The following is a 272,868-nucleotide window of genomic DNA, read 5'->3' as shown; positions in this document are numbered from 1 at the left end:
TTGCACTTAAATAAATTCCTTGTCTCAGTTTATTTAACTGAAAAATGAAAATATAAATGTTAGTCACTGTAAGGTTTCTTTAAATATTTACTTACATATGACAGAAGAAAGTTATGGTCACTACACTGCATTAACTGAAACCCAACAAAAAAACCAAAAAGGTAAGGGAAGTTTTTGATTTCATCCAAAAATTCTTAACTGAGTTATAGGTATGTGAAGTTCAGTTTTATTGACTTGCAATAGCATAAGGATTTGGTCAGAAAATAGTCTACTAATTAATGATTAAATATTTGTTTTTCTCTCCTTGAGATACTACCACTAGGTAAAAGCCAATTTTTTAGAACCTAAAGAAAACCCAGGCAGTCATTAAAATCATGGCATTTCTATAGTCCCATGGCTGTTTGGTTCTAAAGTACATCGGTCTCCCAGCCAGCAGTTCTCAGCCCTGGTGCACATTAAAGCCACCAGGGAAACTAAAAATCCCAGTGCTGGGGCTCATCCCCAACAATTCAGATGTCATTGACAGGGAAGGATGGAAGGGTTGTGTTTTGTTTTGTTTTAATCCCCTTTATTTTTTCAAATATATCCTATTCTCAATTTTCATTTATCTATCTTTCTGGGATTTCTCATACTTACTACCATCCCAGATATTTCATAATTTTATATTTTCCAATTCTTTGTTCTTTCCTATTGGTTAGTTGGTTAGTTTTCAGTTTCTGAATCTAAGTTTACCATTTACTCATTCATTCTTCAACTGTATTCATTCCTCTATGAGCTCCATCATTTCTCTTTTTATTGAAAATAGTATATTTAAAAAATATTTTCCCAATATTTTATTATGAAAAGTTCCAAACATGAAGAAAAATTAAAAGAATTTTATGGTGAGCACATGTACATCCAAACATATTATTATACCTGCTTTATCACATACCTCACCCTCTCTCTTTTCTTTCTTTTTTTGCCATATTTTAAAATAAATGACAGATATCAGTGTACTTACCCCTAAATACATCAGCATCACATCAATATGTTTAATAAGCTCTTTGAGTCAGCAGGTTTGAGTACAGCAGGTTTGAGGACCGTGTCCATCTTAACTCCATCCTAGCTCGTAGTGTCCTGGCTTGTGGTACTCAAAGCACTTGAGAAACTTCTTTTTTGCTTGGGCAGGAGTGGCTCAGTTGGTTGAACGTTGTCCTGTGCACCAAAAGATTGCCAGTTCAATTCCTGGTCAGGGCATATGCCCAGGTTGCAGGTTTGGTGCCAACTGATGTTTCTCTCTCACATCTCTGTTTCTCCCTCCCCCTCCCCCTTCCCCTCCCCCTCTCCCTCTCCCTCCTCTCCCTTTCCTTTTCTCTCTCTCTCTGAAATCAAGAAAAACATTTTTTTAAGAAAAGCTTACTTTTCCACTTGCACATGATAAATCCTCTTTTAAACACCTTTTAAAAAGTCAGACAAATGAGAAATAATGTCTAAGTCCACCATAAAGTAAGTACAAACTGAAGGATCAATATGATGTTAAACTTCAGGGGGGAAAAAACAAAACAATAAATGAACACAATGTCTTGCACTGTGCTTAGACTGGTAGTAAAAAGGGAAGGAAATTATCACATTTTTAAAGATATATCTTTATTGATTTCAGAGAGAGGAAGGGAGAGGGAGAGATAGAAACATCAATGATGAGAGAGTCATTGATGGGCTGCAGCCCAAAACCTGGGCATGTGCCCTGACCAGGAATCGAACCAGAACTCCTGGATCCTAGGTCAATGCTCAACTGCTGAGCCACGCCCGGCTGGGCGGAAATTATCACATTGATTCAACTCAGTATGTCATCCAACTGCTGGTTTTTCTCTGGATATTTTCCAGTGGGTAATAAAAGAAAGGTTATTTTCCAGGCATTTTGATGGGAGCCTCTCCACCAATCTCTAGTTGCCTCTCAATACTGTCAGCTGTCACCTCCAGTCCTTTACCTAAATCATAAGTATTTACTGAGAGTAAATAAAACAATTTGAGGAGCCCCACCTCCAAGTTGGCTAAGTGAATACAATAATTGCTGTTGAGGCGCAAATTGACCTAATGATCTTGGCACTAAAACAAAACATGGGTTTTGATGAGTTATCAGCATTTTAATGTTTGCTCTTATCATGGGTATGTTTAAAGGAACTGCTGAGTAAACTCGCCCAAGGGTTTCATGCGTATCTTTTGTTAATTGATCCTAAATGTTTGCTCTGCTGGCAAAGAGAGGAGAGATACAAACTTATGTTCTTACTGAATCTACCAGCCGCAGTGTTCTGAAAGGTCACAGTTCCTCATCTGAATGTGTATTTGGATGAAAGTTCTCACCCTAGCCTCAGGTTCATTATAATTACTGCAGTAAATGAAAGGCAATGCTAACATCAACTCACATCAAAATAAATCCTCTGACTCTTTTGTTGCCTTTCTTTTACTAGATTACTATCTGCTCTAAATTTTGTTAGGTTTTCCCAAACAATTAGATCACATATTTAGGCTAAATACTGGCAGTTCTACTATTTTAGATGTAGGAATAACTCTTTCAAGAAATTAAAAAATGTTCATATGTGTGCACGCATCTATTCTCATTTAAACACTATGCAATAGACAATAAGTTCTACTATTCCTTTTATATTCTAAGCAAACACTAAGGGTGGCGGGGGAGCTCTTCGGATGATGAGCATATTGTCCTTCTCTAGCAACCATCTCTACAAACCTCCAGACCAGATTGCGTCCTAACAAACACGTAAATAAACCTGTTCCCCTTCGCAATAAAGGAAGTTGAGTGAAAGCGCAGTTCTCGCTTTGTGTGACTTCACAGGGCATCAAGAATTGTGCCGAGATTGGTGCCTTAAATGGTAGCAGAGCTGGGATTGCTCTTCTGCCTGACGGTGCCTCCTGGATGTTTTGATCTTTGAATACGAGGGCCTGGCCAGGGTAGTGGTGAAGGAGTCGACTGTGAGCCAAGCGTGGGGTCCTGAGCTATCAGGGACACCCCCCTCCTCTACAAGCCCCCATTCCCAGGGGAAAGGCCTCTGAAGGAGAGGCCAGTGTGGGGGAGCTGTCTGAAAGGGGCAGGTACAAGAGATGGGAAAGGAGGAGTCAGTCGGAATGCTTGAGGGCCTCATGAGGGAGTAATTACTAAACTGGCTCCTTGTTTTAATGAAACTTGTGGGCTCTGTCTGCACCACTGTTGCCATAGAATTCCATGTGTTCAAGCCTGCAAGATGCAAACGAGAGTCTGCCAACCTGTAGATTTCAGGGGGTTTTCAGTCTTCTGAGGTAGCCATCTTACTATGAATGAAGCTAAAATCCTTCCTACTTAATTCAGAACATGCGATTAGAAATCTTCTGCAACGTGGCATCTTCTAGAAGCTGGGGGCTTTACAAGGGGATGACTCACATTCAGCCAGTGCCAGCTCACGTTCATTTTCCTAATTGATGGAACTTTACAAATGGGGATTTGCAATATGGAAAGAGTTCAGAAGGCTTGTTTACCCAGCAGAATCAAAGAGAGAGGCTGTCTTCCATCCATCTGCACCCTTCCCACATCTTCTGAAGTTTACTGAATGGATAAAATAAAATTTACTTATTGACACGAGGCAGGGATATTCCCAGGAACTCTTTTTATCTAAATTAAAAAGGTTTCTTTTTATATTTAATGTACATAATCATGATATTGACAGAATGGCCTGATTAAGCATAACTTAAGCTTCTGTATCTTTATGAAATAGGGAAGAATTTCTTTTAAGGAACCACACATTGAAATGGAAATACAGCCCTTTGTTTAGTCTAAACCCAAGGGGAATTCAACAAAAAATGGTTCTTGAGCTGACGGCATCCAGAGAATTTTGTACAAGGTAACTTTGCACTCCAGAGTCCAGGACGATCTGAGAAGGAAGCCTTGGTTTCCTCTTTCTGCTGATTAAGAGTCTAGTGCTCCAGACACGGAAGGGAGATCTTATCGTGGCCCCTGGACAAGCTGCATTGTTACAGTGGCCCTCGTTTCCTTAATGCCGGAAAGAAAAAGAAATAACATTGAAAGTTCATTCTGGCTTGTCAGCTGTTCAGATTCTTAAGTTCATTCTTTACCAAGATTTCCTGAAAGTATGGAAATACTTCAAAGGATTGAAGGATGGCCCAGGTACTCTAAAGAATCCAGAACCCCCCTCAATAAGATTATAGTTAAAGAATCTAGAACCCCCCAATAAGGTTCTAGTCTCTCAATTACCTAGTACAGTTGGTTGTACCTGTAGTCACAAGTTCTCAATTTATGTAGGACCCTTATACTATTTGTTACTCCCTGCCAATAAAATATGACATTAAGTAGTTTCCACTAGGTTATACAAAGCTTTCTTTAATTCAGGGTATCGATAAGTACATGACTGATTTCCAGTTTTATTGGATTATTGTTACCGGAGCAGGTCTGCCTCAGGCCCGCCTATAGTGTGTAGTGCAATCTTTCTTGACTTTGTGCAAGAAAGATTTCACAATACGAGTCCAGGTGGTTTTGAGGGTACATTTATTAAAGCTAGGAACAGTGAAACAAGGAAGGACCTAGAAGAAGGAACAGGAGAGAGATTAGGCAGGGCTGTTTGGGTTCTCTAGAAATATATGTATTATGGGAAAGAAGTGAGCCAAGGTGGGCTGCTGTCAGCTCACTGGAGAGTCAGAGAAAAGGGGGCCTTAGGGACAGGTTCAGGGGGTTAGTCCAGAACAAACTGCCACTGCCCATTGCTCTCCTGGATGCAAGTCTCGTGGAGTCCGTTAGAGTTTAGGAGGTGCATGCCTGTGGGGGAAGAAGGGAAGGGAAAGCTGCAGGCGTGCTCCCAGGAGGAAGAGTTTGCGCTGGGTCCTTGTCTTGAGGGTTTTTAAAGGCTGGATGTTAAGGGGAGGTCTTGGGGAGGATCTCAACAGAATATTCATCAGCTTTATGCTGATGTGTTATTCCCAGAACTTCACCTGGCCTTGGGTGTGGCTGGCACAAATGGTACTAATTGGATTTCTGCTATCTTTGTGAGTAGGGTGATTTAAGCTATTTACCCTCTGGTTGGGGAAGAGAAGTGTAAATCATTTACTCTTAAGTGTCCTTGGTTTAGGGAAGAAAGGAATTTGCTATTTACTGGATGTCTGTATACTGCATGGCCATTTAACTGTCTGACTCAGTTTCCCTATTCCACTTGTCCAGGCTCACTGGCCTGTCTTATTATGATCAAAAAATATTGCCTCAAAACTTCTTTTTGGAATTCATGAATGTTTTCTTTGTGGCCAATTACATGATTAAATTCTGTAAATGCCCTTAGTCATAAAGGAACATATATTTTCTGTAGGATATCAAGTCCTATATGTATCTCTACTATGTTGAGGGTATTTCTTATATTTTTCAAACTCTATTCTTTCTTATTTTTATCTGCTTAGTCTATTAAACTCTGAAAGAGATATATTAAAATCTCCCAGAATAATTTTTTGTTTTTAAGTTTTCTTTATATATCTATGGGTTTTTGCTTTCTATCCAGCTTTTATGTTACTTTGGCATAAAGGCTCATAATTGTAAAAAATTCTTGTGGCCTGTCTATTTTTATCATTAAATAATATTTCTCTTTGCCTCACTTAATATGTACAGATATATGTTTTCATGGAAGCTCTATAGCTTCATATCTCATTTTAAACCATTGGTTAAACAACATGAAAGTTTTCAAATGTAAGAAGACCACTATTTTCTCTGAATTATAATGAACAAAAACTGGAAGAAATATGAAAAAATTCGGAGTTGTTATGTTAAGGAAGTGAATTATTAGTTAATTATTCTTTGAATCTATTTCTGTTTATTATGATTATAATTGTGTGATTGACTGAAATACTTTTCAAATTAATTGAATAATTCTTTAATTTCTAATCACTGTTGATGGGAATACGGTAAAAACAATTGTCCCAAAAGAGATTATGTAGGTATTGCCACATCCACCTTCTCTGCCATCTGCTAGTCATCAAACAATTTAATTCTGAAAACAAAGTAGTTGTGTCTGGTTACCGCCTCGGGGCAATGATTAATTTTGTTCAAAACCCACACCTAGTCATCTGCATTGTTTTCCAGAAGGTGAAGAGTCATCAAAATTCTAAATGAGTAGGAGGAACAAACAACACTCAGTGCTTTTGGCTTCTTCTCAGTGACCTCTTTCCTGCCTGAGGGAACACCATGACTTAGGTTTCAAAAGGTTAGAGCAAACGGATACTTTTTTGTATATACTAGAAATAGGATATTGAGGAAAACTTTACTAGACCAGAGGCTACAAGGCATTCTTTCAGTAGATCCCAGGAAATCTATACTGCTTTGCATTTTGACTTGACTTGCTGAGAAACTGAGTAATCTCTGCTGCTATCCCCAAAACAGAAGAATTTGTCAGTACAAGGCCATGGCCTCTCCCATCTTTTAGGCAAGGAACCTCTTTAAGTTGGTTAATATTTCCAATATTCTATTGCCCTAGAAATGCAATAAATGCTTTTCCACCCATTGCATAGGAAGGCAGGGGCAATCAAAGCAATTCTGTCAGTAAATGGCCCTTCATCATTTTTGGTGACAGCTGGAAGGAAGTCTTTAGAAACTTCTCTCAGAGGTTGGAGCAGGATGTCCAAAAAAATGCGACTTTTAGCAGGAATCTCAAGGGTGCCAAGTTCACACATGGCTGAAAGATGTTTAATCTCTAATCAAGCAAATGAGAACAAGATGGTCAGAGGGACTGCAGAGGGTACCCATTCTGTTGCCCCAAATTAAACTCTACATTTCACCAAAAAGTAGAGAGGCAGCTTGTTAATTTTTTTTTAACTGTGTGCCAAATAGGACTGGTCTAGATATAGCTCATCTAGGGAGGAAAAACGCAGAAAAGAAACACATTACTGCTCAAGCAATGAGAATATTATTGTATCTCTCTGCCCTCTTATGTAAACTTACTGCAAGGGAAGGGCTACCTTGAACCCTCAGTACATCAAGATGTCTTGTTTGATTACTCGAAACTTGGATTTTTAGAGGCAAATTTTCCCTTCAATTAAGTAAAAGTAGTTACCAATTCCTTTCCATTCATTTCTTTCTATATTGGATGATCAATCTTCTTCCAAAAGGCAAAAAGGTAGGAAAAAAATCAGGGGTGGTTGCTGATTGTGGAGAGGGAAGTAAATCCCCTCAGCAAAGTGAAGAGAGTACAATCCGTGATCAATGTTGTTGGGAGAAAATAGCTTCTGGTCGACCGGGCAGGCCTCAGAAGTGGGGGAAGTGGTGAAGAGTCTCCAATATGTATGTTTTTCATTTAAATTAAACTATGCCTTCCTGGGTCAAGCCAGCATCCAAAGTATTCAGAGAAAGTAGAACTTCATGTGATATTTTGAGTCCAAACAGAAACAGGAAATTCCAATGACCTCTGGAGAGAGAGCAAGTTCCCTTGAGAAGTCCTCACTTCGTTTTCCATATTGAATGAGTTCTGGATGGTTCGAATGACATCCTGAGACACATGTGAACAATCTCAACATATCCTTAACGTTGAGTCAAGTTTAAACAGCCTGGAAGTGTTTTAAGACTTGGCATATATTGCACTGCAAATGGGCAAGTTAACTTCTGAAATCAAAGAAGAGATGAAAGTGGTTATTCATATTATTTATGAGATCCTGCCTACCCAAAAAATTCCACCACTGAAATAATTTTATTAAGCATGATACCTTGAAGTCTCTTGTTGAACTGAACACACGGTAAGTCACACGAGATGCACATATTGTTACCACCCAGAACTGTAAATCGTGCAACAAGGTTGATTTCCTATCACTTAACAGAATGGAAATGTGGAAAAGAGAGAAGATAACCAACATTTTTTTAGCTCTTTCTTTGTGCCCGCATTCAGCTAAGTTCTTTATATAACTTCTTTCATTGAATCCTTGTAACTTTTTGATAAAATAAATATATATTTTTTAATTTTTAAAGTTAAGAGAATTGAGACTTAGCGATGTTAAGTAACTTGCCCACAGCTTCATAGCTAAGAATCTGGTTTTGAATCCAGGTCGGCCTGACTCCAAACCCCACCAAGCTATTATTCATCCAACATGTAAAGGAAGAAAGGACTATGAAAGGAACAGAGCAGCACTGCCCCACAGAAATGGAACATGAGGCACATATGTAATTTCATATTTTCTTCTTTCTTAAAAATTTTTAAAAATATCTTTATTGATTTCAGAGAGAGGAAGGGAGAGGGAAAGAGAGAAACATCAATGATGAGAGAGGCATTGATCGGCTGCCTCCTGCATGCCCCCCTGGGGAATGGAGACTGCAACCCCGGCATGTGCCCTGACCAGGAATCGAACCATGACCTCCTGGATCATAGGTCGATGCTCAACCATTAAGCCATGGTGGTTGGGCTATAATTTTATATTTTCTTGTAGCCACATTGAAAACATAAAAAGAAGCAGGTGAAATTAATTTAGTAACATTTTATTTACCCCGATGAACCCCAAATACTAGCATTTCAACATGTAATCAGTATAAAATTATTAATGAAATAATTTATTCTGTTTTTCATACTAAGACTTCAAAATCATATATATTTTATATTTATAAGTCATCTTAATTCAGATTAATCACATTTCACGTGCTCAACAGTCACCTGTGACTACTGGCTACCATGTTGAAAAGTGCCAACCTAGAGCACTGATTCCTTACAGGTTGATACCATTCACAAATTTGATCATTATGAATTTCATCTTCAGTTAAATTCCTTATTAAAATGTTGACCAAGACAAGTTCCTCAAAAGGTTAAACTTAGGGTTACTACTTGAACTAGAACTCTCACTCTTAGGTATATACCCAAGAGAAATGAAAGAAAATAAAGACATTTCAGAGAGAAATGAAAAATACATCTACACAAAAATTTATACTCAAATATTTATACCAACATTATTCAAAATAGTAAGAGTGGAGAACAACTCAAATGTCTGTCAGTGAATGAACAGGAAAGTAAAATGTGGTATATTTATAAAACAAAATATTATTCAGCAATAAAAAATGAAGTGTTAATACATGCTACAACACAAACAAACCTTAAAAATATTATGCTAAGTGAAAAAAGCTGCTGGTCACAAAAAGCAGCCACATATTATATGATTCCATTTATATGAAATACCCAGAATATGCAAATCTATAGAAACTGAAAGTAAGTTATTGGTTACCTGGGTGAGTTCAGGAGGATATGGGAAATAAGTGACTGTCATGGGTATAGGATTTCTTTTTAGAGTGATAAATGCTCGAAGATTGATTATGGTGATGGTTGCACATACAAAAAGATAACTGATTTGTACAATTTGGAGAGGTAAATTGTGTGGCATATGAATTATATCTCAATGAAGTTGTCATATAAAAGAAATAAATAAACTCATCTGAACCCTCAAAAAAAAACCCAAAAACTGAGCAAGGCAAAGACTAAAAGAGAAGTCTCTAAATAGGTATTTAGAGACTTCTAAATGCTAATCAATAATCATTAGATGTATTTCTAAAGCTACTAGTCCTCCTGCCTGTACCACTTAGGCCTGTGTTCCTGGTCTTGTCATCAAGGAGAAAATCTACCCAACAAACGCCTAAGGAGGGGCCAAGCACTTTGTTAGATAGTCCAGACAGGCTCCCTCCCCACTAGAGCTTGTGGTCTAGAAAAAGTGACAAGAAAAGAAACAAACATAAGACACAGTGAGCAGACCTATAATGGGGAATCTATACAGCAAGCACCTCAGAGGATTCTCATAGGAGAAGGTCAACGTAGCATTTCCTGGACCCACCAGTGCAATGACTCTACCAAAGAGATTAATTAAAATAATTTGTCATAGCTTGTTTTTAGGGACATCATACTAATTCGTGGGGGCCTCACTTTCTAGTGAAGCACTCTTAAGAATAAAGCATATCTAATTTTCTTTTACAGAATTTTGCCAAGATTCCTCACCATGCTCATTGTTTCAATATGTTTCAGATTCCAACTCTTCTCACTTTTCAAAAATAGGAGAAATGCTTGGCAGCCCCAGTCTTAAGAATTTTTCTCATTTCCTGATGATGATTCCTCAATGAAAGAGGTTTGGTAAACAAAGAGCTGTCAAAATCTAACTCGTGTGCACCAGGAGACATGTTCACAAATGTTTTTGGTCGTTTTCTTCATAAATGAAACAATACAAATATTCTTAACATTCGAATGATAATAGGTCATCAATTTTCCATACTGTGGAATATTGCACAGTAGAGAAAATGAATGGATCAGTCTTCATGCATCAACGTGACTGAATTTCAAAGACAATATCAAGCCAAAAAAGTAAATCAAACCCTATTATTTCATATCAAGTTCAAACACAGGCAAAACTGAATACACTATTTACTGATACATTCGCATTACGGTATACACACACACAATAAAAAGCAAGGGTGTAATTAACACAAAGTTCAGGACAGTGGTTGTCTGGGGGGTTGGGAGGAAGATATGCAATGTGATTGGAGCACACAGGAAGCTTCTGGGGCACTGGTGATGTTCCATTTCTTGGCATAGATGGTGGTTTAAAAATTATTCATTTATTTTGCTGTTTAAACTACACATATACATTCTTACATACTGCTTGTATATATTTTTTTTATTTTTTAAAATATATCTTTATTGATTTCAGAGAGAGGAAAGGAGAGGGAGGGAGAGATAGAAACATCAATGATGAGAGGGTCATTGATCAGTTGCCTAGCCCACAACCCGGGCATGTGCCCTGACCGAGAATCGAACCCCGATCGCCTGGATCCTAGGTCAATGCTCAACCACTGAGCCACGCCCGGCAGGGCTTCTTGTATATTTTACAGTGTTTCAAATTACAAAAACAAACTATAACACCAACAATTCTGTGCCATTATAGGGAAAATGAAATAGAGGATCCACATTCTGTCTGGTGAAAGTTCTTATAGGCTTCTATCATTTTATGCACATACTATTCTGGTTCATTAGTCTGCAAAGATCCTGCCTTAGCTGGATTCTGAAAGTCAATGCTGCTTGAAATATATAGATTCCTTTGTCCGCGAGGAGCTTTTAGAGTCTGGCAAGACATTTGAGATCAAGGATTCCTGGAACCTCAGGAGGGCTGCCAGGGCGCCAGCATGCTCCTCCTGCCTCATCCCTCATCTGGCTTACGGCCTGGTCAGACCACCCTCAGTGAAAGGGAGGTCAGGGAAGCAAGCAGACGATGTGCTCCGAGGCCTGAACTTCATTTATTAAATCTTTTTCCTTAGATATCAAAAACTCCCAGTGCTGGGGAGTGGGGTCATAGCAGCCCCTTGGGGGAAAGATAATGGGAAAGCCCTGTCTACCTACTCACCATGCTTCATAGATCACACTTCTAGACACATACCTGGACAGGGGCCCAAAAGAAACTGGTGTAAAAGTTACCACTGCATTTAGTAAACTGGATTATCTGAAGCGCACCAAGTCCTACAAGATTGAAAGGCATCGCCACTGACGCAGAGGCTCTCGCTCTCCCTCTGGCAAACCAGCCAGACAGATTTTAAGTGCCGATTCCAAGTGTCAGTTCTAACACAGCGGCCGGGCCCTGGTCGGGTAGCTCAGAGGGTTAGAGCATCACCCGGTACATCAAGGTTGTGGGTTCCGCCCCGGGTCAGAGCGCATACAAGAGTCAACCAACGAATGCGTAAATAAGTGGAGCAATGTATCTCTCTCCCTTCCTCTCCCTCTCTCAAATCAATAAAATAAAATAAACACAGCAGCAACCACACTAGTCAAGTCTCCAGCAATATTCAGGTCTCTGCTTGGCAGGAAGTAACTTTTTTACATGAGATTCACATATGAAGGATCAACAAAAGCATCTAAGCTATGCCCCCAAAAGGAAGGAATATTTCAGGGACTCTAATTTTTAAAAAATTAAATTAAATTAAGGTATTTTTCCTAAACCTAAATTTGCGCAGGTATGCATGTCAACGGCCTCGGGAGATGGCTGTCCCAGGATGAACTCAGAAGCCGAGCTCTTGCCGACCGAGCTCTCTGCTCTCCCGCCCCAGCCTGCCAGGACTCGCTTGGCCATCCCTCCATTCCTTCTGGAACCCAGGACTGGCCCCAGGGCCAGGATGGGGGTGACAGAGGGGAAGTGGAAACGTGTGCCTGCTCCTCTAGTCCCTTCTCCTGCCAGCTGTTGAGTGTCACCGCCTGACAACTCACCCTTGAAGTCACCCTTCTCACCCTGTGGCGCTCCTCTGCATCTCGTGCAAAAAACCCAAATAGCTTGAATCTGTCTTATTTTCCTCAGGGTAGGGAGAGAATATGACACCCATGCCCATCAGTCGGGACCATTTGAGAGACATATTCCGTGGAGTTCCCCACTCCGGATTCTGGTGGGCAAGGTTTAGTCTTCACTGATTCCTGACAACAGAAAAGGAACTAGAACTGCCATGTTTGTATGTGACTTTTACCTCAATTTTTGGTCTCTCTGAATGGCCATGGTTTTCACCTCTCTTGGACTGGGGAGACAGCCATGTGAAAACTCTAGAGTTCTGATGTTAAGTGGAGGATTTCACAGTAGTAAAACGAGAAATAATTCTGAACACTGGCCTAGATGCCAGAAGGGATGTTTATGTTCTTGGTATCATGCTTCTAGGCTGAGCCTCAAGCTTCTTGGGAAATGGGGATAATAACTGAAGTTTTCTGTAAGAATCAGAAAGTATATATATAAAAAAAAAACAGTCGCTAAAAACTGGGCATTAAAAAGATATATACCAAACAATGTATTCGAAAATAAGTTGGTCACTTAGCTCAACTCAAACGATAAGATGAGAAAATCTAAATGAAAGTTGGTCTAGGATGAAGTTCAAGATGTCTGTGGACCCAAGTGCCATCCAACTGTTGTCAGGGGCATTCCCATAAACTGCCAAAGCTGGGGCTCTGGCCAGCGAGGGATTCGCTCAGGAACGTGTTCCCCGAGTACCTTCCGGCCGCATCCACTACTGAGCAGAGCCCTCTGTAAACCCCAAACGCCGTCTTCTATTTGTGCCAATTTTTATATATTTGGGAAATGCTTTTGCAATACCGTTTAGAAAGAGGGGAGAAAAGCGTCTGCTCCTCCAGGACTGTAAATTCCTGAGACCTGGACTGACTCTCAGGCAGTGGATTCAGGATTCTTCTGTTGCAAAACAAAGCAAAGCCTGGCAGTTTGCAAATCTTTCCCGTCTGTCCTCCAGAGGATCGTCCACGCATGTCCGTTCTTGGTGCTGTCCTCTCTCCAATTTCCATTTTTCTTCCTGTAGAAGACGTGACCTGCAATATGGAATTTATCTTTTTGTATTTTCCCCACTTGGGATGCTGCCTAGATTCACACCCTCGCTGATGTCCTTCTGTAATTTAGCGGCACCCTTTCCCTGCGGTTGGGTGGAGGAGAGGCGCAGCCTCCTATTTCCCCCACATTCACATTTGCTTCTGCCTCTCAGAGCGGAGTCTCATTCAAATGAAAGTGAGTACAGAACCAGTTAAGCAAGTTCCCTCCCATCCTTGGGGCCTATCCTGGAGGCCAGCCCGGTCAACTTTGAAATCTTGTGACTCTAGGTGGGACATTACAGGATGAGCAGGGGCTGAGTAACAGGAGATTGTCTGGAGACTGGCAAAATCCGCCGGATACCCCTGAAGTTCAACACCTCTGTTACTTGTCTGCTTTCATCACAGTAGCTGTCCTCTGACTCAACGCAGGGATCATCTGTGCGCAGAGGTAAAATGGGACTTCATAACCGATACTTTGGTGAAAATGAAAAGTTTTACTCCTTTCCCCACTGGGTTTAGCAGGTTTCTACTAAACTTAATTTAACTAAATTAAACTAACCCCACTCAGTGGCTGACTAATAAACTCAAAACTGCCAGGAAAATGGTATCATTATAATATAGTAAAATGGTCAATCTCTCTAGTTTTGTCTGCTCATGATTTCACTTAACTATTTCAGAACTGCAGATGTTATAAAGAAACTTACTCTTCGGTTGCATTTTTTATTTTCTGGGGGCTATTGCTGGGTGGCAATTACTATAGAGTTGAATATTTCAATATTTCAACTCAAGCGAATGAATTATTTCATGTTATACTAGTATTTCAAGAGACCCAACATTATCAATATTATTGTGAACATTACCAACATCGCTCTATTTAAAACATCCCAGCATATAGAGGGACTTTTCATTTAATGAGTTCATGTTCTATGTGGGTATTGAGAAGAACCTAGAATTCTAGAAGAACTATGAAATTAAATTCTAGTATTTGATGTAAGAGGCAAAGAGGTGGGTACTGGATTTCAGTAGAATGATGCCAGGAGTGGCTTGGTCATTGGTGGAATTGAAGACAGAGAATTTTTCACAGAAGTTTCTTCCATCAGGAAATTCCAAAGGGTTCTTTCAGAGCAGTAATCATCACCAATGTGGGAGACAAACACTATTTCCTGGTTGAACTCTACCTGCCAAAAATGACCGCTGGGCAGAGACTTTTCTAAGCAGCCGCTGTTTTCAGGATGCTCTGCGTCTACTTGTCTTATATCCAGAAGAATAGGTTCTGCCTCCCATTTAACATTAAGGCTGAAGTCATAGTGATATCGAAGAAATGAGTGGGAGATCTTTCCCCACTGAGAGTGGGATTCTTGGGGTGCCACTGAAATAAGCATTTCCAGAGGCCCCCACAGGAGGATGAGATATGGTAGAAAGTTTTATTTCCATGGAATTACATCCCTTTAGTAAGGCTAAAAGCAAAGCCAGTGTGCAGAATGTCCGTTCCATGTTGCAGCTAGGCCCAGTTCAGCATCAGGCTAGCTGCAGTCCATTAGTCCACTGTGTGGGGGGGTCCACATGGCCATGGGCCACACAGGAGAATGCCAGGAAGCAGGAGCGAGAGAGTCCCACAAACCAGGAGTCAAGCGCAACACGCCAAAAGCCGAGGGAGACCAAGGGCCAAGAGTGCCAAGAGGAAGCAAGAGCCCCAGATCCAAGAGAGCAAACTCCTTTGTCCAGGGAGTTAAGTATCTCAAATGTCATGCCCTTGCAGTGGCCATGCCCATTCTGGCCAATGATCTGCTCCCTGGTGTGACTGACAGGCAAGTACCTTCCCAACAGTCACCCCAATTTTATGGGGCATGTGTCTCTTCCCTTCCACTGGACTCCTGGGGAGTGTAAAGCTGTAACTTCCTGGCGAAGCTGCCGAAGTGACATGCCTATAATATTTGGCCTTCTCTTTGTTCCTTTCCTATTATTAGTAACTAGGCTAATTACAATGGTATCAATAGGAAGGCTAGCGCTGACACCAGTGAACATTCGAGAAGTTCCTTCAAACATTTGGGTGAAGCTATTCAGAGGGCTCATCTTGCATTACACAAGCGTAACGCAAATTCGGGTGTTCCAAGGTTTTTGCATAGATTTACACAGCTAACATTTAATTTTTTGAATGTATATAAAAATTTCTCAGTAAAGCCTGTTTTTAAAAATTCTAATATGCTTCTGGCAAACAAATAAGAGAAAATATATCTAAGCAATTCACAAGGAAGCAAAGACAGAACAATTGAGTTAAAATTTCTCTAAAGCAAATATTCAGGTTGCTTACACAAAGTTTTCCTATCTTTGTTTGCATGGTCATAAAACAATAATAGAAAGAGCCCACAGAGGATTACTGCAGCTGGGTGTTTTGAAGGAGACAGCCTAGTCACATATCAGCTGTGCTTGGAAATCAAAGAGATGCCAGGCCGACAGCGTCTGGCATTCAATTCTAGGTCTGTCCCTCCATCACTATCCTTATGTCCTTATTTTGATTTCACCCATGCTCATTTGGTGCCAAGGCGAAACTCCAGTGTTCTGCAAAGTCTGTGTTATGTCCCATTAGACAGAATATAAAATCAAGGTATCTAACATTTATAGAGCAGTTCACTAGGATTCAAATTGTGTCAGACTCTACTCAAGGAGCTTTGCCTGTATTAGAGAGATTAATCCTGCTAATGACCCAAAGACGTAAGCACTGAATGCCACCCCATTTTAAAGATGAGTCAACTGAGACAAATGGAGAAGGGACTTGCCCAAACCCTCAGGATGTGAATGTCAGAGCCAGGCAAGCCAGCCTCTGAGCCACCCAGTTACACTGCCTTTCACTTGAGCAATGTGCCTGGAAAAATGCAACTAGAAAGAAAAGAAGTGTTTTCATTTTATTTTCAAATCTTTCAGATGTTCTATATACTCAGTCTTAAACTTATGAAAGCTTATTAAATATTGATATTCTCTGGGTTGTCCCAGTGAGCAATTTACCATGCCACTTCACTTGAAGATTTGTTATTTAGTAAAAAAGTAGTTCCTGAACTTTTATTAGTAATATATCCCAGTTAAATATATTGTTGAGCTCAGCATTTTGCCTCAAATGCTTAACATAGAATGCATTCACTCAGAGTTTATGAATTCCAGAAATTGAAAGTATGTCAGTATAAGTTGCACAACTTTAGGAAAAATGTAAGTTGTTTCTACAGTTGATAAATAATCAATTTTAGTTAATAAACACAACATTATGAAGTAAAGCTTGAACACTACACAGGTCCTGGGGAAAAACACAAACAATTTCATTATTATTCACTTTATCTTCAGATGAAAAATTGCACAGCAATGGTATTTACAGTGTAACTTTCACATCCAGACAATAATCTCGGCAGCAGTATAGTCAAATATCAAAGGGTGACAGAACTTTTCATGTCCTCGAGAGAAAGATTTCCTGCACTTTCTACATTAAAAGCTTCTTTGAAGGACAAGTGCTATTTTACACAATTATATCCGCAAACCGTAAGACCAGTAACCACTAAACATAGAACAGAATTCTCATCTATAGCATTTTAGATCTGATCAGCATTGTTAGGTTTTCCCACACCATCATATCTGACTTGTTTCCAGTAGTATTGTTGTGCAAGTTGCCACAAGAATGCAAAAGTTTTGAAAGAAAACTTGGCACTGGTATCGGTAACATGAACCTGCAATGTGAGGTCATGCTATTGTTGACAGTGTTTACTTCAACAAATAGGAATTTGTATTCTGCATTGTTCTTCAAGGATCAACAAAGCATATAATGAGAATTTTTTTTAATTTTTATTTAACCATTCAAATAAACTAAGTTCTTTAAAGCCATCCATTAATTTATACAACTTATAAGCTCATTGAGAGCAAGAACCATATTTGCTTTGCCACCCATCTTTGTATCCTTCGTGGACTTGGCCACAGACAGTAATTAAAAATGCACACACTACACACATGTATATACAGACATATACACGTGTTTACTCTTGAAGTGATCAAATGTACTTTAAGTAGATCCCTCTAACTATAATGGAATTGAGGGAGCTCAGATGGAACCAAGAGAGCACTTTAGATTATTGTGCTACTCTCAGCAAATACTGTAGGAGCCACGGATTAGGAAAGTAGCAGTGGATTTCACACAGACACTCCAGCTCCTGAGCCACTTCGTTACCCTGCCTTAGCTTGGGCAACATGCCTAGAAAATTACAATTAATAAGAAAAAAAGTCATCATGCTTAATTTTCAGATCGTCCTGAGATTCTATATATTCACTTCTAAATTTGGATGAAAGTTTATTATACTTTATAGTCTCTTATGTGTTTCAGTGAGTATTTATCACCCCACCTAGCCTAAAGTTTTCCAGTTTGGAAAAATAAAACAAAAATCAGTGATTCACCACATTAGTAGTCTATTCCAGTTAAACTATCCTAGTGAAACATTTAGAAAGGAAATGCTGAGATAAGGGGTTGAATAGAGAGGTATGAGATAGAGAGACCTAAGATGATGACACCACCTTTTCTATTTTGAGAAACTGGATAGATGGTGGTACCATTTACCAAGACAGGGAATGCTGAGGTAGAACCTTCCCAAACTGCCAACCTAAGAACCTGCCTCCTCGTGAGGCAGGATAGCTAGATAGAGCCTCTAAAATCAGTCTTTCCTTTTAGGTGTGCCATGGGTGTTGGAGTCAACTCTTCAATTGATGCCCTTGGTGTTGTATTTAATCAGTGCCTCGTTATTTTACTGCAGATATTTCTGAAATGCTCCAAACAGTCCTGACCAAGCTAAAGGGTATAGTGTATATCATGAAGAACTAAGATATGTCCTAACAACTCAGACTATCTCTTGCAGAGCTGTTTACCTGATATCACGGCTACCTGATACTGTGGATGACCCAACGGATCACTGCGCCATGCTAAGTCTGGTGATTTCTTCAGAATCACAAGCCTTAATCCTAACAGGTTTGAATTTGAGAGCATAAACTACCTTTTCTATATTAGTGCATCTTTGAGCGTCATACGAGTTAGCTTTCAGCCCTGGCCGGCATGGCCAGTTGGTTGGAGTTTCATCCCATGCACCACGAGGTCGCCGGTTTGATTCCCGGTCAGGGCACATACGGAGGCAACCTATGACTGTATCTCTCTCACATTGACCTTTCTCCGTCTCTCCCTACCTCCTTCTCTAAAATCAATTTTTTAAAAAATGAGTTTAGCTCTTGCATGGAGTTTCAGAGTTAGCTAATGAACTAAGTGTTCAAGATGAAGCATAACCTGACCCTCAATAGGACTTCCACGGCGAACCCACTGAAATGGCTGCAGGCACATCTTCCTGATAACAAGTTCTGCCCGAGAGTCCCTCTGGTTACAGAGATGCCAGCACTTATAAATGTGTACCGCCAATTTGAGAAGCTCATACTCAAATTCCACATCAATTCCACAGAACAGGAAAAAGTCTCTTTTTCTCGTTTGGATCATTCCCATTTCTTAGAATATTGCGGCTTCCTTCTGCAGCCAAAGCTATCTTTAGCTCACCATATAAAAAGGGAACTCGGATGGAAAAAACGTGTGCTTTCCTCGCAAAGCCTGTGTGTGTTCATGCTCAGTAGGCCTGCCTCTCTCTCCTTTAGTGTTTGTCAGGGCCTCCCCCAGGGCTGGAGATCTCTTCCCTGCCCATCACAGTCCCTCAAGAGAGTTTTCTGGCTCAGGACTCATTGCGCTTCCTGAGGCTGATGTCTTTCATTGGTTCTAGAAAGTTCCCTGCTGTTGTTTCTTAAACATTGACTCTCCCCTTTTCTCTTTTGCCTCTTCTCCTGAAGACTATTTGATTTCCTACTCTACATGCTGTGTCGCTTTATCATCAACTTGTCCTTCTGTGCTGCATTCTGGATTAATGCCACAAGTGAATTTCTCAGCTCATAGAATCTCTCCTAAGCCCTGCCTAAGTAACACTTTGATCTGTCATTTAAGGTTTCTAAAAACTTTTGTTTTAATTTCTGGAAGTTTTATTTTGTTCTTTTCAAACATTCCTGATCTTCTTGAGTATTGCTTTTTTCTCATATCTCCTGTTTATTTGCTTATTTTGGTCCTTAATCTGTTTAAACATACTTGATGGTCTCTAGCCAACCATTCTATTGTCTAGAGTTCTTGGCCGTTCAGCTCTGTTGTTGGTTTCACCTGCTGACATTTGTTCACGTGGAGGCTCCCCTGTGGGATGTGGAATTTGGGATGGTGAGCTCATGTTCAGGAGGTTTGCCTGTGGGAATCAGAGCTGCCTGGGCTGAGGGCATATCACTCCTCCACATTCACAGAAGCATTTGCTTCTCTCAGAGGTTCAAGGGATATCACCAGCCTGAGACCAATTCTTATGTTAATTTCTTGGCTTTGGGAGTCCCTTGACCAAGTGGGTAGTGTAAATTCAATCCCAAATCCACGGGACAGCAGGCCTCTGGTAGTAACTTATCAGGAAACGCAGAGAACTTTGATTATGGTAAACCATATTTAAGTGTACAGTGCAGTGGAATTCAGTACATTTGAACTGTTATGCATCAGAATCCCCCACATGGCGGTTAAAACACAGATTTCAGGGCCCTACACCCTAAGTTTCTGATTCAGTGGATCTGGAACAAGAGAGTGTGAATTTCTAACAAGTTCCTGGTACTAATGCTGCTGGTCTGGGGACAACACTTAGAGAGCCACTGCTTTGTATTCATGATACATTAGAGTTGGTATTTCTTCTGAACTAGTAATTGCCAGCTAGGATTTTTTAGTTAATTATTCACCATCCATTGAAACAGAATTGGAGCTCCCTGTCACACAGGGGAGCTATGAACACATTATTCTTGCACCGCACTTGTTCAACTATATCCATCCGTGTACATTAAACAGGCTGCAATACGAACTTTAGTCTCTGCGTTTGGACTGAAAGGAGACTTCCAGTAGACTGGTACCACTAGCATTAAGTTTTAAATGAAATTTCTTTTAGGAGTTTCAAGGTTGTGTTTGCTTCTTTTGCTCCTACTAGTGACAATTATTTTATATTCAGTCTCAGCAAGCAGAAGAGTTACACAGCTTGCTTGAGATTGCACAGGAAATAGTGGACGAACGGAGTCTCCAAAACAGAGCTTTCTCCCCTCTGCCTCTCCAGTGCCGAGAACACTGTGTGGACAACAAATGCACGCGGAGCTGTGACACCATGGAAGGGAGGGAGGAGGGAGACACAAGGCCAGCAGAAGGAGCCTTCGCGGCTGTGCATGGGAGCCAGAGGTAGCCTCACGTTACTGTATATTTAGCCACACTCTGAATTCCCAGCTTCCCTCTTCTTAGGATGAAGTTGCTCTATGTACAAAGGTGGTTTGTGACAAGCCTATGCCCAGGAGAGACTAAAACAAAAGCCCCAAATGCTATTTTCAACAGTTGCTCTAAGCAGGATGTGAGAGTCATTGTTTGAAAATCACATCTCCCAAGAGAGAAAAATAATCTTAATTGAGGTTGTTTGGTCTGTTTTGTTTTTCTTGTCTCACTCACAATGCTCTTACCTCCTTTTTTAACCAGCCTGGAAACTGTTGTTTCATCTTCAGTATTACTTTCAAGTTATTGGTTTTTTTAATAACCTTAAATTGAATTAAGAGCCACCACTTGCTTTTTAATTTTACACACGTTAGGCATGATTGTCAAGCAGGGTTTCCATGTCAGGTTTCAAGGTCCTTTTGCAAACTCTGCCCCAGCTGTCCCCTCACTCCAACTCCCCTGTGACCATGACGGGGACACCTCAGGAAGCTGAACCCAGGTCTTTACGCAGCCCACGGTATGTTATATGTAATATATTATAAAACACAGTCAGCCCTGCCTTGATCCCGCAAGCAAGCCAGATGTCACAGGTTTGGTTGTTTGTGTGGTTGTATCATGTGTTTCTTTTTGTTTTGTTGTTTGTTTTGTTAATCCTCACTCTACTTACAAATAAAAAGTTTCCTGTGGAACAGCGAGTTCTTCCCCCGCAGCAGCCTCACGCCGTGTTTGCCATGGCGCTTGATTGCATTATTTTCTCTCGTGCTTTATGCAATCTCCCGTGTTTTTATATAGTAACATGTTGTATGTCTGTAGCCCAGGAGCACTAGGCTGTGCCTTGCAACCTAGGAGTGTGGCGGGCCGTGCCATCTAGGCTGTGTGAGTGTACTCTGTGCGGTTCACACAACGATGAAATCACCTGACGCTGCGTTACTCGGACCACAGGGGGGGTTAGGGCTTCAATGCATGAATTCTAGGGAAACACAAACATTTATCAAATTACTGATCTTAAATCCACTGTGTGTATTAATTCTTAGGATCCTCAAGACAGCCCCAGGAGGGGGATATTATTGTGCAGATGATGAGATAGCAGCACAGAGAGGTTGAGCGACCTACCTGCTCCAGGTCACAGAGCTGGAACCCAAACCCAGGCAGCCTGCCCCAGAGCCACACCTAACCAATGAGAACAGTACCCTCAGCTTAAGAGCAGCTTGGCCTATTTTGTTCTGGACCTATTTTGTTGGTCAGTTTATTTTATTTATTAGATTCCACAAATAAGTGAGATCATATAATACTTGTCTTTCTCTGACTGGCTTATTTTGCTTAGCATAGTTATCTTCACGTCCACCCGTGCTGTCTCAAAGGGTAAGAGATCTTTCTTTTTTACAAAACAGGTCCAGAGCCGTGGAAGCATGGAACAGACTGACAGTTATCAGGGAGAAGGGGAAGGGGAGCAGGAAGAGATTAACCAAAGAAGTTATAAGCATGTATGCATCACCCAGGGACCCAGACAATAGTGTGGTGAAGACCGAGGGTGGGTGGGAGCCAAGTGGAGGGGAACAAAGGAGAAAAATGGGGGACATCTGTAATATTAAAATAAAATTTTTAAAAAGAACAGCCTGTCCTGTGATACCATCATGCCTCCTCCCCAGGACTCTAGCCTCAGGGGAAAAATCTGTGTCACAGTCAAGAAAGACACAATGAACTGGGACCTGGAGACTTGGGTTCTAGTTCTAGTAATTTCTCTGTCTTCCTATGTGACTTGGACACATCTCATGGTTCTTTTGGGTCCCACTTTCTTTATGAAATGAGGGAGTTACAAACATGTCTAAGCTGGCTCTCAGTTCCCGTACGTTTCTCTGCTTCTGTCCTTCTAGTCAGCACACCCTCCCCCGGGCACCGGCTACACCGCCTCTCCTAGTGCTAGGATAGTAAGGATCTAGCTGAAATCCCAGGACCTGCCAAGAGCTGAGTTGTCTCTTGATAAGACCCTCTCAAGGGTCATCCAGTGTCAGCTTCTGGATTCAGACTCTCAACTGAAACTGCCACAGTTCCTTCTGTGGATAGGGGACACATGCGCACACACACACACACAGGCACCCTCTCCACAGGCCACTTCACAGGTGACCATGCAGTCACACGGGGCCCACGCTCAGAAAGACTTTGCACCTGGTTGAACCATCTGCAATCACTGTTTCATCTCTTAGTATTTTTTAATAAGGGGCCCTGCATCTTCACTTTGCCCTGGGCTGTCCAACCTATGTAGTTGGCCCTGCCTCCACCCAGCTATGCTCCGGGTTCTCCCAGTCCTCAGATCTGGTTCTCTCTTAATGGCTATCACTCATAAGCTCTTGTTTCGTAAAGAAAGTAGGAACCAGAATAGCTATGGGCTGTGTCCAAGTCACATAGGAAGATAAAGTACTAGAATTAGAACCCAGGACTCCAGCTCCCAGTGCACTGGTGTCTTTCTTGTCTGTGACACAAATTATTCCCCTGAAGCTGGAATTCTAGAAAGGAATCGTGGTGATATCAGCAGGAGCCATCCTTAATAAGAGGGAATTGTGACTCCATGGTTAGGTGTGAGCTCTGGAGTAGACTGCCTGGGCTTGTGTCCCAGCTCTGCACTTGCCTAGCTGTGTGACCTGGAGCAGGTTGCTTAACCTCTCTGTGCTTCCATCTTATCATCTATACAATGGAATATACAATGGAAATGATAACAATATCCTTCTCCTAGGGCTGTTGTGAGGATCATTCTAGCAAAATGGGAACTTTTAACCAGCAATTATTATTTTTTGTGTATATACAAGAAAAGATGTAGTTGATTCTCTATTTTTTCTGTTCTGACAAAAAAAAAAAAAAGAGCAAAGGGATGTCATAGGAGTGAGTGTTCTGGTTTTCCTCACAAAGGTGATGTGATTATGTGATTTCAGGTCATTAGTATTAGCTCAGGGAACAGGTAGGATACTAACTAAAGAAATTAGGGTAGACAGCTATTTAAAGTCTGAAGACACTAGCTAGGGATCGGGTCGTATCTGGAAGTTCCAGTTCCCAGCATCCCTAGGGGTTCTGAATCTTCTGAAAACACCACTAGAACAGGACAATCCAGAAGAATTCTAACCTTAAGGAAAGAAACAGATCAAATTTAAATTGAAGAGAGTATTCAAAGTTGGGATCGATATGAACTAAAGTGTTAATAACTAGGCAATTACAGAAGTGTCACTTTGAGATAATGATTGATATACACATGTGTCCCTTTCAAAGTGACATGACATAGACTCTTGGAAATAACTTCAAAACCAAAGTAGGGGATGGCAGGGATGGTTGCACAACACTGTGAATGTACTTAATGCCACAAAAATGGCTATGATGATTAAAAAAAAAAAAAGTTCCAGGCTCCCATGCAAACAGCCAGCAAGCCCCAGGCATGCTGGTGACACATTCTAATCCCGGTACAAGGGGCAGTTATGCGATCAGGAGTGAGTCAGAAACAAACCAAGAAGGCATCCTGCTGCTCCTTTTCCAAATGTCTGCGCTGAGCTACCTAGAGTGACCAAGATCGCGAGATGAGGCGTTTTTAAAACTGTTTACGGCTCCCTCAGTGACATGCACCCGAAACAAGGCGAAGGGATGAAGCACTGTAGACTCCCGAGGCTGACAAGGGTGCACGTGTGGTCCCCGTGTCCCAAACCCGCACCTGCGTCCTCAGCATCACCTCATTTTATTATTTGCTGTTTTATATAAAGTTGCCCTAAGCCTGAAAGTTTGACATAACATTTGTGCTAATAAAATGCCATTTTAATTATCTTTTAAAAACCAAAGTAGGACAAATTAGAGAGTAGTTATTTGTCTCTATTGTCCACTCATAATGATTATATAGCTAAAGAAGAGCTGTGTGCACTGAAACCCTGATTTTAACCACCACACCCCCCAGGATAATGGCACACCTCTGGGTACACCTGTTCCCCAAAACTGCAGAAAAAGTGGCCAGGAGGAAAGAAGCTGCCTCCCTGGGGGGCTGAGGCAGAAACAAGCAAGGACTGTGAGCAGCAGTGCTGGGTGCCCTCCCGCCATGGAGCATGGTCATGCTCATGCACTGATTCATAAGATGGGAAAACAGTTGTAAATTTAAAAACAAATGCAGAAGAGGGGTTTGCTGTTTAATTTCCTTATGAAGAAAAGAAACTCCTTTCTTCTCTCTCCCTGCTTCCTTCCTTCCTTCTTTCTTCTGACTCTAACTTCCTTCGTGGCGACAGGAGGAAACAGATTTCCTTTGGATTGTGCCATTTCTCTGGGGGAATAGAGATTCACTGAACGATGGGAGATAATTCACATGGTTTGATTTTTTCACTGCCAGTGCTGTATGATTTGGAGTTATTCTAAAAGCCAGTGTTTGCCATTTAATTTTGCCTCATGGTTAAGTTGGATAGATTAAAGAAAGGGAATTTAAAATGGGACATGATGTTGGGAGCTAATTCTTAGTCTAGAATCAAGACCTTAGAAAGAACTCAATGCCCTGTCTTGCCCTATTCAGAAGCTTCTGAGGGGAGGTCAAAGGGGTACTTTCTGAAGGTCATCAGGGGGTCAGAGGATGAAATCACCTAATCTCTCTGCTCTAGGGAGGAAGCCCTGGGGAGGGGAGGAGAGGAAGTGGGGGCCATGCGAACCCTGGGGGCATACTTACCTGACAGTGCGCTGATCTTGCCCCACACCCCACTCAGGGAGGTGGTGCTCAAGCCTGACTCTCTGCCTACTGAGTTATCAGGAAAAAGAATATAAAGCAGGAGCATACTGACCATAGGCAAAGAAATTCAGGACCCTCTCCGCCCTTGCCCCACCCTGAACTCTCTCCTCTGCTAGGTTGAATTAGGTAAAAGGAAAACCCTCTGGACTCTCTGTAGAAATGAGTCAAATTCTAGGAAATCATTGACACACACTGCCGTTCTGGGATCTTCCAGAGACACACAGGTGACAGTAGTTGTGGGTGTGGATTCTTCCTTCCCTGAGGGCACAGTAGAAAGACACTCTTTCAGCAAACTCAGCTTCCTCCTTTTTTTTTTTAACTAGAGAAACTTCTGTAGTATTACGTAGCACTCACTATGTAAGACACAGTCTAAGCAATGCTTGGGGTAATTACCATTATTACCATCTCCATTTACAAAGGCAGAAATTGAGAGTAAAGTGACTGAGTTGCCCAAAGTCACTTAGCTGGGATGCAAACCAAAGTCCTCTGTCTCCCAAGTCGGAGCCCCTAACCACTATGATATGCAGCAGGGTCATCACACTTTATTGAAAGCATTTTTAAAGTGTTTCCCCCAGTAAATTATAATTTCTATGAGTTCAGGGTCTTTGTTTGTCTTTTCATCCCTAAATCCCCTATCATAGTAAGTATTCAGTAAATAGTTGTTGGATGAACAGATAAGAAGGCCTAGAATGGAGACTCTAGGCATGGGGCAAATTTCTGTGACTCCATCTCACAGGCTCCTTTCTCAGCCACCCAAGGTTAAGAGTGCTTCTCTTCAAATTAGTTCTAGAAAGTCAAGGACTTAGGGTTTGGCCTAGGAATGTGAGCAAAGTACACATTGCCGTCTGCCTCTGTCCTGGGCCTTTTAGACACACTCAACTTAAAAGAGTTCTCTCTTGATCTGGCCCAACTCCACAGGTGAGCACCAAGACTGAGAGATAAACCCCAGTGAACTCTGAGGAGCTTCTTAGTTTTGCTCTTTCACATTTATTTTCGGCATACATATGTGTCTTCCAGGGTCTCATGGTGGATAGGTAACTGAATTTAAGTATTCTTATTTCTGGGTCAAAACACCATTCTCTTAAGGGAAATTTTAATAAAGCCCTTTAAGAAAATCTCATTTGTGGGAGAAATGTATGAAGGTTGTCAAAAGGTACAAACCTCCAGTTATGAAATAAATAAGCCATGTGATGTACTGGACAGTATGGTGGCTATAGTTAACAACACTGTATTGTATTGTATTGTATTGTATTGTATTGTATTGTATTGTATTGTATTGTATTGTATTGTATTGTATTGTATAAATCTTAAAAGTTCTCATCACAAGAAAACAGTGCATAACTATGCGTGCTGATGGATAACTAGACTAATTGTGATGATCATTTCACAATATATACCACAGCAAATCATTACGTTGTCCGTCTAAAACTAATATAATGTTAATGTCAATTATATCTCAATTAAAATTTTCAAATATAATTGTTTTCAAATAAATTTATACCAGTGTATCAGTATTCACAATGATAGCAATTCCCATCCCTCTTTCCTAATTTTTATAGCACATATTTCCATGTAACATATTATATATTCCTATATCGACCTTGTTTATGATCTCTCCCCCTCACTACTAGAATGTGTGTTCCACAGGGACAGGAATGTGTGGGACAGTGCCCCTCACATTACATGCATTGATTCATGCCTGTTAAATGAACAATTTATGTAAATACTGAGGACAACCCTGTGCTTATCTACTACTATTTATATGTTTGCACTATATTGTGTATACTGTTTAATACTCTTAATAAATAAGTTTAAAAACTAAGGTGTTCAAAAAAATAGTTACAAAGATGGGTAACCAAGGTGGAAATGGAAAGTGACTATCAGGCATGGGGTTTCTTAAGGGGGGACAAATGTTCTAGAATTGGATAACCCTATGAATATAGTAAAACACATTAAAATGTCCACTTTAAATGAGTGAATTGTATGGTAGGTTAATTATTTGAAAATAACACCCTTAATTTTAATGATAAGAATCATTCAGTTCTGCTAACTTAAAAAAAAAAAAATACTAACTTTAGTTTGCTAACAAGTAATGAATGGCTCCAGGTAAGTAGCATGGTAAGTGTCAGATGATTACTTCTAGTCCGATACTCAGAAGAGGCCCATTCACTGAGCATGGCCTCTAACTTCAGCTATACACACACACACACACACACAGTAGTTGTAATCCCAATATTAGAAACTGATAAAATCAGAGTAAATAGCTAAACCAGAACCTGTTGATTGTCAAAAGCAAGTTAAAGCTCTAATTTGTCACCAAGGACATAAAAATATGTATCTTTGGATGTAAAAAAAAAAAAAAAAAAAGTCTCTCTGGGATTACAATAAACCATGTAGGTGACTCAGGGGACTAGCAAATACCTGTTACTCCCCTCTGTTCCCCAGGCTCCTGTATTAAACAAGTTAGTGGAGGGGAAAACCCTGGAGACAGGGCCCAGGACTTTGACTTCTTTGGTAGAATGTTAAGTGCCTAAATAGATTCCTCATGAACATCACGGTTTGTTTTAATAGCCTCCCTTGCAATTTAATGTCTGCTCAGAGTTGATGAGTTGTCACGTATATTAACACAGAGACACACACACACACACAGCATATCCCACCACTGATATTTAAGAGACCACTAAATGTAATACTCAATATTTTCTCAAAAGAAAAACTGAAGTCCACAAGAGCTCAACCACTTTTCCCGACAACTGCTTTGGACAAGGATGTGCCTGGGGTATAATAAATTTCCTGGATATGCAGGGTCAGATCACTGTGGTTTTCACTGAGGTTTATGAATGTTCTGGAAAGAGTGCTGTCTCCTAATTACTTCCACACAGACACTCAATGCTCCTGGGCAGGCCTGTACAGCGCAACCATGACTTGGGGCCTCAGGCTGTAGCAAATTAAAATACCCAACATTGTCTCCAGCACCTTTTTCAAGCTATTGATTCACGCTGTTATTAAGGGCGTCGCCGTTTTAGAACCCTGGGAAGAGCCAAGGTTAATGTACTGGCCCTTTTCTTTCCCTTTAGTGTCAAGTATTAAATTGCAGAAATTAGACAAGACTTCTAGACTTTCTATTTCATTTTCAGTGTTTAAATTTATACAGGTAGCAATTTTAAATGCCTCACTATTGTTCTTGTGAGAAGTGAGGTTATTTAAGCACACCGTTGAAGGCTGTCTCTCTGCTATTCTCCCAAGATATTCCACTAACTTGTTTAAAAAGTGAGCATCGTATTGAAAGCTATAATTTAAATCACATCACTTTACTCCCTAGAACATAACTACAGCCTCCAAATTAAGCACGACAGGAAGACCAATTACATTTGCTTGATCCCTTGAGATTGATTGATCAATCATTTCACCTCACCTTGTTGCAAACTGGATTTTGTGGTGTTGAAGAACCCTTTGAGAAGCAGTGATCAATTGATCCTGGCATTCTTACTCACTGCAACATAAAAACCAAGCGTGCTCAACCTCTGGGCCATGGCTGGGACTATGTGCCCCAGAATTATGTACAAAATATTGTGTGGTACCTTTTTCTGGGAAAGGGGTCTATAGTTTTCATCAGATTCTAAAAAGCACTGGTAAACCCAAAAAGTTAGGAACTAGACTGACTGACAATATTACTGCTCACGCCTAGCCAAAAGCAACATTGCTTCGTGGAATTTCCTTTTGAGTCTCACAACTCAGGACCAAAAAAAAAAGTGAAAAAATGATGGTGGGGCCAGAATACCACGTGTCTCACTGCTTAGACGCTCCCTTAGGCCCCTTCATCATTTGGGCAAAATTTCTCTGCTCAACGAGTTCTTGTGCTAATGGGAAATGCATAGCTCAAGCAATAGAAGCTCTTCAAGAGGCCCAACTGATGAAGTTTCAGATATTATGAGCTTTGTTTTGTGGAGGGTGGATGTCCTCGGTAGGAGGCCACCAACGAGAAGTCTGTTCCTTCTAAGAGTTAGAAGTCTAGGTGTCTTAGGGTTGAGCTTAGTTTTAATTTCCAACAGTCCATGACTCGGACGCATCTTCAGTGTAGTGGTACTTCCACTCACTTCCACCACCATCATGGACCATCACTACATCTGATCCCCACCCAGTAGCCTTGAGCCCCAATAGATGTCAAAGGCAATCTTGAAGGGGGGAATATGTCCCAAAAGGAATACTCTGGAGACAGTACTCAGGCAGGACTCAGCATTGGAGGAATTTAAGAAATTTAAGAAGGGTGGTGGTTATGGACTAGATGTCCATGTCCCCCAAAATTCATATGTTGAAACCCTAGTCCCCAGTGTGATGGTATTTGGGGAGGGGATCTTAGGAGATAATTGGGTCATTAGGGTAGAGTCTACATAATGGAATTAGTGCCCTTATAATGAGAGACATGAAAGAGCTTGCTTGTTTTCTGCACTTCCCCATGTGAGGACACAGCAAGAAGATAGCCACTTGCAATCCAAGAAGAGGGCACTTACCAGACCCAACCATGCTGGCATCCTGACCTTGAACGTTCAAACTTCAGAACTGTGAGAAATAAATTTGTTGTTTAAGCCCCCCAATCTATGGTGTTCTGTTATAGCAGCCCAAATTAAGAGAGTGGTTCAGACGAAAGTAGAAGTCTCCCTTTTAGCATCAGCTAGTAGAGTCCCAGACTCCTGCAATAGATGAACTTCATATGTGGCTGGACTGAATCCAGGCAATGAGGCCTGAGAAAAGACAGCTAACGCTGCTTGAGAATAAGAATTCCCACCATCTCCTACTTTTTTTTGCCTCTTTCTTTCTCCTTTTTAAATCTTCTAAGTATCATGTGGACTTAAACCAATTCTTCCATTTATTGTCATTTAATTTCTCTAGGTCTTTTATTTCTTCAACAGGAAATAGTATTTACCTCACAGAGTTGCTATTAAGGATTAAGTGTGACAATGTTCATAAAGCTCTTAGCACACAACCTGGAACTTAGTAAGAGCTTACAAAAGCAAGCAATTAAAATTCCAGCCAGTTCCATGAAAACGAGAGACCATACTGTTCCTTGCACCTAAACACTCCACCCATCCTTCTTCCTACCGGCCCTTTTCCTAACTTTGACTCACTTACATGTAAGCTCTTCTAGAAACTCTAGTCTAGATTAGGTTGCTCATGGCACAGATTTATATATCCATGCAATATTTTGTCATGTCTCTTCTATAAAACTACACACAAAATCATTTGTTTACTGCTGTCTACTCCCTCTTTCTTCTCCTCCACTATAAACTCCTTTTTTGACAGGTTTTTTTGTTGCTTTTTTTGTTTGTTTTTTAATTTAGTAGCTATATATATATTGATTTCAGAGAGAGGAAAGGAGAGGGAGAGAAAGATAGAAACACCAATGATGAGAGAGTCATTGGGGATCAAGCCCTCAACCTGGGCATGTGCCCTGACTCGGAATCGAACTTCGACCTCCTGGATCCTAGGTCGATGCTCAACTGCTGAGCCACACCCAGCCGGGCGACAGTTTTGAGAGCCTATATAGTCCACTTGTCTTTTACTCCTCCCTTACATTATCCTCCCAATAGTATTCAGGGAGTAGCATTGTTTTCCCATTTAGAAATGAGATAGTTTATGCTGAACTCATATAAAAAAATTATTACATTCAACATGAATATTTGTTTCTCCTAAGTCAGTTCAGTGTGTTTATTTTCTTTGCTCTCAAAAAAGGTGTTGTGGACTGTTATAAATAGACACAGGGGAGCAAAGGAGACCTTCCTGCCCTCAGCTCAGGCTGTGCCTCGGGGAGCCCCAGGGGATCAGGTGTGCCCTGGAGCATGCCTACAGGATATTATGACCCCCAACCTTCCTCCAGGGTGGGAATTCCCCCCACACACACACTGCCTCTGAGCTTGTCACATCTCAATGCAACAAAATAATAATCTTAGATTGTGAGAAGGGATTTTTCTCTGGGTTCAACTTCCAGGGATATAGCCAGGTTAGGGAGATGTGAATACCCCAGAGGTACAACTAAAAGCAGAATGAAGCTTCGCACATACCATCAGCATACAACTTGGACAAAACAGTGAGTAGACCTAACCTGTTCTTTTCTCTTTTAAGAATGAATTTATTTCTTCAACATAGAAATGCAGAAATAACATGCATCCATGGTCTAACCACAAACCTCTCAGGAAATAGCCCTCTCTCCTCCACAGAGAAATTACTTTGAAACCTGCCGAGTAGTAGTTGACAAATTTAATCTGTGTGGGTACCATGGATGTAGATATAAAGAAACCCACCTTGAGCTAGAAATCATTCAGGTTCACCATCAACATCAATAAAAGTAAATGAGAATAGTCTAGCGTCTTAGCAGCAAGCTAGATATGTAAGCTTAACCAAGGTTTAAAACCCATTAAGTCTGTTTATCTATAAAATGAGGACAATAATTTAATTAACATAAAACAACTTGGTTCAGTCAATAACTGATATAATAATTGGCCATTATTATAATTATCATCCTAATCATTGCTAAAGACCTACAGCTTACAGGACACAGCCCAAATGAGGAATCTGGCTATTATTCATTCTACAGTATAGAATAAACTTGCAACTGCCTTTAGTTTTCAACTAAGTAAACCACTGTCCATTATTAAATTCCAAGTGCTCAAGCTAATCACAGTCCACAGTGAGGAAATACTTTCATTTAGCTGGTTGTGCAATATTTAGCAAAAGGCATGGATATTTGTAGGAACAGCTCAACAAATCAACACATGATATGAAAATAACCCCTTAAATCATCAATGCTTTGTTCCAGCATAATTTGTTTTATAAATTTAGTTCTACAAATATTACTAGGTAGCATAAGTTGACACTAAGCCCCCAAAGATCATATTTTTATAAAACATTTAAAAATGCTCAGTGAAAGTCCTGGCCACTTGAGACATCTGTATTTGACCTACATGGTTTTGGTTGCAGCAGCTAACAGGCATTCATAGACCTCCAATACAAATGGGACTGAGTACTTCTAGGTTCAAGATCACTGCCCCATGTTTTAAGTCCTGTCAGGAGAGAAAATAACAAGGATTTCCCTTTGAACCTTACAACCTCTGTGATGGTTACCTTTACATGTCAACTTGAAGGGGCCATGGGGTGGCCAGATATTTGGTCAAACATTATTTTGAGTATTTCTGTAAGGGTGTTTTTGAATGAGTTTAGCATTATTCACAGTAGTCAAGACACTGAAACAACCAAAGTGCCCTTTAATGAATGATTGGATAAAGAAGATGTGGTTCATGTAAACAATGGAATACTCCTCAGCCATAAGAAAAGATTAAATACTGCTGTTTGCAACAACATGGATGGATCTTGAGGACATTATAAGTGACATAGGTCACTGAGAAAGACAAAAACTATATGATCTCACTTCTATGTGGAATCAAAAGACTGGCAAAAAAATTATAGATGTATATGTTTTAAGCCAAAGAAATTACATCACTTTGTAAAGGGATTCCCTGCCTTATTCCCTGCCTTAACCCACTTCTTCAATCAAATGAACAGCCTCTTGTTTCATGTGACAGTCTTAGTCACTTTGGAAGAGGTGTCCTATAAACTTCTTAAACTTATAATTAACCCAATATTTATGAGAGCTCTCCTCCCGGCACCTGGCTCTAATCTCTGTCCAGTTCCTTCTCACCTTCCTTTCTCACATTCCCAACCTTCAAAAGAAAGGAAGGAAAGGGAGGAACTTGATTCTTTTATTCCTCTAAGGTGTGTCCAGGTCATTTCAGACAAACAAGGATGCTTCTGGAACCGAGGACCAAGGAAGGGGAAGTAACAGAACCAAATGGCTGAGAAAGACAAGCTGACTTGGCAGTAAGTGAGGAAGAGGTTGCATGAAAAAAAGAAAAGAAAAGCCCAGGCACACTGACCTAGATTGGAAATTGAGAAAAAAAATTGTTTGTGTTCTTAAGTCTTACTTTCAGTTACGCAATTTGGCTCCCAGTCTTGAAGGACCAGCTATAAGTGAATCCCAAATTGACACCACAAGCTTCCTGCAAGCTCTCAATCTCTTTCTTTTACTCTCAGGCAGTCTAATTGATGTTACCATACTGTTGATGTACCACAAATGTTCAAAAATAACACAGCCCTGCTTAATGCAATGAAGCATAGAAAAGTCCATCGGGAGGGCCTTAAAAATGGAGCTAAATGTGGTATGCTCTGGAGTAAGAAAAGGTGAATTTAGAGCCATTGCTTGACCTCTTGGCTGCAGTGGAAAGAGGTCAACCAGCATCTGCCCTCCAGAGCTTGCCCCTGTCCTTAGCCATTACCTGGGTCGTGTCTTCTCAGAGTTTTGGCAGCGCTCCCAGGAGTCAGGTAGCATGCGCTAGTAGCCCCATTTGTCCAAGTGGAAGTTTTACAGTTTTTCCAGCATCAAATATAAAGGAGCTCAGCTGATCAATAGGAACCAGGACATCAAGCAAAAATAGCCAGAGACCTGCCTCAGATCACCAAATACCAGACTGCAGCCCAGGACCGGCCTGGAAGAGTTTCTCCCACTGATGTGCCTTTTCTTGATGACATGTTTAGGCGGGGAAAGGTTCCCCTGAAAGCAGCTATCCTTCTTATTTCTTCCTCTTTGATTATAGTCTTAGATGATATTTAGTGCTGCAGTCTTCTTAATTGTTGAGTAGTGTCCATTGTATGAATACATCACAGTTTATCTAATCTGTATGGTTGAACACCTATACTATCCCAAATTTTTGGTTATGATGAATAGATATTCTGTGAATATGTTTATATAAATGTTTCATAGACATATATTTTCATATTTCTTGGGTAAACGTCTAGGCTTGAAATTTTTGTCTGTATGTTTAGTTGTAAAAGAAGCTGTCAGATCTTTTCCCAAAGTGCTTGTACCATTTACATTCCCTCCAACAATGTGTAAGAGTTTTTTTCTCCAGATTCTCACCCCAACACTTGGCATTGTAGTCTTTTTAATTTTAGCCATTGTGGTGCATGTGTAGTGGGACATGTGACTTTTAAAAGTCCCCATTCTATACTTTAAATGTGACCCTTCTTTACTACTCCAGTTCATCTTAGTTCTAGGTTTTTATAAATTCATCACTGAAAGCACTGAGTATGGGGGAGAATGGTCCCATGAGAAGATAAGCTCCATGAAGACTAGTATTTATGGACCTAGCACGTATTAGGGGCTTAATAATATTTGTTGAATGATCTGAATGAATAAATGAATAAATCAGTGATTATGCACACCTCGATTTACTGAAGTAAGGACACAGGAAGACTGTCTGTGAGCACGTCTGTGTAATCCCCTTCCAGACTCTTTCCTGCCCTGCTGCCTGCTGCCTTTCTTCTTCCCCTGGTCCACTAAGCTCTTTGCTTCTCTGGCGTGTCTTTGTTACCTTCAATGGGTGCCTGCTGTATAAAGACCATTCTTTTTTGTTGTGGTGGTGAATTCTGAACTGAAGTATCTAGAGGACCCTGAGTAAATACCTTCATCTCCCCAGGCCTCATCATCTCCATGTGTAAAATGAAGAGATAAGTAATCCTAAATCTCCCTGGCACTGAGGTGTAGCACCTCTGACTCCTTTCTCACCCTGTCTGAGTCACGAGCCCCATGACAGCCTTGCTCTTCAACCCTTTCCTTCAAGGAGTTATGCTTTAGAGAGTAGGTCTAGGGACTTCCTAAGAGGTTTAACACACCGGGAAATTCATGTCAGAAAGTAACGTGCGGGTACATATGATCAAAGGTACACTGGGGACATTTCTAGCTACCAAAGAAGCTTAACTCCTCATGTTTTCCTTTGGAGCTAAGCCCTTTCTTTCTTAAATTTTACAGTTGAACAAAAGATGCCATCTACTCAACATAAAAATGACTTCTTGTCTTCTACTGAAATGATTAGACATTGTTATTCTGGTGAGCATTAATGAAATAGTAATAAACTTGACTTTTATTTTAAATGTTCACAATGCTCCACTTATGCCCCACAATTTGTTGCCTAATTCTAACTAGAGCAAAGCTTACAAATCCAATGGCCTCATAGCAACCTCCCATTTGTAGGTTATCAGAAACCATCACAAAGGTTAAGTAAAAAATGCTTTAGGCTTATAAGTTCAGGGAGTAATATGAAGTAATAGAAGGGGCAGCTTAAATATGTAAAAATTCTGCCTTTAGATGCTTTTCCTTTGCAAAGATGGCAAACTATGACCTTGGCAGTTGGTTTTGAGTGAGAACATCCCTGTCTGACAGAGCAGAGCAGAGCAGAGCAGAGCCCATGGGGTAATGCTTATCTTTATAATCAGAGAATGTGGGCTGTATAATACCGATGTTGTAAAATGTATTAAAACTTGCTTTTCGTTCTATAAACTGATTGCTTTTGTAATTTTTCTGAGTAATTAAGAAGAATGGGTGGTTTCTAATTCTTTATGTATCAGTAGGTTTTATTATGTCCACTAAATCAAGCTAGTTGAGTTCTCAAATATTTTATATCTTCACTAATTGTTTTTGATTACTCAATTGATAATTGTTGAAAGTTTTAGTTTTTAAAAAATTATACTTTACTGAATTTTATTTAAGTTTTAATTTAATCTAATAATTATTGAAAGGTTTTTGGACAAATTATGGATACAAACATACAATCCCTAAAGATCCATCTTTGGAAAGATGGCTAATTATCTGCCCAAACCTAGGCTTCCTCTCATTGTATGACTTTGTGGCTCAAAAGTAGTTGGCATTCGTGGACTAGAGTCCCAGCCTCCCTTGAATCTAGATGAAGCCACATAACTCGTGCTCACCAATGGAAGTGGGCAGAAATCAGTCACTTCCTGTTCATATTGGTAACAAGCAGTGTGTCTTCCCCTCTTGCTCCTTCTCAACCTGCCAGCTTGTTGGAGATAAGCATAGTGACCTTGCAAGCCACACAGGAAAGATAGCAAAGCCATAAGATATAAGGAGTCTAGACTCCTGAATCGTCTTTGGAAGAGAGTCACCCACCACGAAAACCCATTTGAACTTTACATGCATGAGAAATAAACCATCATGATTGAGTCATTGCATATTTGGGGGGTTGTTTGCTAGGATTATCCTTTCTAAAACATTACTCCTATTTTAAGCCCAAATACATTACCATCCCTAATGGTGTGAGCTTATTTTATGATCCTAAAAGCAAATGTTTCAGAAAAAAGTGCTGTTAATTACAAAAATAGTAAATATGGATAAATAATGGAGTATTTGTTTTTAATATAATAACCACACTGTCCTTCTTATTTAGTCACCTATGAACCCTCCAGAACATTTTGTTGTGCCTCCAAATTATTTTAACATGACTTAATCCCACTCTTCATTCAGTCCTCTACCATGATCTCCTCCAATATTAATGCTCATGCTAATGATACTCCTAATACACAGGTCTCACAGTTCCTCAATCTTTTTTTTTATAACTTTCATTTAAAATAGCAAATAAGGCAGGCAATCACTGGAATCCACCAGTCACAAAGATATTATACTCTAGTATTTCTTGCTGTCCTCTCCCCCCGCCTGAGTACAGTATGTTCTGTCATCATGAATTCTAGTCTTTCACCCACTTATCATTATCCATATTTATCCTTCCAGCCGTAAATGCTGAGCTTCCACCTTGCCCCAATGGCTACTTTTCTCAGATTAATGCTAAGGACATGGATATAAGAACGAGCTACTCAATACCCTGAGCCACAGTTCTCTAAAGAGGAAAGGGAGTTGTGATATATATCCAGGATGAAACAGTATTGGACAAATGCCTTTATTTCCTTTCTCCACCTTCCTCTTTATACTCCACAGGAAGAGGGAGTGCTTTATCCAGATGACCCCAAGTCGAGAGACCTCTCTCCACTCCTGTTCTCATGTGCAGAGGACATCTGGCCTGCTCTCTTTCTGGAAACAGACCTGGAGGACCATGTCTATAGCTCACTTTCTCCTGTGCTCAACACAGTATGGGGCAGCTTATTGCCCTCTACGGTATCAGCATTACCCCAAATAGGTCTAGAGTCTAGACTCATGGGGCTGCATTTATGCAGGTTTAGAAGACAGAGGGTTTATGGAATAATTTTCTAAGTGGATCTAGTCTGCTTGCCCCAACAAAGCAAACCAGAAGTCTTACAAGTGAAGGTAGAAGGTACATACCAGTCTAAGATTCTCATGTGAGTCCTAGTCTGATCTGTACCCTAAGAACAAAGAAGGACAGAGTACAAAACATAGACCATGGCCTGAATATATAGTCTCAGAGGATACAGATATAAAAATCAGTGGTTAAGAGAAATTAAAGATGGCAGCGGACTGAGTGGAAGCTACACGGACTCTCTCCTGGAACCAAACTGGAATTACAACTAAAATATAGAAAAACCATCCTGAATAATCAACAGCAATTGAAGACGAGCTGGGGAGCACCCTCATAACCAAGGACATAAAGTGGAGAACTCACAGAGACTGGTAGGAAGTGCGGACGCGAGAGAGCTGGCTGGGCTCCCACAGGCAGCAGCTGAAGGTCTGGAGGGAGATCTCAGCTGTGGGGGTTCCCACTGAGGACTCTGGGGCCTAAATCCCAGGCTGGGCTTTCTAGCCCAGAGCACCAGAACTGAGAAAGGTGCCCACATAACATCTGGCTGTGAAAAACAACTGGGCTTCTGTCTGCCAGGGAGAAACGGTTGGAAATGCAGGCACCCTCTTAAGGGCCAATGACAATGTTTTGTGTACAGCCACTCACCTTGGGCTCCAGCAGAGGGAGGGCAGAGTGGACTGGAGCTGTGTGAGGAGAATCTAGGATTGTGGGCTCAGGAGATTGAGATCAGAAGGCAGCCATCTGGATTCCTGTGCTGAGTCATTCCCCCATACTGCAGAAGACATCTTTCTCAGGTAGGCATTAACCTTCTAAGCAGCTTTTGCCTGAGGGGGAAGCAATTGCCTCTCCCTGCTGGAAAATCTCTCACCCTACCCAGAGGAGTTTCTACAGCCTGAGGCTCATTAAGGGACTCATAACAATCAGCTTCCCCACCTGTGGAGTTTCTACAGCCTGAGGCTCATTAAGAGAATCAGATTAATCAGCCTACAGTCAGAGGCAGTCCTCAAAGTGCTTTGAGTCTTTGCCTGATCTGCTTCTGGACTGGGGCCTTGGAAAAACAGACTTAGGTGTGCACCTTGGACCTGTCCAAATACACCCAGCCCCAACAGAGGGAACATCAAGCCATGGGTTGTTGATAGCTCCAAATAGGGTACTCAAGGCCAGTCACAAACACCGTCTGATTTTGGCCTGCAACAGGCCAAAAAGACTGATAGTCCTAGCATGCCTACCTAATACATAGAAACAAACCCAAGTAGGCAGCCAAAATGGAGAGACAAAAAAACGAGCCCCAAATGAAAAAACAAGAGAAGTCTCCAGAAAAAGAGCTAAATGAAATGGAGATAAGCAATCTCTCAGATATAGAGTTTAGAATACTGATTGTAAGGATGCTCCACAACATGAAAAAAGATATGGAAACTATGAAAAATGGCCAGTCAGAAATGAAGAATGACATAGCAGAAATAAAGAACACATTGGAAGGAATAAACACCAGATTAGAGGAAGCTGAGGATCAGATCTGTGAATTAGAAAACAGGGTAGGAAAAAAACACTCAATCAGAGATCCAAAAAGAAAAAAACTATTAAAAAAAACAGGGGGACAGTCTAAGGGAGCTCTGGGACAACATAAAATGTAACAATATTTGTATTATAGGAGTGCCAGAGGAGGTTGAAAGTAAGCAAGGCATAGAGAACCTGTTTGAAGAAATAATGGCAGAAAACATCCTTAACCTGGTGAAGGAAAATGTCACAGAAGTTCAGGAGGCAGAGAGTCCTGAGCAAGAAGAATCCAAAGAGTCCCACGCCCAGACACATCATAATTAAAATGCCAAAAATGCAAGACAGACAACATTAAAGGCAGCAAGAGAAAAGCAATATGTTATCTACAAAGGAGCTCCCATAAGGTTGTCAGGTGACTTCTCATCAGAAGTCAAAAGGGAATGGCATGAAGTGTTCAAGGTAATGCAAAACAGGGATCTGAAACCAAGACTACTCTATCCAGCAAGGCTATCATTCAAAATAGACAGTGAAATAAAGAGCTTCCCAGACAAAAAAAAAGGCTAAAGGAGTTTATCACCACCAAACCAGCATTGCAGGAAATGTTAAAGGGACTGCTATAATTAGAAGTAGAAATAGAAGCATTGCAAGAAATGTTAAAGAGATTGCTGAAATAATAAGAAGAAATAGAGAGAGAAATATAGGTATAAAGAATTAGAATGGCAATAAATAAGGACCTATCAGTAATAACCTTAAGGACTTTAAGAGAGAGATCAACAGCAATACAGCCATAGTTGTGGGCTTTAACACCCCCCTGACTTCATTGGATAGATCTTCCAGACAAAAAGTCAACACAGAAACAGTGACTCTAAATGGCACACTAGATCAGATGGATTTAATTGATATTTACAAAACATTTCACCCCAAAGCTGCAGAATATGCATTTCTCTTAAGTGCACATGGGTCATGCTCAAAGATAGACCACATGTTAGACACAAAACCAGTCTCTACAAGCTCAAGAAGATTGAAATCATATCAAACATCTCAGATCATAAGAGCATGAAATTAGAAATCAACTACAGTAAAAACATTCAAACACATGGAGGCTAAATAACATGTTATTGAACAATGAATGTGTTACCAATAAGATCAAGAAAGAAATCAAAAACTTTCTGGAAACAAATGAAAATGAACACACAACAACCCCAAATCTATGGGACACAGTGAAAGCAGTCCTAAGAGGGAAGTTCATAGCACTGCAGGCCTACCTCAAAAAGCAAGAAAACTTTTTAGTAAACTATCTAACCCTACAACTTAAAGAATTAGAAAGCTCCCCTGTGAAGCTGTCCAGACCAGGACTTTTGTTTGCTGGGAGTTTTTTTTTTTATTACTGCTTCAATTTCACCAGTTGTTATTAGCCCATTTAGGTTTTCTGATTCTTTCTGATTCAGTTCTACATGATCTCACTCAGATGTGGAATCTAATAAATAGACTGAGGAACAAAATAGATCCAGAGACATAGAAACATGGAACAGACTGAGGGATCTCAGTGTGAAGGGGGGGGGGGGGAGGGGGGGGAGTGGGTAGGGAGAGATTAATCAAAGAACTTACATGCATATATGCATAACCCGTGGACACAGATAGTGTGGTGAAGGCCTGGGGGCGGGGAATAGATGTGGGGTGGAAAGGATCAATGGGAGAAAAAAGGGGGATATCTGTAATACTTTTAACAATAAAGATAAATTTTTTAAAAATCAATGGTTATATTAGCACTTATGCATGTGTTAGATAAGATAATAACATATGTATTAATTGCTGTGGAAACGAAAAGAGAACAGAAAAGATAAAGTTCCCTTTGCCCAGGGATGAGTAGAAAATAGAAAAGAAGAAAAGATCGGGAAAGCTTTCCAGGATAAATCATGCCTGTGCTGAATCTTCGGGACATGAAGAAGTTAGCAAGCAATATGGTGAGGAGGACATCGGGCAAAGGAACAGCATGTGCAAAATATTAAATCAAGAAAAATCCCAGCACCTCCAGGGATTTTAAATAGTCTGGACATGACAAGGGTGTTTGACAGGAAGTGATAAAAAATATCAAGATAAAGAGACTGATTCACAGAAGCCTTTAGGACAAAACTTTTGCAAGTTTTAGTTCTCAGTCATTAACAGGTTGTGGAATCAGTTTAATGACCTCTTTAAAATGGCGAACATCAGAGTATTTTGCACTTAGTAAATTTAAATATTGTTTCATAGCTTGGGTACGAAGGTTGGTACTTGTGTGTGTTTACTGGCTCATTCTGTAAAATGCATTTCTTACTATGAAGTGGTTATTTTATGGGGTGCCCCCAAAAGCTGGTGCTCCTCCTTAAAAATGCCCACCAGTCAACAATCCCTACTCCAGGACACACAGCTTCCATCATCTTGTGTAGTGCCTCACTCTGTGTCTAGTAGCTAGCTATTTATCATATAAAAGTAGTAATCTCCAGGGTATTTCGTATTTTATATTTAAATAATAAGTCTCTGTCCCTAATTCTGGCATAACTTAGGCAGTGTCTTTGGGTCACATTTAACTTAACATCTCATAAATAATGGTATCTTCTGCTTCTTTTTATAATTACAACTATTTAACCAATAGTTTAGCACAGAAAGTTATTTAGACATGTCTTATTTAAGCACTTTTATATTTTCTGAATCATTTTCCTACATGATTAAACATATTTAAATATCCAAAGATCAGAAATTTGAAGAAAGCCTCCAAGAAAAAAGTCAAAGGCGAATATCAACAAACACATTGAAGAAGAAGCAGAGATGGTTCTGAAGACAGAATGAATTTTGTAAACTGTGATTAATATCTTCAGGATGAGTGAAAAAGCTGTCAAACCCTTACAAAAGGAACCATTCTAGAATAAAAAATGAGACTCGGAAACTGAAAAAGAAAATGATTGGGGGGAAAACCTCAAGAGATAGGTTGGGAGATAAAGTTGAAAAATGTCCCCAAATCAGATTAACTACTCTGAAACCACTACACATGTATAACTGGACTTGAGCAGTTAAATAGGTGGGTGGCAGATGGTGGGAGCCAGGTTTCACTCTGTTGAAGTGGGACGTTGCAGACAAAGGGAGGAGGCTAGAATAACCCATGTGGTGCTGGATGAGCGTTGCAGACATCAGTATGACTCATGCTCAGCTTGATATAAAGTTGGAGATACATGTATTTCCTTGCTCTGTTGGCTGAGGGCCACCTAGAAGCAATGACAGTGCAGTAGCAACAAGCTCACCTCACACCCAAGAATTATTTCTAGTGCCACTCTTCAGTAAAAAGTATCAGGGTCCTTAGAAAACGGGCTGATTCTGGGACTGGTGCAGGGACTGTACAAAACAAAACTGGAGCATCTTACAGTGCCAGAAAGTAGGAAGTGCTTAAAAAAGAAACAGGACAGGGATATATCAAAAGGACACAGCAGTCAACTGAAAGAGGTCCCAATGGCCAAAGCTGAAACAATTTAAGCAACCAAACAAAGTAGCATTGGATTATAATTCAAACTACAAAATAAATATCCATGTTTATACAGTTATAGCTAGATAGATAATTAATCAATTAATCAATAGATACAGAGATAGATTGATACATTGATATAGATAGATGATAGATAGATGATAGATGATGATGATAGATAGATGATAGATAGATGATGATGATGATAGATAGATAGATGATAGATAGATAGATAGATAGATAGATAGATGATAGATAGATAGATAGATAGATAGATAGATAGATAGATAGATAGATAGATAGATATAGATAGATGCTAGATTGATGATTGATGATTAGATAGATGATTGATAGATGATTAGATAGATAGATATAGATAGATGATAGATGATGATAGATAAATAGATGGATGATAGATGATAGATAGATAGATAGATAGATAGATAGATAGATAGATAGATAGATAGATAGATGATAGTTAGATAGACGATGATAGATGATAGATAGATAGATAGATAGATAGATAGATAGATAGATAGATAGATAGATAGATAGATAGATAGATAGATAGATGATAGATATAGATAGATAGATAGATAGATAGATAGATAGATAGATAGATAGATAGATAGATAGATAGATGATAGATAGATAGATAGATAGATAGATAGATAGATGATAGATAGATAGATAGATAGATAGATAGATAGATAGATAGATAGATAGATGATAGATAGATGATAGATAGATAGATAGATAGATAGATAGATAGATAGATAGATAGATGATAGATAGATAGATAGATAGATAGATAGATAGATAGATAGATAGATGATAGATGATAGATAGATGATAGATAGATGGATAGATAGATGATAGATAATAGCACAAATCTCTCATGCAGAATTCAAAATCATTTGTGTACATATTTCACCCTTAAGAAGATGGAGGAGCATAATCACTCCTTAAGCTTATGTGACACATAATGACTTTCTAATATGCAAGAGAGTAACTTTTCTGTGAAGACATCATACTTAAAGAGCCCTCCATCCTTCCTGTCTTGCTGCCTGTGGGTTTCCTGAACTATCTGCTGACAAGCACTACCAAGGCCAGGTAGGTAAGATTAACATTGACAGAGGTCAGTCATATTGACAGTATGGCCCCTTGATGCAATATGATGAGAATGGCCCTTTCACTGGGCAGTTTCCCTTTCACGATCCCAGAACTCCAGCCTAACCACGAGGAAAACATCAGCCAGATCCCACTTGAGGGACATTCTACAAAAACTTGATCAGTACTCCTTGAAACTGTCAAGGGCATCGAAACAAAAGAAGGAAAGCCTGAGAAAGAGTCCCAGACAGGAGGAGCCTAAAGAGACAGGACAGTGGAATGTGATGTGGGTCCTGGATGGGACCCTGGTACAGGAAAGGACCACTAGGTAAAAGAAAAGTGAATAAAGAATAAACTTTTGTTAATACTACTGTATCAATATTGGTTAATTAATTTTAAGACATGTACCATACTAATATAAGATGTTATTAGTAGAACAAACTGAGATGTAAGTTCACAGTACTACTATCTTCAAAACTTAATGTAAATCTACAATCATTTTAAAAGATCCTAAAAGGTAGCACAAAAAGGGAGAGATTTCAAAAATATTTAATGTTGTGGTCTTGTCCCAGTAGCTCAGTTGGTTAAAGTATCCCAATACACCACGGTTGCAGGGTTGATCCCCGATCAGGGCACATACAAGAATCAACCAATGAATGCATAAATAAGTGAAAAAGTCTCTCTAAAATCAATAAAGAAATATTATATATATATGTATATATATATATATGTATATATATATATTTAATGTTAGTTTTAAAACTAATACTGAATTAGACAAAAGGGAAGATCTATTGTTGGTTGTCTTACCAAATGCTAAGATATAATTCAACATTTCCAGTGTAATGTAATGTAGGGTCTCTATTTTAGAATTTATATAAAAATTCTGTGACTTAATATTTAGACTTAGAAGATTAGGGAGAAATTATATATACGCACACACATATACATATACATATACGTATACGTATACGTATACGTATACATATATTTAAATCTAGGTCTACAGAGAAAGTATTGTAATAAGAGCCTAGGAAAATATAAGACAACACTGAACCCTTAGTGAGATGCATCAGATGAAGCTCAGGGCTTGGATTCTAGTTTGTGTGGTCTTGGCTAAAACACTAGACACCTCCAGGCTTTATGTTCCTCCATCTAGAAAAAGAGTAAGATTATCCTAAGCAATCCCTAATGTCCCTTGGCCTTCGGACTGATTACCCATCATTCCACCAAGTGCAATGTGGAGAACCAACAAATACCTTGACCTAGTGTGCAAAGGTTTTAGGTTAGAACGTGAAAAATAATTTACCAACAGTAATAGTTCATTGGCTTTAATGGGGCAATTTTTAAGTGTCTTCAGTAATAATCTAGAAATTTTATGGCACTTTATTCGAATGTTTTATCAGAAACAGAGAAGATTGGCTGACTGCATGCATTGTTTTGCACCTAAAAACCCAAAAAGGAAATAGCAGAATTTTAGCAGTTTCCCAAGAATACCAAAAGCTTTAATTCTCAAGCAGCATTTGGTATTAGTCTAAAAATATTTAGCATTTTTCAGAGTCCCCTAGGTCTTCAGTGAAGAGAGGTGTGATAGAGAGCCTGGCTCCATTTTGATGTTTGACAGCTGACAGCTTTCAAGCCCCTTCCCCACCCTGTCCCCTCTGCCCCGTGGCCGGGCCAGCTGATAAGGAAGCCTAGGTGCCCCCCTCTGACACCGGTGGGAAGTTCAGACCACAAAAGCTCTGGGACACATGTGGAAATCTTCACCTCTGGCTACCTCATAATCATAGTAAAAGCCAAGCTGCCTTCTATTCCCTGAGCTCTCAAGCCAATTTTGGACCTTTTTGGGAGCCTGCCCTGCTCTCCCCAGAAAGCCTCAATGTGTGAGTCATAAAACTTGTCATACCCCCTTGGTGCTTGTGTCCTATCATCTTCCTTGACATCCAAACCAGAATTTAGGTGGGAGCCATCAGGCCTCCACAGGATGACCACAAGAGACGGAGACTTTGCTCTCTGTGGTTTTCATGAAATGATCAAGAACAACGCATCTGCCAAGTGATTTTTGCTTAAAATCCTGCGCCGTCTCACAAGTCCTGCTGGCAGGTGTGTGCCTAGAGGTAAAGCGGCTAGGAAGGCACGTCTTCTAGAAAGAAGCAGCCCATCTGTTTTGAACACCCATTTCGGGGTTGAGATACATTTATTTTGTTAGAACAAGGGTAAGATAGCAAGTCCATTTCTACCTGGTAGTAAACAAACACAAGAAGGTCCTTGGAGACATACGGACAGCCTGTGAATAATGCAGGCAAGATTCAACCCAGCGGTCCCGACAGAACATGTTTCCAAGGGTCTGACCATTTGACAGAAACTCTAACAAAGGACTGGATTAGGCTTTAACCCTCAGGATTTTTAAAATAGAAAAGAGCACAGCTGCACGTTAAATCATCAGCGTATACATTATTTAGCAGCTCCTTTTATAACTGTTTGCACTACAGGTGCAATAGGAGAATGTTAATTTTATCTGCCAGGACACTTCCATTGTGTCACATGATTCTTCCTTAAAAACCTAGCTTGTAAGCCTCAGTGAAGATGTTTCTGTTGAGGTGAAACTGGAGCAAAATACTCTTACTCTCGTCCATCATGAGCGGGGTATTCTGTGATACAGAGCAGAGAATTTTCTCATTAATATTTCTAAGCTCTGTAATGCTTCCATTTTCAGCTGGATTAAAAATAAAAGACATCCTAAAAGCCCCGACCAAGTATTTTTACCAGGGTAAGAGTAGTAAGTGACTGGGTGGCTCCATGGGGATTATCGTATTACAGTCATGGAAAACCACCAACGCAACCCAGGCCACATTCAAGTTTGCTGGTAAAAGTAATGTATAGTTGTCTTGGGCTGAGGTCACACTAATCTGGATAAGAAAGAAAAATGCTCTAAAAAAATAAAATAAAGAATGAAAAGGAAGACAGTATTCCCCTTGTTGGTTTGTTCCTCAAACTGGGGCCGGTCCCATGTGCACACCCTGCTGCTTCCTGCTGGCATATTCCCGGGGTGGAAATCAATTCGCTCTTTGTAGATATTAAAAAATTGTGGAGGCATTACAAAGGGAAACACTGAATAGGTCTAATGTTGTTGGGGACAAAGCATTTAAGTGATTTAGAAGGAGAGGGCAAGAGGAAAGCTGGTCAGGATCCGGGTTGACCAGTCTCCCATTGGAGGGAGATGGGGACTTGAGGTCACTTGAGTTGGGGACCTGGGGATCACACAGGAGTCCACCCAACAACTCAGAAGTTGTTTGTTTTTCTACTACTGTTAATGTTTTATGGCACCAACCAAATGCAAAGAACTCGTTTCACTTGGGACTAAATTTAAAAGGGGCTTTTACAAAATGCCTAAAATGCGGTGCTTCTTAAAATGTTCCATTTTTCGTTAGCCTGTGTGTGTGTTTACTCATTTTGCAGACGGGGAGGGGATATGTTTTTCCTTTGCCTTTGAGGAAACACAGGCTCTGTACCATCAATGCCAAGGTGCACATCTATTCTAGGTCCAAAGTACAAAGTTGTTCTAATGATGACTTAACCTGGAGCCAGTCTTGACTGTTAAAGGTTTCATTCCATACCAGAGAATAAAACTGAGAGGGTTTATTTAAGTGAAGACAAAGCATTATTTTGCTAATGCTGTAAACCTCGGCTGTAAACCATGCCACGAAGTAAGTAGGTCACTGAAAACTGAAATGATATCAGATGTAGTCTAGGATTTCAACGCAGCAAGATTATCTCTTTGTAATTGCTGTAGAAAAACACACACCACCCTATTTCTACTAAAAGCTTGGGGGAAAGTTCGAGTGTTTTTAAAGCTGTGTTACAAGCAGTAAATTCTCCTTCTCATGCCAAGTATTCATAATAACCCCTAGGTTAACCTTCCTGCTTTAGTAAATGGTGTGCTGAGTAGACTTTTAGTGACTCGAAAGGTTGTGGGTCCTGTGCCATGGGGCCGCTGTCAATATGGATTTTCAATCAGGTGCTAATCTTGCCTTTCCTAGACAACTATACCACTAGGTAAAAAAAAAATAAGTGAGGGCACATTACTCTTTATGGAATTCCAGCTAAAAAAGGAATGCTAGAATTAGAATAGGACCACTTTCCAACCCCAGTGAATAAATGGACCTAGCCATGAATGGGCTGCGAACATCTTAAAGAGAGAGACGACCAGACAGTATGTGCTTCCTGATGGAAGTGCACCGCACTGTCTGTGTAGTAGTAGTCTTGGCCCAACCCTGCACCCCAAAAATTAAACCTGAATCTGAATAAGCCTTTAAATATAAGTAGAGCCCAGCCGGGAGTGGCTCAGCGGTTGAGCATCGGCCTAGGATCCAGGCGATCGGGGTTCGATTCCCAGTCAGGTCAGGGCACATGCCCAGGTTGCGGGCTTGATCAATGACTCTCTCATCATTGATGTTTCTACCTCTCTCTCCCCCTCTCCTTTCCTCTGTCTGAAATCAATAAAAGATATATTTTAAAAATAAATAAATAAATAAATAAAAGTTTAAATATAAGTAGATATTTAAAGGAAATATAAGGAATAGAGAAAAATGTTATATGACACCATGGAGATGCAATCAACAAAATCCGTCTATGGAAAACTCTACAAGATAGAAAACCAAGTTTTTCAGCAAATAAATTACAAAAAATAAAAAGAGAGATGGAGGGGGAACCTACATAGATGAAGGGACATTTAAGAGGCATATACCCATTACAAGGCATGCCTTTATTTGTATCCTGGTCAGACAAAACAACTAAAAGATAATATGACATGTATGAGACTATTGATAATCAGATATTTTATTACAGTTAATCAATCACTGTTACTTCTTTTAGGGATAATAATAATATTTTGGTTATAAGAGAGAAATAGAATCTTTTAGAGACATAGACTAAAACATTTAGAGATTTTTTTTTTTAATTAATTTTTATTTGACAAATCTGTATTTTCTAGAATTACTTCTCCCAGGAATTTTCTCTAGCTATCGCTCCCCATCCCCTCCCCCACCCCTGAGGTTCCCTCCATTACATCTCAGTGATACCTCATATTTGTCCCTGCCTTTGCACCTATGTGTTTCATAATAATTTCTTTATGAGAGTGTCTCTACCACTCAATTGAGCAAATAATAAATCATGCCATTATTGACTTGGTGTAAACAATAATTGAGTAAATGCAGGAATGTTTCATTAAAACCAGTATTTTATTTTCAGCTATACATGTGTATAGAAGCCTGGAGGCTTTTCGCTTTTCTTTTCTTTTCTTTTCTTTTTAATCTTTATTGAGGTGTTATTGACAAATAAAATAGTAATATATTTAATGTGCACAACATGATGATTTGACATAGCCATTGAATTCTGGACTCTCCAATGCAAATGCTAAAGGGTCTCTGACTCACAGGCCACAGAACTACCACACCAGCTTTCACCCTCACTGTTTAGCCATTTCTTCCTCCAAAGAGGCAATGATTAATGATAATAACAGTTAACTTTAACAGCCCAATTTCTACACACCAGGCACTGTTCTGAGCATTTTACATGTTTTAAATCACATTTTCACAAGAACTTATGACATAAGACCTATTGCAATCCTCCCCCTTTTAGAGATGAGAAACCCGAGGCACAGACATGTGGGCAAACAAACACCCAAGGTCTCATCTTCTAAGGGGCAGAGCCAGGATTCATGCCCAAGAAGGGTGGCTCCAGAATATCCTTGCTAGACCACACTCAACAACATCCTTAAGGTAACTGGATTCCTGCTAACCCAGGGCACAGACTTCAGAGAAAACAGCAATTCTGGGCCATGCAGTTCCAAGCATCTGATTCATAAATTATCACTTTATCCCAGCCAGAAAAAAAACCAAAAAAAACCTCAGAAATAAATGCAACCTTAGGAAGACAAAATATTTGTATCAGAATAATTTAATAATGCAGGTGTTTAGCTGAATCAATCAAGTCGCTTCACACTTGAGTCCAGATATTTTGCCCAGCTGGTGAAAGAGTGCCTCTGCTCAGGATGAGATTAGAAGTGGCACTGACCCCATTGGTAAGACATCCATCATCCAGGAACAAAAACATATTCCTGATTTAGCTCTTTCCTTTCTACCTCTTGCCCCCGTATGGGTATGCCTCCTTGCTTGAAATAATATCACAGTTAATCAAGGTTACAAAAACACTGAACATTCCTCCCTTGTTTGAGGAATCTGGAGTTGGTCAAAATCATTGTTGAACAAAATATCCAAGACACAGTGGACTAGAATTTGCTTGACCCTTCCCCCCAACCCCCCCCCCCCCCCAAGAAGAAAGAGTCTAACTGACTCCAGGATTCTTGGCTCGGCCATTACTCAAGCCACAAATACTTCAGTTATCCAATGAGTCAGCGTCCTTCAACCACACTTTAAATAAAGACCCTCTATCATGATATTTTTCACATTGTTTTACTCCCAATTGTGTTCAGATTTCTTTCCTCATTTCTTTCTGCAGAGATATGCCCCAAAAGTAATTTCAGAAGGAATAGGCTCAAACAACAAACGGCCTAGTTAATTCAACCAGCCATTCTTGCAACGGATCCTAAAACTACTCCTTTTTTTCTTTCTCCTTCCCTCTGTTTCTCTCTCTCTTTCTTTCTGAATATTTATTGTGGTAAAATATATATACATAAAATGGGCTATTTTAGGCATCTTTAGGTGTGTTTGTGGTTCGTGGCATTAAGTACATTCAGGTCATTGTGAACCATCACCACCATGCATCTCGAACGGAAACTTCTGTAAAGTTTCAGTGAAAAGCCAGCTGCCCCTTCCCCTTCCCCTGCCCCTGCCCCTGCCCCTTCCCCTTCCCCTTCCCCTTCCCCTTCCCCTTCCCCTTCCCCTTCCCCTTCCCCTTCCCCTTCCCCTGTCCCTTCCCCTCCCCTCCCCCTTCCCCTCCCCCTCCCCCTCCCCCTCCCCCTTCCCCTTCCCCTTCCCCTTCCCCTTCCCCTAGCAATCACCATTCTACGTTCTGTTTCTATGAAGTTGTCCTTTGCCATTTGGGTGGTTTCAATAGTCTAACAATCATTTTAAAGGCTGTGGGTTCCTAAAGCAAGAAAGACTATCTCTCTATACTTAAGTTTCAATTTTTCAACATTTGATTATTCCATTTGTAAATGACCGCTGATTCCTATTCGAATTCAGTGCACTTGCCTGCCAGACTGTTTGAGGCGCATTTTTGTGGTTCTTAACAAAATCAAATACTGGACAGGAAAAGGAAAGGGGCTCTACTTAAAACTAAAAGTGGGCTAGGGAAAAAGTCGCACCTTTGGCTCACAGAGGTTTTTAATTATGTGTATTTCAGTGACATCTCTCTCCATGGACCCTGTTAGTCGTGGATAATTAAGAATTTTCTAAGTTTGAAGCGGTTGATTGATTTCCCAGAAAGAGCTTTTACCCACGTATTTATCAAGTTTTTAAATAAATAACTTTTTCTCTTTCTCAGATGACTCTGAGCTGGCACTTCAGAAAACAGGCAAAATGGTGAACTTCAGAAGGGAACAATCAGAGCGAATTAAGTAAGTCAAAAGTGAGCAACCAGTAAAGCAACTTCTCATCGCCAGAGGGCAAATGGCAAGGCAGAAAAAGACTATTGTTCTGCGGCACAGGCCTGGTGGGCAGGATGCAAGCAGGCGGGATGAGCACAGGCCTAATTATGCGGGCAGGTCCTCCAGCTCCTGGCGGTGGGGAGCCTGACACAGTGACTTTGGGCCTGGCCATAAATTCCCTAAGAGTCATGTTTTTGTTTTCATACAAATAGGAAAAAAATGTGATTGCAGAGTAAAATCTATCCCTATGCCAATCCCCCCAGCTCTGTAATAAAGAAAAATAAAAAGGAAGAGAGGGGAGTAGTGAGGAGTGAGATATGGCTTTTCAGTGAATTTTCAAGAGCCTAATTTACCACAGTACCTTTTTTTAATTATTATTAGTGTTTTGTTTTAGAAAATGTCTCACCCGGAATCTCATTGAAGTGATAGTGCACATACTTTTAGGTCTTTAAACAAGGTTTCTATGCATTTTGTTGTATTAAACATCTAAAGCATGCATTAAGTATAATTTATGCATGACATGTGGGGCTATGAGCATTGGCAGAACTAAAAAGCAAATTAGCAAATGAACTACTGTTTTTTTTCCTTTCATCAAGAGGTTTATTGGAACCTGATTATATCAGTACATATGTAGCAAATATTATAGTTTCTATATTTGTTAACATCCCAGTAATACATCCTTGCAAATCTTACTGGTTATACTAATAGATAAAAGTTAGATTACATAGTTTAAATTTCCATTTTACACAGTTGACAATTTTTTTATTTTAATATAGTTGGCATACAATATTATATTAGTTTCATGTGCATAACATAGTGATTTGATATTTATATAGCTTACAATGTGATGAACACAATTCTAAGTCTAGTAACTGTCACCAGAACCACTGCTTTTTGGATATTCCTCTCTTGATAGGCAAAATATAAAGAAAGGGGACTTGAGACTTGGTGAAATTCTCCTTGGGATAAAAGGTCAACCATTGATCATTCAACCCCTTTGAATTGGTTCCACAACCCCTTTAATAACATCCTGAGAACATTCCTGGCAGGGTAATTACAAGGGATTTTCTACCAGAACTGTCTGTACTCCCCTTTCTTACACACTAATTATCCTTCTAAAGAGTTGAGTTTGCCCGGAGGTCCCTCCATCTAGACCCCCAATGGCTTCCCTCTGAGGAAAGCATTCATCTTTCCCTTCCAGCCCAGGCCTCAATTATTTTGAATTGTATTACTAGAAGCTCTTGACAAGTCTGGAAACAACCACATTTGTGGTAGGACTTTATCCCTTGAAGGCAGAGGCTAGAAGAGATTTTATGGAGCTTTTAAACTCCCGTCCAGTGACAACCCAGAAGAGCCTTTGGTCTTAAAAAGGGATCAAAATCCAAAACAGTGTTATAGCAAATCCATCACCCAGGACCACCAAACACTTGCTGAAATAAAACAGAATCTTGAGGGGGGAAAAACTCACCAACCAAACCAAAAGCCTAAAAGGGTGTGACAACGAAGTGGACAGAGCCTGCCGCCGGTCCTCTGTTTAGACAAAACAACCATAAAGGTCACTTCAAACATTTCCATTTTTCTTACTTGGACTGGGCACGGCTAAGCTGCCTCTGTTTTCTGGAAGCGGTTTTCCCCTTCCTTGTCCAAAACATCTACACGGGACCTCAAAGAAAACACAACATCTCAAATCCCAAATGCTTCCCTGCTCTGCCCAGTTCTCTCTCCAGCTGAGAAGTTCATCATATCCCAATTTAGTAGCTATTCTTTTACAAGTTGCAGTAAACATCAAAATAGACACGAACACTCAGTGGAGGTAGTGAGAACATCGCTGCCAAAAATATCCCAAGCACCCCACCGGCGCTTCCTTTCTCCCACTTCCTTTGGCGCTTCAAGGACGGTGCACATTTGTCTTGCACACGACAAAGCGCGCTGCGGCCTTGTAGGGGGTGACGTCCCTCTCGCCTGCCAGCTCGGACTACTGTGCCTGCTGCTGCAGGCAGGGACCTGCGACAACACCCAACCTGTGGCTCAGGGACGACTGTCCAGGAGCAGAAGATATTTCAGTGTCCTGCACAGCGAAATGCAATGAGTATCCCATCCACCACACAGAGATCAATTGTTACAACAGTTTACTGGAGAACAGGACAGAACAGCCTTGGGAGCGAGGAGGAGATGTCCTTTCTTCCTCCCAGCTCCCTGGTAGCGAAGGCTCTGATTGGAGAGGATGGGGCACAGCCCAGGGACTGTCTCCCACGCCCAGGATGTACAAAAAGCCCTGAGACAGGACTGCAACACAGAAAAGGGCTTTAGAGGCAACAAAGTACAAATTTTAGATTTTAAATTATTCCACTTACTTGAAGCTCTTTAATAAAGAAGTAAAATATATTCACTACTTTTATTTATTTTTCAAAAATTTTATTGAGTACATAAATTGACCATAAACGAAGTAAAAATGGATTATTACCTTCTTCAAGCTAACATGTTCATGGAACTACCATCTTGTGAATGTTTCGGTCTACTAATTGCTCAGCTCTTGGGTACAGGCAACTTTGAGAAAAAAACTCAAAACAAACATGTTAATAGACTGGTCATAGTTTTGCTGGTAAAGCTGAGCTGTAGTTCAGATGTACAGATTTTAATAATATTCTAATATTGTTATATTAAAAGGAATGGAATGAAAACAAATAAGTATGCAAAGAGCAAAACTAAAAAAAAAAATATTGACTTCATTGGGGGTGATACTGGTTAATAAAATTATATAGGTTTCAAGTGTACAATTCTATACTACATCATCTCTATGTTTTATTGTGTGTTCACAACCCAAAGTCAAGTGTTCACTACTTTTAAAAGCTCTATTCATACGTATCTCAGGAAACACGATAGCCAAAGACAAATCTGTCTTCCCATATTTTTACATCTGATTTCTGCTCTTAAGTTGGAAAATTTTATCAAGCAGCTAAGACTGATTGATATGCATGATCCCCAGTGTCCTGACAGTAACGTTGCACTTAGTGGGTTCTAAATAAATCTTGTTTAATTTTTTAAAAACACACACATTCAAAACTTTTCCTTTTTTCTTTCATTTTGTCTTCCTTCAAATCCATAGCTCTCCCCTGTCTCTGTTTTCTATCTTCCTTCCTATTTGCTCACATTCACCCATCTCTCCCCTTTTCCTTCCAGTTTTTATTTCACAAGGTGCCTGCCTCCTAGCATTAACTCAGGCTTTCACAGCGGGTCCTGCTAGTTACAACAGAATTGGCAGGCGCCGACTGAAGAAATTATGAATAAATGAAGTTGCCATTCATCCCAATAGCCTGGGCCTGCTCCTGAGACTCCGCACGGAAGAGTGAGAGGGAAGCGTAGCGGAAAAGGGAGAGAGAAATGGAATTCTAGCAGAAGAGAAATGGGACTCAGCTGGGAAAGAAAGAGACTGGCTTGTTGAAATAATGAATAAGTCAGGCCCAGCTGCAGGAAATGAGCGAGCACATAAGAAAAGTCCCTCAAAAACAAGGACAGAAAAAAATAGTCATATGCCACACAGAAGTTACCAGCTCTCCAGGAAAAAAACAGTCACAAATTGGAACAAATTGGTGTTCATCTACTTAACAAAACAGAGCCTTCCGTGTGCAGCCTGTGCTGCAAAGACTGTCAGACAAAAGACAGGGGAGGGGACTTCTGTGAAATGCCACAGCTGAGACTGAACTCACTTGGCACAGCCACGAGGCCAGTGCCCAACGCCCGCCTCCCGCATACATCCGACTGTCGGAGCAGACACCTACCATTCTGGAGCAGGAAACGTGACGGGCTCGCCAGGGCAACCGACCACAGCTGTCCCAGGAAGAACCGCTTCTCCTCGTCTTAACTCAGCTGATCTAATCTCATCGCCCGTCTCCACAGCCTGGGCGCCACAGGTGGACTCCAGCAAAGTGTCGAGGTACCAACCGTGGCCTCTGCCAGCCCCTCCTGGGCTCCAGCGCCACAGCCGGATGAGTCATACAGGCCCTCAGAGCACCAGCCTGCAGAGGCTCACAGGCGGGGTTCCCTCCAGGGGCCCTGAATTCCCTCCACAGGCCCCTAGAGTCACCGAGGCTCAGCCGGGGAACTGGATCACTCCCCTCGCCCACATGCGGAATGAGGGGCCACAGGAGGCAGGGGGTTGAGGTCAAGGGGACAGGGAAAGGGAAGCAGGAAGGGGGCAGAGACCATGTATCTCCGTGTATCTTCTTTTCTAAAATGAAGAAATAAATGAGAGAATAAATACATAGCATAAGGGCTTTGAAATTTATTAATATAAATTATTTTCTTGGTAAAATAAAAATAAAAAATCGGTAATCCCATGGCATTATCCCCTACCTTTCCCCACCTGCGCCACCCTTTCTTTTTTATCTTCACAATTTCCTTTCCTGTTACATCCAAAAGACTGGATCATGGGTTATGTGCAATTCCTCAAGTGTTTTTTCTTCTATACAAAACATTAAATTGGTTGCTGCTTTTTAAAAAAAATTTTTTTTTCACCTAACTCAAATTATATTAGCTTCATAGGTTTTCAGATGATGACAGTAACTTCCAAAAAACAACAAACTTTGATGGAAGGAATACACTTTTATCCACTACATTGTACCCAGGTTAGACATTTTACCGCTCTTGTTTCTTAGAGTTTACTTTAAAGTAAGTCTTAAGTGAAAGTTAAATATTCTCCAGAGTGAACCCTACTCTGTAGTTGGTGGTTAACTCATACTTTCTGAAACCCAGGTCTCCAAAGAGAAACCAAAGGCATTAATCCCAAACAACTGCGGCTTTATTTTAAATAATTCCATTCTAGGCCAAATTAAGTCCATTCGTGGATCATCCTCAAGATATCAAAGCACTTTATAGAGATGTACTAATTAAGCCTTAGAATCTTCTTTTTTGATGGAGAAAAAAAAATCACACGTTTACAGAAAGACAAAATTTTAGTTTTCTGTTCTGTTTTCCTCTTTGTTTCTAGTGGTAAAAGCAGAAGTGACAGGTGGCCCCAGAACTGTGCAATGTGTTGGAAAGAGGTGGTGGATAAGATCATTCTTTTCTCTTACTAGGAAATAAGCCAGTCTGGTCCACACCTTCTCTGTACATAGAGAAGAGTGATGCAGAAGATTCCCTAAGAAAATCACTCTGTCAGGCAGTGGCATCCCAGAGACATTGGACTCCTGGACTGAGGCTCAGTCCACTGGGTTCCCGCAGGACTCGCTTCTTTCTTTAATTGCCCCAGTCTCAGTCTGCGTTTGGCAATTCAGGGCCTTTCTTGCTGTCATGATTCTGGCAGATTCTGTATTTTCTTGTAACTGTTAAGCTCGAAGGCTTCCCATGTCCTTCAATGAAATGCAGTGTATCCGTGACAGGAAGAGAGTGACTCTTTCAGAAAATAGATCAGTTCTGTTACAGTTTATTTCCTCTACCCCCTGTCCTAACATAATCCCATGTATTCTCTCAATATTTTAGTGCCATCAAAGAAAACGCTTCAGTGGGGCAAGGAGGGGAAAATGGGGGGTTAGGTTGTTCAACAGGCACAACGTTTCAGTTTTGCAGGGCGAAGCAGTTCTAGAGATCCTCGGTACAACACAGAGCCTCCAGTTAACAACCCTGTGCTGGACGCGTAAACACGTGTGAAGAGGGTAGATCTCATGTCATCTCTTCTCACTACAGTAAAAAAAGAAAAAGAGAGAAATTAATAGCAAATGACAAAAAATTTAAACAAGAAATAGCCTCTAAGAAGGGTTCATATGCTTAAATGCTTGGGAACCTTGGATAAAGGATCTAAGGGAAACAAGAACAGAGGAAAGGCGAGCACATCCCATAAATTGTTTCAACATCCATGCTGAGAGATTATGAGCAGGCAGAAAACAAAAGGTCCCTATGAAGGATTTAGAGATAAATTGTATCCCCATCTACAACTGCAGCATTGTTACAAAGGGTTCATTAAATATTGCTGATGGGAATGAAATGAATTATGGCCCAGGAAAGGGAGGGGTGGATGGGAAAGGGCAGGATGCCAGGCAAATGCAAATGGTGTTTCCTTGTCAGTCCTGCATACCTGCCTCACCTCTCCAATGAGTTCTTTTTCTCTTTTTATTGAAGGCTTTCAGTTTAATTCGTTTTTGCATAATTTGCTCTTGGCCTCAATATAGTGGAGTTCAGAATTGCTTGTGTTTTGATCACCCCCAAAATCCATGCATTGTATTTTTAAAAGAATGACAGTTGGATTGGATTCTTGTGTAATTAATGAAAACACATATTTATACCTTCTGACATTTATAAATAGCTCTCACCACTCTTCATTCTTTGACCCAATCATTAGCCAAGCTTTTATTCAGAACCAAATATGTACCAGGCCCTGTGCTATGGGGGGATTTCCTCAACATCACTGAATTACATCGAAAACAATGGTCTTTTTATGGAGAGTGGGCCACGTAAAATCCACATTAGGAATAAAATGTGTTAGTCTTCAGCACTGGTGACTTCTTTCAGACATCAGCATTGTTAGTAACTAACATTTCGTGAGAACTACCTACCTGCTGCATTATATCATTTAATCTTCACAACTCTGGGAAAATGAGCATCTGTTACTCTCTGCTACAGAAGAGGAAACAGGCTCTGAGTGGCGAAATAATTTAGGTGAGTTCCCAGAGGAGGCTCCCCCGCTGGCTTTCCTGCACTGCCACCACCTCTTTTTGGAAAATAGTGAGTAAAGGCTGCAACCTAGATATTTAGCCTTCCCACCCAACTTGAAGCACGTCCTTTAAAATACTCAAATAATTTTACATTTCTGGTTTAAAATTTTTACATTATTTGGCACTAGGTTTTTCTGAATTTTGTTGATATGTTTGTTTTTTAAAATTTATTTCTTTAACCTGGAAAAGAAAAAGCAATTTTAAAATGTATAATTCTTTTTTATTTTACTTTTTAAAAAAGATGCCAACAGCAGAGTAAATGTTTAGAAAACCCCACTGGCCCTGAGCACTCTTGGACCCTCCTCCCTGGTCATGCTCCTGCACGTTAGTCCAGGGGACAGCAAGCGTTCTCTCTAAAAAGCCAGTCCCAACCACTTAGGGTTTTCCAGGCTATCAGGTCTCTGCTGCAACTATTCAACAGTGGCTTTGTAGCTCCCAAAACAGCTGCAGACAATACATAAATGAATGGGTGTGGTTGTTTTATTTTAAAAACAGCCCCCAGGCCAGATTTACTCCAGCCTTCTGCCAACTATTATCCTCTCTACAGGATCTCCTTTAACGTCAGGTTTTTAACCTGGGGTCCTTAGGCTTCAGGTTTCTAAACTCCCTGAAATCCTTTGCAAAATGTTGTTTATCTGTCTTTTTGTTTGTATGGGCATCTTTCAGGGGGTAGGGTCCATAGCTCTCATTATGCTTTTAAAGGTTCTATGACTCAAAAAGGTTAAACCTGAGATCCCTCCCTGCTGAAGCCCTCACCCTGCTCTACTGTTAGTTACTTTTCCCGTGACTTATGAGCACCACTCACACTAAACTATTACTCAGGTCCCAAAAACATCTTGCACAACTTTCAAGTTGAATCTGTTTGATGTGAACCTTTGATTTAATTAAATTCGATCCCATGAGCATGTATTTCTGAAACAGCTCCTTACAGCTAGGTTGTATGTCCTGGGAATAGTTAGACGTGCAAACGTGCAATTACATTACTAATCAGTGTGGCAGGGAAAGTAAAAGGTGCCGTCAGAACAGGAGGGTGCCTCACCCAGATTTGGGGACATGTCATAAGCAAGGGAGCATCCCTGAAAAGAGTCACTCACACGTTTGCGTCTTTCCACAATGCCAGGTTTATTAGGGGAGACCTCCCCTATAAGCCAGTAGAGCCACATAGCGGTTACACAGAGAGGGGGAGCTTAAGCAACAGAGGCGAGCAGAGCCAGCGACTGGCATGCAGTCCCGGCCACTGGCAGTGCCTGCAGGTGGAGAGGTGGGCATCAGTCATAAGCCAGGGGGCTGCAGTGAGGATATGAGTCTGGTGGAGTGAAGTCCGACAGGGCACCAAGCCTGACACATGGTACAGCCAAGCTCGAAAGTCAGGTAGTCAGAGTACTGATTTCTCATAGCCCACAATGGGTGGCAGTCCCACTCATATCGGTGTCCCGATGCAGTCCTTACCCAAGTGTTTAGATTTGTGGTTGTGGGTGTCCTGGCCCCCCAAGGGGGTTCCCGTTATACCCCATTACCTCAGTCTTGACATAGCGCTTGACATAACTGTCACGGCTGAAGTGACTCCCTATTGGATTGCGAAAGGTAATAATTCCCCAAAGTATTCAGTAGGCTTACGGATTCCCTATCTCCCCCCTGGATCTTCCCATTCAGTGGCTCTAAGTCCAGACATCTATTTGTCCAGCAAGTGTTCAAGGATGATTCTTACTTTAGGAAAGTTTGGGAAAACATATTTCCCTGATCCCCAACTCAGCAAAGTTCATCACCTCTAGGTTCCCATGGCACCTTCTCCTTAACTGTAACACAGAGTTAATGGGCTGGTCTATAATGTGTTTTTTTACATATCTGTTTTCCTTAGCAGACTCTGAGCTCTTCCCTTTCGATCTGCTGTCATATTCCCCATGCCCGGCACAGTCCCTTTGCGCTCAGTCAGCGCCCAAGTGCATCCATGAGTAACGATGACTGCCACATGGCCCCTTCGTGGGGGAGACCAGAGGTCAAAATGACAGTAAAGCAGAAAGTAGCTGCAGTGTGAATGAGCAATTTATTAGTGGGATCTAGTTCTGAATATTCAAATCACGGTCAGAGGATGTTCCTGTTTTCCAGTTCCAGCTGAACCTCTTCTTCACCCTAACACGGGCCATCTCGGCTCCTCTCAGCAGCTGAGGATCAGGGCAGCCCCTGCCCGCCTCCCTCCAGCCACTGCGCCCTGAAAACGCCTTCGAGCCATCCAACCACCGCATTTGACCATCTGACCTTCTGTGACAGCAAATTCCTCTAGCTGACCACAAGCTGCAGGAAGCTATTTCCTTGCATTTGTTCTAAAATTCCTTATTAACCAGTTGGCCTCATTTAAGGAATAGCTTTTGAAGGCGAAATTAATTGTTATTTTGTGTTGTGGTGAAGAGAGGGGAGAGGTTATAAATATTTTTTAAGTGTTCTTCAAGAATCTCTTATTTAGTTTCACATTATATTTTTTTCTGGATATTTAAATCATATGCATCTATATTGCAAATTGGGGGGGGGGGAAGAAAAATGTAAAGAATATAAATCCTACCAGCTAGAATGTTATGGTTCTGTTATCTGTTAATAGGGTTTAGTTTCAAGTTAGCTCCTTCACATACGTAATGATAAATGCAGCTGGAACCAAACACAGGTCTGTGTAATGCTCTTAATGCCTGAAATATTACTACCCCCCCGCCAAGCAGAAGAGTGATGTGAGGGACACATGCAGCCAAAATTACCTGAGGCTCCAAGAGAAGAGAAGAGATGGGGGTTAAACTTCTGCGAGGAATCCTGGCTTTAAAAATAAAGGAACTAGGAGAATTTGTCACCCGGACTCTATCCGGGGTCAAGAAGGAAGCTGAAACACTGCTAGGACAATAGGAAAAATCTATCTCCCTTCCCCAAATGTGCTTGTCCTCGAGAAAATTCTGCGTAAGCAGCTCTCTGGAGCCTTTCTAAGCATTTCCCTCCCTAGGCGCTCTAACTTCCAGTGCCTCAGGTCTCTGAAAGGTGCTGGGTTAGACAGGTGCTGAGCCACTTGGATTGTCCACGGGAGAGCTGGTTTCTGGTAAGAAGGCATCTGTTCCCTAAGGGATCCTAGGGAAAAGCCAAAAATGGCTTTCTCGAGATGGGATTGTTTTATGGGCTTCTTTCCTTTTCTAATCCGCGTGTGACTGTTGTTTTATTTTCTAAAGGCGTACACTCATTACAAAACAATTAAGTGGTGCGGAAGAGTACAGATATTAAAGTATAAAATCATCAAGCACCCAATGCCTGGGCTGTCTCCTGTCTGAATTGATATTAAATGCTCTGGGCGAAGGCTCACTCTCCCCCGTTGGGGATGTCGCTTCTTGCAGAACTCAGCGTGACACCCCACCCCCACCCAGCTCAATGATGAGCCCTGGAAAATAAGGAAACCTGACAGATCCTTTGTTCGCTGCTAAATTCTGGAGTGGTGAGGTAGGGCCTTTTGCTCCTACAACTTCTCCCATATGTTTTCCTTGGATCTACCCACTTGGTCCGCTTCTCTCCAAACTGCAGAGACTCGATAAGCATTCTTAGAGGCTGAGCAGAAGCACTCCAGAATCTTCTGTTCTTCTACTTGACATCCAACCCCATCTGAGCCTCAGTTTACCTTATCCATGCTCGCCATTCTTGATGTCTTCTGCCTAGCCGCTCCTTCTAGATGCTCTGACTGGGCATCTTCCTGTCTCCCAGCATTTGGATTGACTTCTAATCTGAACTACACAGATTCCCTTTGACAAACAGCTTTACCAACCAGTGAGCCATAATGAGTCCCCTTTCAGCATAGCTCCAGGACCTCCCTCACCTGTGAACCACCCTGTGGGTTGCTCATCCAGGCAACAATCAGGACTAGATATAAGAGAAAAAAACAATCATGGAAGTAACTTGAGAAGTTATTTATGCAAATTTCCTACCCAATGCAGGATTCATTCTGACAACATCCTTGACTAGTAGTCATCTAGCATCTTTGCGCCTCCATCCAGTGGCACCAAGACAGCTTGTCCTAATGTTGAACAAGCTTCATTCTTGTCATGAGCCAAACCCTATAACAATGTCACTCACTGATGAAGTTCTGGCTTCTGTGTCCACACAAAGTAGGCCTCACCCAAGTCTACGTACGAGTCAACCCTTTTATATGAAAGCCTCCATTGTATTTTCTTTTCCAGGCAAACATCCCTAGCAGCTTCAACAACTCTTTATAATGAGCTATTACTCTTCTTTATTATTCTGATTGTTTCATCTGGAACTTAGTGGATTAAAACAAGACCATTTATTATCTTACATTTCTGGAGGTTAGAAGTGCAAAATAAATCTTGCCAGATTAAAATCACCTGCCTTTTAAAAATCAGACGTAGCGGGTACCCAAGCATGCAGTCATCCTGTGAGAAGGAGAGACTCATGAAGAAGCCTCTCTTTCTAATCTTAGTCTCTGCATATTAGCTAAGCAAATTGTGGTACTCCAGTAGACTCCTTGAAGAGCAAGAGTGGCATAGTTCAGTGGGCTCTGGAATCCAAATACCAGTGTGCGCATTTTGTCCTTACCACTTACAAGTTATGTGAGTTTGGACAAATTTTTAAATCTCTAATCCTTGGTCTCCTCATCTGTAAAATGGTGTAATAGTAAGACCCACCTCATAGTGCTATTGGGAGGATTAAGTTAGACAATGCCGGTAAATTTCATAGAATAAAATAAGTGCTCAGTAAATGTTTTTAATGCTATGTAAGATTTCCTCTTGTACTGCAGGGCATAGAAATAAGTAATTAGTAAATTAATTCGCTGGTTAATCATATGAGAAAAAGGAGTGCCTATTTCTTACTACACTGTTATATGAGATAAGAGGAATCACAATGAGTTAAGTATAGAGCAGATGTTGCCTGGTGCTTGGGGAATTTGACTGCAATTTCCTGTAAAATGTGAGGTTGCATGCCTTTGCAAGTCTTTCTCCTTGACAAATGGCATTGATTCAACATGACCCAGGTGACAAAGCCTAGACACATTTGATGACTTTTTTTTAATGTCACTTGGCTATCTTGATTGATAGGAAATTAAAAGCAGCAGATCATCAGGAAACCTGGGAAATATCACCATTTATTTTAGTTTTCCCTCTTGAGAAAACAAGTTTTCTGGAAAGTCATGTTCAGGATTTCCAAGAGGGAAAAACAAAACAAAACAAAAAAACCTTCAATATCACTAATCAAAGATATTTGATGTTTCCTTAAAGTACCTCTTAAGGAAAACAAACTTTTAAAATATGCTAAAGGAGAGCAGGGCTATTATTTCTGATATATGCTGGCTTACTTTAACTTCCATAAAATGTTTATGTTAAAAAATCTGAAAGGATGAGGCATCATAATTGAGTTTATTTTTATTTTATGGGCAGCTAATCAAAATAAAGTCTTCTTAAGTATTCATCAGTTCGTCAGACTGATTTCTGGAAAAGATATATATTTTTTATCTTTCCTACATTTTTCATAATAATGTCAACAATATAGAGCCTATCATTATTATTTTCACTTATAACTCTTTAATTTTATTTGTGTGACATGTTATATTTACTGAAAAAGGAAGCTTGGCCCTCTTGCCATGCGTCTGTTTGTATGTCTGTCTGTCCACCGCCCCCCTTCTTTTAAAATAGCGTATCTGTCATTCCTTTTGGTACGAGAATGCTGAGACACTACATCATGAAAGCCCGAGTCTCCAGGCACTTTCATCTGTGTACTTATTTTCTGAAGTGCATTCCTTCACTGAATCCTGGTCAGCTCCACCCCTCCTAAAATAACACTATGACACTTGAAGATCTACCTCGGCCCTCCCCCGCTTCCCTAATTGCACATAAAACTACTGTTGTAGTATCAGAATAAGGGGTTGTCAGGATTGGCTACATAATTTATGGGGCCCAGTGCAAAATGAAAATGCATGACCCTTTGTTCAAAAAAAAAGAGAGAGAGAAAAGTGCCACTTAAAGCACTAAAATAAAAAGCTATTTCCTTTCTTCTGTGTTCTCTCTCTTGGCTTGTCATGGTGCTTTTTAGTTGCTATTTAATGTCATTCTAAGTAAAGGAAAAATAAAAATTTGAATTATTAGCAGGCATTTATGTCCATCTTTTAAATGAAAATATTTATTTTGTCTACGTTTGGCTCATCCTCAGAATCACTGAAATTATACAATTCGTATTTTGTTGTTTGCACACGCATCATACGTATTTTATTCTTACAAGAGCAGTGGGATTGAGGCGCAAAGCTCACTGACCATTTTAATTTCGCCTCCTGCTGTGCACGCATTTACCACAGCGTTACCTTTGAGTTAATGATGAGTCAGGAAGGACTGAAATGAAAAGCGACTGTGCATTTCGCCAACTTTCCCGTTCCTTCTAGATCATCGCTTTCAGCACAAGGGGTTGGTGAATGCATGGAACTAACATGAACAAGGATATGATGGGCTTCCTCAGTGGTTTATGTTTCTTAAAACACCATTGCTTTCTTTCTGCGTTCAAAACAAGTATTGATTTGACCAGCAGTGAGGCCACTTGTGGCTGTGAGCATTCCTCAAGCCCATTTTACTCACTCAAAGACATAGGACACTTACCTTGAACTCACTTTGAGTCTCCCTGAACTCCCATGGGTGCTGGGTCCTCCAGAATCCTGTGCCAATGGGGCATTTATGAACGTTACATGCAAATGGGCCTGCAAGAAATGGCTGAAAACACACGTACTGTGCATTTCTTCTCTGCTCACAAGCTCCATTGTCCTACAAAACACAAGTTTCAAGACAAGATTATGCAGAATTTCAAGATGGTGCAGTGGAAAATTAAACACACACACAAGATTTTAGAGCGGTTGTTTACCCTCGTGATGGTGTAGCTGACTGGGAGCTGCTGCTCTCTGCCACTGCCCAGGATCAGGAGAAAGTATTATACAGGATATCACTAGCCCAGGAAAAGATCAAAATTAAAACATTTGAAGTATGGTTCCTACTAAAGGAGTATCACGTTCATACCATCGTAAAGTGAAAAAATCAGAAGTCAAACCATCTTAAGTAAGGGACCATTTGTACATATGAATCACCTGAGTAATCTGCTTAAATGTATTTTTAAGGAGCTCCCCAGGTAGTATTGACAGATAAAATACCAATATTGCATGGGACATGCTCATACTAGAACCTTGTTTACCTGAAATTCAAGTTTACTGGGCGTTCTATGTCCTAATTTGCTAAATATGGCAACCCTGTCCCTTGGGGATTCTGATGCCGATGGGACACTTACAGACTCCCAGGTTTTCCTCTGATGGAGCAGCTCATAAACCCCTGAGAGCCTTTGGCTGAGCAGTTGTGAGATTTTTGACCATGATGTCTCTAAAGTCCCAGAAAACATTCTATACTGCCAGCCAGTCTCTCTTCATATAGTCCCTTCTCTCCTTTCCACAAGTCCTCCTGGTTTCTCTCCCACTTCAATGGCTTCTCCTCAGCCATCCCAGGGGTCCTTGTTTTGTGGGGCCCAGAGCCTATTCAACTTGGGGTACTCTTTTTAAAAACAATATACAATTATAAGTACATCATTGGGTCAAAAGTAAGCAATATGTAGAATAAATAAAGAAATCACCAAAAATTGCAAGTTTAAAAAAGCTTGTTTTTCATGGACACTCATCTCTAATGTTTCCCTACATTTTTGGCTGCATACTCCTTAATCATTTCAAATGATAAAGTTGTTTATAATATTTTCTATGGACAGAATAAGAACGATCATTCATCTTGCTCTGGCACAATGATAATGTAGGAGAGTTTCTTTCCATTTTACAAGCAATCATGGCGATGTCATTTACATTTTTGGATAGTTGGCAAGTTTAGGCAGACTTCATTCAAATTTCTTTCATATATGAGCTGTCAGATTTGGAAGAACTTTCTGCAGATTTGTTTTATTTATTTCAAACCCAGTTTTTCCTCTGCTTCTGGTGCTGAGCAGCACAGGTCTCAGTCATGTCTCATAAGACCTCTGGTTTCACATGCCCAGCTTTCCACCCCAGAAGAGTCAGCAGTGTACAGAGCTTCTGTCCTGTGGACGCCCTGATTATCTGGGTTTATTGTTTTATTGTGTGTTCATGTGTGGCTGACCTGCATTGGGCTCTACCTACTGTATGTGCTTAAAATTATTTTTTTCCTTGGGTTTTCCTAGACCACTTGCTAGGTCTGCCATAACAAAGTACCACAGATGGGGTGACTTAACCACAGAATTCCCCCCCACACACACACACAATTCTGAGGCTAAAAGGCCAAGATCAAGGTGCCACCAGGGTTTGTTTCTCCTAAGGTCTCCTTCTTTGCCTTGAAGGTGGGCACCTTCTCAAGGTGTCATCACATGGTCTTTCCTCTGTGTGCACGTGATCCCTGCAAAACTCCTGACATTCCCTGTTTGCAAAATTCCCTGCACTTGCTCAGATGCCAGTGCAGAGAGCACAGGTAATTTCTTTGTTGCAGAGTATGGCTTTCTGTTTAAATGTCCCTGTTTGTTCTGGGGCAGTGGTCAGAACAAGGGGGGTTGGTACAAGAAGGTGGAAGCAGAAGGAGTCGAAACAGAACTCTTCGTCTCCAAAGGGAAAGCAGTGAAGAGGTGATGGGGTTGTTTTCCATCAAGGTGAGTGACCTGGCAAAAAGGAGAAAGCTGAGGGTGGGAGTGGGGGTGGGGGTGTGGTCTCATGTGTTCCAGGTGAGTGCTGTCCCAGCTGTGAAAACACAACTGCTACTAGGCAGGGGAGCTGACTCAACACACTCTGCCACCCACCACCAGGTGTAAGGAGAAGTGTGGACCAAATGAAACTTGTCCTATTTGTTATCTTTAAAAAAGACAGAAGCACTAACAGTTTTGAGCACGCAGTATGTATGTGTCAGGCACTGCGTTGGGTGCTTTACCCATCCTATTCGATGCTTACAACTCTGAGAAACAGTGGTAAGTTCCAGGCCTCACGCTAGACAAATTGCCAGGGCAAAGTTGTAGAGCAGTGAAGTCCAATATTGAACCCAGTTCTGCCTAACTCAAGTTCATAACCTGTCCAGGGTAGGACAAAAGAAAGAAATAGGCTTGAGAGACCTCATGGAGTTGTGTGCACTGATCAACGGTGGGAAGATGGGCAATTGCTTGAACTCTGTGAGTCTTGGTTTCCTCCTGTATAAAATGGGTAGACTGAAACCTCCCTTGCTGAGTTAGTATAAGCATTAAATAATAGAATACAAAGAAAACCTTTAGAGCAGTGCCCAGAGCACTAGCTCTTGTTAAAACACCTTAGCTCTTATTATCAGTAGTGCTAATAGCACTGTTATTATTATTAGTTTGGCCAATGTTATCACTCAAGTGTTTTAGTTAACAGTACTATCAGGCCTTCATTTTCACCCCTCTATCATCACTCTTTCATTTATGCAGCAGTGACAGACAGCCTTCTGGGTTCCTGAGATACAGCAGGAAATGAAATAAACACCCGGTTCTCAAGGAGCTGACATTCTAGTAGAGGAAGCAGACAATAAACACGTAATTATAGTAAACAAGTAAACCAGGGATCAGCAAAGCTTTTCTGAAAGGGACAGATAGTAAATATTTTAGGCTCTGTGGATCATAAGGTTTCTGTTGCAACTCTCCAAAAGCAGCCATGGACAATCTGTAAATGGAATAGGTGTACCTGTTTCAATATAAATGCATTTCAAAAACAGGCTTTGTGCCAGATTTAGCCCATAAGCCACAGTTGGCTGACCCCTGAGGGAAACAAAGATTATCCACGATTACTTTGAAGAGTGATAAATGCCGTGAAACAAATTGGTGGAGCAGCGTGATACGGTGTGACAGGTGTGTCAGTGCAAATAAGATGGGCTGATCAGAGGACACCTGAGCTGAGCCCTGAGCGAGGCAACGAGGCAGCCATGCAGAGTGAATTGGAGTGAGTTGAAGGTGAGGAAGCATTTCGGATAAAGGAAACACATGTGCAAAGGCCCCGAGGCAGGATCAAGCTTGGTGGTTGGTGTGCTCCAGGAGGTCAATGTGGGAGAGACACGGGAGGCAGGTCCGACAGGACTTAATCAGCCTAAAAGGAGCTGGTATTTGATGCTAAGTGTCAGAGTCCCTTGCAGAGTTTAAATGCGACAATAAAGTGTTACTGGTTTAAATTTTAAAATAGCACTCTAGCTGGGGTAGAGCAGAGAAATCACTGGTAACAATGACAGAGGAGGGGGCGGTGAGGAAGAGGGGGCAATAGGCAGTGGAGACCCCTGAAGAGAGAATTCCTCGGATGTTTCGCTGTGAAGAAAATAGGGTGGTAGGTGGGGGGGGATGTCTCGGGTGAGAGATTTAGGGGTGGGTCTGGTAGAGCATGTTGTCTGCCGAGCAGGAAGATCTGCAGGGGACACGGAGATGCTGGAGTGAGGAGCCATGAGGAGGTAAGGGCAGATGGGACCCAGAGAGAGCGAGGCGGTGATGCCGCCGGGTGGGAGCAGAAAATCAAGCAGCGGGTAGGGTGACGGCCTTGAGAGAGGCGATGGAGGAGTCGCCATCTGTGAGCACGTTTACTGGCGGGTCCCCAGCATCTTCTCCCCTTGGTGCCTTTCCCACATGTACCTGACCTGACCCTGACCCTGACCCTGACCCTGACTCTGCATCACCATGGGCACTCTGCCTTTCCTCTCCCTAACCCTCTCACCCAATGGTATGTAGTAGCCAGAATCCCTGCAATCCTCTGGCTTTCAAGATGATGGGTTAACCTAGTACATTTATCAGAGCAAGTGCGTAAATCACCCGATCCCCCAGTTTACTAGGAACTGAGCTGGTGGAGGGCATCTGATTTGAAACTCCCTCCTCCATCGTCCTCTCCATCTCACAATCTCCTCTCTCCCTGAAATTTTCATCTTCCTCTGTATTCCAAAAATTACCCCACTCCTCTTCTTGAAGGCCCCAGTTGATGCCACCTCCTCTGTGATGGTTTAACCACTGCCACAGCCACAGAGGTTCTTCCTCCTCCCACAGCCCTCTACCTTCTTAGCACTTTCCTCCTGAGTGCATGTGTGTCATCGCCTCAAGCAGATGATGAAATGTGCTACGTATTACTTTATTTTTCTAGTCCTAACCCCCCAAGGGCAAGCCCAATAATTTATGAAATAGTAGACATAAATAGCAGTGTCCTTATATTGACTCATGAGAACAGATTGTTAACTTTTCAGAATTCTGCGAGCCAGTTGTGACACATGGCCATCACTCAAAATTGTTACATAAACTTACAGTTAAATGAGTAATCTTAAAACCTCCACACTCATGGTTTATAAATTAATCTGGTGCATTTTTACTATTATCTATGCACTTGAGGTTAGTTATGTCCACTGTATCTATGTAGATGGTGGAAATACTAATTAATGATGAGTTTCTACGCATCTCCTCTCAACGCTATGTTCAGTGAGTCACGATGACAGCTTGAAATCAGGTGAGACCATTTACACCACAGAAATTGGCAAATGCGGTGGTATAATTCAGGGCTATCCTTCCCAGAGGGTCAGTTGTCAAACATTTACCAGCACACTACTGATTGTAAACTAACTTAATAGAAACCTACAGCAAACTTTCCAGATTTTTCTCTTATAACTACATACACAATCTCTCGTTCTCTCCACCCCCCCCCCCCCAACCATTTTTGGTTCCCTTTGCTGAAAATACTTTTCATACCTCTGGGTCATTCCATGTGCCCTTTGCCTAGAATGTGCTTTTTTCTCTTTTCCACCTGGTAGACTCCAACTCATCCACTGAGCCCTGGTTCAAGTGTAGCTCTCTGGGAATTTTTTTCCTGACTACCTGTATTAGTTAGCCAGTGCTGTCATAACAAAGTACCCCTTGACTGGGAGGCCTAAACAGCAGACATTGATTTTCTCACAATTCTAGAGTCTAGAAGTCCAAGATCAAGGTGTTGGCAGGTGTGGTTTCTCCTGAGGACTCTCTCCTTGGTTTGCAGAAGACCATCTTCTCATTGTGTCCTCACATGGTTTCCTCTGTGACTGCATCCCTGGGGTCTCCTTGTGTGTCCAAATTTTCTCTTCATATAAGGACTAGTCAAACTAGATTAGGGCCTACCTTACTGGCCTCATTTTAACTTAATCACCTATTTAAAGACCCTGTCTCCAAATACAGTAACATTTTAATTTTTTTTTTAAATATATCTTTATTGATTTCAGAGAGAAGAAGGGAGAGGGAGAGACATTGATAGAAACATCAATGATGAGAGAGTCATTGATCGGCTGCAGCCCACAACACGGGCATGTGCCCTGACAGGGAATCGAACCCTGATCGTCTGGATCCTAGGTCGACGCTCAACCGCTGAGCCACGCTCGGCCGGGCTACAGTCACATTTTAGAGTACTGGGAGTTAGGACATCAACATATGAGTTTGGGGGGGACATAGTTCAGCCCGTAACACTACCCCAGGCTTAATGCCTTATTTAAGGTTTCTTTTAAAACTTGGCATATGCTTCCTGCTACAGAAATGTCCATAGCCCTTTTGAAATTATCTTTTAGTATCTCTCTCTGCAACTGCTCTATTGATTTTGTTAGAGACGAGACCCTGACTTACTCATCTTTAAATCTGCTCATACCTGGCATCATACATACACAGAAAACATTTTTTTAAGTAATCAAAAGATCAGAAGAAGAGATGAAGTTCTGCTCTTACAGAGAAAGTGTGTATTTTCTTCTTCAAAATAAGAACTACTACTGAATTCACAGGTATCACAAAAAATTCAGAAAATACAGAAAAGAGTCAATAATATTTTTTATTGATTTGAGAGAGGAAAGAAAGAAAAAGAAAGAAAAAGAAAGAAGAAAGAAAGAAAGAAAGAAAGAAAGAAAGAAAGAAAGAAAGAAAGAAAGAAAGAAAGAAAGAAAGAAAGAAAGAAAGAAAGAAAAGAAAGAAAGACTTGTTGCTCTACCCATCCATGCATCCGTTAGTTGATTTTTGTATGTGACCTCACTGGGGATCGAACCTGCAACCTCGGGGTATCAGAAGGATGGTCTAACCAACTGAGCTATCCAGCCAGGGCCCAGGAATAATTTTTTAATCGTCCTTGTCTTTGTTATCTAGAGATAACAACTGTTAAACATTTTGTTTGTTTTTTTCCTTCAAAGCTTTCTACACAATTAATTTTATCAGGCAGGAAAAGACAGACAGCTGTTTCGTAGTATCTGTCCTTTCCTTCTTGCAAGTAATAGTTTTCAGCTGGGTAAAGAAGCGCACAGAATGAATATTACGTTGCTCAGGATTCCTTGCAGCTGATGACTGAGCTCCGGTCAACAGCATAGAGTCGGCGCGCTGTGCGGGGCCTCCTGGGAATCTGCCTTAACAGACGGCGGGCCTGCTCTCGGTCCTCTCCCGCCTCCCGCCAGGCCCTGGGCGGTCACCACCGTCGCTGCTCCCTGCTGCTTAGGAAGCCCACAGGTCCTTCTCAGGCTGCAAGGCCGAGCCGGCTGTGCACAACCACAGCAGAGCTGGAAGGAGTCGGTGTCCCCGAGGACTTTATGGAACGCCCGGGCCTCCAGGCTTTGTTTATGAGGGGAAAAGAAACATGTCTGCCTCAAACCACTGTTTGTTTTAAATTCCTATAACATACAGATGAAACATATCATTCTGCAGCTTTTATTTATTTATACCTCCACATCAATAAATATGGATAATATGGTAGATTAAAAATGGCCACAGAGAGGTACAGTTGGCTGGTTCCTCAAAAAGCCAAACATAGAATTACCATATGACCCAGCAATTCCACTATGCACGCAAGAGAATTGAAAACAGGTACTCGAGTGTTCACAGCAGCACTACTAACAACAGCCAAAAAGTGGAAACCACCAAGCTGTCCATCAACTGACGAATGAATGAAAATGTGGTCTATCCATACAATGGAATATTATTCAGCCATACAAATGAATGGAGTACTGGTACATGCTACAGCATAGGTATGTATGACTCCATTGTATGAAATATCCCAAATAGGCAAATCCGCAGAGACAAAGTAAATTAGTGGTTGCCAGGGGTTTGGGGGTGGGCAGGAATCTGAGTGACCACTTGATGGGTATGAGGCTTCCTTTTGGGGTGATGAAAATATTCAGGAACTGGATAGATGGTTGCACAGCATTGTGAATGTACTAAATGCCAATGAACACACTGCAAATGGAATCCTGAGACTTCACAGTGTGAGAAAAGACACGTGGAGAGAGTGGCCAGCTGTCCTGGCTGCCTCAGCCAGGCGCCTGCCGTGTGCGGAGGCCTGTCCCATCGCCAGCCACAGCGGAGCGCCGTCTGCCAGCAGCTGCCCGAGAGAGCCCACTTGACATCAGCAGCCGTCAAGCCCGGTCAAGTCCCGTCAAGCCACAGAATGGTGAGAAATCATAAGTCACTGTTGTCTGAATCCTCTCCGTTTTAGTTTTCGATGGCTTGTACACAGAAACAGGTAACTCACAGAGTGTGCTTCCATACACAGTTACCGTAATTCAACCAGTCTCCGGCCGCGAGGCATTTATGCTGTGTCCAGGTTCCTAACTATTCTAAACAACTCTGTCTCGGACATTTTTATATAAACAACTCTCTGCATTTATCTGATTCCCCCCTCCGCCCCCCCGCAATACTCTCAGCAGCAGCACACTTGCATTTAATGGAAACCTTAGGGAAGAAACATTCCAAACATATTCCTAACTCATTCAAGAGACAAAAGCAATAGTGGGATTTCAGGCCGTTTCAGCTGGGAAAACAAGGCCTTGCCAGGCAGCTGAAGAGTTTGTATAGAATCCACTCTGTGATGTATCTCATGAGTCCTGTCCCCAAGTTTCTCCCTTGTACGCCAGCCTTAGGCTTTCTGCATTGTTCTTCAGGGCTTCCCATAGGGTGTGTGGGACCCCTGTATATATAAATAATTTAATTACAATATGTTACAAAATTCATGGACCCATGTGAGGTGATTTCTCAATGGAGATTTAATGAGTCCTTGAGTATTAGTTTATTCCAACAAGTGTACATAAAGATTGTTTTTAGGGTCCAGGCACCAACTTTTCCCATTCACATTCAGGAAATATCTCCTCATCTTCTTCTTGTGAAATGTGACATGTGTGGCTACTTTCTATGTTGTACCATGAGAAAGGGATAGGGAAATTCTTATTATTCACGGTGTCATGGCTCTTCAGAACCTGTCTGTGTTAAAACAATGGAGAAATTTATACCTCTGCAGTTTCTTAATTCCATTTACTTAATGTCATTGTTTATGACACTGTTGTCCATCGTGGGCCTGTGAAACTGGCTACTAGTGACACTCTCAAAGACTGTGACAGTGCTTTGTTAGTGGCAGCCACAAATGCAAGTCCAACCCAGAATATGCAGGAAAACGTGAATGATAGTTCATACCTGGGTCATGTTCGATTTACTATTGAGAGTCAGATGGGTATTAGACTTATCCAAGTGATTACCTCATAAGGTGTATGAATGTCTATTCACTATGTGTTACAGCTGAAACTAATATTGTATGTCAATAATTGAAAATAAAATTTTGAAAAATTTACCATTGAGAATTTTATAGCATAACCAACGAACAACACATCTCCCAATTATATCTTCTCTTGAACTCTGCAGGCTGCCCTCAAGGCATTCTGAGCATATGGTCAATTTCAATGTTGACTGCACTTGACTTTCCAGTACCACATGGGAGAGGGGCCATGAGTGGAGTGGGAAGAACTGTCTCATTGATGCAAGAAATTTCATCTTTCATTTGGCTCAAATTAAGGGTAGTCTACAAGAGTAAAGACTCCATAGTGACAGGAGACAAGAGAGGACATTCATTGGAGGGGCTGATTGGCAATGCAGAGCTATCTACAAAGAGGAGATGGGTACAGTTAACCTGAGAAGATTGCCTAATATGAGGCTCAGAGCCAGTGAAGGGAGTAGGATGACTGTTCTGTGTGCCTGGGATGGGAGCCACACAGGGTAAAGACCCCTGCCACCTCCCCACTGCCCAAAGGTGCTGTCGACCTAGGAAGCACCACTGTTTGTCAGAACACATAGGTGAGGCCTGACACAGGAGTTCACATGGCTAAGCCTCTGTGTGAGGTGAGTGAAAGTCACTAAGAATCAGCTTGTCAGCACTGTTCTGGTGGCCCAATCTCTCATGATCCTGTGAAAAACATACTGCCTTGCCCAGCAGAAAAATCCAGGTGGCTGTCCTCCTGGGACTGAGGCCCATCCATGAGCTCCATGAGGACCCTAAAAAATGTCAACTCTGGACTTCTGGATGACACCATGTGCATGATAATTAGTGAGAGCCCCAAAGGGGAAAGACAGAGAATAAAGCCCATACAGGGCCTGATTTGGATCTAGGGTGGCCTGGATGACACTATTAGTCCTGGTCAGTACCAGCACCATATGGGACTTAGGCCATTTTGACGAACACATCCCCAAGCACAGGGCAACACTTTCTTCAATCTATGGGTGTCAGTCTTCCTAAAATATTGGCAAACTGTAGACAACAAAATCAATTTCAGAGAACTTACACAAGAGAAGATTTAGTAAAGAGTGTTACAAAGTGTGCTGTACCATTGGAAGACCTGGAGGATGGGCTTTAGGCAAAGCTTCCAGAAATAATTCTTAGAACCACAGCACAGAGCAGGCCTCGTTGGTCAGAGACTGCTTCACCTACCACCCTAGGACACCTGCTTCTGCTTCTGCAGTCTGGAAGCTGCTGCCCCCACTGCTGACCACAAAAACATACTGCCTCTCCCACAACCTTGGCCACCAACATTGACGCTCTGAGCCTCCTGTGTCCTCGTGTAGTTTGCTTCCTAAGTTAAGTCTTAAGTGGGTACATCCAATTGCTAGAACTGAAGTTGCATGTTTGGAGCAAAGGAAACTTGAAGGTTCTCTTTTGGGTTGAAGGGATTCACAATGTGAGGACACTCTAACATGTAGCTGGGATCATTGGAAGATATGGGGCAGCTCTAAAAGACAATATCCACTCATCAAGATCACTGAATTATGATTATTCCATTAGTATATATAGGAAAGTTGGTAGATGTTGATGAGGAGAGTAAAGAAGGTTTAGTTCGGGTGTAAGAAGGATGAGAAGAACCTCACTAGGAAAAATCCAACAGATGGTTGGAAATGTGGGAAGGGGACTTCAGGGAACTTGAGTTATGGCAGCGGAAATACTGAGAAGTAATGGCAAGAATGTAAGCTTGGGGAAGAGAATGTGTGCTTAGGATTGATCGCATTTTGGAGGAATAAGGGAGAGGAGCCTGTAGGAGTGACAGAGAAGCAGGTCAAAGAGATGGGAGGACCAGACAAATGCAGTGTAGAAAAGCTGGGTAGGAGTGGCTACATAATTTTCGGGGCCCAGTGCAGAACGGAAATGCAGGGCCTTTGTTCAAAAATCAGCAAGAATTTTACAACAGAACAGAGTATTGAACCAAGAACCCTTTGTGAGCCTGTGCAACTAACCCTGCAGGTTGCACAACTGTGAGGCTGGCCTTGGAAGCTAAAAAGTTAGAGAGTTTCACAAGAGGGGCAATGCCAAGGAGGGGGAAATTTGAGAACCAGCTATTGGACCTGATTCCTTCAAGGCCATGACCATCTTCAAGAGAGCTGGATAAAGGGCAAAATTCTGATTTTAAGGAGTTTAAGAGTTGATTGCTTGGAGATGAAGTTTAGGAAGTGAAAAGTTAGAGGTTTGAAGAGAGATGGCCTAACAGTTCAAGGAGCAATTGGGTTTAAAAAACAGCTATTTTCAAGTCCAATAGACACAATCACATTTATTGGCTTGGATAACATGAACAGGAAGATTCAGGAAAGGGAAGGAATGAGGGCACAAGGTTCGGAAGTGGTAAATATTAACGTTAGAAAGATGCTAATTTTGGAAAGTCAGCCTCAGAGCCACTGAAAGAGAAGAGTGGGAGCATGAACATAGAAAGAAATGCAGGCAGAGGGGAACTGTGGAACATAGTCCATGGGGCAGAATAGGTAGGTCATCACCAGTGTTTCCAGGATTTGTGCCATTTGTTTATCAAAATCTGCAAGCCCAAACTAACCACTTTAAATGGAAATGGATTAATTTATGGAAACAACTCTCCGTGTTTGTGTGGGATCTCAATTTAGAAAGCATTCTTGTAGTTTTGAAATGATTGGGATTTAGTCAGAATGAACTGTCTACTGAGTGCTCTCTGATGAGGTAAATTTCCTCTTAGCCCTAGCCCATCTTGTTTAGAAAAAGAGCTACCAGAGAATTAGCTCTTGAGTTCTTATCCGTGCTTTATTTCTGTACTTTTGTACTTGTTTAATTCTATTACAATGTGAAGCATTTCAAGTATCCCCACATCCCAGCTTTTTCTTTCTATAGAAATCTTTCACAATCATTTGCAGTTTCCTATGGAAAAAAAAAAAAAAATGCCCTTCAGGATTTTTGAATTGCAAGTTATGAGAAATAAAAGAAACATTTGTCTAAAAATGTAAAGAACACTTTAAAATTCCCTTCATTTTTGTTTGTTCAAAGAGGCAAACACGTGAATTTTTAAACACACAGGACTATAAGTGACCGGAAAGGATGAAATGTTTAGTTAAGCACCAAAACAGTACTTTATGGTTGTGTCAGTTATTAACCTCTAATTTGTGTGAAAGAACCTTCCAGAACTTTCCCTTTCCGTAACTGGCAATTAAACCATTACTCTGATTTGGAGCAATTAGAGGTGAGTGTTTTATAAAAACAAAGGTAATGGAAATCACGCCACACACTAAACACACCCAGATTAGGAACCCCGAGAAAGCAACAGAATAACAACAAAGGAACTCAATTTGAAATCACAAAGGAAGTTAAGACAACCCATTATGACTGAAAACAAACAGGTGGTGGAAAACAGAAACAGGACGATGGTAATACTTCACTCACATATATGCAAAATTAATCCTCCCTTAGAGTGGCAAAAATGGTCCCATGTATATTAAAATAAATTTTTATCGATTGTAGATTAATTTGTGCAGCTAAATAAGAGAATGCAACTCGAGCTTTTTTGATGTTTTAATTTGAAAATATAACACTATTAGCATGGTGTGCTTGAGAAATAAGTAGGATAACTGAAGAAGGAACTTGGCTCAGAGCATTAATGTTCTTGAGCCTCTGTTCTCAGGGGGCAGGGTTTAACTATTTTAGCCCAAACAGCTTTGACCAATGGGTTACGCAGATTCTTGAAAGTGCTTAACTTTTTAAAAATGGTAACGAAAGTGGATATTGTTAGAAATCTATTGATTTAAAATGCATCGCCATCTTTGCCCAATTTTGTCAAAGCCCTTATAAATTTAACACAGTCGTTTTAAACAACTGATTCAACTCCAAATACGTGAATGTTAGATATCCCATTTTGAATGCTTACAATAACGTGCACTTTGCTCTTTGTTCAGCAGTCTTACTGTTCAGTTTTTTACTTTTTTTTTTTAGAATGCGCATTTATAAGGAAAATCTGATGAATTCTGACAACCTAAAGCAGTGATTCTCATAGAATTGCCTAGTTGGGTGTTTACTAAAATTCAGATTCTTAGGCACCCAGCTCACCTGAGATTAACAAGTTTTTTTGTTTTGTTTTAAAGACCAATCCCAGGGGATTTTGATAAGGTGGTATAAACTTTTTAAAGAATTATAAGATAGTAAAATTCAACCCTTATGTATTGGATCTGGCTCACATTTTTCATACGAGTCAAGTTGGGGGGTAATTAACTATATCTCCTTAATCAACAGGAATGTGACTTTTAAAAAATTAGACAATTTTTTGAGCAATTTTAGGTTTACATAAAAATTGAGGAAAATGTGTCTATCTAGCTCCACACTGCCCCCCCCCCCCCCCCCCCCCCCCCGTTTCCTCTATTACTAACATGTTGTATTAGTGCAGTACATTTGTTACAATTGAGGAGCCAGTGTTGGAAAGTGTCTTGGCCAAGGCGGCCCAATACATCAATCAGTGCCTGGGCTGACGCTGGGAACCACGCCTCACCCACACAACTCACTTGAACAAGCTGCCTGGTAATTTCTCTTGAAAGATGTTCTGTACAGATTAATACCATAATGACTGTAATTGTTCTGCCCCCATATCTGAGCACAGGTGGCAGCAGGACTCATTTGACTAAGCACTTTGACTGGTGCCTGGGATTGCTGGTATTTATCCTGGCTCTATCTTAACTTTCCTTGCAATCTGGGACACAGTTTTAATGGCTTAAGTGTCTAAACCTATGAAACAGGGCAGCAGCAAAGCACAATACCACTAATTTATACCTTGACTCTTTCCAAAGGATGGCTGGCTGAATAAACATTAACGCAGGAAAGCTGCTCTGAGATGGGTTATAAACATGCTTGGATTTTCACACAGGTTCATTCTTTGAGAAAGACTGGGGATACTCATTTTAAAGCACAGTTCCCTCTCTTAAGGAGCTTCCATTTTCCCAGCTGAAGATGGGTAGGACACCAATAAAAAGCCCCTTACAATATGATGTAGTTTCCTCAACAGTCTTAGGAATAAGCCACACCTGTGGTTAGGTGGAGCTGGAAGCAAGATGAGTGGCTTGGCATCTCTAGGTAGGCTTCCTCTGGAATATGTGACTTTCTGGCTTGAGTTTTAAAACATGAGGAGCAGTTGGCAAATCCCCTAGAGAGTGCGTCTCAAACTGTTTGTGGTGAAGAACCAGTCGTTTTCGTTTCCAATCTGCCAGGTACCAATACGAGATCCCTGTTGTGCCAGGTATATGACTCACCATGCAGTCTGACAACACCCAAACTGGTTTATACTCAGTTCAAAGAGTCCAATGATCATGCACTTGGATGCCGTGGCATTTTAAAATCGTTACAAAAGTTTCTAAACCTTTATTCTGCATTTCTCTACTTGTTACAGACAGGCTCTAGTTTGCAGACCTGCACAGTAGGGCTTGCTAGATATGCAGATTGTCAGCGCTCGCCCCACTCGGTTCCAGCCTGCCTTCTAACAAATTTCCCAAGTGATTCCCGTGCACGCTAAAGCTGGAGGACCTGTCGTTGAGGAAACCAGGACTCAGTACCGGTGGGTGTGATCCTTCATCCATCTGATTTTCATCCATCTCTGTCTCCTTCAGGTCCTACAAAAAGGTTCCATTTTTAAAGGTGCAATTGGCCACCTCCTCTTCCAGTTTACGAAAGTACGTTTCCTCGCGGCTATGAGAATGTCTGTTAACCTGACGGCAGAAGAGAAACTCAACACGCGAAAGCAGCTTCCAGAAATTCTGATTAGCCTCCGTGCCCCGCTTTGATCTGGCCCAAGAGCCCGGCGCTCCGCGGACCGCGCTTCCTTCCCGAGGGCGCTCCTCTACCGAGCTGCATTAATGAGATCCGCGTTGCGCGGGTTCCAGGGTCCGCTGGAGATCAAAGGCACAAAAGAATCCCCCGGCCCCTCCTCCCGGTGACTATTTGGTCTCTATCACCGAGGAAAGATCAGCTCCCCCGCCGGTCCCTAGGTGGGGAGGCGGGGACAGGAGCGAGCCACTTGGAACCCGCCTTCCCCCTGCCGCGGGGCCCGGAGCTGCCCAGGGGCGGAGTGGGCGGGGCCTGGGTTGCAGGTGGGGCGGGGCGCGCCCGCTTGGCCGCGCCGCGCTCCGCGGAAGCGCGGGGCGGGGATGGCTGGGGCTGGGCTCCTGGAGGGGCGGGACGAGGCGGGGTGGGCGTGGCCTGCGAGCGGGGCGGGGCGGGGCGTGCGCTCGGGTCTGCGAGTCTCAGCGGCGGTGAGCCGGCTGAGCCGCGGCGCCCGAATACTTACCGTGGCGGCGCTCGCGCGGGGAGAACGACTCGGGGCTCGCTTTGTGGCCGCTGTCCCCTTGCAGGCGCCCAGCGCCCCTCGCCCCAGCTCAGAGGGAGGGGGCGCGCTCCCAAATTCCCCGCCGCTCTCGCCTAGAGCCCCGGGGAAGAATGTGCCACCAGCTGTTCTCCGCTCGCGCGCGCTGCGCCCATAAGTGAAGAACTTGGAGGAAGAGGAGACAAAGGCTGCGTTTGGGACGCCGAAGTTAGAGAATTGGGTTTGGGCGAACAAAAGGTGCGAAAGACGAGAAGGGGATAAGGCGATGGCAGCGGGGGAGCCCCGAGGGCTCGAGTTCCTGGGAGTCGCGCCGTGACACGCATGGTTTCCCCGGACCTTCTGCTGGGCTGACTTCCGCGAGCTGGACGCCCGACTCGGGCGAGTGGGGAAACGCGCTGGAACAATGGACAACTTCTTCCCCGAGGTGAGTGCGCCCGCGGCCCCGCTCGGGCTGCTTTCCGCGAACCGGGCGCGGGCTCCCTTCCCGTCCGGCCCCGGCCCGGGTGCCCTCAGGGAGGGATCTGCCCACCGCGCCGCGCGCCCGCCCGGTTTCGCCCTGAGCCCGAGAGGACGAAACTTCCCGGGAGTCACCTGAGAGCACCCCCTCACCCTCCGGGGGAGTAAGCCGAGGCAGGTTTTGTTCTGTCCCGCGCTTCCACTTGCCGGGAGGTAGGGAAGGTGAGCTTCCTCTTGCGCGGGTCGCTGGCTCACCGGGGTCCCCGCGGCGCCCGCGCGAGGTGAGGCGGCGGGCGCAGGGGCCTGGCCAGGACATCTGCTTGCCCGACTGCCAGGGTGCAGGAAGCCCAATAAAATGTTCAACCGGGACGTGCCTTTCTCCGAGAAAGGTCTGGTATTTCCTTTGCAAAACGTGCCGGCTTCCTGTGCGAGGGGTGCAGACGCTTCCAGGGGAGACGGGCTTGGATGAAGTGTGAGCGGGAAAGGCGAGGGTTAATCGCTCGCCGTGTTCTCTGCTCGCCGGACCTCTGGCGTCTAACTTCTAGCTCTTACCAAGAAGCGCTCTTTTAGGGTTTGAGATCGCTACAGAAAGTGGGATCAAAAGATCATGTAGTTGTGCCGACTGTCCTTGGCAGATTTTGAATTTGAATGTAAAGAAAGTCGTTTAGGGCAGACGATGGCTATTTTAAAAGTTTAAACTGATGCCCCTTTTTAGGGTTCATTGAGGGCGGGACACCACGGTTACTTGAAATCCTTGACTTGAGAACCCCCACCCCTCTTTTTTTTCCTGGGATCGAGAGTTACTGTGGTTTCTTGGCTCCCTTTCCTTTCTTGGTTGTGTTTATTTAATAAATTCTGTTTAAGTTTGAGGTTTGAAGTGGCTCAAAGTAAACTTAGTTGACTTAAGGGAGTCTGATGTGACTTTCATTGAAAGCCAGGGGTTGTTTCCTGAATCTAGGACAGTTTTGGAACGTTCTAGCAAATTGGATTGGGGAGGTTTTGCCTCTGTGTTGGCTAACTTGCTTTATCAGGCATAATTGGATATAATATTTCAAGTCATTTTTGCTTTCTGGATTCCCACTTAGACAAGTATTTATAATGGCCCAAATGATAAATAATGTTCTTGTGTAATAGTAATATCCAGGTTTTTTTCAAAGTGGCATCTCACATGATACCCCCATTCTCTATGAGAGGTGGGCTGGAAAGGAATTAATCATCCATTAACATGTATTTTAACTTTTTTTTAAAGAATGAAATCTATAAATGTGAGATTTCATGCCTAGAACTTCATGCCTGTAAGAAGGCACCAGAACTTTTTGTAGGAGTTTCAGGTTAACCAATAATGAAAGACCAGTGACTGTGTATAATCACCTTTATCTGTAAGAAAACCTAGGCTCTGCCTGCAGGACATTAATTCTTAGCCTTTTTGGGGGACTTTATTTTGTTTTTGTGTGTTCTGGGTCCCTTAGGAAATACGATGAGACATAGAATTTGTATTGGGTTTTTTTGGGATCCCAGTCCCCATGAAGCCTGTGGACTACAGGGGGTGGGTCCCCTTGGGAAGAGCTCTGCCCCCTAGTGCAAGTGGGGAGAACTGCAGGATAACAGGGGATAGCTGCCCCTCACAATTTCTGGTTAAAAACCATTTTCCTTACACTATGTACCTTGCTTGGTTCAGTGCAAGAAAACCTAGTTGTTGGATTTTATTTCTTTTTTATTTATTTATTTTTATTTTAATGGTTCAAAATATTACAGATGTCCCTTTTTCTCCCCATTGACCCCTTCCACCCCCCCCCCCCCCCCAGTCCCTCACCACACTATTGTCTGTGTCCATGGGTTGTGCATATATGCATATAAATTCTTCGGTTAATCTCTCTCCACCCCCACCTTCCCTCTGAGATTTGTCAGTCTGATCCATGCTTCCATGTCACTGAATCTATTCTGCTCATCAGTTTATTAAGTTCTTTAGATTCCACATATAAGTGAGGTCATGTGATAGTTGTCTCTCTCTGCCTGGCTTATTTTGCTTAGCATAATATTCTCCAGGTCCATCCATGCTGTCCCAAAGGGTATGAGATCCTCTTCTTTATAGCTGCGTAGTATTCCATGATGTAAATGTCCCACAGCTTTTTTATCCACTCATCTACTGAGGGGCACTTGGGCTGTTTCTAGATCTTAGCTATTGTAAATTGTGCTGCTCTGAACATAGGGATGCATATATTCTTTCTGATTAGTGTTTCAGGATTCTTAGAATATAGTCCTAGAAGTGGGATCACTGGGTCAAAAGGCAGTTCCATTTTTAATTTTTTGAGGAACCTCCATACTGTTTTCCATAGTGGCTCCACCAGTCTGCATTCCCAGTTGGATTTTATTTCAATGATGAATATAATATTGAAGTTCGCCTTTAGCGATCATCTACTCTATCCCCTTTATATTCTAGATGAAGAATTTCAATTCAAAGTTGTTAACTCACTTGCCCAAGGTTAAAGAGCTTGTTATAGAATCCAGAGCATTTTCTCTCTGTTGCTGGTGAAAATTTTCATTTTGGGGATATTTTCACTTACTTAAAGTTGTACTTTTAATCTTGAGATGTATTTCTAATCAGCCTTCAAAGTTCTGCCCCTAAGGTGTAGACCAGTAGGGCCAGTCAGAGTGGCCACACAGTGTTCTGTTAATTGAAGACAGACTCTTAACATAGATCCTTTCTTGCTGTTTAGTGTCTTATAACAGAGCATCCTTTTGTTAAACTGTCCAGTGAGAGTAGAAACAATAAGTGTGGTAGTGATATATTTCCAAGGACAGGAAAATGGTAGGGACTCCTTATCACTAAGTGGCAGCCTGTTCTTTGGTAACTTTCCCCACTGTGATTTAGGCATAAAGACTTGTTGCTTGTTGGACGACAATTTGAAGCTAATGCCAACGATTAAGAAAAAAACATTGAACTAGATGTTTTATGTATTAGCTTCATGTATGAATGGCCAAATAATAAGAAACAGGAGCACCTGGGACTAGCAGTTGTTACTTAGAGCAGGGCCAGGGTTTCTCAAACTGGGTAGCATTGTCATTTTGGGCTGGTTCATTCTTTGTTTTGGGGGTTGTTCTGTGCCTTGTAGCATGTTTAGCAGCATCCCTGGCCTCTACCAACTAGATTCTAGTAGAGCCCCCAAGTTGTGACAGCTAAAATGTCTCTAACATTGCCAAATAAGCCACAGGGAGCAAAATCACTGCCATTTGAGAACCATTGATCTATACCTACAAAGCGGTTGCCTCGTGGAATGAATTCTTGTGCGTGTTGCATGCACAGCCTTCTTGCCTGTGAGTGCCTGCTTTAAGTAGCAGCAGACATCTATCTTCCCGCCGGCCAGGCCAGCGGGGAAGCTTGTCAGGCTCTGGTCCCTCAGCTGATAGCTGCTGACTTCAAAGTGTACCCCGGGACTGGAGAAACTGAGCACCCCACACTCCCTAATGGAGTTTCTGCCTGGCCTGCCTTAGATTTTTATGGCTTCTCTCAAGTAAGTAGTGTGTGCACTTCTGGGAAAACTTGTTTTTTTAGCATTTGGAGGTAAGTTGTTAAAAAGTTTACTTCAGGCAGCAACTAAGTTTTGCTATGTCTGTAACCAAAGCAATTTTTTTAAAAAAGCAGAAAAGTCTTAACCAGCAAAGTAGCAAGACTACTGTGCAAACATGTTGTTGATATTTGAAGTGTGGACGCTGTTTCCATGTACCCAGGGCCAAGTACAGTGCTTAGAACACTGGAGGGGCCAGTAAGCACCTAACAGTTGAACTCGTAAATGAGCTTGACTTTTCTGTTTTCTATTCTAGGAACAGGGGTGGCATAATGGCTGTTCAGGGAAAAGATCTTTTGAGGATTATTAATGGGACATTGATTTTTTCAGAATGAATATGTAAAAATGTACATAAATATACTCATAAATACAGATACAGGAAGCAGGTATGAATGTTTTGAGGGATAAATTGTTGGGTATAGCTGGAATGCCTTCCGCTGTTTCTTATAGCCTGGTTCACCCTGGGAACAAACAGCTCTCAAGATGCTCAGTGGAAACACCCTCCTCCTTGCCACTCAGTTTGGGTTTGGTTGTTACCTGGAGTTGTTCAGCTAGCTTTTTAAGTTGGTAAGATTTCTTGAACCTATTTTTTTCATAGTATTTTATTTTGTTTTGCTTTAGACAATATTGATATTTCTTGTTTTGGTAAAAAAATAAATAAAAAAATTAAGACTTATTTTTGGCAGCCCCTTCCCTCCCCCCAGATCGTCTCTCCTGGGCAAAAGGGAGGCACTCAGGACTTCCTTGCCCCACCAAATCCTGAAGCCCACCCTTTTGACAACTGTATGATAGAAGCAGGGTATTTGCCTTTTCTCACAATGGAGTTATAGTGTCTTGCCTTTTCTCTACCCTCTCAAAGATTTCTATTGTCAAGTACATTTTTTTGGCTCCTGACACACTGGGAACAGCAAAGCCCCAGGAGCAGCTGCGAGCAGGACAGTTGTTGCTAGCAGGGAGCCCTGATCTCCCTGGCCAGGGCAGGCTGGGGGCTCCCCTTATCCCGGGGCCTGCTGTTCTTGTTCTCACCTCTCACACTATCAGGCACAATCCAGCCTGGGCGGGGCCTTCGTATTAAGCAGAATGGTGAAGGGAGCAAGTAGAATGTTTGCTTTTCCAGCTCTGCTGGCTTTAAGTAGAGTCACCTGTAAGGACACGAGCCTTGAATGTGCTCTTCTGCTGAGACTGGTAGGATAGGATACCTTGTTGTTGATGGGTTCAAGGTTTTATGTTCAGGGTAACTGCTACGTAACATTTTCATGTTATTAATTTGCAGGAAATATTCAGGAATGAGCAACCCGTGAAGTCTACATTAAGCTTGGCAAGACTTCCTGGTGCCTGAAGGCCCGCCCCTAGGCGGAGGGAAAAGCACCTTGTCCATAAAAGTAGAAAAGATGTGGCCTCTGGGAGCCTGGCTGTACCCCTCCCACCTGTGGGAGCTTGGCCAGGTTACCTGACCTTTCTGGCCTTTGTTTCTCTGGTCTGTAAGTGGGCATAATCTCCTTGACCTCGCGTGGCTCTTAGGTGAATTCGAGATAAGATTTACAATGCACTTGGCACGTGGTAGGTGGGTGAGTAATAATAAGAGTTTAGTTATAGTAACTGAGAAATTAACAGCGAAGGGAGTCCCAGTACTCACAGGTGCAGGGAAATCTTGGCCTTAGAGCTGGTCCCCAGTATCATATCTGGTGCTGGATTGCATTTATTAATTTGCTCCCTTTCAACCTATACCCTTCTGGCAGATTTTGTATTTCCAGAATCCTGTCTACAGCAATGTCCATATTGCTTACAAAATCAAGTTCATGTTCCTGAGTCTGATTTTCCAGGCCTTCTGATCTTGCAACTCTGTTCTCTTTCCCTCTCAAGAATTTGACTCCAGAGGCTCTCTTCCCAGCCCTGCTCCGTACCTTTGTGCAAACCACCCTCTGGTCAGATGGCCTGCTCGCCCAGCTCCTTTTTGAAACCATCTCTGACAGATCTAGTTCATGGCAACCCCTACCTCTCTTTTCTCTGAACTTGACTCTGCCTTTCTGTCCTGGTCATCTTAGGAATTTACTCCTGTTTGCTTTACATATCTTCTCCTCCACCACCACCCCCTTCTGAAATGAGTAAACAGAGCCTTGAGAGGTTAAATATCCCATTTACTAGTTTTATCACCTCGTTTGCACTGAAAGGTCCTTAAGGATGGGATTCTATCCTTGTATGGCCTTCACCTTCCCTTCAGGTACAGATTCTTTTTATGGCGGGAGGGGAGATGCTCATAACCTTTTTCATTAATTACAAAGCATTTTACAATTTTTTGAAGACAGTAATAAATATGGCTAATGTTTATAGAGTGCTCACTATGTGCCCTGCATGATCCTAGCACTTTACATTCAATAACTCATTTAACCCTGAGAGTAAGGCTCTATGAGGAAAGTGAGGTACAGAGAGGTTAAGTAATTGGCCCAGTGTCACACAGGATTTGAACTCAGACAGGATGTCTCTAGAGCGCCTGTGCTCTTCACAGCCTGGCCATGACTTTCTCTCCTGTTGGTGTCATTAGCCTTATGCCTGCATCATCCTTTCCAGGCTCTTTGATGAAGTGCCATATACAGTAGGCACTTAGTAATTGATTTTTGAGTTGAAAACAGCATGGGAGTTTGAGAAAACAAATGGTCCACATCCCAGAAACATTGCAAACCCAGCAGGAAATTGTGAATCAGCTTTTGAACATGCCGCTAATTTTATTTGGTTTGTTCTTTACTTAGGAAAGACAGGTATCTTCTGGGTTGGTGTTTTTTGTTTTGTTTTGTTTTTTGTAAAATGTGATTTCTAAAGCTGCTGGCCCCAACCTCCTGAGGATGGTAGGAAGATTGTAAAAGAAGGCACTTGGAAAACTGGGTTTTTGAGAAGTGTTTATTAAAAGAAAGGATTGGGCAACTCATTTTGCCCCCCAATTCTAATGCTCAGTTATTAGAGCATTTATTCCTCTTTGAGGTTTTCCGATGGAATCTTCTCTTCTGAGTAAAGGTTCTGGCTCCTTTCCCAGTGCTTCTGCATATCAGTTGTGTTTTACTTGTTAGCTTGGAGTGATCATGACAGCAAAGAGGAACGTTTCTCAAACAACCTTCCTTGAATACAGTTTTCCTTGCCGAGGACTTTCCGGAAAATGTGTCCACCAGGCCGAAAGTAAGAAACTTGAGTCCCCAATTTCATTCTAGCATCTCATGGCACATGACAGCATATCAACTGACTCTGGCAGTTACAGGAAGAGGTGTTCGCATTCTTGCGGCAAAGCCTTGATGCATCTGTTGGGATCCAGTCAGAGCCAGGGAGCGGCCTATGGGAGCTGTACATTTCAGACCTCTGCCATCACCCGAGCTTCAGTAGCTGCTTTCAGGATTAAATCACTTCGGCATAGAAGCATTTGACATCGTAGTAATTTAAAATATTAGATATTTATATTAGAAAAGGTAGGCAAGGTTGAATTTTTGCTCTTTTGGGTAGGCACAGTTATCTTTACTACCTGTCTGCGATTTAGAGGCCAAGATAAAACAAGATATGGGGATTTGGAATGCAGCTTTTTTCACTTGGTCTCTTATCCAACATTGGGTCCCAAAAAAATCCCATAATTCTTTTAAATGTCATTTTTGGGGGGATCAGCTAATAGTGTGAGGAGTATCCATTGACATTGCGGAGAGAGGTGGACTTCTCTGGAGTGTGTTCACGATGTCTACTTTGTGTGTTCAAATTCTGTTAAAAAGTTTATCTAGTTGACTGTATACTTGTGTGTGGCCTGCCATACATTTTGGGGTTTTATTAGCTTCATAGATACTTAAGTTAGATTACTAGAAATACATTTAGCATTAAAAGTGTTCTTGCTGGGAAAAAAAGCTAAATATAGATTTGCTATATTACTTTTCTTTGTCATTCTTAAACCATTTTTTTCTGCAAAGAATATACACCAAGCTTAGAAAAATTAGAAAATGCTGTAAGCAAAAGGCAAAAACCTTCTTGGGCCCTACCTTGATGTTTTGTGGTGCATGCTTTGTATGCCTCTATATATGTTTGGGTAAAAGCACACCTGTAATGTTTTTCACATAAGGGTTGATTGAGAAAAGCTTTAAATGTCAAGAAACTTGCATGTGTGCAGGCAGTCCCTGTCATTTTCAGGGCCAGGGGCAAGAGTACAAATGCAGGGCCCATATCACAAATCTAAATATTTAAAATTTATGAATCAAGCTTACAAACTGGTAAATAAAATCTCTTCTATTCTCCTACCTTGACAAATATACCTTCACTAGGACACAATTGAAAAATATTTAAAGCTATATTTTTTTCTGCTGAAAGTCAGCAGACTATCAAAGGTGAATGAAGATAATTGTAGTTGCACACGTCTGGGTGTCCTTTTGATGGACCAGTGATGTGTGCATGAGTAATAGACATGTATTCCATAATATAGTTTCCATAACCTATTTTTCTTGCCAGTATTTCAGCAAAATCACTAATTTTATGGTTATAGTCATGATTTTCACAGTAATTTATGTTTTATTGGTAGTAACACCAAAGTAGAAAACCTTTCTTGAGTCATTGTGGTTCTTATATTTGTTTCTGTGTTAATTTCAGTTTGGAGAAGGCCTGCTTTGTTAAGGCTGGACAGTAGTTATTGGCATTGTCAACAGAACTCATATAGCAATATTTAGATTTTAAAAGGAATAGGATTGCATATGATAAGTTATTGATATTTCAGGATGTACAGAATTTTGTAATTTTAACTTTGTTCCTGTTATTAATATTGTGAGTCTCACCATTTCTTAAAACAATCTCTAGGCCCATTAAATATTTCTTAAATTGTTCTTCAGACTTTTCAATGCTGTGCATATTATAAAGAAAAAACACAGAAGTTAATTCATTAAAAATCTGTTTTCAGATGAGACTATACCTTAATGTACTTTGCCCATAAAATAGTCTGCATAACAATATGATAGGGAATCATGTGTGTGTGAATTTTTTCTTCCTAGTCATACAAATGTTTTAATTTCCTTAACCTGATTTTTTTCATATTTTCTTGAAATAATCCATTTTGTTGCATGTTTCACATTCTTTATTCATTCCTTTTCTATTGAGGAAATTTTTCTCTAATATTTTTAAAAACACATTTTTTAAAGTGATATGGCCAAATTCATGCTTTCTGGGGTTTGGGGAAGCTTTTGCTAATATTATGAAGGGTAAGCAATAGTTCATAACAAATAACTGCCGTTTATCGCAAGTTCAAAATTAATAATACCGTGATTAGCTCTTTGAGAAACTCCTGTTTAGTTATTTATTTATTTTTTAATTTTTGCCTTTGTGATGTACAGGGCACTCTAAAGCCTATAGCTCAAGGCAGGGGTCTTAAGTGTCCAGTTCTAAGAGTAGCCCTGCCCATTTCTCTGGGGCATGTATCATCATTTATGTGACCATTTTAGGTGGTTTCTAGTTGTTTGCTTTTATAGAAGACAGCACACAAATATTCTTGTACCTGTATCATTGCATGCTTGTCTGATTACTTCCTGAAGATAACATTTTCTGGGAGTGGAGATGTTTGATCAAAGGGTTTTGCACATTTTTACTTAAGATTTGGCAGCAACATTTTATGAGATGTGTCAGTGCAGTTTACTGCAGGCACAGCTGAGACACCCTGTTGTGATGTATTTATGATAAGAAGGATTTCATAACTTTTTGTTAGACTCTCAATGATATGCATTAGTTTCACAAAGGAAGTTAACATTGAGTACTAGATTTCTGTGTCCACTGTTAGGTTCTTTTTTGAGTCTGGGTGGAGGAGAGAGGCAGTCTTCTTAGTTAACAGCAGGGCTGTTGATTTACATCTGGCACACAGAAAACCCCAGTCTGGTTGCTAATGTTCATTTAAGACCAAAGCACACACAAGGGATGCAGCCTTGTGCTGCCTGGGGAGCCATTGACCATTTGCTTAGGGTATTGTTTGTATGGATTCTTCTTTTAATTCTCATTCCTGTGCATCGTAAGTATCCTTGGGAGTTAACCCTGGGCCACAGCAGTTACGTTGTGGCTGTTCTAACTGTAGGGATTTGGGTGACATGCAACACGTATGTGTTTGTGTCTGTATGTTTGACTTTAAGGCTTATTATTCTAATTAATTACCCCCAGGAAATCTTTCTATGAACTTTAAAATAAGTGTTGAGTGCTAAGTGCAAATAATACTACATCATTTACAATGTTGTCATTTTATGCAGCTTTGCCTCTGTTTATTTCCTCCCCCATTTTGCTCTTTTAATGATGTAGGCTAAGGGCCAAGGTATTCATCCCTCTAGTAGTTTTCAGCCTCAGATTTGCAGATGTGGACAAATGTGCCCTCTTTCTAGGCCTTTTCAGCCTCATCACTGTTGACATTTTCAGCCAGATCAACCCTTGTAGTCGGGTGCATTGTGGGATGTTGAGTTAGATCCCTTGATTTGAGTCACTAGATGCCAGTAGCATTCACCTTCCTCAGTTGTGGTCTCTTCCCCTAGCACAAACTTCATGAAATAAATTGACTTTTTGCATGGTTAATGCTGTCGATGTCACAACCCCATGATGTTACAGCGCCACGTGGACTTGGCAGGTGAGCAAATGGATATTGGAGTTTGCTCGAGCCAAGACTTCTTGGGAAGCTGAACAACTATGCATAGTTGAGCAACAATACAAGATATTTCTGCCCTGATTGGTTGTCTTCTGCATGCGCCCCAACCAGGGATTAAACCCTCAACCTGGATATGCGCTCTGAATGGGAACTGAACCCACCACCTTTTGGTGTATGGGACGACACTCCAACCAATCCTGTGCATGGATGTGAAAATTGGACAGCTTCACTTTGTCATTTTTTTACTCCTTTGATGTTTCAGGCTTAATTTGATTGAGGGACCACCTTTTGGTCTTTCTGGCAGTGCAGGGTATCTGTAGAGCTCTTCTCCAACCCCATATTTCAAATGAATCAGTGTTTTTCCTATCTGCCTTCTTCACTGTCCAATTTTTGCATCCATGCACAGTAATTGAGGATTTGAGGCAGCAATGGCAGAATTAGGGAAGATCACCAAGAACAAAGATGTGTCATTAGAGACCAAGGCTAGGATCATCCACAGCCTCTTTCCATTGCTGCCCTTCTGAGCCTCTCTTTTTCAGAAATCAGGCATCTTCCCAAGACCAAATTGCCTGTGGGTTTTTTCCACACTTAGTAGATATGTTGTTTGGTGTCAGAAGTAGTCTTTAGTAGGCAGTGTTTCTGAACTGCTTTCAGGTTTTTAAGAAGATCCAACTTAGCAGCCTCCCTATAATCTGACACACTTTTGCCTTGTATAGGTAGGGCCATCAGAATACTGCCTTGTGGATCATAGGTACTGCTTTTCCCAAAGATTTTCATTCTCTAGGGATTCTCTCAAAAATAGGTGCCAAGTTCAACTTCAAGAATATGAAGTCAGGTGCAGACTATAAATCCTGACTAATTTCTTCAGACCCTGAGAACAACTGGAATTCTTGGATGTTTCTCTTGGTGGTTTTTTCATCTGTTAAGTTTCCTTCGTGCCTTCGTGCAGATCTTGGTAGGTTAGGTCACTGTATTTTAGGTCCTAAAACCATGTCCACGTAAGGTTCTCTCTGCAAAGGCCAGTGTGTCTTTTCTACAAATATTTCAAAGGTGAAGTCTCTTCTTGTTCTTCAAAGTCAACATCAGAAGAAAAAACATCTGATGAAATGAGCTCTTGGTTGTGAAATTAGGAGTGGATTCTGCCATACAGTATATTGGAGAGTAAGCAAGTCAGGCTGTTTTGCATAAGTTGTGAGGGGTAATTTGTACATCTGTCTCTTCACCATAGTTATTTTCCAGTATTTTATTTAAAAAAAATTCAAACATGAGTCATCAGTTCCAAGAGTGAAAGTGGGGAGCAAAAATCATCCTAGCTTGGCTTCCTAAGGCCGTGCTCTTCTGTTCATTGTATGCAGTGCTAAGAAAGTGTGCTTCTGACGTGGACAATCTCTTTCAAGGAGTTCAGAGAACTCTTAACAGGGCTGTACCTCTTTCTGTCTTCTCCTGTTACTACTGCGATATCAAGTAGATTCTTTTTACTCTGAGGCACAGAGAACTAGGTTACTTGACCCCAAATCTACCACAAATGATGGAGTCAGAAATACAACTTAGGTTGTGTCCTTTGAGTCTCTTAAAATCCCCACAGGCTTGTTAAGCTCCACCAGATCCCTAAATGGGAATCTTTCGAGTTGGTGTGTAAATGTGAGACAAGGAAATGGGATATCCTTGGAAGTTAAGGGCCCTGGGAGGATTTTCTTTCATGTTATTATAAAATGTTTGATGAAGTTAAATTGCCATTCCCTCAAGGAAAGCAGAATTTTGGAAGCTTATTTATATGTTTATTAATTTATTTATTCATTTTTATAAAGGGTATATCCTGTCTTTACCTTACTCGGGACAAAATTACTTTTTAAAGAAAAAAATGTTTATTCTAACAGTGTTCTCTAACTCAAGTCAACGGCTTATTTGTCCAAGGAAGAAGTTCGATGTATAATTAGGATTTGATATTGTGGGGAAGTTTGAATAAGTGGAACTCGGCCTTGGGGCTTAGCCAGTGTGCTGTCTGTTCAGCCTCCATGTCACCTGCATTTTCTCTTATCTAGTTTAAATTTATTGATCACTTACCGTGGGCTGGGGCTGTGTTAACATTGCTTACATGGATTAATTTATTTAATCTCCCCCAAAGTCTTAATGCGGTTGGTACCACTCTCCTCTCCATTTTACATATGAGAATACAGAGTCTTAGAATTTTTTCTAAGTAATTTTCCCAGGTTCCGCCAGCTGGGAAGTGGTAGAACCAGGATTTGGACCCAGAGAAGGAACTGGGATTCATGCAGAGGCGATGGCAGTAGGTCCCGGAGAGAAGATCTTGGGAGCGAGTATTTGCTTCTCCATAGAGAGCAGGCCAAAGTCATGTGATACAAGCCCTGGAAAAATTACCCTTTTTTTGGCCAGCAACTGGAACAAGGAAAAGAAATTTTCCTGTAATCCAACAAAGCGAAAACACAGTCTTTCTGATTGTTAATGTGACGGTAGCAAGTGACCCTTCATCCTGAGTGAGGGGCATAGTAGGCGTCCTGTTTGGGAAGATTCAAAGACTAGTTTAATGAAATTTGTGTAGGTTTCTGGGGAGCATCTCTACGAAGGTGAGGGTCTCGCTGGAGTTCCCGAGTCATTGGTCGTTGCTTTGGTCTATTTCTGACAAACCCCAGATTCCCATGAAGTGATGCCATGAGAGGCATGTTTGCTTTGGAATCTGTGGGCAGTTTTGTGAATCTTGGTCGTCTGCAGAGCTGACAGCTGCTGTCTGCCTTGTACATGGCAGTGGCCCTCTCATCACAGATTTGGGCATTTGGTCCGCTCACATCTTCCTCAGAAGAGAGATAACAGTGCCATTTCATTCACATTCAGGGATACATTTTCTCTTACAAAGACTTTTTTTTTTTAAACAACAGTTTTATGTTCACAGCAAGTAATAAAATTTTGAGGAACTATTTGGGAGATTGATCTTCCTTCAAGTGATGTGAAAGTTTTAAAAGATAATTAGTGGTTTACATTTAAATTGACTTTTCAAAAGCTGTAATGAAGTTAAGACGGTGATATGGTAGCTGCTGATGTTTTTTATTCCTAACAAAGATAGATTTTTGTAGTTTACAAAGAAGAGTGCTAGCGTGGTTATATCAGTAGGTGTGTTCTTTGTCATGAAGTGTGCAGTCTGGATGTGGGTAAGGGCTGGGTAGATCTTTAGGAATGGGATTAGAATTTTGTTTTATATAGAATAGTGGTTCCCAGCTTGGGACAATTTTGCCTTCCTGAGGATGTTTAGCGATGTCTGGAGACATTGTTGGTTGTTACCACCAATGTGGGGAGGTTGCTACTGGCAACTAGTGGGTAAAAGCCGGAGATGCTGCTAAACATCCTAAAATGCACAGGAAAGCTCCCACAACACAGATCAATTCAGTCCAAATGCCAATAGTGCCAAGATCGTCCCTGTAGTATGTTTTTTAGGGGTATATATGCAAGTGTGTGTGCGTATGATGCATTCATCTGGTTTTTAAAAATTAATTTTAACATTGGAATTATATATATATATATATATAAATATATTTTTAATCTTCACCTGAAGATATTTTTTCCATTAATCTTCAGAGAGAGTGGAAGGGAGGGAGGAGGGGGGAGAAAGAGAGAGAGAGAAGCATCGATGTGAGACACATCAATTGGTTGCCTCGTGCATGCACCCTGACCAGAGCAGGGGATTGAACCTGCAGCTGAGGTCAAGGGAATCAAACTGGTAACACTTCAGTCTGTGGATTGATGCTCTAACCACTCAGCCAAACTGGCCAGGGCTGGAATTATATTTTATAGCTTAATTATACTATATATCTAAATCTATAGTTATATGTTAGTTATATTTATTCCAAAATTGATTTCTGTAGTATTAGTGAATAATAAATAAAATATATTTATTAGGTATAACAATGTATATTTATATAGTGGGATATAAACATTTTTTCCCCAGACTTCCTTAACTATGAGCTTGCTCTTATCCTAAAACAGCAAGAGAGTGGACAATTGGACAAGTTCTGCCACAGAACACCAGGAAACCGATACGGGTTTCTGAGACGGAGGAAGGCTGGAAAGGGCCTCCACCAGAGATCTGCACTCTGCTCTCTGGACCTTCCCTGTCATTTGATTATTTGAGTTAATTACCAAGCACTCGGGTGACTGATCTTGATAAAGCAAAAGGCGGCTTCTCGAAACCGGGGATAAGTGAAACTCTACACCTTCTCTTTTCTTCTCTGCTCCTCTCAGCTCTGATGAGTAACTGTGTGATTTTTCTTTCTGCTTAATTTTCACCTAGCATGTTGTTTTCTTGGAAGCCACAGGAGTGAATCACTGAAAGCTCGATAAAGGCCGTTGAATCAGCAAGCGGAACTCGCATTTGCTGGAAATAATTGGAAGAGTACTTACAAGTTTACAGCCTTACTCTCCCCAAACCTTCAGGCAGGAGGGAAATTAAGTTGGGCTTGTTTTAAAGTTCCTGGATTTCATCTGTGGTTTTGGAGTGAGTTTTTTATTTTATTTCAGCTTTGGTGAGATAAGATTGACATGTAAAATTGTAAGATGTTTAAAGTGTACATTGTGGTAGGAGTGAGTTCTTTCCATGTTTCTTATCACCTTTTTCCCCCTTTCTAGCAGGAAGACAAAAGAAAAAAAGATTAATCTATGTTCTTTTGACTTTGTTGCTTTTTAATGTGTAAGATGCTGTAAATGAGACATCTTTCTAGATGAACCGTAGAATCTTATATGCTTTGTTTATTGATTGGGAATCATTTAAATAGACTCTGCAGGACTCCAGATGGGATATTTAATTTGTTAGCATAAGGGTCTGTGCCTCTACCTGTTGACACAAAATTAATTAAAGTGGAAAATTTGTTGGGTATTAACTGACCCTGACGTAGAATTAAGGTCTCTGGAGATGGTTCATGATGGAAATCTGGGCTTGATAGGTTCAGTAATGAGGCTTCAGCAATGACATTGTTATCAAGGCTTGGACTTCACACTCGTGACCAAGCTATTCAGCTTGTAAGGGACCGGCACCAAGCACTTATTCACCAGTTCAGTTAGTTTAGATTAATAAGAAACCCGAGTGTGGTGAATGATTTCTTTGCTTCAGAGATCACTTCTTGTTAAAGACCACTGTTGATGGAATTGAGCATGATTCAGCTGTGCCAAGGGACCTGTGAGGGACCTGGCGTGTGTGAGACTAAGGCTATGCTCAAATTGACATCTAGGCTCAAGTTGAATTCCCACCCCTGCCTCACTGAGACTGTGATGTTATGGAGGCGGCACCAGAGGACACCGAGGAAGTACAGTTGATAAACTGATGAATCTGAAGGGTCTCTAAAGTTTATCCAGACACTATAAACCTCTAAAACTAACAATAATAGGAGACATTTGTGAGACACTTACTTGGTAGCATTGACTGTGCTAAGCCCTTTATATACATCATGTCATTGAATCCCCTGCATGTTAGAAACTATTGTTAATTCATATAGAGTTGATCAATTGAGGCTTAGGGAGACTGAGTAACTAGTCACATCACATAGCTGGTAGATGGGATTCCAAGTTTTTTGTGACTTCAGAGTCTGTGTTCATTATTTTTTTCCAAGTTGATAGTTCAGGAGCTTATCACAGCTCTCCCTGCCAGGTGCATTGCCAGTCTAGGAGACTGACTATGAATTTATCAAATGTTTGGACTTTTCTTAATGCTGCAAAGTGATCTCGCACTGGGCAAAGGTTATGTTTCAAGGTTATTTTCATGGCTTGTGTACCCAGTATGAGGGTGTGTTTTGTCTAGGACTCCCTCAAATATAGGACATATCTGGGATAGAAACTCAGTATTGCAAGTGGACAAAACAAAAATAGTGGCTTTAACGAAAATAACAGGTCTGCAGAATTAACAGTGAAATAGATGGCCACATAGGTTTCCTTGGATATCACTGGCCCAGAGGTGTGATGGGACATAGTAACTTGTCCTTTTGTTGGCTGCTCTCTGATAGTGTAGGCTTACTGACGATGGATATCATCATTAGGTTCTTTTATAAATGGGTCCTGCAGGCTTCATAGATTTGTTCCAGCAGAAGCTCATGAAGGTCCTTGGGAAGGTGTCACCGGTCAGAATCTCTTAGAATGGCTGTGTGGCCAGCAGGTGGGATCAACAGAGTGGACTCCAGCAGTGAGTTCCTTCTGTGTGCCTGCCCTGATATTAAGGCCTTATAGTTTTGTCGGGATCAGACAGATGTTGCTCTGCCTTTCCCGACCTTCCTTATTGCCCAGGCCCATGATCCCAGGTGCCTGCTTCCAGTGAGGAGCCCAGGCTAGCTGGGTGTTGTATATTGTTTCTTGCCTTACTGAAATGATGTAAAGCATTCAGCATTGAGGTGCAGAGAGGACCCCGCATTATGGAGGTTCTTCCTTCTGCTGGTGCCTCTTCAGCAGTACCCTCATCGCCCCTTCCCCGTGCACCCCAAGTAAGTATAGGCTTGGCTTTGCTTGCTGTATTTGGAACTCTGATTTTTGCTGCCTTATTTCTGAACTTTAATACACATGGATATATCGTGGTTCTAACTGGTTCTTACTTTTGTTCTGACTCGAGAGCTTATGGTCCCCTGGCCATGCGACCCCACACCACACACCACTGCTTAGGCCACTGCCCAGGGTTGGTCATGCTTCTGTGCAGAACCTCCCCTCCTCGCTCCTCCCCAGTCTCTGACTGGTTGCTGTCCTGGGGTCTCAGTGATGACAGGTCTGATATACCTTTTTAGCAGGAGTCTCTACCCTGCAGATGCAATTTCTCCAAAGACAGGCCTGTGGAGGCGGAGATTCTCCCCGGGCAGAACTTGACATTAATCATTCAGTCTTGAGCTTCAGATGGCCAGGTGAGGGGAAGCAGAAGAGCACTGTTTGAAACTCACAGCAATTTATGGCACAGTGGCCGGATTTCCTGCCGGAATTACCATGTGTCCCGCCCCTTCCTCTATTGCTAGTCAGTAAAGAGTTGATTATATCACTCAAGGTTTGGGTTTTTTAAAGTAATTGGCAAGAGTTTTAAGAGAATATTGACAGCTGCTTGTACTTTTTTATTTGGCGAGTTTTTAGCACCTTTCAATTCTGAATATGGAAGTAGTTTTTGTTTTATACCTGGGGGAAAGCAACCATTTTTAATATTCGTGTTAGGATATCAATCATGGAAGAATAGAAGCGCTGTGACAAATGTAAGCTCCTTTTCGGTGAACTTGCTGAACACGAAAGGGAAGATAGAATCAGTTATTATTTTGAGAAATAAACAGAATTTCCTTGCGTTCTGGCATTCAGTTGGCTGCCAGCCAGGAAGCATGCCTTTAGCTCAGGAATTATCCCAAACCAAACTAATGGAAAAAGTCTGACTTGCTGGAGGCTGAAATTCAATATTGAGGTGGTGACATGGGTGTGTGAGTGTGTGTGAGAGAGAGAGAGAGAGAGTGTGTGTGTGTGTGTGCGCGTGTGTTAGTGGTGGGGCGGTGGCGGCTGAAAAATGTTGGAAGCCTTAACCTCTGGCAGCTATAAATAGAATACTTACTCACTTGAGTGCCTAAAATTCATGCTTTTAAAAAGGGCTTTATTCTGCCATTTGGTCAGAATTAAGATTTGATTCAATATATTATGTCCAAGACTGGCTTAAAAACATACTCATTTTCCTTTTGATTTGAGCCAAGTTTAATTAAGAGCATTGCTTGACAAGCCCATTAAAAATTGAAACACTTCCCTTCAAAAGCTTACTCTGAATGGAGGCACTATGTACAAAATAACACATTTTTTAAGCCCTATATTGAGACCTAGACTCCATGAGGCAGTCTGTAAAAGGGTTGCAAATACTGGCCCACAGGGGCCAGCAGGTAAGGAAAATGAGTGAAATGAGCCAGCTTGTGGGTGATAGGGCCTGGTGGGGACTGTGGCTGACTGGAGCTCATAGACCTGGGAGAATTAAGGCTCATGGTTGCCAGGCCTTCTAGTTTTTAAAGAGAGGACAGATATATAGATGTCTTTGAATCGTCTCAGTTTGTAAAATGTAGACAAGTAATGCAGAACACTTTTTTTAATAGCCTCCTTTTTAAAAAAATTTATTGATTTGAGAAGAGAGAGAGAAACATCAATTTGTTGTTCCACTTATTTGTGCACTCATTGGTTGATTCTTTTTTCTTTTTCCCATATATCACTGTAAATGAAAATGCTGTCACCAGTGATCTGTCATCAGCAGATGGAGTGATCAGTGGCAGCTTCTTTGGTCCTCACTTGTAGCATTTGATACTTTCTCCGTGGGTTCCCCCAGCCTGTGCTGTGCTTCCTGGGAACACAACACTCTTCTTCTGTTTCCTGTGTGGGCTCCTTCTCTGTCTCTCATTTGAGAGGCAGTGTAATAATTATGTACCTGGATTGACTTCTGTTTTGAATCCTGGATCCACCATTTAATAAAGTTACAGAGGCAAGCAAAGAACAGAAAAGGAGGAAGTAAGCTTTTTCAAGGGATTGTTAGAAATCATGATGGTCTGGTTCCTTGAATGTACATAGGTTCCTCCCCTTCACATTAGCCTGAGGATTCAGAGAAGGGGTACATCAGACATCGATGGCAGGATCCACAGCATTCTGGCACCTCTTGGATATGGGGGATGGGATTGTTTAGAAATGTCAGCTTTCTACCTAGTGATGGCAGAAATCTTCAAGGTGGGGGTGGAGGAGAAGAGAGTGTGCAGAGATCCTGGGGTGGTTTTCGCCATGGTTAATGATTTCAAATGGCCTCCGTGATCTCACCCCTGTCCTGGCCACTGCCCCTCTCAGTAATCACATTGAGTTCACTTCCCTTGAGAGTTTGGATTAATTCAGGTCAGGGCTGCAACTATTACAGAAAAGCAGTTCACTGAAGACTGATCTCTTCATTCAGAAGCATATGGTCTGAATGTACAGGGGTGATAAATAAAACTGTTATTTTATGATCTTTTCATTAAAAAGCTTGATTGAAAAGTAAACATAAATAAATGAAGCTGCTTCCAGGTGGGACCTGAAATAGCCACTGGTCTAAAAGGAAGAAGGCTCTCATTTTGCCCACCCCCCTGGAGGACATTCGGCAATATTTGCAGATATCGTTGCTTGTCACATTTAGGGGCAGGGTTATGGAGTGAGTAGAAGCCAGGGATGCTGCTAAACTCCCTGCAGTGCACAGGAGAGCCTCCCACAACAAAGAGTCAACTGGCTCCAAATGTCAGTGGTACAGATGTTGAGAAACCTGCTTTAGACCCTTCCTCCAGTAAAAGGTTCACATTCCTTTAGTCCTAGGTGAACCTGCAGGCTCCTCACTCCACTCTATAGACGTTGGGCCTTGGAGGGATGGGGGGAGGACCAGTGTGGCCCCTACTCCTAGTGACCACGGGAGATGCCCTGAGGGTGGCCTGGGAGCAGCTGTTCTGTCAGGTGATGGTGCCTTCAGGGCCTGTTAACAATATGGGCTGCGTGTGAGAGAGATACTGTTATCACTTCTGTGAAAATGCCAAGTATAAGAAATCTCTGTTGTCTCTCACAGGGACTGCAGTTGAGGATGTGTCCACCCTAATCTATGGGAGCTTTTCTTGCTTTTTTTGTTTTTTATTTGCCATGGAAGATATGGAACAGGAAATTGGACTCAACAATTGCTGGATTGTTCTCCTTCCGCAGATGCCACTTTGTTAACAAGCTACTCTTAAGTCCCCACAGCTCTCATCCTGGACCCATACATTATCCTGTGCGGGTCAATGCACAGGATGGTGTGTGTGTGTGAAGGCTCTTCTCGGCCAGCTAGTATCTTTGAAATCAGGGGTTAAATTTCTTAGTTCTTCCCCTAGCAGGGAGTTTATTCTTTAAAGCAAACAAAAGATTAATTGGTGTCATTGGGTTCCTGAGAGCCATAAAATATATTTGAAAGTGGGTTATGTCTAAGGTAACACTGCCTTTTGCTTTGGCAGACCCTAGAGCAGAACATTCTCACTTCGGGGCACTTGCCAATTGGTGGATCTGAAAGGGGGCCCATTGCCCTGGCAGGCTGGGCACTGTTCCTGCAGCCAGGGGATGGCTGGGTGTCAGGGAGGTGGCTCTGGCAGGGGAACTCTGGCTGAAAGGTCAGTACCAGTTTGAAGAGGAGGGTTTCAAGGTCAGTGAGGGCAGTGATCATTCTCAGCAGACAAAAACAGTAAGCTTTGCAGAATGAGACCAGACAGATGTCTGAGGTGGAGTACATTGATTTCATTCTTGGAAGTGTTTCCTGAGAGTTTGGAAGCCAAGTGTGTGTTGGTTTGTTTAAGGACGGTCATACCCATCTCTAGAAAAAGGGTTTTAGACCACTGTCCACAGCAAGCAAGATTCCTTGCCTCATGTTATACGTGTCAAACATGCAAGACTCACCTAATAGAGGCTCTGGGCTCTTCTCCGTAGTTTCTGTTTTAAGTTATTTGGCCTGATACACATCTCAGTGTTCTCTCTTTTGCAGATACTTAGCTCTAGAAACACAGATCCTCACTCTCATTTAAACACACAATTGCCCTTTGTATTTTTATGTGTACTTCCTATGTCATTTATCTCTGCATTTTATTATGGCTGTTTTCTGTATTTACTAGTTTTGTCTCTGATTAGATTAAACTCTGGGAGCGGACTGTCTTTCATCCATTTTCAGGCTGTGGAGCAGTTCCCTTTGCCAGGCATCAATATCATTTTACTAATATTCATTTCCTTAATTTAACGCCTTCACTGCTCTGCTGATTAGAGCTTATTTTGCAATTTGTAAGATAGAAAACTGTGTCTCAGGAAAGCTAAGAGATGGGAGAGGTGGAGTTATGTGGAACTAGGATGGAATTGCCCAGGTGTAAGTAATATTGTGTATAAATTTTACATTTATAAAGCTGTTGTTTTAAATAAATACAAAAACAAAGGGAAAAAAATCAATCCCGATACCTGTTAGCTCTGGGATTTGGGGCAAATTCTTTAACTGCTCTGTGCCTCATTTCTCACATCTGTTAAAGGGGGGCATTATTAGTTGCTCATGTCAGTTACTGGCTTTAGAATTAAACATATTAGCACATGTGAAGTGTTGAGAACAGCGGCCTGCAGCTGGTTGCTGTGTCTGCTGTTGCTCTTCAGGGTTATGTAGCCAGCTGGGGGATTGGAGTCTGGTCTGCTGGATTCTGAAGCCCATGTCCTGGCCTTTGAATTCTGTGTCTTTCTTGGCCCTGAGACTGCCAACAGGGCTAAGTCAATATTTGTAGAATGAATGAATGCATTTGGAATTTGGGGTGGTGGTACTTCTCTAGGTAAAATGAGTTTGCTAAATGTTGAGAACCTACCTTGGGATTCATGAAAGAAATAGAACACCACGTCAGAGTTCTGGAAAATCCTCTTGTATACCTCAGCCTGGGCTGAAAAAGCAAACAACTTCTCAAATCAGTCATCTTAAATGAACTCCCACCCATGTGGAAAATACGGCCTCATGTTGGTCTGGCAGGGGCTACCAGGGAGCCAGGGCACTCGGGGCTGGGGTGGTAGAATTCCTGTGCCCTTTCTGCAATCTAGAAAATGAATCTTGACAAGCACTGGAGGTAGCACAGTGGGGCTGGGCAGTGAGCGGTCATTGCCTGGGTTCCAGCATCAGCAGGCACTGACTTCTCATTGTAGGGACTCTAGAAGAGGGCGGGTGTTGGTAGGTAATCAGGATATGATGTGTTTTAGGGTGTAGCTATCACTTGTATTATTGGCTTCCACAAATGTGAACCCCAGAAGCTGTAATACCAGTCTTCTCACCTATTTAAATGCTGTAGAGATAAGCTTAAGGAAGTGAGTTGGACACAAAATGTCAAGGTCATTGTTAATAGGAGAGGGCTGGTAAAAGACAGATGCACTTCCCTGGCAAAGTGTCCAGGTGGGTGGAGTTAATGCTGGAGACCAGTGTGTTCTTGGGTCTTTGCTATACCTGTTTTTTGTCTTTCCTAGCAGAGGTGGTCCTGGCCCCCATCTAGCAGGGAGGGCTGGCATTGCTGGTGTTATTTATGTGCCAATTTCTCCATCAGAGGGCAAAGGTGCAGGAGCAATGGTGACTGTGTTGGGGAGGCAGGCCAGGGACTCCCCGGGGAGGGGGTGTTGATGCCCAGGCTAAAAGAGTACATGGGTATCGCTGACAGAGCACTGGGGAGAGGCTCAGCCTGGCTGAGACCTGAGAATAGTCCATATGAGGCTGGAAGGGGAGGCAGGGCCAGAGTGTGCATGGTCCACAGGCCACGGGAAGGATTTTGTCCACGTGAAAAGACTTCAAGTAAGGCAGGGATGTGGGTCTGCAAGGATCACACTGGCTTCATGGTGTCACATAAATTGAAGAGGGACAGGGTGCGTGTGGGGACTAGGGAGGGGGCATCAGACATGGGAAGGTGTTGAGAACAGATGGTCTAGCTGGGCCTTTGTCCCTGGATGGCACAGCTCCATGTTTTGAAAAGCCAATTTGCCTTTCTGAGCTGCTCACCTCCCTGCTGGGTACTGGGGGGAATTTACAAGTTTTTCTGCAGTTAGTCTTCAGATCCCTGCTTCAGGCTCCAGTTTTACCATTGCTGCTCAACTACATTTCACTTTCTAACCTACAGCTCATGGAAACCTCAATTAAAAACACATTTGCCTTAGACAACTCTTATTAGGTTTGCAAGACTCTTTCCTCTTCCTCTGTTATCACATTAAAATTATCTGGTCATGGTTGGGAGGAGAAGAGGGCAGTTTTGGGGTGAAAGCACATGCTTTCTGCTGCTTGATGTATAATTAATTGTCTAGTTTTATTTGTCTTAACTCTAAGTCACCAATAACTCAGTTAATGAGCTGACATGTGCAATTAAGAGTTCAAGAATTTATAAAACATTGCTGTTGAAATTGCTGCTAGTTTTGTATTTCAGTAAACAGATATGGTTTTTTCTCTCCCTTGGGTAAAAAATGTCACGGGAATTTATGTACCACGTTCCCCAGTGCTGTTTTAATCATCTTATGTAGCAGGCATGTAGAATTTACATTCTTAGAGCAATTCTAATTTATCACATGCTTTTATTATTTCGGAGGTAGAGCAAAAGATTGCTCTTTTATCTCCCCAGATGAATGTTGAACTAAGGTAGGTCAGGGTGGGGCAGGTGAGATGATGAATAATTTATACATACCTCTGCTGGTTGTCACTGCGGAAGTTTGTTCCCTAAAATGAGAAAAAGCAAAATAAAAGGAGACATTGTCTTTGTATACCTCTTGCACCTTTTAGCTCACATAGTGACTTCTCTAGATTGTAGTATCTGAAACTTCGTGGTCCAGTTCAGTGGGCAATTAAAATACGGCCATTCTGAAGCGAGATGTGCAGTGAGTCTAAAATGCCCACCAGACTTTGAGAATTAGTGTGAAAAACAAATATAAAATCCTCATTAATACATTCTTATATTGATTACATGTGAAAGTGGCAATATTTTGCACCTAGAGGGTTAAATAACAGATGATACTCAAATTAAGATTACCTGTTTCTTTTTACTTTTTTAAAAAATGTGGTTGCTAGAAAATTTAAAATCCCGCCTGTGGCGTGCATGAATTCTGCTGTGAGCATTGGTCTCAAGATGCATTCAGCCAGGAAGCAAGAAGGGCTCAGAGGGAGCTGGGGACCGTGAGCAGGGAGCTCCTGAAGGTTTCATCTCTGGAGTCTGTGAGCTGCTGGTGATATTCTTGCCGCTCTTACCCCAAGGAGAATGCACCACTCTTCCTTCATTGCTCAGCTGCTCCAGGCCTTCCCTGCCTGCCAGCAGTGTTTCTTAGGAGAAGTCTGCTTATCTGCCAGTCTGTGATTGATGACGGCAAGAGGGCACACATACTTGTAGGTCAGCTCTTTCTTAGAACAAAAAGAGTTCAAGGAGTTCTTGAGATTAGGAGGGTCTGTAGAGTTTTAGTGACACTCTACAAGCGCTTGATAGCATTTGGTGAATTGCCCATGATCTTTCTGAATTCTGGGTTAGCCTCTGAGAACATTTGTCCTTGCTGGTTTCCAATGATCCACTTGCATTTAAACAAACCTCTTGGTTGGGGGGGGGGGGCGGCTTTTGCTCTTTTCTGTCAAGTGAGGGGTTTGGACCCTTTTGACTCTTCCCTTCTAGATGATGCTAGATCTCGTGGTCCAGGCAGGATGTCCCCGGGGAGAGCCATCACTACAGCCTGTAAGTGGGGGCAGTGGAGATGAATGGTTATTTCTCTGGATTTCCAGTGTCTGTTGACAAACCTTTGTGGCATTTGTTGGGGACCAAAGGAGTTTGGATTGTAGGACATAAGAGGCCTTCCAGCTTGCTTGGTGTTAGCAGGAGAGAGCAGGGCATGGACTTTCTGTGGAAGCCTGTAAAGGAGATTTATTGCCATTTGAAAAGCCAAGGTGTGGGCTTAAACCCAGATGTACATGGTTTATCTGAGAATGCTGATTTTAGACGCCAGTAGGGCACTTTTCATGTGTCTTGGAATTGGGTATTATGGTATTCCAGTGCACTTTCTGCTAGTGGTGTTGCTGAGTCCCTAAATAATGCTAATTGAGGACATTTTTGTTAAAAGGATAAATTTTTAGGTGATGTTTAGCAAGCCAGGTGCAGTTTTGTGGGAACTTCCAAAATAATCTTTAAATGATATATTTCAGAATGAATTAACTAATTTCAAAACAATGGATTTCAGTGAGCGTTGATTTTTGGAGTAATTGGTAAGTGTAGTGATATATGTCAGCATGCATAGTAAATTACTCAGGAGCAATGCATTCTATCTTGTGACACAATATATATGTTGGTAACTAACTAACTAACTTAACTTTTCTCCCTCCTCCTTCCTTCTTGGTTTTGCGCTCCCCTCTAGGGCAGCTGTTTAGATTCATGGTTTTAAACCCAGTGCTCTTTGTTTAAGCTGGTGTTTGCTTTGTGCGGGAGCCCTTGTTTCCTAGGAGTCAGACCAGGGTTGAGTCACTGAATTGGTGAATGTGCAGATGGGGGCAGGGAAGGGAGCCCTTCGCCTCTACCCCAACTGGGCTCAGAATCATGGTGGAGCCACAGAAGACCCAGCCCCTGCCCTCCCAGGTATGCACATCTGGACTGGGTCCTGGACTCTCCCAAGATTAAAGTGCTCCAGCATGTTTGATTCTGCTGAGAAGTCAGGGATGAGAGCCTCCCTTATGGGCGTTTCTATCCCTGGATAGTTTCCTGGATGTGTGCTTGGCCTGGCATCTGAGTTATGACTTCCTCTGCCTGTAGTTACTTTCCTTCCGTGAGCCTGTGCAGTGGCAAAGGGCCCTATTTTGCAGAGAGAAGCAGTGGGCCCAGATGTGGCTTAGGAATAGAATCCTGCCTCGGTGGAGCTCTTGCAGGCCCTGCTTGGTATACTCCATCTGTTCCTATCCAGTCCTAGAGGAGGAGCCCCTCTGCTTTAGGGTTCACCATTGTGGGTTTTTATTGCGGGCATGCCCTTGCTTCCAGCCAACAGTCCGGTTTGTACTGAGTATTGGGCAGAGTGTGTGTGTGTGTGTGTGTGTGTGTGTGTGTGTGTGTGTGTGTGAGAGCTTCTGTCTTTAATTGTGGCTGGAGTGGTATGGGAAGGATGCAGTTAGGGGTGTGGGGAGGACTGGACTCCACTCCTAGAAAATTTCCTTTGGTCTCACTGGGGAAGCAGCTACTTTGCAGGGTGGAGCCTGTTCTCACCACCAGCCTTTAGGTAGTGAGAGGTCTCCTGGGAATGAGAAAGGGGAGCAAAGGCCTTCATGTGGGCCAGGGCCACTTTGGTCTAGATGGGGCTTGGCATCCAGGAGCAGGGGAGAAGCTGACCAGGAGCCAGGAGGAACTGGGAAGAACTTTCTTTTAACTTCAGATCTCAGAGCTTCGTGCTACCTGCCCTGATGGGGCCTGGCCACATTTGGTTGGCAGGCCACAGACTTCAGCCCACCGGGCTCTGCTTGTTCTCCTGGTCTACCCCAGCGGGATCTTAACTATAGTCTCCAGCCCCTGTTTCTGCCCACCCATTTAGTCTACTAAGGGAAATCTTGAGAATGTCCAAGTTTTGAGTGACAGAGGGTCTTTTGAACTGAGATTGAATTCAAAGTTGATACCTCAGAATGACTTGGCTGCTGGGTTTTGCTGCTTGTTTTTGTAAAAACATAGTTAGAAAAAAATCCATTGCATTGCAGGACAATGTAATTTGACCCATAGTTTATTGGTAAGGGGGGAGCAGTTTTAGTCCTTAGTGGTTTCTAGCGCTTGGTGGGTTAGAGCCTGAGACTCGTTTCTTTCTTGGACTGGACAAAGGTGAATGCCTTCATTGTTCAGTTGTGTGGAGCTGTTAATAGTTTACGGATGGTGATTAAGTCAAGCAGGTAACCCAAGTTACAGTGTGTCTTAGCCTAAGTGGCGCTTGGCTAATTTGCAAAATTGGGGCCTTTCAACTTGAGGCTTCTACCCCGTGGGGTTTGTCCTGTTCATTTGTCCTCGGAACCCAGATCTTGTGAGGTCTGCTTCCTTGGTCAGCACCCCCAGGCATGGGTACTCTATACGTATGTGTCCCCACATTAGCCCCGGGGCATCAAGTTTAAATGATCAAAATGTCATCCCTGTAGGACAGCAAGCTTCCGCTGTGTCGTCCGCTATTCCCTTACTCATCTTTGGACGGGTCTCTGGCATAGCATCTTCCCTGCTCAGTCAGCCAGTGCCGCTTCTGCTCTCCATGGGGGGTTTCTGCTTATCCACTCATCCTCACCTAGTTAGCCCATTAAAGCCCCACAGGTACCCTGGGAGGGAGGGAGGGAGGGAGGGAGGGAGGGAGGGAGGGAGGGAGGGAGGGAGGGAGGGTTTATTGCTCCTCTGTAGAAGAGGACACTGAGGCCCATGGTGGCTAATTTGTCCCAGGCCATGTTCAGATGCAGGAAAGCCAGGATTCCCATTCAGGGGGTTTGAGGCCCTGGATTGAGCCGTCATTGGAAACCACCACACTCTAGTCTAACCTTGAGGAAGAACCCCAGACAGTCAGCAACCGAGGGACATTCTACAGATTACCTGACCTGTGGTCCTCAAAACAGTTAAGGTCTTTACTCAAGGAAAGTCTGAGAGACTGTCACAGAGCAAAGAAGGCCTAGGAGGAGTGATGATGAGAAGTATTGTCCTGGATGGGCTCCTGGGACAGAAGGAGGACATTAGGGGAAAGCTCATGAAATCCAAGTGAAGTGCGGAGTGGAGCTCATAGCAGTGCACCGGTGCTCCTTTGTCATGCCAGCTCTGCCGCAGTAATGAGAGATGTTAACAGCAGGGGGTTGTGGGGACCCTGTATTATCTTTGCAGTTTATCTGCAACACGGTTCTTGCAGATGCCGCCTGTGTTTACTGGGCATTGAGCAGAGCACTGAGGTAGGATTTAGGATTGAGAATGGATTAATTAACACTCAGCCCTCATCTAGTGCACCCAGCCCTGTCTTAGTTGCTGGAGATTCAGAGCCAAGTAAAACTAACCCACTCCTGCCTCCTATAATACAAATGATGTAAATCCTAGTATAACATCCATCAAATAGTCAAAGGGCTGAAATAACTGTTGTTTTGGTGTTTCCAGGAAAAACGCATAAAAACCAGTTGTGGTCAATTGCCTAGATCTCTTGATGAGTGAATTGCTTCCTAGAGATCTTCTGACAGTAATATTTGTGTGTGGTAAATAATAGCTTATATTCCTTTGTTGTAAGTAATAGAAGCCCAACAAAAACCAGAGTGAGCTGAAAAGAGGACTTCCTTGGCGTAGGGAATGTGGGCGGGCAGGGATGAAGGTGGCCGTTGGGATAACTGGATCCAGAGAGTGAAGTCAGATATGGGTCTGCTTGTTTTTCTGTATAGTTGTTTGTCTCTCTTTCATTTCTCTTTTTTATTTGAGATATAATTCACACATCATAAAATATACCTTTTTTAAAAAGTATACAATTGAGTGGTTTTTAGTATATTCGCTAAATACTAGTATGAGTATATACGGGAATACTAATACCAGTGTATGCTAATAGTGATGCAACCATCACTGCTATGTAATTCCAGAATATTTTCATCACCCCATAAAGAAACCCCATACCTATTCCCAGTCACTCCTACACCCAGCCCCGGGAAACCAGCAGTCTGCTTTCTGTCTCTATGGATATAGCTTCTGGACATTTCATATCAATGGAATCACAGTATGTGGTCCTTTGTGCCTGACTTCTTCCCCTTAGCACAGTGTTTTCAAGGCTCGTTCATGCTGGAGCGCGGATCAGTTCTCCATCGTTTTCATCACTGAAGAATATTCCATTATATGAGTCTACCACATTTAAAAAACCTGTTCATCAGCCGGTGACCTTTAGGGGTGTTTCCACTCTGGGGCTGTTGTGAACAGTGCTGCTGTGAGCTCTCGTGTACAGGTTTTGATGTGTGGACAAATGTTTTTGTTTCTCTTGGGATATCCCTAAGAGTGGAATTCCTGGGTCACGTGGCAGCTCTGTGTTTAACTTCTTGAGGAACTGCCAGACTTTTCCACAGCAGCTGCACCGTTTTGCATCCCCACCAGCAGCGTGGGGGGAGGGGTCTATTTCTCCACATTTTCACCAACACGTCTGTGCTTTTGATTGGATGGGATTATCTTTTAAGTACCTTTTAATTCAGGAAGTATGATTTTATGGAAAACATTAACTATTTTTGAAATTTAATACAATTCTGCAGAGGCATTAATTAATATGTATGTGACAATGAGAAATAGCTGCTTTAAGTTTACTTACTTCCCACTGTGTTCTTGGGTCATTCGTTTTTATGAAGTATTGACAAACGCCTGTTCTGAGTACGTCTGTGTATTTTTTTCTAAAAAACAGATGGTAGCCAGAAGACAGCCAGGATTTCATTAAGATAATCTTATCAGTTTTTGTTCATTTGTGAGGGATTTTGGTGGTTTTTCTTGAAAAAAATTATTCAGGTCAAGAATAGGAAAGGACAATAAACTCTAGGAAGTGGGAGGTAAAGGTCATCTGGTATTATAGTCCATGTGGCACGCAAACATCTTTCAATTGCTTTTATTGCTCCTCTGTTCTGCATCTCCTACTGTTTCCACCTAAAGGAAGTATGGAGTGCAGTTCTAAAACCAGCTATTTGGTGTCTGCTGGAGAGGATTTCCCACTAGTTTTTGATAGTCTTTGGAACAGTTTTATTCACTTTATAAAATCTGCATGTCTTTCCCCCATTTACCTGCTTTTCTTTCTTGTCTTGTTCCACTGCTCCTTATGTTACATAATTATTCCCTTTGAAAGAGACTTGATGGGGCCCTGGCTGCTGTGGCTTAGTTGGTTGGAGTGTTTGTCCCATATACCGAAATGTTGAGGGTTTGATTCCTGGTCAGGAAATTGAACATACCTAGGTTGTGGATTTGGTGCCCAGTTAGGGCATGTATAGGAGGCAACCAATAGATGTTTCTCTTTCTCCTTTCCTCTCTCTAAAATCAATAAACATATCCTTGGGTGAAGATTAAAAAAAAATTTCATTAAAAAAAAACAAAAACAAGATGGGGAAGATTTTTAGAATAGGCATAGTTTACCTCTAATATATTGTTTTTTAGAGTAGGCATAGTTTACCTCTAATATATTGTAAGCTCTTTAGAGTAGGAACAACTTTATATACTGTTGAATCTTTTATATGTGCCTGATACAGAATAGGAAGCTCAAAAGATATTTGTGGGAAGCATGGATTTGTGGAAGGGTGGCCTGGTGGATGATGAATGGATGGGCAGATAGATGGATGGACTTACGGGTAAAATAACTTAAACATATTGAATGAATTGTAATGGTATTCACTGATTCTTTAGGTCCATTTTCTATTTTAAACACCTGTGTGTTGACTGTGTGATGATTGGTTGGCTAATAGATGGAATAATTTGATTTTTGTTCCTTGGATTGTCATGTTCCTACAATGTTGAGTTTGTCTCAGCAACTTGAAGATGCCTCATTTCTTTCAGTGTTAAATTGTTTCTTGAATCATTTCTAGTCACTGTAGTTTAACTGAAAAGCTGTTTCAAGGAATTGCAAGGAAGAGAGAGACAATCAGAATATGAAATCAGGACTGAATTAGTTGGCAGTTGGACCTCTATAACCGTGGGAATAAACTCTTTACAGGATAATAAGTTCATAATTTAGGCATTTTGCCCTTTAGCCTAGTTTGTTTTTGTTTTTATTTTCATTTGGATTGGAACTAGGCAGGTGCCAGTGAGTCTTTGCTAGATATAAGGCTTAGTTTATTGGTGATGCCCTTTTCCATTTTATTTCCTTTTTCCCCTCCCTTTCCACCTTCTACCCTTCATACACTTTTTGCAATGTCCTCTGCATGGAAGCCGCCCTTCTTAGTAGCTGATAGCTGTGACAGAGTTTGACCTTATGGGCAGGACAACGGGGGAGAATGTTGGTGCCGTGTGATCCTTCTCACTGGGTGCACTGGAGACTGGAACTGTCCAAAGACATGGGATAAATTGTCTGTGAACTTGATAGTAATGAACGCAGACAGGCCTCAGTTAGCAACCATACTGTTTTTTAGGTGCGTTTGTGAGTTAGTTGTTTGGGATACTACACATCTTCCTGTGGAAAAAGTGCTATAAATTATTCGAGGCCCACAGACAAGCATAAGAAATGATGTCGACGACGATGATGATGATGATGACGATGGCGACATAGCCAAAAGCTACAAATATAGTGTAGCTACAAATAGTTGGATACATTTCTTACTTAAAAAGCAGTACCATTAAAGACTTCTATAGGCCAACCTTGGGATTAACCCAACACCTCTCCTGTAATCTTTGGGGAGAGAGAGCCAGTTATGCTTATGAGTCCTGAAACAGAGTGTCAACAACACATTTTCTTCTGGAATTGAATCGTGGCATCATGTCTGGTGGGGGCACGACTGTGGTTCTTGGGGTTGCCTGTATAGAAAACAAATGCCATTGCGGTCCCACAACCACCAGTAAAATGGCACAGACTTGGGATCCTCACAACACATTTCTTACATTTTGGGCTGTATGCTCACAGTTTCTCTCTTGAGTCTCCCCTTTTCTTCCTCAGCGGCTGGTGCTGGCCTTTGAGGATGGAGCCTAAGCAGCCCTGAGCTGGCCTGCAGCGGTCTCTTTGGAATCTGATACAGTTCAGAACTGATTGCCAGGCTCAGGTCTAAAACCCCGCAGTCACACACCAGGGAGGGCATGAGTCAGATCACTCAGCGTTGTGGGTGCGCACTGCGTGCTGTGAGCAGAGGCTAACAGGACCACCCACTGCTGTGGGGATGCTTGCAGAGCATGTCGCCCTCCCCCTTTACTTTATTTCCAGCCCCCCACTGAGTGGTGGACGTCTCCATGGGGGAGAACCTTAGGTTCCACCTTCCCCTTTAGTTTCTGACACTCCTGGGTCTGCCTCCAGCCAGCAGTACTCCCTCATCCCTGCTGCTTGTGTCCCCTCCCTCGTCCCTGCTGCTTGTGTCCCCGTTGCTTGTGTTCACGCTGCATTTTTCCTACTTATTTCGTAGTGTGATCATGTTGCCTCTCTATTCTCACTGCCCCGTTTCCAAGCTTTCTGCCAAGTTTCGTGTTGGGGTTTGCAAGCACTTGGGGTTGAAATAGCTCCTGGGGTGAAAAAGCTCAGTGGGCAGTTCGTCATCTGCATAAAAACATTAAAAGTCAGTTCTAATTAACATTAAAGTGCATTGGAACAAGCAAAAACAAAAACAGCCCAGTGGACAGAGAGGAGGAAAAGGAGAGTCCCTCTGGCACCACCGGCAAGCTGCTGCCTCTGAGGCTTCTTCCCTTACGCTTGTCAAACATTTCGAGTCCCATTCCCTCCCTTCTGTGTGCACTCAGTTTAATGTCACTGGAAATTAGATCTGTCCCAGGTATACTGTGTCCAGGCTGATCCTACTTCGGGAGGTTGTGAAAATTCCTAGAATTTACAATGGAGTCTGCTTTCAATTAATTATGTCTCAGACAGTGAATGGTTTTGAAAACTTTTTCAGAACTCTATTACTCTAGATCAGCGGCTGTCAACCGGGACAGTCCCCTCAACCCCAACATAATTACTTTGTCCAAAATGTCAATAATGCCAAGGTTGAGAAACCAGCTTTAGAACTTTGAATGTTATAAAAGCCATGTGTCCTTTGAAGTGGATTTTAGTAGTAAGGATTAGGAAAAAATAACATCTGTTAAGTTGAAAAGGTATTCCTACTTCCAGCAGGAAAAAAAAAATGACAATAAAACAGGAGAGATCTCATTTATATGTGGAAGCTAAAAAAAAAGGAAACCAAACTTATAGGTACAGAGGACAGATTGGCGGTTGCCAGAAGTGGGGATAGGAGAAATGGGTGAAGGGGGTCAAAAGGTAAAAACTTCCAGTTAGAAAGTAAGTCCTGGAGATGTAATGTTCAGCATGGTGACCATAGTTAATAATACTGTACTGTATATTTGAAAGTTGCTAAGAGAGTAGATCTTAAAAGTTCTCATCACAAGAAAATAAATTTGTAACTATGTATGGTGATGGATGTTATCTAGACATGGTGGTGATCGTTTCACAATGCACACAAGTAGTGATTCATTATGTTGGACGCCTGAAACTAATGTTATATGCCAATTATATCTCAATTAAAAATAAACAGGAGAAAAAGTGCTGTTTATATGATCCACATCCAGTTTTGGAATTCAGTACCATTCACAGTAAAGAGCCCCTTGGCCACTCCCCACCTTCCGTATGAGACATCTAAGCCAGGTTGCTTCTTGACTAAGTCACTACAGCCAAAAAGATAAGAACATTCTTTCGGCTACTCAATTTACTGCGGATTTAAATAGTCTTTTTAATTTATCTCTTACAAAATTATTTGACATCTTTGTCTTAAAAAAAAAAAAAAAAAAAAGGCAGATCATATTTTAGGACCAAATTGTGACTTTATCATGTAGGTTGTTAGAGAATCCTGAACTATGATACTTAACATAGGCCAAGTAAGCAGTTGTGGGACAAAAGTAGGTGTGGTGCCCTGCTCTGGGTCTGAGACTGAGTTGTGTGCTTGGCTGAAGAATATTCTCTTTTCTGTGAATCTGTAATTAGAACATGCCACACAGCATGGTATTTGAAGTCCATCATCATTATCACTTTTCAGGGGTTATTTCCCTACCTTATTTTAAACTTAAGTTTTTTCAAAGTTCAAGAACATCATTTTTAAAATTAGAAGAAAAGTACGCTAGTTTTTCAAAGGGCAATAGGAGGTTGAACTCTACATGGTGATTTTAATCTTCTTTACCTTGAAGTAGGTAATAATAAACAGTTTGCGCAAAGGGCCATTTTTGTGTAAATATTTTAGGCTTTGTGTAGCTACTTCACATAGCCATGGTAGGAGGAAGGAAGGAGCTAGGTAAACTTCCTTGCCCAGGGAGGCACTGCAAGTCACAGGCAATTGGCTGGGGATTTATGATTCATAATTGAGATTCATGAGACAATGATGCAATCTACGCCTTATCTTTAGATTACCTTGGGCAAGTCTCATGTGATGTCGTAGCTCCCTGGTCTATGTTAGTGGAGAGCAGAGATTAATGAATTCAATGCAGAGCTCTGAGTTTTAACACAGCCCTTATAATTAATTGTTATGGGTTTGGGTTTTTTTTGGTTTTGTTTTGTTTTTGGTATGTTTCTTGATAACCTCCATTGCTCAATTACAGAAACATGACTGGGTTTTTCCCATTACGGAATGCTTAAGAATGTTCATGTCCAATGGAGATGGGAAAGTAATTTTTTTAAATGATTGAAACTACCAAGATATAATTACATACCATAAAATGCACCCGTTATAAGTACAAAGTGGAATGAGTTTTCGTACATTTATATAGTTGTGTGGCCCTCAGTACAGTCCTGTTTTTAGAACAGCTCTATCATCCCCCAAAGTTTGTTTTCCACATTCACAGTCAGTGTCTCTGTCATCCCTAGCACCAGGCAGCTGTTATACTTTCTGAATCTGTGGATTTACATCTTCTGATAATTTCATGTACACAGAACCTTATAATATGTACTCTTTTGTGTATGGCTTCTTTCACTTAGATGATGTTTTTGAGGTTCATCTTTATTTGCTGATTCTATCAGTGATTAGTTTTTACTAATGAAGACTTCTGTTGTAAGGAATTTATCACATTTTGTCCCTGTACCAGTTGATGGACATTTGAGTGATTTCTAGTATTTGGCTATTATGAATAATGCTGCTATGAATATTTGCTTGCAAGTCTTTTTAAAAATTTTCTTTTGAGTAGGTAGATATCTAGCAGTTGAATTGTTGGGACATATGGTAAGATTATGTGGAAACATCTTTGTTTTACATCTTCAGCACTTTCTCCACATCGTCACCAACACTTGGTATAGTCGGTCTTTTTTATTATAGCCAGGAAATCATTTGTTGGCAGTGGAACCCCTGTGAACCTCGCTTTTGAATAAAGGATAGTATTTCTTGCCTCCCTATATCTTACAGGATTGCTCTAAAGATCAAAGTAGATGGAAATTTATGTGCAAGGGTTTTATAGTATAAAACTGTTAGTGGTGAGTATGTGCAGAAAAGTTTTTAGCTGTTAAATTTAACACAGAGATTAAGATGAAAACTTGCCCAAGTTTTAATAAAATGTGTATGTTACGGTTGAACTTGTTCTACCTTCTTATAAAGGCATATTTTACTCAAATTGTGAGCTTCCTCCGTATGCCTGCATTCTACATTAAATTATCAGCCTTATTTCACAATGACAGAATATAATGGTTTGCATATGCTGGGCAAATTTTTCTTTCCCACTCAAACTTGGATGGTCTGGTAAATGTCTGCTTGTGACTTCATTTTCCAATACCTGTGGGTGGCCTCTTTTCTGGACCTGGGCGTATGTGTTCTATTCTAATAGAATGGAAGAAGTAGAAGAGTTTGGGAGCTCAGAGGAACGACCAGGAAACAATCTATAAAAATAGTCATTGCAGCGGTTTTACTTTGCAATTCTGATTCTATGAAAATGGCCAGTTTAAACTTTTTCAAAGAACAAAGGGAGTTTTGAATGCATTTCCCTTCCTGCCTGTGGAAGCCAGCTGCCGTAGGTCTAGGGGAACTGGCCCAGGGGCTCTAGATTTGCTCTTTGGGGCTGGATTTTGTAAACCTTGCTTATCAGCAGCTCTTCACACCTGTTGAGGAAGACCTTTGGACTAAGGAAGTTGAACTGTGTGTTTGATCATGTACGACTATGTCAACAAAGGGCTTTATAGCACTTTCAAATGAAAAGGTAAAAAGAAACAGCAAAACTCAAGTCAAAGGAACTGCGTGCCTTATAGGAATCTAGAGATTTATACTAATCCTGGTGACAGTTTATATTCAGTAATGTTTCCTAATAAAATCTTAATACATCCTTACTAAGTGGACAGTTTTAATAATTGGGAAATGTGTACATGAAATCCTTTTTGATAAAGATGTAGATGGTGATCATAGCAAAACAGTGCTTTGGACTCAGGATCCTGGGATGTGCAGAATTCTTTCATGATGTTACTCACTGAGTAAAAGTTCTCACCTTACATGACTTTGAAAATTTCTGTTTGAATATGGGCGTGCATATGTGTGTGTACATGCATGTGTGTGCATGGATGTATGTAGGTATTTTCAAAGCTTTCAAATGCTGCAGTCTCTGATATGTGAATTAAAAAGCAGATGAAAAAAGTAGTTGAGGCCCTTGGAAATCTTTTTCTCGAGCATTACTAATAATGTGGTGTGGTATGGAATGATATTTGAGAGAGCAGTTCTAGAGGAGGCCCAGAGTAAATGCTCTTTTTGGAAGCAGCTGTTGGCTAATAAAGAATCAGAACTGACAGGCAGTTGTTTCTGGGTGTTACCACCATCTCAGCCTGGATTGGGGATCACAGGTACGTGACCCACTCCTGTGAAGAAAATTCCCTGCGGTCGGTATTGTTTGTGTTCTTTAAATAAGCAGACTCCAGGATTTATAGAGAAACACTTCATATTCATTTCTGATGTTCTTGTCCACCTTGATCGCGGAGGATTTCAACCCCTCCGTGGAGGGGTGGTGGAAAAAGGAAGGATGGAGTCAACAACTTAAAATTCCCGTAATAATGAGAAATGGGGTGCCCATGGGGAGGGCCTTGTGTGGGGCTGTAATAGGCGATATTAAGAGAGTTGCGGAACTCACATGGGGAATTGTGTGAACCAGTCACGGGGAACAGAAGCTGGTGCCCTTTCAACTTTAGGCCTCAGCCACCTAGATCTTCTTGGAAATGCCTGTAGAATCTCATGCACACATGGTCCCCGCCACGGGGTCGTCCCGAGAACCTGGGTCCCTTTAGCTTTCATGGAACTCAAGGTGACTTACTGCATCCTGAGTAACAGTGGTGTAACAGCAAACGTTTTAGGTCCTGGCTGGTGTGTTCTAAACAAAGTCATCGATGGCACAGAGGGAGTAACTTAAATTGGGTTTTTATATCTTCTTAAAATTTTTCCTCCTAGGAGGGTGAGAGAGAGAGCAAACGATTGTATATGGTAACTGACTACTTAAAGGGACCTCTGTGTTATATTTTAATTGTTGACTAATCTATTAATGCATTTGATTTATTTATTAATTATTTTAAGGAGACAAATAGAGTCGGTGTGACATGTGGAAAGAGCATGGGATTAGGAATCGGAGAGATTTGAGACCTGGCTTGGCCACTAACTGACATCAGGCAAGAATTTAGGCTCTGAGCTTCAGTTTCCTATCGGGGGAGGGGATTCCTGTCTAACTGAGGATTAGTGTTAGATACAGAAGTCATTGAGGCTTTTAGCACATGACCTGGACACCTCATGGGCGCTCCATTACTGGATGCTACTATTTTTGCTATTTATAAAGAGCAAAAGTCGCATAAAGTGATGAGTATACTTCTGTATTACTTATTTCCTGCCAACTCTCTGTTAATAGAGCAGTAGTAACCCCTTGAAGAGAAAGTTGGATAACCAATATGTTGTAAATATTTCATTTAACACTTCAAATCAAAATAGAAATTAAGCAGACCATTGAAATGAGGTTGAAAGTTCTAGATAAAGAAGTTGTTCAGTTTAAGTGCTATTTTAAGTGATAATTTTTTCAGTTTCTTTTTTGTTGAGCAGAGTAGAAATAATGAGATACTAAAGCTGTCCATCACAAGGGTATACCTCAGACATCATGAAGGGAACTCTTTATCATTGGAATGACCAGTGAACACCCAGCAATTTCTTCAAACTTTTTTGTCACTCATCCTTGGAAACAAATAGTTTTTATGCTGTGAGATTAAAGGAAGAGGGTATTCAGCATTGAAAAGCTAAAAAAGGATTTCATTTGTCCACTGGGGAAATAAAAATGGAAATGAAATCAATGCCAAAAACATATGCCCTCAGTTAACATGGGATCTGGAAATTCTCTTTTGGGCTGTAACCCCAGACTTTGGAGTGCATTGGGTGCGTGTTGGAATCCTACCGAAATTCACACCAGTGGATTGGGTTCTGATATTTACTAAAACGTTAGTTCCTCTCTTGGTGAGTCCAGTTGACACGTGGATTTGGTACAAGTAGGAAGTCAGTGGAGTGTTCCAATGCCTTCTAAGAGGGCAAGTGCATGGGGCTTGCACCTGGGAAAATGGGAGCCCGCAGGTCCCAAAGAGTTCTCAACTTGGGGTGAAGCAGAGTAGTCACCCGACCAAACTTGTGGTTTCTGGAACCCAATTGCCTGGGGTTGAGTTCTCCCTCAGTCTCAGATGCTGGGCAAGTTACTTTACCTCTAGGCCTGTATTTCTCCATCTGTAAAATGGGTGCGATAATAATACCTGCCTCAACAGGTGTCTGTGAGAGAAACGAGATGATCCCCGTTAAGTGAGTTGTACTCAGTAACACAGGGCTACAGTTTTCTCAGTCCCTTCTTTGCTCTCTCTGTCCGGTGGGACTCCCTCTCAGTCACACTTCTCTGTAGTAAAGCTTGCAGGCGATGCTTTCTGAAGAGTCATTCTTTGCTTGTTTGAGAACATTTGCATTTCAAAAAATTTCTTTTTTAAAGGAATGTAGTAGTTATAGTAATTTTGAGAGTGGTTTTTCCCCACAAAGTGCAATCCAAACTCACCATGAAATTCTGTTTGTTTTGTTTACAGGGAACACGGGTCTGGCTGAGAGAAAATGGCCAGCATTTTCCAAGTACTGTAAATTCCTGTGCAGAGGGTGTCGTCGTCTTCCAGACAGACTATGGTCAGGTGAGCACAAGTCCCTTGGCCCACAAGGAATGTGAAGTGCACACTTTAAGTGTGTGAGAGACGCAGTGAAATTCTCCCAAACAGAGTTCAGAAGGTGTTCCAACCAGGATGGGACAGAAGAGCACTCCACTTGGCCTGTCTCCTTCCTGGGGATCTTGTCCAAGAATCAGAAGTCTGGAATGCAAGCAGCTGGAGGAAAAGTCTGAATAGATTGATATTTGCTAGTTGGTTTCATTACCACTTTCCCTCAAAATTCTTAAACTTTCCTAGAGTATTGGAGATGCTTGGCTTGCCAGTGAGAGTGTAGTGTTGCCATGTCCTAATCCCTGTAAGAATCAGGCTGACTAAATCCCTAACCTGAGCTTCTGTATCCACCTTGTTAAGCAGCTGCAGGAGTTCCTTCTGTATGTGGGAATTCTGCTGCTGCTGGTTCTCCATTTTTTTAGTGTAAAACAAATGAAAAGCCGGTCACTGAAAATAGAAATATCATGTGAATTCAGAAACTGGCTCATTGATTGTACATTTGAGCCTTAAACAACAGATTTCACCTGGGCAGGTCCACTCACAGGTGGATTTTTTCCCCATAAGTGTTGTAAATGTGTTTTCCTTATGATTTTCTTTTCTCTAGCTTACTTTATTGTAAGAATACAGTATATAATGCATATAAACATACAAAATACATGTTAATTGACTGTTTATTGCTATCGGTAAGGCTTCTGATCAACAGTAGGCTATTAGTAAAGTTTTGGGGGAGTCAAAAGTTTTGTGATTTTCGACTGTGCAGGGGGGTTGGTGCCCCTAACATGTTGTTCATCAACTATATTTGGATAATTGTGAAAGGAGCCCAGTTTCTCCATTTTATTAGGGAAACTAATTTTAATGTTACAAATGGGCCTCTCCCTCAGAGGCACCTATGGAAATTTAAGACATAAAGTAATAAAAGGATGTCATATACCAGGGTTGAAAACTCCTAGTGCCTGAATCTCCTTTGTAATTGTGCTGAGCACGAACGCTGCAAGGTGTAGTTTGAGGCAGATGGGCTGGGCTACTGGGCTCTCACAGCCTCTTAGCCGGATGGTCCCCTCGGTGTGGTACCTTTCTCAATTTTTGGCGTAATGAGGAGTGATGTTACTGGGCTGTTTTGCAGTTCCTCAGTTTCTTTTTCATCTGAGTCTTGAATGGCTCTTTAGTACTTATCCAGGTGAAGACATAGCTCAGTTTCGTTGATACAGACTGTAATGGGGGAGGGTGTAGGAAGAAGGTGGCAAAGAGATCACAGATCTAACAGCCATCGCCGGTGAGGTCGCTGCACTGGTGCCCAGTCCGGTTTCTTTCTCATCAGGTTCTCAGGTAGTGTCCTATGATCTATAAATGAAGGCCTGACCGATCGACTTCTCTGAACCTCAGAGTTGGGCACTGCTGTAATGTTGAAGTTTCCCTACAGACGTGGTCAGCATTTTTTCTTTTTTTGAAATCCTCACCCAAGGATATTTTTTTCCATTGATTTTTAGAGAGAGTGGAAGGGAGGGAGGGAGAGAGAGAGAAACATCGACGTGAGAGAAACACATCGACTGGTTACCTCTCACACAAGCCCTACCGGGGAATCAAACCTGCAACCTAGGCATGTGCCCTTGACTGGGAATCGAACCCAAGACACTTCGGTCCGCAGGCCGACGTGCTAACCACTGAGCAAAACTGGCTAGGGCAGCATTTTTTCTGTCTTAGCCTTGACTCTGCCTGTGTCCCTTCTCACTGGCCCCGTGAATTCAGTCCCTTTCAGTCCCTGTACATGCTTCTCAGGATGACATAAAAAAGGAAAACAGTACTACTCAGTGTACCTGCTTGGACATAACTATTCCTAAAAATATTGTAAAATAGATTTGTAATGGAGTTCTTTCTGTTGTTGACTATCTTTTAATCCCAAAGGTAACTTTTAAAACTTTTATTCCTCTTATTTTATTTTATTTTTATTTTAAAATATATCTTTATTGACTTCAGGGGGAGGAAGGGCGAGGAGAGAGAGAAACATCAGTGATGAGAGTCATTGATCAGCCTCCTGCATGCCCCCTACTGGGGATCGAGCCTGCAGCCCAGGCATGTGCCCTGACTGGAAATAGAACCATGATCTCTTGGGTCCTAGGTTGATGCTCAACTGCTGAGCCACACCAGCCGTACTAGTCCTCTTTTTTTTTAAAAAAAAATGTGCTAAAAAACCATAGGATGTTAAGTTTACCATCTTAACCGCTTTAGTTTGCACTCCAGTAGTGTTAAGTACATTCACATTGTAGTGCAACAGAGCGCTAGTACTTTTTCATGTTGTAACACTGAAACTCTGTACCCACCCAACACTAGCTCCCCACCTCTGCTCCCCTGGTCCTTCTAACTCCCGTTCTACTTTCTGTCTCTGTAACTTTGCTCTACATACTTTATATGAGTGGAATCATACAGTATTTGCTGTTTTTTTGACCGGCTTATTTTGCTTAACAATCCTCAAGGTTCTAAGATACTTTCTGTTCCTATCTGTGCTGTGCTTGGCAGAGGCTTCTAACGTGGCAGCTTCAGTGGCATTTATTGCTGCTGCCTATGACACGTGGTCAGCAGTCTGTGTCACATGAAGATACTGCCAGCCCCAGTCGATGGGCAGCTCGCAGAGAGGCGTGGGGAGTGGAGTGGGATGGTCAGGGCAGTAGATCTGTTCACTCTTGATGGTATTTATGGGTTGTGGGTTTAGAACGAACCAGAATAACGTGTACTTAAACGTGAAAACAACTCTTAACTTGGACTCCTAATCCTCAATCGGTCTTCAAATACTTGGTCTTAATGTTGTCTGCTCTATCATTCCCAAGTCTAACAAGTATAATTAGCTCGGTGATTTGTGTAGGAATTGCAGGGTTTAAAATATGAGAAAAGTGAGGCGAGATCGAAAGAATTGGGCTCAGACTAGGATCAAGAACTGGCAGTGGCCAAAAGACTAGTTTCTTTCTCTCCTGACCTACAAGTTCACTGTGGAGGACAGGAGCATAATCACGGAGGATTAGGAGAAGTTCATTAACTGGTCCTGGCACCGCCCAGGACAGGAAAGCCTGCTTTTTAACTGGGCCAGGATAAATTCTTGAAGGAATCAGGGTCAGAGACACAGAGCATGGCGTTGTCCTAGTCAAGCCTGTATAGTAACTTTTCAAGGCATTGGCTAATTTCAGCACAATTTGATACATTATTAAAAGGTGTTAAGAAATCGCTGTTTCTGCCCTGGCCATGTGGCCCAGTTGGTTGGGTGTTGTCCTGTGCACCAAAAAGTTGCCAGTTAGATTCTCGGTCAGGGCACATGCCTGGGTTTCGGGCTTAGGCTCCTGATCCATGCAGGAGGCAGCCCATCAATGTTCTGTTCACATCGATGTTTCTCTCTCTCTCCCTCTCTCTTCCTCTCCCTCTAAAAAATAAATCAATAAAAATATTTTAAAAAAACATAAATAGTTGTTTCTGGGGTGGGGGCAGGGTGAGGAATAGGAATATATTGTTGCCTGGGTGGAGTAGCTCAGTGGTTGAGCAGCCACCCATGAACCAAGAGGTCGCCGGTTAGGTTCCCAGTCAAGGCACATGCCCAGGGTACAGGCTCGATCCCCAGTGGGGGGCATGCAGGAGGCAGCTGATAAATGTTTCTCTCTCATCGATGTTTATATCTCTCTCTCCCTCTCCCTTCCCCTCTCTCTAAAATCAATAAGAACATATTAAAAAAAAAATTAAAAAAAAAAATATATCTATATATATTGTTTAATGGGTACAGGCTTTCAGTTCGGGAAGATGCCGATTACACAACAGTGTGAATGGACTTAATGCCAGTGAACCGTATGCTTAACAATGCTTAAGACGGTAAATTTTATGTTCGTATGTGTATTTTATTACACACACGCACAAAAGGATATTAGTGTTTGAAGTCAGATAGTAACTGGTAAAACCTCTCAAATGGGTATTTATTTGTATCTTTAATAACAATTTTGGTGAAATTTTTATGTTGCCAAAATATGACTTCTCAGAAACGAACCTAAATGGCTTGAAAAACTAATTGCTCTTTGGGTTAGAGCAGCGCATCTCCAACTTGACTGCCCATTGTTCAGATGCAGATTCTGCTGGGCAGGTCTGAGGTGGCGCCTGAGGGTCTTGCGTTTCTCACGAGCCCCCCAGTGATGTTGCTGTTGCTGGTTCTTGAACCCCATCCGAGTGGTGAGGATTGAGAAGACGTTCCTGGAAGTCACTGTAGGGTCATCGTTAGGACAGCGAAGTTCTCTCAGATCTCGTACGCAGGCCGCCAGCACTACTGTTTGGAGGAAACAGAGATAAAGATGAGGAGGGCTTTAGAGAAAGCTGGAAAGTATTTCTTTGGCCTTTTGAGGCTTTTCTTGGGGCCCTCCCTCCAACAACCATTTTACCTTGAGCGTGCTGACTGCAGCATAGTATTCCTCCGGTGGACTAAAGAGCAGTTTTTAAAATCCCGTCTAGTGTTAGAGAGCAAGCAGAGCCTTGTGTAACTAAAATCCTCACATGGAACCTCGGGGACCCTGGGAGGTAGGAGTTGACAGTGTGGTGTTTTTAGTGGCAGCACTAAAGGGCATGTTTTCTTATTTCATTCATTCTCGGAGAATCGTGCACACTCACGCAAGCTGTTCTTTTTTTTTTTTGGCCAGGGAGATAGCTTTAACGTTCACTTAAAATTCTCTTCCACACGAAAATTGTAATTGCTGTTGGTTGGTCCTAGGAATACGGAGGGCCGAAACATTCCCTGTGGACTCATAACTTTCGTTACACTCACCGGGAAGTATTTGCAGACGGAAAGAACTGTGCAAGTGACAAGCTAACACACTTGGGTGAAACCTATGCATAGTTGTAGCCTCCGGACGCAGCACATGGGCAGTCAGCACATGTCCTGAAATTTCTAAATTACTAGTTTATCGTCTTAGATAACAAGCTTTGGACAGAGATTTAGAAGAGCCAAGTTAAAAGGCACTGCGGTTCCGCAGGGTGCAGATGTGGCTGAACGATCGACTCTCATCCAATGCTGTCTTCCCTTTCTTACCCGAGAGTGTCTTTTCTGGAGCTTGCACGAAGCTCACTGGCGATCACTATCGCACCCTTTACGTACATTGCAGAATTGTGTAATAAGTTCTAAATTAGATTTTTTTTTCACTTTGAGAGTGAACTATTATCTTTTCTGAAAGAGCCTAATTTGATTGCTCTGAAATAGCTTCGAGAGAGCTCAATTTACCTAATTGTATTTAAAAGGGTAGTTATTTAACTTTCCTCCGTAAACTTAGGATGATTACTGCATGCAGTGATTTTGTTGGATTTTCTGTATGCAGTCTCTGTATGGGGTCTTCCGTAATATTTTACTGGCGGGAGATTTAATCGCCCCAATCTACAAATAGATGCCCTCCTCCATGCCCCTCGCTTTTTATTTGCAACAAGCGTAATTAGACTTTGTTTTCAAAGTTATTCTTTTCATTCTATTAATCCACGAAAAGGCTATTAGATTGCCTGGTACTTTGAAGTCATCCCCCAAGAAAGACTTCCCCAGGCCACACAGGAAACACAATCCTAATTATTTATAATCACATCTCCCATTTAAAGCTTTTGCTAACCTTTTTTCTTTGACCTTCGGGTTTTGACTTGTTGGAATTAATATAAGATGGGCCCACTTTTGTGAAACTTAATATCGGTTAGTGTAGTAATTTTTCATCACTTTATTTTATTTTGGTTATTTTGGTCATTTTCACACACTTTCTGCCCCGGCCAGCTGCTTTTCTTTTGACCCCAGGGGTTCCTTTTTGTGGGTGTGTGTCCCTTGAATGTCATGTGGACGTGGACAGCCTTTTGACCTCTCTACACCCTCCCTGTCCATATACTCCCGTGTCCTGAAGAAATCTCCCCCAGGCCCGCTGAGTGCTGGAATATTGACAGTGGGAATGTGCCCAGCACGCTCTCTCCCACGTTAGAGCTCCAAATAACACGGGGACCGTCAGGAATTGGACAACTAGAACTCTTGTGATTTCAACCTTCGCAGGAGACAGTCGGATCTGACTGCTGAAGGGCAGTGGTGGATCCTAGGTGTTGTAACCGGGGAAACATTTCATCTGAAAGGAAGCTGACAGCACAAACTGGCCGCAAAGGCCCAGGAATGCCCAGGAATGCCCGTGCTTTCCAGCAGCCAGGGAGCTGCATTCCAGGCTCCACACGCAGAGCCAGCTGCTGGCAGAGGCAGCTGCCTGGCTGCCCCCTCCTTCTGCAGGAGCCCGTGGGATGTGAGCCGCAGTTGGCACGGCCCGCAAGTGAGGTGGCCAGCAGGAGGGCACCACCTGGGGTCCCCAGGGCAGCTCACAGCCCAGGAAAGAGTCTCCAGGCTACGAATGGTGGAGGAAAGGGAGGCACCTAAACTTATGAGGGTGGAGAAAAAGGGGTGCAGGGGATGAGTAATGATGCGAAAGTAATGTCATTTGGATACTTTGGCTCTCGGGGCCAACAGGACAGATTCTTCCTGGTCAGCTGTCCTGGACATAATTCCTGTGCTGTTTTTTCAGTTTTATTTAGTATTGTTTTGGGGATACAGCTTAGTGGTTAGATAATCATATACTTTACCTAGTGCTCCCCTCAGTATTTCCAGTACCCCGACTGGCAGCATACATAGTTATCACAGTATTATTGACTAGAGTTCCTATGCTGTATTTGCTTCCCTGTGACTAATTACCAATTTGTGCTCTATGTCCTGTCACCTCTTTCACCCAGTCCTCCTTTGTTTTTTTTTAAAGTATATTTTATCTCCTTCTCAAACTTTTTTATCTCCTTTTATTGTGTATCTCCTTTTTGTGTGTGTGTGAAGGAAAACATTTTCATATTAATGTGTGTATTTGGGAGAAATCTTACCCATTTTTTTCTGAAAGGGAAAGAAACATAGATTTGTCTTTCGGCTCCTGTGTCCTCTCAAATCTCAAATTTCCCATATATTGCAGTTCCTGCTTCCAACCAGATTAACCTGCGGAGTCTGGTTGAACCATATGAAATTGCCATCTCTATAGGATAAGCGAGTTGAATATTAGCAATTTCATGTGGTTCTGCCTAAGAAAATGTTAGTACCCATCTTTTAATTTTGTATTTTAGCTTATCCATATGTTTATAATTTTTGTGATGGTGTTCAGTAAAGTTTAACAAAATAATGTTTTTACAGGTGAGTTGAGGGGCAAAGCGTATCTCTAAAACAATATCCAGCTCCTGTTTTTGGAGTACCACTGCCATCTTTAATTCTGTTTTCGCTGGGTATGTCTGTTTGCTAACAGCTGTGACATTTGCATTCCTTTTGTGGTTTTCAGTTTTTCTGATGGGTGTCTAAAAGATTTGCCGTGATTGGTCTCTGCTGCAAGTGTCCAAATTGGAGCTAAAAGAAAAATTAATGAATATACAATTTATCTATTTTTTGAACTGGAGCTAGAGTTTTCTCTATTGTCATGTTTGCATACTTGCATTTATTTTGCTAAATATAAATTACATAAAATTGACCATTTTAACCATTTTTAAGGGTATCATGCAGTGACATTAATTATATTTGTAATGTGTGCAATCTTCTCCATTATCCATTTTCAAAACTTTTTTCTCACCCCAAACAGAAACTCTTTAACTATTAAGTACAAACTCCTTATACAATTTATTTTTTTAGCTCCTTTCCTCTTGGATGCCTTTTCTCGTGCTGGTTTTAGAAATAAAAGCACACCAGAAATTCTGGTTTGTGTTCTTGCTTAAGGAATAGACAGCCCCAGGAAAGATTGCTTTAGACCTAGCTCCAGACGCCCAGGAGGGAGATTCGGATGGTCACTAGGACCGCTGCCCGGCGCTGAGCATTTGGCACTGGCCACATGACGTGCTGTGGGGTGGAAGGTACTGCCCCGGGGGTGGGCCTAGGGCCCTTCCCAAGAGGAAGGTGGCTGCACAGTCCTTCAGAAATTAAGGGGAAAGAGGGGCACGATGATGACAAATGGCAATTTCTAAGAATCACATGCATTTGGCTTTTTTTGTTGAAATTTCAGTATGGACCCATCTGTTACTCTTGGAATTCACTTCAATCAAAACAGTACAGCTGTATTAAAGGGACAGCACTGAGCTGGGAAACTTCTAAATTCTCTGTTCTTTTCCCACAATCTGCTATTTCATCCTGGAAATACCCCTCTCTGGGACAGATATGAAACACCAGCCCATGGAGTTTCTTAGGATCAGAAGTCTATACCCCAGAGGCCAAACACCACTGGGGCTTTCAGTCTTGCTTTGAAGACAAAGTACAGTCCAGCTTACTTAGTTTTGCATGAATAACATGTTTTTATGCTCCGAAAAGCCACGTGATTGACTCTCCAGACCTCTTCCAAGAATTTGGTTTGGCATCTTATGGCTCAAAGATAGGAAATCAGATGTTTCCATTAGTTTTCATTCTGGGATGATAGGAAAAAATGATGTCTACCTGTTTATTAGTTAGTGTACTTAGCTCCAGAAAAGAAAAAACACATACACACATGAGTTTTTGCAAATCAAAGCTCTGTGTGGAATGCTCACTTATTGTTGCTCAAGCAGCCCAAGTGCTTGTCTTTCCCCCTTTCAGGAACCTGATTCCTGCAGAGATGTGCCTGGCTCTCCCCACCTTCACTCAGGAGAACTTCTCAGAGAAGCCTTCTCAACCTCTCCATCCAAAAGAGCCACCACCTTGACATTTTATCACTGTTTATTTGATATTCTTTCTGTCTCCTCACCAAGCTCTCTGAGAAGGGGGCCTACTCCTTGTTGTGTCCTTAGCACCTAGGAGCGGAGCCTGGCTGTGGGAGGTCAGGGGTGGCATTCAATAAGTATGAAGCCAGACTAGTCATTAGAATGCTGTGTGCTCTGCTGAGACTGTTATATAACATTTTAATTAAAAACCGACAAGTCTTAAAGGGTAACAAGTGACAGAAGAAAAAGCCACGTGTCGCAAGAGCCACAGTGGGAGTTTACTATGCTGTTCCTATCCTGGCAGCATATAAATCAGGCTTGGACCATAGGACTGGAGTGAAATAAAGGACTCTGAAGATAATGAGAGCCCTTTCAAAGTAATTATTTCACTTGATAAACTTCAAACATATATGAATTGCATTTTCACTTTTTGCTGGGGAGTGGGTGGATATTGAATTTGGTTCAGAATATTTTCCCAGAGTTTGGCATTTTGAAACTTGGTTGTTATTTCCTATACTTCAACATCTACACTGAAACAGGAGCAGTTTACGGTGAGAGACACTATAAGATGTGTTGGTGTTCTAAGGAATGAGGGCTGTGCCGAGTGTGGTAGACCTTAGCTTGCCAGGGTGCTCACCATTTCTGTTCTGCTACCTGCCATGTTCCCAGCTTTTCTGAAAAATCCCTAGTTTCTGGGGTCTGTCTCTCTGTTTCTTTCACTGTATCCAGCTTAAATAGATTAGGAATCTAGCTTATTTCTGACCCTTTCTTTTAGAACAGGGGTAGGGAACCTTTTTTCTGCCAAGGGCCATTTGGATATTTATAACATCATTCTAGGGCCCTACAAAATTATCAACTGGAAAATTAGCTGTGAGAAAAGCTCCTAGATTTGTTGAATTTCAAGCCCTACCTGCAGTTGCCTTGGCAGGGCCAAACCAAATGATTTTTGCCCGTGGGCCAGACGTTCCCCACCCCTGTATAGAACATAGCTTTTACCTTCCAGCCCTTGGACTCAACAGCCAGGCCCCTGCCTGCCTGGTCCTTGCACTGGGTGGGTGGGTGGATGGGGAGAGAATTGGATCACTGTTAGAGGTACTTACTGGCTCCAGCAAGGCTGGAATTGAACACGCACACATACTAAATGTTTTTTCGCAGGAGAGCAAATGGCCTCTGCCCTGGGTCACAACCTTCCTTGGCTTCCTGCCCTCCTTTGGATCAACTTGACTTTTTCCACTGTGGCTACCTCTCGACTTTGCTGCTTCTGATGGTGTCATCAACCTGGCCATGTGTTACAATTCACTGGGCTGCGTTTACCAAGAGCCTTGGCTCTGCCCCACAACAACAAAATCTGAGTTTCTGTTGGAACTCAGGCCAGGGTGTGTTTTAAAACATTCCTGGGTGCCCTTCAGTGAGCAGCCAAGTTCAGAACCATTTCATAGACAGAATGAGCCTCATATCAAAATACTACCTTCAAAGTTGTTGAAAAAGCACAACTTTTGCCTACTGGACTTAGTGCTAATGTTACCCGTGATTCCTGGGCCTTGGTGTTTCCCACACAGCCGCTTTTCTGGACATCTTTCCTTTACATGGTTTGGTGACATGTCTCCTGGGTGCACATTCTTTGTGACTGCAGCCCCCTCTGTCCATCCATCTTTCCCCTCAGGGAACTGGACCTGCACCTCATCTTCCCCTCTCCACATCTCCACTCCCACCATCCTCTCAGTGGCTGCTCCATGAGAGCAGGGCATTTGGGTTTAAATGTCCTAAACCCTAGTGCAGTGTTTCTCGATGCATGATCATCATTGGGGTTCTCGTGGGAAATGCAGGCTCCTTGGCCCATCCCAGACCTGTGGGAATCCACTTCTCTGTGAATATGACCCAGGGATCTAGTTTAACAGAGTTCTCAGGTGCATCTGCTCACAGTGAAATTGGAAAACCATGGACACAGTGGGTATTTTGACCTGAGATAAATTGGGGAGTCTTCTTCTTTCCTTTTCTCATCCCCTCTCATTTGCTGTTTCAAAGTGGCTGCTCCCTGCCCTGTAAGGCTCAGGGCGCTGGGGAGGGGGTGGCCCTCCTGGTGTTTGACATTCCCATTCCTCCAGTGGTGCGCCTGCCCTCCATGGCGTGAAAGACCTCCCCTGGGCTGGATGAGATGCAGGGTGAAGGACTGGGAAAATCCCAAGGGGCTGCCCGTCACTGGAGAGGACAGGGGGCTTGTGCCTAGTGGGTGCCTATTGCTAACTTCTGCTTGAGCTGTGCTGCCTAGAACTCCAGTGAAAGTGTGAACTTCTGGCTTTTACTTCAAACTGTTTGTGCTGCCATTTTAAAGGTGACAAACATCTAAGGAATCACGGTACATGGTTACTTTGAGGAATGCTGACAGGGAGGAGAGCACCAGTGAGCTTTCTGAGGTCAAGGAAATGTTCAGCATGTTGTTTCTGTGTGGTTGGTCAAGCTGTATATTTTGCTGTGTGCAAGTTAAACCTCCGTGTGTTTTTTTTTAAAAAGTAACATGTAGCTGTTTTGAAGGCAGCTGTATGTATTGAAGTCACATATGTCAGGAGCACAGCATTCCTGAGCTCACTAAAGTGTATGGAATGACTCCAGTGTTTAACTCAGACAGCGACGGCTGCCTCGGCCCATGCCTGCTGCCTGTGTCGGTCCCAGCTGTGAGCTAAGAATGGCTTTTAAATTTTTAAATGTTTGGAAAAAAACAAAAGAATCCTATCTTATGACACATGAAAATGATAAGAAGTTCAGATGGGATGAAGTTGTTCTGGAACTTGGCCATGTCCTCTCACCGACTTGTCACCTGGGACCGCGTTCCAGCTACAGCAGCACAGGGTCAGCAGCCCAGAGGATTTACCATGTGGCCCTTTGCAGGAAAGTTTGCTGACCCTGATCTAAGGGCTCATTTTCCCCAATTACTTCTGATATGCTATTTAGGGCTGCAGGGGGCCCTTTAGTGGTTCCCAGTCCTGGCTACACATTGCAAACTCTTGAAGGGCTGCTAATTGAGAACCAGGGCCTCGACCCCATGCCCAGTGGTACAGCCCTTCTGGAGGTGGGCCCAGGAACCTGTGTTTGCTAACAGCCCTCAAGAGTTTGTGCTGTGACCCCCGGTGAACAGATCAATTAGTGAAGCCCCATTATTGTGTTTTCCCTGGGAGGGGGAATCCCTTGCCCAAGAGGATCAAGCTCCTGGTGCGTGTGGAGCAGCGGCTCTCAGACTGGAACAGGCATCAGAACCTCCTGGAAGGCTTGTTAAACCACTGAGTCCTGGGTCTCTACCCACCGTGTCTGCTGGTGGGTCCTGGAGATCGCAGGTGGGTCCTGGAAATTTGCACCTCTGCTCCCAGGTGCTGCTGATGCTGCTGGTTTGGAAGACTCACTTTGAGAACCAGTGTATGGGGTTTCGCAGGCTGTGTGTGCACTTTCTGTTTTAAATCCATGTTCAAGTTAGAGCGTCTGATACACAATCTTCTCCCCAAAGCATGTTCTTTAGAAACACAGATGGTCACTCGCACAGTCCAAGTAGCTTTCACTGCTCCAGCCGTAGAGGGATCATCTTGAACAGTGCCTGTCAGAAACAGGACAGAGTCTGGCGATCTTGGTTTTAAATACTAACACCTGCTGATGGTTTAGTCTGTAACCCAGTCTTTTTTTCTGGGTTAATGGAGAGGCACTCCCAGGCACAGCAAAAATAAGAATAGCCTGTGGGTTGTGTGTTCATTACATTTCCAAGGAAGTGAGCTGATTGTGCTTGCACACCCTCAGAAGTTGCTGTGTAAATTTTGACACCCTGTGTTTATTTCTAATATTGAAGAGCAGTTAAATTGTTAACTTGCCATTTGCTGTGTAGGTAAATACATAGCCCTTATCTTCTAACTGAGGTGCCAAAGCCAGAGAAGGAAGGAGAGGTTATGTATGTTTAGAAGCTGCTGTGAGGACTCCCAAGCTTTTGATAGTTACCTTGAGGTTAATATGCTATCTTATCCCATTGTCCATGCCACCCTGGCATAGAAAGCACTGCGCTGGTATCTAGAAAAGGGCCAGGACTCGGGTGAGTGAGGGGGGTGAGTAGGGCACAGGGATGCTCAGGGCCCTGCAGGTGCAGAAGCTGCGTTTGCACGACCTCCATCCAGAATTGGCGTATCCTTACACTGTGCGCCCCGCACCTGCCTCACCTAGTCCTGGTCTTGCTCAGAACCTAGGAGTTTGAGCAAGACTTCCTAGGACAAGAGGCCCATCTGTCAAATCAGACGTCCCTCTTCCCAAGCTCTCTTCGCTTGAGTGACTTATTGGTACTTTAAAAATACTCTGAGAAATGACTCATTTTGAACAGTCCTTTTTTGGTATTTGTTTTCAGATATGTGTGTCAATACATTTTAGTGAACTTATTTAAGATTAAATTATTGCAGCATGCAGTGAACTATGTGATGTGATGGTATTGATTATCCGCATGAAGTTTTGAGGGGGAAAATGTCCCCAAAGGGTTTCCTAAACAAAGGCTTTCCAGCAGGGCTTGTGCAATCTCCTCTAAGGCTGTACATGACATTGTAAGTTCAGCACATGGACTGTATTAGAAGTTCCAGATTTGGCAGCAGCTTCATTTCAGAGGTTCAAGTTGGTCTTTAGCTCCTGTTTGGATGTTCCAAATGGTTCTTGCATTGATTTTGAATTAATTATCACTATTTCTAAGTCTTGCAGCGAGGGTAACCGAGTAGCTACCCCTTGGGAATTCAGCAAGTATTTTTGTCTTCTGGAATGATCTTCTGTTCTGAAATGTATTCATCTTCCTGCCATGTCAGAGTTCACAGTGGCTTGCTCCAAGCATCTGCTTTCGCTCTTGGAAAGGAGCTAATGACAGATGTTTACTGGGTGGTGCGGAGACCCACTCACTCCTGTGACAATGGGCCGGAGCATCTGTTGTCCCCGGTTTCAGGAAGCTTTTGTAACAAAGGACTCAAAAGAGATCAGGCCACAGAGGAATGTTGCCAGCAGGCCTTTGTAAAGGGCAAATCCTGGCCGATTAACCCAATTTCCTTCCCGGAGTAGTGATAAACCAGGGAGATTAAAATTGCAAATTTTTCAATGTTAGCATTTTTTTTCTGATTTAAAAAATGTTCATAATTACAATTTAAACGTCTTTTTAATTTGACAAATGTATTATGCTTCATCCCCCCCTCCCCCAGCCACCAAAAGGACTTAACTTGTCTTAGAAGATAGCATGGGCCTCATGAACTTTCACTGGAGGTGTCACTAGTGAGACTAGATGTCAACATCCAAACCCCCACGCTTGTTTTGGAGGTTCCCTGTTTGAGACATTCCCTACAATGGTATAAATGCCACAGAGAAAATAATTCCTGCCTTTTGAGGAAAGTTATATTCAGAAGTACACACTGTTGGTTCATTGCTCGCTTTGATGAAGACTTTTAAATAGCTTGCAGATGTTACTTTTCGCTAAAAGAGCAAAAGAAGTTGTAGCCACATTTTAGCACCTAGGATATGATTAGTTAATTACTTTCATGTTTGGACTTTGGTCTAAAATAAAAAGGGATGTTTTCTCTTTTAATTTAATAGCTGTATTGTGATATAGTTCACATCTCATACAATTTACTCATTTTACGTATACAACTCAGTGGCTTTTATTATATTCACCGAGTTGTGCAACCATCAGCACAATCAATTTTGGAACATTTTCATTACCCATAAGAAAGGAACCTTGTATCCCTTAGCCATAATCCCTAAACCCTCCCACCGCACCTCACCCCCCCCCCCCCAGCCTAGGCAACTACTTTCTGTCATTATAGAGCTGCCTGTCCTCAACATTTCCTATAAATGCAATCATCCAGTATGCAATCTTTTGTGACTGGCTTACTACACTTAGCAGTGTCTTGGAGGTTCATCTGTGTTCTAGCATGTATCAATACTTCATTCCTTTTTGTTGCTGAATAATATTCCGTTATATAGATGTGCCACATTTTATTTAAAAGGAATGGTCTTTTAAAGCTAAATAGCAAAGAAGAATATAAAAGAAAGCAAAAGAGTGATGAGCCATATACAGCTACTTTTTATACAGTTACTAATGGGTCACACATTTAATATTTCTAAAACTGAGGGTCACATTTTGATGTGTAGGCTGGAGATCAGAATAGTAGTTGAGAGCAGTAAGATGATTCTTCTCTGCGTTAAAAAAGCAGTTCAGATTTTCTCTTAGGCAGTATTTCTAGTTATGGCCTCACATCTGAAAATGGGCTACATGGTTGCGTGTGTGTTTTTTATAGTCCTGGGAAGATTGGGAGATCAAAGGTTTAGGGACTGGGCTCCCCAGAGGCAGCCCAGGAAGTGGGTTATTTAGCCAGGAGGAGGTTTGGAGGTTAATTTAAGCAGACAGGATACTTTGATAGTGCAGCCCAGCTATTCTTTCCCACTTGGAAGAATGGGCTTCAGTCCAGCCAGGATGGCCCTCCCTATGCTGCCAGCTCTTCTGACACTGAGGACCTCAAGGACAGGTGGCCTAACAGCAGGAATAAATAGTTGAGAATAAATAGTTGGCCTCTGTTCTATTGAAAGAATGGTAATGCCATAGATTTTAGACCTGAGGATTGTCAGGGGCCATTTTCTTCCTGCCTTTTCTGTCCAGGCAGGTGCAAGAGTGTCATAAATGTTTCCTCGTACCAGGTGAGATTGTGTTTTATCATCCTGACCTCAGAGGGACAGCCGGTGATCGCTGCAGGTGGCCTGGACATTGGACAGTGCTGTAGAAGTGTAACAGTTTTTAGAGAAGGCGTAGCTTAAAGAAATGAGGTATGGTAATGGAGTTTTTTATAATGGATTTTTGAGATTCTCTAAGTGGTGTCTCAGGTCATCACCGTTTTATTCCTGGTTCTACCCTCACTGGTCCCCAGGGATCCCCATGGGTACAGCTTGCTATTGTTATCCCTCAGCTCCCCTGTGGCTGCCTGGCAAAGGCTTTTGAAGAATTCCTGGGAGAGATTCCCCGGAGGTCTACACAGGCCGTTTTAGTTCCAGCATTTTTTAGTATCTGCTAAACACGGGGACCTTGGGGGAGGAAAGGACGTAGGGAATCATCTAGTTTTGTGTAGTCATTTCACGTGTGAGTGGAGTTGCCCAGAGGGCTTTGACTAAGGTCACCTGAGAGAGGAAACTAGCACGGGAGCACAGAGGGTTTCCCACGGGTCAGGCCTCCCTTGGCTTGCTGGCCATCTCCTGACCGAGGGTGCTGAGGGTTGGCCAGGCCAGGCCTGGAGACTACACGGAAATGAAGGACATGATGCTGGTGAGGGAATCACGACAGGAAGTCACAAAATGGTTAAGAGAGCCAAGTTATGTCTGAAAACCAGAGGCAAAAGAGTGAGTTAAGTTGTTTGGTACTGGCTGTGAATGAATGCATTTAGGATAACTGACAGTGAGGCCCAGGCTGGAGAACGGCCTGATTCACCTGTGCATGCAGAGGAGCCTTTGCACAAAATCACTCATGGACACTAATACTTTGTTTCCTTTTCTAACTCATACCCTCAACTGTGTTGCCCTTTGAATGTGCCTGAAGTTGTGTGCCGACTTGGTTTTTATAGAGTTTCTTTACCACACTGTCTCTGTCTCTGTCTGTGTCTCTGTCTCTGTCTCTGTCTCTGTCTCTGTCTCTGTCTCTGTTCTCATCCATCCTAACCAATGGTTAGCAAATCCATTCTGATTTCTTCAACTAAATCATGTATGTGTGTTGACTGATACTTGTAGTGTTTTCTAAGTGTATATTATTTGGTTTGATCTTCCCAGAGGCCCCAATTTGGCAAATAAAAGAAAAATCGTGATCACAGTTTTGCGATTTTTATCTTGAAAGATCGCTGCCTCCCCTTGTCCCCATGGGCACTAAAACAAGGGAGTGTGTGAGGAAGTCTTGTACTTTCATTTGAGGGGTCTCATTTTTGATCGTCATAACAACCATGGGACCCAAATTGCCAATTTAAAAAATGTCATTTATAAAGATCTGTTTATTACCACTTCCTCTCTGTTGCATAGACAGAAGTGATTTCGGGTCCGCCAGTGCCATGACCTGACTTTTCAGTATAAGACAAAGCTAGGTAGAGTCCTCAGGCCACCTCTCTAGAGGAAAAAAAAACACGTGACAAAAAAGCACCTGAACATAATGGCCACTTTTCATTCTCTCCCTGAAAGACTTCAGCTTCAGAAATGTAAACTGGACCTCAGAGTAGAAATAAAGTTTTTATTGCTGTCTACTTTTTAGTTAAAAGCCATTTTACATGGCAGGAAAAACCCAGTGAATTATGTACGCCCCCCCCCCCCCATCTCCTGCCAACTTTTTTTAGAGCGGGCTCACCTTCAGGTGTCAGAATTGCCTTGAGCTTGTGCTAACCTATAGCTTTATAATCATCTCTTTCTCCCTGCCAGTGTCCATTCCAGTCCATTCCATTCACTGATGGCACTATTAGGTTCTTTCACTGAGAATTTCTTTTATTTTGCTTTGTAAAAATTATTTTTAAAAAAAAAGTATAAGTAGAGTGTTGGATTGGAGTTGGAATGTCAGATTTAGTATGTCAAGCCAGTATAGACAAAAAATAGCTGAATGAATTGATGGTGCTTTTTGATAAGAACATCTCTCTTATGATTGCTGGGCTGGGCAGAATGACTAATACGCTGAGGGATGTCAGCGAGGATCAATTAATTTTTTACTCACCTAAAAGCATTCCTCTTTGTCTTTCAGAAATGCCTGGTCTGAAACTGCCATTAAGGTCAGACTTGCTGGATAAATAGTTTAGATGTCAGTCTTCCCAGTCACTTTGTTGGGAAAGGCTAAGCCATCTGGTTTCACGTGCTTTTTATTCTGCTGGCTCGAAAGACGGAGCACAGTGCCCTTTGTTTTTAGGTCGAAGCAGATGTGCGCAGCCCACCATCTTCATTTCTTTTGTAAGGGTTGGTATGTATGTTAGCTGTTCTGAAATGCTGGAAAGGTTTCAAACCACGTTAGGGAAGAATATAAATAAGCTGATGTTTTTTCCATGACCAGGCTTACTAGTTCAACTATTTTGTGAACAAGTGTTCTCTGAAATAAGTACATTTATTTAACACCATTGAATGCTTCTCTAAATTTGTTGTTAATCTTTTTTTTTTTTTTTTTTCCTTTGGTCCAGATGTTTAACTTATGTCTACACCATGCGACTATGATTTTGTTTCAGCGTATACAGGGAAAGAATGTTAGATCCTGAAATAGTTTGGTATATTAATGTATTGTGGGATGATGTTTCCCCCTCCCAACACAAACTGCAGCAATCTTGAAATGTATCCTTCTGATTCCAATCTTGAAATGTATCCTTCTGATTCCATGTTACCTTTGGCTTCGCTGATTTGTGCTTTTATAGGTGTGTGCTTTATTTAGGTGGCATAGGTAGACTCTGTCATTAATAAAGTTTTAGTCATAACTGATGTTTATGTTAATTGGTTTCTCTTAAGATTATGCCTAGAAGCCATCTTTTTAATTTATTTTGTTACCTGTGGAAAAGCCAAAGTAGGGGAGGGGATTACATCTCCACTGTCGCCCAGCAACACATTAGGTTGGAGCAATCAGTAAATGCGTGTCATGTGCAGATTATGGACTGAAATATTTTCCGGTCATCAGAATGGAAAGAGAAAAAATGCTTTAGAAAGAATCAATTTAAATACTTTAAGGGCTCCATTTCTAGTTGCTATTATTATTATTTTTAAATATGTCTTTATTGATTTCAGAGAGAGGAAGGGAGAGGGAGAGAGAGAGACATCAGTGATGAGAGAGTCATTGATCGGGTGCCTCCTGCACACCCCACACTGGGGATCGAGCCCGCAACCCGGGCATGTGCCCTGACCGGGAATCAAACACGATCTCCTGGATCATAGGTCGATGCTCAAGCGCTGAGCCATGCCGGCTGGGTTAGTTGCTATTATTTAACCTTCCTGTATAATATTCACATTTCCAAATGTAGTTGAAAAAACTCCTATGCCCACAAGGTATGCTGATGCCCAAGACAGAACTGAAGAAAGAGCCGTGGTCCCTACCTTCTAGAACTTATTCCTAAGGAGCATTGTCAGTTATGTCAACCAGCAGCAGTCGTGTTAGTGGTGATCCTGGTGTAGACACTGGCCTCTCAAGTCTGGTGGAGAGACTGGTCCTTCTCTCTGTGGCTAGTAGGTGTCAACTCCAGCCGTTTCACTAATGACAGTATTAGCTATTAGCGTTTCCCACAGACTTAACTAGGGAACACCAGTCCTAACTGATGTTGGTAGAAGCAGGTGAGGGGGGTGTTAAATCAAGTGTGGGAAAGGCTACATTATTTTTCAGAAATTAAGAGCATGTATTTAATCATAATTTCTGCAGGTAAAGAAACGCGTTTCATGCTTTGCTTAATAATGCTGCGCAAACCACAAGAGAGGCTCTTCGTAAAATTAGTGCTCATTAACTAACACACATTCACCTTGGGAAACGCTGAGCCAGACGACCCTTCCTTTTTTGTGGTTGCCGCTTTCAGTTTCATTCGGGTTCTTAGTATCAAAGTTACTCAACTCATACCAACACTGTCTCTCTAGGCTGTGAGTCCCATTTGGATGCTTTACTGTTTCTCAGTAACGTTAAAAACTGTGTGTGATTGTGCACGTCTCCCTGCCTGGACTGTGCTCCAGGAGGGTGGGCCCTCTGCATCACCCACACCTCCCAGAACATCGCCGCATAGCAGATGCTCAGCAAGTACTGAATGCGTGAAGGAGTGGAGAGGAATCCTGTGTGCTCCATTCAGTTACAGCCGTGCCGAGGGCCTGGGGAAATGATTGATCTTAGGTGGCCTGGAGAAGTGCGCCTTAGAGATTCGATATGACGAGTGACAGAGTGGTGTCTCCGCTGCGACTGAATAACTTTGGCCAATCACGTAACATTAATCCTTTGCTTTCTCACCTGTGAGATGGTGATGGCGATCCTGACCTTCCGGGGCTGGCTTGGGGAACGGGGAAGGAGTGCAGGAGGGTGCTCGGGGCTACACTGACATCGTGGATCCTTAGCACCTGTCACGTATTGTGAGGAGTGGTCCCAAAGGCAGGCCCTGCACGGTGCTGATTTCCCCCACCTTTTAACACTAACCAGGTGACTAGGAACCTGGTCGGGCCCACCCAGCTTCTTTGCTCTTTTAGCTGCAGACATACCTGTGTTGCAGGTTCAGTTCCAGACCTCATCATAAGGGGAGTATTGCAACAAAGGAGGTAGTGATCTTTTTGCTGATAGAAGTGATCTTTTTGCCTTCGATTTGTGAAAAATGCAACATCTATGAAGTGCTGTAAAAACGAAGCATTCCTGTGCTTTGACAACAAAGAACAGAGATAATAAAGGTGTTGGAAGATGAGAGAAATCTGTGCTTTCACGATGACCAGAGTCTAAGGGAATTTCTTTTTACAGTAATGGACTCTCTGGAGCCAGGTGTCAGCCTTTATGCTTGGGTGTGGGAGGGAGGGAAGAAAAGGGACTTGGCAGGTCCGTTCTAGAACAGTTTGTCTCACACCCAGAAATGGCTGTCACCCTTCAGTGACTTCAAAGTGGTTTTCAGTGTTGCGAAAAGGAAACTTCATCCGAATCCTTTTAGTCTTATGACATGTAAAGATAGTAATGTTCTAATTGGTCCTTCAGTAGCTTGTCTTTCTGTTTGGCTTCATTTTACTTTGAAAACAAAATTAATAGTACAGCCCATGAAAACACTTTGCCGTCATCAGTCTGCATTTGATGTTCCTCAGGGCCTGGACCTTGTAGCTCGTTGGTTCCCAGGCCTTTGGATTTCTCCCCCCAGAAGTACCAGGAGACCAGCAGAGTTACCCCATCTTTTACGTTGTCAGGTGAGGGCATCGAATAACTCCTGGGCCATCATTTTATTTTTAAAGACAATTTCAACATGCTTTCAGTGTGTTGAAGGACATAATTTCAACACAAAGGACAACCTTTTAAATGGAAGAAATTAAGCTTTAGGAAAAAGTCATTCATTGTCGTATATTTCTTGTTTGGCTATTGATAAAAAGCAGCCCCACGTAAGTATTTGGAAGTCCCTGCTACAGTTAATTCAACAATAGGGATCTTTTACTTAAGATCAGAAAATGCACTCCCAACCCCAGTCCTATAATTCCTGGGCCTTGTCTCACCAAGAGGTTTAGTTTTGTAGCAGGTACTTTAAATTACTCTCATTCCTTTTGCTTAAAGATAAGGTTTTTGATCGTCTTAGGGCAGCTAGTTATGGCTTCAGTTATAGGTTTTGGTAGGATAATTAAGGGAGTTATTCAAAAAAGGAAATATATATCTAGAATTCTTTTGTTCAAATAAAATGTTACTGGAAGTTTACAGATTTTACAGACTATATAAGGAGGAGTGGGCAGAAACAGCCCCCTCATTTTATTTGGTTTCTGTGAAACTTGGAGTTCTGTAGAGCTTGATTTAAACACCACTAACTGACAACCGTCTAGTCAATATAACACATGCTCTTAGTGCTGCTGCTAATTTCACCTAACTTTATAGTTAGGTTGTTATACTTTCAAGGCAAAAATTAGTACACAAGGGGAAAGTTGGAATTAGAGGTTGAGTGTAGATTAGGTTCTAAAATTCTGTTTATGCCATTTTTGTATTCTAATGTGCTGCAAGACCATCTTTTGCTTTTCGAAAAACAACTAGGCTTTCTGTTCTGGTAGATTAACTAGCAAAAAGTTAAACTGAGTAAGTTTTCTTGCTACAGTCGTTCATATTCCTCTTTTCTTACCATTAGTACTTTCATAACCACATATTTGCCCTTTCTGATTGTGACTATAAAAAAAGAAAAGTTGATTAGGCAACTTGTTGGAGAAAGCGTAGTGGATAAGTCTTGGAGTCATTGGATGTCATCTTTATTTTCAGGGATCATTGCTCTCTGCTCCATTTACCTTAGTAAGGTGCTTCTAGCATGAAAAAACTATGTGAACATTAGAGGTCTGTGTTAATATGGGAAGTGGACCTGATAGCAGTGAAAAGCATGTTTCTTCTGTGATTTATGTAAAATACTTAGAGCCCAAATGATCAACCCTGAGTTCGGTAAGGAAATTAATTATTCTAAGAAAATAAAGTGAGTAAAATTGTTTGGAACAAAATTTTTTTCTAGTAATATGATTTGAAAGAATAATTTTAGGGATACACAGGGACAACTGGGTAGAAATATGGAGCAGAATTCTTCAGGCTGACTGAGGGGGAGCAGAGAACGGGGAAAAGTGAATTGATTGTGATTTGTGACTGGTTCAGCGGCCGATTCATTGAATGACTTTGGACAACCCACTTTTCTTGTTTTGCCCACTTTTCCCTCTTGTGCATCAGTCTTTTTGTTCATTGGGCTAAAGTATGATGAACTAATATGGGTTAAGTATTTAAAGTTCTTATGTAACCATGTAATTATTATTTATTGGTGTCCTCACTTAACCCATCTGCCTAACTTGTTTTGATGCTATTAGTGAAGTTCAGAGACCGAGAAGCTTGTTGGTTAAGTGTTAGCATCCCATTTCCCTTGACTGTTTTACTCTTTTAAAAAAGAAAATATGTAATATTACCCATCACCATTCATTTGATATGCTATACTAATAGATCCAAGTGCTTAGCATAGGTGCAGTTTTAAAATACTGTTCCATTTTAACTTGATTTTTAACAGTGAACAGGCAGAAGTTCAAAACTGGAAAATCCGGCACACACTGGTGGTACACAAGCCTGCACTTGTGGCAATAGCCTGGCACACTCTGATAGATGGACTTTTGGCTCCCAGCCCTGCCTGCCACACACTGACCTTGGGCACATTATTTAAGCTCTCTGGGCCTCAGTTTTCTCATTTATAAAATTGGGATTCAGAGTTTTCTTCCCAGAGGGCTGATTGCCAGATGGAACGTAGGCATTTGCCAGGTTATACAGATAAGAATTGCCATAATTATACATGTATGTCTGTATGTATGTATTTAGGAATATATGTGCATGTAGATATACACATATATGAGGTACAAAACAATTGGAAGTAGGTCATTGCCATAGACATTTGGAAGGTAAGGGTGGAGTGGGGAACATGATTTAAGCTGGAGTCCTTGGAAGGTCTGGTGATGTGTGGAGGCTGGTGCTGAACTGGTCTAGCTGGGTGTGGTTTCTGCTGGCTGCTGGACAGCAGGGAATAGCCTCATGAATGTGTGGCCATGGGCTCAGAGTAGAGGAATGAGATGAAACAGGGCAAATGGAACCAGACTCCATAGCTGGATTTCCAAGGAAACAAGCCTTTGGCAGTTTGTTGATTGAGCTGATGGGCCTACTGCCAAGTGGTAGCAGGTATCTTATCTTGGCACCAGCGATGCCCAAGCTTCCAGGTCCCTTAAACCTGTGCATTGTGACCGCCTGTCTGATGCTCACAACAGCCTTGTACCTGGGGAGGGAGGTTTTTCCCCTCCTTTGGACAGATTAGGAAGATTCTGAGTAGTGGACTGACTCGTGTCGGATCACATCACTGAAGGTGCGGGGACCGCTGTGAGGAGGCGATCTCCCTGGTGTTGGCCTCCCTCTGCATGGAGACTCTGCACTTTGTTATGGCACCTTTTAAAGCACTTTCAGGATCATTTTCCTCACCCACCCCTTCCCTTGACTGGCTCTCAGCACCCTTTCTCATCTGTCTTTATTTCCTCAGCTCCTTAAACAGTGCTGGGCACCAAGTCAATACATTTTGAACAAAAGAGCTTTTGGCAAAAGACAGGTGAGCAGACTTAAACCCCAATCTCAGTCAACACATGCATCAGAAATTATACTTATTTAAACATCAACAGGTGTGGGCCACATTTTCTAAAGTGCACATGTATGTAGAGAGGGTTTTCTCCAAGGTGCTATTTTCTAAGGACCTACTTTATACTGTGAAACCAAGGATCTTCTTGCCACCTGATTATCTGTTTATTGTGTAATGCTACTCCCACTCCTAACAATCCCCCCAAAAGATTAGTTTCATGGCTTTGATGGTTCAATCCTCTTAGTCTAGGGTATCAGATATGGTGCTAATCTCGGCAGGAAACAGGGCTGTGCCCAGGCGTGGGCTAATATGTGCCTGACCAGTTATAAACACTGCAGGTCTCCGAGCTCGCTCGGGGCTTTATTATTAGACACACTTACAAAAAAGCTTATTAATGAAAAGCAGTTTGCAGGAAGAGTTGGCACACAAGTCAGCTTCCATTGTTACAAGTCCAAATAGAACTTGGCTTTGGTGGAGGAGAGCCTGAATTAGTCATTAGTGTCTCAGGCCACAAGGCCACTCTGTTGTGATGGTCCGTGGAGCTCATGAAACATAACCATCCTTTCTGTCTCAAAGAAGTATGAAAAATTAAACATTTTCAAATGAAAATCTTCAGCTCTGCTGTTTCATGCTTGCTCATGCATAACTTAAAGGGGGGTAAGTTCACAAAGGCAAATAGTGGTGTCAGTTCAAAGTAGACATTTTAAGCCGTTTTCTAAAATCTGAAAAATCTGCCCGACTGTTGAGTGTTAGCCAGCTTAACGGAATTGTTTGAGTTGTTAATAATTTGTTCTTACCATTTGTACAGGAATATTATCTCTATTTTAATAGGCTTAGCTCAGTCCACAAAGTAATTACCCATAATATCTCAATTCTCCTCATACACAGCGAAAAGACCTTCAGAACAGAATTCATTTGAAAATGTGCATTGTTTCCGAATAATACCTTCTTCTGGGTTTTTAGGGTTATGTAAGCAGCTTCTAAACATTTAAAATCACCTCTTTTTTTACTTTTAAACCAAGTTAGCACTTTGTATGTTGAACCCCCTCCCCCCAGTACATTGGTTTTAACGTTATTTGTAGCAGCCGGACATTGAAAGTAAAGGCTTACAGCCTGCCATTTGTTGTACCATGTTGGCAATTATAGCATCTCCTCTGAAGGCATGTAAACACTTTATACATCTGATGTAGCTGCCAGTGTGGGAGTAGCCGCACTGTTCCTGTGGTGGTGAGCACTGGGCACAGCACTTCCAACAAGGGCTTCTAAGAGCAGAAAAAATCACACGTTGCTAGTAAAGCAGAGAGTCTCTCAGGGCAAGTGGGCCTAGGCTCTTCCTTGTGGCTGGGGATTGTCAGAGCCGGCTGGACCATGTTCTCCCCCGTTCCTTCTCATCCACAGGCCCCCCATCTTTCTCTGGGTGACCCAGGCACCTACTTCCTTCCTAAACTTGGAATTAAATTACACCACCTCTGTACCAGTAACAAAGTGGGTCACCAAAGTACAGGGCATGGGGGAACTGGGACTTGAACCCTGGACTTATAGATAATGTTGAATGTGGGGGTGGGGGTTTTTTCTAACCACCTAGGCACTGAATCTCTACTAAAATCTCTGACATCTCCTTCCTAGCTTTATTTCCTGAGATGTACTGCCGAGTCACCCAGCACACAAATCCTGAATCCCTTCCTCCCAGCATTCAGGTGGTTAATGTCCTGTGGATTCAGTCTTCATGCCTTGAATTCAGATCCACATCTGTTCCTGCTGACTGTTTAAAGCCCCCTTTCTGGAGTCTCTTTCCCCATCTAGTCACACAGGGATACAAACGTACATCAGTAATAGCAGTGATAGACCGTGGTCTCAGGTATTGTTCACTGGTTCCCAGTTGTCACCTGCTCTGTTGTCTTCATAGCTGATTCCAAAAACCCAGTTTATTGGCTCCGCCCCAAACCTCTACCCAGTCACACCCTCTGGGGGAGGGACTAGGTGGCAGCGCTGTCCACCGGTTCTGCTGGTAAGTCTTGGACACACTAAAGCGGGAGGATGACCCTCACCGCATCCAGCCTCAGCCTGGCCTCTCTTCTGGGTCTTACACTGTAACCCTGAGTCCCGTCCTCTGATACTGCACACTGCTCCCCGATTTAATTAGGCATCATTCAGTGAAATTTCAGAAATCAACTCAGAGAAGCAAGGCGACAGTGCTGATTTTGTTTATGTCCCAGTGATGATTATGCTAAAACACTGTGGAGTGTCTCATGCTCGGATGCAGAGTAAGAACTGAACAGATGCCATTTCTCTGAGATTTCCTGGGACTTGCTGCCACCCATCCAGGTATTCACCGTTCCCATGTAGAAAAGCTACCCAGGGACTCCCAGTCTAGTGTGCTTACCAGTGTTTGTCTGCACGTTTTGGTGGAGGATGCTTTTTGTAAAAACCCATTTGACACATCCTTGGTGCTTTCCGTTGCTGCAGTTCATCATTTGGAGTGGCAGGTGTCTGAGCATTTACTCTGAGGCAAGAGTTCTGCCTGATGTGAGCTAAGTCATAACATGAGCTAAATAAGAGGCAGGCCCTCTTATTTTCCATGATTTCTAGTTGTGGGAAGTGAGGCACAGAGTGGGGAGGTGTCATTCCCGAGGCCATGCAGCGTTGATTGGACATGGCAAGGATGTGAGCGGGGTTCTGAACTGGGGTCAGTGGGATGCCAGAGACTATAATGACTCATCACAGTTACCGTGTATACTATAGATTAAGCAAGTGATGGCTGGAGACTTAGGATTTACAGTTTCCTACTTCAAGTCAACCCCAGGTGTAGCTCTGTGTACCTGATTTGGCCACTCTGAGGACACCCTGCTTTACGCAGCCCAGCGCTTTCCTGCCAGGCCCATCTTGGCATTGGGAAATACATCGGGTTCTGTCCTGTTGCCAAGACGAAAATTCCAGTCAGATTTCCATCAGTCTCTCTAAACCTCAGGTACTCTGGCGTTTAGATACTTCAGCCAGATTTCCTACAGCAGGTATACAAAGCGCTTACATCCTTTGCATTCACAGATTATTTACAGAGAAACAATAACTCTTTGTTGACACTTTTCGGGGGGAAACGACAAGCAGTGTTCTTTTTAGCCCCCTTATGTTGTTCATGGTCCAAAACTCAGTACATGGTATTAATTTTTCTTATTAAATATGTATTTTTACAGAGATCCTTGCCATCATTTAGTGACCTATATTTTTTCAATCTTTCTTCTTTCTAGCCTTCTGCCTCCTCTTAATCCTTTTAGTAAATCAAGTAGCGTTTTCCTGACATTTTAGAGGTTTCCTTGGCAGTGGGCGTTGGGATAGCATACAGGGACAGTGTGGGAACTAATCATTGCATGTTCCAAGCTGTTGTGCTTTGTTTCTGGCCTTTCCTATAATCTTCTGGATGACTTGTTTTCTCCTACTTCTTGGACCATAAGTTTGAGCCAAGCTGACCTCTTGTCCCCCTGTAGATATTTTACCAAACCAAGAGCCAAAAACGACTTTCGGTTTCAGTCTTGAATCTGGAGTAATTTTGATTCTATCATTGTTCGCTGGGTTAATAAATCCTTTGTGTGGTATCTCTTAATTCTTACTTGATACTTGGAAATGAGTAGCATGTAAAAAACATAGTGTGTGAAGCTAGGATTCATAAAATTGATTGTGACTTTGTTTTAAAACTCCAGGATGTGTGCATATTTGGCTCAAATATGCCATTGTCAATTCACTTTAGCCAAGGAATTGCTGTCATATTATTCAGTTTCAGGCAGTTTCAAGGCAGCCAGTAAATAAAGTGTTGACTTAGAACTCACCCTTTGGAATTTTCCATGCAAATACATGGTGCTGGTTATATGCTCTTAGCACCATAGGACAGCCGGTGCTCATCCATTTAGCAGACGGTTAGTAAGCCACTGGTGCCAGACATGTGACTAGGTGATGACGACCCAGAGGTTTTCACGAGACACCGTCTAGGTCCTCCCAGATTTGTCCAATGCAAGGACTGCAGCATGGCCCTGACTGTTGTAGACATCACTGTTCAGTGTTGTCTGCTTCCCGCTGGCTCATCTGGAGCCCCAGATCGTCATCACTCTGCTCCAGGAAATCATCCACTTCCAAGCAGGAGCCCAAAGTTTTGTCACCCTGGTTCCTAGGAAGAGATGAGAGCGAGATTGCATACATCTCTTGGCCATTTATATCTTCTTGGGAGAAGTGTCTGTTCAGGTCCTCTGCCTATTTTTTAATTGGATTGTTTGTTGTTGAGTGGTATGAATTCTTTATATATTTTGGATGTTGACCCCTTACACTTGAAAGCTATATAATTTATTAAACAATGTCACCCCAAACATATAATAAAAATTTTTTAAAAAGAGATTACAGTATCATGTGTTGACGGGAGAGGTTCTGTCCAAGGTGCTGTGGGAGAGGAGGGCACTCTGCTCAGGCGGAGTGTGACGGCTGAGGCTGGAAGAGGGGTGACCAGGGGGAATTGAAGGGCTGGCCCCAGGAGAGTTTATGGGAGAAGCAGCAGGGGCCTCAGGAAAGGCGCTGTAGGAAAGCACACTGAGGAGATTACTGTTCATCCTGGGAGTGATTGGGAACAGGCTGTGAGGGATGACATCACTGATAACAGCAACAGGGCTAACAAGGGACATGTCTGAGTTGCTTACTCAGCTCTGAGAGCTCTTATTCACTCCCCCTGCCACTCTATGAGGTGTACGGGTTATGACTGCCCTTTTCTTGTAAACGACGATGTGGGAGGTTACAGAACTGAGTCACCGGAGCAAGTGAAGGTTGCTTGGCCAATGGACAGCATATTGAGGTTCATAGTTACCAAAGACCGCGCTGTGCAGACTAGAGCTATGTCCCCTTAAAGATCCTAGTCAATTCCAGTTTGGGAAGCACCAGCCAAAGAAACCAAAGTTATGTCTCTGAAAAATGTCTTTCAATTCTAAATTATCAGTGCCAAGAAAATTTGTCATTAAAACTAGTAAAAAAAAACCCACCACTGTTTTTTAAAATTGATTTTTAGAAAGAGAGGGAGAGAAACACTGATGTGAGAGGAAAACATGGATCGGCTGCCTCCTGCACCTGGGATCGAGCCTGCAACCCAGCCATGTGCCCTGACTGGGAGTCAACCGGCCACCTTTTGGTGCACAGGACAGTGGCCAGCCAACTGAGCCACACGGGCTATGGTGAAAAAAATACCCTTTTAAGTTATTAAAACTCAAAATTAAATGTTTCTTGAACTCCAGCTTTAAGTGCTAGGGATCCATGCCATGGGACACTGGGGGCAGAGAAACTGGAGCTGTCGTAAGGGTCTGGATGAAAAATGTGAGGAGTGAGCCGTGGCCGGGCAGGAGGGGCGTGAAGACGGACTCCAGGGAGTGTGGCCATCTGATCGCCAGGACCTGGGAGGTGGGTGTAGTGGCCAGCAGAGTGGAGGGGTTTTAGGCTGGCCTTGGTTTCTGACTTGGGGAGCTGGCACTGGAGGTGTCGTTCCCCGAGAAAGAGATGAGGCGGGCGCAGGGTGAGGGGATGTCGCAGTCTGAGTTGTGTTGGCTTCTGAGACACTTGTGAAGTATCAGTGTGGTTCAGAATTTTAAGAATGGAGGTTCAAGTTCATGCTATAAGGGTCTAGGCTTCTGATTCAGAATAAAGGGATCAGAAAGGGGTCCTTAAAGTTAGAACAAAGACCAAGACATTGAGACAGCAACCAGTTGTCAAATGATCTTTGGGCCAGGAATTGGGGTTCCAGGGTTTTCACTTCATCCCTTCTTGCTTCGTAGAGTTTCTCTGGGCTGACACTTAATATGCTTAAGACAAATGGATTAGAAGAAAACCCCCCTATCCTTCTAATAGCCTGTGATTCTTGGTGGAGGTTTATTATTTCATTTTGTCTTGTTTTGGAAAATAATTTTTAAAAATTGCATCAGTTATATGTATCCAGACATGTCCATTGATGGTGATATTGATTGGACTGATTTGTCTTTGTAAGACTAGAAATGTTTGAAATTTTCAGAGAAGAGTCATAGAAGAGTATAAAAAGCAAAATTAAAAACACCTACAAACTTGCAACCCATCACTGGAGTTCTGATATGTTTTCTTCCAGTCTCTTTCTCTGTATATGTAAACTTCATTAGTTTTGAGATCATTGTAGACCCATGTGCATATGTAAGCAATAATATAGAAAGATCCCAATACCCTTTACCCAGTTTCCCTCAGCGATCGCACACAGTGTCACAGCCAGGGTGTTGACACTGATACAGTCAAGATACAGAAGCTTTCTATCAGCACAGAGATCCCACATGCTGCCTTTTGTAGCCACACCCACTTCCCCCTTAACCTCTGGCAAACACCAGTGTTGTCTTCCATGCTCCATAGTTGTGTCATTTCAAAAATATTATATAAATAGAATCATACAGCATGTAACCTTCTGGGACTGTTTTTTTTCAGCTCTAGCACATTACAGATAGAGCTGCTATGAACATTCATGTGCAAGTTTTTGTGCAAACGAGTGTTTTCATTTATCTAGAATGAATGCCCAAGAGTACAGTTGCTGCTGTGTGTGCGTATGTGTGTGCATGTGCGTGCACATGTGTGTATATTTTTAAAAATAAGCCTAGGATCATACTGTGTATGTGCATAGAATAATTTTATAGATTTTAGTATAACTCTATAATGAAAAAAATATTTATATATCATGGTCTTTTTCTGCACACTGAGTTCTTCAACATAGAAAGACCAGCTCAAGGGGCACAAGCCTCTTCCTTTTCTTGGTAGATGTGGCCTGCTTAGCGGTGTAGCCATGGGCAAGCTTCTTGAGACACATCCTAACACAGCTGGAACAACAAAGGTGACTTCCTTGGAGCAGAATTTCCTGAAAATTTACCCATATAATTTTCTTTAATGAATAACTAATGTAGTTTAACATTTTTAAAAGGTCTGTACATAATTCTTTTTAAAATCACAATTGCTAATTACGTATAAATTGAGATTTGAGGTCTTATTGCCTTTGTATGCAAATAGCCTACCATGTTCTTTAGTGTTTGTGTGTGTGTGTTAGCCATTCCTTCCAACTGTGCCAACTCACAGAGTTCACTTTTCTCTCTGAAGTTCACCGGGGGGGCTGTCCAGGACAGTGTATCATCTAGGCTGTACTGGTCGGTGGGCAGTGCCTGTGCAGGCAAGCTAGCTGCCTTTATTGTGTGGCGTGTTGTGTGGCGTGGCTCTACATCTCCATCGGCTTACGTGCTGTCTACAGATTTGCTGCCTTGGTGTGTTAGACTCTTGGGCTCTGAATCCTGTCAGTCTGCCTGCACTCTGCAGTGTCATCAGAAAGATCCCTGCTCTGTGGCTGACATTTACTATTCAGGACTCGCCTGCAGAGCCTCCATCTCTCTTGGGTTGTGCGTTGACATTGCTGAAGCTTTCTATGGTGCGTTATTTGTGCATGTGAAAGCGGGAAGAGACCCTCCATGTGGCGACAACAGTGCTTGTAGCGATCACTCTTCGAAGTGACTCAGACATTGCTTTCTTGGAGGCTATCTGGAAAGTTGGTCTCATTGAGTTGCGTTTCGTAGTGAGCTTTCTTCTTTGGATCTTGTCTCTAGAAAAACAGTGTCAGTGTCACATTTGATATTAGAGTTGTCTTGATGGTGAGTAGGTAGAGAAGTGCCTGCCCCCACTTAGCTGCTTGCAGGCTCTCAGTTGCTTCAGGTCAGAGGCCAAGGGCCACTGCAGGTGCAGGACCCACACCCTGCCCCGGCCGCGCTCCACCGAGCACGTGCCTGTGCAGCCTGGCCTCTGTCTGCTCTTCCCCGCTGTCCTCCCTGCTGCGTGGCTAGTTCCCGGCATACCCTGGGACTTTCCTCTGTTACAGCCCCCACCCCATGGGTAGGATTTTTGCTTATTTTTCTGATCCCTCAGTGGATGGTAAGCTTTCTGAAGGAGAGGCATTTAATTCATCATTGTATTCCCAGGGTCTAGCTCACAGCATGGCACGAGTGACTGGGGAACTAGAGAGTAAATGAAAAATTATGGAATAAATGAGAGAATAAACCCAGCATGTTAGGAAAGCAGTGCACGATGTGTTTTCCTTTCCCCCTCTGCACCCCTGTTCTCCACCCCAGCTCCCAAGTTCAAAGGGCCATGGAGCTCTTTCCCATTTACTGCACTGAATGTGCTCAGGGATGCATAGCCAGTAAGTGGCAGAGCTGGATGCAAAGGCCATCATTAGACTAGTGACTTCCAAGGTCTCACTCTGACATGCATGCTTTTCTGTGATTCCAAGGAATTCAATGCTAGCTGTGCTGTGTGCTCTTGGGCAGATTTCCTAACTTCTCTGATCTTTTGTGAATTCATTGTTTAAAAAATGAGCAACAGTATTTCCTCCCCTGCTGAGGATCAAAGGAGGTAATATAATCAATGTGCCTGGTGGGTGCACCCAGCACTCAGTAAGTACCGTTTCCTCTGCCCAGCCTGCTTCCTCACCCTGGTTCTGTACCCGAATGCTGTATACTTGGTGCTGCACTGGGCATCAAAAACCTGATGACAATTTAAGTGACTTAATCTCACAAACTAGTTAGAGTCTTTGAAAAGGAGGATATCAATCTGTGCTTTATCTGTGTTTAGTAGTCGGTTATCTAACAAACTCACCCAAGGGGAATCAAAGCAACTGATATTTATATAAAGATAATTTTAACCCCCTGTGCCATGGTTATTAGGCTGCTAAGTCTGACAGATTTGAGCCAAAAGTGCCATTTTTCCCCTCATTAGACATGTATAATTTGCTTTTGATTAGGTTCCAATGGAACTTTCTAGTGGACTTTACTTTTTCATGCCCCAGATTCTTTCTCCAGTCTCCTGAGGCAGCAACACAGTAACAGGCCAGGGTGGATTTTCAGTGGACAACTTCTTTCCTAGACTTGTCCTGGGAGCATAGCTTGAGTCAGTGAAGCTTAACATGAGGAAGCTCATTTTTTTATTTACATGATTGCTCATTTTAGCCACATCAGGAGGCAAACGCCTTAACCTTTGTCACCAATCATACTTCAACTCATGAGTTAATGAGCCAATAAATGAAAGAAAGAAGGGAAATAAATTGAGAGGCACCCCCAGATATAATGTAGAATTCCAGGGAAAATTCAAACAAGGCCACCCAGGCTTGTGTAAAGGGACTAAAATAGAAGAAGAAAGTGTTATGTCAGATAGTTTTTCATCAGCTCACAAGTCAAGAGATCATCGTAAAGTATGAAGAACTGAGTGTGCAGCCCTCCCTCTGCTCAGCCCTTCTCCCGCAGCTGGTGCTCAGCCCTTGTCCGAGGAGTGTGAGCTCCTCCATCTGTGCCGAGATTGATTATTTCCTTATAGAATGTTCTGCATTGTTCTAGCATTACATCCCCCTCACAGAAATAGCTACTTTTACTGAGCTCTCATTGGTGCTATTTGTTTTCACAATAATTCTGTCAGGTAGAGATTATTATTACCTTTCTTATTTTGCAGATGGAGGAAATTGTGGGCCAGAGAAGTTACCTTGCTCATTGCCTCTGAGCTACAGGTAGCATAGATCTAGGAGAAATGAATCCACCCAGGTCTGACTCCAAGACCATGTTTTGGTTATTACCCCACTCTGCCTCTCCTTCTATATTATACCCATTTTGAAGGCCAGGACCATCAATCCTGTATTTATTGAATCTGTTTAGTGGGCCAAGGCTGGGCACTGGGGAGCAAGCTCAGCATATTTCCTGCCCTCATGGAGTAGGGTTTTTAAACTTTGGTTTGTGACGCATAATAGTGAGGTGTTTTGAAATCAGTTTAGAGGGTCAGAGCCAGCATTTAAGAGAAACAGAATTAAAACAACTGGGATGCATCAAATACTTGTGATGTGTTTTATGAAACTATGTGTATTGTAGTTTACAGTATAAAACATATTTTTTATTGTACGTTGTGGTCAGTAGAGTTGAAAGTCACTGACCAGAATGGGGGTGAGGTGGTTTTTAAACAAGTACAATAATAGATTAGATAAGCTATTACCAAGTGTCATAATGAGCTGTGAAGACGGCACTCGTGTCTTCATACGGTGAGTGACAGGTGCCTTCTGAGAGGGTAACATTTGGGCTGGGACCTCAAGGAAGAGAGGAGCAGGATGTTAGTGACCTGGAACCAGGAATAGCAGGTGCAAGAGCCCTGGGCCAGGTAACAGAAGTAGAAATAGTGTGGACCGTATTGTCTGACCATAGCACAGTACAATTAGAAATACTAAAATGTAAGCAGACCCCAGTGCCTAGTAGTAACTTTCATCATTTTTATCATCACCACCACCCTTCTTAAGCTGGGTCAAATAAGGAAGAATCAGAAACTAAGTTACATACTATTGTCATTTTGACCTTTGATTTCCCTCTCTTTACTGGTTTTAGTTCTTTGTTTCTGGAAGCCTTGTTTTTATGTTTTCTGAAACATTTTGCTTACAGACATTGGCTTACGTTCATCATTTTTTCTAGAATCCACATTGACATCTGGTTGGTTGGCCTGTTGTGGGACTTCTAGACCAGGGTATCTCAGCCTTGGCACTCTTGACATTTGGGCTGGATAATTCCCGACCTTCACCCAACTTGATACCAATAGCCTCCTCCCCTCAGCCCCCAGCTGTGCCAACCAAAAATGCTTACAGACATCGCCACACGTTCCCAGGGGGTGAAGGGCCAAATGGAGAACTGCCCTAGAGGAAATGCCAGGCTAACGTGCTACAAAGTTGCTCAGGTTGAGAAGTCCCTGTATGCCATCTGCTCACCAGGAGAGGACATGATAAGATTTCCCCCCCTTTCTCTTCAGTAGGAAAAGTTAGGTTTTATGATGGGGGTTCCTAATGACTGTAATAAGGAAAATCTGCATACATCACTCTGTGTTCTACAAACTGTTGTGTAAGTGGGTGGGGTTGCCTTGCAGTGTGTACCATCCTAAGGTTAAAAATAAAAGGGGATTGATCATGGCTCAGCTTTTTTATCTAATCAATTGACTCCCCGCCTTTTCATACCGAAGTGGACCCAGCCTTGGGCAGGCCTACTTTGGGTGTTTTGCCAGCAGTGTTGATTGGTTTCCTCTGTTCCCCACGCTTAACCCAGTCCATCTTGTGACCAGCGGCTTGTATTGCTATAACAGGAGCTGTTTGTTCTGAGGCCCCACTTTCTCTAAATTGATTTCCTGCCTATTAATCTTCCGTATTTGGCTCCACTTCTCAATCTCACTACCTTTCTCCCAATATATGCTCCATTGAAGTAACACAGTTTATTCTGAGTTGGCTTTTTAGGGCTACATCCTGTTAATGTATTTTGGCAGTTGTCTGCTTCTGAAAAAAATCCTGTAAAAAGAATTCCATTCTTTAATGCTAGGATTTTCTTTTCTGCTGTTTTGGAATAATCTTGTGCAACTAATACCCTGTTAATTGTTGCACATAGGAGAATGAGTTTTGGTCATTCAAAGGGCTCTCCTTTAAAAATTCTTGAATAAGATTGTGGGTCTAATTAATCTGTTGAAATCTTTGCAAATTCAATCAGGTGGTTTATTCAACCAGTACAGGGACTAGTTTCATCCCTTACTTACTTAGGGTTTCTGGTGAAGAGAGGTAAGTCAAAGGTGAAAATGACAATATTATGTAACTTAGTTTTTGATTCTTAGAAACTCTTACTTACAAGAGTTTCTAACTTGATGTTATCCTCCCAGCGAGGCTGTCCCCAAATACCTAATATAAAGTAACCCCTCTTGGTACTTAGTCCCCTGGCCTTCGTGATGTCTTCGTAGACATTCATCACCATCTGTGATGCTGTACGTTTACTTGTATATTTGTTTCCCCCCCCCCTTTCCTTATTGGAATGTAAGCTATATCCCCAATGCTTAGAACACACCAGTAAATATTTGCTTGAATGAATGGATTTTCTTAATTAATTTGTCAGACACTTATTTGGTCATTTCGATGTAGACTAAATCTATTTCTGAGTGGATGGTTATCCTTGCCTTTCCTTCACAAATACATTTTCTCTACTATTCTTTGAAATAATCATTGTTTTGAGCAGCTGCAATCCTGTATCTATGCAGAATGTTTCTTTTTTCTGTTCATAGCCTCTTGTTTATGTAACTGTTATCTTCCATCATGATTTCCTCTCCTTGAGGTCATGAGGATTGTTCTAGTTCTCCTGATCTCCCCTCTCCTGGAATGGGCAGGGGCCCACATTGTATACTCGGTATGTTCCTGAAAATATCTGAGGAAGTCAGTGTAGAAGGTGGAGAACTCTGTTTACAGGTCACGGCCACTTTTTTCTGTGGCCATGTGACCAGCTCTGAGCTGTTTACTTGTGCTCACAAATGGTCCTACTGTTCTAAGCACATTAAAAAACAATAAAATGTTTACATAGGATGCAAATATTTAATCACTGTTCATATATATTTTAGTGTCTAAGTGTCGTATGGTGTATATTATTTCCAAAAAGCAGAATCAACATAAATACAGACAATAATTTTAATATTCTAAATTATTTCTGTCCTCAAATTCTGGAATTCTCCATCTATTCAATTTGTGGAAAAAATTATTTGTTTTCATGCTGGGCAGGACTTGTGATGATGAGTTTGCCAGAGATAGTTGTGCTGGTTTTGGTGGCTTTGGTGGTGTGTCTAGGTTCCTACGAGATTTTCTGGGGAACTTGAGTAACCTGTTTTCTAGTTGTGTTGGCAGGAGCTTTGAGCAAGCAAAGTGAGAAGAGACCTTCCTGGGGGTGCTTCCGTGCACTCCTCAGCCGGCCAGACAGCCCCTGGCCCAGCCAAGTTCTGCTTCTGTGCCCACCCTCACAGTCACTTTCAGTGGAAGACCAAGTAACCTGCCCAGTTGTGGTGTTTTGGGAAAACGTGCCTGGATTGACATCATAGGCGTGTAGAAAGCTGGGGAAGGCAGAGAGTTCAAGCTCTTGCTTCTGGGATTTTCCAGGTTGCCCTAAAACTACTTGTATTCTTAGCCTAAGTCTAACTTTCTTTCATGGTATTTATGAGTTAAAATGCAAGCTTGGGTGTCTGAAGTGTTTTCACATTCTTGAATGTTCCTGTGCATTTTTCTTAAGTACCTTGCTCTCCTGGCTTTGGCACACTCCTCCCTGCATGCCTTCCGCCCTCCGAGGGCCCCAGGCACGCCCCAGCCTGCGGGTACTCACGTGGCAGGGTTGGCCACCTCTCCACGAGGTGGGGCTGCCGGGACTGGCACATCTCCTGGTGGGTGTCCCAGCACAAGAAACAGCTGGGGAGAGTGGCTGGTCCTCAGAAGACAGGCTGGGTGTCTGCCCTGGCCTTGAGCAGTTTCTCAGGACTGGTTTTGAGCAACTCTTGTGGTTCACATGGCAGAAATGCCACTGCTGAAGTTTTAATTTTTCTCTAGAGAAAGACAACATGCCATTTTCCGTGGCTTATGAAAACCGTCGAATTGGTACTTTTGCTTTTTTTGGTGTGTCATTCTCTTTTGCAATAACATACCATTTGTTGCCATGTAGGCAACTGGTCAGTATTTAAAAACAGAATCCCCAGTCCTAAAGTTCTGCAAATATTCCTGAAAGTTGGTTGGCATGTGTATGTGCACACGTGAGTGTGTGTGCATATGAAGACTGCATATTTTTCCTGTTTTTTACGTTCCTGTTTTTTGCATCTTGGTGTTCTTGTTTTGTTTTGAGAATGAACGTAATAAAAGTGTAAAGTGAATAAATACGGAGTAGACTCCATTATTAAGTGATGTTACTACATGAGTTTGTATGTAAAGCTGGGCAAGCTTTAATCAACAGATGGAGCTGACTTGACATGGTTAATCCTAAACCAAATTGGTTGTGAGAAAGGAGTGCTGAATAGATTGGAGGAATCCATGCAGATTCCGTCATCAGTCGCCCAGCATCAGAGCTGCCTCGCGTACATGCCACGGCATGTGTCCAGCACTCACCACGGGGGTTTGGAACTTCCAGGAAGACAGGCTGTCAAGCAAACAAACCGATTTTATTTTAAATCTGATAGGGCGTTTGTTTTGCTTAAAGATCACATGAACGCTATATATCCCGATAGTGAGAGGAGAGTATCCACGGATATTTTTAACATTCCTGTGCAGATGTGTTCTAATCTTTGAGCAAATCTATGGACATACAGTGAATTTATGTAACACTTCAATGGAAGATTGTTATTTTGAAGCTTTGAACTATATGATCCTGTGTGAAACATTAGGTAGTGAAACCAAATTGCTTTCTGAAAGCTTGGTTGGCCAGTTCTTTAACTGATTTACATCCGTTGGAGAAATATGCAGAGAGTGAACTGTAAAGCTATAACTTTTGTGGTTTCCAAAGGATGATTGGCACTCGAACCAATGTCTTCTAAGACTATCTAAAGCAATTGTCAAAATAATGGCTTCCTCTGAAAAGAGATGGGTGGCGCAAAGAAAATGAAAAAGCTCTCTGCTGTTTATTTTTTTTACTGGCCTAGCTCAGGATCTTGTTGCTGAAATTGTACTGAGTTTGTATTGTTTATGTTGTATGTTCAGGAAACTTCTAGAAACTCTTCATTGCTGCTAACTAAACAATTGAATTTCTCTTCTCCCGCAGGTATTCACGTACAAGCAGAGCACAATTACACACCAGAAGGTGACCGCTATGCACCCCTCGAAGGAGGAGGGCGTGGAGGACATGGCCACCCTGACAGAACTGCATGGGGGCTCTATCATGCACAACTTACACCAGCGATATAAGAGAGACCAGATTTACGTAAGTGCCCCTCCAGCGCCCTCTAAAAATCCCTCAGCCCTGGCCCTTTTGGCTCAGTGGTTAGAGTGTCGGCCTGCGGACTGCAGGGCACATACCTCGGTTGCAGGTTCAATCCCCGGCCCAGTCCGGGCTTGTGCGGGAGGCAACCAATCGATGTGTCTCTCTCACATCGATGTGCGTATGTCTCTCTCTCTCCCTCCTTTCCACTCTCTCTAAAAATCAATGGAAAAAATATCCTTGCGTGAGGATTAAAAAAATAATAAATAAAAATCCCTCAAGTTTGACTGTCTTTTTTAAATTTAACTTTTCGGTTACAGTTGACATTCAGTATTATATTAGTTTCAGGTGCACAGCATGGTGGTTAGATATTTACATAACTTACAATGCGAGTCATTCCCCCCTCCCAACAAACCTAGTACTGTTTTTCAAATTATTGTTTTCAAAAAGTATTTCCTGTTTTTTGAGAACCTCTCGTTAGTCTAAGTAAAACTATGTGTTCAGGTGTTTTGCCAAATTAGAAATGTGGCTTACTAAGTCATGTTGTCTCTGTTTATTGCCTTGATTTTATTAGAGGGATTACTTAAATTGAAGGGTAATCTGACCTTTCTTCAGTGAGCGCGTTCTGTTCCTAAGTGTTCTGTTGATGAAGAAGTCGGGGAGTGGTTCGACTTCCTCAATTAAGGGCTGGGGGAAAATGTGGATTTGCAAACCAGTGTACCTGAACTTAAGCTTTTTTCTCATTTTCTTGGTTTTTCTTCCTTTTATGGATTTTTTTTTTTCTGGCTCTGGACGTCACCCGGGGGGATATTTGGATTCAAGGGAACCCACCCTCCCTATTTGTGGGATCTGTTTTGAATGCAGACATGTCTGTAAAAAGCAGGCATGCACGTGTTTCTCTGAACTTTTATGAAATGTGACTATTTTGTGTATTATACAGTAATATTTAAAACTCACTCCTGTAATAACCATTTTTTACATTAAAGTACATATATTACATTATCTGTCAAGATTGATCGGCCTACAGATTTTACCCATTTTTTTATCTGCCTGTTTGCAGGTCTTTACATTAAACTGGGGCAACTGCTTATACATGTTTATTTTTCTTGTCAAGTTCAAATTCATACAGTTTTTAATAAAACAAATATGAATATTGTAAAAACCCTTCATCTTAACTTGGCTGATACGTTTGTGATTATGGTGGAAAGTAACACCAGCTTTTACAACAGCTAGTAGGTGCTACTGACACTCAAGGCACGCGTGGGAGTTAGGGCCTCCAACTCACCTACCTTGGCCCAGGAGAGAAGAGTTGGGAAGAGGAGGAATGAGAGATTTGGGAGGGGGCGGGGGGTTAGGCTTAATTTTATTCATCTTTTCTAAAAAGTATGTTTATTTGCCTTCTCTTTACATCGTGAAAGTGTCATTTTGCCAGATCGCCCTAATGTTTGCCAAATGTTTTCAAACAGCCCTGTCTAGAGAAATTTCATCGCGTTGTAGTCTTCTGGCTTGCTGAGCTTGCTTACACTAAGCCTTCAGATTTAAAATGTTTTCCATATGTTCTTCAGAAAAGGTAACGCTCATACATGCTTATGTCAAAGTGGCTGTGTATTCTAGTCTTGCATGTGCTGGCGGGAGGAACGCCCTCTGCTCCTCTCTTCCCACGGAGCACCCATGGCGCGGGTGCCCGGGTTGGGTTACCACGCACCGTTCCTGTTTTTTTAGTATTAAGAACTCGACAATTCCATGTAGCTATCTGTTTACGTAGCACGTTCCTTCCTCGCTTTGTTAAGGACTTAAATTTATTTTGTCTTTCTGGAGCCAAGGCCATTGCCTGGCACCTGGTAGTTGTGCAATAAATGTTTGTAAAGTAAATGCCATGCATATTAGAGATAACCAGCTCTAGTTGGTAGTAAAATGTGAAGCTAGACTGAAAAATTCTTATTGGTGTGTGTCTCTTGTAGGTGAGTATTTCACAACTCATATCTTTCCATGCAAGTTCTTACTGTACATTTAATGGTCAAGAAAAAGTAAGTCAATTCGGAGGAAAAAACCCTGTCCAATGGATTTAGAAGGTAGAGCCTTTTAACAATTTTTTCCCTCCATGAGGATGATGTTACACCTGATAGGTGAATTGCCTAGTAAACCCTGTGATTAGGATCTTGGTGTTTTTTTTTAATTCCTGAAATGAAGATCTTTTTCCTCTTCTTTGAGGGAAAAAAAACAGAGGATTTTTGTACATCCAATTTGCAGTTCAATTCAGTTAATGTTGCCCTGTTTGTCTTCCTTTTGAGACTTGGATAATCGTACTGTTATCCATAAAGCAGCCGCCGTGATTTTCTTGTCATGGCTGAAGCTGTTGGCAGTGGGGGCCAGTACCTGTCAAATGCCCCCTGGAGACAAAGCCACCACCTGTCAGAGAAGCACGGCTTTGCCGCCTCCTGTCCCAGCTCTGAGCGATGCCCGTCTGTACATGTAAAAGAAGGAAAAGATGACTTGACTTACAGCGTGGTGCTGTGTCCCCGTCGGCCTTCCCCGAGGCTCTGGGGGGATCCGCTTCCCGCTCAGTCCTGATGCTGGCGGACCTCACTTGTTTGCAGCCGTGGGACTGATGTCCTCGTATTCTTGCTGCCTGTCAGCGAGGGCTGGCCCCGCTTCTAGAGGCCCCCTCCCTTCCCCTTCAGAGCCAGCGGTGGTGGCTCGAGTCCCTCTCAGGTTTCAGATCTCTCCTCCTTCCATCCCATCTCTGCCTTGGACTGCAGCCAGGGAAGGTTCTCGGCTCGCAAGGATTCATGAGAGTGGATTGGGCCTACTGTCTCAGAGGTCACCACTGTAGTCACACCTTCAGAGTCCTTTTGCTGTGTGACATCACAGTTACGGGGTCTGGAAATTCGGCGTGGACATCTGGGGCTGGGGATATGGATTTTGCCTGCCATAGCTGCCCTGCTTTGATTCATATTATTGAGAAGCAATTTCGTGGGTCTGTCCCCCACTCTGGATCCTGCATTATTTGTTGACCTTCTGGTCTGAATTGGCAGGTTACACAGATCACCGGTGAGGGGGACCCATCTCCAGGTAGAGAGGTCTGTTGTTTTGTGCTAAGAAGGACAGTTGGATTTATTTTCCTTGGAGACCACCCTTATTGCCTGAGGATTTTATTAACTTCTGTTTTCCAGCCTCTGGCATCCTCCATGAAAATTAGGGTACAGAGTGATAGAGGGATTAAAGCATTAAACAGAAAATCAGGGTTGAGCCCCTTTTTTCCACTCACCTCCACTTTGGCTCTGTACTAATTACTTAATCTTTTCGAGTATCAGGTTTTTAATTTGTTTTTTTAAATTACATAAAATGTAATGACCTCCATACTGGACAGGGCTGTTTGAAAATGAAATGGCAAGAGAAAGCTTTAGAACCTTTGTTTACCTTTGCACCTTTGTCTTCATCTTAGCTGATACCACCAGGTCTTTATCTAGAAAGCTCCCGCCTTGCACTTGGCACCATGTCCTCTGGGCATAGAGGCTGTGCAGACTGTTACGTCAGTGTGTCTAGGTCTGCCCGATTCCGGCCTTGTGGCTGGTCCCATTTGGCTCTGACACTTTGGTTAGAGCAGATGCCCGAATGCTGGTTCCTGGAACTCCAGGTTCCTCATGCTTAGGGCTCCACCTTGTCAGCCTTTCCCATTCTCTCGCGACTTCCCAGGCGAGAGCCCAGCTCAGCACTCCAGCTCCTCACCTGTCAGCCCATCCCAAACTTCCACCTGGGCTCTCTGTTCTCTGGGCTTCTTGCCCCTGATGGTCTTGCCCTTTGGAGACGGTCTGATGAGGATCCCACCCTCCTCTGTCTCTTCCTACCACTGATGAGACCTGGTGAAGACAAGTACTCAGATCTGTAAGTACCTGAAGACTCGGAGTGGAGGGGCAGGGTATGTGTTTGTGGTGCAGAGATAATAGGTGAGTGAGAAAGTCTGAGCTGTCTGTGAAAAGCTCCATGGAGCAGGGGCGGTGATGACACTACAGAGAGTTGGTTAGAAGGAGAGGCTAGTGAGACACGATGCTTGAAGATGGAGAGGTGAGAGGAAATTTGGTGCGTCGGCTTCACTAAACTGGGAGAAGGTTCTTTGCTTATGGAAACTGGGGTTTGTTGAGGAACCCTGAGCAATGAGATGTGTAGGCGGGCTGGGGTCAGGGCACCCCGAAGCAGTGGTTCTCAATCAGGTGATGCTGCCCCCAGAGGACATTGGCAATATCTGGGAGCATTTTTGGTTGTCACATCTAGGGTAGAGAATGCTAATGGTGTCTGGTAGGCGGAGGCCAGGGATGCTGCTAAACGCCCCACAGTGCACAGGACAGCCCACAGCCAAGAGTTACCTGTGTTTAGATCCTGGGTACTAACAATTTGAAATGATCCAGGCTCCAGAGACTACATTATGTTGGGCATCCAAAACCCAACTCAGAAGTGTCGAGGGTGAAAAACCTGACTTCCTTACAGCTAGTCAGCAAAGTTTGGGCTCATTGGTGTATAGACTACACTGTCTTTGTTAAAGGATTATCAAAAGAGAATTTCCCAGAGGAAAATTTTAGAAGAGTTGATAGGGAAGTGATGTGAGATGAAACTAGAAAGTCAGTTGGCTTAGAGAGCATTGCAGTAATTCAAGGGTGAGGAGCCATGGGTTTTAGACCAGGGTACGTGTGGTAGTGAGCAAGACAAGAACAGATATGAGGAGTGTGGGGGAGGAGGTGAAGGGGACAGGATTAGCTTTAATGAACCCCCAGCCTCGTCAAGCCCAATGGGCCTGAGAACATGGCACCAATGGTCTTGGCAGCTCCTCTAGGAGGGGAGGGGAGAGGAGGGGAGGGGAGGGGAGGGGAGGGGAGGGGAGGGGAGGGGAGGGGAGGGGAGGGGAGGGGAGGGGAGGGGAGTGGGAAAGACAAGTTGGGGTTTGGATGCCCAACATACTGTAGTCTCTAGAGCCTGGATCATTTCAAATTGTTAGTACCCAGGATCTAAACACAGTGTTGAAAAGAACAGATGAGGTCCTTGTTGTATTGAAGGTGAGCTCCGTGTCCAGAGTGCAGGGACTGCCAAGCAAGGCCCGTGGCGTGGCTGCTTTGCTTTCTGCTGAATGGAAGAGAAGCCCATTCTCCCCATTACAGGGTTTGTTGCACTCAGGGTCAATTGCAGAGACTCCTGTCCCAGCCTTGAAGGAATGGCTCCAAACCACATCAGGGAGAGGGCTGCAGGGAACTGAGAGCGCGCCTGCAATTATGGGGTTGGAGATGGCTCCAGAGGAAGCCGGGCCCTGTTCCACCCAGCCCTTCGGTTAGTTTGTTGGTCTTGTTGAACAAACAGTGCAGAGTCAGAATCAAACAAGCCCATTTTAAGACGTGGGGCTGTGTCTAAAGATAAATGCTCGTGTCAGCACAAAAGATTCTTCACAGCTGATGTATTTTTAGGTGTTTCAGAAATACTCTCCTTTGGTTAGGTGGCATTCTGGGCTGAACCTGTAAATGTGTTTGATGTTGCTCTTGAATTAACTTAGAAGTCTGCTTCTGTCGAGCCAAATGTGTTAGCATTTTTAAAATGCAGCACCCAGTTAAAGACCCATTGATTGCAGGGGGCAGGTGGACTGAGTTTACCTGCCGGGAATCACGGCGCCTGCGGTGTTAGCACTGACAGGCCATGGAGGGTACCGCTTGGACATGAGAATCGAAATCTGCATTTCATTTCCTTGAGCTGAGTTTTCCCAAAGTAGACTTTTTTTCTTTTTTTTTTTTTGGTTTGTTTCTTTCCAAAGCCAGTGTCGAGTAACAGTGTGCCTCGCACGGACTCAGGGATGGCTGATGTCGGAATGATGAGCAGTCCTGGCGTGTGGCTCGTACCGGGAACAGCTGAACTCAGTGTGGTTTGTCAGGGTTTCTTCCACATGAAATCAAGAACTGGTGTTGCCAAAAGATGATTGTAACCATCTGTCTGACTGTGGATGTATTTTTAAACTCTACCAACCGTTTAGGCTCTTGAGTGGCCACTTCCACATCAGCACATGATGGTGGCAATTAGGAACTTTGTTTTTGTGACTTTTTATTTTCGTTACCTGCCTCTCTTTGGGGTCAGATTCCTTTCAGCAAGGAAGGCATTATAGTCTGAAAGCCACTCAAATTCAATAGAAATGTCATCTCTAAATTTAAGAGCTTGACTTCAGTAACAACTCGAGGTATCTGTTGTGATCTAGTTTTCTTTTCAACAGCCTTGTATGCTTCATGGGTTTTTTTAATTGTTTAAAAATATTTTTAATGGTTTAATTGAACAGTGATGGCAAACAATTTTGTTATGTAGAAGGTAGTGGCTTAGAGCACTAGGACACAGTTGAATGCGAGTTTATTTGGTGGGTTGGTGGTCAGATGGTGGGCCCGCAGTATATTACATGGATTCAGCCCTGCCTCTGTCAGGATGTGTGCTAGGCCCCAAGCATGCAGAATTACTCTTCTTCACGGTAATTGTTTCCTGAAAGCCTGGATAAATGAACAACACTGCCCCTCCAGGACCTCCCAGTTTATTGGTGAAGACAGACACAGCGCACCATTGACAAAGAGCTCAGGGTGACAATGCATGTGACAAAAGTACTTACTGGGAACACAGACTGAGCCTTGGAAGGAGGTCAGGCAAGGGTCAGGAAGTGATTCCCAGCCAAGGCACTAGTTGGGCTGAGCCTTGAAGCATTCATTGTGGAATTTGGTTGAGGAGGGGGGTCATTCCTGGCAGAAGGTCAGCATGTGCAGAGACATGAAATCATGTGATGTGATGCATTTGTCCAGCTGCAGGACATTGAAGGCACGGGGATGAAGGTTGCATGCAGCTGGCCGGCAAGGTGGTCAGGAGCCGGTGGGGAGGGGCTCTGTGTGCGAGTTAGGTACCTTGAATTTATTGGTGAAGGCTGTAGGGGACAACTTTAAACATGAGTTCTGGGGAAACTCACTCTGGCTGCAGGGTGATGGGTGAGTGCAGGGGGTGTCAGTCTAGGAGGAGAGGGGACCAGCAAACCAGATGGGAAACGATGGGGTTCAGATCCAATCTGGGAGAGTTCAAAAGATACCGAGAGTTAGAATCTTTAGTGTTTGAGTTTGGGGGCAGGCAGGCTGAATTTCTACATACCTGGATTTCTGGATTAACCATTCTGGTGCCATTTGTCATGAAGTGACCGAATGCAGGTGTTTTGGGGACATCATCAGCTTTGTCCATGTTAAATGTGAGCTAAGGGGGCATCCAAGTGAAGCTGTCCAGTGGGCCGTTGAGGATACAGATCTGTCGTTTAAAACTGAAGCTGCATTTGAGATAACGATCCCAGAAGTGATTCGTTGCCGCATTTAGCTGAAATGACGGAGAGCGAAGGAAAGAGGAGAATGGTGGGTGGCCAACCACTCCACTTCCTAGCAAGTTCTTCCCCTTGGAAAGCGTGCCCTGGCACTGACTTTAACCAGTTTCCCCTGTGCTTTCACATGACTTGGTCTGCGTCCAGCTTTGCAGGACCACATGACGAAAAGCAGTTGTGGTTTTGTTTTCATCAACAAAAACAATCGTAAATACCTCTGATTTATATCACAGTTTCACGTAAAACTCATGTGGGATGACAGAGGATGTTTTGTTATTACTGATCAGAATCTTGGGCCCAGAGGGGTTGAGCTAGTCCCAGGTAGGGCAGCCCCAGGCTGAGGGCTTCCAGCTTCTGACTTGGCTACACCTTGCTGTCCAGATCACTTGTCCTGTGTTGGAGTAGTCGCTTCCCAACAGTAGCATGATTCCACCGTCTCCGCGCAGCTCTGTGTCTGGGGCCCCTGGATCGCTTTGTTTTCTTAGTAGTTGATTTTTTATTTTTTTTGTGTGGAGGGTTAGAGAGTAGGTATTATACCCTATGCCTTTTGAAAACCTTGAATTGGTAGATTTTGGATTGAAGCAACATAGTGACTTCCTCCCAGCATTTTGAAGCAATATGTGCCCCAGCTGTTCCAGATTATTAAAATAGGCAAGGAAATGTATTTTTTAGTGAGTTATGTGGAACTTTTCTGACTAGAAAAAAGGTTGTATTTGCTTCAAAATAGAATGTACTTTCTATTTCAGAAAAGCCATCAGAATGACCTGGCTATTTATTCTTGCGGAATTTGGGATCCAGTAGGAGGAAACCAATACCTAGTCCTACCTTGTATTGGAGAGTTGCAGATGCCCAGAGCTTTAACTGCAGGGCGTTATCAGGGCCAATTTTAGAGCAGTAATAATGGCATTTTATAGAGTGATAAATGGTACAAGCCTGCAACAAATATCATCTCACAGCTCTCAGGATTTCTTACCACATTTTCTCTTTGCTTCGCTTGGTATTTAATTTTCAACTGGGCCCTTCTCCTGTCCCCTCCATTGCCCAGTTGCCATTTTTACTTTTTATTATCTGTCGAACTTTCTTTATTATTCAACAAGTCTGTTATTTATTTAGTGACAGAATCACTCATGCAAAGTGGTATATTTAAGGTAGTGTCTTGGTCAGTAATTGTTGCCGATGGACCTCTGAGGTTCTGCGCAGCATCTCTCTTTGGTAAAGCCTTAGGCACTATTGCTATTGTTGCTGTGTTATTTTACACTAGTTTTTAGGGAGGTTCATAAGTGCTGTTTGGTGTGCACATGGGCACAGGCAATAAAAAGCCAATGAGCCTGTAAAGACCCTTCAGGATACTGAAGCCCCCCTCCCTTCTATAACTGTAATGAGAATAATTGATTAGGACGTGGGGTGTCCCATCACCTTCTTGGAGCCACTCAGACTCCCTTCTCAAATATTCTTGTGGTTGATCGTGAAGGTCATGGAAGTTTTAAGCAAGAGAGTTTCGTCTTCAGTTCATTTGTCAGGTGTGGATCTTGGGTTGAGCCTACAGGACCATGACCACGTGGGACATCAGGAGGAAGGAGGCGTTTATGGAAACCTAAGCAAGTCAAGTCAGGGCGGTGGAGGTGGAGGGAAAGGGGAATGTTCTAGAGTTTATTGAAAGTGCAGCTTACAGGACATGGAGACATTGGTCACTGACTGTGAGGCCGGGCACATCTGGGCTGACTCCCATTCTGTCCGTGGGTGGGTGGTGAAGGGGGCCATGCAGACCCGCAGTGTGACATCAGTCCCTGGCATGTGACTGGAGGGGTAGTACTTGCTGTCCTCTGCCCATTTCATCTGCCAGAGGAGGCAGAACAGCAACCTGTGCCCTGCCCACACCTCAAGGTTATCTTGGAGCAAATGAGGGCGTGTGACACTGTCATGATTGTCTTCTGTGTCCCACGATTATGGGATGTCAGGTAAAGCTGTTGTGGAAACATGTAGGCTTCATTGGCATTTAAAATCGGTGACAACCCTTTCAAGAAATGACTTAGGTCACTAGTGAGAAGGTGAAATTGTAAAACTTGAGCCTTCGTGTTTTAAGAGCCTAATTTACCCAGGTCCTAAATGGAGTTTCTTAGAGTAGAGAGGCATTTTAACTCTAAATGAGACCAGGGTTCCTATAATCTTAAAAAATAAGAAGTTAGGCTCTCTTTCCCTACCAGCCAGACACACATGTTACACATTCTTTTTTTTCTTTTTTTTAAATAAGAGATTTCAGATTATTGCGTTTGGCTCGTGGTCTGTTGTTTGCTGTCCCTGTTGGTACGTGGGAGTCCACTTGTTGAATTTGTCACCACAACATACGTGTTTATTATTTGAACTCTAATGAACTATTTTGTCCCTGAAAATCTGAAGTCCTTCTGTTCTCTCTCTACTAAATGGTCTATAGTTGTCATCAGAGCATTTTTGTTGCTCAGTTTGGGTTGACATCTGAAGGTGTGTATTCTAAAACTTTTTATTAAGGTGAAGGAACATGCTGTGCCTTGTTATTTCTGGATATGTGAACTTGTGTGGGGGGCTTCTTTGATTTTGTAGTGTGTTCAGGGCTCATCTGTGTTTTAGCTGGTATCCGTACTTCGTTCCTTCTGTGGGGCTGAATATTCCATTGTCTGGATAGACCACCTCTTGTTTACCCATCTCTCTGATGATTGACATTTGGGTTGTTTCCATGTTTAGACTACAGTGACTAATGCTGCTCTGTCTTCATTAGAGGACCCGCTTTTAATTCTTTGGGACATATACCTAGGAGGGGAATCATTGGATCATATGGTACTATCTCTTCTATGTTTTTAACGTTTTTTGGTTCAATATATTTCCAAAACGCATTGCAGACCCCCTTACATTTGAGAACAGTTATATGGAACATAGATCCTTTGCTTGATGTTCCTGGCAGTCACCATGAATATAAATGATTACAAATTGCTGTAATACGGTACAGATGCTCTCAGGATGTTTGGACTTGCTGTCTAGTGTTTCCTGCTTTCCTTTAGCTCTGCTGCATTGCCCAGCCTTGCCAGTGAATGAGAGAGGGCTCTGGCATTGTGTTGCTGGGGTTCAAATCTCACCTTTATCACTTCCTGGCTGTGTGACTGTCCACAGAATTTTCTCTCTATGTCTCAGTTTCCTCACCGGAAGAACTGTGAACCTCCCAGGGTTATTACGAGTGTTAAAGGGGTCAGGCCCTCTGTATGAGTCTGCTTGGGCTGCTGTAACAAAATATCACTGACTCGGTGGCTTAAATAGCAGAAATTGATTCTCACAGTTCTGGAGGCTAGAAGTCCAAGATCAAGACAGCTGGTGGGGTTGGTTACTTCCAAGGGCTCCCTTCTTAGTTTGCTGTGTTCTCATATGATCTTTATCTGTGCACACACATCCCTGGCATCTCTCTGTGTCCAAATCTCTTTTTCTTATAAGAATACCAGTCAGATTGGATTAGTGCCCACTCTAATGGTTAACCTAAACATCTCTTTAAAGACTGTATCTCTTTAAAGGCAGAATAGTTATATTCTAAGATAGTGGGTATTTGGGGCTTCACCATATGAATGGGGGAGGCACAGTTCAGCCCATTACCCCCCTAAAGCCCTTGGCACAGCACGTGCATGCCATAAAAAATGGCTGGTGGGGGGTGATGGTTGGAGGGCTCTGCCTCCTCCCCTTCTGATTGGCTCCTTCAGTTGGGTCTAAGCCTGGAAACCAGACAACCAGGCTTCATTAGCATCTTGCAAGTGAAAGCTTATGTCCATGTGGAGGAGACACGAGGCATTCCATATTCATAGCTCGGTGACCTCTGTCTTGCTGCTCTGAGGATTTTGCTTAATTTCTGGCCTGCCTTTTGTTCCAGAAAGGGTGAGCTTCTCCATCAGCTAAGTTCCAGGTAAGTGGTTGGGCCTTTCAGGAGCCATTGAGATTACTGACTACCTAGTATTTTCAAAATGGTCTTGTTACTTTTTGACATTGTGGTTAAATACACAACATCAAACTTACCATTTTGACTATTTTAAGTGTGCAGTTCAGTGCATTAAATATATTTGCATTATACAGGTGATCACTTTGTAAGTTATGTAAACGTCTTATCACGGGGTTGTACATCTGAAAGTAATGTAATATTGTACGTCAACTGTAATTTAAAAATTCAAAGTATTTAAATATTTAAAAATATATACATTTGCAATGTTATGCAACCATAACCACCATCTATTTGCAGAGCATTCTCACCATCCCAAACAGAAACTCGGTGCCCATTAAACAATCGCTCTCCGTCCCTCCTTCCCCAGCCCCTCCGCCTCTCTCATGCTCTCTTTAATCCTGTGGTCCATAGTAGCCACCTCACGAGGACAGGGTTCTTTCGAGGACAGGGGTAGGAGGTCACGGGGGAGAGGCATTTGGACCTGGGCTGCTTCACCATCTCCTTTCTCTTAGTAAGTCTTTGAAATGGCTTCATTCATTTGTACAGAATGATAAGATTCTGTACCAAAATGTTACAGGAAAAACATATGCAGTGGGCATCAGACGTCACCGTTCCCCTACCGGACACTAAGTGGACTCTGTTAAAGCTCACGTTTAGTGACAAGTGGCAGCTCCGCCCCTTCTCCGCGGGGAGCGGCACTGAGCTGCAGGGACCCCCTCCGTCCCGTCCCAGCCCTGGCGGGTGGAGGTGCGCAGCCCTCGCCCAGTGCCCGGTGTGACGGTGTCCCTGCGCTTGCAGACCTACATCGGCTCCATCATCGCCTCGGTGAACCCCTACAAGCCCATCCCCGGCCTGTACGAGCGCGCGACCATGGAGCGCTACAGCAAGTGCCACCTGGGGGAGCTGCCCCCCCACGTCTTCGCCGTGGCCAACGAGTGCTACCGCTGCCTGTGGAAGCGCCACGACAACCAGTGCATCCTGATCAGGTAAGCACCCGGCCAGCCCCGAGGCTGGAGGGGGCCTTGGGGGGCCTTTGGGGGGCCAGCCTTCCCACCCCACCCGCTGGAGTCCCCGCCAGCACTTTCTGACTGCCCCCGCCCCGCCTGCTGAGCACATTCATGGAAACATGCATAAGTTCCCGAATTTTTCAAATGATGTTTTCCATCTAGAATAGCTCAATTTAACTATAGCTTTCAAGAGACACCAAGAGCTCACTTATTAGAAAAGCAAGGTGTACTGCGTTTGTTGACATTTGTCTTTAGAGTAATTACCCCATTTGTTTCTTTTTTTTTAATTGCCGTAATTATTCTTCAGTTTATTCCAGCTGTGAGGTTTGGTCTTTCTGTGGATTCAGGGAAGTGTTGCATAGTTCTTTCAAATCAAAATGTGTGATGTTCTAGAGCGCTAGACAGAATTCTCGCATGTTTGAGCAAAGTTCTTTTATTACTCATACAACGAGGTTGGAATCTCCCAAATTGAAGACTTTTTAGTGGTTTGAATTGGATGTTCCTAAAGTGTATGTTTGAATTGGTACAGAAAAAGGACCATTATTATATGTTAAGGAAATGATAGGAGAGCATGCTTAGTGTATTTAATTCTTTCTGGTGAGAGAGAGGAAGGGTCTTGACATACCTATTTCAGCGGAGTCTTACTCATCAGTGAAATAAACAGAAGCCCTACTGTGAAACCTTTATTACTCGCAACTGTCTAAGAAAGAAATAGAATCATTCTCTTTAAAAACATTTCTTAGTTCTTACTAATTCAAAGTGCCTCATCACCTATATTCTAGGGACATCTGACTGGACCTTCTTATTAATTGTTATACTGGAATCCTGTTCTCGTGACGATCAGAACACCCCTGGACGGTATCCAGGGCGGCGAGCTGAGTGCTACTTCAGCTGGGTTTCCATGGAGTCCCAAGCACTTCATTCAATGGTCTTCCAGGCTTTCACTCCTGGAACGTGGCTGTTACTGAGAACCAGTGGTATATAAACAGAACTGCCCGAGTGAAAGACTTTGACATCTTTTTTAGATGCTTTTCTAGTCCCAACTTGTGGCAAAATAATTGTATTATTTCAAGAGGAAAGGGGCGTTTGGATTTGGGGGGAGAGGAACAAGTAAGAACCCACCTCCCCTCCCCTCCCGATTTCTGATTCAGTGGAAGTCAGGCCCAGGAGGCAGATGGGCAGCCATATGGCAGCTCTAGACTTCCAGCCAGTCAGGATTGCTAACACTGCAGCCCCAGATCAGACAGGCAGGCCTACCTGGTCAGGGGTGCAGGCAGGTACCTGGTGGCCACAGTTCCTGTGGGAAACCAGTTCCCAGATGGCGAGGAACAGACCGGCCCTCCCCCAGTTCACCTGTCAGAGAAGCTGCTCCTGCTGCTGTGGGGAGGGAGGGGAGGGGGGTAGGGGGGGAGACATGCCAGAGGAGGCCCTTCATGGAAACCCCAGGGAAGGAAATGGAGGGGCCCCCAGCCAAGGACCTTTGCCAGGTACTCACCCGCCCTGTGCGGTACCTGATTGAAGGTGACTATGAAATAGTGGCTGTCCCTTTTTGAAAGGACGACTGTTGGACACTGTGCCAAGAACTTTCCAGGCATCAGCTCATTGAAACCGCCCAGCCACCCTTTGATGTGGGTGTTCAATATGACAGCCACGCCCAGAAAACTACTGGCAGGGGCTGTGTTCTTGTGACTGGCAGTTTTTACCCCTACCTCTTGTTCTTGGGTCCTTGCTTTTGTGACAGATCGGCACGATATGAGTGAGAAAGACAAAACAGTGCCTTTCTCAGAGCCTCTCCCTCTCTGCCTCTTTCTTAAGGGGAGAGAAATACCTGGGCTGATAAATTCTTTTTTTCCCCATCATCTTACTGGTGCTAATGTGCTGGGCTGTGGAAACCACTCGAATAGAGGGACTGTCAGTTTATTCCGTTAAATAAATATGAATGATTATAACTTGCAGTTAATGAAAATGAAGCTACTTGGTTCATCTAAAAACAGCTTTTAAGAGTCACATTCCCAATAAAGCAACCTGCCTTGTGTTGAGAAGCACGGTTTCTGGGTTCTTTCAGGTGACTTCGCTGAAGTTCAGAAGTTAGAATTTAAGATCACTATTTCAGCATACAGAATCTAATTTAATAAGATTAACAGAAAGAGAGAGAACTTAATCTATTTTAAGAAGACCGAATTCTTTCCCACACTTAGGTACCTGAATATTTGCCATTGATGATGGCCTGTGCTTCTTACTTTAAGTGGGAAAAAAATGAGAGCATGACTAATATATCACTTGCTAGACAGAGGAGCTTAGGAAGAAAGTGAGAAATCAAATGAGATCATTGTGCATGTGTGTTGTGTGTGTGTGTGTGTGTGTGTGTGTGTGTAATTAAACGGAAGAGGGTTGGCATTTTCATGCCAAAGACTGTGGTCTCTAAAAGTCAGGTGGAAGGAGGTGGGGGCAGGGGAGGAGTGGATCCCAAACTGAAAGCTCCCATTGTGTCATGCTGATCTGAAAAACTAACTGTATTTATCTAAATTAACTCAGGAAACAGTCTTTAAGAATAGATTTCTCATTAAAATGTGTTTCGGCTTTTAATAGCTCTCTCCAGCAGTTTTTTAAATTTTTTTTTTAAGTGGGGGTGGGGCTGTGAGAATTAAGAGAAAATTGAGTCTAAAAATAAAAATTGCAGGATAGGAGCGCCCTATTTAGATATCCTCAGGCATTGTCTGCCCTCTGGTGGCTACAATCTGTTTTACTACTTTCAAAATAGCTCATGCTGATACCATTTAAATCAGAAAATAAGCCTGTTTGGAACTTGACAGGACTTCATAGATTAGTTTTTCTCTCACTTTGAGGCCACATCACTCGGCCAAGGACCCCAGCTGGTTGGTGTCAGTGCCACGTTCCTAGGCTTCTAGGCTAAGCCCCTTCTGTTGGTCTCACTTTCAAGGTTGTTTACCTCTTTTAAACTTAGTTTTATCTTTTTGTGCACATTTAAATGAAGAATGTTCATGCTATTATCGTTTTTAAAATATAAATATATAAGTTTAAAACATATTTGAGAAATATTTTTTTCATCTAACTGACCGGGGCAGCATTTGGTTTTGGTTGATCTAGTACTTTCTGCATTGACTTCAGTTTTTCATACATTGTATTGGGCAGGCAGAGTTTAGTTGGTTATGGTCTTTTCAGTATATGTGACCTTTTAAAATACATCGTGTAGGCAAGGCCTGTGGTGGATTCATCCTTGCCCAGAACAGTGTCTGATAGGGGGCCAGCCTTCAACAGCTGTCAAAGGGTGGACAGGAGGAGTGACTGTTGGTTTAGGACCTCTGCCTCCTTTGCATATTTTGCTTTTCCAAAACCAAAGCAATTTCTTCTTAACTATGTCGTTTATATTCTGGAATGATAATTGGATGTTCGGTATTTTTCTCTTTTTTCTTAATATATTTAGAAATGACTGAATTGGGACAGTGAACAAAGCTTTCATCCTTGATTAGAAAGTACCAACCAGAATAAGGTCCAGGGCATGTCTTATGCTCACATAATGTGTCAGGTATTGTGCTAGGCTTTGGGGATTTAAAAAAAGAAGACCCAATCACTGCCTTTCAGGAACCTCTACTCTGACGGGAAGAAACTGATGTAAATAATTTCAATTCAGCCTGCAACATGCTGTAAGAGAAATAATATATGGCTGCTCAGAGATGGTAGTAGTAGATACTCAAGAAGGAGCCAAAAGGATATTTCATAGAGAAAGTGATGTGATCTTGTAGGAATACAGCCAGCCTAGAGGGGAGGAAGGGCACAAAAGCATCTGCAAAAATATAGATATTTGACAAAACAAGAATACTTAGGAAATGGAAGGTATGCCTGTAAGGATATGGGGTTTGCTAAGGGGCATGAAGGAGCTGGGAAAGACAATAGAAGGGAACTGACATTTATTGAGAAGATAAGTTTGTGTGTAATCCTCAAAGAAGCCCAAGAGCTGTTGAGTAGCTTGCTAAAGAGAACAGCTATGAACAACAGACACATGATTTGAACTTGAGTCTCCCTCTCTTTGTTTCAGCACAGAGTCCTAATTCCTGGTACAGGGTTGAGCCTTAAGGATTTTGTCCTACTTGCTAGGACAACCAACCTGCCTTTCCTCTTGGATCTTCATGACCCCCAATTTAAACACCTCCCATGCCAGTTTCCCCTCTGAGTTCCAGATATGTGCCCTCGTGCCCCTGAGATGTCATCACAGAGATGTTTCGTGTCCTAAATTCATCCTAATTTTCTCCCAGAAGTTTATTTTTCCTCTCATGCTTTGCATTCTCAGCAAGCGGACCTTCCATTCTACCAGGTCCTAAGCTTGAGATCAAGAAGCCGTTCTTGGATCTAGAAGTCTCCCACCTCCCCACCCTCAATTAAGGTCAAGTGTGCTGCTCTTCCATGCACAGTTTGATTACTGACAGAAGTGCACACCCATGTTACCAACGCCCAGATCACCATGCTAGCAAGCTCCCCGGCTCTTGGGAGTCATTCCCCACCCTCCCTCTCACTTACCAACCAACCCTCCTGACCGGGCCACCAGCCACTCTTTCCTTTCTTCCCTCCGCAGTCTGTCCTGGGCCTCACTGCTCACCTCTGCTTTCTCACATCTTGTCTCCCCACTTCCTCCCTTAAAGCCTCCAACCTGATCATGACCCTCTCCTGCTTAACAACTGTCTTGTGACTTCCCTTTCCGCCAGTGATAAAATTCTCCAAACTTTTGATATGGCCTTTGAGGCCCCACGTCAGTACTTTGGGTTATTTTTCTTTTTCTCTTTCACTATTATCTTTATAAAGTATCAGCTCACTTGGGTTCATCTCAGGGAGCATGTTTTCTCCAAAGCCCATGTTTGTTTGCAATCGTGTTGGTGCTGAGGGTTAGGACCCAAATTGCCCTGGGCTAGTGAGAAAAGTGTGGGGCTGGAGATATAAGTGATATGTTTGCTCTAAGTGAAGGTAATAACAGCGTAATTGCACAGGAGTTACTGCTGTATGGTGGCTGGGATAAGGGGGAGGTGAAATAAATGAGTCACTACCCTGCCCAAGTAGAAAAGATTCAACAGGCTCAAATCGGAGCAGTAAGGCAGTCACAGTGCAAAGTGAGCAAAGCTAAATTAACTGGAGGTTTAAATTAGTCTTGTTAATTGGGCTTTTTTTTGGTGGTATATTTTCTCTTTGGAATCCTGACCCCTCCCCCTCCCCTTCCCTTCCCTTCTCTCCCTTCCCTTCATTTTCACCCAGTTCACCCCTGTGCACATTTTTGCATTTTAATATCAAGAATTATTTAAATCTCTTCTTGCAACTTTCTTTTGGTTTCTGTGTTGCTCATTCAGTGCATCCTCGGCTGAATGCCTCTAGTACTGGGGAGATTCTGGTTGCCAGATAACAGAAAACCCAGCCACAGTTGCCTAACTTGCATGGCCTTTATTATCTCAGACAACACAAGACCGGGCAGCTTTAGGGCTGTGGATTCCGCCACTCCTGCTGGGCGCTTCTCTGATTTTCTTGGCTTTTGCTTTATGATCTCAGATAGGTGTGGATTCCCAGGTATTTGCTGTCTGCAGCAAAGGGTGGGGGTTTTGTTTCTGCCTGTTCTCTTTGGTGTGCATGCAGACCTCCCCAGGGGCCCTCAGCACACTTGGCTTTAAGTCTCTTTGGCTAAAATCCTGACACCTGCCCAGGGCTAACTTGCAAAGGGAATGGAATTACTACAGTTGGCCTGGACCGATAGAGATTCCCCATGGGCTGGGCCTGTGGCACCCAGCAGGGCACAGAAGGTGTCATTTCTGAGTCATTTCCTCTCTTTTATTTCATGTGCTTAATCATTCACCAAGTTTTCAGCAAAATTCCTCTTTCATGCTCACTTCCTAGGTCTTGGCACTCAGTGAGCATCTACCTGGAGCTCATCTGTTTATATGAGCTCCAGCTGCACTTAGCAATTATTAACATGCTGCCTTGTGATATTGTTGGTATTGCTGTACTGTTACTTATGTCCTTGGTTTACTTTTTTGGTAAGTTCTCTGCCTTTTTACTGCCTCTGTTCTCCCCACAGTACCAAGCATGGTGCCTTACACAAAACTGAGTGTCTCCGTCCAGATCTCTTCCATCTCCATCCCATCCCTCCAGCTCCAGCCCAGCTGGATTTGTCCAGGACCTACTGTCACATGCCTGGATTATAGCAGCTGCTCTTCCTGAGTGACCCCACTCTCCTGGAGCGTTAACTCCAGAGCTGTGTTTTTTATGGGTGACTTTGATGAGCTGTCTTGGCCTCCCATCTCCTGAAGGTGCCTCTGAATGATGAAATTCAGTCCTTTAGCCCTTTTCTCTCTACTCAGTCCCATCTCAGTCCCACTGACCTAACTGGAATCCCACTGCCCTATAGGCCTTTCCAAGCTCATCTGGCTTCTGGGCTTTCGCTCACGTTGTCGTCATCAGTCAGTCTCTTTCCTCCGCCTGGCTGGTGCTTGCCAGTCCCTTAAAGCACAGCTTGTACCTCATTCCGTCTCCCATTGGCCCCTCCCTCTGCATCGCTTTGTTCACTTTTCCTTAACGGGCACTAAAGTGCGGTCTCTGCAGGACTTTGGACTCAGACTGACCTGGTGTCAAATTCTGACTGCACGCAGAGCCGCTGCCTCCCTCACGGGACAATCGTGGGCATGAAATGCCTTGGTGTGGGTCAGGGACCTGGGGGTTCACTCATCCCCTCAATAATATTTATGACTGATTGCGTTTCTATGCACATTTACCTGCTTTAAGTTCCCCAGAAACATAATGTTAATGTGCTTACTCATTTAACAAATTTTCCCTGAGTGCTGGCGACCAGCCCGGCACCGTGGAGGTGTCCGGGGTGTAGACCTTCCCTCCCGCGACAGGCACTGTCCATCTCATAACCGAACCTTAGCAAAGGTAGTTCTGTTGATCTCCTGTGCCCTTTGTGGCCCGCGGGACAAAGGACTTCTGCTTTCATTTAACTCAGCTCTTGAAACAGGCATTTTGAGCTGTCTCCACCTTTCAGCATTTGTTCAGAGGACAGATTGCAGTGACATTGGCCAAGGTGGTTTTTGTAAAAGAATTGATACTTAGAAGCACAAACTTCTGCCTTTTGTCTTTCAGCGGTGAAAGCGGGGCAGGTAAAACTGAAAGCACCAAGTTGATCCTCAAGTTTTTATCTGTCATCAGCCAACAGTCTTTGGAACTCTCTTTGAAGGAGAAGACATCCTGTGTTGAGCAAGCCATTCTTGAAAGCAGGTATTTCTTCCTTGTGTTCCTTGTCTCCAGCTAATAGGGTTCACTTTCCTCACTGTGTGGCCTAAGGAAGAGTTAAAACTAGTGGGTCTGTGTTCTCTCTTTCTTTCTTTTTCCTCAAGGAGAAGTCTTGACATGCACATAGCGATTTCTAATAACCCAAGCAGCCACCCGTGGGCCAGGTTTGAGTTGGGGAGGCCTCCTTCTACCCGAGTCCTTGACTAGCTTTTGGGAGGCCTTGTTATCAGTGGAAATGTCAGCCTCCAGCCCCTGAGTGACAGGGGTCTCAGCGTGGAGAGGAGTGAGCTCCTGTTCCGCATTCTGCCTTCTGGAAGTGCCATGTAAGCAGGGGGCATTTTTATAGCTTCGTGTGGCAGAAGATCACTGATCTGTTTGATGCCAGTGAGCCTCATGACTTGAAAGAGGGCTGAGTGGGGAGGTATCATCTGGAATTTTCTTTAAAATATGCAGTTACCCAGTATCTGATTTGTGCCTTACAAAATTTTAGAATCTGTAGGGACTTCATAGATCCTATTATTTAGAAATTAATCTAGGAGTCTACAAACTTAGTCTATATTCTGCAGCCGGTTTTTGTTTTTTTTTTTTGGTTGGTTTGGTTTTGGCTTTTTAGCATTCAAACTTTATTTTTTTAATTGTAATAAAATATACGTTGCATAAAATTTATAACTTGAAACATTTTCAGTGTACAGTGCAGTGGCATCAGGTACATTCACATTGCTCTGCAGCCATTTCCACCGTTCATCTCCTGAATGTTTTCATCTCCCCCCTGTAGCCTGTTTTTATAAATTAAATTTTATTGGAATACAGACACTCATTTGTTTACAGATCTTTTTTTAAATTTTTAAAAATATGTCTCTTGATTTTACAGAGAGTAAGGGAGAGGGAGAGAGAGAGAGAGAAACGTCCATGATGAGAGAGTCATTGATCGGCTGCCTCCTGCACGGCCCCCACTGGGGATCGAGGCAGCAACCTGGGCATGTGCCCCGACCAGGAATCGAACTATGATCTCCTGGATCATAGGTCGATGCTCAACCCCTGAACTATGCCAGCTGGGCTGTTTACAGATCATTTATAGCTGCTTTCAAGCTCTAACAGCAGAGCTGAGTAGTTGCAACAGAGACCCCATGGCCCGAAAAATCCAAAAATATTTATTATCTGCTCCTTTACAGAAAAAGTTCGCTGACCCCTGATCTAGCCTAACCACATGTTAAAGTTAGAGAAGACCCAAAGAAGCTAAATGAGTTGCTCCCAGGACATACAACAAATGGGCAGAATTTTCAGGACTGGACTTTTTCAGTCCCTGGAATTGCAATAGGGGCTTTTTCTGTGCAGCCCCTGGCTGGTGTACATAAGCCCAAGCTAACCTGTGCAGGGACGGGTGTCGTGGCCTCCTTCGCTCTGTATGGCATCCTGTACCCGCACAACCAGCCGTGAGAGCTCTCCTTCAAGGTGGATGTCCCCAATAAACCCATTGCAGCAGGTGCTTGGAGAGTCTGGCTCTTCTCTAAGGGAACGTAATCACCCAACGTTGGTCCTCCCGATTTCAGACTGTCCTTGGCCTTGTGTAACCTGACTTTCGCGGGGAGCGTCCTTGCCGTGTTTAGAGCTACCCTCATTGACACTCACCGCTGTCCTGACTTCTTTCCAGCCCCATCATGGAAGCTTTCGGCAACGCCAAGACCGTCTACAACAACAACTCCAGTCGCTTCGGGAAGTTTGTTCAGCTGAGCATCTGCCAGAAGGGCAACATTCAGGGCGGGAGGATTGTAGATTGTATCCTGTTTCGTTTAGTTTTTTGTCTACAGTATTCGACTCCACAGGTAGAAACTGTTCTTATCATAAGGACAGGTGAAGAATGTAAATAAAACATTTCTATCTGGTTCTTCCTACCTAGTTATTGCTCTAAGATTACTATGAATGGCCTATCAGTTATTCTAGGAGATAAAGAACCAGTTTTCTTTTGGAAATCTCTGATATCATGTCCATAATCTGAAAAAAATGGATTCATGATCAAACATCAGCTGTTTGTTGTTTGAAATAAATTCTGCCAAATCGTTTGGCACGTCGTAGGGTGCCACGGGTCATGTTTGAAATTGGATTTAGGTGAGATAGTGTGTGCTTTGAGGGCTTATCTTTTGGCTCTGGACGTCTCAGTGTCAGAGGAATGGGCCATTGTAATTATCTGGGTAACAGAACAGAAAATTAAAGACTAATTAAGTGGGTCATATCCTGGTTTTGTTCCTTGACTTGCCATTGCTTTTCACATGAAGATTTATTAGAAAAAGTAAGTAAACATGATTTAATTCACATTTTCTGTCACAGTCACAATTTTCAGAAATTATTGGTTTGTGTTCATTAAGCAGGGGAAGCGTCTCTGAATAGAAATCTGATTTATTTCCGCAGAACCGAGTAGTAAGGCAGAATCCTGGGGAGAGGAATTACCACATATTCTATGCACTGCTGGCAGGGCTGGAGCGGGAGCAGAGAGGTGAGCAGGCGGCCCAGCAGCAGAGGGGACTGCTGGCCGCTGGTTTCCCTGTAAACCCGCCCACGCCAGAAGGCGTCTCTTTGGACTTTGTTGATATTCCGCCAATCGATGCCAAATGTGTGAGAATATCGAACGATACTGAGTTCCTTTTACAGCCAAATAATGCACAGGGAAAGTCATCAATAGGGAAATCTTAAATTTTGTGTTTGTTTTTGGAATCTTGGTGCTCTTCTGATTTAAAGAATATTTATGAAAATATATATAATGTATTACAACCGGTTTTACTTTGAACCTACACCCGAATAAAACTAATTTCTGAACATTCGATTTTTAAGAGAAAACAATCAAAACAGGATACTCGTTGATTTTTTTTTTCAGTAACATTATCTACCATCCCACTTAGTTTCATTAAATTCTTTCTATTTCCCGTATCTGATGATTAAGAGAGGACTTTATCTTATAGGGGACTATTAGCACAGAACTATTTATGTACTTGATTTTAACATCACAGAATGAAAACTGAGATTCGGCCAGCCAGGTATTGATGTTATGTTTTTCTTTGCCTTTTGTAGAAGAATTTTATTTATCTGCGCCAGAAAACTACCACTACTTGAATCAATCCAGATGTGTAGAAGACAAGACAATCAGTGATCAGGAGTCCTTTAGGGAAGTTATTGTAAGTTACTTTCTTATTTTTCCTTATAAGGAGTGACCAAAAAGTAAAATAAATTTTAAAAAGACAGGCTTTATTTTCTGTTTCCAAAATTTTCTAAAATAAAAACAGAAGTAATTGCATTTGCACCACTGTCTGAGAACAGTATTTTTTTTTCTTTCCCAATTTTATTTTGGTTCCCTAAACTGTCCTCATTACTCAAATTTTCTCCATTCACAATTCATTTACTGAATTACTCTCTTTGCTGAAAGATCTTGTGTTAGAATAAATATGAAAACTCATTCTTATTTTTGTTGAGTTGCAAAAAAGACCTGTCTCAGGATTTTTTCTATTTTGCTTTATTTTTTCTTCTTTTTTTAAAATTTATTTTTATTTAAGTATACTTGATATGCAGTCTTATATTGCTTATATTAGTTTCAGGTGTACAATATAGTGATTCAACGTTTTTATCTTACAATGTTATCACCCTGCTAATTCTCGTAATCATCTATCTCCATGTAAACTTACCACAATATTATTGACTGTATTCCCCTTCCCCCCTTCTGGTAATTATCCCTGTGGTCTCTGTTTCTGTGAGTCTGATTTTGTTGTTTGTTTGTATTGTTTTTGGATTCCACATCCTAAGTGAAACCATATGGTATTTGTTTTTCTCTTTCTGACTTTTCCGCTAAGTATGATGCCCTCTAGATCCATCCATGTTGTCACACATGACAAGATTTTATTCTTTTTTTTGTTGCTGCATAATATTCCTGTGTGTGTGTGTGTGTGTGTGTGTGTGTACACACACACACCCCACATTTTCTTTACTGATATCAGTGGATACCTAGTTGCTTCCCTATCTTGGCTGTTGTAAATAAACCCAAAGTAAGCAGAAGGAAGGAAATATAAAGATCAAAGCAGAAATGAAATAGAAAATAAAAACAGTAGAAAAGATTAATGAAACTAAGAGTTGGTTCTTTGAGAGGGTAAATAAAATTAGCAAGCTTCTAGCAAGACTCATCAAGCAGAAAAGAGAGAGAATACAAATAAAGCCAGAAAATGGAAGAGGAGAGATTACAGCCAACACCACAGAAATACAAAGGGTCATTAAAAAATGCTGTGACGACAATGTAGAGGTAATGGATAAATTTTTAGAAACATACAGCCTTCCAAGATGAAACCAGGAAGAAGCAGAATATGAACAAACCAATTACTAGCAACGAAGCTGAAACAGTAATAAAAAAACTCCCAGCAAACAAAAGCCCAGGACCAGAGGTCTTCACAAGGGAATTCTACCTAAAGATCAATTAGTACCTATCCTGAAACTATTCAAAAAAAATTGAAGAGGAAGAAATACTTTCAAACTCATTCTACAAAGCCAGCATTTCTCTGATACCAAAACCAGACAAAGATAATACAAAGAAAGAGAATTACAGGCCAATATCCCGGGTGAACATAGATGCCAAAATTCTCAACAGAATATTCTGCTTCTTTCTGGAAGTTGGCCAACACTGCTCTGTGATAGAGGGATGTTGTTCCTAGTGACAGACACTCATAATTACCCCGGTCGGTTCACTGCAGGTGAAATCGGTTAGCCAGCTGGCCGCTAGGGGGCGCTGGGCATCCCGCCTCCCTTGGCCTGAGTGGAGAAGGGCTCTGGTGGCTTTCCTCCTGGGGCAGCATTTTCTGATTTAGAGCTGCTCGTTCTTTCTGTTAGCTGCAAGTTAACTTTTGGAGCCTGTCCCAGTTTCAGTGATTGCTAGCTTTTATTTTTAAATTGAAATGATAGGTTTTGACATTTGAAATTTGGTCTTATGATGAAAGGCTTTGTTTTCTAGAAAGGAAGGAAAATGTATACATGTATTTGGCTTCATGAGTGTAAACAACAAACTTTTAAGCATTCTATTGATAGATCCTTAATATTTACTGTGCGCTTACCTTTTAGTATGGACCCATCAGAAATGTCAACGACTGCTTAGCTGGTGTTTGTTGAAATCAGGAACATGTGATTTTTCTTATTATTGACACTACTTCTGGAAGTTCTAGGCCATGTAGTCAAAAAAGAAATGAAAATAAATGAGCAGCTTTTCAGAAAGGAGGAAAGATATTCTTTTCTATAAAAAATAAGATTCTTTCCCCCTAAACCTACAAAATAATGAATTGGAGAATGGCTTAAATAACTTGTTATATCCATAAAGTAAGATCCACTGCAGCAACCAAAACACATACTCAAGTATATTTAATAATATGGAAAACTTGCTTATTACATTAGTGAGGAAGGCAAGATGCAACACTATAATCTTTATTTAAATAAGCATTATATATACAGGGTGGGGCAAAAGTAGGTTTACAGTGGTGAGTACTCAAAACAGTTTATTCTTGTATTGTTATTTATTAATGATTGTATTTTTTCCATACCAACAACTGTAAACCTACATTTGCCCCACCCTTTATATGCATCATATAGCAATTGTATACACAGAAAAATATTGGAACACAGTATACTAAAAATGTTACCTCATGAAGCAGAATTCTAGGATTGTATTTTAGTCTTTATCATTCTCTCCGTTACAATTTTACAACAAATGTCAACTTTATAATGATACTGTGATTATATTCCTAAAAATCATAATTCTATAATATAGAAATATAAGTATCATTATCAGTACCAGCCAGCCCATCTTTCTGCCTTGAGCAGCACTCTGTAACCAGGAGTGACACAGAAATGATTAAGAAGACACCACACTCTTCTGGCTGGAGTTGGTTTTGTATGTTCATCTGCTGTGTGCCAGGCACTGGGGAGACAGAGCGAGCAAACCACATAATCCTGCGTTCTGCTGAAAACAACCGAAACAGATCACACTGCTGTTTTTTATGTAATTTGTCACAATATTTCCTTCCAACAGCAAATACCACTTAAATTTTTATCTTCATATTTGAATTCCATAAAGCTCCTTTTCTCAGAGGTTTGGGGATTGAAGGAAGGAAAGGGACCACATTCTGTTGGGGCTCAAGGACATTTGTCTGTAGAGTGTGTTAAGGTGCTAATGGAGAGAATTTACTTCTATAAATATGTAGGAATATGTGACCTCTGGAATTCATTTTTTTTAAATTGATTTTTTTTTTTTTTCAGAGAGAGAGAGATCAATTTGTTGTTCCACTTACTTATGAACTCATTGGTTGATTCTTGTATGTGCCCTGACCGGGATTGAACCTGCAACCTTGGCATATTGGGACGATGCTCTAACCAACTAAGCTATCTGGCCAGGGCTGGTGTTCATTTGTAGCTACTAAAAAGTCACTTTTCTTTTTTATCAACTTCAATGTCAATGTACTCAGGCAATAGAATCTTTTAAGAATTTTGCTTATTTCATTGAGAATTCATGTATTTTTAGAATTCATCATTGGCATCAACTGATGCCATTAATATAAGTAAGTACCTGTGACATTGATATAAACAAGTACCTGTATCCTGAGCAGTTTTAGGGAGACGTAGATTTTCCTGGGTCAGGGACAGTGACCTGCTAAATTTCATGGCTATTTTTTATGCAGCCTTTCAAATTGCCTCTTAATTGATCTGTCAGGATGAAAAGCTATTTCAAGTCAATAGTAACAACTAATTTATTCTGTCACCTGCATTGACCCACCAGGGTGGTGGCTGATGAAATGTGTGTGAGATACAGCAAATCTTTGAGCCATAATCTTATTATTTTCTTACTCCACAGTATTGAATATTTTACACTGTTCCTGGCCATGGGCCACTCTGGGACTTCCTCACCATATCGGCCTTACTGGTCATGTCCATGGGTTTTTAATGGTGTGAGCTCATGTATACATATACACACATTCATGCCTTATTGAGTCAGATTTTATGAAAATTTAAAGGGCTGACTTGATAACCTTGATTTTGCCAAGCTTGGAAACAGTCTCTTTCAGTGATGGAAAACTTTGGAGCCTAAGCAAATTTTATATTATAAAATAGCATCATATGGCCTTGCTATAACATAACATTATATAGTAAATTATTAAATTATTGTAATAATTGACTATGGCCAGAGTAGCTTCCACCATTTCTGTCGTAGCATTTGTTCAAGGTTAATGTGTGGTCCCTTTGCCTTCTTGAATGGAGCCTTTCATAGCTGACTTCTGAGACCCTGAGCAGATGCACCTTTTTGGCAATAAACTACCCTCAATTCTCCGCTCTTCTCTATTTCTTTCTAGTGGGACAACCTAGCTTCCTTCAGTTCTTAATGGTTGGGACCATATCACATATTTGTCACCCTTACTCCCCCCCACACACTTTCACAAACATTTAATTTTTATGGGCTTAATTAAGACTTTATTGAAAATATTTTGTCTAACTTCTTGCCAGCTTTATAACTAAATTGCTGTTTAGCGTTTCTGAACTATACTGAGAATTTCCCAGGGTTGTTTTTTTTTTTAAGTCTTGAGCCCTATTGTTGAGAAAATAAGATAATTATAATAAACCTTAAAGTGCTACTCTTGCCAGAGGGTGGAGATTGCTACTAAAAATATCGTAAATAGGACAGTAAGAGACAATGGATGGAGGCTCAGGCTAGCAGTTTTGGCACCCACACCCACTCGGGCGATAATTGGTTGCAGCCATTAAATTTCCCCATGGGGTGATTAATGCAATTACCACTTATCACCACACTTCTCACTAATTAATTCACTTGGAATTAGACTTGAAAGTAAAGAAGTCACAAATTTATTAATGAAGTAAGCACCTTTTATCCTTCTGCTTTCATATCTCCACGTATAATCTTTGTATGTATTCTCAGTACTTAACCAAGAATTTTTTCATAGGTCACCTTTTGATATTTTTCATTTGACAGTTTGAAATTTTCTGCTACTCTAAACTGAGTTTTCAAAAATCTTGTTTCTTTTAGTGATGTTTAAAGTCCAGGTAGGTGACTTAAAACAGTGCAGGTTTTCATTTCTGTGGTCATTCTAAGACGAGCTTAGAACATTTTTATAAATTAGTATTGAATGTGTCATAATATGAGGAAAATTTTCATCATAGAAAAAGAAAATACTATTGCACAGTGTAGGTGCTTTGTAATTATTTTGCTGATGTCTGATTTGATCCTGACCACTGTTTTAAAGTCTTGAACATAATAGGTTGTTCTGTATTTCTCAGCCATGTTTCTTTGCCTCTAGAATAAGTACATTTGAATAATTATTTTTCCATAGGCCTTTTTTATTGATAAACACTTGACTAATAACTTCTTATTTTTGCATCAATTTCTGTTTGTACCCATGAAATGATTCTTCTCACCCTTCATTAAATAATTCATGGTCTTTTTCTTTTTTGTAATCAACTTTATTGAGATACAATGCACATAAAATAAAATGCTCCCATTTAAAGTATACATTTCATTAGTTTTGAATTTACACAACCACAATTAACATGAAGGGCAATTCTATGCCCTAAAAGTTCCTTGTGCTCCTACCAGGGCAATCCAGCTACCCCACCCCAGCCCCAGGAAACCACTGATCTTTCCGTCGCTGTACACAGTATAGACTTGTTTTTTGTAGAATTTTGTGTAAATGAAATCGCACAGAATGTATTCTCCTGTGTCTACCTTCTTTCACTCATCCACACCCCACGTAACACAATCCGTTTCTTTTTATGGTAAGTAGTAGCCCATGGAATAGAGAGCAATTTGTGTATCCATTCACCCATTAATAATCTCATTTGTTGTTAAAAAATATGTCAACAGCATGGAAGGACATGATAGAGCACAGTGTTTATAAGCCTGCCCACACTAAAATACTTTTATTTTTGAAGTTCTCTTCACATCCTGATTTTATTAGTTATAGTTAAAAAATATAATTTTTAGTTTTTGCTTAAAGCAAAATATCATCATGTTTCTATATGATGCTTAGAATTTCCTTTAAGATCTATACACTAGCCCTGGCCAGTGTGGCTCAGTTGGTTGAGCATTGTCTCAGGCACCAAAAAGTCTCTGCTTTGATTGCGGGCAGGGCACACGCCTGGGTTGTGGGCTCGATCCCCAGCAGGGGGCGTGCAGGAGGCAGCTGAGTGATGTTTCCCTCTCACATTGATGTTTCTCTCTCCCTCTCCCTACCTCTAAAAAAATCAATAAAAACATTTTTAAAAACCTATACACTATTCTAACTTTACTGTTTTACTTGTCTAATTATAGGATATTAGAATTCTTTTTCTCTGAAAGTGTTAAGACAACACTGTAGTGAAATTTTACAAAACGTTATTGTTGTTGACATTTTCCTTGGAACAAATTATCATCATTGAAGGTATGGGAGATTACCCGGGAGATTTCTTTCTTTTTTTAATGTCCTTGGAAAGTAATAAAGTTGAATAGATAATAAGTTCCTGGACTTTGGATTGTTAAGCCTGACTTTGAATCTTGGTTGTGCAACCCTGGGAAAGTGCCTTGGCCTCTCTGAACATTGTAAGATTGTGTACCCATGTGGCCCAGCACAGTGCTGCCACATAATCTTGTTTTCCAAAAAGATTATACTCTTATAGTACTAATGGTCAATGCCAAAATAGCCCAGTTTCACCAATTTTAGGTTAATCTTTCAGAAATGTTTTGCTAATTTAATAGATGTGATCTCCGATTTTCTTTAATTGGCTCGTTTCGTTTCTGCGAAGGAGAATATTCTCTGTGGATTTGCACTTCCTCTGTAAGAAGGGCCTATTTTATTTTTGTTGCTTGTGTATCTCCCAGTATAGCTCTTGCTCTTTCCCTTACATTTGTTTCTTTTAATTCTGTTTCCCTATTGTTTTTGCCCTTTGTTTCAGCTTCATTGTTTTTTCCTTGTAAAGAAATTATACGTGTCACATTTAAAAATCCCCAGTTGTTTCCTTTGGCCATTTCTATTGCTTCAAAGTGGTGCATGGTTTCCTTCTCCCCGTGTCCTGTGGTCACTGCAGTGATTTCAGGTCCAAGTCCTCCTTGTAGGTCATTTTCAGCAGTATTGTCGCCAGTTCTGTCCTCAGTTGTGTGTTTGGGGGGGGGGCAGTATTTCTGACATGGGTATGGCTCCTAAATCCCAATAGGAAATGTGCAAATCTTAGATATGATTGAGAAGACACCTGGCTAAAGTTGTTTAGATACTTGCTGGGAACAAAGCCCCTATAGTAAGTGCTTGTTTAGTTTTATTTTTCCCAAAACAGCATTATGTTAAGTTCCATTTACTATCCAGAGACCACGATAACACCTTACAAACCTTTTGAAGAAGTGAAAACTAGTGATGAACATCTTGGGGAGATAGACCCAGATGCATTCATAGTTCCATCAGTACCTGTTATGAAAAGATCAAGAGACTCTCCCAACTGTAGAGTTCCTGCCAGAATTTTACTCTCCCTCCTGGGGTCCCTGCTGCTTTTATAACCAGGAAGACAAGCCCAAGTTTACCCTGGAGGACTCTAATGAAGTCTTACCTCTCCCAAATGCCCCCCCTGATTTTTTATGTGTAATAAAAGAAATATCCCATTATGCCTTGATATCTGTGGAAGAAAGTATTTCTTTGTCATTGTCATTATTGTGACTCTCTTAGGTCATTTTCTGTGGCATAACTAGGAGGCTTGTACATTAGGCACATATTTTATTTCAGCGATTGGGGTCTCTCAGCGTCCTACGTTTGTTAACGTCATATCCTTTTCTGTGTACCTGTGTAAAGTCTTCATCACCTAAAAGTGGTCATGCATCTGTTTCTTGTCTTCTTGCCCGTTAGAACAATACCTAATAGTTTTATTGAGCACTGAGCATTTTTTTCCATTTTCTTTATTATGATAAAAAACACCATAAAAAAGGAAACACGTTGCTTTCCTTGTAGACGGCGATGGGGGTGATGCAGTTCAGCAAGGAGGAGGTGCGGGAGGTGTTGAGGTTGCTGGCTGGCATCTTGCATCTGGGGAACATCGAGTTTATCACTGCCGGCGGGGCGCAGGTTTCCTTCAAAACGGGTAAGGCCGCCGCTCCCTCCCCGGCCCCTCCTTCCTTCCTCCCTTGGCTTTTTCCTCGTAGGGAATTTCGACCTGAAATAGTGAGCGTCCGGCCTTTTGCAGAAAGAGCCCTCTGACCCGACGTAAAGAGCCCCAGAGCTTTGTACTGCTCTGCACTGTCCGCTGGCGCAGGGGCCTCACCCCCCCGTGGGATGGTGGCTGTGTCCTTGCTCCTGCGAAGAAAGGGAAAGTGGGCCGAAGAAGAGGAAAGCCGAGGAATGAGGAGGAGATGTAGGAAAAATGGGCCGAGCCGGGGCAGTGTCGCCGTAGTTTTCCGTGGCTGTTGGGTGGTGGGTAGTGTGATGGGTGGGATGGTAGTTTCCAGGCCAGATGCTTGATCCGCAGCCTGCGCTGCCTCGAGCTGTTTCCCGGGTTATCTGTCCCCTAACACCAGCAGCTGCTTGTCCCTGCAGTCCTCCGAGATGCGTTGGCAAGATTAAATGAGTTAATGTGCGCATAGCTCTGTCAGTGGTCGTTTTCTTGGAGTGGTTTATGTATTTGTTTTTAAACTGTTCTGATGGAAGCTGTATACGGGGGCGTGGAGGCTGGGAACTTGATGAGCTAGAGCACAAATGGCTCTGGAGGAGCCCAGTGCTGCAGGTCAGTGGTTCTCAAACCTTTGGTCCCAGCACCTTGTAATAATCTTAGCATCATGGAGAACCCCAGAGAGCTTCTTTTAAAAATGTGAGTCTTATCTGTTGATGTTTATAACATTAGGAATTAAGACAGGCATTAAAAAAATTAATTCCAAAATGACCATAACAAACCCTTTTCATATTAAAATATAATATTTTTATTTAAGACTATTTTCCAAAAAAACCTCACCAAAACAGTGAGAAGAGTAATGTCTTACATTTTTGCAAGTTTCTTTAATATGTAATATAATAGAGGCCAGCTGGGTTCTCACACCTGCTTTTGCATTTATTTTGATGAGATATCTCAGGTCATGTAGCCATTGGAAAAATCATCTATATACTGGTGAGGAAATGAGAATAAAAAAGCAAGTAGCATTTAGTATTATTATTATTGAAAATAGTTATGACTTCACAAGCCTCCGACAGGGTCTTGGGGAACCCCCCTAATCTTGGGGTCTCCGGGCTATACTTGGTCCAAGCACCAGGTTCTTTGCTACTAACCTAGGGCTCGATAAAGGAATGAATAACTTAACAATAAAATGTGTCCATGAATTGTGCCTGAGGGACTGAGGGATGCTTTCTGCCTTAACGTGTTGCAGTATGTGATGAGCTTCCCCCCCGGGGTCCCATGGCCCCGTGGCCCGTGGCCCCGTCCTTCTCGGGGCCGGGCGCCCATGCTTGTCTTCTTCCTTTCCAGCCTTGGGCAGGTCTGCAGAGTTACTTGGGCTGGACCCGACGCAGCTCACGGACGCCCTGACCCAGAGATCAATGTTCCTCAGGGGGGAAGAGATCCTCACGCCTCTCAATGTTCAGCAGGTACATGAGTTTTGTTATCAAACTTGTTTTAAATGACACTCCTGGGTTTTCAGATCCATGGCTTTGAATCAAATAAGTAACTACAACAGACCATTCAAATGAGTTTGGTTCACAATCAAAATTGTTATGCACATGGAGGGGAATAGGTAAGGTTGTTGAATTGTTTCTAAGAGACAGTGTAGCTGAGTCTTTAAGAGGGTTTTGTTTGCTGCAGATGGCCTGAGTTTGAGTCCTGACTCTCCACCTTTTACTATCTGTTCTTGGGAGATTTGTTCGCTGTGCCTCAGTTTCCTCCTCTGTAAGACAGGGATAATTATCATACCTATTTCAGAGGACTCTTGTAAGGATAGTAATAAAAAAATATGTACTAATATATACTAAGTACTTAATGGTTTATACTTATACTAAGTATTTAAGGATATTCTTGGTGAGACCTATAAAGTAACTAAGCAAGCTCCAGTTGATCCTTTCTTTCAAGTCTATGTTTTCCTAGATGGTATTGATTTACTTGACGTTGGGTGCTACCCCTGTTTAGCATGTGTCTCCCAAGGACTCCCCAGTGGGCAGGTGGCCTTGCCTGCCTGGGCTGTGCCCTGTCACCAGGAAATAGTGACCACGTCTCCTCCCCCTCAGGCAATAGACAGCAGAGACTCCCTGGCCATGGCACTTTATGCACGCTGCTTCGCGTGGGTGATCAAGAAGATCAACAGCAGGATCAAAGGCAAAGACGACTTTAAATCTATTGGCATTCTTGACATCTTCGGATTTGAAAACTTTGAGGTATGCTTCCGACAGGTGGGACACATGAATTCTTTTCTATCCACTTATTGGCTGATCTTCAACAAAACTTTTGTAACAAACACTGATAACTTTTTTCTGCAGATTTCCCCCCCCTTCACCTTTACATATAATAGTGAGAGCACTAAAAGTACTTTTTTAATGGTTTCTTCCCTTAGGTTAATCACTTTGAACAGTTCAATATAAACTATGCAAATGAGAAACTTCAGGAATATTTCAACAAGCATATTTTTTCTTTAGAACAACTAGAATATAGCAGGTAAGCGCTCATGGAATTCTATTTCGATTTTAAAAAATCAGCCACTACATTAGATAGTTTTAAAGCTATGTGTTACTATAGCTCAGCCCTTTTTATTTTAACCTTTCTGCAGGGAAGGATTAGTGTGGGAAGATATTGACTGGATAGACAATGGCGAGTGCCTGGACTTGATCGAGAAGGTAATGTATTGTGGAAGAGCCGTTTCAGTCCCAAGGGTGTCCAGCTGGGCTGATTCATATTTATGGGAACGAAATAGCTTGTGTGAACACGCACATCAAAGATGTGAATGTTCAGGACACAATGGACCATTTGGAAACATTAATGTAAATGCGCAAGGTTGGGTTTAAATACTTGGCTGCCATAAGACTATTGTCTCCTTGAGCTCGGTATTTTAGGATCGGCAGCGTGCAAGTTCTCTTCACGTAGACTTGAGGTCAGCATCAAAGCCTTGCCAGTGCTGGTAGTAGACTGGCCAGTTGTAAAAGTTTTGTCTGCGAAATTGTGGTGGGTTCAATTCTGTTGTGTTTATGTGGAATTTAAATTTATTGTATTTCTTCATAGTATTATTCTTAATTTTTTCAATGAAGAAATTACTGTGCCTTTTCTTTTAACCACCTATTAGATAGAGAGTGGAGAGGAAAGAAGGTCTAAAATATTTTGAAGCATACATTCAACTTTTAATTCATTTAACCTTTCTTCCCTCTTCTAGAAACTTGGTCTCCTGGCCCTTATCAATGAAGAAAGCCATTTTCCTCAAGCCACAGACAGCACCTTATTGGAGAAATTACACAATCAACATGCTGTATGTCAAGACCTGCCAATTTTTTCTTAGTTCTGTCTGGATAGCACATCTGCAGATTGAGATTGCATTTGAAATATTTCAGTGCTGCCCCCCACCCCCACCCCCTGCATGCCTCCCACATTTAATTTTTTTTATTTCAAACCAGTGGAGTTCTTCTTTGATTGCTAGAACTAAATTAAAATGAGCCAAAGGGATATATTGGGAACTGTTTGTCAATATGCCCACGTTTAGTTTATGAGTGTAGAATTTTATATTTTTAATCTACTGTAATGACACAGATGAGAGGGACATGGTTTTCATTAAGTGTATCACCTGCTGTGTCTCATATATGACCGGTTTTGAAATTGTTTTCACTGTCTGGTGTAGTTAGTTTTCTCTGGAACTCAGTGGAAATCAATAAGTAAAAGTAGGCATTTGTGTTTGTTTTTTATTAGAATAACCACTTTTACGTGAAGCCCAGAGTTGCAGTCAACAATTTTGGAGTGAAACACTACGCTGGAGAGGTAACTTCTTAATTAAGGTCCTTATTGACGTTTGCCCATTTGGTATTTAGAGAAATAGTTCTTTCAGAGGCCATTCATAAATATATTGGTATGACTTCTTTTCATGGGTATTTCTTTTTTTAAATATGTCTTTATTGATTTCAGAGAGAGGGAGAGAGAGGGAGAGAGAGAGATGGAAACATCAATGATGAGAGAGTCATTAACCTACTGCCTCCTGCACGCCCCCTACTGGGGATCGAGCCCACAACCCCGGCATGTGCCCTGCTGGAATCGAACCGCCATCTCCTGGATCCTAGGTTGATGCTCAACAGCTGAGCCACTCTGGCCGGGCTCATGGGTCTTTCTTTAAAGGGAGTCTCCATTCTTATGACCTGAAATTACTCTTTTGATCAAGTCTGCCTTCTCGCATTTGTTTTTTAAAACCAGGTTCAGTATGATGTCCGGGGCATCTTGGAGAAGAACAGGGATACCTTTAGAGATGATCTTCTGAACTTGCTAAGGGAAAGCCGGTATGTCAACCTCCCCCCTAAGACATCATTAGGAAGGAATAAAATGACCAAGAGATATAAAATACACAAATAGCAGTGACTACCATTTAATGAGGTGCTATAAGAACATCAAATCCACGATTTAGGTGCTATTATTAATCCTGTTATACAGATGAGGAAACTGAGACTTGAAGCAGTTAAGTGACTTGCCCATAATCCCACTGGTTTTAATTGGTCTGCTTGGCTCAGGAACCTAAGATCCTAACCAGTATGACTATGTTCTTCAGGACAAGCTCAGAGCTGCCGTTAAATTGATCTCAGCCTTGGGTTTGTAGCACCTCTCTGTCTCTACTTAGCGTAAAGCCTGTCAAGAAAAATAAAAAGATATTAATTCAGCTAAAATTATAAATTTATTACACATTCAGGTATTCACTCATGAATTGTAGATTCACACCATTAAATCAATAGTTGATGAGTTTAGCTATTTGTATATGTTAAACCAGGAGGCTTTGTGAGAGAGAGAGGGAGGAAAATAACCCTGCATTAAAGCTTTCAATACCTGTGTCAGGTCCAAAGTGAATCTATAACAGAAATAAATTTTTAATATGTAAGGAAGGAAGGTAGCCCAATTATTTAAACGTTGTTTAAATAACGTTTTAGGAGTGTCAAGGCCAGGTGGCCACCCTGTCACTTAGATAATATCACCTGAGCGGAAGGGCGCCCATCTAAGGTGTCAGCTTAGAAGCTCAGAATTGGAAGCGTTCAGTCTTTAGATGTGTTTTAACTCTCTTATCTGAAGATTCCCTATTTACAACATGGTCAACCATTTTACTTTTAGATGAGGTTTTAGACCTGTAAAAATGGCAGTATTTTAAAAATTACCATAGCGTGTTATTTGCCAAAGCAGTTCCTTAGTTATTAGGTTTAAAGTGATACCTTTAAATAAAAGTAGTGTCTTGATGTTAAATGGAAACATTTTGTTGTAGTGAGAAGCTCACAGGTGTGGAGCTCAGCAAGATGGCAATTCACTCTCACACATAAAGTGGTTTTGTGATTGGACTAAAGAACTTTCTGGTTCAGCCCCAGGTTTCTCTCTGCAAACTGAGGGGCTTGGGCTCACTCTACTCTTTCACCTTCGACATCTGTGACACTGTCATGGAACCAAAGCTTTTCTCCATAGTGCTCAGACCACTGTTGGAGAACTTCACAGAGCGAGCATGACATAGCACCTGGAACAAAACTGAAGAAGGGCTGGGGCCAAGTGAGAACTGATGGGAGGAGCTGGCATTACCACCTCAGGAGGTGTGGATGCCCAGACGTTGTCCCCATCTTGCCTGGTCTCAGTGAAGCCACCAAACCGCCCCCCACTTTACAGCCCATAGCGACTTCCATGCAAGGAAGATAAAAAGTTATTGAGAAGCCTTTGATTTTATTAATAGGGACAATGAATTCTTATACAACTTTTTAGTAATAGTAACAGCTACCAACATCAGCACTTACCATCTGCCAGGCACCCTGCTCAGCCTTTTGTACATTTTCACATTTCATTTCACCTAGAGTTATGGGATAAATTGTAAAATGACCCCCATTTTCCAGATGGAAATACTGAGTCCTGGAGAGACGAACATCCTGCCCAATCACACAGCCAGGCAGTAGCAGAGGCAGAATTTGAACCCTAGTCTGCCCCTCACTCTAGAGTCAGCACCTTTCTATTGCTGACTGATTGGATATTGCAACACTGTGAGATGAGCAAAACAAATGTGTCCCTCCTACAGGCAGGGAAATCAAGGCTACAGAAGCTTGAGGGGGTGCTCTGGAAAGCACAGCACTCGTAACTGGCATGTCACCCTGGGCTGCCTGTCACTTTCATCACAAGCCACTGTTCTTCTGCAAGACTCTAGTGCTCTGAAGGCAGCCACATTTTTTTTCAGTACCTAACGCCCTGTGGCAGTGGTTGGTTTGAAATCTTTGGAAGCTGTCTTAGCTGTTCCAGGCCTCGGTGTGTTACTGTCAGTGGGAAAATGCATTTTAATTACAGTCATCTAGCACCTAATAATTGGGTGTGTGCCCCTCATGGTCCTCCGCTCTTCACTCTCACAGATTCGACTTCATCTATGACCTATTTGAACACGTTTCAAGCCGCAATAACCAGGACACCTTGAAATGTGGAAGCAAACACCGGCGGCCCACGGTCAGCTCACAGTTCAAGGTTAGTCTCTGCTGCTGGCTTTGATGACTTCGTCGTTATTGTCATTTAGGAATTGAAAATAGGCATTAGGAGCAAGAGCTCCATGAGCCTGTGCTTTTCTTTTATATCATCCTTTAAACCAGAAATAAAATACACTTTTTTTCTGAGCCAGATGAAAACATGTAGTTTTTGTTGTTGTTATTAAAAAGAAATAGCTGCTTATTCTGATTATGAAATAGCAGTTCTTAAGAATTGCCATGTGGGATTGTGTTTGGCTGCGTGGGATCACTCTGATTTGTATTCAGATGATCATCTGAAAATAGTGTATATTTCTTCCTATGTCTGGATTTTTGTGTTTTTCTCAGGTATATTTACAATATCATAACTAAGAGTAATAACCAAATATATATTTAAATAAGGTCATTGTCGGTTACCTTGTCAAGATGTTTAAAAGTCAGGGAAAATCAGGAACCATTTTCATTTTCATCTTAAATGTTAAGCCTTTTATGCAGTTTAGAGGTAGAACATATGGTGACCATCTTTCTAACTTAATCCTAATATGAAGGGAAACGGAGGCACGGCAGTCAGCAGACATTTAGAACCCCTGCCCTCCGTGGGGCTCTCATTTACTCAGTTAGGTGCATCGGTGGGAGTCTGTGTGTGGTCTGTTGTGCAGTGTGATTGGTGATGAGCCAGATACACCCAGCACGGCTCACAGCGCTGGGTAACTCGATCACATGGGGGACAGATGGGATATAATAATAATAGCTACCATTTATTATATAGACTTGTTATGTGCCAGTTGTTGGGCTAATCACTTTATATACATTCTCTTGTTCACGTCTCTCATAATCTTATAAGTACATATTATTGTCCTGTTTTATAGATGAGGAAACTGAGGTTTAGAGAAATGGAGACCCATTCAGTCCCTCTGAAGACTGAACAGGATTTGAATTAAGCTTAAGTCTGTCTGACTCTAAAACCTAGCTTTTACTTGCTTAGTGGAGCTTTCTTTTTCTAGATTGGTGTCGTCTTGGAAGGCTTTATGGATATTTTGGAATTAAATTGGACTAGGAATCAGGGAAATGGGAGAGAGTGGATGGGCCTACCAGGTCGAGACAAGGACAGCAGGTTTCCTGAGACGGGAATGTGATGAGTCCTGTCCCTGGAGGATTGTGAATAGATATGGGCCAGCTGACTATTCACCCTGTATGAACTTAAATTGCTACCAGTATATGAAGGGCCATGAATGCCAGGACATTGTCATCTGTGAAAAACTTAAAGCTTTCTAAACAGAGAAGTAACTAATCAATGTAGTGTTGCAGACAACCCAGTTTCCTCAGCAAGATTGTAAGAAGGAAAAAGAGAGATGGAGGGGGGAAATCAATGGATTAAAAGAGACTTAAAAGACATATCAACCAGTTACAATACATGAACCTTGTTTGCCTTCTTAATTCAAAGAACAGAGCATTTAAAAATGAAATGTGAGACAGTCGAATGTTTAAATATGAAGCTTGATTGAGACAGTTGCACTTTTTAATGTTAACATTAGGAATTCACAGTAGATCTTTTTAGGGTGATGCTATGGACATGGTTATCTATATATATTTTAAAGTGATTACCCTTTAATAGCACATATTGAAATGTCGAGGGATGAAGGGATGCACTGTCTCAGATTTGCTTTTCTACAAGGGGTGGGCGTGGTATGGACGGAGACAGGGATCAGAGGAAATGGGATTAGCCATGAGCTGAAGCTGATGAGTGAGTATACATTACATGCTGTCTGCTTTGGTAAATGTTAAAAATTCACAATAAAAAAACTAGAAAGAAAAAAAAAGAAAGAAAGCAGTATTACAGAAGGTTGACCTGCCTGGTGATTTGAAGGTAAGAGTGGAGGTTGGAGGTCCAAGACCAGCGAAGGGTTGGTAGAGGCTGTCATTTTGATGGAAATAATGAGTCAGGAGAAATAACTCTAGTGGGAGAATGCATACTCCTAAGGTTTTCTCTGCTAACCACTGAAATATTCTATGCTTTTTTTGCTGATTTAACAGAATAGTTTTTTTTAACGGAACTATTTTAAGAAAGTGACAAATGAATTTTGTATACTGTACTGTGAAATCATTTCTGTGACAATGAATTGTAATATCTTTGCTTTATTTTATATTAGAATGAGATGATTAAAAATAATGACTATTCCTATTCCTGTGATTTACATTGGGTTCTTAAAAATTTGTTTCTGATAAATGTCTAAGGTGCTGAGAAATTTAAAGAATGACGTACTAAGAGACTAAATCAACATATACTCTTTTTTCTTTCTGTTAGGACTCACTGCATTCCTTAATGGCAACGCTAAGCTCCTCTAATCCTTTCTTTGTTCGCTGTGTCAAGCCAAACATGCAGAAGGTAAGACAGGCCAGTTCTAGACCGAGACCCTGTCTTTGAGGACACTGCCTCCTAGGGTGGTTACTCACAGATTGGGTTTCTCCAAAGTCCTTTCATTATAGATTGTTGGAGATGTATGTGGCATTATTATAACCTAACATTGCTGAATGGAAAAATTCCCTTTGTCTCTTGGGCCTATTTGTCTGCTTTTGAATGATGCCATTAAGCTTTAGAGAAATCTAGTTGAAAAGGAAACATTGTAAAGCCTTCACTTTTTTATTTTTAAGCATTTGATGTGAAATTCCTGGGCAAGCTTCTATTTTAGAAGAAATAGTTGCTGTATTTTTTGTGGTTGATTTTCCAGTTTGTTTTATTTTCTTTTGCTTTGTTGTTAAATGTTGTTAAAAAAGAGTCTGTATTTTGTGCTTTAAGGACTTTAGGTGGTCGTAACTGATTTGAACATTCCTGAAAGGTTATCATCATGAGTTTTCTTGTCTAGGCTCTGAGATTTTAGCTTTTCAATGCCATATCCTGATGAGAAACAATGTGAATTTTAAAAGGAAAAGCTATTTAAACAAAGAAAATTTTGTATTAGATATAGATGCAGTTGCTGAGTCTGGGGCTAAAATGGGCATCTTGCCTTAGATTGTTGTTAAAAAATTGATATTATTGCCCTGGCTGGTGTGGCTCAGTTGGTTGAGTGTTGTCCCGTGTACCGAAAGGTCAGTGGTTTGATTCCTGGTCAGGGCACATGCCCAGGTTTCCAGTTCAGTCCCCAGTCTGGGTGCGTGCAGGAGGCAACCGATTGTTTCTCTCTCACATCAATGTTTCTCCCTCTCTCCCTCTTCTTTCCTCTCTCTCTCAATAAATAAATAAAATAACAATCAATAAAAACATATTTTAAAAAGATTTTTGAAATTATCTTGATTTGGTGAATATCAGCTCTTAGTAACCCCCCTGAAGAGAGGAAAACCCCCACAAGATAGTAATGTCAAGTTGAAAAATTGATGTCATCCTCATAAGGATTAAGATAAGGAATCTGACCTGAACTGCGTCCTGTGAGACTTGTGTTACATTCTGATATCGAGGCTGAGGCTAGATCTTTTTATATCAGTTACCAATTGCCTTTAACTTAATATTACAGTGATTCCTGATTTACAATTTAAAGATGTTTATTTGTAAGAATCACAGTATTGAATTCTGTCTTCTCGGAAGGCAAAAGTGCATGTTCTCTTTATTGAAGAGTAACCTGTTCAGTTTGTCACCTGACTGGGTGGTGAGAATTTGGCATTAAGGTGGTCGAGACTCGTCTTACATAGCAGATCTGTGATGATTAATTTAACGTGCATCTCTTCTGGTTGTCTAAACAGTAACCCATCTTCCCGGTTTTCAAATTTACATTAAAATGTTTTAGGTTACCACAAAAAATGACACATAAGCAATACGTAACTTTTTTGAAACTATATAAGAAACTAATAGTTAAGACATAACTGTATGTCGTGCCAGCTGCTTTATATTTCACTCTGTAGTCCCAATGGGCAGTATTTACAAGGCAGTATAAATGGACTTTGCATTTGGGATACTACACTTACAGAAGCTGTTTCACATTTGTCAGCATTTCTTTTCTGATTTTATTACAGAGATGATATTACCATATTTCATCCTTAAACATGCCTGTTTTTCCCCAACTGAAGGTCTGGAGCTTGGGGTGGATTTACAGCTTTTGGCAAGCCTTAGTTTATAGGAGCTCTCTCTTCTTTGTGCAATGTTCCAGCAATTGGCATCTCAGATTCAATGAAATGGGGGACCTGCTATCTCAGCATTATTATAAGGATAGGAATTCTTTTATATTGTAATGGCTTTTGATTTTAAAAAAAAATTGTAATAGCTTTTGAAATTAGGCCCTCTTGAGCTGAAAACTATTCAGCAGCCAGAATAGGGAAGAAATTACTCTTTCTGATGTTTATTTTTCCTTGCTGGGATTTGATTGTGCCCAGTTGCTTTGGTTTTTTGCATTTAAAAAAATGATCCAGCCAAAACTCCTACTTTCATTTGTGTCAGCTTCACAACCCTTTCTCTTGACCTGGGGCAGACACTTATTCATAACACACCAAGAGAGATGGGCTGTAGAGACTTCGACAAATACTTCGGTAGCATTTTAAAGACACCCAGGCAGTAAAGGCACAGACACAAGAACTGACTTGTCTGAGGCCTGAGATGTAGGTGTGAGTTTTAAGTGTGAAGATGCTAATTAGAATATAGAGATACTAAATTATGATGCCCTCAGCCTTCATTTGGTCCCACTGAAAATACGGAGTGTTACTGGTGATTATGTCACATGACATGTATGTAAACAGCCCTCATTTGGAGTTCCCTATGACTACTGTCTTATCCAAGATAGATGCCTCTGGAAGTTTCACAGGGAAAATCTTGCTGCCTTCCTTAACCCCAGAGATGGGACGTGTGCATTTCCCACACGGAGGGATGTGGCCACCTCCCCTACTCAACTGAGTCGTTCATTGTGGTTTTGAGAGCATTTATTCAAATACATGTGTGTGGAGGCATTTTGTGTATCATTCTGAAACATGGATCATGGGTTTGGGCAGATTTTACAGGGTTTTTGGGGGGGCAATTCTAAGACCAGAAAGGAATAAGAACAGCAGCTCTAGAGTCCATGGCCTGGAGAACAGTGGCCTTAGAAACAGCGAAGTAGCTGCTTTGTGCTTTTAGGACCATGCCCAGCATATGCAAGACTCCCCCAGTGGCCTGGCGAGTGTGGGCGCGCACACGGCTGCAGGGGGGCCCCAGGCTGTCCGGATAGGCTGCCTCCCGTTCTAGGCGAGTGCGCGCAGCTCAGACCGGGCACTGGGGCCTCCAGCCCCTGGAACTCCTTTGTGGGGTGTTATGGGGTGTTTGTATTTTGCTTTGAGAAACAGGTGCACGCAGGGAGAATACAACTAAGTGCTGGAACAATTCAGTCCAATTATAGTGATAGGTGGGCTTTTTTTCTTTTTTTCAGACAACTCATAGCTAACTGGTGCTCAGTTATAAAGTGAATTAGTAAAAGAAGCACACCTCTTGATCCAGTGCTGTGCCTTAGATAGCACTGAAGAATATAATCCTCCACTTGACCCAGAATTTTTAGTTTGCAATGAACAGACTTCCCCCCTAGATGGTTTTTAGTTGACGAGGTGGCCAGTTAGCTTTTTTCTTTTGTATTTGCTCAGGCAGTAGTGGGCTAAAGTGCCCAAACCAAGCCCAGCAGAGTTCTGTATGGAAGGAAACCTGCTCTGCCTCCTCAGAACTTCTCCCCAAGGGTGTCCCAGGGCCTGTGATCTTTCCTGTCCCTCCTGCCTCCCTCTGTGCCTGGTATTTTAGCGAATGAGTTCCAGTCAGAAAAGTCTGTCATTAACATTCCTCAGAAAAACCCTGAGGAGGTACAGGACAGAATTAAAGAAGGGGACAGACCGATCCGTATCAGGCAAACCCTCCCAGGTGTGAGAACTGGCTGTCTGGAGTTGCAGCCCCACGTGAGGCCCGGCCACCTCCTGCAGGAGCAGGCAGGGCCCCACCTGTGGCTCCACTGTCTGCAGGTTTGACGCGTGGAGCACTCAGGTGCCACAGGGGGAACATACGGGATTCCAGCAGCAGTGTCTCTACATTTTGAACCCTATGGAACAGTATCCTCAGAGCTTCTGCCAGGCTTCCTCACAGAGGCAGGACCGGAGTCACCTGAGGCGCTTTCTCTCGCCTGGGAGCTGGTGGAGGAAGGCTTCCAGAAGATGGGCCCCTTGGAGGAGAGTTTATTTAAAAGGAGAGGGGAGAGAGAGCAGAGGGATGGCCACACCGAGGGGGGGCTGAGACCAGGCCCCAGAGGAGGGAGTCCATGAGGCCTGTGAGGTGGACAGCAGTCGTATTTGCTAGAACAAGGGATGTCGAGGAGAATGAAGCTGGAGATGTAGGCTTGGCCCTTGCCTTTTTTTTCTTTTTAATCCTTACCAGAGGATATGTTTATTGATTTTTCTGTTTTTAGAGGAAAGGAGGGGGAGGCGGAGAGAAACATCGATGTGAGAGAGAAACAGCCTCTGTTGCCTCCCTTACGTGCCCTGACTGGGGATGGAGCCCGCAGCCTTTTGGTGTGTGGGAGACACGCCAACCCACTGAGCCACCCGCCAGGACTGGCCCTTGTGTTGAGCGCTGTCTCTGTAAGACACAGGCTGTTAGGGCTTCACACAGAAGTCTTGGAGGAAAGTCAGGGAATGCCAGCGTTCTGCACTTAAGTAAATCCTGATGACCCGCGTCCCTGCCTTCACACCGCCACTGTTGACATCAGACCTGGTCCCTCATTGGGACAGCACCCTAGACGGCCGACCACGCAGGAAGTGGAACGATGTGCACGCATGGGGGAAACATGAGCCTTTTGTTTCCAGAGGCATAAAGACTTGAAGACTGAATTAACGAATTGATCACACTTAATCCTCAGGAGTCATATTTGTGTGATCCAGGTGCTGCCTGCCATTTTTGTCTAGGCTTTTTTTTGGGGGGGGGGGGTGGCCTTAAAGACCAAACGTTTCTGTAAAAAGGTCTGATGATAATGTGGTATATGAACTACCTTGAATTTTTGTGCGATATTTATTCTTCCTCTATTATTTTCTGTCATTTTATTCACCTTATTTCTCATTGCCTTCCTGAACTTTATCCCAGCAACCCTTGGCATTTTGTTTTAGGCTTTGGTCTCTTTACCCGGATCCTGTTTGCGGAGTACAGTGTTCCATAGAGAGGACCGTGACCAGCGCCGCTTTGCAGGGCCTGCCTTGTGCATAGTCGCGCCCCGCTGCCTGGCTCAGTGTCCAGGCTGTCGCGTGTGCTCAGTAAATGTTGGATCAAATTGCTCATAAAAGGACACTGGAGAGATCCTCATGGTGTATGAGTGCTTGACTTCCTGCGCTCTTTAATCCTTATTGCCACAGGTGCCATTCTAGTTCATTTATTTTATTTTTGGCATATTTTCACCTCTGGGTAATCTTTAATTTGTGTAGTTGGACATTACTCCAGGGACGTGTCTACAGGACATGTCTGTAGGTCAGTATTTCTCTGTGTCAGTGCACTACTTCTCCCTGTCTACCTCTCACAACTGACCCCTTCTCAGAGGCTTCCCCTAGGATTCAAAACCCTTCTGGAACAGCCAAGCACAGCACCAGAGGCTCATTCACAAACACATCTTCAAGTTGGGGCTGGTGCGTTCAAGTCAGATTCTCAGATATCTAAATGGGGTCACCCAGAGCCTTTGTTACCTGCCATGACTGGGCAAGAAAGTCTGGAGTATGAATTTGTCAGATAACAAGGGTTTAAACTGAAAGATGAAGCACTGGATTTTTGCCTTTTGATTGAACTTTTTGGAAGTGTACATCAGTCAGTTAAGGCGTTGCTCTGTTTCCATATGTTATTGACTCTAAGACTCCCATGGTGGTGAAATGCACCTTTATTTATGTACCACTGTGGAAGCAGGAGCTCTGCCTACTAAGCCAGGGCTCGATGCTGCACTCAGCTCTTAGTTGGTGATTTGCAGAAAGTATGGAAGAGGGAGATATAGGAAAGGGGAAAAATTCCCCTTTCCCTCTGGTTTTCTTGGCTGGCCAAATGATCACGTTAAGAGGAGACAGATTGACAAGAGAAATGAAATTGAATCTCACGTGCACAGGGATCCCTCATACATGTGTGGGTCAGAGACCCCACATGCAGGAGAGGTTCAGAGATAGGAAGGGCGGTTGAAGCATATTAGACACCCTGAGCTGGGATGTGGTGAGGCGCCTCAGGAGCCTTCAAAGGTCATCTCAGGACGACCAAAAGAGCAGACGGTTTGTAAATAGAAGTTTGCCTGCTCTATGGAGGGGTCAAAGGAAGTTACCTGTTACAAACTCTTAGGGCAGAGCCTCTAATTCAAGTTCTTCTAGGTAGATAAGGGGGATGAAGAGAGATGTCTTTTGAGCCTGAAGCTAAAATTGCCTTTAGGTCAAAGTAATCTGCATACCACTGAGGCCCCTCTTGGAGTGGCTCTTTCTGGACCCCACAGAGGTCATTCCTCCACCACAAATATTTGCTTCTCTTATATCACAGTCACACCTCTGTTTCCAGGCCTTTCTGCAGATAAAAAACTATCTGGTTTCACGAATATTTTGACGACATTGAAAGGACAGCCATATTCAATGGGAGTAATGTGCCCAGAATTTGCCAAGATAGAATGAAAAGCTGTGATGAAATTCGCACATACCCAGGTATTGAATTACGTCGGGATGGCTATTGGGATGTCAGCAAATCATAGACACTTGCCAGTTTCAGGCACATCGCGATGGCAAGATTTTGGCATTAAGAACTGATGAGCCCTGGCCAATGGGACTCGGTTGGTTGGGTGTCATCCTGTGCACCACAAGGTTGCTGGTTCAACCACTCCAGTCAGGGCACATGCCCAGGTTGTGGGCTTGATCCCCGGTAGGGGGGTGGGTAGAAGAGGCAGCCGATTGATTTTTTTGTGTTCACATCAATGTTTCTTTCTTTCTCCTCTCCCCTTTTCCTTTCTCTCTAAAAATCAGTAAACTATCCTTGAAAAAAAAAATTAAAATTAAAAAATAACTTTATTTTAAAAAAGAATGAAACATGGTCTGTTTATCACCTTTAAATATGACAGAGAAGAATCGTCTTCCTAAATAACCCTCAGGGACGGAGGATTTACTGTTTCCTAACACCTGAAGCAGCCTGTGGTGGTGATTTTTTAAGACCTGACTGTTTATGGGAAAGGTCTCGCTGGCACTGAAGGAGAAACCCGTACTCCCATCCCACATCAATTCACTGATTTTCATCTGGTCATTGAAGATTAAAATGAAATGTCAGACACCTATTCATTCCTAAGAGTGTGTCAAATATTTTTAAACCCTTAATAAATGTACATTTCCCTGCTCTTGTAAACACCCTCCTGAGCAAAACGTTATCTCATAATTTTTGTTCGAACATCAACACACGATGGTACAGAGTCTCAAAGCTCTTGGGGGCACCTGGGTTTTGTAGAGCTTTGCCTGTCTTATTACTGACTGTGCGTGCCTCATTCATGTTTATCTATTCTGTTCCTTCCTCTGTGACTGTTTTTCCACCCCCCGTTGCCCCCAGCCCCTCTCCCTCCATGCCCTTGTGGGATTACCTGCAGAACCTGAGTAACTAGGTCGTTCGTGCTCCACGCCAAGGACATAGGTGGCTCTGCTCCATTGCCACTGAGACAAGGGCCTGAGGAGGTGCTTGGGTCACATGTTAGGATGCACCACAGTCCTGTGAGTGTGGGAGGCCACTGAAGACGCACAGGTGCAGGAAACAGTGGGACGAACTAGAAATAGATGGAAGGTGTGCGCCTGGGTTTCTGTCCAGCCTCTTGTCACTGAGCAGTCGGGTGGCCTTGGGATTGTTGCCTCGTCTCTCCAGTATGTGGAACGAGAGCGCCTGCCTAGGGGAGCAGTTTTTAAATGAGGTGATGTGGACATGCAACCAGCTACATTCGACCGTGTGAAATAGTTCATACTTGAGCTATATGTTTGAATGTGGACAATATGGTCAACAAATTTACAGCTCACATCATCCTCACAGGTTTACTGCTCGATTTCAGCTGAATCACAGGAAATACTTCTAAGATTGTTGCCAGGCCTTTTCCTATTTGGGTTCAGTTTTAAATCATACTATCTTTGACAGATTGTAATTAGCTTTGGCTTTAAAAAAAAAAAAAGATTCCTTTAGTCCTTGAAATTGTTATGGGATGAACATTTTTATTTCAAGTTTTTTAAATTAGTAGACTTGTTTTTAGAAATTTTAGAGTTTACAGAATATGTGAACATACAGTAGAATTCTTCTATCACTCTCTCCTCCAACACACACACACACACACACACACACACACACACACACCCCTTCTCCTGTTATTAACACCTTGAATTAGTGTGGTACATCTGTCATCGTTAGTGAACCAGTACTAAAGCACAGAGTTAACGTTAAAGTTCATGGCGTCGAGTGGTTCTTTGATTTTTGCCAATTGCCTACCATCATGATGTGTCCAAATGCCCAAAGTTCACGCGCTATTCACAATAAGATTAACATCTTTTAAGTAATATTTTTCATAGGAGTAGGACAGTTTGTGATTGGCCAGAGGTGAAGCATTGAGAAGGAAGTTTTATTGTAGCCGACAAAATGTGAATGATATTGTGTTATATAGAAGAGACTAAATGAAAAAATGGGCAGGAAAAAGCATAGGGAGCTGGGGTTTTTAGAACTGTCTGGGTTATCAGCCCCTGCGACTCCTCCCTGCATTCAGTTAGCTGACAGCCGTTCCAGACGGTTCCATCTCCTCCACCTCCTTCCTGACAGTTCCTCCTGCCTTTCCGAATGCCCCTCACGTGTCCTGTCGCCCCGTAACTGGAGCACCCACAGCCAGCATCTTTGATTTTTGAGACTATCATGTACAGAGCACCTGAAAAAGGAGCTCTGCTTTTTCAGGAAATTTTAGTCAAGGAAGCATTAACGCTACCATTCTCCCCAAAGAAAACAATGCCACTAAACCCCTCAGTGGTCACTCGAATCCTGTTTACTGAGTTGTCATAGCAACTATTCAGCAGCGCTATGTAAAGACCAGGATAAATAGCCATAAATGAAGCTCCGCTCCAGGGAAGACTGTTGTTCTCAGGGCAGACTTTCCCGGGTCACATTTGCTTGATTTTTGTCCAGGAGCCTTTTTTTTTATTTAAATAATAGGTCATCTTATAAAATCAAGATTCTTTGCACCTTCGGACGTCTTTGCACGTTTGTCGGTGCGGAGAAGGTGGTTGGTTTGCTCCCCCAGTGACAAGTGTCTTCGGCAGTTGCTACCCCGCCAGCCTCTCCAGGCTGGACTTCCTTTCGGTAGAGTCAGGAATGAATTAAGCTGGCAGAGCCCAAGACACCACATAAAGGACTGGGAACACCAGGCGGCTAAAGAAAGCCCGTTTTTGTGTCTGTCGGCTCAGATGCTCCTAGTCTGGACTGCTAACGATGCAGCCATTCACGGTGGACAGAAACTGAAGGGGGGACAGGAAACCCAAGGTAGGGCTTTTATGCTTACTTGCACTGCTTAAAAGTTGTGTGTACCTTGCAATGAACGCGATAGTATAAAATTTTGCAGAGGAGTTTTTTTAAACCTCAGGGGAACAGGTTTTGCCGTCTCTGTGAGCACCAGAAGCGTCTAGTTTCTAAACACACGGGTAAGTGCTGATTTTGATTGCGTTTAGAGTTTGAACGACCAGTGCTTTGTGAAAATTAAGGATGTGATACATGTATTAGATAAGGCATTGATCTGCAGTTCGTTTTTGTTTTTGAGAAGGGATTCACCTATGGGGAAAAAAATCACCTTTCATGTTAGGGTGCAGGGGAAATTGCCAGTGGTAGTTTCTTTTGTTTTTATTTCAAACAATTTCTCTAAAAGTTTATACACTGCAGTTGTGCAGCTTTTCCTTGCCTTGTGCTTTATAGGACTATGAAGAAACCTGCACAAAAATAATCACCTTTTGTAAATTGCATTATAAACTGGTTTCTGCACAAGTATGGGGATGGGGAGAAGTTACTGGAGCTGAGTGGTCATCTGTTGAATCTACGTGCTTGTTTCAAGCGAGTTTACACATGCCGGCATTTTGCAATCTGCCTGGAGAAACCTGATAAGGCACATTTTGTGGAGATTCCCTGATTCCCCAAAGTAGATGTCTCCAAAGAAAAGAACATAATAAAGAGAGACTGAAATGCTAATCTCTTCCTCTGGGGAACAAATGAATGTGTTCAGTTGATTTCTATTCAGTTGCTAAAAGTGCCTTTTAAGGGTGTAACAGTTTTAAATGTGAAGGTGGTCTTTCATATTAAATTGAGTTACATTTTAAAAGAAACGAATACTATTGTGTCTGACTGGTATTTAGCATGCAATCTGCTTTCATTGAGATAATTTGTAGTGCTAAGGGAAAACCAAATGTTAGAATGTTTTACTTTTACCATCAGATTTTAAAATGTTAAGAGTAATTATTTAATCCCACATAAAATTAGTTACCATCGTAAGAGAAAGGCTGAGAGTAAGTCCTGGGAAAGTACCTTGTATTTCTGCCTCTCGTTGCTATTTGCAAGAGGCCTTGAGCTATGGATACACTCACTCTCTGATGAGGAATATTTCACTCTCTCTGATGAGTACCATGGCATGTTAAAGGGTACATTCAGGAAGACTGTGCCTTTATAGCCACCTCCTCAGTCTGCCTTGCTTGCTTCCCTCCCGGGAGGTGCTAGCTGGTGAAACGGGGTGAACGTTTTCCGCTGTGCCCCTGTGACGGTAGCCACGGCCTCCTCACTGCATTCCTGTGGCTGTGCATTTTACTTGGGCTGATCCTGATGAACCCTGTGAATAGCACCCAGTCAGAATCCCAGCACTAGCCCATCCATCTCTCCTGTGCAGACTGCAATTTTTGTTGTTGATCTCTAGCATAAGTGGCCCTGTGTTAGAATTTTCACTGGCAGCCCCATGGTCTCATTAATGGGTGACTTCATTCAAAAACCCACCCCTGCTCACCCAGCAGCCTTACAAAAGTCCAATTCCAAAAGCTGCGGTTCCCCTTGAAGACCCTGGGACAAAGGGCTGGGTTTGAGATTGTGCTCAGCTCAGTGGCTAAGCTCCCTGGGGCTTCTCCGAGCCTCGGGAAGGCCTTGTGCACCTCTGCATTTCACTGTGCTGGCCTTTAACCCTGGGGGAGGTCCTGTTCCTTCCTCATATTCTTTCTGATACTCAAATATACTACTACAATAAATAGTAACAATAATAAAAACACCACCACAAGACTTATTGGGTTTTGCCTCCACCCCTTCCCAATAAAAAGGCAATACTTATTGATTATAAAACTTTGCAAAATAACAAAAACCTTAAAATTACAATTACCCATAATTTCACCACCCAGAGACAATCCTGTTTACATTGTGTTGTATGTATACATTTTTCTTTACATTTGGGTCATAGTCTACCTTAAACTTATAATTTACTTCTTTTTTTAAAAACTTACTATAATCTTAAAATATTCCTGTGCTTTTTTTCATGACTATAGAATTCTATTAGTGGCTATACTTTAAATTCAGATTTCTATTGTTGGATTATTTTCATTATTTGTTTTAAACAGTGTCGCTATATTACTTATGTATATAAATATCTGTGCACATTCAAGACTGTTTCTTTAAGGTAAATTCTCAGAAGTTTATTTGCTAAATCAGAGCATGCACATTGTGACTTTAATATATAAATACACACTCGGCCAAACTGCTCTTCATTAAGGCAACAACAAGCAGGAAAAGTTTTTTGCAACATGTATAACAGTGGCTTTATAACCTCAATAAATAAAGAGCCCTTACAAATCAATAAGAAAATAACATGTTTTAGTGGGAAAATGAGTGAAGCACATAAATGAGAAGTTTCCAAATGGTGAAATACAAATGAAAGATAACCTGACAACTTCAATGGTATAATCAAAGAAATGAAACTTAAAATGGTGAGATACCTTTGCCAATGTGAAGACTGAGTAAGTTGTTTGGTTTTGTGTTGCTTTTTAAGAACACTTCCCAGGGTCTGTGAATGGTTAAGAAACTACCATTGGTGTACTCCGCTGCTGGGAGCTTAAGTTGTTGCAGCATTTCTGAAGGGCAGTCTCATTCTGTCTTCTTGATTTAACCTATTTTTTGCTTCCCTGGGACCGTATTCCATCAGACTTTTTTCTCTTGTGCTGTTACAAGTTCCTTCTCCTGGATTCCATCTCCTTGCTCACACTCTCTTTGCATTAAGTACATCTAAATATTTTAATATCATACACATATGATGTTATATATTTATATCATATATGTCACATATATTTTATATGTATCATATATTTTAATGTATATATTTTAATCTCATATATATTTCACATATATATACACACACACACATATAAAGGGAGGGCAGGTGGGAGTGAAACGGATTTCCTTCGAACAGTCTTCTTTTCACAACCAAACATTTCTAAAAAGAGTCCCCCCTGCCCATTTTCTTACTCCTAATGCTATGCCATCAAAACAGCCCCGGCCTCTCTCTCGCAGAAAGCTTAATGGACGGGTTCTCACCTAGGCGGAGGGCGGAGGGAGTGTGCTCTGCCAGGCCCTCCTATCCCCACCCCCACCCCCAGGCTGTGACTTTAGCAGTCACCGCCTCCTTCCTGGCACCTCTCTGACGGGCCTCTCTCCTCCCGTCTCGCCCCTGACTGGTTCCCCGGGTGGAGGCGCAGCCTCAGGTTCTTCCCGCACCTGTCCCATTTCTGAAGGAATGCGCACCCCTCTCCTCCCGCCCTCCGCCTAGGTGAGTACCCATCCCCTGTGCTTTCCCAGCCCCAAACCCTCCTCTAAGCCGTGGCCTCATGGTCTCATTTTGTAACCTACTTTGTTTCTAATTCTCTGAACTTCTAGTTCTTTGCTGGTCTGCATCACCTGGCCAGGGTTTCAAATTGAAATGTTTTCATAATTCTATTTCACATTCTTTCCTTTCCTCCTCATTTAACCATTTTCTTATTTATCTGGTCATAGTAGAGTGTCTCAGCCTTGGCACCATTGACATTTTGGATGGGACATTTCTGTGCTGAGAACACTGTCCTGGGCGTTGTAGGATGTGTAGCAGCAGCCCGGACACCAGCAACAGTCCCCTCCCCCAGGTGTCTCCAGACCTGACCGAACATGCCCCAGGGGACACAACTGCCCCATGTTGAAAATCACTGGATTAAGGAAGGTGTCAGTGCTGATTATTTCTTGTTTTGTTTTTGGTTTTTCCTTTCCTTTGCTCAGTAAAAATGGCATCTATGTGCAGTTCAATTTTTATTATAGTGCTTGTTAGGGCTTTGAACCTTGTGTCTTACTATTGAATATATGGTGAAAATAGAAAATTGAGTAGCATTTAACATTTTCCAGATGTCCTGAGTCATTAAGTTAAACATATATTATTATTTCCTTTCCTAGTAAGTAGTAGTAGAAATTTTTAATTGGGGCTGGGGTGGGGGCTGGGCTCCCTTCCCGGCAGCGTGCCCTGCAGGATTACGTAATTGCTCAGTGCTATCCACTTTCTCAAATGAATGGCTGTCCTAGTTTCAGCCACTCTGAAAGGACAAAACAGCTCATTAAAGGGTGCCACATGCTTCATTTGCCAGCATTTCACTTAAAAGGGAATGCTGTTTAGCTTTGGAATTATAGTGTGATACACTCAACGTTTGCCTTAATGAAATGAAAGAAAAGTGTCCCCGTTAAAAGTATTGTAGCATCTACCCCCCAAACACACACACACACACACACACACACACACACACACACACACACGCTCTTCTGTGTGTTTACCATGGTGAAAACTTCACTAGTGACAAATGTTTTAGATACTATTTAGTGACGATTTTTTTAAAGTCTCTAATAAATTTGGATAACTGGTTTTTCAGCTTTGGACTGGTAGGCAAAGGACACACGGGTTGGAATATGAAATCTTTGTAGGCATACCTTGATATTGTTTCGATGGGACAGTTTGAGGTTATCATAATACACAAGTAGAAAAAACTAAGACAGTTTGCTGAGCCAATTAATAAATAAATCCCACAAGATAATTAGTGCTAAGGGTAAAATTTAATAGGTTAATTGTAGCTTGAGAAATGGCAGAAGGAAAATTGGCCTGGCGCCTTCTCGCTTTCTCCTTTGTTTGTGTGTTTGTTTGTTTGTTTTGGTATTAACTCTGAAACACTGGCCTATATATTTGACTCACTGACTATATGACATCAATTCCAAGAAGGCTTAGACTGTTCAATTTATATTGGACCACACAGTTGGAGCTCTTAGAGCCTCTTAATCGGAGATACCTTGCAAATTAGGGAAATGCAGTCCTGTGCCGAGGTGGGAGGACAGGTTGGACCTGGTCATGACATCACTTGATTTGGATTTCCAGGACTCTGAACACAGCCTGTTAGTCCTCAGGGCTAGTGGTATGAAAGGTGCAGGAAGGTTTAGAAGACTGCAAAGTTGGATGTAACTGACCACCTCTCAGACCAGCCACTGTTCGGAGCCCCCTTGCATTGGCAAGTAGGCCACTTCTGCTCAGGAGCCCCTACTGTCTGGAGCTGTGCTGGAGGCAGTTCCCGGTTCACGCAGACTTGGGGCCCTGCCAGTGTCGACAGTTAAAGCCTTTCCCTTCTCGGGCTCTTTTAACAAATTGACTGCAGTACAATTGCCGCTTGTTCCCCATTACTCACCTGGCCTGCCCACAGCACATCCACTCTCCTTGTTACAACATGTTCATCTAAAGTATGAGAAGGCGAGTTGGGAATATTTGAAGGGCCTTTAGCAACTGGCTTGGGTACCCAGGCTTTTTTGTTCTTTGTTCTGGTTGTTTTGGTAAGCAAGCATGCCTAAAACACAGGTTTCAGGGTGCAGCCTAGAGGGGGCACTGATGTGTAGGTGTAATGAATAGACCCTCTGACGGTGAGTATTACCTGTATTGAAGGGTAGGTGCAAACATCTACAAAGGAATGGAGAGGTGAACAGATCATGTCTGAATTATTTCTGTTTCTGTTCCTATATCGCTGCCTGGCCTCAGATCACAGCTCACGAGGCCAAATCATTGATGAGGGGAAACTCAGGACAGGTTGAGGAGGGTTTTTAGAGTTCGCCAGTGTTTCTAAGCACTGGGGGACCACGCCACATGGGACCGGTGTTGTTTCACCGGTCCCATGTGGCGTGGTCCCCTAGTTTTGTTGCCTGAATCACAGAATTTAAACTCAAATTCAACGCTCAACCCATCACACCCAGCCCAGTGATGCTGTAGCAATTGTTGAACTTGGACCTGTTTTTCTACATGTTCCAGGGCTAATGGCATAAAGCTTTCCTATTTCTCAGAGAGCAAGTTGATTTTGTTGCTACTTGCAGGAAGAAGGTGGCCTGTCCTGTGGTTAATGGGCTGATACTACAGGTTGCTCTTTAAATGTCTCTGGATTACAGTGATTGATGGAGATGTACCGGGAGGCCGTGTCTCATGGTAGACTGGGTGAAGCCTTACAGGAAATGCTGTCCCACCGCCTTTCACCAGCCACGGGTCTGTCATTTAAAAACTCAGTTTCTCCTCAGTGGAGTAAGGACAGAACACCCATTTTTAGGATGGTTACAGGGGCTTGACTGTGGTCCTCTCTGTAAAACTGGAGCTCAGATTCTGGCACACCGTGGCCACTGATGGTCATGGTGGCTAATAAATAACAATTATATTTGTCATTATAGGGAGGCAGCGTATGGGTCATGGCCCAGACCGCTGATGCTCACGGTGTGGCTGTCCCAGCGTAAAGGTGCTCATGTCCTCCTGCGGCTCGTCATTTGAACTTGCTCCCCCACTGACTGAACTCAGCACCATACCCTCCAATAAGATTTATGAGGGACGTACATTCATTTTGGGGTTGTAGAGAAAGATGAATGTGTGGAGACAGGATTAGCAGGACCCTGAAACTGTCCTTTACGTCCGAGAACGGGGACTGCTGTCAAAGTTAGGTAATATCAACTGGATCACTAAAGATGTGGATGGAATATGTTATTCTGAGGGCGGGCGAGGAGACAGTGTTTTATTGTCACGTGCGTTTCCTGTGTCTTAGTGGATTTAGGAGCACGTTTATTCTCTATCAGTTTTTATATTTTACCATTTTGCTGAGTCAGCTGAAGTAGCCTTCAACTTAAAACTTTCTGTCATACTAATTCTCGGGCACAGTGTCTCGAAGAAAAGTGCCAGGCTGCAGATGAGCGAGCAGGCGGGTTACTTCACACCCAGGGGCATGCGGGTCTAAGCCTGGGCTGGGGTCTGGCTGCTGTGGTGCTGAGGGTGCTCCACGAGCGCGTCCTTTCCAGGCCCCGGGTGGGAATCACCTGGCCTCCGAGCATCGCCTGACCTCCGGTTTCCTAGCAACTCCCAGCTGCTCAGTGGAACATGGGGTGGTTTTCCTCATTTATATGGAACAGATATTGGCTGTGTCTAAGGCTGGCTGATTGCCCATCGTGACTCGCCAACGTCCACTTCAATGCATGAATAAGCACAAGAAAGGGGTCCTAGGAAGCCACGCAGACCAACTGCCCCCCCCCCCCCCCACACACACACACCTGGCCTTCCTTCTCCTTCTGGAAAGCAGAGTCCACCCAGGACTTGCCAGTACGTTACCAGTTTTCTCAGGGCAGACTGCATTAAACGGTTCGGTTTTCAAGCAAAATTCTCCATTTGATTTTCTGATACCCCAGCCTATCTTCGTGAATATTTATACATCAGCTACATCCATTCTCAGAGAGGTAACTTTCCTTGGCTTTATTTTTTTAAGCAGATGGGGAGTGGCCGCTTCATCTCCCTTTTTTCCTGCGTCAAGGGCCTCAAGCCCCTTCTGGCTCTCAGCTAACATCAATCCGATGGCCTTAGACTCTAATAGCTGACATCTCTTTGGTTTTTGGCTCGGATTTTTCTGAGGTGCTATTTTTATTTTTCACGCTTTCTGTGGCAGTTCCAATTCCTCTTTCCTAAGTTGGCTTTTTACTTGTCTCTGAGAACCACTGTTTTCTTCCTGTATTCTCGCTTAAAAGGTGTGTTTGGAAGATTTTTGTCTCTGAATTCAAATACCTTAAAGCAAGAGAGCGCACCGGCCTGTCCACCTGGTGATTACCTGAAGCCGGCTGGTGCGGCCGTGGTGGCGGTGGCCCATCCCGCGGGCTCCTTCACCCGGGGAGGTGAGTGCAGCGTTACAGGAGCGGTGGCTGGCCAAGCATTGACAATCCGCGTTTGACAGATGCTCCTGGCTGTGGGCGAGGCACACTGGCCGCCGGGCACGGCTCTCCCTGAGTTTCCTCCTCCCGCCCTTCATTTTCCACCCCAGCATCCCTACCGCTCTGACACAACCTTGGTGCCAGCGGCCTAGGTGACTTGGAAAGTGCCACGGCTTTTTTTGGCATTGGAGTGACTGATGTGAACCTCCTTGCCAAAGTCTACAAAGAGGGACAGCTGCCTCCTAATTTGTATTTCTCAGCGTGATTTTCAGAGCAAGCCTGAATGAAGGGACGATGTATGAGCTGTTCAATACGGCGGACTGAGAAGCCGAAATATTAATAATGATGAATAGAGTGAGACTGCAGTTTAGTTTAGCAAGATCAAAAGGGTTTAGTTACATGCATCGGATAAAATGGCAATAGGTCTGTCCCAGAGGGAGGTGGCTCTGAGGGTTGCCAGATGGGATTTATGCCGAGGATTGGACCTTCTGTTGTCTTACCCGGGCTTTGGGCTTGATTTAGAATAAATCTTTAGTTCCCTCCCTTTCTCCCTGCTCCCTTCTTTGTGTTTTTGTGAGTCTCTTTCAACAGATGTTAATTGACTCTTAGGATCAGTTTTTTGTGTTTTTTTTTTATATCTTGAACTGCTGAACTCCAGATTTTAAATTTATATGACCTGTGCAAAATTTAAATTTGTCTCTCCAACCCAACCTCTCATGTTTCCTTTGTTTTTACTCCCTAATTGGGGTGAACTTGTTCCTTTTCACCCTACAGCCCTCTCAGTCCTTTAGTTTCTCGTGGTCTCCCCATGAACCCCCTGTAGAACTCCATTATTTCCTTGCCTCGATTGGATTCATTGGTGGGCCTTTAAAAAACTTTTAAAAATTGGAACATAGCACAGTATTTTTAAAAGTGATTAAATCCTAAGCGTCCAGCTTTGAATGAACACAAAATGAGCCCAGACGTAAAATAACGTCCTGGATCGGAGATGCTGAGCCATTTAGTCATGAACTTGCGGCTTCCTTGAGATCCCTCGACTCACTGACCTCTCCTCCCTCCGGATTGCCAGCCTTGTCCAAGATAAGAGCCACATTCCCATGGTGCTGTCAATCATCGGGAGATGTGCTTTGATTGGCTCTAGCTCACATTTTCGGCAGCCTCCCTGCTCTCCACCCCACTCACCCAGGCTTTCCCACACTCCCTAACCTGATGTGACCCACTCCAGCATGATCTCACCTTGTAATCCACCACAGGACTGACAACATCTGTCTTTCATCACCTCTCCTGCCCTCCTCCACAGCGCCCCATTTCTTATTGTCTTCCTCCCTTTGTCAGGTCCTCATTATATTCTGCGAGCCACATTCCTAAAACTGCCGCATCCCAGGCCACCTGGCTATTTAGCTGTTTCATGTGAGGCCACAGCCTAGTGGCTCTCACCATGGCCACAGAACCTGGGTCCATGCGTTCTGTCTTTGATTCTTACTTCTCTGACCTGGATTTGAACTTGGCCACAAACTTGTGATGTCCACCTGGCTTTGGCGTGATATACCAGCTCACGTTGCCACTGCTGACCTCTGCTCCATTGTCGATTTGCCTTTGAGACTTAATAGTATTAACCACTGTAGAGTTTTAAGCTATACACCAACCTCACTTTATCATCATGGATCTTGGTCTTTCTGAGTCTCAGCCTGTTCCCCACTGGTGTCCCCTCCTTCCCTTTCTCCACAGGATCTCTTCCACCGTATGCCTCACACACTTGCTACCCCCTCAGTCTCCTGGGCAGACTCTTGACTCTTCTGCATCGAGGCACAGAATAACTGGGCCACCAGTGACCTACACAGTTTATACACATACGTGTCGAATTTAATAATAAGCACTTATTTAAAAGGCACCATGATGTCGGGCTTTGCATAGATGCCTGTATGATTCTCTTGGTCCTTCCTCAAGGTTGCAAAGTGGCAACCATCACACACACCCTCACAGAACATTCTTATTCATGTCTTTCAACAAGTAGCTTTTGGGCACCTGTTGTGCCCTTGGGAGGATGCATTACCCAATAAAGCAAACAAAGACCTTGGCCTCTTGGAGTAAACATTAACTCCTGAAAGGAATGAGGGCTGTGCCAAAATAGGTTGCTCTTTTAATTAGGAAGGAAAATTGTTTCCCAGGAGTCCCTCAGTAGGTTCTCCTCATATTTCCCTGTTTCTAGGGCCAGACTGGGGCCTGTGGTTGAGCCTCACTCCACAGGATGCTAGGAGAGTGAGTATCTGGCAAAGGCGAATGGGTTTGCAGGGTTGGCTTGGAGTGATCTCACTCCCAGGACAGCTGCCTGAGTACAGCGGGAGTTTCATTAGCAAGTGAGGTCTGAGTAAAACTTTAGATGAGGAGTGGAAGGGATGAAGATGGAAAGATAGAAATACTGCGGTGTCTGGATTTTATCTTGTATAAAGTTTGGAGAACTTTTAGCAGGGATGTGATATCAGATTGTTGGGATAGACATTTTACACCTGTAACAGTTCTGAGGGAGAATTTAGATAAAGTATACTTTTCTTATCTATTGAGACTGATTGGGCGTTTAACAATAGAAAGGGAAATGAACCTAGTACTTTAGGTAGCATTAATTAATAACGTGTAACAATAGTAGGTTTGTGTACACACAGATATCAAGAAATGTCTTAAAAGCAGTATTCAGAGTTGACAGTGGCACCTTCTATAACGGCACTTCCTAAACTAAAAGTGGTTATATAATGGTGAAAGAGCCGTTCTTTTTTACTGTTGCCAGTTAGCTGTGGACTGGTATTTTTAAAAAACTCAGTAACAGTGGTGTAACCATGTCAGACTGCTGTAAAGTTGCTCCGTGCTCACTCCCGTTATTCGTACACATCTCATCATAAACCAGCACCCATCACAGGCTGCACTTGGAGTCATGCTCTTCTGGTTTTCCCGGGGGGAGGAAGAGCACAGAATCCAGATACAGGTCCCAGGGCTTACTAGTCCCATGACCTTGAGCAAGTACTCGGGTTATATCCACTTCACTTCCTCCATGTATATAATGGAAGGATATTCCTGGCTCGCCCACTTGCCTCAGTAGGGTTCTTAGAGATTTAATCAAGGTGGCAAAAATCCTTGGTGTGGAGTAACCCGTATTTAAATATTAGGTACTATTCATTTGCTGTGTCGCCTTTAATTCAGGAAGGAAACCATAGCTTTATTTCAGTATTGAGAATTAAACACCAGCTCCACTGTTGGTGATCCGGGGTCCTGTATTTGCAGGGACACACTGGCAGAGGCGTCCACAGGAAAGCTCCAGGCACCTTGTCCCCAAGAGGGGAGGCGCAGGCGTGAAGACTGGGCACTTCCTGCAGCTCCCTGGGGATTCGCAGGTGGGAGGGAGGCAGGTGGGGGAGTGTGCGGAGAGGAGGGAAGGAAACCCCGCAGCGTGCAGGGTTCTAAGGAGAGGAAGCGAAGTCAGAGCTGCAGGTGCAGAGGAGGCCCTTGAATCAGGAAAGCGGAAAGGCCTACGAATGGAAGAAAGAAGCCACGGACGAGGGTGGGCTCCCATTCTTGTAGCTCAAGGAAGCGTTTGACCAGACGTTAAATACTGATTTTCAGGCCATTTGTAGGTTTGGAAACAAGTATGTGACAAGGGCACAATGGTAGCTAAGATTCAAAGGAGTAAATGTCCCAGGGATGCAGTTAAAGAGAAAGGGGCTTGAACTGCACATTGGGGAGCTGTTGGCACAGCTTTTCTAAGCAGAGACTTGCCAGTTTAGGGGGGGGAGGGGAAGAATCAGAGTGTATGTGTCCCCTGTTCAGTCTAGCTTTCTTAAAAAATTCCCCCAGTGGGGCTCTTTTTCAATGTTACCATAAGTCCTGAAGATGCGGGGTTCAGTGATCTGTTTAAAAAAAATCCTAGGACTCTTTTGGAGTGACTGGAAACTAAATATAAGTTTATTAGGAAAAATTAAGTTAATATATTCTGTTTGATTTGAAGCCAATGGAAATTCTTTATGTCCTAATATATTTGTGTAGAATCTGTTAGTCTCATGAAAACTGCTCATGGGGTCTCTTCTATTTCACATTTGCATGTTTATCATTGTTGAAAAATAGATACCGTTTTTGGTTAGAGGTAATATTTTAGTCTCTGTATGGGTCTTGATTTAAAAAGGTCTCAGTTCATTTTTATAAAACATGCTCCAAGTATCAAACAAATGCAAATAAAATTATACCGTTAAGCCTTGCTGTTCTTTCATTGTCCAAACAGACCAGGAGCTCAGCCTAACTTGGTGCAGCAACACTGTCCAGTGGAAAAATAATGTGAGTCAGATGTGAAATTAAAATTCTTCCAATAGCCACATTTGAAAGTGTACAAAGGAATTAGTTTTGTGAAATTAGTTCTAAAAATATATTGTAGCCCAGTATATCCCACAGTTATTTCAACATAGTAAATTTTAAAATTATTAATAACATATTTTACATTACTTTTTTCATATTGATTTCCCCCCCCCCATCTGGTGTATAATTACCTTTAGCACACAATTCTGTTTGTACTGTTTGAATGCACTATTGGCCTGGCTTTCATTCTCTAACTCAGGTCAGCAGACTTTTTCTGTAACTGGCAAGATAGTAAATATTTTAGGCTTTGCCATTGTGGTGTGGAAGCAATCACAGACAATGCATGGCTATGTTCCAAGAAAACTCTATTTACAAAAACAGGTGGCAGGCTGATGGGGCTACAGTTGAAGTTTCCAACGCCTGCTGTAACTAAATTAGTTAAATGTATTGTCTTATTTGTGTTTTAATTCACAGAAGTGGATTTCTGTTTTGGCTTAAGGTCCACTACCAGGATAGCTATTGTGATAAATTTCATTCAAGAATATTCAGGAAAAATGTACCAGGAAGCAAACTCCATTGTTAAATGATGAATGCTTGGGAACTGCAGGAACTCTCCCTCCCCCTTTCCTGAGTGGCACCTAGCAGGACCAGCAGCGTGCCTAGTGATGCCTGGAACTGGCTGGGAATCATGCCCTTTCTGCCTGGGTTTGAAAACTGGCTCTGTCAGGCATAAGCTTTGTGACCCTAGTCCAGTTAATTAACCTCTCTGTGCCTCAGGTTATGCATCTGTAAAATGGGGGTGTTGATAATACCTACCTGATAGAGTTGCTAACATAAAATAAAAGCCATCATGGTAAAGCTAGCCTAGCGCCTGGCACATAGTAAGTACAAAGTTACACATTAGCCTTCGCAGTGACTGCGACTAGGACTGCTGCGGCCACTGTTACTACCACTGTTGCTACTAGTAGTGTTACTACTGCTGCTACCACCACAGAGGTTCACAAATAGAAGCCAATCCATGCACCAGAACAGAAGCGCTTCACCATGATCAGCCACCCGCAGGTGATCCTGGCAGCTGCTCACATGCTGTCACTCTGGACTTGAACTCGTTCAGTATCTAGGGAAGCTTTCGCAGAGTCTTCCGGGGTTCTGATGTTGGAAGTGGGTGTCTGTTGCTCCTCTGGGTTGGTAACCTGTGGATGTGGCTTAGGTCACTCACATTCTTTGGACCTACTTGATGAAAATGCTAGTGCCTGCCTACCTTGCAGGGTGGTAGAGATGAGCACATGATATCTTGTGTGACAAGTACTTTGGAAGGTGTAGAGTGCTGCGCAAATGTTAGCTGATGGCATTTTGTGACTGCTGCTCTGTCTGCCTTATATCACACATTTAATTTGATCACAGCATGGTCATGGTCTGATTTAATTCATAGGGTGGTTGTAAGGATCAAGTGAGTTCTTACATGTAGAGTGCTTAATTCTACACTAATGGAAACAGTTCCTTTTCTAGGTGTAGGTAGTGCTATTTTATTTTTTAAGATTTTTAAAATTGATTTTTAGAGAGGAAGGGAGGAGAGAGAGAAACATTGATATAAGAGGGTAACATCCATCGGCTGCCTCCTGCACCTCCCCTACTGGGGATTGAACCTGCAACCTGGGCATGTGCCCTGACCGAGAATAAACTAGTGACCCTGTGATGCACGGAATGAAACTCAACCAACTGAGCTACACTGGGAGAGACTTTATAATCTAATGGGGAGTTCACATGGGCATGTCTAATGGATATGCAAAAATATGTGATAAGAGCGAAAGCATGGTCAAGGTCACATCATGTCCCAGGAACCCAGGGAAGGGGGAAATCACAGGTGACTTTGGTGGCCGCATCAGGAACAGTTTATTGAAGATAAAACATCTGAGAAGTTTATGAAACTCCACCGTTAAAGACAATAGGAGAACATTCCAGGTGAAGAGGCTAGTTCAGCTGAGGTAAGGCAGGAAGTGAAGGGTTTAGTCAAACAGCTAGTTATATATAATTTGACTCAAATGCAGGGTATGCGTAGGAGGGTATTGACTGGAAAGGCAGATTGAGGGCAGATTGCAGGGGCCTTTATTGTGCATTTGAGGCCTTTGTCTTAATTTGGTGTGTGCTGGAAGTTTGTGAACAGGGGTATGATGTGGCTACAGCTGTGCTTTAGAAAGATTTCGTGTGTGTGTGTGCACATGTGTATTTATGTTCACATTTTCCCTTTTACATTAAGTAGTCGGGGCTCGTGTGGATCTGAGGTGAGCACACAGCTTTAGCTGTAACAGAGTTGGGGTTTCTTGCTCGGGGTGATAACTGTATTGGCTGGCAGGGGTGTGGTGGGAAGGCTGTGCTTGGTGAGGGAGAAATTTCCATACTCTGACCTTCAGGACTGACTCACAGCTTTTGCCAGTCCTGTAACCCTGTTGCTTCCTGCTCCTTACCTGGGAGGACATTGCCTCTTTTCCAGGGAAAATTAGTTTCTGCCTGTTATCAAAATTCGAGAATTAGCAGGGTGGCAACAGCAGCCAGGAGAGAAATGACTTCTGTAAGTACGATGAACCTTTCTCGCCCGTTCTGTTGGCTTTTGTTTGCTGCCTGTTCAAGGTCAGGAAAATCATATCGCTGCTCTGTAACCATGCTTTTGAAAACTGTTCAAAGCCTGATACATTTCTTACCCAAAATTTATTCGCTGCCTTTGAGAGTTTGATGGAGCAGAGAAAGCAAATAAAGATCAAGAGGACTTACATCTTTAATTCTTTTGTTGTTGTTGTTAATGAGTAAGACTTTCTCAGTCAGTATAGGGCTGGGAATGATACTTTGATTAGTAGAACATAGTCGACTTCTGGAATCTTTGACTTCTTAAAGTCGGAGGAGAGTTATTGTAGGTAAGGTGTTTTTTGGTGTTTGGGTTTTTTTTGTGTGTGTGTTTTTGGTTTTTTGCTTGTTTGTATTTGAAGTTGAATTAGGGGTAGAGGTAGATCCCCTAATGGTAATGCAAATACAATAGACCTGATATATTAAATCTTCTGTGTAAGGCTTGTTGCAATGTCTGTCCCCTACTCTGCATTCTTTACTGATCAAAATAAAGAATTCTGGATTCCAGGATAATTTTTCCTCTAAAAAAGTTTCCATCTCATTCCTTTGAGAGTTGTATCCTTTGGAAATATGCTGCCAATTTTATAGCATCAGTAGGAAAATAGGTTTGATGTGTACAAGTTTGATTCACATGTTAGTTTTCAGGAATGCAAAGCTCTTTGAGATCTACTTTCCTAATTGTTTGATTTAAACAAATATTAACACTGGTTTGAACAGGTCATTGAGCCTTGCTCAGTCCCAGTTTCCTCATCTACAAAATGGAATGATGTTACCCACCGAGCCCACCTCAGCTGGGTTTCTGTGATCAAGTAGTATATGAATTGAAGGATTGCTGTTGGTACCTCATGCACGTAAACAAAAGAGCACTTGGTTTCTGCAAGGCTGCTAAACAAGAATTTGAAATTCTGTGTGTATAATCAACAGCAAGTCTTTGGAGGTGGAACAATAGAATCCTTTTTAAAAATGTATTAATGTTTTTAACATTATATTTTTATGGTTATTTTGGACTTTAAAGGAATCAAGATATCTGCTGATAAACATCTATGAAATCATTCAAAAATTAAGGCAACATGAAATACCTGGTTAACAACAGTTATTAATGGAAATGAAATTTAACTTCCACTTCCTGTCAGGCAAGGCAAAAGAGGGAATGCAATGCATTTTTATTCTGTTTTCTCTTTTCATCACTATATTTTCAGTGTGTTTTGCCTTAATTCCTTTGGCACAAGGTAGGGCATAAGTGAATTACAGTGAGTTATATGATTGTCAGTTTACACATTTATTGTCAAATAAAGTATGTTATTTCTTCTAGAGAGATTCTCTTTTTCCCCCCTTCAAACCAAATTTAAAAAAAGTTTAATCTCATTGATCCAGGTGAAGTGATATCGCGTAGCAATGGGTGATGGCCGAGTGAAATTAGAATCCGTTATGTGCCCATCCTTCGTCCTGTCTAGCTTGTCCTCTTGTAGAGTGACAAGTATTCTCTATTGTTCTCACACGAGACAGCAGGGTCTCACCCTCGCTGTAGTGCTGACTTTCCCACCATCACCTGGCCCGGTTTCTTGCAGAGATAGTGCTTCCTCAGCTTGTGTGACTTTTACCATCAGAGTAGAGAAAGGTACCTTCTCCCTAATGCCTTGGCTGGCCCCCACCAAACGCCACTGGCCTCTGGATCCCCCCCGCTTCTTGGGTCCTCAGTTGGTTTCTGTGAGATCTCTCAAATAATGAAAAGCATTAGAACCTCAAGGATCCATAGGTAATAGCTCACTCTATTTTCTTAATTAAATAAGCACAGCTCGAATGTCCCCCTACTGTAGACAGGTAATGATTTCCAAGTCCACTGTCACACCTCTTATTTTCTTTATGCAGTATTTATGAAATTATGGAAGGCAAGGTAATGTTCAGGGTAATCAGATTCATTAATGCATAAATGAATTTCTTTCCATTCTGTCCTTGTAAACCACCTCCCTTGTCCTGTTGTCCTTTATTTAGATTTTAAGTTGCAGAAGGTAGGGCTTGCCCGTAATTGAGTTTTGTGGAGGGCTTAGCATGCTCTATTTGTTTTGTCTAGCCATTCTGAAGTCTTAATTTTTTCAGGTGGTAGGGGAAAAAAGGTTTTTCTAATTTTTTTGTAGAATTAAATTACCTGAAACTAAATATATTTAATCCTGTCTCCAGGATGCAGACTTTCTCTTTCATCCATCTCTTCTTGTCCATTTTAAATGCCTCTATGTCTGTCTGACTTTTAAAATACTTTCTTGTAAAACAAAAAACACACACGCAAAAACACCACACACACCCCCAAAAAACAAAAAAAGCAGCTTTATTGAGATATAATTTACCTACTATGCATTTGACTCTTTTAAAGTGTATAATTCAGTGGTTTTTTGTTTGTTTTGGTATATTCATGGATATGTACGACCATCGCCACAGCCATTTTTAGAACATTATTGTCCCTCAAAAAGAAACCCCCGTCCAAAATTTTGGCTACCGCCCCCCGCCGGTCCCCCCAATCTCCATCCCTTCCACCAGCCCTAAGCAATCACCACTGTACTTTCTGTATGTAGACTTTCTGTTCTTGACATTTTATATGAATGGAGTCAGGTAATGCGTCGTCTGTTGTAACTGGCTTCTTTCATTTAGTATAAGGCCCTCAAGGCTCATCCGCGTTGTAGCATGCATCTCTGCTCAGCTCCTTCCTCTCTAGCTGAGTAACGTTCTGTTGTATGGATATGTCACATTGTGTTGATCTATTCATTAGTTGATGGGCAACTTAAAGCACCCTTACAGCAGCTTCTTACCTCGTCCCCTGATTCCCTTTCTCTCTTTCACCAGATTCGATCCAGAACCTCTGGAGTCCATTGTCTGATTTTTACCTTGTACACAAGAGTATTTTTTGTAGATCTTCAAAGATGTCTAGCCATATAGAAAATTTCATATTATATATATGGGATTCTTTCCTTTCTTTAATGTAGCCTAATTTTCTTTACCTTTTTTCTTAGCTGTCTCTTCTTCCACCAGCCGTAGCAGAGCCCATTCAGTAAGGCGTGCATCTTTCTGTGCTTTTCTGTACGTGCATATTTTGACATATATATTCATGCACACGTACATAAGTAAAGGGGTCGTCATTTGTTTTACATAAATGATTACATTATTGTAATCTGTCTTGCTTTCTCACCTTGCGAAAGGCCTGAGAATTAAGTGGTATATCTTTACTTTGGTCTTTTTTTTTTTTTTTAATGGCTGCGTAACATTTCATGCTGTGCATGATATGAAAATATACCCAGTTTCTGATTTTGCCGTTGCCAGTAAGGGGATCCTTCTGCAACATAAGTCAGACCATGCTCATCTCCTGCTCCAAACCCTTACCTTGAAAACAATGGCCATCTAGGTTGAGCCCCGTGTCCACCATCAGCCCAGGTCCCTCCCCACCTCCCCGTGTTCTCTCTCAGACTAACTACTGAACATGCCAGGCTCCTTTTCCAGCTCTCAGCATTTGTTCGAGCTGTGTTCTCTGTGTGGAATGGCCCTTCTGCTCAAGCATTGAATAGTACTTGCAAGAGCTCAGACTCTGGGTCAGACTGGGGTTCAAATTCATGGGCCGCCCATACCCTCCTCAGTATTTTTCTCTCTTCTTTCCCAAGGAAGTTAATTTTCATCTTTATTATGGTTTTATATTAGACTTTCTACTGTATAAGTAGTAGTGCTTGGTGTACCTATCACCATCCAAATTCAGGGTCCTTGGAAACAAAATCCAGCCCCTCTGAGGTTATATGCAGTGTACAGAGGCAGGGGGTTGTGGGGATCTGCACCTTCCTCTCAATTTTGCTGTGAACCTAAAACTACTGTTAAAAAAAAATTGTCAAAACAAAAAACTATGGAGTCCCAGCCAGGTGGCTCAGTGGTTTGGAGTGTTGTCCAGTACACCAAAAATGTTGTGGATTTGATCCCGGTCAGGGCACATACTTGGGTTGCAGGTTCAGTCCAGGGTTGGGGAGCGTAAAGGAGGCAACCAGTCGATGTTTCTCTCACATCGATGATTCTTTCCCTCCCTCCTTTTCTCTCTTCCGCTCACTCTAAAATCAATAAACATATCCTTGGGTGAAGATTACAAACAAACTATGGAGACAGTGAAAAGATTAGAGGTTAGTAGGAGTTGGGAGCGCTTAGAGGGTCTTAGGGCAGTGAAACTACTCTGAATGACACTCAGATGGTGGCTTTATGTCATTATACAGTCACCAAAACCTAGAGTGTAACGTAAACTATGGAGTTTGGGTGATAACAGTGTCAGTGTAGGTTTATCAGTTACAACAAATGTTCCGAGTTGGTGGGGGATGTTGATTAAAGAAAAAAAAAAATGTAGCCCCCACCTGGTTTTTAATTCCCCAGAGCATGAGTCACAGAGCCTTGCATGCAGAGGTGTTTATTAATTTAGTAATTCCGTAAGTGGATTAAGACCAGACTCCTGGGACTATAATTGCCCTGGTTTATGGCTGTTACTTCCAAAATTCACCCTAATTGTCACCGTCAGAGCTCCACTGTTAGCACACGGCGGGCAGTCTTTGCGGGGTGAACTCCAGTTCTGGGGAGCGAGTTACCAGCGAAGACCAGTGCACCCGCGAAGTTTTAAAGGGCAGCATGCCTTTAAGTTTGTGGCTTGTCCAGTCTCCAGCTGTGTCATCTCTGAGCACTAAATTCACCAGGAAAGGAAGTGGGAAGTCCAGAGAGAACCACCAGTGGAAATACAGGTTTACCCCCTTCATGATGGCAGCGTGGGTTGCCCCTGGCGACAATCTGCCTATAGATCCCCCTGCCCCTGGTTAAGTTTCTGGGAAGGGGCAGAAACACAATCGCAGTGGGCGCCTGGAAAGAGCGGCCACTGCCGGTGGCTCCCTCCCTCCCTGGCCCCCACCCCTCCCTGGGCCATATGAAATCCTACAACCACACCACACTAATTAGGCCGAGAATGGAAGGGGTTGTCATGGCAACCGAGCACTTTTTAAAGCACAGGAATGGTGTTCATTATTGTTCAGTGTCTTTAGCTGTGGCGAAAAGGTCAGTGTGGCAGTTGTTTTCCATATGAATTTTGGCCCCAGAGCCAAACTGAAAGTGGAATGTTCCTCGGAGAGGCTGGAAGATGGTGAGTGGGGCTGAACTTTCTGGATGGGGCATCCCTTTAGCAATCTATTTTAGAATGTTTTAATAACTCGTGCCGGAGTAAGCAATTGCACGGACTTTGTTAAACAGAGATTGGAAAATGTAAAGAAGCAAGGCAAAGATGGGTCAGGAATGCTGAAAGCTTGAGAGGGAATTTTTATTTAAAAAGTGTCAAATGATGACATATTAAATTAGGAGGTTTCTCTGGTTGTGAATTTAACGAAGTTGACTAAATCTGATGCTTTATTCGGTGTTTGTTTTGTATTAGCTCTACGCTAGTCAGATTATATTCCAAAATAAATATAAAAAGCATTTTAACCAAATACCGTCAGTACAACTGCCTCTCTCCATTTGTTAATCCAAATATTAAGGTAGAACAGCAACCAAGGGTAATTTTGTTTTTCCTGCTTTTATGTTTTTCCTACTTTTCTAAGGATATTTGAAATAATCAAGACTAAAAACCTGTGAGCCACAATTCTTGGGATGTTTGCCCTAATTTATTGGCTATCCTCGGGTAGAATACTGCTGAGTACAGACAATTTGACCAGTGTTTGCAGAAGAGATTAAATATAAGTCAGCCTGCTGGAGATGATGGGAGGGCAGCTATTCTATCAAAAGCTGTAGGGGAGACTTGCAAAGCATTCTTGAAGTTTATTTTATGCTAGTTTGGAAAGTGTACAGAATAACATGGCTTTCAGCCTAATTTTGTGTTAATGACCAACTATGTTTTTATGGCTCACAAATTTGAGCCACTTTCCATATTTTGCACTTTTAGACAGTGTACTTATAGCCCATGGCACTATTTTTTCAGCCATTTTTTACGCAGTTGTGTAGGATAACAAAATTCCAGTTAATGAAAGGGAATGGGTATTTGAATTAAAAAACAAGTCACTGCCCACAAAGCTGTGAATGGGAAGTGGCCTACTTTTGGGCTTTACTCTGAAAGACTTATTGTCCTGTGAGCAATCCCAGTTTGTTTGGCAATTGAGTGGATAAGGGAGTACATTTCAGAATGTTAAGTCTTGGTTTGATTTCCTCTGTTTTTAATTTGCATGTTCAGGGATTAATTTATTTAGTGATCATGGTATGAAGCGCTCCATAAATGTGGTGTTTGACTAGAAATAGAGAAAATTAAAATTCTCCTTCATTTTTTACCTTTTTTTCCACCTTCATCCCCTCCCCCTGCTGGGTCATTGTACTTTTTAGCTAAAAAAAAGTCTTTAAATGCCTTGAAATTGAAGTTTAAAAAGTAAATAAAGTGATATTTGTATGGCGCTTTAGGTTCTTTGGAAAACATAGATTTAAATATGGTGGTATATTTATGATGTTTGTAAAACAATCAGAAATTGAAACAGATATTAATATCAAGGAATTATTGGTATCTTTTAAGAGATGATAATGGTAGTGTAGTTATATTAAAAATTATGATGATGATATATTTACAGATGATGAGGTGGTGTGATATCTGGGACTTGATATCCAAAGGAAATCCAAGGGCAGGAGTAACTGGGCTGCTGGATGGGGCAGAACTAACAGGGGGTGCTGGTTATTGAAGCTAGGTGATGGGTGCCTGGGGGTGGGGTTCACCTTCTGAGTTTTTTTTAGTGTGGGTTCAGTGTGTGTGTGTGTGTGTACAACAGTGGTGGGTGGCCTTGTTAACTTTATCTTCTCACCTTCCGCATGTTTCAGATGCCAGACCAGTTTGACCAGGCGGTGGTGCTAAACCAGCTGCGGTACTCGGGGATGCTGGAGACGGTGAGGATCCGCAAGGCTGGGTATGCTGTCCGAAGACCCTTTCAGGATTTTTACAAAAGGCAAGACGGAGCTGAATAAATCCACTTCTTTTTCAAAGGGAGTGGGAAGAGAGTAGAAGGTGACGCTGCCCCTCTGCGTTGCAGGTATAAAGTGCTGATGCGGAACGTGGCTGTGCCTGAGGACGACAGGGGGAAGTGCATGGCCTTGCTGCAGCTCTACGACTCCTGCCACAGCGAGTGGCAGCTGGGGAAGACGAAGGTAAAGTCACAGGGACAGAATAGCCCCGCCAACGCCTGGGCCATGTCAGGGCGATGCCACAGGCTTCAGTGTTCTGTGGTCCTGCTGACCACTTGTTTTTTAACATTGGAAACGGTACTGTCAGGATCATGCCTGGCATAATCTTTTGTCTTCCAAATGGAAGTCCTTGAGTTTTCAGGGACTCTGTTGGCTTACTGGCTGCCACCTGGGGCTGCTGTCTGCTCCTAGACACCCCCCCCCCCTCCGCCCAGGTCTTTAACACATGACCCCCTCCCTCACCCTCCCACAGCATGGCAGCTCGCTTCTGCAAGGCCAGCAGGAGAATCTCTCGCTCCAGTTTCCTAAGATGGAGTCTTAACGTGATGTAGTCACAGAAGTGACATCCCATCACCTTTGCCATGTTCCGTGGGCTAGAGGGAACTCACAAGTTCTGCGCACACTGGTCAGAGTAAATGGGTATATCTCATCGGGTGTCACTTTGCGATGTGTCCTCACAGGTTTATGGGTCTCTGTACCTGGAATTCTTCTTTCCCCTCCTAATTCAGCCAAACTCATCCTTCAGGTATGGACTTAGATGTAGACTTGGACAGGAATCCTTTTGGACATTCTTCAGTGCACCCCATCCCAAAAGTTTACCCCAAAACTGGGTTAAGACCCTCCTATGTCATCTCACATCACCCTATTTTTGGCCCTGTTGTAATATCTTGTCAATGCCTGTTGACTTCTCTGCAGTCCCCCAATGGAGAATGTTGAGTTATTTGTTTGTTCTACACACTGCACATAGTAGGAGCTCAATCATTGAACAAGGGTGCCGTACGTTTACTCAACTCAAGAAGGGCTTTCTATAAACTGATATCTTCTTTCCGTCTCACTGCTTTCTACAGCGGAGTAACATCCAAGATCATTATGACTTAGCCAGTGACAGTCTCTTCTGAGCTCTGAGAATTCAGTCCACCTTCACTTACAACTTTCATTATGGAAACCAGGCCCAAGCAAGACTTGGGAGCAGTCGTAGCACAGGGGATACAGAGACATAAAGGCATGGGCATTGCCCTCGGTGTACTTTGTTGCTGAGGGATAAGACATCCAGATACAACTGGAAAACCCTACATTATAATCTCTTTACAGAATAAGAACACAGTTTTCCAGGAGAGAGCTCACCATGGATTGAGATGATCGGGGAAGTAGTCAAAAAGGGGAAATCTTTAAAGAAGACTTAAATTATAATTGGTAAAAAGTTGGAAGAAGTAGGAAGGAAACTTACCAGTTCACAGACACATTAGGAAGTAAATATAAACAGAGTATTTGAGTTGTGTGCACTAAATAGCTTTGACATTAACCGACCAGCGTTCGACTTGATTATACATTAGTGTGTGTTTCAGTAAGTATTGCCTCCAGGAGGTCTTTGCATTTAAAGCCTTGAACCTCTGATGAACCTCTAGATTTTCTGGTAATTTCTGCAATTATAGGAAGAAGATTATAGGGAAAACTATGTAGGAGAATTATCGTGGCAGTTTTATACATGCTTGGGAACCCAGGGCAGGAGTAGGTAAGGCTGTGGGTCACAGGTGGTAGGAATCTTTATTTCCTTTTTTTTGCCCAAATGTCTTGGAGGAGGCAGAGCAGAGTCTAGGGAAAATGTGCCATCAACAGAACATGATGCATCATGACAGACCAGGATGAATCACAGCATAAATTTAAAAATCATGAGTGAGAGAGGGTGTCATTCAGCTCCCTCCCTCAACCAAAATGCCCACATGGTAACATAGGAAAGCATAGTAATATTTGGCACTAGGTTTTTAGGGAATAATTCAGAACTTATTCATGCATTAAATCTGAAGTTGCATAATTAAAAGCTATTTTGATTGAGGGGTTATTTTTTTCAAAAACATTTTTTCAAAAGTTAGGAATTCTGGTACAAAGTGCCAGTTATCAGACACACTTCTCTTATTTGACAAGCATAGAATTAAGGAGCCCATTCCCAGAAGCAGGCCAGCAATTAGCTGTAATCTACTTAGTCCCGATTCTGGTATTCTCGTGAGGGCAGAACTGGTGCGTAGCTCACCTGGTTCAATTCTGATTTCAAAATCAGTTTTCAGACTCACATTCTTAATGTCAACTTTTTTATGTGCATTAAAGTTTTTGAAGCCAAGATGGGCATGAAGAGTGGATTTACATGTGATAACAAAGAGCATTTTGCAAATTTCTTAGCTTTCCCTCCCCTTCCCTCCCTCCTTCCCCTCCCCCTCTCTCCCTCTCCCTCTCCTCTTTCTCTCTATTTCTTAATGCAGGGGGAGTATCTTTGTATTTCTTGTTATTTACACTTATTTTAGGACTGGTGCTAGTCCATGAACTATTTGTCCTGGCCCATGATGAGTATTCATAAACTTTTATAACAATATCACAGTCCTTTTATGCCTGATGAATCTAATAATAATAACCGTAAAATGAGACTTTTTATATATCCTTTTTTTCTTTCTAGTAAAAAATTTTTACTATATTTTACAAATATCTTAGTCTATGACAGATCAAAAGTTTAAAAAAATGGTAGGCAACAAGAGCAAAATTAAACAAATGGAATTACATCAAACTAAAAAGCTGCACGGCAAAGGAAACCATTCAAATGAAAAGGCAACCTGTGGAATGGGAGAAAATATTTGCAAATCACATATCTAATAAGGGGTTAATTTCTTTTTTTTTTTTTTTAAATATATCTTTATTGATTTCAGAGAGAGGAAAGGAGAGGGAGAGAGAGAGCTAGAAACATCAATGATGAGAGAGTCATTGATCAGCTGCAGCCCGGAACCCGGGCATGTGCCCTGACCGGGAATCGAACCCTGATCGCCTGGATCCTAGGTCGACACTTAACTGCTGAGCCACGCCCGGCCGGGCAGGGGTTAATTTCCAAATTAATATAAAGAACTCATACAACTCAGTAGCAAAAAAAAAAAAATCTCATTTAAAAATGGGCAGAAGATCTGAATGGACATTTTTCTGAAGACGATGTATAGATAGATGGCTAACAGGTAATGAAAAGAGATGCTCAACATCACTAATCATCAGATAAATGTAAAAAAAACTACCAAAAAACCACCCCACAATGAGGTACCACCTTACACCAGTCAGAATGGCTGTTATCAAAAAGATAAGAGATAACAAATGTTGGCAAGGATGTGGAGAAAGGGAACCTTTGTGCACTGTTAGTGGGAATGTAAATTGCTGCAGCTACTATGGAAGTCAGTATGAAGGTCCCTCAAACAAACTACCATATAATCCAGCAGTTCCACTTCTGGGTATTATCTAAAGAAAACAAAAGCACTAACTAACTCAAAAAAATATATGCACAATAGCTAAGGTAGGGAAATAACCTAAGTGTCCACCAGTCAATGAATGGATTAAGAAATTGTTTCTCGTGCACACACACACGCACACACACATATGCGCACACGCTGAAACATTATCCAGCTGTAAGAAAGAATAAAGTCTTGTCATTTGCAGCAACTTGAATGAAACTTGAAGGTATTGTGCTAAGTGAAATAAGCCACGCAAAGAGAGACAAATACTGTGGGATCTAAACCAAAGGGTTGGTTAAAGAACCAAACCAAACCCAAGCTCATACATACAGAGAACAGATTGGTGGTTGCCACAGGTGGGGGTGGGCAAAGTGGGTGAAGGGGTCAAAAGGTATAAACTTGCAGTTATAAGTCATGGGGATGTGATGCCCAGCATGGTGACTGTAGTCAATGCTACTATATTGCACAAAGTTCTTGTCACAAGAAGGAGTATTTGTACCTGTGTATGGTGACGCATGTTATCTAGACTTACTGTGATCATTTTGTAATGTATACCATGGTGGCTGAGGACAGGCCACCGCAAAGCATACCACAGTGGCATATTGATTATTTTAAATCAAAGCTACTTGAGAAACAGCCATACAAAAAGAGGCACTCTGATTCCTCCCCCACTGCCCCCCGAGAGCAGGGCGTGAATCTCCCGTGTGAAAGTGTCCTCCCTGCACGAGGAGGACAGTGGCATCCTTATCGCCAGAGAGGGGGAGTCAAGGCTGAGAAAGCCACTTGAAGAAACTTTGTTAATTCATTAGTTCGCTGCCCCAACACAAACCCCTTTGTTTTGTCTAATCTTAAGGAGTAATTGTTTCTCTGTCTAACACCGGCATCTATGCAGCCTGCTCTGGTCACTTCGGGGCCCCTTTCTGTGATACCTCCATATGGACGTAATTATATTTGTTTTTGTCCTGTTAATCTGTTTTGAGTCAGTTTATTGTTAGATCAGCCAAAAGAAATAAGAAGGGTAGGGAGGAAAGTTTTCCCTCCTTGACAGTAGAAATACTGAATCATGATGTACACCTGAAACTAACATAATGTTATCTGTTAATTTATTCCTCTGTGAAAAAAATAAAAACAACGGCCCTTTCCCACAGGGAGTGGAGAAGCACTGGGCTGGAAAGCATGGCTATGTGTATTTAGGGCAAGCTTAAGGAGAGGGGAAAAAAGGCCTAATCCCGTAAAATATCTGTGACTCAGAGATTCCTTCTTTCTACCAGTCACGATCTTTGGTTCTGACATGTTGGTCCCTCCTGGGCAGGTCTTCCTTCGAGAATCCTTGGAGCAGAAACTGGAGAAGCTGCGGGAGGAGGAAGTTACCCGGGCGGCCATGGTGATCCGGGCCCACGTCATGGGCTACTTGGCACGGTAAGAAGGATCGGAGGGGAGAAGGCATTAAGCTTCATGTGGCCTTCCCCAGTATAATCCATCAGGTGGGGGAGGCTGGTCGATTGCTTTTCCTTAAAGTAGACCTGGATGGAGGGTTAGGATCAGGCTAAGGAGAGTCCTAGGTCAATGCTCCTAACTGGCGATGCCAGATGCCTAGTTAGCTTGACCTAGGCAGAAAGTAGGAAAGGGGACTCCCAGTGTCTCAGTTAGAGCAGTGTTATCAGGGGACTGTACTGAGATACTTAAATTGCTTCCCAGGTTCATCTTCCTTGAGTACTGAAGCCAGAGGCAACCTGGCTGTTGACTTGGGTATTTTGGCTGCTGACATTGGTGTCTCATTAGGTCCACAGAGGCCCACCCTTCAGTGTTTGCCAAATAAGGCAGCTTCTTTTCATGTGCATTTGAGCTCTGTCCACCTCTGCCGACCAGCATGCCACATAAAACCCCACACTGCTAAATTTTTTCCAGTCCAAAGCTGTCCTACTGTGGTGAGTGGGGTTTTTTTCCCTTCATAAGAACAGGAGAATATGTAAACTCTCTTCTGGTCCTGTTTACAACCCAACTTCCTGCCAAAACTCCTCAAAGTCGGCATTAGGGGTTCTATGTTTATTTTTAGCCAAGATCATGATAGGGTTCTTGCTTTACTTTCGTTTGTTATTATTCTTTTGTTATTCTTCTGTTTTGTTTTGCCCAAAGGGGCCTCCTGTGCACTCCGGACTCTATAATGAGAGCATCTTCCCGACCGAGGTCCTGTTCCTTTGTCTGTGGCGATAACGGAAACACATGGGAAGAGCTTGAAGCCTCATTACCTCGACAGTTATTCTGTTGTGCTGTGTTTTTGTTTTTGTTTTCAGAAAGCAGTACAGGAAGGTCCTTTCTTGCGTGGTGATGATACAGAAGAATTACAGAGCATTCCTTCTGAGGAGGCGATTTCTGCTGCTCAGAAAAGCAGCCATCGTTTTCCAGAAGCAACTCAGAGGCCAGAAGGCTCGGCGAGTTTACAGGCAGCTGCTGGCCGAGAAGCAGGAGGAGGAAGCAAAGAGGAGACGGGAGCAAGAGGAACAGAGGAGGCGGGAGCAAGAGGAACAGAGGAGGCGGGAGCAAGAGGAAAGGTACAGCGCCTCTCTGGCCCGGAGGACACAGGACACCTTTTGCGTTTTAGGCTCAGTATCCATCCTCCCAGCAGGAGTTCCCAGGGGATGCTGCCGAACCTGCTATTGGAAACAGTAGCTTCTGGTGGCTCCAATGTAAAATTCCTTGGCAGTGCTGAGGAGGGGCCAGTTCTGTGCATGTTTTTATTTTATGCACAGAATAAATATATTGCCGCAGAAGAGGCCCCATCCTTCATGCTTTTTAAGTTGTCTATAGCAAAGTTTTTTAGAGAGAATTAGCTTGCTCTGACAAGTGGTTCTGGGATTTTTTTTCATTGTGTTTGTTTATTTTCACTGTCTTTTTTCTTTACTGTTTTTAGAGAAAGAGAGAAGGCACGAAGAGAAGCTGAGCTCCGCACCCAGCAGGTGACAAATGGAGTGACAGTATGGCATCTCGTCTGTCCGTTTCCTTCTCACTTCAAACACTTTGACTCAGGATTCAAAGCTAAAGTATAGAGATGTAGGAAGGACATGAGAGGAGGTGTTTATGGTGCAATTGCTAACCCACTCTAACTGGGGGAAAATGAGTGCATGTCTAAGATTTTACTGTGGATCATGACAGCGTAATTTCTCTACACCGACATAACCCCTGTGTTAGTTTGCTCAGGCTGCCATGACAAAGCACCACAGCCTGGGCGGATTAAACAACAGAAATTGGTTTTCTCACCATTCTAGGGTCTGGAAGTCTTAAGATCAAGATGTCCAGAGGTTTGGTTTCTTCTGAGGCCTCTCTCCTTAGCTTGCGGGTGGCCACCTTCTTGCTGGGTTGTCACATGGTCTTCCATCTCTGTGTGCACCCCAGGGTCCCTGTGTGTTCAGTCTCCTCTTACAAGGATGCCAGTCAGATTGGATTAGCCCCCACCTCCCGACTTCATTCTAACGTAATCACCTCTTTAAAGGCTCTATCTCCTTGCCCTGCCCTGGTGGCTCAGCGGTGGAGCATTTACCTAGGATCCAGGCTCGGGGTTAGATTACCGTCAGGGCACATGTCCAGGTTGTGGGTTCGATCCCCAGTAGGGGGTGTGCAGGAGGCAGCCGATCAATGACTCATCATTGATGCGTTTCTCTCTCTCCCTCCCTCCCTCTCCTTTCCTCTCTCTTGAAATCAATAGACATATTTAAAAATAAAAGCACAGATACTGAGGCTCAGTGGGGGATATAGCTTGAACACACCAGTTTGCGGAGGGGGTGGGGCCCCAGGGTTAGCCGAGAGCATCTCGTCTCCCCCGGCGGAGGCGGCGCTGCGCCTGTCCCTTTGCCTGTCCCTTTGTCACTCACCGGGGCGCCCCCTCCTCTCTCCAGGAGGCCGCCGAGCGCCAGCGGCAGGAGCTGGACGCCGCGCGGAGGAGCCAGCGGGAGGCCGAGCTCAGGAGCCAGCGGGAGGCCGAGCTCAGCCGGGACCTGGAGAAGCAGAAGGAGAACAAGCAGGTGGAGGAGATCCTCCGCCTGGAGAAGGAGATCGAGGACCTGCAGCGCATGAAGGAGCGGCAGGAGCTGTCGCTGACGCAGGCCTCGCTGCAGAAGCTGCAGCAGCTGCGCGACGAGGAGCTGCGGCGGCTGGAGGACGAGGCGTGCCGGGCGGCGCAGGACTTCCTCGCCGCGCTCAACTTCCACGAGATCGACGAGTGCGTGCGCGACATCGAGCGCTCGCTGGGCGCGGGCGCGGGCGCGGGCGGCCCTGCGCAGGGCGGCGCCAAGCCCACCTTCAACTTCAGCCAGCCCTACCCCGAGGAGGAGGTCGACGAGGGCTTCGAGGCCGACGACGACGCCTTCAAGGACTCGCCCAACCCCAGCGAGCACGGCCACTCGGACCAGCGCACCAGCGGCATCCGCACGAGCGACGAGTCGTCGGAGGAGGACCCCTACATGAACGACACGCTGGTGCCCGCCAGCCCCGGCGCCCACGGCCCCGCGCCCCTGGCCGCCGCGGAGCCGGGCTGCCCCGGCGGGGACCCCCCCTACTGCGTGCCCCAGAACCCCGGGGGCCTCCCCTCGCCCGAGGGCGACTACGACTACGACCAGGACGACTACGAGGACGGCGCCATCACCTCGGGCAGCAGCGTCACCTTCTCCAACTCCTGCAGCAGCCAGTGGTCCCCAGACTACCGGTGCTCCGTGGGGACCTACAACAGCTCCGGGGCCTACCGCTTTAGCTCTGAGGGGGCGCAGTCCTCGGTGAGTACCCCGTCCCCTGGGGGCCCCCGCACTCGGGGGCGTCCTGTCCACGCCCCTGTTGCACCGTCACTTGGTGGAAGACGCCCCCGCAGGCCAGGCCAGGATTTCAAAGGCAGGCTCTTAAAGATGCTCTCGAACCCCTTCCTCGTCCTAAAAGCAATCGGATTAGTAAACGGAGCTTGGATGGGTCCGTGGTAGGTTAGACACAAAGCCCAGAGCTGCATTTTGTCCGAAGCCGAAGAAAGCCGGCGTGGTCAGTGGAGACTCTGGCTGTTCCTGTCGCTCCTTTGCAGCCGGCTGGGGAGTGCGGCCCCCTGATCGGAGAACTTCCCTTACAGGAGCTTCAGGGTCCACACCTGGGGATGTTCCAGCTGGCCCTGGTTGTAAGGGATCTTGAAGGGCTTAAACACATCCTTTCCAGCTTCTGCATTTATTTGTCACTTCTGTTCTCCCCCACCCACGTTGGCTGTGCATTAAATACTGCCTTGACTTTCTAAGACTTGAAGATGTTTTTAGCTTAGCAGTTTAAAGGGAATTGCTTCTTCGTTGCTTCTTTGTCAGTTGTTTTTTTACTTTGTTTTTGTTTGTTTTCTTTTGGGTTTTTCTAATATATCTGTATTGATTTCAGAGAGAGGAAGGGAGAGGGAGAGAGACAGAAACATCAGTGATGAGAGAGTCACTGATCGGCTGCCTCCTGCACGCCCCCGACTGGGGATCGAGCCCACAACCCGGGCATGTGCCCCGACCGGGAATCCAACCTCGATCTCCTGGATCCCAGGTCGATGCTCAACTGCTCAACTAAAACGCCTGGCCAGCATTTTAGTATTCTCAATGTTGATAGATGCTGGGCATGTTCGTTGCCTGTTCTCTGGTTTTCTTGCTCACCATTGGCTGTCTTCCTGTCCAGTTTGAAGATAGTGAAGAGGACTTTGACTCGAGGTTCGATACAGACGATGAACTTTCTTACCGGCGGGACTCTGTGTACAGCTGTGTCACGCTGCCTTACTTCCACAGCTTTCTGTACATGAAAGGTATGACAGGCCACCGTGGCGCGTGGGTGTGGAGTAGAGCGATGGAGTGCTGAGATTTTGTTTTCACTGAGGCTGATCCAGGGGATTGGGAATAGCACCCTACCTACCCCCTGACCTCGGGTTAGGTTCTCTAGGTGCATGGAGGATGCCATGGTGGTGTGATACGGGTGACACAGTAACACCAGGGAGAACATTGCTGTGACTGTCCTCGGTGCAGTGTTAGGACAGACAGTTTACAGCCACTTTCACCAGTGATGAGAATTATAGTCATGTGTTTTGATTGGTCTAGCTACTAATATCAGTCATTCGCTTTTCGAAGTCCTGCCGTTCTCAGCCTCTGATCCCCAGTGTGCTCATGGAAACCACACAAGGTTTGTTTTAGGGGAGATCTGCCTATTGCTGCCTGAAGTCACTGGTTGGTGGAAATTTTTATAGGAGCCTTAGAATGACAGAGATTGAGAAAGTCTAGTCAAGGAGCTTGCATCAAATCATTCGATAAAGGAAAACAGGTAATCACAGATCAGGACCTAATGATCCAATAAGTATGTAACCATAGCTTTTAAGATTTTCTCATGCACTTCTCAGAATAAATATAAACTTTTTATTATTAATGTATTTCCCCCTCTCCCAAATGACTTTTAGTCCCTAAGTTGGCTTTAAAATTCCCTATATCAGTATATCACTCTTTCTTATAATATGTGGCACTGATTTATTACATAGTTGTTTGACAAATAAGATGAGGTAAAAGTAAACATACATTCAAAACATCCATTTCAACATTAAAGCATTAAAAGCTCAAGAAGGTACACAAGTGAATATTTGGCAAATTCATCTCTTAAAAAAGTTATTGTGTAAATGCATCATTTAATCTTTAGTAAGGGTCTTAAATAGAACTATGACACCCCCCACCAAAAAAAACCAGAGAAACCAATGATAAAGAATATCCAACCACCAGATACTATTTTATGAGCATAAATGGATTTTCACCAGCCTGTTAGCCTACTAAAGGTGTCTGCAGTTGGAAATTAATAGCATTGATCAACTTCTCTAAATGATGAACTATTGAGAGAGTGCCCGGAACTGCAGAGAGAGGGCTGGGAAGAAGTCCTATTAATAGGTAATAGCAAATAGCAGCAGAGTGAAGAAACCTATGGTGATGACTGTTGTAATCTGCGTCTTTGAAACTGTGAATAACCTTTATCATTTAAAGACGATAAGATAAAAGAATAACTTTGTATTACCGTTTCCTCTGGGCCTGTTTGAAAAGCTCAGATTAAAGTCGTACATCAAAAAGCAAAGAAAGTTTCTGGTAGTCCTTGGCAAGTCTGCTGTTTGTTAGGAAACAGCTCTGGAGCTTGGCGTGACCACAAAGACTTTTCAGCTAGGTGAGCGAGCAGTGCTTTAGATGCAGGAAGGGGAAGCAGTTGGTATTGCTCAACGAAGCAGGTGCACTTTGCACACCGAACACAAACCAGTGTTGTCATGGCCTTATTTGCACCACTGTGAGGTTTAGATCTATAATCATTGAAGAAATTAATCTGAAAAGGTCTCATTTAAATTCTAATCTGTAAAAGAAAAGTGTTTTCTTTATGCTGACTTTCAATATCCACGTTTAAATGTCCCTTATTTTTATTACTGGCTGACCCAAAAACATAACTTGTGCACATTTTATAATAAATTATTGAAGTAGGTTATGTTCTTCAGTGGATACATTGAAACAGATTTTTGAATAATGGTGGTAAGATGCCACTGTTGAGTGTCCTTGAAAAATCTAGAATACTAAAATAAAATTATCCTGCTAAAAAGGTATTAGAAATATTTTTTATCTTATAAACAGTGACATCTGTATACCCTTGTCTCCTTGTCTGATTTTGCTCAACCAAAAGAAAGTTTCCCACTAAATAAATTATAGCTAACTTCTCATTTTTTTAGGTTTAATCACAATTCAGCTTGAAGTCTTTGTTTCATATTCTGAATCGTATACCTTATCCATGTGAACCATTTTCAGATGATGATGCTTTTATTTTTTAAAAGATGTGTTTATCCAAAGAAGTCTGTTTTATTTTCCTATTAAGTTAGAGTGTTTTGCTAAACTACAAAATCACTGACAAGTCATGTTTCATTGACCAAATAAGGAAGGAATGTGTAAACTTTGAAACCATTTTAAACTGATTTCCCCTTTGGGGCATTTGAAGATAAACATACAGAAATGATTCTCCTCCCACGGCCCTGACCCATTGCAGGGTTTGAGTGTCAGCTCAGTGTGAGGAAGGGACAACATTCTTGCATCATCCAGCCTAGCTAGTGTAACATCTGTCCAGTGCCGCCATCCTGCCCTGAGGGGCGTCTGAGGGCAGGTCACTCAAGGCAAAGTGAAGGGCAGGCTGAGCCTTAAGACCTACTGGTATTGTCATCCACTGATTGACTTTTCTTAAACCCCTCCCTACCCATCGCGGGGGCACAGGTGGCTTGATGAACTCCTGGAAACGCCGCTGGTGCGTCCTCAAGGACGAGACCTTCCTGTGGTTCCGCTCCAAGCAGGAGGCCCTCAAGCAAGGCTGGCTCCACAAGAAAGGCGGCGGCTCCTCCACGCTGTCCAGGAGGAACTGGAAGAGGCGCTGGTTCGTCCTGCGCCAGTCCAAGCTGATGTACTTCGAGAACGACAGCGAGGAGAAGCTCAAGGGCACCGTGGAAGTCCGGACGGCAAAGTAGGTTGGCGACCCTCGATGTGGCCCAGTGGGTGGTGACGGGGGGCGGCTTGGCCCTCGGTGCCGATGCCTCCCAAGCCAGCTGGTGCGAGTTCTTCGAAGCAGTGTACTAGTAGGTGTTGAGTGTGTCCCTTGTCATCACTTCAGTGGGCTGAACGGTTAGGAAACGAGGGAAACGGCTTCATCTGTGGGCGGTTCACTCCCTGCGGTTACATTCAGACATTGGGCTCTGGCCTGGAAGATGCCGGCTGGACATAGAACTAGCCCATTGGAGATGTGATTGGTTGTTTGCAGGAATCATGCTGTGAATGTTGAATGGTTGGCCGAGAATCTTTTTTACCATCCTTTTAATCGGTCAACATACCCCCTTCAAGTCTTGGACATTCCCAGCTGTGCCAACAGATTGCTAAATTGGGAGCCGACTGCCAACCTGGAGGTGTTTGGTTTTTTTGTTCTGTTTTGTTTTTAGAGATATAGCTGACACGTAACTTTGTATCAGTTTCAGGTATAAAACAGAGATTTGATATCTGTATGTATTGCAAAATTATTATCAGCACACAGTTATGCATTTTTTTCTTGTGATGAGAACTTTTAAGATCTACTTTCTTAGCAGCTTTCAAATATGCAATACAGGATTATTGACTATAGTCACCATACTATACAAGGGCAGATTTCATAGGTGGCACAGCTCCTTGCCACATGCAGTCTTCTCTCAGCCCTGTAGACCATGATGTTCTTCTATATTCGCCCTGTGATGGGGGGCACTAATGCCAGGAAGCTGAGAGAGAGCGTGTGAGTTGTGGTTTTAGTTTCACAGTGTAAATTGATGTTTGTTCCTTTTGCAACTCACTCTGTTGCTGAATAAAGCCCTGTTCTTCAGGTGCTTTGTAAAAATTTTAGAGTCAGGGAAATGTTAGCTCTTAGTCACCCATTTGTCATAGTCTCTAAAGGAAGAGCAATGAGTAATTAGGGTTTCACCACATTAAGATTTTTTAAATTAAGATTAAGTTTAAGATTTTTTATTTCATTTTTTATTATAGAAAATTTCAGTCACATGCAAGAGCAGATAGAAGAATATATTGAAATCCATGTACTTATGGCCCAACTTTTCACAGTTACCCACCACAGCCGTAGTGTTTCGCTCCCCCTGCAAACTGTATTCTTGAAAGCAAGACCCTTACATCGTATAATGTCATCTGCAGATATTTTAGTATGCACTTGAAGATTAAGACTCTTTTTAATATATAACCACAATATTATTGTAACATTTAAAAAATAATATTAACTCCTTATCATCCAAACTCAAGTCGTTCAAATGTCCCCAGTTGTCTTATAAATGAAGGTGATAATGTTCTTGTTAGTCTGGGTTGGTTTATTTCTTCACATCAGAATCCCAACACGGTTTATAATTCCTAGTCAGTCAGTTGGCAGATCTCTCCAGTCCCTTCATGTGTAAATTCCTCCTCCATCATTTCTTTCTTTCACTACCTATTTTTGAAGATGCTGCCTCATTTATCCTGCAGTTTCCAGACCACGTTTATCCTTTACCGTGGTCCTGATAACGTCATCACACCCCCATCACACCCTTGTGAGGGCCAGTGTGAGAAGAGAGGGGCCTATCCCTAGAGAAGTCAAAGAAACCTGTACCCCAGGCCAGGCCAGCAGCGCCCCTTTCTCTGCAGGAGAGAGGGATCTGGCTCCCCCTAGAGGCCACAGTGATCTTCATTTCTAAAAAAGCAGGCTGAAGTAGGTGTCTGATTTTTCAGTTAGTTTCCAACTCAGTGATCAGTTTGGTGAAATTGCTTTTCGCACTTGTTAAGAATTCTGTGTTCCTGATTTGCTCTTGGCGCTTCCCCCCCCACAGAGAGATCATAGATAACACCAGCAAAGAGAACGGAATCGATATCATCATGGCCGATAGGACCTTCCACCTGATCGCCGAATCCCCGGAAGACGCCAGGTGAGGAGCTGTGCTGTCGACCTCATCGTAACTACATCCTCAGTCCTGCACAGGCCTGGGCATCGCCCAGATCACCGCCTCCCCACTGGCTCTGAAAAATTTTAACTGGTTTCTTAGTTAGGATGCCTGAAGGACTGTGAGTCGTAAGAGATGGATGTGCTTTTCCCCTGGGGAATTCTTTACTGGGCAGATCTGTCCACGTACACCTCACAGTTCAGGACTCCCAGCTTGCAGTGCCACCCGTCAGACCCCTTGTCGTCCCTGCTCGGGCTTATAAAGTGTCACCAGCAGTGTGTGTAAACTGTGCAGCTGCACCCAGCTGAAAGCCCCCAAGCTTCTGAGCTTTGAAATGGAACAGCTTGTGTTTGCTGAAGGATCCAAGAGGCAGGAGCATTAACCACCGGCTGTAGATAAATGAGAGCGCTGTGACATTTGGAAGGTGTTCAGTCTTGATATTGAAGAGTTCGGTAGGAGAAAGTGACAGTTAACGCTTAGAGGACTTACTGTACTGCAGGCTGTGTTCTAAAGTGCTTCCCGCTACTGAGACTGTAGGGTTATGTTGGCGATCTGTCGTCCACTCGGCAGTGCCAGAGAGTGCCGTCCAGTTTATGCGGGTGACATCCTTCAGCCTATATTCTCCCCCTTTCAGCTCAGAAATCACTAGAATCTTCTAGTGAGTTGACACAACACCATGGTAAGCAGCATTAAGGGCAAAGAAAATAATTCTTCCCATGGGAACAACCTGCAACCCTGCCAAGGTCCGTAAATTATGACACAAACTGGAAAAACAAGCAAGCCCGGCGTCACAGCCCCATCCTTCTGTCTGGGACGCCTAGTGAACACGCGTGATTTTTTGTGGTCCAGGGAATGCCCACAGCTTTTCAGCTAAATTACAGGCTCAGCATTTGGCAGCTCTCCTGTCTGTTTTGTGCCATGATGAACCTGCTAAATTTAACAGTTGGAATATTTTAGCCAACGGCTTTTTTCCCTGACCAGTGGAACGCATTTATAAAAATTTCTTCTCAGAGTCCAAGTTATTCTGTTCAGACTGAAAGCACGGCAGAGTTTGTTTCTGTGTTTGGGTGTGTGTGTGTGTGAGATCCCTGTGGCCTCCATCTTGCATGTGTGTGTTTTTAGTGTTTAATTTGGGATATTTCTGAGCTTCCACGTAAAGCGATGACTGCAGCCTTCCTTTGGGTTAACCTGAGTTAATGAAGCAAAGGTACATGGGAAGTTTCCTGAGTCTTCCTCAGCTTCTGTGCATGTTGAGTATTTTCAGGCTCTTGGTCACTTTTTTCTCCTTCAGGGATCACAGGAGATAGATTTTAGTGTTTTGCTGTAAATAACTTACATGACTAATCTTTACATATAGGTATTACTTTTGTACTTAAATATTCATGTGTATTAAGTACTTTCTCTTCTGCCTTACTTAGTAGGAGTATGTATATATGTCTTTTATTTTTTCAATTACAGTTTACATTCAATAGTATTTCATCTTACTTTCTGGTGTACAGCATAGTGGTTAGACAATCACGTACTTTGCAAAGTAGCCCCCCGATATTTCCAGTACAATTAGTCCCTACAGGAGGAGAATGTGCTAGCGTCTCTCCTATTTGGCGTCATTCGCATTTTGTGGTTGACGGACAGATGAATATTCATGATCATTTTTCTCAAGCAGGTATTGAGTTTCCAGTTACATCATGACCTTTGTTCTGCTTGACAAGTTTCCCTTTATTATCTGATTCTGATGGAACTGAGAAGACTTTTTTGAAATGAAAATGGAAGAGTTAGTTCCCTGATCAAAAGAAATTTTCATTTTCTACTCCAAGCACTTGTTTTCTACTTTGAGCTCTCCTGTGGTTTTACTCACATTAGTAGAAATCCTTCTAGGTGGTTGGCAACCCCATCCGGGGAATGAGGCGGGAAAATAGACTTCACGTGGCCATTCTGAGAAGGTCCTACATTTGGCCTCTTACCTTGCAGTTTACCTTTCAAAATGAGAAGGCACTTGCATGCTCCCGGTTTAAATAATATCTTCAATAAAGATTTTTCATGTAAGTGTTTTGGTTAGAACTGAGGGTTTCATTTTTCCTGCCAGTTTCTCTAGGAACTCATTATTGTTAGATGTCTGTAAAGGTCTGTGGGACTTGGAGGGAAGCTCTCCCAATGATCTGAACTTGCAACAGATGGTACTTAAGGCACTTGGTCTGTTTCTTTTAACTTTGCTCCCTGGTAGTAGGAAACCTGCATTTACCCTGACGTGTAGGCAAATGAAAAGCAACGTCGGTCAGAGAAAAGGTGGTTTTCCTCTGTGTTCGAGGGCATTGCTGTTTTGTAAATCCAGGGCTTGGCTGTTGCTGACTGCTGCTCTCTCCGTCCCACAGCCAGTGGTTCAGCGTGCTGAGTCAGGTCCACGCGTCCACGGACCAGGAGATTCGGGAGATGCACGACGAGCAGGCAAACCCCCAAAATGCTGTGGTGCGTGAGCATTGGTGGGCTGGGGTGACGTCCTGTGGGCGGTGGGAAGCTGGGAGTTTCCAGACAGTCTTTGTTTTCAAAGTAACAGTGTAATAATTATAGAGAAAAACAGGAATATTTTGGTTAAAAATTATACAGAAAAACAGAATAAATTAAAGATTAGAAGTAGTTCTAGGTTCCAATTCTCCTGCCTCAAATCATTAAAATAACAAGAACAAAAAAATCCCAATTTTCACCAAATCGTGGGAGCACATTACACTTTTCTTGCAAGGACTTAGTGAAACCTGAATTGTACTCTGTCTTTATCCCAGACACAGATACAGAGCCATAGAAACCCTATTTTAGAAATTAAGTTTTATCTTCTCATAAGAAAAACTTAATGTCAAACCAAGTTTCTCAGCAGAATAAGATCATAGCCTAAATCAGAACATTTGTACTGTCGAAAGAAGTTCTCAAACACTTGTCACTGAAGGTGTTTTAAGAAAAAGACAGTTGGGTTTTTTTAAGGAGTGAACTGTAGATTCTGCCCTCCCTGGAGGCCGCCTCTACTCACCAAATAGCCTTCTTAGATAACTGTTATTCTGCAGTTAATACAAAAAGCCTTTTGTTGGCCTGTTTAGAGGGTCGTGACCTGTTTAGAGGGTCTGGGGGTATTAAGATAATGCTCAGTGTACCTGAATGTGTCTCTCAAGCTCTCTGCTCCTTGCTCCGTTCCAGGGCACTTTGGACGTGGGGCTGATTGATTCCGTCTGCGCCTCCGACAGCCCTGACAGGTGAGCTCAGATGTGACTCTTAACAATTAAGTTCTTAGTTACCTGCCTGCGCTCACTGCTCTCTCTGCGTCTGCGCCACCTTCCTCTTTCCTGGGCTGTGAAAAATCTCTAAGCTGCATGTTCTCACCGGGTCCACCTCGGCAATCCAGAGTCTTCGTCCTTGGTACCCTGTCTTATATCACCTGGAAGCTTTCCTCTCTGGGTCTCTGAAGTGCTGGGGGAGACCGTGGAAACCTAATTTAGACAGTTAATTAAAAACATAAAAAACACATGTAAGAGAAATATTCTTTGTTTGGATATGGCACAAACTCAGGATTCATATAGGAGGAAAATGCCTGTATAGGAAAACAGTATTCTAGCACAGTATTCCCAAAAGGTATAGTTCCCCTTTCTAAACTTAATTATGAATTCAAAAGATTTCTATGTAAAGTATACATTTAGCAACTTAATGGAGAGCATACATTTATTTTCCTTGACATTTCTACCTTATCCGTGCCTTCAAAATAGCATGCTTTTGGTTTTGGTTTTGAAGGCAAATCATCTTTGGAAATCATTGTCCCGAAAGCCCTTGTCCCCATGACCTCTGTTTTATCATCTCTAGTTTTCTTTGCTGCTTGTGAATTCTGAGTAACAATTAAATTGACTCCTACCTTCAAGGACAGCTTTGGAAAGTGAATAGAAATGTATTCAAATTGACAACAAAACTAGTGTCTACTAGGCAGCATTAGAGTTTCGGAGTCTTCATCACCCCACCGATGAAGGCTCTTCTGGACCACAGGTCCTTTGTTTTGGCAGTCACCCTGCACCTTCCTACACCTGGCTCAGCAACCTGAAACACATGTGTTGGGTCAGCAATCAAAGCCCAGATTCTTACTCTAATGGTCACATTCCTATCTCATCTGCGTCTGCCTTCTCCCAACCCCTTCACTCCATCAGGCCGGGCTTGTGCTGAGCCATGCTTAGAACTTTCCATCTCTGTTCAGGCTTTCTCCTCAACTGCCTACCTTTCTCCCCTCCCAACTATAGAAAAATCTTTATTTCTGAGGAGCACCTATGTTTTTCTATGTACTATACTCCTGTGAATCTTCATTCCTTTCCCTTGAACTTTTGCTGCATTAACTACAGTGAACTTGTAAGAGATTCATTCACTAGCTTAAAAGCACTTAGGTAGAGGAATTAGTATGAGCAACGGCCTATGACAGGCTCAAGGCACTGAGCGGGGGAAAAAGTAAATTTCCGTTATTACGGCACCCTAACTGGGAACGAGCCCTTGTTAGATTGCTCTGAAAACATGGGCCCAGGTGGCTTTTTGTACCAGGCATAATCAAGTGTATAATATATTCCTCTACACCTATTTACTGATCATCTTCTATTATTGGCGTCTGACATTTCATTACCGACAACAGAAATATTATCCAAGGCAGTACCCAGAAGCAGAAAGAAATTTACTTTGGAGAGGCATCAAAACAAAATTTTCCCCCACAGTCACCTTATGTAGCCTTCCCGGAACCGGGTGTCATCTGGAAAGTTTTGCATGAAGAAATGTGTTCCCTTCCAGGGCCTTCAGAATGTGTCGCTCCAAGTGTAAAGGGTAATGATGCATAAAATAAATCCTGCGGAAATGAGCAAGGTTTGCCATCCTTACCGTAAAATACAAATAGCACGGTCTTTTTTATCCCCGTGACCCGTAAGCCCTGAGGAAGGCACTCAGTCCTGGTTCACACAGAGGTGATGCTCACAGTAGAGCTAAGAGGCTTTGCTTCCTTCCCGCCCTGTCGCTCAGGCCGAATTCGTTTGTGATCATCACGGCCAACCGGGTCCTGCACTGCAACGCGGACACGCCGGAGGAGATGCATCACTGGATAACGCTGCTGCAGAGATCCAAGGGCGACACCAGGGTAGAGGGCCAGGAGTTCATCGTGAGAGGTGACTGCCACTGATGCTTTCCTTTCTCACCGAGCCTTGTTTTCATTTGCATGGACGTCTGTGTCTTTCCTCTTTCAGCAGCTTTTCCAAGTCATTTGACTCTTGAAGTTGCTAAAAATATGAAATGAGAGATGATCATGGTCATTTCTAGCAAATCTTTGGAATATGACCCACTTGTAAGCATTGTGCAGATTATTACCTGGTATTTGGTGTTTCTCCTCATAGTTTTTGAGTTAGACTCTCCGCTTTCTTTCCAGGGTGGTTGCACAAAGAAGTCAAGAACAGCCCGAAGATGTCCTCGCTGAAACTGAAGAAGCGGTGGTTTGTGCTCACTCACAACTCCTTGGATTACTACAAGAGCTCGGAGAAGAACGCCCTGAAACTGGGCACCCTGGTCCTCAATAGCCTCTGCTCGGTCGTCCCTCCGGATGAGAAGGTTTTCAAAGAGACGGGTAAGTCACCGGGCCGCAGGGCATCAAATCCTAGGAGCTCTGGGTCTGCCCAGGGGAAGGAAGGAGGCTCCTACCAAGAGTGTGCGCTTCTCTCGTCAAAAGAGCTCTTTCTGATTGATTTCTCTCCCGAGGCTGCCTGTGTGGTTAGCCGTGAGAACACAGTAAATGATCGTAAAGAGATCTTGATTTAGTGAGTTGGAGGAAGAGTCATCTGAGGACAGTAACATGTAAACAGACGAAGGTCATCCCACAGGAAGCTTTATATTTATTTGCTTGGGTTTTGTCTTTTTTATCATTGTACCATGAGAGTCGTAATGCAGCCTGGAAAAGATAAATCATGCCAATGAGTGTAATATAAATAAAATAGAGCGTAAGCTTAGTTTTTTTTTCCTTCTCAGTATTACATTAAAAATGTCTCTAGATTTACCTGGATTTTTGTTGCTAGTTTGATTTTGTGCTTTTTTAAATATAGCTATTCCATTAAAAACAAGATTTGTGTGTTTTTAATACATTTAATACATTTAATCTATTCCAGATTGCAGCTTGTTTTAAGCCTGTAGATTGCTTACTTAGCACAAGGGTTTTCAGGGGGGCCTGAGAAAGGACCAGAAGAAGCAGGAAGGCAGGAGAAAGCAGTGGGCAGTTTTCTCTCCAGCCCCGGAGCCTTGAAAGGGGACTTGAGTTTACGCCTGTTTTTCTTCCAGAGCAAATGTTACGATTTGCACATGTAATTCTGGGTTTATTATTTTTTGTTTGTGGTCCTCTCTCAGCTGCAAACTCCTGTCTTTTGGGTACCTAGGTACCCAGTGCAGGGCCAGCACATGTATGAATTCAGCAAGTATTTACTGAATTTAGTAACTAAAGGGGCTTAGGTGGAGATGACACAGCTGCTGACGGTGCTGGATTCCTGGGACTCTGGTACAGGACCGTGTCCTTGGTCGCGGAGGTTAACGCTGGTGCGTGTGGGATGCGTCTTACAGGCTACTGGAACGTCACCGTGTACGGGCGCAAGCACTGCTATCGGCTCTACACCAAGCTGCTCAACGAGGCCACCAGGTGGTCCAGCGCCATTCAAAACGTGACCGACACCAAGGCCCCCATCGACACCCCCACCCAGCAGCTGATTCAGGACATCAAGGTAAGGGGGATGCGAGCTCCTCAGGGTGGTTCTTAGGAGCTGACGGCCTCTCACCATTGGAACATCAAGACGTCAGCATCAGTCAAGCTCCATTTTTATTCTGTAATCAAAACCAACTCTTGGTAAATTTTGTGTTTGCATATCCCTGCTTTTAGGAATCTAAATGTGCGATTTTGGGTAAAATCTTACACTAAAATATTTTACCTTTAGGGAGGTGTTCGATGTTGCTGCCGAGGCAGACCTGGTTGCTGGGCTCTAGGCAGACGGACGATGGTCTGTGGTTTGGAGTTAGGTTCCCCATCGTAGGGACGTGTGTGAATTGTGTTGGGGATGACATGCTATGCCAGAGGTTCGACTTCAGCCCTGGGTTGGGGTCTTTTAGAAGTAACACAGTAATTCTACTCTTAACTATATGCAGTTTCTAGACCACACAGCTGGATTCACAGAGAGCCCAGATTGGTCTAGAAAACTTGGAATCTGTATCAGGGGCCCCCAAACTCAGAAAAGTGCCTGTCTCTGGACCAGTATGGACCATGTTAAATTGTGATGTCCTGTTATAAAGATGAGTTGCTCAGTAAGTGTGTGTTGAATGAATGAACACACAATTAAATGGCAATCGTGCACGAGGATTACTGCATTCATTTTCCAGCAAGGGAACCAGACATGGGGTATTCTGGTTGCATTGCTCACCTAGCTGGTCAGTCCCTGGTGCAGAACCAGGTCAGAGGAATGATTTTTACTGCTGTTCCTCCATGTTGTCCATGCAGACAGATTCCCTACACAAAGGAAAGAGCTGGAGCTGATTCAGAGTGATAGTGAGATAGGTATTTACTGATGTACATCAAAGGATGTTAACCAATTGGATCCAGGAGGCAAACTCCACCTTTGCAAACGTGGGAAAGGGTCTCATGTGTCAGTAGTACATAATTTCCCTCCAAATTCAAGTTGGCCTCTTGATGCCAAACTTAAGTGTTTTCTGTGTGTTTGAAGCTAAATTCCACTGAGTGAGTTATTCTCTGAGACTCTGCAAAGCTTTCTGTGGAACCCATGGTGCTGGATACTAATAATTTTATTTCTGGCCATAAAAATACTTTTTTGAAGCTTTCTTTTGAGATAGGAGTAAAAAAATGCACATATCAGCTGAACTTCCTCCTCAAAGTTCTATCTAGTCTTACATTGTCTAATTAATTTGAAATCAGACATTAAAAGTGTAATAGAATTTTCCAAATATGAAACCATGCTTTTTAAGAAACTAGACAAGTTGCCCTAATTAAGTTCATACACTTTTTTTTTAAGTAATTAAAGTTTTTTTCCTACTTTTAATCTGGTGTTATTGAAAAAGTTTCATAGTGGAAATGAAATTACCAGGGCAGAGTGATTCATTGCCTCTCCTCCAACTCTTCTGTTTATTTAAAGTTATAAAAGTCACTGGCTCTTTTGCATCCCCAATTAGGATTTTAGGAGCATAAATACATGATGATGAATTTCTGTGAGCAGATCTCTTAAATTTCAGGAGTGAAAGAGAAGGCAGGCACATGGAAAGAGTCTCACTCTACCTGTGGCTTTCTGGTATAGAGAATACAAAAGATAAGAACTAGCAAAATGCATGCTTAAATGAATTTTAGATAAAGGTTCATAGTTTGGCTAAATGATCGATGACTAAATAATTAGCAAGAGACTTTTAAATTAATTTTTTAAGTATATATAAGTGCAGGGGGAACCTTTTATTTTATTTTTTTAAATATATCTTTATTGATTTCAGAGAGAGGAAGGGAGAGGGAGAGAGAGAGAGATAGAAAATAGAAACATCAATGATGAGAGAGTCATTGATCGGCTGCCTCCTGCATGCCCCCAACTGGGGATCGAGCCTGCAACCCGGGCGTGTGCCCTGACTGGGAATCGAACCTGGATCGCCTGGATCCCAGGTCAACGCTCAACCACTGAGCCACGCCTGGCTAGGCGGGAACCTTTTAAATAACATGAGAGAATTTATGCGAGTGAAACAGAGAAGGAACGATGTAAGAACACATGTGGTTGTGGTTTGTTTTCATACACAGATTCTCGGTCTCCTCCAGCTTGCAGTTTTTAATGCTGGATTTCTACTACCATTCCTGGGCTTGGTGGAAGGTTTAGACTTTGAAAAATATTCATGTGTAGGAGAATACAGATGCAGATGTTTTTCCCCATACATTTGCCTGCTTTCTGTAATGGCCCCTTTATTTTCAAGGAGAACTGCCTGAACTCGGACGTGGTGGAGCAGATTTACAAGCGGAACCCCATCCTCCGCCACACCCACCACCCCCTGCACTCCCCACTCCTGCCCCTGCCCTACGGAGACATCAATCTCAACCGTGAGTCCCCAGTTCCACCTGTACTCGAGACACTGGTTCTGTTTTCCGTTAACTCTTTAGCTCTGGTATATTAGCATTTGTTAGTTGTAGTGATGCAAGGACTGTTCTATTGAAGTACGGAACTTTAAAGGGAGTCAGAAGATGCCCGCACTCCCATGCACTCAAAGTCGCCTCCATATCCTCGAGAACAGATCCTACACAGTCTTGGATTCCCATTATGGAACCAGTTGCCAACAGATCAACTTTTAAGTAAGAATTTTGTACAATAAAAGAGTTGACTTATGTAATAAAACAGTGAATTACATAAACATTATGAATTACATAACATAACTTGCCCCTGTTTTGTTTTTTTGTGTGTTTTTTTTAATTACTAGTATTGATTTTAAAGAAAGGAAGGGGGAGAGGGGAGAGAGACACAGAGTGTGAGAGAGAAACATTGATTGCCTCCTGCACACTCCCTGACTGGGGATGGAACCCACAACCTGGGTGTGTGCCCTGACCCGAAATCGGACCCGCCACCTCTTGGTGTACGGGATAATGCCCCGACCAACTGAGCCACACCAGCCAGAGCACCCCTCTTTGTTTTGACAGCTTTTCCCAGCTGATTCAAAGGTACAGGGACCGGGGTGGGAACTGTGTCATGAAGAAGCTGTCTGTCCCCACTCCTTCCTCTTATGTGCTGCTCAGATGGCACCTTCTTTGACCCCCTGTGTGACTTGCGTTGGTTTGCTTTTCCTATCCTAGTGCTCAGGGACAAAGGCTACACCACCCTGCAGGATGAAGCCATCAAGATCTTCAATTCCCTGCAGCAGCTGGAATCCATGTCTGATCCCATCCCCATCATCCAGGGCATCCTCCAGACCGGGCACGACCTGCGCCCCCTGCGAGACGAGCTGTACTGCCAGCTCATCAAGCAGACCAACAAGGTGCCGCACCCGGGCAGTGCCGGCAACCTGTGCAGCTGGCAGATCCTCACCTGCTTGAGCTGCACCTTCCTGCCGAGTCGGGGGATTCTCAAGTACCTCAAGTTCCACCTCAAAAGGTACGAGCTGGAGGCAAATACTGTAGGATTTCACTTATATGTGGGATCTGAAATACAAAATAAGCAAACAAAACAGAGGCAGACTCAGATACAGAGAACACAGGCTGATGGTTGCCAGAGGGGAGGGAGTTGGGGAGCCGGGTGAAAGGGGTGAAGGGATTGAGAAATACAGATCGGCAGCTACAGAATAGTCATGGGGCTGTAAAGTACAGCACAGGGAATATAGTCAGTAATATTGTGATAACTCTGTATGGGGCCAGGGGGGTGCTGGGCTTCACTTACGTGAGCTCACAGACTGAGCCCAGACATCATTTTTCTCTCGAAGCCACATAAGGGACCAGGTCACTTTTCGTGCAGTGTTTTCAGTGTGTAGGACCTTGGATACATTTAATTACTACAACCCAGTGTAAATAGGAAACCCCCAAAACTTCGGTACTTACTCCAGAGAAAACAGTAGTAGAAACAGTCTGATTCAGATTCTGATTGACTGGAAAAACAATTCTCACACAGTGTGAGGCAGAACTTTCAAGTGGAACAGGCCCTACAGAGGTGAAAGTTGCTCCCAGTCAAGACACTGGCTTTTGGGGTTTTTTTGTTTATTTGTTTGTTGTTTTTTTGTATTGAAACTGAACCTGCACAGGCTGAACTGGGCCCCTGCTGGGAAGTGGCGGTGTTTGCTCCTCTCGCCGCTAGGTGCCCGCCCACCACCTCGAAGCAGCCCGGCTGCCAGCAGCCAGCCGTCCTCAGTCTAGCAATTAAACAGTGAATGTTTCTCTCCTAGGATACGGGAACAGTTTCCAGGAACTGAGATGGAAAAATACGCCCTCTTCGTTTACGAATCTCTTAAGAAAACCAAATGCAGAGAGTTTGTGCCTTCCCGAGATGAAATAGAAGCTCTGATCCACAGGCAGGAAATGACATCCATGGTGTACTGCCACGGCGGGGGCTCCTGCAAGATCACCATCAACTCCCACACCACAGCCGGGGAGGTGAGGTCACACCCCTGACTCGGGTTGTCCACTCCGGCTAGGGTACCACGTTTCTGCTATACGGTGTTTATATTCGCAACGAATATCTAGAATGTGGGATCAGGTGAACACCTTGTCTTTTCTTTCTCTTTTTTAAAATTTAAGTAAAACCTGAAAAACTTCTTGTGTAGAAGAAACATCGGTGGAAGTCACTATTGTTTCTTGGAGGTTTTTAAGCACAAGACTTTAGTTTTCGTGCACTTTTCCTCCTATGGGTTTGTAAGACATTGGATCCACATCTGCCCCTCCCTGTGTTCCTTTTGGCAAGAAAAAGATAAGACTGGTTTCAAGAGAATAAGAGAAACTGCACCTTTGAGATTGTGGGTGACCATGCAGGACAGCTTTAGGAGGCTGTTTGGACCCTCGCTTTTGCTGGCGGCTCCCTCTGAGTTCCCTTGACGGCACATTCTAGAAGCACAGCTCTGGGCACTGACGGCCTCGGGGGTGGGGGGTGTCTTCCAGGTGGTGGAGAAGCTGATCAGAGGCCTGGCCATGGAGGACAGCAGGAACATGTTTGCCCTGTTTGAGTCCAACGGCCACGTCGACAAAGCCATTGAAAGCCGGACCATCGTAGCAGATGTGCTAGCAAAGTTTGAAAAGTAAGTCCCTTCTCCCTGAAGGGCCAGCCGATTAACCGAAAGCAAATAAGAGCAAGAGTTGAGGACCTGAACTTTGTTTGCAGCCTCAGTGCGCACTGGAGGTTATTTCACCAGCGTTGAAGCTAACTAGAGTTTTCACCTCCGCAGGCTGACTTTTCGGTTCCTAGATAAGGCCACCGTGTCAAATAGGGTCCAGTTTGTTGCCGTTTCTTTACCCCACCCCGTCAGTCCCCTGTTTTACTCATTGCCTTGGGATTCCTTGTCCATTGGCTTTGAAATGGGGCTACTAGACACAAGGCAACTTAGAAACAAACTCTATCTCTGTTGGAACTCTGATTTTTATCTGTGCCTCTTATATCTTCTTAATAGCTCAGAAGATACTTCTGTTCAGTGTAAACACAGCCTCCATAATATTTGTGTCGATTTTTATAAATATTGTAGTTCATTTGAAGAAATAGCCTGGGTTTCTTTTCTCTCTATGGATTCAGCACAATGCTTATCTAGTACCCATTAGACTGGGGCACTCGGAAGATGCTTGTTAGCACAGTTTGATTGAAGGCTGCCTGCTTGTTGTGTTAAAGCCAGACCCGGCTGCAAGCATGGCTCCCAGCTCTGGTTAAGTAAAATGCACAAGGGACTCTGATGAGCCTCACTCAGCTCTGCTTTCTCTCTCTCAGTCCCCGTCTCTGCCCACTCGGCTCTCTGAGCATGGACAGAGTGCCTGCATCCTTACAGAGAATAAGCCATGTCACGTCAGCTCCCTGTGGGTCACCCGAGGCCCGTCTCTTGTTTTGCTTTCTGAGTCTCTCCTGACTTCTTCTGTAGGCTGGCTGCCACGTCCGAGGTGGGCGACCTGCCCTGGAAATTCTACTTCAAGCTGTACTGCTTCCTGGACACAGACAATGTGCCAAAAGACAGCGTGGAATTTGCATTTATGTTTGAACAGGTGAGGGAACTTTTAGAAACAGATGCCTTCATCAGAGAGCAGAGTGAAAACCCATTACTGCCCCTTTTTAAGTTAACTGCTGGTCCTTAGAAATTGGGCATGGCAGTCAACGTCCCAGTGTGGACAGGTCAGCGGCTTGTATTCATCGGTAGATGAAATTTATGCACGTTTTATTTGAACTCCTGTGCCAGGAGCTGTTCTAGTTGGGCAGAGAGAGACAGTAAAGAATAAAATACGTGTTAGATGGTATCCGTGCTAGGGAGAAATTTAAAGCAGCAAAGCAGGGTCCAGGTACCATTTCTAGGGAAGGTGACATTTGAGAGCAGTCCTGATGGAGGAGGGGAGTGAGCCAGGTGGGCATCCCGTGTCTGCCCCTAACGCTGCTGACCACCTCCTTTCAGGCCCACGAAGCCGTTATCCACGGCCACTACCCGGCCCCTGAAGAGAACCTGCAGGTTCTCGCAGCCCTGCGGCTGCAGTACCTGCAGGGGGACTATTCACTGCACACCACCATCCCGCCTCTCGAAGAGGTTTACTCCCTGCAGAGACTCAAGGCCCGCATCAGCCAGTCCACCAAAAGCTTCACCCCGAGTGAGCGGCAGAGGCGGACGAGCTTCCTGGAGGGGACGCTGAGGCGCAGCTTCCGCACGGGCTCCGTGGTCCGGCAAAAGGCCGAGGAAGAGCAGATGCTGGACATGTGGATCAAGGAAGAAGTCTCCTCGGCTCGAGCCAGCATCATCGACAAATGGAAGAAATTTCAGGGAATGAGCCAGGAGCAGGCCATGGCCAAGTACATGGCTGTGATCAAGGAGTGGCCTGGTTATGGGTCCACGCTCTTTGATGTGGAGGTGAGACCCGGCTGCTGTGCGCTGGGGGCAGGCAGGCTGCTGCTTCAGGGACCAGGGTGTGTCTGAGAACATAAATCAGTGTGACCATGGCCAAGGGCATACAGAGGAAGGATGGGATGAACACTGCTCTCTTTGACTCTCTTTGGTTAGAGCTCCCCAGATCTTACCCTTAACACACCCACCCCCAAAGGTTTTATTTTCTTGATAGTAAATGCTTTTAAAAAAAATTTTTTTTTTTATTGATTTCAGAGAGAGAAAGGGAGGGAGGGAGAGAGAGCCAATGGGATTGAGCCCACAACCCAGGCAATGTGCCCTGACTGGGAATCGACCTGTCACCTCCTGGTTCATAGGTCAATGCTCAACCACTGAGCCATGCCTGCCTGGCTATAGTAACTGCTTTTTCAATACTAGGAGTCAGTGAAAAGTTAAGATGCCACCTATTCTGAAATAACTTCTCTTTATTATGGAAGCTATAGAGCCAGTAAAAAGTGCTGGTAAAGACCTGCATTTAAAAAAATTTTTTTTTAATTAATAACTGTACACAGAATTAGAAACTTTGGATATACTTGGGTTTTACATAAGACAGACAGATACCATTTCTCAAGTTTAGTTTCCTGGCATGAATGTGCATTGAATGTGTTTAGCATTCTGTGCAGAGGGCTCGCCTGAAAGCCTGCCTTGTGTTTTCTGGGTGCTGTGCTTCTGATCGCTTCCTGATCTAACCCTTACACTAACTCTTGCCCCCCAGTGCAAGGAAGGCGGCTTCCCCCAGGAGCTCTGGTTGGGCGTCAGCGCAGATGCCGTCTCCGTCTACAAGCGCGGGGAGGGGAGACCGTTGGAAGTCTTCCAGTATGAACACATCCTCTCTTTTGGGGCTCCCCTGGCAAACACGTACAAGATTGTGGTGGATGAGAGGGAGCTGCTCTTTGAAACCAGTGAGGTAAGAGGCAAACCAGGGCCTTGAAAGAAATAGAAAACCAATGTGCCATTTCCTCCTGATGCCTTTGGCCAAGTAGTTTTATTTGACTCTCATTAAGGCCAAGGAAAATACAGTAACATGACCCCCACCCAGCGTCAGGTTCCTCGCAGCCTGAAATCTGATAATCCCAAATTTCTTCTGTATACCTCTGCAACAGAGAAATCTGGTTCCTTTGTATCAGGGGGTCTTACCCATGGAGGAAAGGAAGAGAAAGCAAAATGATATGGATGTTCAAGAAACAATACATAATTTGGCAATGCAGCCTTGTGAAGATCAGATGCTGATATAGCAACAGTGAGACCCAACTCTGTGGTGTCCATGGAGCAGGAGTGTGCAAGGGATGTGACCATCCTGGGCAGAGCTAGTTCTGGCTCACAAATTCATAGAAAATGCCTTAACTGTGTATGTTCTCTGCTCTGGAGCTTAAAATTAATAATAATAATAATGATAATACAAGAAGCCTATTGAGGTCTCCACATAGGGAGCTGCCTAGAAACAGAGGCAGGGAATGGAAATGAGTCCATGCTGCCCCCTGGCTAAGGACCAGAGAGGAGGGGACCAGAGAGGAGCGGCCAGACCAAGGATGTAGTGCAGGAGCTGGATGAGGCCGATTTGAGATGGAGAGAGGTGGGGGCCATTGACTAGAGGGTCTTGGGTGCCAGGCTGCTGAGTTTGGTCGACTCCAGCAGACAGCAGGGACCCGCTCTGGGATCTTTGTGCAAGATGTAAGGATGGTGCGTTTATAGTGATGTGGGGTGGGGTTGGCAGGAAGGAGAACCAGGGAAGTGGAGGCCAGTCAGGATGTGTTAGCCGGGATCCAGGCCAGCCGCGAGAAGTGATGGGCCAGCGGGGGTGGAAGGAGCTAATTCGAGATCGTAGCCGGCCTGGAGCAGAACTGGCCGTCTGCGGCGCTCTGCTCGTCCCTTAGAACTTGGTTCTGTTTTCTCAGTTGCATCATGAGGCATTGACTAGAACTGTACAATCCAGTCTTTAGCAGCCGTGATTGCGGGCTCTGTCGTTTTCCTTTATCTTAAGTGAGGAGATAATTCCCAGCCCTAGTGATATCAGCGTTAAGTGTCGTCAGGTGGTGCTCTGTGTATTTTTTAACGTGCAAAGTCTGACAATTTCACATTAAGCCAAACTGCCGTTTTTGCATGAAAGAACCACCAGGTGGTGCACAGGGTACTTGGAAAGGCCTCAGTTCCCTTCTCCCTGACTAGGAATAGGTAAAAGCAGGTCGGCTTGCTGCTTCCTGCAGAACTTGAGCCGTGGATTTGGATTTGCACGGCAGGCTGGTGGCTTCTGCTGGGAGGACGCGTGGCGGTTGGGGGGTCCGCCGCCCCCCTGATGAGTGTGTCCCCGCAGGTGGTGGGCGTGGCCAAGCTCATGAAGGCCTACATCAGCATGATCGTGAAGAAGCGCTACAGCACCTCGCGCTCCGTGGGCAGCCAGGGCAGCTCCAGGTGAACGCGGGCGTGAGGCCCTGTGTCCCAGCACGTCCCCCCGGCCTCGGCCGGCGCCTCTGCCCGGGCTCCCCGGCAGCCTCCGGAAGGGAGGTGTCTCCGAGGGACCTTTCGCCCTGTCCACTTCAGTGATCGTGTATTAAGCTGTCAACCTTAACCCAGTTTCCAAAGCTTTACAACTCTTAGGTGACACATGCCTTAAAACGAGAGAGAGGGAAAAGCCCCACGCTGCCGCCAAAGCAGCCGGAAGTGCCTTAACTTGTGGAAGCGACACTAATGGACCTTCACTGTGCTACTGAAGGGAATGCTTCCTCCGCCTTGTTGGGCAGACTGACAGAGCCTGGAAGGGGGTGGCATTGACCCATCAACTATGCACTAACCTCCCAGCCTGATTTCCCGACTTTGCGGGAAGGTGAGGGAGTGGGGAGGGGGACAGGGAGCGCAAGGGGACAGTGTATTTTAGTTGGAGTGCTGCTGGCAGCCTTCCTCGCGGACACCTATTAACTTTTTTTCTTCGTTTCATCTTTTAAGTATCTGTGCTTGCCTGTGCATGCCTGTGCTCATAAACTCACCACTTTAGTCATTGTTTCAAGCGTGTTAAAAGCAAAGGGAAAAAGGAAGTGCAATGGTGTAAACAGTCTGTCTGTATATTTCAGTAGCTCAGAGTTATAGTCTCCAATGGTTACTTTATAAGGTGGTGATATTAACAGACGGAATCCTGAATTTTCCTGTCTTTGCTGTATTTCGAAAGCCACGTTTGGACTCAGTTTTGTTATACATGTAGCAAAGTCTGCATTCTGTGTCTGCTGTATTATAAACAGATATGCAGCCTGCAAATAACTGTATTTATAAACCACTCTTAAACAGCTGGCTCCAGGGCTGTTTCTAGAATGATATGAAGTCATTTTGGAGTCTCTAGTTTCTAAAAGTTTTAAGTTAAGAAAATGTTTCTTTGAAGATTAGCTTGTGTGGCTCCAGGTAGATTACAGTATAACCATATTGAATATGGGGAGAAGGGCTGTCTCCCCAAAGGTGAAACACACATGAGAATCTTTAAAGGACCCCGACGCTAAATGCTGAGGCTTTAATAAAATACAGATTTTATCCCAGGTTTATAATGGTGCTCTGAAAAAGGCGCCTGTACATAAATCAGCATTTATGACCAGAAGAAAAATATTCTGGTCTTGGACTTTTATTTTCATATGGAAAAGTTGTAAAGGCTTAGGCCAACTAAGTCTACCCACAAAGAAAAAAAATGCCTTATCCCTTATGGACAGCCATGTGAAATTGAAATCATTGTTTGTTGGCTCCAAGAAAGTCTGACAATAAAAGATATTAGCTAATGCTCAGTGTGTTTTCTTTATCCAGGTGGCTCTAAATTCATATGGGATCTTGCTTTTGTTTTTGGTGGTTTGGGGTTTTAATGCTTTGGGCTTCAGGGCATCTCAGTTGTGTGTCTGATGCCCTTGATCACCGGTCTAAAAACAGTCATGTAAACATCACAACTGCTCTTGAAGGCTCAGAGCATGACTCCAAGAAAGCGGAGAAGGTAAAGGACAGCGTTCAAGGAAGTCAAGGGGAAGGGGTGGTGGACCTTGAGCTGGTCTGGAAATATGGCAAAGGGGAAGGAATTCCTTGGGGAGTGCCCCGAAGGAGTGCAAGCACGGGTGTGGAGGTGGAGGTGGCATGGAGCAGGTGTCAGGGCAAGGGTCTGAAGCCATGTGCGGTTCCATTGCCTTGGCCCCGATAGCACCTTCATTGATCTCACGTGGTCCCACCTTTGCGCCCCTCACCACCCCCTCGGCCCTCTCATAAATGCTACTCTCCATAGACCAGATGCCTAAAGGGATCTTTATAAACACACATGTAAATATATGCCTCTCCCACTCAAAACTATCACTTTCTCACCAAAATAAACATCTCTACTAAGCACCCTGTTTTCTGCCCTTGTTTCATGCCACTCCACCTCGTTCTTACTTCAGCCACGCTGGCTCTGACTCAACAGCACATCTCTTGGTCATGCTTTCATCTCATCCCCATTTTATCAGCCCCCCAAACTAGGGTGTTGGCTGCCCAGTGGTGAGGAAGATAACTGACGCTTCCTGGTGAAACCCAGCGTCTGTATTCAAGAGGACAGAGCAGTAATTCCCAGGGACCGGGAGCTCCGGCAGTGATGTGCTGGTAGGTGTTCATCACGGATTCTCCAGGGGAAAACAGCCCTGCTTCGTAGTGTTTGCTGGTTTTCATGGTGTCTGTTCCCACCACAGCTAATTTCAAGCCCCAAGGGGACATCCCTGTATGCAGAGTTGTAACGAGGTGCAGCGTCAGACTCGAAAGCTGGTAGGAGCTTGGCGCTGCCCACTGAAAGGTCACATCAATAAATAATTTTTCAATTGAAAAACTGTCATTCAGAAGAAAATGTTGAGTAAAAAACGCTGAAGTAAAAGAGACACTTATAAAGCTTTAAGTACTTTGTGGGGGGAGTTATGTGGGAAAATTGAAGAGGTTTTCAAAGTATATTATCTGGTCCCATCTTTGATTTTCCCAGGGATTTTGTTTTCTCTTTCAATTAAGTAACAGGATTACAGTTGATTAGAAGTTTGAGACATAAACAGGGTCTGTTACTTCTGGGGCACCCAGATGTTTGCTTGGTGGGAACCAGTTGCCCGATTAGAGTTCTCATGATTCCTCGTGACCTGCCAGAAAAGAAAATGAGTAGTTCCTGTAACTTTGATCTCTTTGGGGAATTGTTCCCTAGAAGTTTACTTTGTAACTTGACACTGAAATTTAATAGGCCTCTTGGAGATATAACCCCAAGGATCAACACCAACTATAACAATTTTATTGGCTTTAATTTACTAAATATTTACTGAATTCTTGCTGTTCAGATTTTTTTAAAAACCAGCTCAGTGAGGTTTGCAAAGGAAACATAAGAACTGTCTTGAGTTCCTTAGAGCCTCGTTGGATGGAAAAGATAGGACTATATGAGACAAGAAGTTGATTGTAGCATAGCAGGAGTGTGTGGACCGTCTGCATGCAACGTGTTGAAGGGGGGTCCAGAAAGCAGGCGTGCAAGGAGGAGCTTTCAGAGGAGACTGTTGCGCCAGAAAAATGCAGATTTGTAATATGTGGTGTGAACACATGCCAGTGGCACAAATGAAAATTCATGAGGCAAAAATGAACAGGATGTGGATTTCTAAGTAATTACTTCTTACGCTTTCATTGTGTTTTGCCTTTGGCCATCTCTCTGATGTGGCCAGAGGCATTCGTTACCGTTTGCTCAGCACCCATTCTGTGTCAGGCACATTACCTCACTGTCACTGTGTCCTCACAATAAGCGTGAGGTAGCTGCTAACAAACCTGTGTTTCATTGAAGATGCTGAGATTCAGAAAGCAATTTAACTTGCTGTAACAGCTTTGCTGTGTAACAAATCACTCCCAAAATTAAGTGGCTAAAGCAACAATCCTGTGTGTAGGTCATACATCAGTTGGAGCTGGGCTCAGCTGGGCAGTCTTCCTGCGCGCATCTCTTTTCGTTCAGCTGGGGCCCGGTCAGCTGTGCCTAGGGCCTCGGATGAGATGGTTGAGCTCTGTCCCAGGTGGTCTCTCATCGTCGCCTTAGCTAGCCTTGGCTGATTCATAGGACATTTGGCAAGGTCTCAAGAAAGCTAGTGGGGGCCGGCAAGGTCTCTTGAGACTTAGGTTCAAAACTTCCACAGTTAATTCTGTAGTATTCTGTTGGCCAAAGCAAAACCCAGTACCAGACCAGGGCCAAGAGATGGAGGAACAGACTCCGTATCTTGATGGAAGTTGCTGTAAAGTGACTCAACAGGAGGTTGGAGAATTGTGACAATTTACAAATCTACCACACTTGCTGAAAAATCATAAAACTACAATGGGCAGAGAATTCAGATCCAGGTTCGTCTCTGAAATCTTGCTCTTACCACAAAGCTATCCTAAAGTCTAAAGACTTCCTCTTTTCCTTTATCTTGCCACACCTACGTGGCATCGTTTACCACTGTCCCATCACCAGCGTCCTCAGTTAGATGTGCATTTTAATGTGAACACACACTTGCCCGCTGTATTGCTCCCTTTCCCAAGTGTCTGCTCAGATTCTCTTGCCTGAAATAACCTTTCTCCCTGTTCATAATCTCTTTATCCATGACAATCCGGTTTGGATTTTAGTTTCTCCACAAAGCTGCCTGTGACCGACACTGCTAACCATCCCCAACTGTGTCTCCTCCGCCTCAACCCTAAGATGAGTGAGTCTTCAGATTATTCCAGCCGCTAGCATTAGGTCAGCCCTCATGCAACGCACACTCCCCCCAAGAACCATCCGAGTCTTTTTTTTTTTTTTTTTTAATATATCTTTATTGATTCAGAGAGAGGAAGGGAGAGGGAGAGAGAAAGCTGAAACATCAATGATGAGAAAGTCATTGATCAGCTGCCTCCTGCATGCCCCCGACTGACCGACTGACCAGGGACTTCAGCCCCCCACCCGGGCATGTGCCCCCCACTGGGAATTGAACCGCGATCTCCTGGATCCTAGGTTGATGCTCAACCCCTGAGCCAGCCTGGCCGGGCAAGAACCATCGAAGTCTTAATCTATTAAGGCATCAGGTTCAGGCTTGAGACCCGGGATCTTGTCACCTAAATGAAGCCCCTGTGTGAACGAGGCTCCTTGTACTTTCCGAAGCACAACTCATTGATTAACATTTTTCTGGCTTGGAAGATCTGTGTACTAAAGAGACAAGTTTTTTGTCTTCCACTTACAGTAGTGGGACTGGCATAACAAAACTGTTATAGACACTCTAATTCAAAGACGGGAAAATAGAAACATAGTCAGTGGTCCATGGCATTTATGGAAAAAGGAGGACTCGGGATGTATCCAAGAGCCCGTGGAGAATGAACTCCAGGTAGCAGAACTAAGCTCTAACCATGGAACTGGCCATGTGTGCTCAGCTGGATTCCAGAAATGCCTGAGGGAGAAAGGTAAATAATCAGGGCCAGAGGACCAGTCTTGATGGCTTTGAACATAGCCACAAATTCTTTGATAGTCTTCCCACGAAAAGGTGGAGTCTAATGCTCCTGACAAGTAGAATGTGACCAAAGGGATGCTGTGTGACTCCCAAAGCTAAGTTATAAAAAGGGACATGACGGCTTTTGGGACACATGCTTCTGGAGCCCTAGAGTAGCTGCCACGCTGGAGAGCCCATGTGGAGAAGCTGTATGTAAAGAGAAACGCCTGAGGAATCCCAGCTGCGCCTGCCCCCAGCTACTGCAGTCGTCCCAGCACCACCACCAGACGTGCCAGGGAGCGAGCCTGCAAATGATAGGCCCAGCTGCAAGGTGCCTCAGCCAAGGGGACACAGATGCGCTGTCCCCACAGGAGGTTCCAGCCACCAGGAAGCCAAAAAGGAGTAAAAGTATGAGGCACAGGGAAGATTTAAAACTCATTATTTACAGGCGATATGGTGAAGCACTTAGTTTTTCAGTTGATCGTGTTGGATTTTCTATTTGAATTAATGAGTGAATGCAGCAAGATCACTAGAAAAGACAATATTTTAAAAAACAAGGTAAATCACAGCATAAGGAATGTAGTCAATAATGTTGTAATAACTGTAAGATGTCAGATGGGTACTAGACTTATTGGGATGATCACAAGGTATATAAATGTCTAATCACTATGTTACACACCTGAAACAATATTGTATGTCAGCTATAATTTTTTTAAAAAAGTTAAATAAAAACTAATTGTGTTTCTGTAGAGCAACAACAACCAATTATAATTTTTTAAATGATACATTTTACAATGTTATAAAAAACATTTAATATCTAAGAGAATATCTAAAGAAATACTGTATCCTCTGATATCAAAGCCCATGACATCTCTTTATGCTACAGTTGAAACTAAGATGCAAATTGATCTACAAAAGCTTTTGAAATGAAGCGAAACAGAAAATGCTATGATACAAACATCAGCTAATCATAAAAACAAAAATATGTTGGAGCTAGAAGGAAATGGGTTTACGACCCAATTTATTTGTTATCCAGGTGAGGAAGCTAATGACATATAGCTTCTAATTTCATGGTCCTTCATCTTCAATGATGCTGAGTATAAAACATAGTAAAAAAACAAGTCTCTAAAATAAAACAGAATACACCCCTTCCTGACAAAGAGAAAGTCCCATTTGTGGGTTAGTAGAAAGCTTCTGCTTGAAACGTTTATTTCACATTTTAAACCATCTGGCCTCTGCTGCCTGGTAGAATTATGAATTTTTTATAAGTAAATTTCTGCTGCTGTTCAACCAGAGCATGCTACCTGGAATCACCCGGGTGAGAAGCACATGGACTGCAAATTGATACCTGCTATTAAGGGCACCTCCCCTTCCCCTGATTCTGTGCAATGACTCTATCATTCAGGCCTGGGCTTCAATGTCACCTCTCCAGCAAGGCCCTTCCTCACCACCAAATGTTAAATAGCTAGTCTTTATCTCATCCCCATGTTTGCCACTAAATGATATTTTCTTGTTTGTTCAGTTGTCTACTGTATGCCTCCCCCAAGGAGAATATAAGCTAAGTGAGAGCAGAAATATTTTCGTATTTATTACTGTCTCTCTGTTAACCAGAACCGTGCCTGAACATAGTAGGTACTCAGCAATTACTTCTCTAACTAAGTGAAGAAATAAATAAATGACTTTCAATTTGGGGGCCACCCCAGCTGAGACTGCCTGGAGAATGGAGGTTAACTGCTGATGCTTTGGGAAGTGCCGTTCCCAGGGAGCAGGATGAGGGAGTGAGGCAGGGAGGATGGGAAACTGTGCAAAGTGCTGTTTCCGTGCCAGCCACCGCTTCCTGATGGGCCACCGAGAGCCCTGGCCTGCTGCTCAGCAGGAGCGTGTGTGGCCACACGGGTATCTACGCAGGCTGCAGGGAGGCCCCCCTCGGAGCAGACTCCGGAGAGGAAAGAAAAGAAACTTCTCTTCCCGGCTTTGTCCTGTCTCCTGTTTCCCCTTGGTTGAATTTCACTATGTAAGGAGTCAGCTCCTTCACATTTCTGTGTCATCTGGTGCCTTTAAAGGCCACATAGCAAGCCATGTCCCACACTGTGGCAAGCTGAATAATGGCCCCCGAAGATGTCACATCCTAATCCTCAAGACCTGTGACTATTACCTTGTTTGCCCAAGGAGACTTCGCAGATGTGATCAAATTGAGGATTATGATCTAATGAACAACATGAATTGACCAACAAAATAAGACCTGAGACAGAGGCATGGAACAGACTGATGCATGTTGGTGCGTGTTGTGGGGGGACAGACAAGAGATAAACCAAAGAAGTTATATACTTATGTGCACAGCCCATGAACACAGACAATAGGGAGTGAAGGCCTTGGGGGCCTGGTAGAGGGGGGAAAGGGGAAAATGGGAGACATCTGTAATACTGTCAGCAATAAAAATATAATTAAAAAATAAAAAATAATTTTAAATTGACGATTTTGAGATTAGCCTGGATTATTCTCGTGGGACCAATATAATCACAGTCTAAGAGAGAGACAGGAGATCAGACTCCATAGTAGGAGACGTAAGGAAAGCAAGAGGTTAGTTAGAATGAGGCAAAGGGGCCACAAGCCAAGGACTGCTGGCACCTCGAAGCCGAGAGGCGTGGAATGGATTCTCCCTTGGAACCCTCGGGAGGAACCAGCCCTGCCAACACCTTGCTTTGAGCCCTGCGAGACTCATTGCAGACTCTGACCTTCAGAACTGTAAGAAAATACTCTTAGGTTGTTTTCAGCTACTGAGTTTGTGGTAACTTGATGCAGCAACAGTAGGAAATTAATACCCACATCCTGTAGGGGAGCATTTCCTCTACGTCTATGGCAGGAGGAACCAGACACCAGACACACTGTCTTCTCAGGAGGTGGGATGCCACAGGCCTGCAGGGAGTCCATCAGCCGCCTTGGTGCTGAGAGCCTCGGACCCGCGACACCAGAGAACCTGAGCAGGCCCGCAAGATGTGCACAGTACTGGGGCCCATACTTAAAATGACCACTCATCCCTGGACAGGCGGCTCAGTTGGTTGGAGCTTCATCCCATACACCAAAGGGTTGCGGGTTTGATTCCCGGTCAGGGCACATACCTAGGCTGCAGGTCCGATCCCTGGTCAGGGCATGTACCGGAGGCAACTGACCAGTGATTCTCTCTCTAGTCAATGTTGCATCCTCTCTCTCACCCCTTTCCTCTCTCTCTAAAATCAATAAAACATATCCTTGGGTGAGGTGGTGGTGTTTTTTAAAAAAATACTGCTTATATTAAGAAGTTGAAAATGGAAAAAAATGTGTGTAGATTGATTGTATTAACATTGCCTTTTATCACACGTCGTTTTCAGTTCTGAAGAATAAAGGCCTAGCTCTGTAAAATGTCCCGAGCCTCCAGGAGTGAATTTTATGTCACACAACCTATACTCTAAGTCAGACCATCACACACATACGTTCAAACTTGGTAAAATCTATCCGGACAGAAACAATTTTATGTGGATTTGATGTAGAATGTATAGAGAACGTGTATTGGGGTAACTAGCCGCTTTAGCGAACAAACTCCTACACTTCACCTACTGACCATATTAAAAGTGTTTCTTGCACATGTAACAGTCCAATGTGGGTGCACTGTTGGGAGGATGGTGGCTCTGCTCCTGTGGTTATCCAGGGGCCTAGGCTGGCAGATGCTCTGCCTTCAACACTGAGCTGCCAGGGTCACCCTGGGCATGAACAGCTGGCAGAAAGGAAGCAGTTGACTGGATAAAAACATACATCTCGGCCTGGAAGTGATACCATTTCTGCTTACAATCCTGTAGCACAGCAACTTTCAACCCATGTGCCCCCGCAGAGGTTTTTAAACATTCAGTACCTATTTAGTCTCGGGCACTGAGCTCTTTTCCCTTAAATTGTTAAAAAAATGACAACAATAGCCGTCTAGCATAAATGAATCAAAATTATACCTATTTTTTTGTCAGATAGGCAAAAAGTACATTTTTTTGGTGTGCTGCAGAATTTTAGTAATTAGTTTATGTGCCATGAGATGAAAAAGGTTGAAAATTGCTGCTCCAGCAAGATGTAGTCACACAGTGTTACTTACAGGCGATGGATGCCAGTAAATGTAGCTCCAGGCTCAGCAACCACCTTTTCAGTAACAGCTCTACACTATGTACAGGGGAGGCGGAAGCTTTGGTGGGCAGCTAGCTGTCACTTGTCACAGGGTGCTCCTCTGGCCAGAAATGCTCATGAAGACTCTTCTCCCAGCCGTAAAAGAGCACTCAGTGGATTTAACTCAAAATCCTGTTAGTGACTGACCGCTCCCTAGAGGCAAAACCGATGGTTAGCCAACAAGAGAGTGCTCAACCTATACAATGAAAAGAAGTCAAGGGCAGATCATCAGGCAGCCGGGGGATCACCACCCCAATAAAAAGTCACAATCCCTTGCCCAGTTTCCAGGCCTGAGCTAATTTTTGGACCCAGACCCATTCATTGAAGAAAAGACTGTGTCCCCAGGAGGCAGAGCCCTGCAACACCACACAAGAGTATGTGTGTTCCTGGGTCTCCCAGTCCTTCACCAAAGGGATCTACTTGGGTAATTGAACTCTCAGAACTATCCAAGCTTTTTTTTTAATGACAGGTTTCCTTCCTTCCTTCCTTCCTTCCTTCCTTCCTTCCTTCCTTCCTTCCTTCCTTCCTTCCTCCCTCCCTCCCTCCCTCCCTCCCTCCCTCCCTCCCTCCCTCCCTCCCTTCCTCCCTCTTCCTTCCCTTTCTTCTTTTCTAAAAATATCTTTATTGATTTCAGAGAGAGGAAGGGAGAGGGAGAGAGAGATAGAAGCATCAATGATGAGAGAGTCATTGATCGGCTGCCTCCTGCATGTCCCCTACTGGGGATCGAGCCTGCAACCTGGTCATGCGCCCTGACGGGGAATCAAACTGCTATCTCCTGGATCGATGCTCAACCTCTGAGCCATCCCCAGCCAGGCTATCCAAGCATTTTGATGACTGTTGGACAAGGTCTTAGTGGACATTAATACCTAGAGACACCAGTCATCACCACAGCCTCTGTTTGAGTGGGAATATTGGGGCTAGGTAATAAATGGAGATCTGGCCCAGATCCAGCTTTCAATGTGTCCACTTGATCTATGGCCCCACCTGGTGGTCATTTCCCCAGACCCATGTATGATGGAAAAAGACAATCTCACATTGGTTCCTTGGCTTAGGGCAAGACTACCATAGTGTAGAGGGCCAGGATGCTCCGAAAAGAATCCCCTTCATGACCAAGACAGTCAATCAAAACTGATGTGGCGTCCTGGGGGGAGTGGAAGAAATTAGTAACCCTGAAGAACTGGAGGATTCAGGGTAAGGCCCCACCATGCTGTTTTTTAATGCACAAGTCTCGCCCTTGCAAAACCCAGCCAAATCCAGTGGACTGCGGCAGAATCAACCAAGTAGTAGCCCCAACTGCAGCTGCCGTGTCAGATGTTGTATCGTTGCCAGGTGAAAATCTCTTGGCCTTAGTGCATGTTACATGTGATTTAACATTCTTCCTTCTTTGGAATCCTGTTTTTTGAACTAATTTTGAGTGAACTTAAATCAGAACGTGTAATTGCATGTCTGAAGATACACAGAATATGTAGGATAGGGTTTTTTTTTCAGAGTTATATAATTAAAGCTTAATAAATGACATGACAATAATACATTATTTATATAGTACTTATTTAGCAAACTCAGCAATTCAGATATGGCCAAGGATCTACAAGGAAGCACAACTGGGCTTCGTGTGAGTAAAGACTGTTAAGTCCGTGTGAGATGTGCTGATTCTGCTTCTGCTCAGAGAGGGTCAGAAAGCTGATCTTCCCTTTCAACACATGAACAGGTGCCCTCCCCCTTCGGCTCACCCCCGACATGCCCTCCACAGCTCATCATCTGTCATCTGCAAACTGCCCATAATCACCACCTCTTTTTTCCATTTCCTCTTGTCACCCTTCAGAGCTCAGAATAACATCTAATCCTTTTGCCATGGTCTGCAGAGCCCTCCATGATCTTCCTCACTGCCTTCCTCTCCCACCTAATCTCTCTTCACTCCTCCACCCCCAGCCTAGCTCCCTGTGTGCTCCTGTTTTAATCATCTAGTTGCTTGAGCACGTCAAGCTAGTTCTAGCTTCACGGTCCCCTTGCCATTCCTTCTCTCTGGGATGCCCTTGACCCTTGACCTTCCGATGACCGGCTGTCTTAAGTTTCTGCTCAGAAGTCACTTCCCTGACCGTCCTGTGGATTAAAGCCCCCTCTCCTGAAGTAACTATCTTTTCACTGTGTTCAGATTGTCTTCATAGCGCCAACACGTGTTATATTGTTACGTTAATGGTCCCTAATGAATTTAAGCTGTTGTTAGGAAGCTGTCCCTGGATGCTTGGTCATGCATAATATTTAGAACCTGATAAAAGTTTTTTCATAAATCTTGTCTTATTGTATTGAAATTAATGTATGTGTCTGTATTTCCCAAAAGACAAGAAGCCCTTTGATTGCAGAGACTGTGTTTTATACATAATTAGATTCCTAATCCTGTCTTTTGTTTAGCTCATAGTAGCCTCTCAAAAAAAAAATTTGCTGAGTTCATTTTTGTGTTAGGTTTTAAGTCTTTCAAGGCAGAAACCGCGTTGTTCATCTATGTATCACTCATGGTGCCTCTCATAGGATCTCGTACATAGATGATGCTCTATATAAAAAGGTTGAATTAAAGAAATATCTTTCTGTTCTCTGGAGAAAACAGTAAGATTTCATTTCCTGTTGCTACACTATTTCGACCATCATTGCATTCTCGTGCTAAGTGGTGTTACCATGATTTAAGCCAAGCAAGAGTTCATGGAAAAGAGAACTGTCTCGGGGAAAAAGAAATCGAAGGGAACTGTCTTTTAAAATATTTTTTATTAAGAAATTTCTTTATTTCCTATTTTCTCGTACAGTCTTCTAAAACATTTTTGTTGTGTTAAACATTTTCAAACCCACAGGAAAGCTCAAAGAACAGCACAATGAACGCCCGGATACCCCTCACATAGACTCACCAACATCTTGCCACACCTGTTTCCTCTCTATTTATCGTCTCTCCCTAGACACACTTCCCTTTCGCTGAAAGTAGGCGGCTGCTCCCACGACATTTCAGCCCGAAATGCTGCATCCTGCACGGCTCAGGAGAAGGCCGTTCTCCTACACCGCCGCGGTGCCATTGCCCCCCTAAGGAAAGCACTGCCAATGCAACAGAATTATCTAGAGCCTGGGCTCAGCTTTCCTTAACTGTCTTTCCAAATGCCCTTGATAGCTATTTTTGCTTTTTTCACCCAGAATCCCATCAAGTCTCACAGTGATTTGGCTGCTACGTCTCTTTATCGTCCTCAGATTCTTCCTCTGTTCTTGACGTCTCAGGCTTTGGAGAGCCAGGCCGGTGGACCTGCAGAATGTCTTCATTCTGGATTCCGAGGCTTTGGCAGGGTTTGATTCAGGTTAAATGTTTCCAAGATGCTTTATTGTGTCATTCCCATGGCATCAAATCAGGGGGCGCTTAAGTTCCAATTGTCCCACCCGCGGCGATGCCAGGCTCAATGAGAAGCCAATGCAGGGGGACCAACGTCCCTTCAATGCAGACACCCTATCTAACGCATAGTTAGCCTGTGCGACTGTGTGAACACCTCCTTCCCTACAGTCTTTTTCCCATGAATCTTATTACTCTTTGGTGGTCATTGCCTGAATCGATTATTACCATGAGAGTTACAAAGTGGTGCTTTTCTAAATCTATAACTTAGTCCATATTTATTAGCTTATAACCTTTTGTAAGGAAAGCAGAGCTTTCCCTCTCTCTCTTTTGAAAATCACTATGGAGTAGAGGTTTTTTTAAAACTCAATGTGTTATAATTATTTAACAAAATTATTCTTTTTGATCCCTAAAGTTTCCCAGATTTGGTCAGTGGGATCCCTTTTGAGCTGCCTTCTGTGTCTTTTTGACATGGATATGATTAATCTTTAAACATGTCTTTGCTTTCTGGTACAAAAAATATTTCTAACTTAGACCTAGTATCAGCCAGTTCTCTAAGGAACCATGGTTCTTTTTTTTTTTTTTTTTTTTGTAATAGGAAATAGTCAGAAACCAGCACCTGGTCCCTAAGTTAGTTCACAGTCACGGGGTGTCATGGATTCTAGCTCTTCCAATTGTCAGAGCTAGAATATGGGTTTTTAAAAAAAATTTTTAAAAATATGTCTTTATTGGTTTCAGAGAGAGGAAGGGAGATGGAGAGAGAGAGAGATGGAAACATCAATGATGAGAGAGTCATTGATTGGCTGCCTCCTGCACAGCCCACACCAGGGACAACCAGGCATGTGCCTGACTGAGAATCGAACTGCAATCTCCTGAATCATAGGTCGATGCTCAACCGCTGAGCCCCGCCAGCCGGGCTAGAATACAGGTCTTGATCTCATACTTACTGATAGCTCCGATTCAAATCCTCCACCACAGGGTCCTTTGTCACTCCCCCATTGCACGTTCTATCGCCCTTCACTGAAGACCCTCGCTAGGTCCAAGAGCAAGAGGTAGACACAAGCCTTGATGAGCTGGGTTTGGGTTTCTCAGCTGATATGGTGGAGAGTGAGAGGCAGAAGGCAAGATTCACCTGCCAGGTAGCTGGATTGTGCCCCAGGGAGCTGGCTGCCAGGCTTTTTGGAGTGAGCACAGTTTTATACAGAAAGGAGAGGACTTCTTGCAAGGGAGGGCAATTGTCTGACTAAACAACATTAAAACATCCAGCGCTGACCAGATGCTTAAGGAACCTGCTTGTGGACTTTGCACATAGAATCAGCTTTTGAAGATGTTCTACTTAAGGACAAATTAAGGACAACGCTGCTCCTGTAGTTCTTTCCTAGCAAATAACATTTCCAACAAAACACTACTTGACCCATTACCCGCCGAGAGCTGTCCCCTTCAGCTAGTTCCGCTGAACGGACTTTTCAGTGGAGTGTTGTGGCCAAACCACCCGTGAGTGAGACCGGTTTCTCTTTCCCAGTGCACACTGCAGGGGAGGTTTATGAAATTCTATTAGTGCACGAACTTTGGTATCTGTTGCAACAATTTTTCCACGTGGTACAGGTCTTCCCAAGAGATCCTGGGCAACCATTGCAAAACGGCTGGGTGTGGAATCCAGGTTCCCACGGAGATACTCTCCCCCTGCGTCTCCACTGCATTTATCTCAAGCAATTCCCACATCAGTCTTGAGAACCAGATATTATTCTGTTTTAAAAGATGAGGAAACCAAGACTCAGAGACACTGTGTTATAACACAGAGCAGAGAGCTAGTATATTTTAGTGAATCTAAGATGCCATGGATGTTTAGGTACATTTCATTCCCAGGTACGTTGGTGTGGGGGGGAAACGTGTCTTAGGATCAATGAAACAGTGGTTGGTGCCTGGACACTTGGATCAAGTTCAGATCTTCCTGACCATGAAACCCATGCTCTTTCCACTTGAGCAAAGGTTAATGGGAGAAGTTCGAGCAGGCTGCGGGGAGGAGGGCCGGGGCTTGAGGAGACTGGAAAGGCAGGAAAGGTTTCAGAGCGAGCAAAGCCATGGACCGGAGCTTGCTTGGGGTGTGGACTCAGTGAAGAGCTAATCCAACAACAGCCGAGACAGAATGAAGGAGAGACCAGAAGCAAAACTTACTCCCATATTTCTTGGCTTGGGGACTGTGGGTTGCTGCAGTTGACAGGGAAGTTGTAAATGCCTCTTCTTGTGCCAAGAGGGTCTCTTTTTGATCTCTACCTGTCCTCCCCCATTGGGCTTGTGAGGAATCGACAGCCCCATAAGGTATAGATTAAGGAACAAACAACTCCTGAGGTGTGTGCTAGGCCAGGGTGCTTTCTGGGACCCACTGCAGTGCACATTCCTGGGGAAGGAGCCCCTCCGCTCCGACTCTGTCACCTCTGTTCCTTATAGGGCAAGATCAAGAACCACCCCATCAGTGGGAGAGCAAACTGAGACAGGTACATGGATGCCAGCAGTTTGTAGAAACTGTCTGGGAAATTCAGCTGCCCAGCATGTGGAAAATGGGAGGGCCCATGGGAAGCTGGCTTTGGAAACGGGAGCCTCTGAATCTGTGGGACCCTAGATTCACGTGCATCTTCTCGAAGGAAGGAGAAAGCCTCAGTCCCAGCCAGAACCTTGTCCAGGCAACCTGCAATAATCTCCCATGGCCTTTTTTTTTTTTCTCGATAGTTCTGCTTGTGGCACCAGAGGACCTGGATTAGGACAGGAGTGAATGTATATAGGGTAGAGAGAAACTATCAATTTTCGATAAATTGGCCCACAAGCAAATATAGCAGGTCCTCAAATAATGTCTTTGTGCTTAATGTCATTTTGTTATAATGTTGGTGAGAAAAGA

At 43.0% G+C, this 272,868-nt stretch overlaps 1 protein-coding gene across 3 annotated transcripts; it reads left to right on the top strand.

Annotated features, from left to right (window-relative positions):
• Nucleotides 1-79,647: 79,647 nt before the first annotated feature.
• Nucleotides 79,648-258,762, top strand: MYO10 (myosin X). 3 transcript variants are annotated; one of them, XM_081131248.1, is made up of 41 exons: nucleotides 79,648-80,191; nucleotides 118,603-118,701; nucleotides 156,866-157,024; nucleotides 169,132-169,319; nucleotides 176,475-176,609; nucleotides 178,276-178,400; nucleotides 178,898-178,911; nucleotides 179,031-179,115; nucleotides 179,688-179,791; nucleotides 187,616-187,745; nucleotides 189,117-189,235; nucleotides 189,869-190,015; nucleotides 190,192-190,292; nucleotides 190,405-190,471; nucleotides 191,002-191,094; nucleotides 191,529-191,597; nucleotides 192,024-192,106; nucleotides 194,186-194,294; nucleotides 196,596-196,676; nucleotides 227,313-227,437; nucleotides 227,522-227,636; nucleotides 232,242-232,348; nucleotides 233,224-233,481; nucleotides 233,841-233,886; nucleotides 234,823-235,695; nucleotides 236,603-236,726; nucleotides 239,191-239,434; nucleotides 241,299-241,394; nucleotides 243,779-243,872; nucleotides 244,590-244,645; nucleotides 246,429-246,571; nucleotides 246,829-247,023; nucleotides 248,004-248,161; nucleotides 250,389-250,512; nucleotides 251,257-251,554; nucleotides 252,336-252,543; nucleotides 253,045-253,181; nucleotides 254,007-254,127; nucleotides 254,529-254,975; nucleotides 255,724-255,915; nucleotides 257,320-258,762. In XM_081131248.1, the coding sequence occupies exons 1-41, from the start codon at nucleotides 80,171-80,173 to the stop codon at nucleotides 257,419-257,421; spliced, it is 6,192 nt and encodes a 2,063-aa protein (XP_080987374.1). In that variant the 5' UTR covers nucleotides 79,648-80,170; the 3' UTR covers nucleotides 257,422-258,762. The 3 variants fall into 3 exon arrangements, with proteins under 3 accessions (XP_080987374.1, XP_080987373.1, XP_080987375.1); XM_081131247.1 differs by lacking the exon at nucleotides 178,898-178,911 and having other exon boundaries at nucleotides 178,276-178,447; XM_081131249.1 differs by lacking the exons at nucleotides 79,648-80,191; nucleotides 118,603-118,701; nucleotides 156,866-157,024; ... (14 more) ...; nucleotides 194,186-194,294; nucleotides 196,596-196,676 and adding an exon at nucleotides 225,516-225,606.
• The last annotated feature ends 14,106 nt before the right edge of the window (nucleotides 258,763-272,868 follow it).

Source organism: Miniopterus schreibersii (genome assembly GCF_964146895.1).
Source record: "Miniopterus schreibersii genome assembly, chromosome: 3".
Taxonomy (NCBI): domain Eukaryota; kingdom Metazoa; phylum Chordata; class Mammalia; order Chiroptera; family Miniopteridae; genus Miniopterus; species Miniopterus schreibersii.
The sequence above is the reverse complement of the archived record's forward strand: the minus strand, read 5'-3'. Positions and strand labels throughout refer to the sequence as shown.

What these genes read in the sequence shown, in the direction of transcription:
- MYO10 (XM_081131247.1), top strand. Translation starts at nt 80,171, where the DNA reads ATGGACAACTTCTTCCCCGAG. An exon ending in AACCAGTGCATCCTGATCAG is followed by an intron (nt 169,320 to 176,474) that starts GTAAGCACCCGG and finishes TTTGTCTTTCAG; the next exon opens with CGGTGAAAGCGGGGCAGGTA. An exon ending in CGCCTCTCAATGTTCAGCAG is followed by an intron (nt 189,236 to 189,868) that starts GTACATGAGTTT and finishes CCTCCCCCTCAG; the next exon opens with GCAATAGACAGCAGAGACTC.